Source organism: Hemiscyllium ocellatum, chromosome 37 (genome assembly GCF_020745735.1).
Source record: "Hemiscyllium ocellatum isolate sHemOce1 chromosome 37, sHemOce1.pat.X.cur, whole genome shotgun sequence".
Lineage (NCBI taxonomy): Eukaryota > Metazoa > Chordata > Chondrichthyes > Orectolobiformes > Hemiscylliidae > Hemiscyllium > Hemiscyllium ocellatum.
In genome coordinates, this window is record NC_083437.1 from 1,255,736 (window position 1) to 1,540,103 (window position 284,368).

General features: G+C 43.3%; 1 protein-coding gene across 1 annotated transcript; it reads left to right on the plus strand.

The window, feature by feature from the left end:
* The first annotated feature begins 135,037 nt into the window (after positions 1–135,037).
* LOC132833543 (NACHT, LRR and PYD domains-containing protein 3-like) lies at positions 135,038–236,852 on the plus strand. Its single transcript, XM_060851905.1, has 13 exons — positions 135,038–135,073; positions 167,663–167,758; positions 199,207–199,373; positions 211,794–211,965; positions 212,063–212,128; positions 225,729–227,029; positions 227,132–227,457; positions 229,247–229,333; positions 229,540–229,710; positions 229,882–230,052; positions 230,601–230,768; positions 231,015–231,090; positions 235,721–236,852. The coding sequence occupies exons 4-13, from the start codon at positions 211,821–211,823 to the stop codon at positions 235,859–235,861; spliced, it is 2,652 nt and encodes an 883-aa protein (XP_060707888.1). The 5' UTR covers positions 135,038–135,073; positions 167,663–167,758; positions 199,207–199,373; positions 211,794–211,820; the 3' UTR covers positions 235,862–236,852.
* The last annotated feature ends 47,516 nt before the right edge of the window (positions 236,853–284,368 follow it).

Genomic DNA, 284,368 nt, shown 5'->3' on the forward strand with positions numbered 1-284,368 from the left:
ACAAAGTTCCTGACTAACAAGGGCCACAAAATGAGGGCCGTTATCGAAATCTAGGAATAATCTCCTTGAGTAAAGTCTTAACAACAGTGTCAGCCTTGTTATCGGCTGCAGGATAAGCCTCAATCCATTTACTAAAAACATCGACAATAACTAAAACATATTTACACTTGGCCGTTCTGGGTAGCTCAATGAAATCCATTTGCAACGTATCAAAGGGGCCTTCAGGCAGCGGGTTCTACCCTGTTCACAGGGGACCCCCTTGCCGGGGTTATGCTGCATGCATGTCAAGCATTTTTTAGTTTGTGCTCTAGCCAATTGCAGAACACTGGGATGCCACCAAGATTCCCAGACTAAATCTGCAGTTTGTCTAGCCCCACAGTGTGTTAAGTGATGGACAACATCAACCACCCAGACGGTTAAAACATCAGTCATACACACCTGGCCTGCTGGGGTTTTCCAAAGACCGTCAACGTCCTTGAAACATCCCAGATCAGTCCATTCATGAAGTACATTGTCAGGGGCGTCCCCCTGTAAAGCAACAATATCAGCGGTGGAGGGAGGCTGCTTGTCAGGAACTGAGGCCCTAATAGATTTCCTCTGAACCATCATTAAGGAGCCAGGGAGCTCCGTAGCCTGTTTAGCAACTTCATCTGCCTGTTTATTTCCCATAGAAACCGGATCTGTTCCGGCAGAGTGCGCGGAACATTTAATAATGGCCAATTCGCGAGGACTTTGAATGGCCTGTAACAAATTAATGACTTCCTCCCTGTGTACGATAGGGGTCCCCGACGAGGTGAGAAAACCTCGATTTTCCCATAGTGTCCCAAAATCATGGGCAACCCCGAAGGCATATCTAGAGTCAGTATATATATTAGCTGTAAGTCCGGAGGCTAGCTCACATGCCCTAGTTAATGCAATTAATTCAGCTTTCTGAGCGGATACTGCGGGTATGAGGCGATGCTGCTCCACAATCCTACCCCCCGCATCCACTATACCATATCCAGCCACCCGTTCTCCATTCTTGTTTACAGAGGAGCTACCATCCACGAACAAAGTGACATCAGGATGTGGGAAGGGGCGGTCAGTCAAGTCAAATCTGGGCCTAGTGTCTAGCATGATTTTGTTGGCGCAATCGTGAACGGGGACAGGAGTCTCAGCAGGAATGTCAGACATAAAAGTTGCCGGGTTAATACTTGCACAATATTTGAAAGTCAACAAGGGGTTCCCTGAAAGGAAGATTTCATAGCGAGACTGGTGGGCAGATGTCAGGTGTTGCGTCTGCATTTGGCCCAACATAGAAACTACTGCATGAGGACTAAAAACAGTGACCGGTTGTTGGAGCGTTGTGTTTGCTGCAGCCAACACCATCAAATACGTAGCAGCCAGTTGTTGAATACAATGTGGCTGACCACTAATCACAGAATCCAACTTAGTAGAAAAATATGCCACCGGTCTACGGGAACCTCCATGGTCCTGCGTCAAAACCGCAACCGCGCAGCCCGAGGTAGTGGCCACAAAAAGCTGAAAAGGCCTATCATAGAGGGGTCTCCCTAAAGCAGGAGCATTGATTAGCTCCTGCTTCAACTGTTAAATGTCTCAAGTGCAGCTTCGGATAGAGTGAAGGGCTGTCGCTCAGTGGTAAAGGGAGTGAGAACCTTTACTAAGGGGGCAATGTTAGGAATCCATTGTCTGCAGAAGTTAACTAATCCCAAAACCGTCTCATCTGCTTAGCCGTGGTAGGGGCCGGAGTATTGACAATCGGACCAATTCTATCCGGGGCCAACCTACGCTCATGCGCTGAAATTTCTACCCCCAGGAATTTAATTTTACGTTGGCCGATGACAACCTTGTCATAGTTAACTACATAACCTAACTCGGCCAGCTTGTTGAGGAGATGCTTAGTATTCTTTTCATTCGACAGGGCATCAGGACTGGCAAGTAAAAGGTCGTCCACGTATTGTACCAGGGTAGATTGACAAGGCAAATGGATCTGATCTAGTTGCCTTTGGAGGATCTGAGAAAATATTGTGGGGGAATCACAGAATCCCTGTGGTAGTCTCGTCCATGTATATTGCTTGCCCAAAAAGGTAAAGGCAAACAAATATTGGCTGTCAGGGGCTCGGGGAATAGCAACATAGGCATTTTGTAGGTCTATCAAGGAGAACACACACGCCTCTGGAGGGAATGCCGCAAGTATGGTAGCAGGATTAGGGACGATAGGGTGCAAGGGCACCACGATTTTGTTAATTTCTCGGAGATCCTGAACTAAGCGATACTCGCCAGGTTTACCTGGTTTAGCTACGGGAAGGATAGGGGTATTTGCTTGTGATTGACACTCGATCAGAACTCCCTGAGCCAGTAGGTGATCAATCAAGCCACGTAGAGGGGCCACAGCTTGACTCTTGATAGGATACTGCTTAATACTGGGGATCTGTGCTCCTGGTCTTAACATGACACTGACAGGGGCAACTCCCTTTGCCAACCCCACACAGTACTTGTCGGTGGCCCAGACCGCAGGGTCAATCTCGACCTGGCTGTAACCACCTTCATGCTGCCGTAGCGTGGACAATACTGATTCGGGATGGTTAAGGTAGACGATGGAAAGGCCGTCTCCTATGTCCTGATATCCCATTACATTCGGATCTGACAAGGCCACAGCCTGTGCTACCATGGGTCCTAAGTCCTTTGCTACATATCCCTTATGAACTAAGATAGTTTGATGTGGGGCAATACCAGGCTCTTGGTGGCACCCAAACGTACCAAGCCGTACCCTGTTTCCCATTAACTTTAGCCAATCGTGTAAATGTATACTGATTCCCGAGCAAGGATTCAAACTTTTCCTCCTTTGTCTGGTCAACTCCTGACTTATCATAACAGAGCGTTACATGAGGAGGGTAGCGAAAAGGGGTCTGGGTGTCACTGTCAGAGTCAGGGAAAAGTGCCCAAAAGCGTGCTGGAATGCGGACGGAGTACTGGCCTTTCTGTGTCAAGCGAATCTCTTCTGGGGTGCACTTGATGATCACGCCAAGACCACCAAGAATATCTCGTCCTAGGATGTTGATACCAATGTGGGGGTTAATTACAAATTCATGCTCCCATTCGTCATTTTCCCAGCTAACTTTCAATGGTTTAGTAATTTGATAAGGCACAAACTTGCCCTCAAACCCCAGCAAACGTTGAATCTTGTTACCACAAGGATAGTGGGTCCCTGCTTGTGAAGATGCGCATGCTCCTGTGTCAACCAAAAAGTGTTCAGGGGTACCTTCAATTAACAGGGTCACAATGGGCTCTGGAATGGCATTGTGAGAAAAAACAGGCAGCATCTCATCATATCACTGTTGTGGGGGCGGTGGGGGTGGTAGTATATTACTAAACGGATTTTGGCCGCCATAGCCACCTCTGGGGGTGCCTTGAGCACCCCGGCCCCTTCCTCCTCTGATGCCTCGACCTCGTGGCTGTTCAGGGCAATCTTGTTTCCAATGGCTAGGATTTCCACAGTTAAAACAACCCTTCCCTTTAAAGTTATTCGTGGCCCGAAATGTCTGGGGCTGACCGGGGTAACCCGAGTTCCAGAGATTGGGAGTCCACGGCTGGCCACGCCAGTCAGGGGGACCTAATGAGTAAGGACCACCCCTAGCTGGACCATTTTGGTGCTGCATCGCGTGAAACTCGCCCTTTTGATTTTGCCAGCCTGGGACATAAAAATCCGGTTCCAGCTGATAGCCTCTATTGTCAGACTGCAGCTGGGGACCGGGTAATCTCCACAGCCCTTGCTGCTGTGTCTGCTGGGGAGGGGTGGGAGGTTGCCGCAAGGGGGCCATGGTATTTTGATCACTTTCCCGTACAACAAATTCAGATTTAATAGGTTTTTCAGCCTTAGGACCGTCACCCTCGCCCCATAATGCTTTAATTGCCCTAGCTGTATCACCCTGTGAGGAATTGATCCAATTTAAGTTGTTAGTTTTCCATCTATCTTGTGTAGGTTTAGGCAAAGTGTTCATCAAGAGACTATTATACTGTTGTGAAACAGCCCCCGCTCCCAAAGGGAAAAGAGGGTCCCCAGAATATGTGCCGTAAGTTTCATTAAACCTCTGTAGGTATTCCTCAGCACCCTCCCCCTTTTTTGGTTTTAAATCAATGATTTTTGCTAAGTCAACCGGTTTTCTGAGGACCTGCCGCATTGCTTCTTTAATTTCCTGCTCCTGTTGTTGTTGATTCGGGTGTTGTGCTGTAAAGGCAGCCCAACTGTTGGCACGAGGGGGCATATTTAATATTTCTAAAAAATTTTGTCCACTTAAAGCCAATAAACACAACCCTCAAAAAATTCCAGATATCTTCTCCCACTGCCCCGTAAGCCTGCCAAATACTTTCAACCGATTCACACCATTTTTGTGGATCCTTATCTTTGTCAGGGAGATTCATAGTCAGTGCCAAAATTTCCTGCGGTTTCCATGGCGTAAAAATTTCTAGGGTAGGAGGGTGAAGAATCGCAGCGACAGGAGGGACAGCGTTCGGCTGGGCGGGGACTCTTACCCGTCCCGCTTGAGGGTTAGGAACAGTACGCATAGGGAACATGTGACCTGAGGGTTCCTCTATCTCTGAACTGTCATCGTCAGCCTCCTCTGTCCAAGGGTAGGGCAATTGCCGTTCGGGTTCACACTGTGGTGGAGGCCGATATCCTTTTTTACCTGTGCTTGGGGTAAAACTCCTTTCACTACGTGCCTCCTGGGGTGCTGTACCCGATGGAGGGGGTTGGGGAGGGGATTCCACATTCCTAGGACTAATTCCCTTATCCTCCCATTCTGCACCCAGCCTCAGGTCTGACAATGCCGTCTCCACCGCTTGGTTGGCCAACCGTTTGTTCTTATTAATATTTTCATCAAAATCTGCACATGCAACCTTGAGCTCATGGAAGGTCAAAGGAAGCCCATCCTTAGTGACACTTAACCCCCTTTTTGTAGCATTATGTAACCAACTGTTGTAAACCTTCTGCTCGTGTTGTTGTTTAGCTTCCTCTTTCTTTTTAAAGCATGCATCTCTTAGTTTAGCCATAATTTTCTTACCCTTCTTTCCCCCTGTTCCCTTTTTCCATACTAACTCCGTAGCTCTTTTTACAACCTCCAATTTCCACGTACCCCCTGCAGGCCATCCTGACAATTTCCTGAGTGACTGCGCATCCTCAGGATATTCTGCGCAGACTGTTACAATTAATGATCCCGGATCCTCACATTTATCCATAAACTGTCCCATAATATTCCCTAAACTTTCCCTAACCTTTTGTGAGTGTTGCTTTTATGAGATCCTGCTCAGGGGACTTTAAACCCTCTCACACATACGTACCTCAGTGCTTTTATGAGGACTCTAACCCCATGGGACTTTAAATCCGTACGTATCTAAACAACTACTTGTGAGCGGTGCTTTTATGAGATCCTGCTCAAGGGACTTTAAACCCACTCACACACACGTACGTATCTAACTATTCTTACTTCTTACCGCGCTCCCAGCACCTTTTTTTCCCCAACCTTCTATAGCACTCCCAGTGCTTTTGTGGTGGTCCCTTTAAAAAGCTGTTCACTGGTTCGTTCTGGATCCCGTCCGGTAGCAGCTCCTGCTGCGGTGAGTTGGATCCAGGTCCGCCCCTGGCTTGGGGAGACACTAGTCACGAGTCCCAAACGGTATACTCACGTCCTAGTTGGGCCCGTGTCCACCTTGCCACAGCAAGACCGTGTCCTGTTCAACCGTCACCAGGAGCCGCCTTCCGTTGGGATCCCACCGCTGCCACCAAAATGTGAAAGCTTAGCCACGTTACCTGGCTTTCTGTGAACGCCTGTCCAAGAACAGAGAACCACCACTTAATTAATACACTTCAACAGTACTGTTTTTATTCAAGACTGTTAGTATACGAATATACAAGCAATCCTGGGAGAAAAGCCACTTAGACCACACTGGGTACTAAAGAGTGGATTTTCTCACCGTTGATAGGGAAAGTTGTTACATTTATACATAACTTCTCACGCAATACAGAGTCCCGTGTCATTAAGCTATCACAAAGTATATTAATCAAAGTATACTTAATTGTAAGCTTACACATCAAAAAATGCTCTAAATCTTAACACACAGACACCAGCAGCCATCTGGTTAAGATATTAACACTATCTTTAAAGTCAGACATTAACTCCCATTATTTTTCTAGCTCTTCAAGGCAACAGTCAAATCTCAAAGATGCTCTTTAAATGTAAACATTCAAACCTCATTACTGTGTTACAGCTAGACCGTAAGGCACCAGTACTCCTCTGATGGCTGCCCTTTGACCTAGTGCTGGTACTATGTCATTCTCAGATCTGTGGGATTGGACATGTTTACCCAGCCTGTGCAAGTTGCTGTATTAGCAATTTGTTCGCTCAGGATGCTGGGCAATACAGCCAATGTGCTTCAGCCATTTTAGTTAACATTCTAAGCTCCATTTTCTATATGCTCACTATATCTATTTCCAACTTATCAGAGAAGCAGAATGGATACTTCCACTTTTGTGTATTTGGTTTCTGTATTGACTCCTTCAAGTGTCCTGTTCAAACTTAAGATCATCTTTCATTTTTATAAATACAAATGTGTACTGATCAATCTGACAATCCTTAGCACGTTCATTGCAGGAATCAGTTGAAAGAGCTAACTCTGAGGTGCTTCCAATGCAACAATATCTTTGATTCATAATTTAGTATTCAAGATTTGATCTCACAAAGATCCTCTACAGCGGCAGCAACAGTTTTACAGCCTCTGGTAATTTTACTACCCAGGTTAGGGCAGTCTCAGCAGTCCAGAGAAATGCACAGCATTGTTGAAAGACCATTGTCCCTCTAAATTCCATCCGCAATGTGGTCGATGTGGTGAAAATGTCACAGTAACTCCTGAGTAGAATGAGTAAGATGTGGCGAGATGATCGCACTGTGGAAATAGGCCTCGCCTAGTATCTCGCCTGAATTGTCCATAAATCTCATCAGATTTCACATCTGTCAGATTCCACAGAATCTCGTAGGGAGGATCTCAGAAACAGCAAACATTGATGGTAGTTATATATATATATCAAAGCCAAAACTACAATGCAATGTTCAGTCTGCTTTAAAACAGGAAATTAGATATACATGGCTGCTGGTAATGCAGCAATAACTTTAGAGTTCCAGTTGTATCTAAACTGTATTAGCCCAAATGAATGCTAATGCTGGGAAAAATGGATTTCGTGCTCATGTGGGAAATAATTTGCTTTAACAGTATATTGGGCACTGAGCAAGAGATCAGGCTACTTTGGAATTAGTGCTGCATGATCAGAAGAGCTAATTGAAAGCTTCGCTGTTAAGGAGAATTTGTGATTTGGAGATGCCGGTGTTGGACTTGGGTATTAAACATTACATAATACCAGGTTATAATGCATCAGGTTTAATTGGACACACACTAGCTTTCGAAGCATCGCTCCTTCATCAGGTGATAGTGGAGGGCTCAATCCTAACGCAGAATTTATAACAAAAATTTACAGTGTGACGTAACTGAAATTGTACATTGAAAATTGATTGTCCATTGAGTCTTTCATCTGTTTGACTACCATGATAGTTTCACTTCTTTCATGAATAAATCAGAAAACCTTTTTTTAAAGTTGCATTCTCCGGTTAGCTGTTAACAATCGGTGATAGCTAGACAATATGTTGAAGATGTTAGCCCCCTGTGTTCTCTGCCTATGCTATGATGTTTAGATTGATACTAATCTAAAAAGTGAGATAACAGAGCTTTACATGAATTCACGCAGTTTTTGAGCAAAGTACAATGTAACCCTGCAAGTTCAAATTCACCCCACAAAATATATGTGTGCATGTGGGTCTTTGTCTGTCCGTTGTGTGTGTCTGTCTGGGTAGTGGGTTGTGAGTGTGAGAAAGTGTATAAATGTGTGTATAGTGAGTGTAGAGTGTCTTAAATATGTGAGGGGTGCATGTGTGAGTGAGGGAGTGTGTGTGTCTGTAAGGGTGTGTGTGAGTGTCTGTGTGCGTGTCTGTGTATATGTGAGCCCACGTGTATATAGAACATAGAAGATAGAAAAATACAGTGCAGTACAGACCCTTCGGCCCTCGATGTTGCGCCGACCAAAGTCTACCTAACCTATACTAGCCCAATAACCTCCATATGCTTATCCAATCCCCGCTTAAATGACCATAAAGAGGGAGAGTTCACCACTGCTACTGGCAGGGCATTCCATGAACTCACAACCCGCTGAGTAAAGAATCTACCTCTAACATCTGTCCTATACCTATCACCCCTTAATTTAAAGCTGTGTCCCCTAGTAACAGCTGACTCCGTTAGCGGAAAAAGGTTCTCACTGTAAACCCTATCTAAACCCCTAATCATCTTGTACACCTCTATCAAATCTCCCCTAAACGTTCTTTTCTCCAATGAGAACAGCCCCAAGTGCCTCAGCCTTTCCTCATACGATCTTCCTACCATGCCAGGCAACATCCTGGTAAACCTCCTCTGCACTCGTTCCAATGCTTCCACGTCCTTCCTATAGTATGGTGACCAAAACTGCACACAATACTCCAGATGAGGCCGCACCAGAGTCTTATACAACTGCAACATGACCTCAGGACTCCGGAACTCAATTCCTCTACCAATAAAGCCCAGTACACCATATGCCTTCTTCACAGCACTATTTACTTGGGTGGCAACTTTCAGAGATCTGTGTACATGGACACCAAGATCCCTCTGCTCATCCACACTACCAAGTAGCCTACCATTAGCCCAGTAATCCATCTTCTTGTTACTCCTACCAAAATGAATGACTTCACACTTAGCTACATTGAACTCCATTTGCCACCTTTCTGCCCAGCTCTGCAACTTATCTATATCCCGCTGTAACCTGCCACATTCTTCTTCGCTGTCCACAACTCCACCAACTTTCGTGTCATCCGCAAACTTGCTCACCCAGCTTTCAAGCCCCTCCTCTAGATCATTTAAAAAGATGACAAACAGCAATGGTCCCAAAACAGATCCTTGTGGAACATCGCTAGTAACTGCACTCCAAGATGAACCTATTCCATCAACTACTACCCTCTGTCTCCTTCCAGCCAGCCAATTCCTCATCCAAACCTCTAATGCACCCTCAATGCCATACCTCCGTAGTTTTTGCATTAGCCTACCATGGGGTACCTTATCGAACGCCTTGCTAAAGTCCATATACACCACATCTACTGCTTTACCCTCGTCCACCTCCTTAGTCACCTTCTCAAAGAATTCAATAAGGTTTGTGAGACACGACCTGCTCTTCACAAAACCATGCTGACTATCCTTGATCACATTATTCCTATTCAGATGTTCATAAATCCTATCCCTTACAATTCTCTCTAAGACTTTGCCCACAACAGAAGTGAGACTCACTGGCCTATAGTTACTCGTGCTATCCCTACTCCCCTTCTTGAACAAGGAGACCACATTCGCTATCCTCCAGTCTTCTGGCACTATTCCCGTAGACAATGACAACATAAAAATCAAGGCCAATGGCTCTGCTATCTCCTCCCTAGCTTCCCAGAGGATCCTAGGATAAATGCCATCAGGCCCAGGGGACTTATCTATTTTCATCTCTTCCAGTATTCCCCAGACCTCTTCCCTACATACCTCAAGGCCATCCATTCTAATTACTTGTGACTCAAAATTCACATCAGCAATAGTGTCCTGTTCCTGAGTGAATATTGACGAAAAGTATTGATTTAGTGTCTCTCCAATCTCCTCCGCCTCCACGCACAACTTCCCAGTACTATCCTTGACTGGACTGATACCTACCCTAGTCATCCTTTTATTCCTGACATACCTATAGAAAGCCTTTGGGTTTTCCCTAATCCTAACAACTAAAGACTTTTCATGTCCCCTTCTCGCTGCTCTGTATAAGCGTGTGTGCGTGTGTGTATGTGTATGTGTGTGTGAGTGTGTAGGAGTGTCTGTGTGCGTACAGTGCAATGGTGGTCACTGTGACATGAACCCAAGGTCCCGGTTGAGGCCCTCCCTTTGGGTACCAAACTTAGCTATCAGCATCTGCTCGACCACGTTTCGCTGCTGCCTGTCCGAAGTCCGCCTTTGAGGATGGTCACCCGAAAGTCCGAGGTCGAATGTCCTGGACCACTGAAGTGTTCCCCAACTTGGAGGGAACCCTCCTGTCTGTTGATTGTTGTGCAGTGGCCATTCATCTGTTGTCGTAGCTTTTGCTCAGTTTTCCCAATGTCCATGCCACAGATCATCCTTGCCTGCAAGGTATAAGATTAACAAGATTTGCCGAGTGACATGACTACCTGCCATGTACAAGGTGGGAGGTGTCCCCACACGTAATGGTGGTATCTATGTCCACACTCTGACACGTCATGCAACGCCTACCGTGACAGGGAAACATGGAGTTGTCCTGAGAGCCGGGCAGCTTGCTATGAACAACGATCTGTTTGAGATTAGGTGGTTGTTTAAAGGCAAGTAGTGGAGGTGTGGGGAAGGTCTTGGTGAGGTGCTCATCCTCATTGATAATGTGTTGCAGTTCACAAAGAACATAGTGTAGTTTTTCAGCTCCTGGGAAATACTGAACAACGAAGAGTACCCTGTCCGTTGCAGCACGAGTCTGTCTCCTGAAGAGGTCATTAAGGTTCCTTGCAGTGGCACATTGGAACTGGCAGTCGATGAGTTGGGCATCATACCCCATTCTTGTGAGGGCATCCCTGAATACTTTCAGGTGTCCTTCACGTTCCTCCTCATCTGAGCAGATCCGGTGTACGTGTAGGGCTTGTCCATAGGGGATGGCTGTTTTAATATATTTTGGGAAGAAGCTGGAGAAGTGTAGCATTGTGAGGTTGTCTGCGCATTTGCGGTAGAATGTGGTGCTGAGGTATCCATCCTTAATGGAGATGCATGTGTCCAAGAGTGAGACAGATGGTTGAGAGTAGTCCATGGTGAGTTTGATGGTGGAATGAAACTTGTTGATATCAATGTGTAGTTTTATCAGTGACTCCTTGCTATGGGTCCAGAGGAAGAAAATGTTGTCAATGTACCTGGCGTATAGTGTTGGTTGGAGATCCTGCATAGAGAAGAAGTCTTGTTAGAACATTTGCATAAAAATGTTGGCATATTTGGGTGCAGCTTTGGTCCCCATGGATGTTCCATGTGTCTGGATGAAGATCTGGTTGTCAAAGGTGAAGACATTGTGATCAAGGATAAAGTGGATGAGTTGTAGGTTGGCGTTTGGAGTTTGGTAGTTGTTGGTTTGAGTACTGAGGCCTTTGCCGCGATGCCATCATTGTAGGGGATGTTGGTGTACAGTGCAGAAACATTGATTGTGATGATGAATGCTCCCAGTTCGACTGGTCCGTGGGTGCTGAGTTTCTATAAGAAATCCGTATTGTCGTGACTGAAGCTGGGTTCCGCTGTACAATAGGTTTCAAGATGCCTTCAACATAGCTGTAGAGATTCTCACATAGGGTCCCATTGCCCGACACGAAGGGACATCCTTGTGTGTTGCCTTTGAGTACCTTTGGAAGGCAGTAAATGTTGCCTACACAGGAAGTACTTGGGATGAGGGCGTGTAGCGAACTCTGAAGGACTCCCAGTTGGTGAACACTTCAGTGGTCCAGGACATTCGACCTCGGATCTTCAGGTGACCATCCTCCAAGGCGGACTTCAGGACAGGCAGCAGCGAAACGTGTTCGAGCAGAGGCTGATTGCTAATTTCGCTATCCATAGTGAGGGCTTCAACGAGGACCTTCGGTTCCTGTTACATTACAGGTGACCACCATTGCACTATACACACACACCAAGACACTCCTACACACTCACTCTCACACACACAGACACACAGGCAATCCTATACCCACGTACACATGGACACACATATACACTGACACGCACACAGACACCCACACACACCCTTACAGACACACACTCCCTCACTCACACATGCACTCCCTCACAGACTTAAGACACTCTACACTCACTACATACACACACATACGCTTTCTCATACTCACAACCCACTACCCAGACAGACACACACACAGACAGACAAAGACCCACATGCACACATATATTTTGTGGGGTGAATTTGAACTTGCAGGGTTACATTGTACTTTGCTCAAAAACTGCATGCATTCATGTAAAACTCTGAGCTCAAAAACTGCATGAATTATTGTAAAACTCCGTTATCTCACTTTTTAAATTAGAATCAATCTTAGCATCATGGCATAGATAGCGAACACAGGGGGCTAACACCTTCAACATATTGTCTAGCTATCGCCCATTGTTAACAGCTAACCTGAGATTGCAAGTTTTAAAAAAAGGTTTTGTGATTTATACATGAAAGAAGTGAAACTATCATGGTATTCAGACAGATGAAAGACTCAACAGACAATCAATTTTTCAATGTATAATTTCAGTTACGTCACACTGTAAATTTTTGCTATAAATTCTGTGTGTTAGGATTGAGCCCTTCACTCTCACCTGATGAAGGAGCGACGCTCCGAAATCTAGCGTGCTTCCATTTAAACCTGTTGCACTATAACCTGGTGTTGTGTGATTTTTAAAGGAGAATTTGGGAAGACTCATTATAATGTATTGAAGTTTACATGATATCTAAATTCAAAATGTTTCTTTTTTTGGAATTAAGATTATAAACCTGAGTCAAGCAAGCCACAAAGGCATGAGGAGCAATCTGGTTGTAGTGAACTGCAAAAGTGCACACAAGATGGAAAACAAGGACTATCTGTTATTTAACATACGCATTTGTCCCAAGGTTCAAACAGCAAAAGGAAAGGGTGACTTAACGATGGTCAACAAAATAAGTTAAGGATTGCTTTAGATTAAAGGAAATGGCACAGAAAAGTGTCAATTATTGTGGTCAGTCAAGGATTCAGAGAATGCTTGAACGTAGCAAAGCACGACCAAGAAACTGAAACTAAAATCCAAAAGAGAACATGAATGCAAACTAACGAGGTACACAAAGATGACCAAAATATTTGAAAGGAAAATGAAAGCAAGGTCATATGTGGCGAGTGAATACACGAACAGGAAAACTAATTTAAGAGAAATAATATAATCACAGTACAGCGGCCTGGTGGCACAGTGGTTAGCACTGCTGCCTCACAGTGCCACAGACCCGGGTTCAATTCTGGCCTCAGGTGACTGACTGTGAAGTTTGCACATTCTCCCCGTGTCTGCATGTAAGTAAACTAAATAATACGGAAACTAAACAGTTAGTTTGCGTCGATCTTCATGGAGAAAGATCTGGAAACTCAGTCAGAAGCAGTCGGTGAACATGGGACTTGCGGAATTAAAAGAAGCCCCTTTGAAATGGGTCTTGGTGGGTAACTCTTTGGAGTGTCAGTGTCTAATTGTTGGGCTGAAGGTCTTATTTCGACACTGTGCGGAATCTAATCTAATCTAATCTAACATAGCTGGATTGAGCATTGAAAAGTCAAAAGGAATAGATACATTTCAAAGCAGAATTTTGGAGGAAGCAGCAGTGGATATATTGATTGCACGAGGGATCATTGTGTTATTTTCCTGTACATTCTGCAAAGGCAGGAAACCATTCTGTAAAACTGAAAGGTTATAAATATAATCCAAACATTTAAGAAAGGAAGTAGAGGGAAGATGGCGAACTACAAGTTAGTTAACTTGACATCAGCAGTAGGGAGTCTTTTGAAATACATTATAAAAGGTGTGATATTGGATATTTAGAAATTAACAGCATAATTGGAGAGAATGGCAAAAGTGATTATGAGAGAGAAACCACAATTGAAAACTTTTTTTTGAAATTATTTGAAAATATTTCCTGTACACAGGAGCAATAGCAAACTGTTGAATGTGGTATAGTTGGATGTTCAGGAGAACATTTTTAAGAACTCTCACAGTGAGATAGTAGATAAAATTAAAGCAAAGGGCATTGGGAGGATTATTTGCAAATGGAATTGCACCTTCATTTGAAGGGAATCATAATAAAGAAGTGACGATGTCCTGCAATGGCTGCATGGGATGTTGGTGAAATTGTACCCGGAGCATTGGCACTGGCCCACTGACCAGTCCACACAGACTCACCGAGTGGCTTGCTTTAACATTGAAACAGACCTGCGTGTCCTTGTACACCAGTCACTGAAAGCAATATTGCACGAGCAGGAAGCAGTTAGGAAGATAACTGCGGTTTATATCTTTATTTCGAGTCTATATGAGAACAGCACTAAAGTTGTCTTACTGCAGTTGTGCAGGGCATTGGTGAGAGCTCATTGCAAACATTGTGCAGTATTGTGTGCCGTTGTGGCCTCCTTACGCACGAAATGACAAACCTGACATGCATCGATCTCGACCAGATCGCTACTCCTTTCCCACTCTGCGACACTACCTTCTGTGTAAAAAAATACCTTTTCTGAGCTGCTATCAGTTTTGAGGAAGAATCCCTGGACCTGAAACCTGAACGCTGATTTCTCTTCACAGATGTGCTTATCTTTCCAACCATTTCTGTTTTTGTTTCTGGTCTATGTGATGACAGACTTGTTATGTGAGCAGAATTTGGGTTGACTGGGTCTGAATTCCTTGAAATTTAGGAAAATAAGTGTAGATCTCAGTGATACATATAAAACCCTGACCGAGTGAGACATATTCGAAACAGGGGTCATAATTCCCATGGCTGGGATGTCTAAAACACAGAACCAAGGTATTAAGTCAGGCATGTCAATCTGCATTGACATGACAATATATGTCTGCACTCAGAAACTGGTAAACCTGGAGAATTCTCCAATACATCATTGCTCTGAAAACCAAGGAACGGAATATAAATAATCATTTCAAGACACTAAAGGGATGGAAAGAGAGCAGAGGTACGGTGTGGAGATAGAGGATCAGCCACCATCACATTGAAGGAGGAGCAAACTGGTTGAACCGAAGGGGCTACTGCATTGCCAATCTTGCATTTTTTTTTCCGGTGATCAATCACGATATATAACATATACATAATCTAAAAAAAGTGCATTGAAGAGATATTTGGCCATGAACTAGAATAGGGAAGGCTCAATGGTTTGAATGGCCTATTCATTCCACGCTGTATTGGTGCAGTCTGTGGGAAAACTCTATAAATGTTGTCAAAAGCTTTCAGATGTTAGAACGGAAGTCTTTACAGAGTCGACAGGATTGCGCTCCCATTCCCTTTTCTGATAATGAGGCTGGCACTGGATGTCTGTCTGGTGTTGTTCTTGAAGACGTTGGAGCAATTTGATAAAATTGAGCATCTGGATTGGCCATTTCAAAGACCATTGAAGGGTTTATCTTATGACTGTGTGTCTGGAGTCACTTTAGGCCAGACCAGGAAAGCATATAGATGTGTTTCCTGGAAGTACATTGGGGAGGGACATTCATGGTTACATTCGACTTTGGCATCAAGGTCAGTATTACTGACACCAGATTTGACTTCTCGATATTTTATTTAGTGTTATTAACTTTTGCCAGCTGCCATAGCATTAGGTTTGTCTGGATTAGTAATCCAGTGATATTTCAACAACAGCACTAACTCCACCTGGTGACCTATCAGAAATTATATTGAGCAGGTTATTTCTGTGCTGTTTGATAGCTCTGTCAAAACAAAACTCGAACCAATTTGACTAATGTAGTGGAACTGAGGGGTGGTATTTTGTCATAATGCAATGATTTCCCTCTAACTGGACTGGACTTAGTTGAGCAATTTTACACATTGCCATATGGATATCAGAGTTGGAGATGGAATGAAACAGCTTCCCCGTGCACATGGTTTATTGAGCAGTCCAGGTCTTCAATCCTATTGCTGGAATCATGTCATGGCCCATTGCCTTTGTCATGTCTACTGTATTCAGCTGTTTCTTGATGTCAAGTGCAGTGAATCAAATGTTGGAAAGTGGCATCTGTGATTCTGGGGAAATACTAACGAGGGTTAGGTGGATCATCCAATCAACACTTCTGGCTCAGTAGCGTGCAGATACTACATCCTTGTCCTTTACACAGATGAGCAAGGCTGTTCCATTATTGAGGATAGAGATTTTGGTAGAGGCATCTACAACAGTGAATTGTTTAATATTTCATCACAATTTATGATTGTATGTAGTAGGTCTGCAGTGCTTAGATTTGATCTGTTGTTCTTGGGATTATCTCGCCCTCTCTATCACATGTTAGTTTTGCTGTTTAGAATGAAATCAGTCAAGTTCAGTATCTTTTAAATAGTTGTCATCATTTTTAGGTACACGTCGTTCTAATCCTGACATGTTCACTGACACTCATCACTGAAATATGCACCAGCTTGATTGTAATGGTAGACTGGGCAAAAAAGTTATAGAGTTTGGTTATAGACAATAGCAGACAATAGACAATAGGTGCAGGAGTAGGCCATCCAGCCCTTCGAGCCTGCACCGCCATTCAATATGATCATGGCTGATCATTCCTAATCAGTATTCGCTTCCTGCCTTATCTCCATAACCCTTGATTCCACTATCTTTGAGAGCTCTATCCAACTCTTTCTTAAATGAATCCAGAGACTGGGCCTCCACTGCCCTCTGGGGCAGAGCATTCTACACAGCCACCACTCTCTGGGTGAAGAAGTTTCTCCTCATCTCTGTCCTAAATGGTCTAGCCCGTATTTTTAAGCTGTGTCCTCTGGTTCGGCACACACCCATCAACAGAAACATGTTTCCTGCTGCCAGAGTGTCCAATCCTTTTATAATCTTATACATCTCAATCATATCCCCTCTCAGTCTTCTAAACTCAAGGGTATACAAGCCCAGTCGCTTCAGTCTTTCAGTGTAAGGTAATCCCTCCATTCCAGGAATTGACCTCGTGAACCTACGCTGCACTGTCTCAATAGCCAGAATGTCATTCCTCAAATTTGGCGACCAGAACTGCACACAGTACTCCAGGTGTAGTCTCACCAGGGCCCCGTACAGCTGCAGAAGCACTTCTTTGCTTCTATACTCAATGTAATGAAGGTCAGCATGCTATTAGCCTTCTTCACTACCTGCTGTACCTGCATGCTTGCCTTCATTGACTGGTGTACAAGAACACCCAGATCTCTCTGTACTGCCCCTTTACCTAAATTACTTCCATTGAGGTAGTAATCTGCCTTCCTGTTCTTGCCACCAAAGTGGATAACCTTACATTTATCCACATTAAACTGCATCTGCCATGCATCTGCCCACTCACCTAACTTGTCCAGGTCACCCTGTAATCTCCTAACATCCTCATCACATTTCACCCTGCCACCCAGCTTTGTATCATCAGCAAATTTGCTAATGTTATTGCTGATACTATCTTCTATATCATTAACATATGTTGTAAAAAGCTGCGGTCCCAGCACGGATCCCTGCGGTACCCCACTGGTCACTGCCTGCCATTCCGAAATGGAGCCGTTTATCACTACCCTTTGTTTCCTATCAGCCAACCAATTTTCAATCCAATGTAGTACTTTGCCCCCAATACCATGCACCCTAAGTTTACTCACTAACCTCCTATGTGGAACTTTATCAAAAGCTTTCTGAAAGTCCAGGAACACTATATCTACTGGGTCTCCCTCGTCCATCTTCAGAGTTACATCCTCAAAAAACTCCAGAAGACTAGTCAAGCACGATTTCCCCTTCATAAATCCATGCTGACTCTGTCCTATCCTGTTACTACTATCCAGATGTGCCGTAATCTCATCCTTTATCATAGACTCCAGCATCTTTCCCACCACTGAGGTCAGACTAACTGGTCTATAATTTCCTGCTTTCTCTCTCCCACCTTTCTTAAAAAGTGGTATAACATTAGCCACTCTCCAATCCTCAGGTACCGATCCTGAATCTATCGAATTCTGGAAAATAATCACCAACGCATCCACGATTTCCCAAGCCACCTCCTTCAGTACCCTGGGATGTAGACCATCAGGCCCTGGGGACTTATCAACCTTCAGACCTAACAGTCTCTCCAAAACCAAATCCTGGCAAATATAAATTCCCTTAAGTTCAGGTCCTTCAGTCACTGTTATCTCAGGGAGATTGCTTGTGTCTTCCCCAGTGAATACAGATCTGAAGTACCCATTTAATTCTTCTGCCATTTCTTTGTTCCCTGTAATATATTCCCCTGTTTCTGTCTTCAAGGGCCCAATTTTATTCCCAAACATTTTTTTGCCTTGCACATACTTGAAAAAGCTTTTACTATCCTCCTTTATATTATTGGCCAGTTTACCTTCATACCTCATTTTTCCTCTGTGTATTTCCTTCTTAGTAATTCTCTGTTGTTCTTTAAAAGCTTCCCAGTCCTATGTTTTCCCACTTATCTTTGCCATGTTACACTTTTTCTCTTTTAACTTTATATGTTTCTTAACTTGCCTCGTCAGCCACGGCCGCCCATGCCTCCTCCTGGGATCTTTCTTCCTTTTAGGAATGAACTGATTGTAATTCTCATTCAGCTGCTGCTTTTATGTACTTAACCACATGATTGGTCAATGTTGAGCTTCAAGACCCGCAATAAAATTCTGTCCTACAATTCACATCGAGCCCCATTCATCCATCAGGCATGTGACCTACTCTGATTTTTGATGTGGTAACATTTCAATATTCTCATTCTTGTCTCCATGGTGTCACGCCTCCCATTTTTCAAACTCATCAAAAATCCTATAATGTTTTTAACTAAATCTTTCCCCCTTCCAGTAGTGTTATCTTCTGTCTTTAAAGAGAATGTATTTTTCTCGTTCCCTCTCTGATCATGATTAAGAGCTCTGTAGTGTCAGTGACGAGAGCCTAATTCATAACCAATGAACTTGTCCACCTTACGTTATTGTTCCTGTCCCAGTTTATGGCACTTCATGTTGGACAGTTTGATCAGCTTTGACACACGTCATTGGAACTTGTTTGAAAACAGAAATTGTAGGAGAAATGAAGCAGGTCAGGCAGCAAATGAAGAGTGAAAACAAAATTACTGTTTCTGGTCTTGTGACGCTTCTTTAAAGCTCCCAGTTACTCCAGCCATCCAGCCATTTTGGTTTATTTCACAAATTTCCAGTTTTCACAGGTCTTTGTTTCATCAAAAATGTGTTCTGTGCCTATCCATTTCTGGAGATCTCAGTAGGTCTGACACATTTCTGTAGACAGACAAACAGAGTTAAAGTGTGACAGTGCTTCAGAACTCAAAATGATTGCAAAATGGCCTTTTTGATATCTTGAGAAAGGCGGAGAAGGGTTGATAGGAAACAGATGGTGTAGTAGTGCAGTGCCTAAAACAAATAGGACTTTAATTGTGGTGAAAGAGGAAAAAGAATAAAATGGATGTAAATTCAAGTGTGAATATGCAAACAGGTCGTCACTACTGAATGCAAGATGAAGAAGACACACCACACAAGGTATTAGAGATTCGGGGGTAGGGGTTGGGTATGAGGGAGGGGATAACGTAGGAAAAATGTAAACCAGTCATAATGTGTTCAATCTGTAAGTATGTAATTGAATATTAAGTCCTATAGACAGTAAAGTACCAAAGTGTAAAGTGAGGTGTGACTGTAGCTTGGGCTGTGCTTCATTGGAACATTGCAGCAGCCCAGGCCAAAAATGTTGGTATGAGAACTAGGCAGACTATTGAAATGGGAAACATGGGAAGGTCATGGCTCTTTGTACACGAAGACTAGAATTGTTCCTCAAAGCTGTCTCTGTTTGGTGAGAAGTAATGACAATATACTGAATAGAAAGAGTACAAGTGAAATGCTGTTTGGGGTCTTGGACACTGAGAAGGGAAGAGGTGAACAGTCAAGTGTTGCAGTTTCTGCAATTGCATGGGACGGTATCATGGGGGAGTGAGGTGTGTTAAATGTGATGGAGGGTGTCACAGATGTAATGGTCTCTGTTAAATGCTGACAGTGGGCGGGTGGGGGGTGTAGGTGTGTTTCATAGTGCTATCCTGCTGGAGTTGGTGGAAGTGGCGAAAGATGATTCCTTGAATGGGGATTCTAGTGCAATGGGATGTGAAGAAAAGGGAGTCAGTAACATTTTTCTGGAAAAGAGGGGAATGAGTGAGTAAGAAGCGTGGGAAATGGGACATACAGCTGAAGGCCTGTTTCATCGAATTTGGAGGGTTTTTCTTTGACAGAAAGCGAAGCCTTGTCAGAGGCTTCCCACTGGCATATGGCATCATTGAATGTAAATGACAGAGGGAGAAACTGGATGAATTTGGCTCTCTCAGCTGATCAAATATTCAGCCATATGCAAATGACTGAAAATAAACAGATTGCAGTTTTATGTCTTATATCTAGTCGAAAGTGGAATGTGAAATTGATGTGAGGAGAGTCAATGGGGTTGCAGGGGCAGATACATAGCAGGTATTTACTAATGCTCAGCAATATTTAATTCTGTTCAGAAAGAAGAACTCGATTCGAAGATGAACCACCCATGGTTCGCCAAGTCTGTCAAGGATTCTACTCAAGCACAAATCAGTAAACATTCGTATTGGCCAGATTTGGGATGTTTATTTTAGGAACCAGAGGCACATGGGATAAAGTTTGAAAAAAAAGATTAACAGAATATATTATTAAAGTAATAGTATATGGCAAAAAACGTAATTAAAAAAACAGGCAGAGCTTCTCTGTGTGTTTCCAAAAAAACGAAAATCAAGTTGAATTTGTGACCCTTGGAAGAAAGGCAGGCAGGAATGTATATGTGGAGTACCTGAAGAATGTTACTGGGGAATTGGTTACTGGAAACAAGCAGAGAATTTAAATGAGAATTTTACATTGTTTCTCACAAGAAATACTGTAAGTATTTCAATAACATAAGCAAGAAAGCTGCAGGAATTAAGTTAGAGTCAAAACGTCATATAGCATTCAGACAGACCCATCTGGCCCAAATGGTCAATGCAGACAATAATGTCCTTCCACGCTCACCCCAGTACCCTTCAGCCTTCCAAACCGTCCCTATCCATGTATCTGTCCAGATTCCTTTTAAGTGTTGTCAATATGCCATATCAACCAGTTCTACTACTAGCTCATAACATATGTGTATGATCCTCTGTAAAAAAAATTGCATGTCAGGTTACCCTTCATTCTTTTCCTTCTAAACTCTAAGCAATGCCCTCTAGTCTGTGATTTTCCCAACCCAGGGGAAAAATAAACTAAGTGTATTCACCACATCCATTCCTCTCATGATCTTATACACCTCTAAACGTGTCCCCTCAATCTCCATTGCTCTAGAGAAAAATAGTCCTTGCTTGTCCAACCGTTTTCTATAACTCAGACTATTGTTGTCAATTTCTTCTGCACTTTTTTGAGTTTTGTAGCATCCTTCCAATAGCAAGGTGACAAAAACTGGACACAGTACTCCAAGTGCAGCCTCATCAACATTCTGTCTAACTGCAACATATCTTTCCGACATATGTGCTCAATGCTGAAAATATGTTGCTGGAAAAGCGCAGCAGGCCAGGCAGCATCCAAGGAGCAGGAAAATCAACGTTTCGGGCATGAGCCCTTCATTTCCTGAAGAAGGGCTTATGCCCGAAACGTCGATTATCCTGCTCCTTGGATGCTGCCTGGCCTGCTGCACTTTTCCAGCAACACATTTTCAGCTCTGATCTCCAGCATCTGCAGTCCTCACTTTCTCCCATATGTACTCAATGCCCTGACTGATGAAGCCAGTGTGCCAACTGCCTTCTTCGCCTCTTTACCTACGTGTGACTGTACTTTTAGAGAACTGTTGTCCTGAACTCCACGATCCCTCTGCTCCACTACACTCCTTGAGGCCTTAGCATTCACCATGAAATCCCTAAGTTGTTTTGACTTTGCAAAATGCACGACCTCACACTTTTCTATATGAAATCCATTTATCATTTCTCGGACTACTTCCCCAGCTGATCAACGTCCTGTTGCAATTTCTGATAACCTTCCTCACTGTCCACCATAGTGCCTATTTTGGTATCATCAGCAAACTTGCCAATCATGTCTTGTTCATTTCCATCCAAGTAATCGGTTTAGCTTTCAAACAGAAATGGGAACAGCACTGAGCCACGAGGCACTCCGCTGGTCACAAACATCTAATCCGACAAACTTCCTTCCAGTGTTACTTTCTGCTTCCTACCATCGAGCCAATTATGTATCGAATTTGCCTGCTTGCCCTGGATGCCATGCAATTTACCATTACAGATCAGCCTACAATGACCTTTTGATATCCATTTGGATGACATTTTCAACCATTCCCTTGTTGACCTTTCTCGTCACTTTATCAAAGAACTCTATGAAGCATGTATAACTTACAAAGACTTGCTTAACCGTCCTAAACAAACCCTGTCTTTCCAAAAAAACAATTGTATCATGTGTCAGAATCTTCTCTAGTCTCATACTGCTGATGCTAAGTTTAATAGTCTGAAGTTCCTAGGTGTTTCTTTGCAACCCTTCCTGAAGAAAATGCCACAATGTTCGCTACTCACCAGTCTTCCTAGATTTCACCTGTGGCAAAAGATAATGCAAAAATATCAGCTAGGTCTCCTGCAATGTCTTCTCCAGTCTTTTGTCGACCTTTAGGAAATATCTGATCAGGACCAGGAGATTTATTCACCTTCATACATTCTAGTATATTCAACATTTCTTCTTGTTTATCTCCACAGAAAACACGGAGGAAAACTATTCCTTAACAACCCTGCCCATCTCCTGAATACTGCACATACATACGCACGTGGCTGCTTGAGGTACCTATCCTCTCATTAGTTACTCTTTTTCCTTCAATATACATAACGTTCTTCTTTGGATTCAAGCTAATCTTCACAGACAAGGCTACCTAGTGGTCCCTTTTCACACTTCTGATTTCTTTCTTCAGTAAACTCCCACATGCCCTGTTACACTCAGGGATTCCCTTGATTCCAGCTGCGTGTACCTGAGACATACCTCCTTCATTTTTCTGTTCAAAGCCTGAATATTACTTGTCATCCAGGGTTCCCTATTCTTGACAAAATTTCCCTCATCCTCACAGAAACATATGGACATTAAACTCTGGGTATCTCACTTTCTAAAGGCGTCTCACATGATAGAGGTCCATTTGCCTGAAAAAAAAGTATTTCAATCAAACCCGTAAGCTCCTGTCTAGTTGCATCGAAATTCGCCTTGCCCCACTTTAGAACTTGAACCTGTGGACTGATTTTTCTTTTCCTTTCCATAACTATTTTAAAATTAATAGAACTATGGTCGCTGGTCCCAACGTGGTTCCCCATTATCACCTCCAACATCTGTCTTGCCCCATTTCACAACAGTACATCGAGTTCAAAGTCTGTAAGAAGATTTGTAGCTCGGGTGCTCACTGTGGTTCTTCTATTCGCTGAGCTGGAAATTTCTGTTGCAGACGTTTCGTCCCCTGTCTAGGTGACATCCTCGATGCTTGGGAGCCTCCTGTGAAGCATTTCTGTGATCTTTCCTCCGCCATTTGTAGTGGTTTGAATCTGCCGCTTCCGGTTGTCAGTTCCAGCTGTCCGTTGCAGTGGTGGATATATTGTGTCCAGGTCAATGTGCTTATTGATTGAATCTGTGGATGAGTGCCATGCCTCTAGGAATTCCATGGCTGTTCTCTGTTTGGATTGTCCTATAATAGTAGTGTTGTCCCAGTCGAATTCATGTTGCTTGTCATTTGCATTTTTGGCTACGAAGGATAGCTGGTCATGTCGTTTCGTGGCTAGTTGGTGTTCATGGATGCGGATCGTTAGCTGTCTTCCTGTTTGTCCTATGTAGTGTTTTGTACAATCCTTGCATGGGATTTTGTACACTACATTTGTTTTGCTCATGCTGGGTATTGGGTCCTTCCTTCTGGTGAGCTGTTGTCTGAGAGTGGCTGTTGGTTTGTGTGCTGTTATGAATCCTGGTGGTCGCAGTAGTCTGGCTGTCAGTTCAGAAATGCTCTTGATGTATGGAAGTGTGGCTAGTCCTTTGGGTTGCGGCATGTCCTCGTTCCGTTGTCTTTCCCTGAGGCATCTGTTGATGAAATTGTGCGGGTATCCGTTTTTGGCGAATACATTGTATAGGTGTTCTTCTTCCTCTTTTTGCAGTTCTGGTGTGCTGCAGTGTGTTGTGGCCCTTTTGAACAGTGTCTTGATGCAACTTCTTTTGTGTATGTTGGGGTGGTTGCTTTCATGGTTTAGGACTTGGTCTGTGTATATGGCTTTCCTGTATATCTTTGTGGTGAATTCTTCGTTCGGTGTTCTCTGTACCATTATGTCTAGGAATGGGAGCTGGTTGTCCTTTTCGTCCTCTCTAGTGAATTGGATTCCTCTGAGTGTGGTGTTGGTGATCCGGTGCATGTTCTCTATTTCTGTGTTTTTAACAAATATGTTATCTGGTATTTTTGTGTCTGGATTGGTTCTGTGACATGAATTGAGAATATGAAGTGGCTAATTAGTTCAGCTTTTCGGGAATGTCTCTATTTTATGCTCTCATTCTTGTGACTGGACCCTTCAAATCCTGGATCCCCCGGCGATTCCCATCACTCGGTCTACCCCCTGTAATTCTGTAACTTGTACATTATGCAATTCCTGACGAAGGTTTTTTTGCCCGAAACGTCGATTCTCCTGCTCCATGGATGCTGCCTGACCTACTCTGTCTTTCCAGCACCACACTCTTGATTCTAATCTCCAGCACCTGCAGTCCTCACTGTTGTCTACATTAAGTAATTGCACACTTTTATCATGACAAACTGTACCTTTCCCTGCCATTTGGTGTTGCATCCGGTACCAGAGTCATAGATTCGTAGAGATGTACAGCATGGAAACAGACCCTTCGGTCCAACTCATCCATGCTGACCAGATATCCCAACCCAATCTAGTCCCACCAGCTAGCACCCGGTACATATCCCTCCAAACCCTTCCTATTCATATAACCATTCAAATGCCTCTTAAATGTTGCAATTGTTTTGGCCTCCACCACTTTCTCTGGCAGTTCATTCTACACACATACCACATAGGTTGCCCCGTAGGTCTCTTTTATATCTTTCCCCTCTCACCCTAAATCTATGCCATCCAGTTCTGGACTCCCCGCCCCCAGGGAAAAGACTTTGCCTATTTACCATATCCATGCCCCTCATAATTTTATAAACCTCTATAAGGTCACCCCACATCTTCCGACTCTCCAGGGAAAACAGCCGGGCCTGTTCAGTCTCTCCCTATAGCTCAAATCCTCCAACCCTGGCAACATCTTTGTGAATCTTTTCTGAACATTTTCAAGTTTCACAACATCTTTCCGATAGGAAGCAGACCAGAATTTCATGCAATATTGCAACAGTGCCTAACCAATGTCCTGCATAGCTGCGACATGACCTCCCAACTCCTGTACTCAATATTCTGACCAATAAAGGAAAGCATACCAAACGCCTTCTTCACTATCCTATCTACCTGCGACTCTACCTTCAAGGAGCTATGAACCTGCACTTTAGTTATCATATTTGATCACTTCCTTGTGTCCTGCGCGATTCTCCATGTTTGCCACGGGGTTTCAACAGCTTTGGGACACATTTTTGGCACTTGTTCTGAGCCTTTCCGCTGAACGCCTGTGTTAGTCAGTCACTGTTGATCACGTGTTCAAGAACATGAGAAATCCACACCACTGCTATTGAGCCAGATCTAGCTCGTAGTTTAGTGGCTTTTGACTTAATTCTGGTATTGGAAAGTTAGTGGAAATGCTGAGGATGATTTACTGGTGGTGGTGTTTTAAGCTATTGTGAACATTCAGGAAAATCAGAGGTTTTGATGACCCATGCTGGATAAGTCATGTTGACTGCACAGCATCTCAGTCTGCACCATGACAATGAATGGAGCTGAGGCTACAGACAGGCGAATCATTGTAAAATATAATGAAGAGTCCCAATCATTTTAGCCATGATCTTACTTAATAGTGATGCAGGATTGAATGGTTCCATAATAGAACTAATTCATATATATCTATCAATAACAAGCTAATTCTACTTCTCCCCAATGTACCATACTGGTAGGGAATGAGTCCCTCCTCATGTTTCTGGGTTACAGGAATTTGGGAGCTGACGAGTCTCCAAATTTTCCTGTGTACCCATTAAGAGCACTTGAATGACTGCCTCAAGTTCCTTTGTACCAGGTTTGTGACAATACCAGGTTTGTATGTCGACAGGCCAACAAGAGGGGAGGCTATATTGGATTTGGTTCTAGGTAATGAACCAGGCCAGGTGTTAGACTTGGAGGTAGGTGAGCACTTCGGGGACAGTGACCACAACTCGGTGACTTTTACGTTAGTGATGGAGAGGGATAATCGTGCGCCGCAGGGCAAGAGCTATAGCTGGGGGCAGGGAAATTATGATGCAGTGTGGCATGACTTAGGATGTGTGGATTGGAAAAACAGGCTTCAAGAGAAGAACACTAATGAGATGTGGGGATTGTTCAAGGAGCAGCTACTGCGTGTCCTCGATAGGTATGTACCAGTCAGGCATGGTGTAAAGGGCCTTGTGCGGCAGCCGTGGTTTAGTAAGGAATTGGAGTCCCTTGTGAAAGGGAAGAAGGCGGCATATGTAAAGATGAGGCGTGAAGGTTCAGTTGGGGCGATTGAGAGTTATAAGGTAGCCAGGAAGGATCTAAAGAGGGAGCTAAGAGAAGCGAGAAGGGGACATGAAAAGTCTTTAGCTGGTAGGATTAGGGAAAACCCAAAGGCTTTCTATAGGTATGTCAAGAATAAAAGGATGACTAGGGTAGGTATCGGTCCAGTCAAGGATAGTAGTGGGAAGTTGTGTGTGGAGGCGGAGGAGATTGGAGAGACATTAAATCAGTACTTTTCATCAGTATTCACTCAGGAACAGGACACTGTTGCTGATGTGAATATGGAATCACAAATAATTAGAATGGATGCCCTGGAAATATGCAGGGAAGAGGTTTTGGGAATATTGGAAAGGATGAATATAGATAAGTCTCCTGGGCCTGATGGCATTTACCCCAGGATCCTATGGGAAGCTAGGGAGGAGATAGCAGAGCCATTGGCCTGGATTTTTATGTCGTCATTGTCAACGGGAATAGTACCAGAGGACTGGAGGATAGCGAATGTGGTCCCATTGTTCAAGAAAGGGAGTAGGGATAGCCCTAGTAACTATAGGCCAGTGAGTCTGACTTCAGTGGTGGGCAAAGTCTTAGAGAGAATGGTAAGGGATAAGATTTATGAACATCTGGGTAGGAATAACGTGATCAGGGATAGCCAGCATGGTTTTGTGAAGGGCAGGTCGTGCCTCACAAACCTTATTGAGTTCTTTGAGAAGGTGACTAAGGAAGTGGACGAGGGTAAAGCAGTAGATGTTGTGTATATGGATTTTAGTAAGGCGTTCGATAAGGTTCCCCATGGTAGGCTAATGCTAAAACTTCGGAGGTATGGCATTGAGGATACATTAGAGGTTTGGATTAGGAATTGGCTGGCTGGAAGGAGACAGAGGGTAGTAGTTGATGGATTATGTTCATCTTGGAGCGCAGTTACTAGCGGTGTACCACAAGGATCTGTTTTGGGACCATTGCTTTTTGTTATCTTTATAAATGATCTAGAGGAAGGACTTGAAAGCTGGGTAAGCAAGTTTGCGGATGACACAAAAGTCGGTGGAGTTGTGGATAGTGAGGAAGGAAGTGGTAGGTTACAGCGGGATATAGATAAGTTGCAGAGCTGGGCGGAAATGTGGCAAATGGAATTCAATGTAGCTAAGTGCGAAGTCGTTCACTTTGGTAGGAATAACAAGATGATGGATTACTGGGCTAATGGTAGGCTACTTGGTAGTGTGGATGAGCAGAGGGATCTTGGTGTCTATGTACACAGATCTCTGAAAGTTGCCACCCAGGTAAATAGTGCTGTGAGGAAGGCATATGGTGTACTGGGCTTTATTGGCAGAGGTATTGAGTTCCGGAGTCCTGAGGTCATGTTGCAGTTGTATAAGACTCTGGTGAGGCCTCATCTGGAGTATTGTGTGCAGTTTTGGTCGCCATACTATAGGAAGGATGTGGAAGCTTTAGAACGAGTGCAGAGGAGGTTTACCAGGATGTTGCCTGGAATGGTAGGAAAATCTTATGAGGAAAGGCTGAGGCACTTGGGGCTGTTCTCATTGGAGAAGAGAAGGTTTAGGGGAGATCTGATAGAAGTGTATAAGATGATTAGGGGTTTAGATAGGGTAGATACTAAGAACCTCTTACCGCTAATGGAGTCAGGTGTTACTAGGGGACATAGCTTTAAATTAAGGGGTGGTAGGTATAGGACAGATGTTAGGGGTAGATTCTTCACACAGCGGGTTGTGAGTTCATGGAATGCCCTGCCCGTATCAGTGGTGAACTCTCCTTCTTTATGGTCATTTAAGCGGGCATTGGATAGGCATTTGGAAGTTATTGGGCTAGTATAGGTTAGGTAGGATTCGGTCGGCGCAACATCGAGGGCCGAAGGGCCTGTACTGCGCTGTATCCTTCTATGTTCTATGTTCTATGTTCTATGTAGATGTCCCCCTCCTGCTTCTGAGTAACAGACTTAAATAACAGTGTGCTGTCCTGCTGCTCATGCGGAATGGAATTAAGGGATCAAACAGCTTTTTCACATCCCTGACTGATCCTATTGACAGAAAACCTTTCTCTTGTTTCGTGAATCATCCTCAAAATCTGAATGATGCATTTGTTTTTGTTTTCTCTCTGTAACAATGCAAGCAAGCTGACTGGCTGTGGTTTTGTATACCAAACCTGAGAGGCTAAATGGTCCTCTCCTGTCTGTATATAACAGACTCATAAGGCTGAATGGCTTCCTCCTGTCTCTCTGTAACAGGCACTAGACATTAACTAGCGTAACAACCCGATGGATTTTGAGCAGCCTTTAAATTCTACTTGACAGAGGCCCCTCCACTCTCATTTACCGAAACGCACACAACAAATTGTACTCCAGGTGTCCTCTGACCCTCACCTTTCACAGCTGCAGTAACATTTCTCTATGCAAGCATAACAGCTTTCCACCTTTTCAAGCGATAATAGCCTAGGTTTGGGCTGAGTGGGCTCCGCCTCGCCCTCTGTGACAGGCACATGAGGACAGAATTGCATCCTTCTGTTCCTGAGCAGCAGTATCAATGCTCTAATGACGTCTCCGGATTATGGAAGGATCTGATAATAGAGCGCTTAAAGCTAGGAGCAGAATAATACACAGTCAAAGGTCAGTAAATATTATATCCCTGGGATGTAGTCTCTAGAAACTTCCCAGAAGCCATTTTATGTAGCCGGTCTGTTATTTTATCCCTGTCTCCTTTTATAAACAGGGTGAGACGAATACATCTTTGTAGTGTTCTAGAACTACTCCCACGTGCAAGGAAGAAATTTTAAGAAGACTGAAAAATTAATGGTTCATCCTTCAAAAACACTCACCCATTTGATCTAGACCAAGTCATTGTTCCTTTTTATTGATGGAAAGAAGAGATGAACTGAAACTGTTTGTTCGGTGACTGTCATTATTGTGAGTCTCCATGGATTCTAATTAGGCTGATGGATGGTATCCACTGTTCAATGATAAATGGGCTCCTGTCAATGTGTTATCTCATAGTATGAGTGGGAGTATCAACCAAAGCACTAACAAGGATCAGCAGCTCCAAGGAGAGAGAAACGAAAGATCAGAATCTTAGAACAATAGGCTGGAACGTCCCAGCGATGGATCAGAATCTGAGAACTATAGACTGGAAAGTTAGAGCCATGCATCAGATTCTGAGAACAATGGATTGGAACGTTATACCAATGGATCAGAATATGAGAACATTAGACTGGAACGTTTCAACAGTGGATCAGAACCTGAGAACAATACACTGGAATGTTACAGCAAAGGACAGGAGTTTATCTGGGATTATTTGGCATCTTTCTACATATTATGGCCAATTGTCATTATCATCGCGCATCTATTTTGCACTTCACATTGTTCAATACTTTTATTACCCTTTCTTGGCTACTGTGGGTGTCCCTGGTAAGTTTTACTGTCCTGTTATTATATCTATAAAAATATGTTGAATTGTATTGCTATTCTTTTATTTTACACTACACTGTTTGCATTATTATGACTCCTGCTAAGATTATGAATGCAGGTAATCACTCTACAAACCATTACTAACTGCCTCAATGAACTTGTTCATTCACTCTCCCACTCTTTGTTTCTGTCCCTCTGTTGACCTATTCAGTTTCAGTTATCAGCCACAATTCATTATAGCTGCAAATGTGTTGCTGGTCAAAGCACAGCAGGTTAGGCAGCATCTTATGAAGGGCTTATGCTCGAAACGTCGAATTCTCTATTCCTGAGATGCTGCCTAACCTGCTGTGCTTTGACCAGCAACACATTTGCAGCTGTGATCTCCAGCATCTGCAGACCTCATTTTTTACTCCACAATTCATTATATCACTGTCCTTGTTATTTAAATATTGGGAACATGAAGGTCACTATCTTCTGTTTCAGTTACAAACTCCATTTTCTTCCTTTGTCTCCACATATCCCAGGCCAATGTCTGAGGCTAAAACAGATGAATCACAACTGTGATGATCCCGTTGACCACGAGCTGATTCCTGGCAACAGACGAAATTTAAACTACGAATGCCACCAGAATATGCTTCACTGGTTCAGCCCATCTCCTATTTGAAACTTAAGCTATGAAATACTGTCTTAATGATGTCAGTAATCTGTTCCTGACACATCCAGTATCAAATCTGCTGAAGCAAATCTGAGTCGCTACTATTCAGTCAAACAATCATGTACACACACAGACACACACAGTCCAACCATTCACCTACCTAGCTACTTAATTGTCAGAGATCCATTTAGTGTCACTAACAGCATGGGCTGCAATATTCCCCGTTCTAAACGGTTATATCGTGCAAGGAAAGTAGCAACTTACCGGCAAAGGTTTGCAATGCATCCTATTCCTAGGCAGATAGCTCAGTTCATTGATCTACGCAGCAGCAGTCTGCACAGTTCTCCATGCTGGGCTGTATATTGCTCCAGTTTATGGTGTTTAGGCTGGTTCTGTGGAGCAGATTCAGAATTTAATGTCACGAATCATTTCAGCTCATCTGGCAATGGCTTTACGCAATTTTCTCATTCTTGTGGTTTGGAGACTCGTAGGTCTCATTCCTCCAGTTAGTCTCAGTCACTAATCTTTTTCCCCCATGTTCTTACAACATTTTCTCAGTTAATTGATTGTCTATTTCCATTTTCAATGTGATCTTTTAAAATGTCTCTCCGTATCTTTCCCAGCCCTTTGTTTTTATTTCCCCAGTATATCGAGTGCTGGCATTGTGAAATTTTGAAACAATGAAATGGTGTGTATCCATCTGTATCCATCTGTTGTTCACTTCCTGGGGTGTTCATGGTGTGCTCCATGTTGGACGGGGGTTTTAGCTGCATTGAATCGCGTATTTGAAATGTGGTCTGTCCCTCTCAGATGATCGCACTATCAGTAATATGAGAAAGCCACTTGAATATTATTGTGAAAGGGCCATGCATCGAACTTGTAGCTGACGAGATCCTGACAGACTCCTGTCTTTGAAATGATCGTGGAGGTACTGGGGATGGTTTGCTGGAGGTTTTGCTGTGAGCTGCCTCAGACATTCAATGAAACCTGAGCATTTGGTCGCCCAACTCTGGACGGATCATGGGGATGTAGTTATAGTATCTGAGCATGCATCATGAACAGCAATTGGAGCACAGGCTGCAGAGAAGGGAAACTCTGAACCCATAGAGTATTGTGATGAAAGAGATCTACTGCATCCACCCCGGGATTTCCGAGTACAGCTTCCATAAAATCATTGAGATATACAGTACAGAAACAGACGTTTAAGTCCAACATATACATGCCGACCAGATATTCCATATCAAACTCGAGCCATTTACCAACGTCTAAATCATATCCATATGAACGTTCCGATTTATGGATCCATGCAAATGCATTTTAAATATTGTATTGTCGCATCCTCTACTACCTCCTCTGTCAGTTAATTCCAAGCATACAAAACCCTCTATGTGAAAATATTGTCCTTAGGTCCCTTTTAAATTTTGCCCCTCTGATTTTAAACCTATGCCCTCTGATTCCCTCACTCTGTGCAAAATATCCTGTATATTCCCCGTATACATGTTTCTCATGACATTATAAACATCTATATGGTCACCTCTCAGTGTACGGTGCTCCGGGGCAATAGCCCTCGCCTTTTCAGCCTGTCTGTTTAGCTCAATTCATCCAACAATGGCAACATCCTTGTAAATCTTTCCTGAACCATTTCAAATTCCACAACATCCTTCCTATAGTAGGGCTAAATACAATATTTCAATAATGGTCCAACCAATGTGCTGTCCAGCCACTATATCTCCTCCCAGCTCCGATATTCAATGCACTGATCAATTATTTCCAGCAATTTCTGTTCTTGAAAAAGTTCCAACGACGGGTGTCAAAGCTGCTCAAACGCCGTGTCCAACATGGAGTGCCATCAACTCAGAAGTGAACAATTATGCAAAGTGCACAAATTCATTAGTTCTGAAACTTGATAAGGCTGGCATCACTGACAGGACAGAACTCTCAAACATGATCATGGAGTGAAACACAGGGATACACATTCACTTTAAACACAGAAGATGACACTATTGTAAGTAAAGATATTCAGATGAATATGTTAAACGTTTTTGAGGTATGTGACAAATTGGAGGCGTGTCACCAGGAAGTGACTCTCAGAAGAATAAGAACTGAAGTGTTAGCATCCGAAACCAGAGTAGGTCACTGAATACAAGGCTCAAAGGGGAATGTGTCTCAGTGTGAATTGGGATCAGGCAGCAGGCCAGCATTGCAGATATTGCAGCTATAACTAAGCATCAATGTGGTGTTGTAGACCACAGCAGAGTCAGGAGAAGAAGAACTGTATTCAAGATTTGTAGATGCCGGTGTTGGACTGGGGTATACAAGTTGAAAATCGCATAACACCAGGTTATAGTCTAACAGGTTTGAATGACCAGATAATGTAGATTAGAATCATTCTGACCATTGTTGCACAGACAGTATCACACAGGGAAGCTTACGCCTTCAACACATTATCTGGGCCAACATGACAACAATTGTGAATGTTCACTTGAGAATGTAACTTTATTCTTAAATGTTGCGATTTACATGTGAAAGAACTGAAACCAACATGGTTATTCTGACAGATGACAGACTTAACAATTAATCCAGGTCTTTTTCGATATATAATTTCAGTTACATCACACTGTAAAGTTTGGTATAAATTCTGTGTCTTACAATCTTATACTCCACAACCACCCAATGGAGGCGTAGCACTCCGAAAGCTAGAGCAGGGCTATTAGCTGGAATTGTATTCAAACACACTCTTTAACTTTTTAGCCTGGAGAATCCCTCAGTCTATGATTACCATCAATGATTCGGTATCAAATGTGGATGGACATGCTAGGGGCAGAACCGCGCACACTGAAAACTGATGAAAATGGATTAAGTACAATAAGACCACAAGTCATAGGAGCAGAAATTAGGTCAATCAGCCCATTGAGTCTGCTCCACCATTCAATCATCGCTGGTAAGTTTCTCAATGCCATTCTCCCTGTTTCTCCCCATAAAACCTTGATTCCCTTTACAATCAAGAATCTACCTCTGTCTTGAATATACTTAATGACCTGGCCTCTACAGCTTGCTATAGATTCACCAGTCTCTGGCTGAAGAAGTTTCTCCTTATGTCCGTTCTAAAAGGTCTTCCCTTCACTCTAAGGCTATACTCTCTGGTAGTAGTCTCTTCTATAAATTGGTATGTTCCCGAGCGTAAAAGCTTATGCTTGGAAGTTCGATGCTAGCCCCCCCAGCACAGCTCCTCGGATGCTGCCTGACCGGCTGTGTTTTTCCAACACCTCACTTTTTGACACAGAATAAGGGATGTCAATTAGAAGCTGAGATACAACTAAATTCTTTCTCTCAGAAGGACGTGAATGTCTGGAACTGCCTAACCAAGAGAGTTGTGGTTGCTAGATCAATGAATGTATTTACGAGCAGGACAGAAGTGTTTTGACGCTTTGGCGAGCTCAGGGGTAAAAGGAATTAACAGGAAAGTTTGTTTGGGCCCTGGAGCAGATCAGCCATGCTCTCATTGACTGTCCGGACAGGGTTGAGGGTCGAATGTCCTCCTTTTGTTCATACTTCGCATCTTTTTGTATTCTGCTATTGGAAATTAACTGGATATTTTCCCAGCAATACTGTTGTGCAGAGACAGCAGAGGATTCGGTTGAGCTAACCCTGGGTGAGATATGGGGGCTGCATTCACGGTGAATCTGAGCATGATCAACATCTGTGGCAGAAGTTGCAGAGAGGGACAGCCTGGAAAGAGGGTTAAGGGAGGAGGGGACTTCTATCTAATCCAGGCTGGGCTTTCCGAGAATATTTCCCAATCTACACCTAAACATTGAATATTGTTAACACAATATCTTGGAATTATCTCACGAGTCATTTTATGCAGCTGGTCTCTTATTTTCTATAAACAGGGTGGAATACTTACAGCTTTTCTATGTTCTAGCGCTACTCCCACATACAAGGATGAAAGATTTAAAGAAATGAAGGTTTATGGTCCATCCCTCAGTAACCCGGATGCATTTCAGTCGAACCGAATAAATGTTCACTTTTATTGTGAGATGAATAGTGATGTGGGCAGGGCTTTAACTGAATCTGGCTGTTCGGTGACTGCAATTAATATCAGCATCCATTGATTCCTATTATTTCCATCTTTTGACGATAAATGGGCTCCGTTCAATATGCTATCTTGTTTTATGAGTAGGAGCATCACGTAAAGCACTCACAGTCATCAGCAGCTCCAGACAGAGGGGGAAGGAGAGATCAGAATCGAAGTACGTTGGACTGGAATGTTCCAAGAGAGAGGAGATACTGAAGACTGCAGGGCCTGGAGAAATTCGAGTTGAAAAAGTGTGGCCCCGGAGGAGGCACAGCAGGTAAGGCAGCATCCGAGGAGCAAGAGAGTCTAAGCTTGAGGCAGGGCCCTTCTTAACTCCTGAAGAAGACTCCTGCGAAACGTCGAAACTCCTGCTCCACGAATACTATGTCACCGCCTGTGCCTTTACCTGCGTCATTTTCCAATATTAATATAGAATCTCAGACCGGTAGATTGCAATGTTCCAACAATGGACAGGAGTGTATCCTGAGATGGTTGTTATTCTTTCTACATATTATGATGCATTGTGATTAATTTCGCAAATCAGAGTTACACTTCACATTATTCAATATTCTCGTCATATTCTGATTATCGTTGGTGTGCCTGCTAAGTATAATCGTCCATTTCACATTTCTTTAAATTATGTATCACTATATTACAGGTAGAAAATTAGGACTGCAGATGCTGGAGATCAGAGTCGAAGAGTGTGGTGCTGGAAAAGCACAGCCGCTTAGGCAGCTTCTGAGGAACAGGAGAGTTGACGTTTCGGACATAGGCAGAGAAGTGCTTACACCCGAAACGTCGACTGTTCTGCCCCTCTGATGATTCCTGATCTGTTGTGCTTTACCAAAACTATACACTTTATTACTGTATTACAGTTCTTTTCATTTACTCTACATTTGCTACTGTTACTGTTCCTGCTGAGTCTTTCAATCGAGATAATCACTCCGCAAACCATTACGAACTGCATCAGTGAACTTGTTCATTCACTCTCTCCTTCTTTGCTTCTATCCCTCATGTGTTTCTCTGTTGACCGATTCCATTTTATCTGTGATTCACGATTCATTGTTTCTCTGCCCCTGTTATTTAAATATTGGGAGCATGGATGTCACCATCTTCTGTTTTGTTTAAAAAACTCAATTTCATTCCAATGCCTCCATCCCACCCCTGGCCAGTATCTGAAGGTAAAACAGACTAATCAGAACAGTGGTGATCCCTTTGGACATGAGCTGACTCCTGACACCAGACCGAAACGATTCCTAATTTTAACTATTAACACCTCCAGATGTGCCACTTCACTGGCACATCCCATCTGCTATTTGAACCTTGAGATATGAAATTATAATGATGTCAATAATCTGCTGTTTTCATTCCCAGTTTCAAACCTGCAATAGCAACTATGAGTCAATACCCCACGGCTCGTCTCAGAACTGATACCAAAACCCAATCCATACATCATTCCTGTGCATACTGATCTGCATTATTGTTTGGTCGGGAAAAAAATCTTTATTTTAGTTTTCTGAGACATATCTTCACATCTGCCTATGAAATGTCACTCATTCTCTCTCTCTCTCTGTCAATTAGCAAGAACCTAGGTTTATTTGCACTCTACCCCCTCCACCTCCACTGCATGACATAACATCATATCAAGATGAAAATACAGAACAAATCATATGACGGCTATTAACTAGATGCTTGAAATAACATGCATACACACACAAACACGCACGTACAGACACAAAAACACCCACGCATAGAGACAGGTAGACACACCCTCACACACATACAGACACACATACACACATAACAGTACACATACAAACACACAGATGCACACACAAGCATGGATGCGCGCGTGCGCGGACACACACATACAAAACTTTCTTTGTCCTGGTGAAACGGAGATATACAGAAATAAACTTTTGGGGCCGCATTTACTGTGTCTCAAAACATAGGCTGCAAAATGTACATGAAGGACGTGTTGCACCTGAACTGGACGGGCACAAATGTCCTGGGTGGAAGATTTGCTCGTGTGATTCGGGAGGGTTTAAATAAGTTTGGCAGGGGGGAGGGAATCAGGGCCACATGTCCGAGAGGGGGGTCAGTTGCAGACGGGACAGTGACAAGATATATTGAATCTATCAGGAAGAATTCTCTCATAATGAAACAAAAGAATCGGTTAAAGTGTGTCTGCTTTAATGCAAAGAGAATCTGAAATAAAAGTGATAAACTTTTAAACATGGATCAGTACTTGGGGCTAAGATGTTGTGGCCATAACGGAGATGTGGGTTTCACAGGGAGGAAAGGTTGCTTGGTGTTCCAGGGTTCAGAACGTTTAAAAAGAACAGGGAGGGTGGCAAAAGAGGAGGGGGTGTAGCATTGCTCATCAGAGAGTGCATCACAACAATAGGAGCAAAGGTTGCTGAGGAGGGCTTATCTACTGAGTCGGTATGGTGGAAGTTATGAACAGCAAGGGAACAGCCACTGCATTGGGGGTTTTCTATAGACCACCTAATAGCAGTCAAGAGATTGAAGACCTCATAGGCGGGCAGATTCTGGAAAAATGCAAAAGTAGCAGGGTTGTTGTTATGGTGATTTCAACTTTCCCAATATCGACTGGAACATGGAACATAGAACATAGATCATAGAACATTACAATGCAGTACAGGCCCTTCGGCTCTCGATGTTACGCCGCCCTGTCATACTAATCTGAAGCCCATCCCACCTATACTATCCCATGTACGATCATATGCCTGTCCAATTATAGAGCAGATAGTCTGACAGCAGAGAGAGGGAAATTATTGGGAACAATTCTGAGGAAGAAGATGCATCAACATTTGGAAAGGCAGGAATCTGACTGCAGCCTGAGACCATCCCCCTCACTGTGAACAACACCCTCACCTTTCATGTCATCTGCAAACCTGATAATGTGGGTTGCATGGAGTTCATTACAGCCTTTGACAAGATCCCACATGGAAGGCTGGTCCAAAAGGGAAGAGCCCATGGGATCCGAGGCAAGTTGGCAAATTGGATCCACAATTGGAGGGTTGTTTGTGATGAGAAGCCTTTCACCAGTGGGTGCACCATAGGGATCTGTGCAGGAACCATCGTTGTTTATTATGTACGTTAATAACTCGGATGTGAAAGCAGAAATTATTTTGTTCTTTTTTTGATTAATCTATTATTTAATATTGTAGTCGAACAAAGTTATACTTACGAGTAAAAATGGCAGGAGATATCATACCTGTATTATACACCTCCTGCTCAAAGTTGGATTTCAAGGGTGTGGATGATGTCCCCGACTCCTTCACGTGCAGGAAGTGTGTCCAGCTGCAGCTCTTGTTAGATCACATGATCGCTCTTGATCTGCAGATGGAATCACTTTGGCACATCCAGGATAATGAGGAGGTTGTAGATATGACGTTTAGTGAATTGGTCACACTGCCGAGTAGGATTGCTGAGGGAGAAAGGTAACGAGTGACCAAAATGCAGAGAAAGAGCAGGACAGAAGTGTAGGTGTCCTCCGTGATCATCTCTCTTCAAAACAAGTATGCCACTTTGTGCAGTGTGGGGGTGAGATGATCCTGGAGTAGCCAGGATCATGGCACTGTGACTGGCTCTGCCTTACAGAATGGTGGGAAATAGTGTGGAAAGGCTTTAGTAATTAGGAATTCAATTGGAACAGGAGTAGTCAGGCAGTTATATAGTTGAAAACAAGACTCCTGAGTGATATGATGTCTTCCAAGTGTGTGGTCAGGAATGTTTTGGATCAGTTGCAGAACATTCTGCGGAACATTTTAAAGAGAAGTTGATTCAAGTGCAGGACAGATATGTCCCTGTGAAAATGAAGGTTAGAAATGCAAAATTTTAGGGAACCCTGAATGATAAGTGAAATTGTGAGAGCAGTTAAAGGAAAAGGAAGCATACATAAGGTGGAGACCTCTTAAAACAGACAAAGCTATAAGAATGTCGCGAAGGTAGAACCTTTCCGAAATGAGGAATATGCAGGGCTAAAAGAGTTCATGAAATGTCTTTAGCAAACAAGGTTTATGAAAATCGCAAGCCTTATATTCAATATTAGGAGCAAAAGGGAACTACCGAAAGAGTTATCCCCCTCAACGACAAAGGAGAAATGTTATGCGTGGAATCAGCAAACGTTCGCGAGAATCTAAATGAATATTGCGTGCAATTCTGGTTTCATTCCTATCGGAAAGATGTTGTGAAACTGGAAACGTTTCAGAAAAGGATGTTGCCAGGGTTGTAGGGTTTGAGCTATAGAGTGAGGCTAAAAAGGTTGGGGCTATTTTCCCTGGAGTGTTAGGAGGCTGAGCGGTGACCTTTTAGAGGTTTACAAAGTTATGAGATGAATAAATAAGATAAATAGGCAAAGGCTTTTCCCTGGGGTGGGGGAGTCCAGACCTAGACGGCATAGGTTTAGGGTGAAAGGGGAAAGCTATAAAAGAGTCCTAAGGGGCAACTTTTCCACGCAGAGGATGGTACGTGTATGGACTGAGCTGTCAGAGGAAGTGGTGGAGGCTTGTACAATTGCAACATTTCAAAGGTGTTTGGATGAGTATATGAATAGGAAGGGTTTGGAGGGATATGGATTGGGTACTGGCAGGTGGGACTAGATTAGATTGGGATATCTGATTGGGATGGACGGGTTGGACCGAAGGTTCTGTTTCCATCCTGTACATCTCTACGACTCTATGCGTACTTTGTATCGTCATTCAGCGAGGAAAGGGACATGACAGCTGCTGAGTTTAGGGATAGATGTTTGTGTACTCTAAGTCAAATAGACATAAGGAGAGAGGAAGTGTTGTATATTCCAAAATCATTACTGTTGACAGGTCTCCAGCTCCAAATGGGATTTTCCCCAGGTAGCTGAGGGAAGCGAGACAGAAAATAGCCTGGGCCTTAACTGATATCTTTGCAGCATTCTTGAATACAGGCGAGGTCCTGGAGGACTGGAGAATTGCTGAAGTCGTCCCCTTATTTAAGAGGTATTGCAGGAAAATCCAGGTAATTATAGACTGGTAAGTCTGACGTTAGTGGTAAGGATGCTGCTGGAGACAATGCTGAGTGATAGCATCGATTTATATTTGGAGGAAAAAGGGCTTATCAGTGATAGGCAACATGGTTTTGTGCAACAAAGCTCATGCCTTACTCTCTTAATAGAACTATTTGAGAACGTCATAAAGTCGGTAAGGGAGGGGCTGTAGATGTCATATATGTGGATTTCAGTAAGATGTTTGATAAGGTTCCCATGGTAGGCTGATGGAGAAAGTGAAGTTGTATGAGATTCAGGGTGTTAAAGCGAGATGCACAGAGAACTGGATGGGCATAAGGGGACAGAGAGTAGTAATGTAAGTGTGTTACTCAAAATGTGTGACCAGTAGCATCCACAGATTTCTGTGTGCAACCACTGTTGTTTGTGATGTACATGCGCAGCTCCAAGCCTTTGGCCTCACTCTCTCGGCGAAGCAGGTAACGGCTGTCTGGTGGTGTTTTTTTAAAGTCACGGTATAGTCTAGTTATTGTTTTTTTAACGGCTAAAATTTAAAGATTTTTTAAGCGCCTAGCGGACCCGGAAGCTGGTGTCGCGCTAGCTTACCTGGGAAGGTTTTTTTTCTTATAAAAGTGCGCAGGCGAGGAACCCGAGGCACTACAGGGTAGAGCCTCCCACCCGCCCTCCTCCTCTAACCCGTTGTGGTAAGCAGGTAAGTGCTGCATTTTGCTTGTTTGTTTCTTTAGATCTAGTTTTTAAAGTTTACCTTTTAGAGGGATGGCAGCGAAGGCAGTGCAATGTTCCTCTTGCAACATGTATGAGGTGAGGGAAGCCATTAGCGTCCCTGCTGATTACACTTGCAAGAAGTGCACCCATCTCCAGCTCCTCCGACACTGTGTTAGGGAACTGGAGCTGGAGTTGGATGAACTGCGGATCATTCGGGATGCAGAGGTGGTCATAGATCAGAGCTTTAGGGAAGTAGTTACTCCGAAAGTTATAGAGAGATGGGTGACAGTGAGGGGGAGTGGGAGGAAGCAGCCAGTGCAGGGACCCCCTGCCGTCATTCCCCTCAAGAACAAGTATGCCTTTTTGGATACTTGTAGGGGGGATGACTTACCAGGGGTAAGCAACGAGGTTCAGGCCTCTGGCACAGAGCCTGGCCCCGTTGCTCAGAAGGGAAGGGTGGAGAAAGGTAGAGCGATAGTTATTGGGGACTCAGTAGTGAGGGGCACAGATAGACGGTTTTGCGGGGGCGACAGAGACTCACGATTGGTATGTTGCCTCCCAGGTGCAAGGGTACGTGATGTCTCTGATTGTGTTTTACGGGTCCTTAAGGGGGAGGGGGAGCAGCCCCAGATCGTGGTCCACGTTGGCACCAACGACATAGGTAGGAAGTGGGGTGAGGATGTTAGGCAGGCTTTCAGGGAGCTAGGTTGGAAGCTCAGAGCTCGAACGAACAGAGTTGTTGTCTCTGGTTTGTTATCCGTGCCACGTGATAGAGAGTCGAGGAATAGGGAGAGAGAACAGTTAAATGCGTGGCTACAGGGATGGTGCAGGAGGGAGGGATTCCAGTTTCTGGACAACTGGGGTTCTTTCTGGGGAAGGTGGGACCTCTATAAATAGGATGGTCTACACCTGAACCTGAGGGGCACCAGTATCCTTGGGGGGAGGTTTGCTAGTGCTCTTTGGGAGGGTTTAAACTAACTCTGCAGGGGCATGGGAACCCGGACTGTAGCTTTAGGGTACAGGACCTTGAGTATAGGGAGGTTAGGAACATGGCATCAATCTCGAAGGAGGGTGCCTGTAAACAGGAAGGTGGCTTGAAGTGTGTATACTTCAATGCCAGAAGTATAAGAAATAAGGTAGGTGAACTTGCAGCATGGGTTGGTACCTGGGACATCGATGTTGTGGCCATTACAGAGACATGGGTAGAACAGGGACAGGAATGGCTGTTGCAGGTTCCAGGGTTTAAATGTTTTAGTAGGGTCAGAGATGGGAGTAAAAGAGGGGGAGGTGTGGCATTGCTTGTCAAGGATAGTATTACAGCGGTGGAAAGGACGATGGAGGAAGACTTGCCATCTGAGGTAGGTTGGGCTGAGGTTAGAAATAGGAAAGGTGAGATCACCCTGTTAGGAGTTTTCTACAGGCCTCCTAATAGTCCGAGAGAAGTAGAGGAAAATATTGCGAGGATGATTCAGGAGAAGAGTGAAAGTAGCAGGGTGGTTATTATGGGGGACTTTAAATTCCCAGATATTGACTTGGGAAAGCTACAGCTCGAGTTCGTTAGATGGGTCAGTGTTTGTCCAATGTGTGCAGTAGGGTTTCCTGACACAATATGAAGACAGGCCAACAATAGATGAGGCTATACTGGATTTGGTTCTAGGTAATGAACCAGGCCAGGTGTTAGACTTGGAGGTAGGTGAGCACTTCGGGGACAGTGACCACAACTCGGTGACTTTTACTCTAGTGATGGAGAGGGATAAATGTGCACTGCAGGGCAAGAGTTATCGCTGGGGGCAGGGAAATTATGATGCGGTGAGGCATGACTTAGGATGCGTGGATTGGAAAAATAGGCTTCAGGGGAAGAACACAAATGATATGTGGAGATTGTTCAAGGAACAGCTAATGGGTGTCCTTGATAAGTATGTACCAGTCAGGCAGGGAGTAAAGGGTCTTGTGAGGGAGCCGTGATTTAATAAGGAATTGGAATCCCTTGTGAAAGGGAAGAGGGCGGCCTATGTAAAGATGAGGCGTGAAGGTTCAGTTGGGGCGATTTAGAGTTATAAGGTAGCCAGGAAGGATCTAAAGAGAGAGCTAAGAGCAGCGAGAAGGGGACATGAAAAGTCCTTAGTTGGTAGGATTAGGGAAAATCCAAAGGCTTTCTATAGGAATGTCAGGAATAAAAGAATGACTAGGGTAGGTATTGGTCCAGTCAAGGATAGTAGTGGGAAGTTGTGCATGGAGGCGGAGGAGATTGGAGAGACACTAAATCAATACTTTTCGTCAGTATTCACTCAGGAACAGGACACTGTTGCTGATGTGAATATTGAGTCACAAGTGATTAGAATAGATGGCCTTGAGGTATGTAGGGAAGAGGTCTGGGGAATACTGGAAAGGATGAAAATAGATAAGTCCCCTGGGCCTGATGGCATTTATCCTAGGATTCTCTGGGAAGCTAGGGAGGAGATAGCAGAGCCATTGGCCTTGATTTTTATGTCGTCGTTGTCTACGGGAATAGTGCCAGAAGACTGGAAGATAGCGAATGTGGTCCCCTTGTTCAAGAAGGGGAGTAGGGATAGCCCTAGTAACTATAGGCTAGTGAATCTCACTTCTGTTGTGGGCAAAGTCTTAGAGAGAATTGTAAGGGATAGGATTTATGAACATCTGGATAGGAATAATGTGATCAAGGATAGTCAGTATGGTTTTGTGAAGGGCAGGTCGTGCCTCACAAACCTTATTGAGTTCTTTGAGAAGGTGACCAAGGAAGTGGATGAGGGTAAAGCAGTAGATGTGATGTATATGGATTTTAGCAAGGCATTCGATAAGGTACCCCATGGCAGGCTAATGCAAAAACTACGGAGGTATGGCATTGAGGGTGCATTAGAGGTTTGGATTAGGAATTGGCTGGCTGGAAGAAGACAGAGGGTAGTAGTTGATGGAATAGGTTCATCTTGGAGTGCAGTTACTAGTGGTGTTCCACAAGGATCTGTTTTGGGACCATTGCTGTTTGTCATTTTTATAAATGACCTAGAGGAGGGGCTTGAAAGCTGGGTGAGCAAGTTTGCAGATGACACGAAAGTCGGTGGAGTTGTAGACAGCGAAGAAGGATGTGGCAGGTTACAGCGGGATATAGATAAGTTGCAGAACTGGGCAGAAAGGTGGCAAATGGAGTTCAATGTAGCTAAGTGTGAAGTCATTCACTTTGGCATGAGTAACAAGAAGATGGATTACTGGGCTAATGGTAGGCTACTTGGTAGTGTGGATGAGCAGAGGGATCTTGGTGTCCATGTACACAGATCTCTGAAAGTTGCCACCCAGGTAAATAGTGCTATGAAGAAGGCATATGGTGTACTGAGCTTTCTTGGTAGAGGAATTGAGGTTCCAGAGTCCTGAGGTCATGTTGCAACTGTATAAGACTCTGGTGCGGCCTCATCTGGAGTATTGCGTGCAGTTTTGGTCGCCATACTGTAGGAAGGACGTGGAGGCATTGGAACGAGTGCAGAGGAGGTTTACCAGGATGTTGCCTGGCATGGTAGGAAGATCGTATGAGGAAAGGCTGAGGCACTTGGGGCTGTTCTCATTGGAGGTGTACAAGATGATTAGGGGTTTAGATAGGGTTTACAGTGAGAACCTTTTTCCGCTAATGGAGTCAGCTGTTACTAGGGGAACAGCTTTGAATTAAGGGGTGGTAGGTATAGGACAGATGTTAGGGGTAGATTCTTTACTCAGCGGGTTGTGAGTTCATGGAATGCCCTGCCAGTAGCAGTGGTGGACTCTACCTCTTTATAGTCATTTAAGAGGGCAATAGATAAGCATATGGAGGTTATTGGGCTAGTGTAGGTTAGATAGGCTTCGGTCGGCGCAGCATCGATGGCCGAAGGGCCTGTACTGCGCTGTATTTTTCTATGTTCTATGACCTGGAGGAAGATATAGGTGGTCTGATGAGCAAGTTTGCAGGTGACAACAATAGAACATAGAACGTCGAACATAGAATAATACAGCACAGAACAGGCCCTTCGGCCCACGATGTTGTGCCAAACATTTGCCCTAGCATAAGCACCTATCCATTTCCTATCCAATTGCCGCTTAAAGGTCACCAATGATTCTGACTCTGGTTCTCCCACAGGCAGCGCATTCCATGCCCCCACCATTCTCTGGGTAAAGAACCTACCCCTGACATCCCCCCTAAACCTTCCACCCTTCACCTTAAATTTATATCCCCTTGTAACACTCTGTTGTACCTGGGGAAAAAGTCTCTGACTGTCTACTCTATCTATTCCCCTGATCATCTTATAAACCTCTATCAAGTCACCCCTCATCCTTCGCCATTCCAATGAGAAAAGGCCTAGCACTCTCAACCTATCCTCGTACGACCTATTCTTCATTCCAGGCAACATCCTGGTGAATCTCCTCTGCACCCTCTCCAAAGCTTCCACATCTTTCCTAAAGTGAGGCGACCAGAACTGCACACAGTACTCCAAATGTGGCCTTACCAAGGTCATGTACAGCTGCAACATCACCTCACGACTCTTGAATTCAATCCCTCTGCTAATGAATGCTAATACACCATAGGCCTTCTTACAAGCTCTATCCACCTGACTGGTAACTTTCAAAGAGCTATGTACATAGACCCCAAGATCCCTCTGCTCCTCCACCTTACTAAGAACCCTACCGTTAACTCTATATTCCGCATTCTTATTTGTCCTTTCAAAATGGACAACCTCACACTTGACAGGGTTGAATTCCATCTGCCACTCCTCAGTCCAGCTCTGCATCATATCTAAGTCCCTTTGCAGCCGACAAAAGCCCTCCTCACTATCCACAACTCCACCAATCTTTGTATCGTCTGCAAATTTACTGACCCACCCTTCGACTCCCTCTTCCAAGTCATTAATAAAAATTACAAACAGCAGAGGACCCAGAACTGATCCCTGCAGAACTCCACTTGTAACTGGGCTCCAGGCTAAATATTTACCATCTACCACCTCTCTCTGACTTTGACCGGTTAGCCAGTTCTCTATCCAACTGGCCAAATTTCCCACTACCCCATGCCTCCTAACTTTCCTCATAATTCTACCATGGGGAACCTTATCAAATGCCTTACTAAAATCCATGTACACTACATCCACTGCTCTACCCTCATCCACATGCTTGGTCACCTCCTCAAAAAATTCAATAAGACTTGTAAGGCAAGACCTATCCCTCACAAATCTGTGCTGGCTGTCCCTAATCAAGCAGTGTCTTTCCAGATACTCATAAATCCTATCCCTCAGTACCCTTTCCATTACTTTGCCTCCCACCGACGTAAAACTAACTGGCCTGTAATTCCCGGGGTTATCCCTATTCCCTTTTTTGAACAGGGGCACAACATTCACCATTATCCAGTCTCCTGGTATCACTCCCATTGACAGTGAAGACGAAAAGATCATTGCCAACAGCTCTGCAATTTCCTCTCTTGCTTCCCACATAATCCTAGGATATATCCCGTCAGGCCCGGGGGACTTGTCTATTCTCAAGTTTTTCAAAATGCCCAACAAATCTTCCTTCCTAACAAGTATCTCCTCTAGCTTACCAGTCCGTTTCATACTCTCCTCTTCAACAATACGGTCCCTCTCATTTGTAAATACTGAAGAAAAGTACTCATTCAAGACCTCTCCTATCTCTTCCGACTCAATACAGTCTCCCACTGCTGTCCTTGATCGGACCTACCCTTGATCTGTTCATTCTCATGATTCTCACATAAGCATAAAAAGCCTTGGGGTTATCCAATGTTAGTGGATTAGCAGATAGTGAAGAGGACAGTCAGGTCACGCAACTGAATATAGATCAATTAGATTGGAGACCAAAATAGCAGATGGTTTTCAATCCAGACAAATGCATTTTGAAATATGCAAATCAGTAGCGAACTGCAATTTAAATGGAAAAGCTGTGGAGAAAATTCATGTGCAAAGAGATCTGGATGTTCAGTTCCATTATACCCTGAAGGTAACAATGCAGGTCCATATAGTGGTCAAGAAGCCATACAGCAAGCTTCACTTCACCAGAAAGTGTATTGAGCAAAACAGTTTGGATTAGATTCCCAGCAGTGGGGAAGCAGGCCTTTTGGCCCAACAAATCCACACTAACCCTCCAAAAATTTACCCACCTCTTCTCTGACTAATGAACCTCACACTATGTGCAATTTAGCACGGCCGATTCACCTAACCTGCCAATCGTTAGACTGGGGGAGGGAACAGGAGCAGCCAGCAGAAACTTATGCAGACAGAGGGAGAATGCAGAAACTCCACACAAACAGTTACCGGAGGCTGGAATCAAACTTGGTAGCCTGGTGCTGTGAGGCAACAATGCTAACCACGATGCCAGCGTGCTTCCCCATAGCCGGCCCTGTTACAGTTGCAGAGGAATTTGTTTCAACCACACTTGGAATACTGATTACAGTTTTGATCACTGTATTAACAAAAGGATTTGAATGCTTTGGGCAGAGTGCAGATGAGGTTCACCAGGATGTTGCCCGGGATGGAGGGTGCTGGTTATGAAGACAGGTTGAGCAGGTTAAGATTATTTTCATTGAAAAGACGGAGTTTGAGGGAGGAGATTATGGGGTCGACAAATTCTGGAGAGGTACAGACTGGTTAGATAGCAAGAAGCTTTTTCCCAGAATCGGGCAATCAATTACTCGAGGTCATGAGCTCAACAAGAGAGGCAACAGTTTCAGAGAGATATGCATGGAGAGTTATTTACACAAAGCATAATCGGTGCCTGGAACATGTTGCCAGCGGAGGTGATCGACGCGGACACGATAACGTCACATAACATGAACCAAAACTGATACTTGAATGAGCAGGGTGATACAGATCCTTAGAAAAGCAGCGACAGTCTTAGATAGAGGATCTGGATCAGTGCAGGCTTAATGAGATGGAGGACCTGTTTCTGTGCTGTAATACTCTTTCAGCTTTGTTCTTTTGATGGGGAGAGAGTGGGAATATGGTGTTGAGACAGAGGATCAGACATCATTATATCAAGAGAGGGAGCAAAATCAGTTGATCGAGGGGACTACTGCAGTTCGCATTTTATGTTGGTTCCGATGGTTAATCACAATCACTGATACACACGTTGTATAGGAAAAGTGCATTGAGGCGATTTCCCACTATGAAATGAATGATGGAGCTCCAGTGTCTCAAATGGCCTACCCCTTTCCTGATGTTTCTGTGGAGGCTGTGGGAAAGCTCCAGAAAACTTGACCTCAGATGTCCAATGATAAAAAGGTGACCTCTGCAGGATTGACAGGACTGTGTCTTTCATTCTCTTTGCCAATATCGACGCTTGGCTGGGTGTTCTGGTCTGTTTTAATCCATTAAGACCTCAGAGCGATTGAGTGTCTGTCTTGGCTGTTTCAGAGAGCATTAAAGAGTTTCTTGCATGTCTGTATATGTTGAGTCAGTTTTTAGGCCAGACAAGGACAACACGGGCAGATTTGTTTCCTGAAAGTATATTATTGAAGCGAATTGGCATTGAAAATTGACATCGGCTTCAAGGTCAGTATTACTGACACCAGATTTTAGATATCGATATTTTATTAATTGTTTTTAACTTCCACCAGCGGCCAGAGGATCAGCCTGTTCTGGATTAATAATCCAGTGACACTTACAAACAGCACCATTTCCACATAGAGACCTATCAAAAAGCACAATGATCAGGTTATTTCTGTGCTGCTTGTCGGCTCTGTCAAAAATAAACTTCCACCAATCTGACTATTGTGATTGTACTGAGGTTGTGGAAATTGGTCAGCTTGTAATTATTCTCCTCTTACGGGATACATCATAGTTGAACAAATTTCTACATTGCCAGCTGGATGTCAGACTTAGCCCTGGAATGGAAGAGCTTCCCCAGGGGCACAGCTTGTTGCACAGCGCAAGACTTTAGTCTCATAAAGGGATTGTGTCAGGGCCCATTGTCTATGTCAGACTTACTGTGTTCAGCTGTTTGTTGATGTCACATGCAGAGAAACTATTTGCTTCATGATGGGAATCTGATTCTGTGGACATCATGATGTAGGTGAGCTGGATTATTGACTCAACACTTCTGGCTGAGGATGGTGCCGATACGACATCCTTGTCTTTTGCACTGATTGCACTAATGCACATCATTTGGATAGGGATATTTATTAAGCCCTCCCGTCCAATGAGTTGTTTAATCATCCATCACCATTTCTGATTTGATGTGGCAGGACTGCACAACTTAGATCTGATCGGTTGGTTTTGGGACCATTTTGACCTCCATATCAGATGTTTTCCTGCTGTTTGGAATGCAAACTGTCAGTCACGGTATGTTTAACAAGTTGTCATCAGTTCGAGGTAAAAAATGGTTCTGACACTGGCATGTTCACCTACACTTGTCACTGAAAAGGATAGCGGCTTGATTGCAATGACAGGCCTTAGGATTAGCTCGGTCAAAATGTTACAGATTATCATTGAATACAATTCTGTCTCTGCTGTGGTCCAGAGCACCACAACAATGCCAAGGATACTCTGTCCAAGAAGGTTCAGAGAGCTATAACATTTGATCTTGAAATGAGTTGAACTCCACAAACAATTAGTTATGAAAGAGGAGTGGTAGTCATAGAGGCTTAGACTCATGCGATATAGAAGCACAGCGAAACCTGACTATTCACCATATCCTTCTTCCTCGTGATTTTATAAACTTCTGTAAAGCCACACCTCAGTCTCCTGCACAAGAGGGGGAGAAATCCCAGGCTATCCCGATATCTTAAATTGGTCTGTCTTGGTACCATCATTTTCAATAGTTTTTGCACCATTTCTAGTTTAATAACATCCTTCCCAAACCAGAGCGAACAGAATTGAACACAGAACTACAAATGCAGCCTGTACAATCATAACATGACATCTCAATGCCTGTAATCAGTGCTATCACCGATAATAGTAAGCATGCCAAAATCCTCTTTCACGGCCCTGTCTTCCTGTGACACCACTTTCAAGGATCTATGTACTTGCACTCCTGGGTCTCACTGTTCGACAACATTTCTCAGTTCCCTAAATCTTTCCCTGGTTTTTCGAGCAAAGTGAAACAACTCATACTGATTTGCATTAAATTGCACCTGCCATTCCTTGGCCCACTGGCTTGGTTGGTCAATATCTCGTTGTCCTTTTTGATCGCCTTCCTCACTGTCCACTATACCACCATGTTATTGTCATCTAAAAACTAACTATCCATGCTTTCTATATTCTAATGTAAATCATTTATATGAATAGCAAACAACAGTGGGCGAACCAGTACTGGGTCTTGTGGCATATTGTTGATTACGGGACTTAAGTCAGAAAAACAACCCTGTCGCAACACATTTGGTTTCCTGCTGTTGAACCATTTTTTGTATCCAATCGGGTAGCTCTCTGCCATCTCCTGTGATCTCACCTAAACAATATTTCAAGCATGCGGAATGCAGTTGAAGGCCTGCCTACGTACTTGAGCACTTTGCGCTCATCTATCTTCTGGGTCGCAATCAAGTTTGCTATGCATGATTTCCCACATGCAAAGCCATGCTGACAACCCCTAATCAGCTACTGTCCTTCCAAATACATGTAGACCCTGTAATCTTTGACTGCATCCCTGCCCCTCAACACCCAGGCTTCCAGCACCTCACCCGTGGCTGTCCATGATATAAGTATCCTTCTGGGGACCCCTGAATATCTTTCCTAACTTCCCACAAAGTCGTTGGACCCACTTGATTTGTTCCCAGGCATTTGTCGACACTTTTGCATTTTAAGACATCCTCACCTTCTTTTCTGTAATGTGGACTATTTTCTATTAATTTTCCCAAATTTCCCAAGCTTCCATGTCCTCCTCTAGAATCAATAGTGACGCTAAATATTTGTTAAAGATCTCGCCATCCCCTCTGTTTTAGCACCCATATGGAACAAGGGGTCCTATTCTCTCCCTGGTTATTATTTTGTTTGTAATATTCTTGTAGAATCTCTCAGGAATTTCGTTTGACTTATCTGCCAAATTTATCCGATGTCCCAATTTTGAACTCTCCATTTCACTCTTAAGTGCATTCCTACATTTGTTATTCTCTGTAATGATTGCATGAAGCCACTTTTGATACCTGGCATTCTTCCTTATTTCTTCTTGACCACAGTCCCAATATCTCTGGTCATGTAGTTTTCCCTACTCCTACCATCTTTTCACTTCACACTAACAGGAAAAGCTGAAAATGTGTTGCTGGTCAAAGCACAGCAGGCCAGGCAGCATCTCAGGAATAGGAAATTCGACGTTTCGAGCATAAGCCCTTCATCAGGAATGAGAGAGAGTAGCCAAGCAGGCTAAGATAAAAGGTAGGGAGGAGGGACTTGGGGGAGGGGCGATGGAGGTGGGATAGGTGGAAGGAGGTCAAGGTGAGGGTGATAGGCCAAAGTGGGGTGGGGGCGGAGAGGTCAGGAAGGAGATTGCAGGTTAGGAGGGCGGTGCTGAGTTGAGGGAACCGACTGAGACAAGGTGGGGGGAGCGGAAATGAGGAAACTGGAGAAATCTGAATTCATACCTTGTGGTTGGAGGGTTCCCAGGCGGAAGATGAGGCGCTCCTCCTCCAGCCGTCGTGGTGTTATGTTCTGCCGGTGGAGGAATCCAAGGACCTGCATGTCCTCGGTGGAGTGGGAGGGAGAGTTAAAGTGTTGAGCCACGGGTGGTTGGGTTGGTTGGTCCGGGCGGCCCAGAGGTGTTCTCTGAAGCGTTCCGCAAGTAAGCGGCCTATCTCCCCAATATAGAGGAGGCCACATCGGGTGCAGCGGATGCAATAGATTCAATCTGTCCACCCCTCTCACCCACTCCAACCTCTCACCCTCAGAACGTGCAGCCCTCCACTCCCTCCGCTCCAATCCCAACCTCACCATCAAACCCGCAGACAAGGGAGGCACTGACCTTTATACCGCTGAGGCCAAACGCCAGCTCGCGGACGCCTCCTCTTATTGCCCCCTTGACCACGACCCCACCTCCCACCACCAAACCATCATCTCCCAGACCATCCAGGACCTCATCACCTCAGGAGATATCCCATCCACCGCCTCCAACCTCATAGTCCCACAACCCCGCACTGCCCGTTTCTACCTCCTGCCCAAAATCCACAAACCTGCCTGCCCCAGCCGACCCATTGTCTCAGCCTGCTCCTGCCTGACCGAACTCATCTCCCAATACCTCGACACGGTCCTGTCCCCTTTAGTCCAAGAACTCCCCACCTACATTCGGGACACCACCCACGCCCTCCACCTCCTCCAGGATTTTCGCTTCCCCGGTCCCCAACGCCTTATTTTCACGATGGACATCCAGTCCCTGTACACCTCCATCCCCCATCACGAAGGACTCAAAGCCCTCCGCTTCTTTCTTTCCCGCCGCACCAACCAGTACCCTTCCACTGACACCCTCCTTCGACTGACTAAACTGGTCCTCACCCTGAATAACTTCTCTTTTCAATCCTCCCACTTCCTCCAAACTAAAGGAGTTGCCATGGGCACCCGCATGGGCCCCAGCTATGCCTGCCTCTTCGTAGGATATGTGGAACAGTCCATCTTCCGCAACTACACTGGCACCACCCCCCACCTTTTCCTCCGCTACATCGATGACTGTATCGGCGCTGCCTCATGCTCCCACGAGGAAGTTGAACAGTTCATCAGCTTCACTAACACCTTCCATCCCGACCTGAAATTCACCTGGACTGTCTCAGACTCCTCCCTCCCCTTCCTAGACCTTTCCATCTCTATCTCGGGCGACCGACTCAACACAGACATCTACTATAAACCGACTGACTCCCACAGCTACCTGGACTACACCTCCTCCCACCCTGCCCCCTGCAAAAACTCCATCCCATATTCCCAATTCCTTCGTCTCCGTCGCATCTGCTCCCAGGAGGACCAGTTCCAACACCGCACAGCCCAGATGGCCTCCTTCTTCAAGGACCGCAGATTCCCCCCAGACGTGATCGACGATGCCCTCCACCGCATCTCCTCCACTTCCCGCTCCTCCGCCCTTGAGCCCCGCTCCTCCAACCGCCACCAAGACAGAACCCCACTGGTTCTCACCTACCACCCCACCAACCTCCGCATACAACGTATCATCCGCCGTCATTTCCGCCACCTCCAAACGGACCCCACCACCAAGGATATATTTCCCTCCCCTCCCCTATCAGCGTTCCGCAAGGACCACTCCCTTCGTGACTCCCTCGTCAGATCCACACCCCCCACCAACCCAACCTCCACTCCCGGCACTTTCCCCTGCGACCGCAGGAAATGTAAAACTTGCGCCCACACCTCCACACTCTCTTCCCTCCAAGGCCCCAAGGGATCCTTCCATATCCGCCACAAGTTCACCTGTACCTCCACACACATCATCTATTGCATCCGCTGCACCCGATGTGGCCTCCTCTATATTGGGGAGATAGGCCGCTTACTTGCGGAACGCTTCAGAGAACACCTCTGGGCCGCCTGGACCAACCAACCCAACCACCCCGTGGCTCAACACTTTAACTCTCCCTCCCACTCCACTGAGGACATGCAGGTCCTTGGATTCCTCCACCGGCAGAACATAACACCACGACGGCTGGAGGAGGAGCACCTCATCTTCCGCCTGGGAACCCTCCAACCACAAGGTATGAATTCAGATTTCTCCAGTTTCCTCATTTCCCCTCCCCCCACCTTGTCTCAGTCAGTCCCTCAACTCAGCACCGCTCTCCTAACCTGCAATCTCCTTCCTGACCTCTCCGCCCCCACCCCACTTTGGCCTATCACCCTCACCTTGACCTCCTTCCACCTATCCCACCTCCATCGCCCCTCCCCCAAGTCCCTCCTCCCTACCTTTTATCTTAGCCTGCTTGGCTACTCTCTCTCATTCCTGATGAAGGGCTTATGCTCGAAACGTCGAATTCCCTATTCCTGAGATGCTGCCTGGCCTGCTGTGCTTTGACCAGCAACACATTTTCAGCTGTGATCTCCAGCATCTGCAGACCTCATTTTTTACACTAACAGGAAAAGGCCAGCACTGAACTCTCATTATCTCAATGTTGAATACTTCTCACATACCAGATCTCCCTTCATTTTCAAACCACTACCTTAATCAACTTTCAAGGTTCCTGCCTATTACCATCAAAATTGGCCGAGGTACAATTTAGAACTTCAAATTGTGAATCCAACTTAACGTTTTCCATAAATATTTTGAAATGAACAGCAGTATAGTCACTGGTCCCAATGTGCACCCCTGTTTTCAACTCAGTCACTTGTCTTGCCTTATTTCCCAAAAGGATCACCATGTGAAGAACAAGGCAGGCTTGAGTGGTCAAACGGCCTACTTCTATGTCTGATGTTCTGATACTTTTTTGGGGAAGTTAGTGGAAATTATTTTCCAGGAAGCTCTTTTATTGCATGATGCAATCGGTGAGACCAGAGGATTTTGTGACCCATCACAGGGTGAGAGAAGACGACTATATTTTCAGTGAATATAGATCTACAACATGACCAACAAATGAAACACAAGTTGCAGACAGTAGCTCTGAGAACAGAGACATGAGGGCTCATTCATATACAGTCTGTGTTTTCCAAGAACGTTTTACAATTCATTCCCAACATTATTCCTCATTTTTACAGATCAAGGAATAGTCTGAAATGGCCGTTCATCTTATTCCGGGAATTGATTATGTTATAGAAAATAGAACAGAGAAAACAATACAGTGCTATACATGCTCCTCAGACCTCAATGTTGCGACGACCTGTCCAACCAATCTGGAGCATACATATTATTATGAAGATGTGAGTGCACTGTACATTTAAGAGAATGAAGAGCTGGCAGAGCACCAAGTGTTCTGAACAAGATATAATGTAAACTTTTGGTCCAGTCACCAGCTTAGCTGGTTGCCTGAAAAAGACAAAACAGATTAGAATTAGGCCAGTCTGTTTAAAATATTCCCACAAAAAACAAACTCCAATCACATTTGAATTTAGTGCGCTGACAATCCAAAAAGCCAATGGCACAATCCGATGCTTTGGGGTATAAGACTGGGGAAAATTGAACAGTTTGGAGGAGAACTGCCAAGGCATTAACATTTGCAGACTGCCCAGAGAGTAGCTCTCTGAAAGGTACCTTTATCGATCAGTAACCTTGGAAACAGAAATCTCTAAGAAGAAAACAAAGTGAGGCAGACGTAAACATAAATCGACATCTGGCTGGTTTTGAAAATTTGGATTTTAGGTAAATGTTAATCGGAGGTTTTATCAGACAAATTTTCTAGAAGGAAAAATAAAAGTTCGTTCAGAGGAAGGATTTGTATATAGTTGTTAATTAATTATTCTTCATTAAGCTTTAAGAAACAAAGTTGTTGATTTTTACTTTAAATAGTTTTAGGCCTCTAGTGTTCTCACAGATTACTGCACGGGATAAATCCTTTCTGTATTGCTGGTTTTAATTAAGCAGGAGGATTTAACCAGTTTGGGCGCTCGTCGTTGGGATTTGAACAGGTTTGGACAGATTTGAATAAATTTGCGAGTATGGAAAATTCCAGCAGATTTAAACCCTTACAGGTTGGTGTTCTAGATCTTTAAATAAACCATAGGGAAGACAATTGTTTTAATTTCTGCAAAGTGTGCTTTGTTAAATTAAAAGTGAGAGAGGTTCTGGGATTTGAAGATGATTCTCAAATTTCCAAGAAACTTTTGACGGAAAGATAAAGGCATAATTTTCAAATTAGCAAGAAATTAGATTTGGGTTTAAATAGGAAGAAAAGTAAAGCTGAAATTGTATTGGAAATACTCAAAAACTAAGGTGACTCAGAGAAACACATGATTGTATTTAAGGTAGAAAAACCAAAATTACCTTTGAGGAAAATGGAATTAGAAGATAAATAAAGGGATAGAGAAAGAGAAAGAGGGAGACGAGAGAGAGAGGTTTGAGAGAGAGAGAGAAGGTTCTTAGCTGAGCAAAGAAAGAAAAGAATGGAGAGAGGAAGAGAAAAAGAGAGAGAGAGATAAGAAAGGGAGAGATTTCAAAAAAGTGAGAATTTGAATGTCAGAAGTTGCGGCTTTGTCAGCGAATGTTAGATCGGATTGGTGCTGGAAAAACACAGCAGGTGAGGCAGCATCCGAGGAGCAGGAAAATTGACATTTCGGACAAAAGCCTTTCATCAGGAATAGAGGCATGAAGCCTCCGGGATGGAGTGATAAATGGGAGGGTGGGACTGGGGAGAAGGCAGCAAAGAGTACAATAGGTGGATGGGGTTGGGGATGGAGGTGATAGGTCAAAGACAGGGGTGGGGGAAGGTAGCAAAGAGGACAATAGGTGGATGGGGTTGGGGATGGAGGTGATAGGTCAAAGACAGGGGTGGGGGAAGGTAGCAAAGAGGACAATAGGTGAATGGGGGTAGAGATGGATGTGATAAGTCAGAGGAGAGGGTGGAGCGGATAGATGGGAAGGGAGATTGGTAGGCAGGACAGGTCATGAGGTTAGTGCTGAGCTGGAAGGTTGGAAATGAGCTAAGGTGGGGGCAGGGGAAATGAGGAGAATGGTGAAGTCCACATTGTTCAGACTAAACTGTTAGGGAGAGCTAATGAGGTATTTGCCATGCTGTCAGATGAGGGGTCAAGGGCTAATGAAGAGGTTAAATTGGCTATTTGAAGTGTTTATGAGTTGGCACCTGAAGCATATAGACAGCTGGTCAAAAGCATAAGAAGGAATCAGGTCTGACTTACGTTGAGTTCGATTTTGATTAATGGGTGCATGCTTTGAAAATCGATGGGGCTTTTGAGGCTCTCTTAAAGATTATTCTGCTGGAGGAGTTTTAAACACGCTGCTCAAGATGGTAAAAATTCACGTGGAGGACCAGACATTTCACGAAGTGAGAAGGGCAGCAGAATTAGCATATCAACACATGTTGGGGCATAAAGCAAGCTTCCAGACAGAAATCTGTCCCGTGAGTATAAAAGTTGGGAGAAGGGGAGATCGTACACCATTAAACGAAGAGTAGAGAGCGCTGGAAATAATTTAACACAGGATTTAAAATAAACCAGACCAAGAGGATGGGAGGGGGTGAAAGGCTTCTGGTGTTTCCACTGTTGTAAAGTGGGACAACGTAGAGTCACAGTGCTGATCGTTAAAGAAAGGCATTGTGGGTAACAATGTGGTATAATAAGTGAAGCCAGTGGCTTTATCAATGGTAGTAAAGGAGGCTCCAAGAAGATCCGAGATGCTGCAGGAGAGTGCGCAACCAAGGCGGGGCTGAGTGTGGAGTTGGTATCTGATCTCTACAAAGAACTTGCCTCAGTGGGTAAAGGTTACTCAGAAAGAGAAGGTGGAGAAGGGCAAGAAATTATAATTTTGACTCATACATGAACTCTTTCTGATCTGTGACCGGAGTGTGGTAATTTGTGGGATAGATTGACAGACGTTTAGCATTCCCCGATGTAAGATCTGGTTGAAATGCCAACTTCAGACTAGGGATGTTACAGTTGGAATGATTGACAGAGTGTCAGGTCCAGGAATTCAGTTTGTTCTTGGGAATTATTTGGCAGGATCCAGCGTGACATCCCTTGCTGTAAAGAAGCCCAAGGAAGACCAAGATGTTGAGGAGTTAAAGCAGATATCCCAGACTGTGTTATAACCAGAGTAAAAAGTGAGGTCTGCAGATGCTGGAGATCACAGCTGAAAATGTGTTGCTGGTCAAAGCACAGCAGGTCAGGCAGCATCCAAGGAACAGGAAATTCAACGTTTCGGGCCAGAGCCCTTCATCAGGAAGGGCTTCCTGATGAAGGGCTCTGGCCCGAAACATCGAATTTCCTGTTCCTTGGAGGCTGCCTGACCTGCTGTGCTTTGACCAGCAACACATTTTCAGCTGTATTATAACCAGATCCCACTATCATAGGTCACAGCACGAACCCAAAAGTAAAGAGAATGATGAAGGAGTTGAGGTTCAGTTAGTGAACACCAGTTTGACGTAGAGGTGCAGGAAAAACCTGAACAGGCAGAGGGTCATATAGACGTATTTAGACCTGAAAGGCTAAGTGACTTGCAACAGCAAGTCAAGACAATAAAAGATATATATGTGAATGCATACTCTGACAAGGAGGCAAGCATGGACTGCTTTCTAAACGGTGAGAAAAATCATAAAGCCAAAGTACAAAGGAATCTGGGAGTGCTCGTCGAGGATTCTCTAAAGGTAAACATGCAGGTTGAATCCGTGATAAAGAAAGCGAATGCAATGTTGTCATTTATCTCAAGAGGGTTAGAATATAAAAGCAGCGATGTGCTACTGAGACTTTATAAAGCTCTGGTTAGGCCGCATTTGGAGTACTGTGTCCAGTTTTGGGCCCCACACCTCAGGAAGGATTGGAGCATGTCCAGCGGAGATTCACACAGATGATCCCTGGAATGGTTGGTCTAACATACGAGGAATGGCTGAGGATCCTGGGATTGTACTCATTGGAGTTTAGAAGGTTAAGGGGAGATCTAATAGAAACTTACAAGATAATACATGGCTTGGAAAGGGTGGATGCTAGGAAATTGTTTCCGTTCGGCGAGGAGACTAGGACCCGTGGGCACAGCCTTAGAATTAGAGGGGGTCAATTCAGAACAGAAATGCGGAGACATTTCTTCAACCAGAGAGTGGTGGGCCTGTGCAATTCATTGCCGCAGAGTGCAGTGGAGGCCGGGACGCTAAATGTCTTCAAGGCAGAGATTGATAAATTCTTGATGTCACAAGGAATTAAGGGCTACAGGGAGAATGCGGGTAAGTGGAGTTGAAATGCCCATCAGCCATGATTAAATGGCGGAGTGGACTCGATGGGCCGAATGGCCTTACTTCCACTCCTATGTCTTATGGTCTTAAGAGGCAAAAAATATTCCGAAGCGTTATTGTCTGAAAGATAGAATCCCAATGTGGAAATGGAGACCACAGCAGGTTAGCGCAGAAATGTGCCAAAGTTCAACAGACTGTTGCTGAAAGCAAACAGAGAGGAGGTGTTATGAATAGCACATGAACTACTTGTCAGAGGTCACCTAGAAGTAAGAAAGATCCAGGCTATGGTATAAAAACAGTTTTAATCGCATGGAATGCACAAGAATGTGGTTAACTTTTAACAAATGTAGGTAAGTTACAGGCGACAATAAAGCCAGCACCTTTGTTGTCAATTTCTGCATTTGAAGAAAGTTTCACACAAGTTATAATTGATTGTGTCGATTCTCTTCCGAGAACTAAAAGTGGGAATCAGTACTTCTCAACCATTGTGGATGTGTCTGCCAGATTTTCAGAGATAATTCCATTACGAAGTGTCAAGACAAAAAATGTGTCAGAGAAGTTAGGAGCTTTCTTCACACAGTATGATTTCCCCAGAGACATTCAGTTGAACCAAGTGTCAGATTTTTCTGCTCGGCTGTTCAAGAGGGTTGTGGATAGCTTAGGTGTACAGCACTTTTAATCCAATGCGTGTGAACCTGAATCCCAGGGAACTTTAGAAAGCTGACATCAGAACTTCAAGACCTTTTGAAAGCGTCTTGTCAGAATTATCCGAGTGATTGGGTTAAAGGTATCCCATTCGTGTAGCTTACCATTGACATGACCCAAATAAATCTAATCAGTTCACTCCCTTCGAGTTCATTTTCGGGCATGAATTGAGAGGCCATTTGAAGTTAATTAAAGAAAAATTGACAGGACCAATGTTGGAGATCTCACATTCAGATCAAGGGTGAGGGAGAGACAAAATTGAGTAGGTGAGTTAGCTAAACAGCACCTAAAGAGTGCACAGTTTGGAATTAAACAGGTGGCAGAAAAAAAAACTCCAAGACTTGGATGTTTTCCCGTGGGGATGCTGTGTTAGTACTGTTACCCGTGATAGGAGATCCCTTCAAAGCCAGGTTTAGTGGTTCTTATCAAATTGAGAAAATGTTCAGTTGTGTGCACTATCTAGTAAAGATGCCAGATAGGAAAAAAACTGCATCAGGTTTGTCATGTTAACATGTTGAAAGCACTTTTCCTTACTGGACAGAAACTATTGGAGAAACAAGTGTTATTTACTGCCCCACAGAAAATGTTATTTTTAAGTGACTTAAGATAAATTGAAAAATGAAGAAGGCCTTAAGGACTGGGATTGGTTCGTGAGTTGTCTGCATCAAGAACACAGAACCACCGTTGAAAGGACATACATAAGAATCAGATGGGGATGGCTAGCGCAATTGCACATGAAGTATACCTAGGGAATACTGCTCCAATAAAACAATGTCCCTATCCACTTAGTCCTTTCAAAGCCAGACAGGTCCAGGAGGAGGTGGAGGACATGCTCGACGAGGATATCATCGAACCCAAGCCAGAGCGTGTGGCGGTCGCTGATCGTCTTAATTCCCAAACCAGACAGGACTCAAAGATTATTGGAAGATCATTGCTGTTACAACATCGGACGCATACCCAATTCCCAGACTGGAGGACTGTATCAAGAATGTTGGACAAGCCAGTTACATCACCAAGTTGGACTTACTGCAGCGTTACTGCCAGGTATATTTATCAGAGACTATGAACGAAATTTCGCATTTGTAACCCCAAATAGGCTATATCAGTTTAAGGTGATGTCTTTGGAATGAAGAACGCACCTGCCTCATTCCAATGACTCATGAACAGCGTTCTGGCTGGGTTAACATGTTTTGCAATCGATTTTGACGATGTAGAGGCCTGTTGTAAATCCTGCAAACATCACATGGTACAACTGGCCGAAACCTTTGAACGACTGCGAGAAGCAAAGTAAACCTGAATTCACGAAAGCAGAGGGGTTGTTCTTGTGACATAATTTCGGTCATGGAGGGTTGACCTCTCAGAACACAAAGACGAAGGTCATTAAGAAATTTTCACGAACAACCTCGAAGAAAAAGGTGCTCGAATCTTTCATCTCAAAACATGCTATTGAAAGTTTGTTCCAAACGTCAGCAGTGTAGTGGATTTGTTAACCGATTTGCTGAAGAAAAAACACAAAATTTCCGTGGACAATGCCAGGAGGCATTCGAGCATTTGAAATCAATACTAACCACCAAACAAGTTTTAGCTACACCAAAGTTTTCAAATACTTTTAAAGTCGCTATCAATACGAGTGACATTGGAGTTGGATCTGTACTCCTACAGGAAGATGAGGATGGGATTGAACTGCCCATTGGTTACTTTTTGAAGAAGATCAACATCCACCAGAGGAAATATTCCACGGTCGAAAAGCAACTATTTAGATTGGTACTGGCCTTACAACATTTTAATGTGTATCACGAACATCGTGAAGGAGACAGTTCTGTACAAGGATCACAGTCCTCTCACATTCTTAGAACATTTGAAATACAAGAATATGCGACTATTTCGTTAGAGTTTTATATTACCAACAGTTAATTATAAAATCAAATGCAGGTAGTAAGAATATCATCACCGATGCGTTATCGTAGATTTAACTGACAAATTTTACATGAGATATGCAGTTATATGGGAAGAGGTTAAGGTGAACTTAGGTTAAAGTTAACTGTGCTGTGAAGAAGGCATATGGTGTACTGGGCTTTATTGGTAGAGGAATTGAGTTCCAGAGTCCTGAGGTCATGTTGCAGTTGTATAAGACTCTGGTGCGGCCTCATCTGGAGTATTGTGTGCAGTTTTGGTCGCCATACTATAGGAAGGACGTGGAAGCATTGGAACGAGTGCAGAGGAGGTTTACCAGGATGTTGCCTGGCATGGTAGGAAGATCGTATGAGGAAAGGCTGAGGCACTTGGGGCTGTTCTCATTGGAGAAAAGAACGTTTAGGGGAGATTTGATAGAGGTGTACAAGATGATTAGGGGTTTAGATAGGGTTTACAGTGAGAACCTTTTTCCGCTAACGGAGTCAGCTGTTACTAGGGGACACAGCTTTAAATTAAGGGGTGGTAGGTATAGGACAGATGACAGATGTAGATTCTTTACTCAGCGGGTTCATGGAATGCCCTGCCAGTAGCAGTGGTGGACTCTCCCTCTTTATGGTCATTTAAGCGGGGATTGGATAAGCATATGGAGGTTATTGGGCTAGTGTAGGTTAGGTAGGCTTTGGTCGGCGCAACATCGAGGGCCGAAGGGCCTGTACTGCGCTGTATTTTTCTATGTTCTATGTTTTTTGTATGTTCGGGTAATGTAGTTAACGAATAGAAAAAATGGAAGCCATCTTTTCATTGTGAAGGTACATGTTTTCTTCAGGGCTGAGGTGTTATGAAGATGTGGGTGTACTGTACCTTTAAGAGATTTAAAAGCTAGCTGAACTAACTGACAGCATTAATTGCTCTGAACAAGATATAATGCAAATCGTTACTTCCCGTGGGAGCCTGTGCCCCACAACCTGAGCCACCACCGAAAATTTAATTTTGTTTCCTTTCAGGGGGTGAAAAGGCGGGCCCTGTATCGACTGCTGTTGCACACCTCCACCTCTTCTCCCTCATCCACCATACGGACACGCCTTGCGTGCCCATTTGCCACCAGGCGGTGGGGATCTCCAGTGGACGGCCCTCTACGCGGGAGTCCTCCCCCTTTCTCTCGGGGATCTGGGGTGGAGGGAGCTGCATGAAGCAGTCCCCTGGAACCGCAGATTGCGGTGGTTCACAGACTCCCAGCCCAACTGCTTGTTCTGTGGTGCTGTGGAGTCCGTGGACCATGTGTATATTGGGTGTGGACGTTTGCACTCCCTTTTTGATTTTCTTAAAAACCTCCTCCTCTGCTTTTGGTTGCACTTCAGTCCCACACTCCTGATCTTCGAGCACCCAGTACGGAGAAGGGACGGCAGGTCTGAAGACCACCTCGTGGTTCTGCTCCTGGGCCTGGCCAAACTGGCCATAAGCAGGACCAGGCAGCGGGCTGTGGAGGGGGTCGTTAGGGCCGACTGCCTGCCCCTCTTCCGCGGTTACATTAGGGCCCGGGTGTCCTTGGAGAAGGAGCACGCGGTGTCCACCAACACCCTGGAGCTGTTCAGGGAGAGGTGGGCACCGCAGGGAGTGGAGTGCATCATTTCCCCCTCCAACTCTATTTTGATTTAGTCCCTGCCTCCCTTTCACTGTTTGATCACACAGCATTGCCCTTTGATGTGAAGGGCACTGCTTGTCACTGGCCACCCGGGTGTTTTCCTGTCTTCCTGGTGGTGGAAACTGAATAAAGATTCGTGCACTTTGTGTCTCTCACTGTGTCTCACACCTGCACACAGACACCATGGGTGCTGGAGGAAAAAAAATCACTACCGCAGTTAGGCGGTAGTGTGGGGGTTAAAAAAGAAAAAAAATTTTTTAAAATATAACCAGGAGATTGCCCTTTGATTCAAAAAAAGAAAAAAACATAATGCAAATCGTTGATCCAGTAGCTGGGGTACTGGTTGTTTTTTTTTAGATTAGATTACTCACAGTGTGGAAACAGGCCCTTTGGCCCAACAAGTCCACACCGACCCGCCGAAGCGCAACCCACCCATACCCCTACATTTACTCCTTTACCTAACACTACGGGCAATTTAGCATGGTCAATTCACCTGACTCGCACATCTTTGGACTGTGGGAGGAAACCAGAGCACCCAGAGGAAACCCACGCAGACACGGGGAGAATGTGCAAACTCCACACAGTCAGTCACCTGAGGTGGGAATTGAACCCAGGTCTCTGGCGCTGTGAGGCAGCAGTGCTAACCACTGTGCCACCGTGCCACCGTTTTGGGGACAGAAAACCAAGGAAGTTTGAATAGTTGGAAGGAGAACTACCAAGCCACTAGCATCTGCAGACTGCCCAGAGAATAGCTCTCCTAAAAGTACCTATATCAATCAGTAACTTGTGAAACAGAAATACTTTAGAAGAATAAAATTAGACCAAGGAAGATATAAATAGAAGATTCGACATCTGAGTGGTTTTAAAAATGTGAATATTTGTTAAATCTTAATTGGGGGTTTTATTGAACTAGTATTATAGAAGAGAATGTAAGGGGTACGTTTAAAATGACAGCTGTTAGTTAGTCATTCTCTGGTATATTTAAAGAAACAAAGTTGTTAATTTTTACTTTAAATAGTTCTTCTCCTCTTGAATTTTCACAGATTACTGCCTATGATAAGTATTTTCTGTGTTGCTGTTGTATATCAATCTAGAAGACTTATCCCGTGTTGTAAAACTATCCTGCACTCTTCCATTTCAACTCAGATTTTATCCATTCAAAATCCCTTAAAGTTAACGAACCTATAACTGTTACAGGCATGGCATGTCACGCCCCTACTACTCGCTGACCAAAGAAATGACCTCTGACATCTATCTGATAACTATCATTTCTCAATTTACAGCATGTCCCTTCGTGCTAGCCATTATCATCTGAAGATAAGGGCTCTCACTGTCAAACCTCTGATTATCTTAAATATCTCAATTAAGTCACCTTTCAATGTCCTTCCATCTAACGAAAACAGCCTCAAGACCCTTAGGCTTTCCTCAGAAGATCTTCCCTCCTACCAGACAACATTATTTTAAACTGCCTCTGAACCTTTTCAAACTGTCCATATCCATCCTATAATGCAGTGAACAGAACTACACACAGTATTCCAAGTGCAGCCGCAACAGCTGCAACATGACCTCGTGCCTCCGAAACTTAGCCCCTCTTCCCATTAAAGCTAACACACAATATGCCTTCTTAACAACCCCAATTAAACTATAGGTGTAGTTGTAAATTTTGCTCAACACTTTGGAATCATCAATAAACAGCCCACTTAGTCATAGAGTCATAGAGATGTACAGCATGAAAATAGACCTTTTGGTCTAACCCACCCATGCCGACCAGATATCCCAACCCAATCTAGTCCCACCTGCCAGCACCCAGCCCATATCCCTCCAAACCCTTCCTATTCATATACCCATCCAAATGCCTCTTAAATGTTGCAAATGTACCAGCCTCCACCACATCCTCTGGCAGCTCATTCCATACAGGTACCACCCTCTGCTTAAAAACGTTGCCCCTTAGGTTTCTTTTATATCTTTCCCCTCTCACCCTAAACCTATGCCCTCTAGTTCTGGACTCCCTGATCCCAGGGAAAAGACTTTGACTATTTATCATATCCATGCCCCCCATAATTTTGTAAACCTCTATAAGGTCACCCATCAGCCTCCCACGCTCCAGGGAAAACAGTGTTAGCCTGTTCAGCAACTGCTTATAGCTCAGATCCTCCAAACCTGGCAACATCCTTGTAAATCTTTTCTGAACCCTTGAAGTTTCACAACATCTTTCCAATAGGAAGGAGACCAGAATTGCACGCAATATTCCAACAGTGGCCTAACCAATGTCCTGTACAGCCGCAACATGACCCCCCAATTCCTGTACTCAATACTCTGACCAATAAAGGAAAGCATACCAAATGTTGACTTCACTATCCTACGTATCTGCGACTCAACTTTCAAGGAGCTATGAACCTGCACTCCAAGGTCTCTTTGTTCAGCAACACTCCCTTGGACCTTGCCATTAAGTGTATAAGTCCTGCTAAGAATTGCTTTTCCAAAATGCAGCACCTCGCATTTATCTGAATTAAACTCCATCTGCCACTTCTCAGCCCATTGATCCATCTGGTCCAGATCCTGTTGTAATCTGAGGTAATCCTCTTCGCTGTCCACTACATTTCTAATTTTGGTGTCATCTGCAAACTTACTAACTGTATCTCTTATGCTTGCATCCAAATCATTTATGTAAATGACAAAAATAGAGGGCCCAGCATTCTGAAGGGAAAGGCCATTGATGTTGCAGCTGCTGATGGTTCTCAGTATCTCATGGATGCCCAGTTTTGATTTGCTCCATCGTTTAGAAATATGCCCGAATTCGCATGAGGTAGTGCCACATAATACAGTGGGTGGTATTTTCAATATGAGACTGAGACTTCCCCTCCACCAGGACTGTGTATTGGGTGCTCCTGCAGACACTGCCGGGGCAGATACATCTGTGACATGTAGCTTGGTGAGAATGTTTCCCTTTTTAGGGTCACCCATTACTTCCCACTGTCTGGCTGCTGGGCATTTCCGGCCTCGCCCTGCTCATTCGGTGGTTGGCCAGCGAATAAACTTTTGGTGATGAACAATGAAGTCCCACACCAAGAGTATTTGCTGTGTTCTTGTCACACTTAGTCATTCCTCTGATTGATTTTCAACATCGAGAGGGATGACTTATTAGGAGGAATGGAGTGGAGGATTGTAAATATATATCATCATGCGATTTCCTTGACCATATTTGACCTGCTACCAGGAGACTTCCAGGGTCCTGGAATCAATGTTGGAGAATTTCTTCATAACTCACGGTGCCACCAACACTGGTGGTCCCTTTGTGCCAGTGAGACACAGGGATGGTGATGGGGCTTCATGAAACATTACTCATCAGGTCTGATTCTTTGAGTATGACGATGTCAGACTGTTTCCTGACTGGTCAAAATAAGCAAGAAAGGCATCAATGGAGCGAAGGGTAATGTCTTTAAAAAACTGAATGAAACGTATCTCTCAGGTATGTGTTTTACTCTCAAAAAACTTTGAGGAATTCCTTGCATGCACTGTGGGAAATGCATATGATTTAGTTGAATTAGAGAGAAATGACTACAGGGAGATCAATATTGGGAATTGGATATCCAGCACATTTTACAGCTGAGAGTGTGAAACAAACTGAAAAGAAGGTGGGGTAGATCTCCGATTAAGGGGTGACATTTATGATTGGAAAAGAAGATTTCACATCAATGAGAAAGGCATTGGATTAGTCTCATTGCTTTTGCATGTAAAGTGCCAGTTAAGGTGCCTTTGAGGAGAGATTTCCACCGTGAGGCTGAGCAGATTTAAACAAATCTAATGGCCAGTAGGGCCGTTGTGATGTAGGTCTTCGGCACTATCACATTTTACAGAAAACATTCCCCGCAGTGATCTATAATCGAAATTCGCCAGAAAATTCTACAACTGGCATTTCCCGTGATATTCTACAACACATTCCACGAAACGATTTATAACTGGCATTTCCTGGAATATTACATAACCTGCATTCCTGAGGCTGTCCCATAATCAGCATTCCGTGGAACATTTCATAATCAACATTCCCCAGAACATTCTATCATTGACAATACTTGCAAACAGCCTGACATTAGTGAATTGAACAAAAAATAAGATCCCGTGGGAAGAGATACCATTCCTGGGAGAAGGAGACATTGTTCCTAAGTTCCCTCAGACAGTTAAAGGGGTAAATACATTTTCCCTGCGTTTAATTTCTTCACTGCAGAGGATCGAACACAAACTTTCCAACCTTCTCTTGTCTTCAAGGATCCAAGACAGAATTGTACAGGATGGCAATGTTTTTATTCTCCGTATTAGGGAATGTGAAACAAGTGACCTGTGCCTACTTTCCACTGACAGAATGTTCTAGAAAACATCTGTCCTTATGGATGTGTGTATGTCTGTTTGGGGAGGGAGGGTTTATTGTGTTTGGCATCAGATTTATAGGTAATTCAGAGCTTTCAATTTTGTTATTTCAGCTCCAGTTATTTCAATTTGTCCCTGAATGTTCTCAAGGATCTAAAGAGAGAGTTAAGAGCAGCAAGGAGGGGGCATGAAAAGTCCTTGGTTGGTAGGATTAGGGAAAACCCAAAGACTTTCTATAGGTATGTCAGGAATAAAAGAATGACTAGGGTAGGAATAGGTCCAGTCAAGAATAGTAGTGGGAAGTTGCGTGTGGAGGCTGAAGAAATTGGAGAGACACTGAATGAATACTTTTCGCCAGTATTCACTCAAGAACAGAACATTGTTGCCGATGTGAATATTGAGTCACAATTAATTAGAATGGATGGCTTTGAGGTATGTAGGGAAGAGGTGTTGGAAATTCTGGAAAGGGTGAAATTAGATAAGTCCCCTGGGCCTGATCGCATTTATCCTAGGATTCTCTGGGAAGCAAGGGAGGAGATTGCAGAGCCATTGGCCTTGAATGTTATGTCCTCGTTGTCTACAGGAATAGTGCCAGAAGACTGGAGGATAGCAAATGTGGTTCCCTTGTTCAAGAAGGGGAGTAGGGATAACCCTAGTAACTATAGGCCGGTGAGTCTCACTTCTGTTGTGGGCAAAGTCTTAGAGAGAATTGTAAGGGATAGGATTTATGAACATCTGGATAGGAATAATGTGATCAAGGATAGTAAGCATGGTTTTGTGAAGGGCAGGTCGTGCCTCACAAACCTTAATTAATTCTTTGAGAAGGTGACTAAGGAGGTGGACGAGGGTAAAGCAGTAGATGTGGTGTGTATGGATTTTAGTAAGGCATTTGATAAGGTACCCCATGGTCGGCTACTGCAAAAAATACGGAGGTAAGGCATTGAGAGTGAGTTGGAGGTTTGGATTAGGAATTGGCTGGCTGGAAGAAGACAGAGGGTAGTAGTTGATGGTAAAGGTTCATCTTGGAGTGCAGTTACCAGCGGTGTTGGACAAGGATCTGTTTTGGGACCATTGCTTATTGTCATTTTTATAAATGACCTGGAGGAGGGGCTGGAAGTTTGGGTGAGCATTTTGCGGATGATACAAAAGTCGGTGGAGTTGTTGACAGTGAGGAAGGATGTGGCAGGTTACAGCGGGATATAGATAAGCTGCAGAGCTGGGCAGAAAGGTGGCAAATTGAGTTCAATGTAGCTAAGTGTGAAGTGATTCACTTTGGTAAAAGTAACAAGAAGATGGGGTACTGGGCTAATGGTAGGATACTTGGTAGTGTGGATGAGCAGAGGGATCTTGGTGTCCATGTACACAGATTTCTGAAAGTTGCCACCCAGGTAAATAGTGCTGTGAAGAAAGCATATGGTGTACTGGCTTTTATTGGTAGAGGAATTGAGTTCCAGAGTCCTGAGGTCATGTTGCAGTTGTATAACACTCTGGTGTGGCCGCATCTGGAGTATTGTGTGCAGTTTTGGTCGCCATACTATAGGAAGGATGTGGAGGCAGTGGAACGGGTGCAGAGGAGGTTTACCAGGATGTTGCCTGGTATGGTAGGAAGAATGTATGAGGAAAGGCTGAGGCACTTGGGGCTGTTTTCATTGGAGAAAAGAAGGTTTAGGGGTGACTTGATAGAGGTGTACAAGATGATTCGGGGTTTAGATAGGGTTGACCATGAGAACCTTTTCCATATATGGAGTCAGCTATTACGAGGGGGATAGCTTTAAATTAAGGGGTGGTAGGTATAGGATAGATGTTAGGGGTAGATTCTTTATTCAGCGAGTCGTGAGTTCATGGAATGCCCTGCCAGTAGCAGTAGTGGACTCTCCCTCTTTATGGGCATTTAAACGGGCATTGGATAGGCATATGGAGGATAGAGGGCTAGTGTAGGTTAGGTGGGCTTGGATCGGCACAACATCGAGGGCCGAAGGGCCTGTACTGTGCTGTATTTTTCTATGTTCTATGTTCTATGAATCCATGACACATTTGAAAGTATCACGATGTCTTCAATAAATCTGGTAACATTGCCTCCAAGCTGATCTTTAATTTGTCTGTTTTCCTTCCTCATAGTTAATGTCGTGACGATCTACATCCTGCTTAATAAAGATTGTGGATTGTCTCCATGTGTCAGTCGTTACCTGGGGGCCATGGCAGCGGCGGATCTCCTGGTCATTATCCTCGACCTGATATTGAGACACATTCCAATTGTTTATTGGGAACAGTTTCATTTCCTATTGTCCACCCCCATCTGTAATATCCACGCTGTCTTGCTTTATGCAGCCACTGACTGCTCTGTCTGGTTCACTGTCACTTTCACCTTTGATCGGTTTGTGGCCATTTGTTGCCAGAAGCTGAAAATTAAATATTGCAGTGAGAAAACGGCGGCTGTAGTGCTGGGAACAGTGACTGTGCTGAGCTGTTTAAAGAACCTTTTCTGGTATTTTATGTTCACCGCTCAGTATATGCTTGCGAATATCCCCTGGTTTTGCCTTTCAATAGGCTATGTTGGAACTTCGCGTTTCTGGGTTATAATCGAGTTTATCCACTACATTCTAAACCCAGCTCTCCCATTTTTCCTGATTCTGCTGCTCAATTTTTTTACGGTCAGACACATTTTAGTGACCAGCAGAGCCCGCAGGAGACTCCGGGTTCAAACCAATGGGGACGTTCAATATGACACAGAAATGAGAAATCGAAAAAAATCCATCATTTTGCTATTTGTAATCTCGGCCAATTTCATCCTGTTATGGTCAACGTTAATGATATTTTCAATATCGCACCGGATGAGGGGCATTGGGTATAACTCTGTATCTCTAGACTGGTTTGTGCAGGAATTGGGCTTCATGCTGCAGCTCCTCAGTTGTGGCACAAACACTGTGATTTATGCCGTGACCCAGACGAAGTTCAGAATGCAACTGAGCAATGTGCTGAAGTATCCCGTTTTCCAAATTCATCAATCAATCAGGTTCACTCATTAATTAATGGATTTACGATTTTGTTATTTCAGTTCAATATTTCAGTGATGAAGTAGTCTGTCACTATGATAATATGTCACTATGATGGTAGTGCTGGTGTGTCCAGCCTTACCCCACAAGGATTACAGGGAGATATTTCAATGTTTCTCTCTACTCAGAGGCCAGTGAGAAAATACACGATCCCACTGATTGTATCTGTCAATTCAATTTGTAAATAATAAAAAATGTTCATTATAAAGTGCCAACAGCAGAGCAAACTATGTTGTTGTTTGTCTTTGTGTAGAAGAATCTGAGCTGGACAAAAACAAATTTGACCCCAAATCCTGGTCCTCAGGGAAGTGGAGGGGACCAGGGCCGATCCCACGAGATGGGTTCAAGTCACTCTGTCTTTGCTTTCACCTCTAGGTCACCCTTTTCGACATGGCCTCGGCAGAATTCATTTCTCTTCCTTTGCTCCTCTCTCTCTACACTTCCTCCCACTCTCACAATGTCCCTCCATATCTTCCTCCTTCTCTCATTTACATTCTCTATTTCATGGACCCTCCATTCCCCATTGTCCTTCACTCTTTCTCCGTCTTGCAATCTGTCTTTACTTCCCAATCTCCCTCTTTCCAAACCTCTTTTCCTGGAATCCTCTCTTGCATTCCCTTGCTGGGGGGAGCAGAGAGGAATCGAATGTTTCAGTCTTTTGCTAAAGTATGGGACTTGGGCCAAAAACCATTGCGAGAGAACACAGTGGATGTGAGAACATGGATCTCAGGGTAAATGTCGGGGTGGCCCGGGCTACAGAGTGGGGAAGGGACAACAGGTTATGCCAAATAAACAGCCTGAAATACGATTGCTGGTAGTGTGCCTCAATGATCTGTTTTGTGACCATTGATGTTTGTCACTTTTATAAATGACATGGACTCAAGCATGGGTGAGTGGTTTAGTAAGTTTGCAGATGACATTAAAATCGGTGGACTGGTGGACAATGTGGAAGAATGTTGAAGGATGCAGAGAGACTTGAATAAACTGAAGAATTGGGCTGATAGGTGGCAAATGGAGTTCAATGCATATAAATATGAGGTGATTCACATTGGAAAGAATACCAGGAAGACAGAATACTGATTCAATGGAAAGATTCTTGGTAGTATGCATATGCAGAGATGTCCAGGAACATAGTTTCCTGAACGTTGCCACCCAGGTTGTTAGTGCTGTTACGAAGGCATATGGTATGTCAAGTTTTATTGGTAGAAGGATTGAGTTCCGGAGCGGTGATGTCATGCTGCAACTGAACAAAACGCTCGTGCGGCTGCACTTCGAATATTGTGTGCAGTTCTGATAGTCCCATTCCAGACAGGATGTGGAAGCATTGGAAAAGGTGCAGAGGATATTTACCATGATGTTGCCTGGTCGGGGGAAAGGTCTTATGAGGAAAGGCTGAGGGAATTGTATCTGTTCTCATTGGAGAGAAGAAGACTAAAAGGAGATTTAGTAGAAACATACAAGATGATCAGATGATTAGATACAGTGGACAGTGAGAGTCTTTTACCTATGATGATGATATCGGGGGCATAACTGCAAACTGAGGAGTGATAGATTTAAGACAGATGTCAGAGGCAGGTTCTTTATTCAGACAGTGGTAAGTAGCATAGAATTCCCTGCCTGCCAATGTCATTAACTCAGCCTTAATTAGTGGTACTTAAACAGGCCCTGGATAAGCATATGGATGATGAAGGGATAGTGTAGGGGGATGACGTTAGATTAATTTACAGGTGGGCGCAATGTCGAGGGCCAAAGGGCCTGTTCTGATCAGTATTCTTCTATGTCTTATTACATTCTATGACCCTTTGAAATGGGCCAGCTGAAGATCACCAATCGCTAAAAAAACATTAAACTTCTCCAATGCATCTTGTTAAAAAGAAAGTGGGTGCAGCATGAAATATGCATTTCAGCAAGCTAACAATATTAAAGAAGATCGTGAAAGAGTTTTTACATGTAGAAGAAAGTAAGACAGAAACAAGATTGCACATTGGACTATTGGAAAATCGAAGTTGTAAAAGCAATGATGAGATACAAGAAACAACGGATTAACTGAATAGAAATGTTGCATCCGTTTTCACAATGAAAAACACTAGCAAAATGCCAGAACTTCAAGAGAGTCAGATGGTAAGCATCGTGGATATCATTAGGAGAAGCAGCTGTGGTAGCTCAAAGATCTGAAGGTGGGTGCATCATTTAAATCACGGCACCAGATTGCCACGGGTGGACAGGGTGGTGAAGAACTTGTTTGCTACACTTGCCACCATTGGTCAGAATGTTGAGTACAGGAGTTGGGACGTCATGTTGTGGCTTTATAGTTTGGAGATTAGTTTGGTTGGAGTTCTGGTATTGATGGTGGAGCTGTAGTCAATAATTAGGACATTGATATTGGTATCCTTCTTATCCAGGTTTTACAAGGATCAGTATGGGGCCAAAGTGATCATGGACCTGTTGTGAAGTAGGTGAATAGCATGGGATCAAGGCAGACTGTGACACTAGAGCTGATGTGAGCCATAACTAAATTGTTGAAGCACTTCAGACTTATAAAGGTCAGAGCCACCAGGTAGTAGTCACTGAGACATGCTGCATAAGTCTCTTTTTGCACCAGGATGATGGTGGTCTTCTTGAAGCAGGTGACAACTTTAGATCACGCTAAGGAGAGGTTAAAGATGCCAGAGAATCCTCCTACCAATTGGCATGCACAGGATCTGAATGCACGGCATAGGGCTCAATCTGGAACAACTGCTTTCAGTAGTTTCACTCTCAAATACGCTGGTCTGACGTCTGCAGTGGTAACCAAAGGAACAAGGACGTCCGAGACTGTAGGGGCAGGTGACATAATTTCCCTGCCCTGTTCGAAATGAGAGTAAAATGCATTGAGCACGTCAAAGAGTGATGCATTTTGTCCACTATCTTGCTCTGTTTTGGGATGTAGCTCATTGTGTCGTGTGATCCTTGCCAGAAATGGATGCCCATGTGGTTAATGTGCGTCTTTAGCTTAGTCTGGGTTTGCATTTTGGTGTCTTTAACCACTTTACAGGAGTTCTATCAGGTTTTCCTTTAAAGGTAAGGAGCATCTGACATGAACACCAATCACTTGTACTTCAGTACACAACGTCGTTCTTGGCTCATCTATGGCTTCCAGTTGTGGCACATTCGGATTAAAATCTTTGACAGCAATTTTCTACACCTATGTCAATGAAACCTGTAATGGTATAGAGAACTAAAAAATCATGAGCGGCATAGATGGAAAGAATAGCCAAGATCTTTTCCATATGTTTTCACATCAGTTTCAGACTTCTTCATTAATTACGTTAATATGATAAAATAATAACTGAACATACATCATGGCTTATGTGTATGTAAAATACATCAATCATCGTATGATATTTCCCTATTATATGAAAGATGCAGAAACACCACAGGTTAATAAATGTAGGAAGCATCAAGATGTTGGAAAATGTCAGAGAATGAGAAATGATTGTAGGTTTCAAAGCAGCTTACAGAAGTATTGACGCCGACTTTAAAATGGTGATTTTGAAGAGGTAGTTACTATTGTTTAGATACTGTGGCATCGCAAGAGATGGCTATTGTGACTGGCAGAATTTGTTGAATTAAGGAATATTTCACGACAATAGGATGTTATAGATTTAAAGAATGCTGTACCTGTCAGACACGGCACTACATCACAGCAAAGTTGTGACAACTGAATAAGGTTCTTAATACAAGGAGCATTGAAATCAAGGAGAATGTTTAAACATGTAAGAACACTTTAAAATCAAAGTGATGTTAGAAACATAGAACATAGAACAGAGAACATAGAACATAGCAAAATACAGTGCAGTACAGGCCCTTCAGCCCTCGATGTTGCACCGATCCAAGCCCACCTAACCTACACTAGCCCACTATCCTCCATATGTCTATCCAATGCCCGTTTAAATGCCCATAAAGAGGGAGAGTCCACTACTGCTACTGGCAGGGCATTCCATGAACTCACGACTCGCTGAGTAAAGAATCTACCCCTAACATCTGTCCTATACCTACCACCCCTTAATTTAAAGCTATGCCCCCTCGTAATAGCTGACTCCATATGTCCATACATTGCCATTTACCCAGCAATTGTAATTGTCGTGAGTTAGATCGTGTCTTGAAAGTTGAGTCGAGAGGGAATAACAACATAAATAGAGATTAAAGTGAGCTGAAGGACTGACTAGAAACATGAGTCATTCAGACTACGATTTCATTCAAAACTCTTGCCAGTCTCAAATAGGAATCTCTGTTTGGGAACACCCAGAGTCACTTTCAGGAAACGGATAGGATGTGGAGGTAGGCACATTCACTGGCACTGATGTCAGCTGTTCATGTGGGCACTTCGCCCTGGCATGTGAAACGTTATATTCTACCGGCTGATTCTGCGATTGAGAACCTTAATAATATTAATCAGTGTTATTGCCGGTGGCATAAGAAAGTATCCAGCATGTACAGTTCCTTGTGTCTGGAAGAACTGAAATCTTCTGGCTTTTCTGGATGTGAGCAGTTGGGAATCCTGCGATTGGAATTGGAGAAGACGTTGTGGAGCCTGTTTTTATTTTGCTCTCAGGAAAGTTGTCACTACGTCCCTATCTCTTTCCTTCCACCTTCTGAGGTCAGCTCTTAACCTGATTTCACTCTACTTTTGTCTGTTCAGCTTTACAGCTGAACTTCATTTGTCGTCCAGCATCTTGATTCACTTCAATGTAGCAAATACACATCCTTCTTTGCATCTTCCTCTGTTCTCCATGATAACTCTTCCCATTGCCCATAACTTTTTAGACATTTCGTTCTCTCAAAATCATTTTGTCCGGTCTCCCAAAAAATCAAATTTAATATTTCAATAGGCGAGCATGATAGCGTCATTTAAGGTCTATGTAGATAGATACATGAACGAGCAGGGAGCAAAGATATACAGGTCTTTTGAAAATAGGCGACAGATTTCGACAGAAGTTCTTGATTGGCGCAGACTTGGAGGGCTGAAGGGCTCGGCTCCTTTGTTGTAAATTGCTTTGTTCTTCGTTCTTTATATTTTGAGTCAGGTGGCTCATCTTCAGATCGGATTGCTGATAACAGTCCTGATGAAAAGTGCCTGGCTTCGAAAGACCAACTCTGCTTTCTTTCCAAAGTTGCTTCGAGACCTTTTGAGTTTCTCCTGCAATTTCTGACTTTGTTTGAAATGGATATTGAGTATGGGATCCGTTAAACCAAAACCTAATTAGCCGAGCCCACGCTAGTCAGAAGGTGACAATGCAATTTATCAAGCTCTGGTTTGCGATTTGCAAATTACTAACAAGTGACAGCTTCCAGTGACTAATGCACTTGCAGAGAGTTTAAAGTCATCCTGCTTCCAATTGTGACTGGAAGGTCCACATGGAATTGGAGAAAGAGTGAAAAACCAGATGTAGAACCAGATGATTCCTGAGATGAACTGGAATTCAAGAGCTTAATGTATCATAAAGATGCCGTCCAGCTTTGAAAAGTAATATCTATGTCCTAATTAAAAATGATTTGGAGGTGCCGGTGTTGGATTGGGGTGTACAAAGTTAAAAATCACACAACGTAAGACTATAGTCCAATAGGTTTATTTGGGAACACTAGCTTTCGGAGCAATGCTTCTTCATCAGGCCGTTGTGGAATATAAGATCGTAAGACACAACATTTATGGCAAAAGTTTACAGTGTGATGCAAATGAAAAGATATAATGAAAAAGACCTGGATTGTTTATTAAGTCTCTGATCTTTTAGAATAACCATGTTGGTTTCAGTTCTTTGGTATGGTAATCCCAGAACTTTTTTTTAAAAGTTACAACACTCAAGTAAACTTCAATAATAGGTGCCATGTCAGCACAGATGATGTATTTAAGATGTGATGTTAAAATCTGTCTCTATGTACTCCAATGTTTAGTCTGATTCTATTTCCAAAAAAGGGATTTACAGACCCTTACATAGATTTATGCAGTTCTTGAGCAAAATAAAACATAACTCCTCAAGTACAAATTCACTACACATATATGTATCTGTGTGTGTGGGCGGGGTGTTAGCGTCTGTGAGAAAGTCTTTGTTTGTGTATGTGTGTGAGTATAAAGGAGTAAAAGTCTGTGAGACGATGGGTGTGAGCATGGGGGGGTATGTATGTGAGCGTACGAGACAAAGCTTGCTTATGAGAGGGTCTGCTTGAGTGTGTGGGTCTGTAGGAATGCATGCTTGTGAACGTATATGTGTGCTTGAGTGTGTATGTGTGTGTGAGTGTTTAGTGCAGTAGGCTCACCTTTAGTGTGCCATGAACCCACAGTCCAAGTTGAAGCCATCCCCAATGATACAAACTTGGTGATTAGCCTGTGGTGAGTGTTAGAGGGAAAGATCTCAAACAGAAGTCCTGAGTCCTGATTTTTTCGCAGCTCCTTACATTGCAGTGTAGGGAAAGTTAATCTGCAGGATACTCTGTATTTTCCAGCCAAATAGAACATTTTTATACATTTTACATTGTAATTAATTGCATGCAACATTCTACTAATCTATACATCCAATCCTGTAAACACATAATCAATGATGGACAAAACTATGGATATTCCATGTCCTCTGCTCGATCAAACACACATAGTGTATCTGTCTTAAAGTTGCAGTTTACTACCTTTGCCATTTGTATGTTTCAAGTTGATTTTAAACAGAAGTTTGTTTCTCAGATGAACCTTCCAGTCTCGAAGCTGAACTAAGTCTCTTTATTGAATAAGACAAGATTACTCAAGCTCCCTTGATGGAGTGAAATTTACTCATTTACCCAGGTTTACCAAGTCATTAAAAGAACATTATTTGGATTCTGATTGTACATCATCTTTTCGTTGATGATTGAGTGTAAGGATCTACTCGAGAAACTTACAGCCATAGAAAGCTGGTTGTTGATCTGTCAAGCCGCAATTGCTTATTTCACCGTAGACATAAAGACTGTGATTTATGACTTTTCTCTAACCCTTATCACACTCTGGTTCTGTTTTACAGGTTATCTGTTCCACAAAATTGTTCCAGTTGACAGAAAATAAAGTTTATTATATTGACTACAGATATCTCCTTAAAGGGCTTCCATTACATGCCCTGATGTCGGGCATTTTTAATGCATAATGACCTATTAAGTTCAGATTATTATAGAAACACATTTCCCTTTTGACATTTTACTACATAACAAACTTGGGACTGTATTTAATGCTCAGGTATCTCATACTCCTTTCACCAGTTAGCTTTATCAAAATGTTTTTGTGTTAAATGTTTCCTGGCTACAGAAATCTGATTAAGTTCTTCTCACCGACACCCTTTTATGGCTCCCACTGGATCTTTCACGGTCTTATGCAATAATTGTATGGAGATAGACCTGGCTGTTAAGGTCTGCAGGAATAAAAGAATGAAGAGGGAGGAATAGGTCCAGTCAAGGATAGTAGTGGGAAGTTGCGTGTGGAGGCTGAAGAAATTGGAGAGACACTGAATGAATACTTTTCGTCAGTATACACTCAGGAACAGGACATTGTTGCCGATGTGAATATTGAGTCACAATTATTTAGAATGGATGGCTTTGAGGTATATAGGGAAGAGGTGTTGGAAATTCTGGGAAGGGTGAAAATAGATAAGTCCCCTGGGCCTGATGGCATTTATCCTAGGATTCTCTGGGAAGCAAGGGAGGAGATTGCAGAGCCATTGGCCTTGATTTTTATGTCCTCGTTGTCTACAGGAGTAGTGCCAGAAGACTGGAGGATAGCAAATGTGGTTCCCTTGTTCAAGAAGGGGAGTAAGGATAACCCTAGTAACTATAGGCCAGTGAGTCTTACCTCTGTTGTGGGCAAAGTCTTAGAGAGAATTGTAAGGGATAGGATTTATGAACATCTGGATAGGAATAATGTGATCAAGGATAGTAAGCATGGTTTTGTGAAGGGCAGGTCGTGCCTCACAAACTTTATTGAATTATTTGAGAAGATAATTGATTAAAGAGGTGGATGAGGGTAAAGCGGTAGATATGTTGTATATGGATTTTAGCAAGGCATTTGACAAGGTTCCCCATGGTAGGCTACTGCAAAAAATACGGAGGTATGGCATTGAGGGTGAGTTGGAGGTTTGGATTAGGAATTGGCTGGCTGGAAGAAGACAGAGGGTAGTAGTTGATGGTACAGGTTTATCTTGGAGTGCAGTTACCAGCAGTGTTCCGCAAGGATCTGTTTTGGGACCATTGCTGCTTATCATTTTTATAAACGACCTGGAGGAGGGGCTAGAAGGTTGGGTGAACAAGTTTGCGGATGATACGAAAGTCGGTGGAGTTGTTAACAGTGAGGGAAGGATGTGGCAGGTTACAGCGGGATATAGATAAGCTGCAGAGCTGGGCAGAAAGGTGGCAAATTGAGTTCAATGTAGCTAAGTGTGAAGTGATTCACTTTGGTAAGAGTAACAAGAAAATGGAGTACTGGGCTAGCGGTCGGATACTTGGTAGTGTGGATGAGTAGAGGGATCTTGGTGTCCATGTACACAGATCTCTGAAAGTTGCCACCCAGGTAAATAGTGCTGTGAAGAAGGCATATGGCGTACTGGCTTTTATTGGTAGTGGAATTGAGTTCCGGAGTCCTGAGGTCATGTTGCAGTTGTATAACACTCTGGTGTGGCCGCATCTGGAGTATTGTGTGCAGTTTTGGTCGCCATGCTATAGAAAGGATGTGGAGGCAGTGGAACGGGTGCAGAGGAGGTTTACCAGGATGTTGCCTGGTATGGTAGGAAGATCATATGAGGAAAGGCTGAGGCACTTGGGGCTGTTTTCATTGGAGAAAAGAAGGTTTATGGGTGACTTGATAGAGGTGTACAAGATGATTCGGGGTTTCGATAGGATTGACCATGAGAACCTTTTTCCACATATGGAGTCAGCTATTACGAGGGGGCATAGCTTTAATTAAGGGGTGGTAGGTATAGGACTGATGTTAGGGGTAGATTCTTTACTCAGCGAGTCGTGAGTTCATGGAATACCCTGCCAGTAACAGTGATGGACTCTCCCTCTTTTTGGGCATTTAAACGGGCATTGGATAGGCATCCGGAGGAAAGTGGGCTAGTGTAGGTTAGGTGGGCTTGGATCGGCGCAACTTCAAGGGCTGAAGGGCCTGTACTGCGCTGTATTTTTCTATGTTCTATGTTCTATGTTCTATAAACCTCAGTCTGAACTGTACAGAGTGATACAGAACTCTACGAAAACATTTGTGCAGTAATTTCAAAAATATTGCAACAGGAGTGAGTAATAGTATTTTATTGATGTAGATGGACCATTGTCGAATAGAATGCGTGTTTAGCTGACAAGTAGATCTGGAATGCTTATTCTGAGGATATCATTACTTTTCTGCTTTGTACTAGGAAAAATGACATTGCCAATACCAATTAGTCATACATAGGTCAGACGACACCATGTTAGACTCCAACAGGTTTCATTGAAATCACTAACTTTTGGAGCACTGCTTCATTAATGGTGCAGTCACCTCGTGTCGTTTGACTTTTGAGTTTGTCCGCCCCATTCCAATACGAACACTTCCACATGATCGCAATTATCAAAAAACAGACGGGTTCTATTTACTTGTATGACAAGCCAGATATCAAATGAAAATTCACGTTGGTACTATTAGTTCAACATTTTTTTCTACAAATCATGTATATTCAGGATGTCTGGGCTGGTCAAGATGTTCGTTTCGATAGCACTGTCTAAAGTAGTCATATTTGCTTGAATTTTCTGACCGTCAATGAGATGCAATAATTTAACTCCTGCAGAACGAGTGGTGAAACAAATAGTTTTGTAGAAAAGAGGTTAACAGACGTCTTCTGGGATGAAGGGCATTGCTGTATTTATTAGTGCAGTTCCATATTTGCAGTAATGGGACCATAGAAATATAGACAATGGATGCAGGAATACAGTATCTGGCCCGTCGAGCCTGCATCACCATTCAGTGGAGTCATGGCTGATCATGAAATCTCTCATTCCCACCATCTCACCGCACTCCCTTGAATGTATCTAATGAACTGGCCCGAACCTCCTGTGGAAGAGAATTCTATGGGCTCACAACTCTCTGAGTGAAGAAATACTTCGTCATCTCAAACCTGACTGACATACTCCTTATCATCAGACTCTGACCCCTAGGTCTGGACTTCACCAACATCAGGAACATTCTTCCAGAGTCTAGCATGTCGAGCCCCATAAGGATATCATATATTTCCTTGACAATGCTTCCCATTCTTCTAAATTCCCGAGAATACAGGTTCAATTCAATTATTCGTTTCTGGCCCTCATTCACCATGAAATCAAAGCCCTCCCCTCCCACCCACCCCCAACTGAAAGAAGAACAACTCATCTTCAGCCTGTGGACCCTTCAAACACACTAAATCAATGTCTCTTTCACCAGTTTGCTCAGTTCCCCTCTCCCCACCTCATCCCAGATCGAACTGCCCAACTCGGCACCTCCCTTTTGGTCTTACCAACCCGCCCACCTTGATTCACACCCATCTGATCCATTCTTCCCGTATTTGACGTATCAAATCACTTTCTACCTATATCCACATATCGCTATCCGTCCTAAGGTCCCCCAAACCTACTGCACCCACCATTTATGTCTCATCCCCTTGCTCCCTCATTCCTGATGAAGGACTTATGATTCATTGACTCTCCTGCTCATCGGATGCTGCCTAACCTATTGTGCTTTTTCTATCGTTGCACTTTGCAACTTTCCTCATATGTCAGTCCTCCTATCATGGGAATCACTCTGGCAAACCATGGCTGGACTGCCTCAAGAGGAAGAATATCCTTCCTCAGCCGAGGAGATGAAAACTGCACTCAGTACTCAAGGTCTGGCCTCTCCCAGGCCCTGTATAAGTGCAGCAAGACAGCTTTACTCCGATACTTACTGCTCTTGCTATGAAGGCCAGCATGCCATTAGGTTTCCTGACTGACTGCTGTACCTCCATGCCATCCCTCAGCGACCTATCCAACATGATACCCAGGTCTCATTGTACCTCACTCGTCCCTAAACTGTTATCAAGGTAAAAACAATGACTGCAGATGCTGGAAACCAGATTCTAGATCAGTGGTGCTGGAAGAGCACAGCAGTTCAGGCAGTATCCAACAAGCAGCGAAATCGATGTTTCGGGCAAAAGCCGGGCTTGATCCAGAACCTAAACTGTTATCAGTCTGATAATAATCTGCTTTCCTATATCCAGGACCAAACTGGATAACCTCACAGAATACTACATTTGCCAACCATTCTCCCATTCAGCCAGTAAGTTCAAGTGACTCTACAGGCTCTGAGCACCCTCCTCACAGCACACACTGCCACATAGTTTAATGTCATACTATTCTTCTGGTGCTAACCTCAATTTCCATATCTGATAACATATCTAGTTGTTTGCAGTGTCAGCCTGCACTCACATACTCTGCACGTGACAGAATTCCTCGTTGCTCCTGGTAGCTACATTTACACAGACATGCCCATTTTGATCGTTATTATTAAGAATAGCAATTAAAGTAGATATGGAAGTTCAACTCGAATACTGGCGGTTTTGTGGGCTTGTGTAGATTTATCAATGTTCAACTGTGTTTCAAGATTCCCTAATTTTCCACTCCATGCTCCTACGTCACTTGTGGTACGACGACATTCCCAAGACAGTTCTCTTCTGCTTCTGTTGATGTCTTCGAATTAATGTGGAAGTAACATTGCTTTTCTGAAATTATTGCTGTCTGACATTTAAGTGGAAAAGCTGAATATGATATTTCACTACGAGCGACAAGCCCACACCACATGATTCTCCTCCTCTAATAATCATTATTCAATGCTTTTACAATAAAGGGTTGCTAATCAAGTCTGAATGGTTCATATGGAAATGGCTACAGGCCGCCTATGCGACACTGCAAAACATGGTAAATTTTATATGAACGAGTATGAGAGTTCTGCCTGCGTTATAGTGCTTGTGTCAAAATTACAAGACGTGGGCTTATTGATCTGTTAATTATCGAACCATTTACTCTAAGTGACAAGCTTGCTCTGTTTCTTGTGATAACTCACACATACACAGTAGAAGACATTGCATTATAATATTATTTTGTTATATTTACATTGTTTCACATTAGAAATGCATTGTATCTGAATTTATACTAATGTTTCACCATGCAGCCCGCAATCATGGCCAGATTCCAATGTTGATTGTGCTTGCTGCACGTGAATATGTATGTTATCAATAGTTTTTTTTGTTATAATATCAATATAACTCACGAAAGTCATCCGGAAATTCCTCGTTCTTCAATTAACTAGAGATGATAATGCTTTTCTATTGCTGACGGTAATTTTAGTTAGAGATCCCTTCTAGATGTGCTACTCTGATGCTGAAGAAAAACTTCAATATTGACAATGTTTAGTTTGGCACTATGTCATTGTAAATGTTGCTAGAAGACATAACTAAGTAGTTTCACATTCTTTGGAGCTGAAAGATGATATAACTCTGGTAGTGAACCACCCACACCCACCATTCTGTATTAAAAATGATTGCTGGGAAGCCAATGGTGATGCTTGCCTTACAACGGCTATTACTTCTTCGATTATTTTTGTAAATGTAAATCTGAGAAGAAGGGAAATTGTGAGCTTTTTTAAAATTGTAACAAATGCATAATATTTAAAACAACCTGATGATTAATTGGACAAGACAATTTGTATTCACACCGTACAAATTAATGCAGAAACAAACTACTTTTCTTACACAAGATGACGGTTCACTTCCTGCTAAATTATTTGCAGTATTTGTAAATCTTGCCGTCCAATAAATTTACTAGAAAACTGCTCTCTGAGTGTTTCTGTAACATTGCATCATTTAATTGGACTACTTCACGTTTCAAAACAGGCTTAGTTACTGTATTCTCAAATATCACGCACTAATCTTGGAAATATGTATCACTATATTGGATGATACCAGAAATTGAAGTAAGACCACAAATGAATGGTAACGTAATTTTTAGACCAAAATTGCTTCAGTGACATACTATAATAGGGCAGTGGAAATTTGTTTGTCCATTGTTGACTGTTGTAAAGCTAAGAGCTGAAAATGTGTTGCTGGAAAAGCGCAGCAGGTCAGGCAGCGTCCAAGGAGCAGGAGAATCGACATTTCGGGTATGAGCCCTTCTTCAGCCCTTCTCCTGCTCCTTGGATGCTGCCTGAACTGCTGCGCTTTTCCAGCAACACATTTTCAGCTCTGATCTCCAGCATCTGCAGTCCTCACTTTCTCCTGTTGTAAAGATAAGCCAACTAGATATTTGCAGATTATTAATCTTGCGAACAATACTTCAATTTGTGACAGAATGCTTGTTGGTAAAATTATGCAATCGAACATCTTGTGCAATCATTCCACAATCCAAGTTTTACCAAGTCAGCATTAAGCACCTCAAAAGTGAAATACGGAGAGACAATTTTTGTTGCATTCCACAGAATGATGCAGGAGCTTTATCTGGCATTAATCAATGTGAGGTAAATCCAGAAATATATTCATACTTCATAGACACTCCTCTTCCTTTTTTAGTGCATGATTGGGCAATCAATAATCTTGAAAGAGTTTATAAAATGATGTTTCACGTTAATAGTTTCAATGGATTAAGGACAAATTGTGCAATCCTATTTCACATTGGTGGCAGACAAGCAAAGGGACCAACAAATTAACATGAAGAGAAAAGAGCACAACGATCAGCAAATGTATTTGCAAAATTCCTGCGTGTGAAGACAATTTGATCAAAGGCAAGTTAATAGAACCATCTAAGTAGCACTCAATATATGATTATTTGAGCAAACATTTTACATGGAAAGCATAAACAGATTGTGGATTTTTGTGAGTTGATCATAGGCTTGTCAGAAAAAATATTGGTTTCTGCCCGAACTCAGTTGCAACCAGTATTGTAGAAATAAAAGTACAATCTTGAGCTTTCCGTGCTGTACAAAACCAGACCAAATGTGGAGTAGGTAATCATCGCTGCATTAAAACTAGAATCACTGTACACTTCAGCAACACAATATTCTATTAAATTGATGAACGAAGATATGAATATTGCATGATGTACATAATATTCAGAGATTCGATGAGAAAGGTCATGCTGTAACAAAGATTGGCTGAATGGAAGGTAGACCAAATATGGTGTGATGGACCAGGCCTGATCACCTGAAAACATTACAAGAAAGTAGCCCAGACCTTAACTTTCCTGTTGCCTGAAGCAGGTGTGATGCTGATAATCGAGGAGGTGTGCAGCTGGGCAAACCCCTTCATTTTAAACAGAGAGCTGATTTACAAGATTATCGAACAAATCACAAACAAAAGAGAACACGATCCACAATAACTCAAACTATCCGATAACTATCCGATACACAATAACTCAAACTATCCGATACACAATAACTCAAACTATCCGATAACTATCCGATACATAATAACTCAAACTATCCGATACACAATAACTCAAACTACCCGATAACCCACAGATTATACCAATTTAATGATGCTATTCCCAATACTTGCAAAAGTCCCCATAAACACCCCTTGGCACAACAGGTAAAATCATACACAGGGTCTTACAGGAGCGAAGACAAAAAGGGGGTGGGGCTTGTCTGCATGGGCATGCCTTTCTTGGGTCCAGCAGCGTCACGATGGCCTGAATACTTTCAGTGAACAGTCAGGCTGCCAAAAAGAAAAGAAAAGCAAATCAGAGTAATGCTGAGCTAGGAGAACTGACCACTTTTTAAGTTTGCAACTTTTAAAAAAAATAAACTTCAAAGTCTTTTGCCTGAGGAGTATCTGTTAGCCGTAACCCAACTGGTCATAAAACCCCGAAACCAAACCATTTACGATCTCTCTGAGAGAGAGAAAACAGCGGCAGCATAACCTTGTTAAAAGAGAAGCATTGTCACAATGGGAAGGGTTACTTTATCACTGGAAGATTGCCTGCAGTGGGAGGTTGAAATACAGAAAATTGGATCACACGCTGTATTTTGAGATGTCGAGTTATTGGTCTCAAATGTATAATACACGACTGGGAAGTTGACAGATGACACGAAACTTATTAATCATTTTGATGATAATAATATAGGACATTACGGATAAAAACATAAATTCTTGGAAAAGCTCAGAAGGTCTGGCAACATTAATGAAGAGAATTCAAAGCTAACGTTTCAGGTCCAGTGACGCTTCGTCAGGCCTGACAGTATTGTACGCACAAGCCAAAATCAAAGACCTGGTCAGCGTACAGAAATTGGGATGTGATTTCAATGTAGGGAATTGTGAGAAAATATATTTGGGCATGAATCACTACGTGAGATCATGTTAAATTAAGGCAGGAGATTGAAAAAAGGAAAGCAGAACAAGGATGTCTTCTAGCTTATACTCACAAACCTCTGACAGCATCAGGATGGGGGAAGGAAGCGGTCAAAGGTGATATTATCATGTTGACCAAAGCCTCAAAGCCTTGAGCTGCCTTCGACAACTGTTGCACTGCACCTGCTATGGTTTGACCCACAATACCACTATGGAGGGAGCTCCAGCGACAGTGAAAGAGCAGTGATGTATTCCCAATGTCAGGATGGCACATGGCTTAGAGGCGAATTTTAAGTGGTGGTGTTCCCACATATCTATTGCTCTCATCCTTCTAGATGAAAGTGGTCATGGGTTTAGAAGTAGCTTTTTGAAGGATGTTTCGTGAATCTCTGCAGTTCATATCGCTGAGCATCAGGGATAGGTGTATTCCACCAAACAAGACTTACAATGGGGGGAAGGGAAAGTACGATGCAATTAGGGAACATTTAGGAAGCGTAGAATGGGGAAGGAAACTGCAGGGAATGAGCACATTAAAATGTGGAAATTATTCAATGAAAAGCTCCTGTGTGTCCTAGATAAGTATGGACCTGTCAGGCACGGAGGAAGATATAGAATGCGTGAGCCGTGGTTTACTAAGGAAGTGGAATCCCTGGTCAAGAAGAAGAAGAAGAAGACTTATGCTAGGACAAAATGTGAAAACTCAGATAGGGCGCTTGAGGGTTACAAGGAAGTCAGGAAAGACCTAAAAAGAGAGCTCAGAGGAGCCAGGAAGGGACATGATAAGCTGTTGGCAGATAGGATCAGGGTTAACCCTAAGGCTTTCCATAGGTATGTCAGGAATAAAAGAATTACGACAGTTAAATTATGGCCAATCGAGGGTAATAGTGGGAAATTGTGTGTGGAGTCAGAGGAGATAAGGGAAGCACTAAATAAATATTTTTCAACAGCATTCACTATACAAAATGAAAATGTAGGCGAGGAAGATACAGAGATACTTGCATCTAGACTAGAAGATGCAAGGTAGAAATACTGCAAAGTGTGAAAATGGACAAGTCCCTTGGGCTGGATGGGATCTATCCTAGATCCTTTGGAAAGCAAGGGAAGAGATTGCTGAGCCTTTGGCATTGATCTTCAATACATCATTATCCACAGAAATAGTGCCTGAGGACTGGAGGATAGCAAATGTGGTTCCCTTGTTAAAAAAAGGATAGTAGAGACAACCCTGGTAATTACTGACCAGTGAGTCTCACTTCAGTTGTTAGTAAAGTGTTGGAAAAGGTGATAAGAGATAGGATTATAACCATCTAGAAAAGAATAATCTGATCAGGGACAGTCAGCATGGTTTTGTGAAGTGTAGGTCTTGCCTAACGAATCTCATTGAGTTTTTTGACAAAGTGACCAAACAGGTAGATAAGAGTAAACTGGTTGATGTGGTGTATATGGATTTCAGCAAGACGTTCGATAAGGTTCCCACAGTAGGCTAATATACAAAATGTGGAGGAATGGGATTGTGGGAGACATAGCAGTTTGGATCAGTAATTGGCTTGTTAAAAGAAAACAGAGGGTTGTAGTTGTTGGCACATGTTCATCTTGGTGTCCAGTTACTAGCGGCATACCGCAAGGGTCAGTGTTGGGTCCACTGCTGTTCGTCATTTTTATAAATGACCTGGATGAGGGCTTAGAAGGGTGGGTTAGTAAATTTGTGGATGACACAAAGGTTGGTGGAGTTGTGGATGGTGAATAAGGATGTAGTAGGTTGTAGAGAGACATAGATAGGATGCAGAGCTGGGCTGAGAGGTGGCAAATGGGGTTTAATGTGGACAAGTGTGAGGTGATACACTTTGGTCAGAGTAACTGCAATGCAAAGTATTGGGCTAATGGTAGGATTCTTGGGAGTGTAGATGAGCAGACAGATCTCAGTGTCCATGTACACAAATCCCTGAAAGTTGCCACCCAGATTGACAGAGTTGTTAAGAAGGCGTACAGTGTTTTGGCTTTTATTAATAGAAGAATTGAGTTCCAGAACCAGGACGATATGCTGCAGCTGTACAAAACTCTGGTACGGCAACACTTGGAGTATTGTGTACAGTTCTGGTCACCGAACTGTGACCATTATATGAAGGATGTGGAAGCTTTGGAAAGGGTGCAGAGGAGATTTACTAGGATGTTGCCTGGTATGGAAGGAAGATCTTACGAGGAAAGGCTGAGGTACTTGAGGCTGTTTTCGGAGAGAAGAAGGTTCAGAGGTGACTTAATAGAGACATATGAGATAATCAGAGGGTTAGATAGGATGGACTGGGAGAGCCTTTTTCCGAGTATGGGGACGACAAACACGAGGGGACACAACTTTAAAGTGAGGGTAGCTAGGTATAAGACGGATGTCAGAGATAGTTTCTTTACTCAGAGAGTAGTAAGGGTATGGAAAGCTTTGCCTGCGTCAGTAGTAGATTCGCCAACTTTAAGTGCATTTAAGTCGTCATTGGACAGGTAAATGAACATACATGGAATAGTGTAGGTTAGATGGGCTTTAGATTAGCATGACAGGGCGGCGCAACATCAAGGGCTGAAGGGCCTGTACTGTGCTGTAATGTTCTATGTTCTATGTTTGCTTCTGGATGTAATCACTATCAAGCAGCCTGCTTTGACCTGGATGATGTCAAGCTTCTTGAGAGTTACTGGAGCTGCATGCAATCAGGCAAGCTGGGAGTATTCCATCACACTCCTCACCTGAGCCTCATTGAGGATGAAGTGGCTTTGTGAAGGCTGAAGGTGAGTTACTTGACGCAGTATCCCAGCTTCTTGTAAGTACTGTGTTTATATGAAAAGTCCCATTGAGTCCCAGGTGGTTGATAGTGGGGAATTCAGTGATGGTATGCCATTGAATGGCAAAGGGTAATGGTTCAAGTGTCTCTTGTTGGTTATAGCAATAGCCTGGAAATTGTGTGGTGCAAATGCTACTTGCCACTTGTCAGTAACAAACCAAATCTTTGGAGTCACGAATGATGCTGAACATTGTGCAATCATTGGTGACTATCTGCACTTCTGACCTTATGATAGAGGGAAGGTCATTAACAAAGATGGTTTGGCCCAAGACACTAGCCTAAGGAAACCCAGTAGGGATATCCTGGAAATGAGATGACGATCTCCAGCATCTACGATCATCATCTTAGGTGTTGGCTATGACTGCAACCACAGGAGAGCTTTCCCCCCGATGCCTTTTGATTCCAATTTTGCTCGGGCTCCTTGATACCACACTCAGTCGAATGCAGCCCTGATGTTAAGTGCTGTTACCCTCATCTATCCTCTGGAATTCAGCTTTTTTTCTATGTTTGAACCAAAGCTGAGTGGCCCTGGTGGAACACAAAATGGGCGTCACTGAACAGGTTTTTGATGAGTTGTTTCTGCTTGACAGCCCTGTTGATGACACCTTACGTAATTTTACAAATGTTCAAGAGTAGACTGAAATGGTAGCAATAGGCTGGATTGGATTTGTCCAGATTTTAATATACAGAACATACATGGACAATTTTCTACATTGCTAGGTTGATATGACCGTTGTATCTGTACTGTAACATACATCTTCAACACTACAGGACCTTTGCAGTATTCAGCGTCACCAACTGTTTCTTGATATCATCTGGGGTGAATCAAATTGGCATAAGAGTGGTTTTGTCATGAAGAGGACCACTGCAGGAGGCTGAGGTAGATCATTCACTCAGATCTTGATCATAGTTGAAGATACAAAAGACTTGGTTAGACATTGAAAATTTAATGATTAAGAAGGGCGGCACGGTGGCACAGCAGTTAGCACTGCTGTCTCACAGCGCCTGAGACCCGGGTTCAATTCCCGACTCAGGCGACTGACTGGAGTTTGCACGTAAGTAAAATGGTTAAAGAGTTTAGACAAAAAACTCTTGGCTCATTTAAAAAAGGTTTGACGTATATATTTAACAATGCATTACATGAAATGTACACACACACACACACCAGTGAATATGCTTTGAGAAGCCATGGCAGATCCTAGAAGGCCGGATGAGTATTCTTAGTTGGATTTTTCCTCTTGCTATCAGTGCAGTTATCGTCTGAATGAACACCTCCTCTGACTTAAAAGATTGAAAGTATCTGTTGTTACCTATTGGCAGATATGCTGTACATACCGACCACATGACTCTCTGAGGTGTTTTCTTTTTTTTATTTTAGAACACTGTGATCCATAATAGGCAGCATGTCACTAAGATGGGGGAATAGAAAGATGCGCTGATAGAAAGTATTTGGACGTCTGTTACTAAGGTAATTGTCACTGCCAAAATTGAAGCATGTCTCCATGCCGCTTCCTTTTTCTGTATGGAAACTTAGCGCCATCGAAAAACCATCTTGTGAGTGCGAAAGCAGCATGAATCGACCCCATGCTCAATGCTATCAGCGCAGATACTGACAGCGATTTCAAGTTAGAGACTAACAGAGAGGAACTGCACCGTGGGAGTCACCAGAAACAGTTGTGTTGAAGATAGAGCAGGAAAGAAGCTTGCGTGCAAGAAAAGCAATGTTCTCACGCCAGAGGTGGCAAACCAGTTCTGCTCCAAGTAAGTCAGGGGAGTGCTTTATTGGGGCACCGAGTGTGGAAAAAAAAGGAAGGTAGTCTTGCAAATGCAAATGAATGTTACATTCATGAGTATGTCATCAAATCATGACTTTACAAAGTGCTCAGAGCCTATCCAGTGCAGCACGTCATGGCAGCTATTTTATGCTCCGAGTATGATTCAACATCAAATAACCAATATATTAGCACGCATTGCATCAAGAATAAAAGTCCCTTGTCTCTTGATGGTGTTCAAATGCTATTATGCTGAGTGTATGAATGAACAGTGCGTTGCTGTGTAAGATCTCATTGTTTTTACCATGGATGTGAAACCCAATGAAGAAAGGCACGTTTTTGCACCAGTCCAGTTCTATGTGCTCCAGCAAGTTTTCTGGTTACTGACCACTAACGGAGACAAAACATAGAGAATGAGTCCAGTCTGGGTCTATTTGTCAATGGAGATATTTAGGGATTCAGTTTTTTAAATTTTTTTTTCAGAATTGCAGCTGATAATCGGCTTACAATGTCAATAATAACAAGACAGTCCGCAACAGCCGCTAAAATCCCATCTCACGTGTTTATTTTTCCCAAATTAACTAGAATAAGTAAACAACTGAAATCAGTTTTGAGGGGAAAACGTTGACAATTGAATGGAACAAATAATGTTGTTACCGAAAGGTGATGTTTAGTTCAGAAACTATATTCAGAGGAACTTCAATTATCCAAATGAGATGAGCGGGCACTATTTCAATCAGATGATTGATTATTCAGTTGATTTCCTTTGGGGCTCAGAGTTTTCTGTAATGTTGGCTCCCCTTTAGGAGACTAGGCAGCAGCACACTGCACACCAGCCCCTACCTGGACTGTCCAGGACTGTTCTCTGCAGCATTTCAGTGAGTCGAGTTTGTTCGTAATCATTGTACCTGTAAAAAAAAAGTAATCAGTTTTAAAACAGCTTGTTGATCTAATGTTTCTATTGGGACCTCGAGATCCCCTTCAGATAATCCGAAATTCGGATAATTGATATTCAGATTATCGAGGTTCTTCTGTACAAAGTGTTCAGCTGAAAAGTATTAACTCAACCTATTTATTAAGTGACTGCGGTTAATGGCAGTTTCCATTGTGGTACTGGAAGGTTTCCCACTTCCATCATTACTGAAACCAGTATGTAGTAGGAGCTCCACAGAGAGAGAGAGATGGGGGGGGGGGGGGGGGGGGATTAGATTACTTACAGTGTGGAAGCAGGTCCTTCGGCCCAACAAGTCCACACCGACCCGCCGAAGCGCAACCCACCCATACCCCTACATTTACCCCTTGGCAATTTAGCATGGCCAATTCACCTGTCCCGCACATCTTTAGACTGTGGGAGGACGCAGCCATGGGGAGAACGTGCAAACTCCACACGGTCAGTTGCCTGAGTCGGGAATTGAACCCGGGTCTCAGGCGCTGTGAGGCAGCAGTGCTAACCACTGTGCCACCGTGCCGCCCACTAATCAGAACCTGACTGCAATCGAATGGAATGTTCCGATGATAGACAAGAGTTTGTCACAGGGTTTTAACTGGCATTCTCCAGATATAACATCCTTACCATCTAGAATGAAATAAAAACCTTCTCTTATTTGAGGTGCTTCCTGTTCATTCACCACATTGGTGTTATTCCTGGGAAGTCATACTGTACAGCTACTCAACCCGAACTAAATTGTTGCTCGTACTTTTTCAAATCGGTGAAACCAATGGCTTCAGTTCAAATGAAAATTTCATTCCTTATCCACTAATTATATTCACCAATAATTGAGGCTAATTCAAACAGCTCCGAACCTCCTGGTCCTTTTAATCCCTACGGTGATTTATGTTTCCATGTAATCTCCAGCACCAATCCTGTCAAGTACCATTTTCATACAATTCGAATCTCTAAATAGACATTAACAAGGAAAGGGGACTGTGGTGCATTGCATGAGGAATGAATACAAGACAGGTCTCGAGACAGGCACTATTTTGAAGTCACAGAATCATCCAGCAATGGGAAACAGGCACTTTGATCCATGGTGACCATGATTCCCCATTATCGCTGAATAGGCAAACATTTAGAAGTCTGAAGTGCAAAGAGATTTGAGAGTTCTAGTCCAGGATTCTCCCAAGGTAAAACTGCAGGTTGAGTCAGTAGTTCGAAGACAAATGGAATAATGGAATTTGTTTTGAGAGGATTTGAATATAAAAGCAGAGACGTACATCTGAGGCTCTGGTCAGATCACATTTGGAGTATTGTGTGCTGTTTTGTGCCCCATATCTCAGGCCCTGCTGCACATTCAGAGGAGGTTCACGAGAATGATCCAAGGAATGAAAAGCTTAACACATGAGAAATATTTGAGGATTCTATGTCTAATTTAAAAGCATGAGGAAGAACCTAATTTAAGTCGACAGAATATTGAATGGCTTGGCCAAAGTGGATGTTGGGAAGTTGTTCCCATTGGTAGGAGAGATTAGGACCTGAGGGCACAGCTTTAGAGAAGATGGAAGATTTTTAGAATGGAGAAAAAGCGACACTTTTACACCAGACAGTGATAAACTTATGGAAATTATTGCTACAAAACTCTATGAAGGCCAGGTCGTTTGAGAATATTTAAGACTGAGGTAGATAGTTTCTTGAGCAGCAAGGGGATCAATTGTCACAGGGGAAATGCATTAGAATGGGTTTGGGAAACTTATCAGTCATGATTGAATGGTTGAGCAGACTTTTTAGATTAGATTCCCTACAGTGTGGAAACAGGCCCTTCTGCCCAACAAGTCCACACCGACCTTCCAAAGAACAACCCACCCAAACCTATTCCCCGACATTGACTAATAGACCTAAAACTATAGGCAATTTAGCATGGCCAATTCACATCACCTGCGCATCTTTGGATTGAGGGAGGAAACTGGAGCACCCAGAGGAAACCCACGCAGACACACAGGGAGAATGCGCAAACTCCAAACAGACAATTGCCCGAGGTGGGAATTGAGTCCGGCTCCCTGGTACTGTGAGGCAGCAGTGCTAACCACTGCGCCACCGTGCCGGCCCTGAGCCACTGCCCCTTGATGGGCTGAATGTCCTAATTTCTGCTTCTTTGTCGAATGGTCTTATTCTCATGATTCTCCGGCTGTTATATTGAAACTTGCGACGTGTGGGGTGGCAGGCTGGCTTTGTGATTAGCACTGCTATCGCACAAGCCCAGGGTCCAAGTGCAATTCCAGTCTCAGGTGACTGTCTGTGGGGAGTTTGTATATTCGTCCTATCCATCCATGTTAGCTCTGGTTATCTCCCTCAATCCAAAGATATGCAGATTAGACTAACCAACCATGGGATACGGAGGGGCGAGTGGGTGGGTCTGAGTAATTTGCCCTTCTCAGAGTCGGTTTTCATGCAATGGACCGAATGGCCTGCTTCCATACAGTAGACATTCCATGGAATCTCACCACCTTTCCTGGAATCCTTTCTATTTCTTCCAAATGTTCCCTTCATTTGTTTTGCTGATAAGATAAAACAACATATCCCGCTGAGTCAGTCGCTTCAAAAGTTACGGAGTTTCTCCTGGTGAACAATTCCATCTGTGAATGCAAAATGTAGAATCAGTGGTGAAACAAGACAGGTTACGTTAATGGTATTTTTATGAAGATGTGATGCTGCATATCAAACTCTGATCATATTGTCTCGAATGACACTAAAACTTTAGAGAGTACAGTTCACTACGTTATTGCTACTGGATCAAACCCGCATGTGGTTTGTCCAGTTGTATAAATGGGATACGCCAACAAAAGTTTTATCAGTCCGTTAGCATTCCTTAAGTGCTGGCCCTACAAATCTTCCCTAGATTTCAACCCCATATGGTGGAACATCCTTAACTCCCATCCAGATGGTATTTGGATCAAGCTAACATTTTGTTCGTTGATAACATTTAATGTTTTGTCATTTTCAGACATAACAGGCAACCCTAACACAGGACCTATGCCATTGGCTCACGTAAGTGAATCATTAGTCCATATTTTTGTTAATTTCTTTAATTAACATATAGAGATATTAATTAAAATGCCTGTCTCATCCGTGAATTTCCTTAATTTGGTATTTTCAGATTATAAATAAACTTCTTTTTTCATTGATATATATTTTCTTTGTTGATGTAACATCCAATTGCCAGTTGCACCACATGACGTTATATTTCTTTGAAACTGACTGCTTTTTCTTATTTCCTTTATTAACCCATTAGTTGCTGCCGGTATGTGATTCTAAGATGGTAACAATATGAAATGGAGCGTTGTTAGATGTGTCTCCTGCGTGACAACTAAGTTTAGTGTTATCATTTGTCTCACCTAATATACGTTTAACTTGAGAAGCGCATTGATTTAATTGATCACTTATAAACTGATGTATTCGTCATTAACTGCAGAAACAATTGCACCATAACATTTAACCTCTTGCATTACTAGCATTTCCCAGGAATGGATAACCATCTTGAATAAAATGTCTTTCGACTAATTCCAAGTGCCAGGAAAAGGTTTGCGACACCATGATGGTAATTGAATACCTGAGAGATTCAAAACGACTGATATCAGTTCACAATGGACATTTGTTTATGCAACACTTTACCTGTATGTCGCATAGCTATTCATCCTCTATGTCCTTCTTTCCTCATTAGACACTCTGTTCTGGCACAAATGAACTTGGCTAAGTGTTACCACATTCCTGATGAAGGGCTTATGCTCGAAACGTCGAATTCTCTATTCCTGAGATGCTGCCTAACCTGCTGTGCTTTGACCAGCAACACATTTGCAGCAGTAAGTATTACCACTACATCAAAAACTAAAGTTCACATTTGTCGGAGGAGGCATCTCCAAATTCATTGGTGCGCACATATAACCATATGGTTGTTTATGCAATACAACATATTCAGTGAGCCACGGAGAGGCTGATTATCACAATGTCCACCTTTCCTGAAACCTGCATGCCGATAGCTGACTCTACTTCACTTGAAAAGGCCAACCAGGCAATTACACTAATCAGCTTCAGAGTTCATCTAAAGTGCAAAAAAAAGACATGAGAGCAAGGTAGTTCCTGCTCTTATTTCGTTTAACAGTTTGCAAAAATAGATTTTCAAACTCCATGGCAAGATAGAATGTTAAATCTCTTCTTAGTAAACATTCGCTTGACCTCTTTAGAGTCTGTTGAGGTGAAAGCATAATTTTCCGTTTGGATTTTCAGTAATTATTGTCTCATCCCTTAGGTGTTACGAACTGCTGGCATTAGGTATGACATGATTGAGACGATGGTTATTGATGTTTGAGCCGAACGAATTGTTGCTGCTGAGGCTTTAGTGTGGGGCTTACAGTTTAATCGGTCCCAATGTTATTAGAATCTATTGATTCGGTAGCAGTTGCAGTTCTGGAATCAGCTCAGGAGGCTACTTCCCTTGCGTTTGTTCCTCTAGCAGCTGTTGAGGTAAATTTGCAGCATCATTCTTCATGCTGTCACAGAGCACATGTCAATGATGGACATTATTTTAAGGTGAAGTGTTTTTAATTGATTCACATGATCCTGTCCTATTTTACCAATAGACAATAACATTTTGTACAGAAATAGACTTGCTCTGTTGAACAGAGTCCCCAATATTTTGGGATCTAAATTGCGCCAGTTTGGAAGTCTCGTAGCATTATTTTCTCTCCTACTGTATTTTTCAAGTCATAACCTTGGCATCAAAGTGTGCCTTACTCTGTTTTCGTTGTTGCTGCGAGAACAGCAGCCTGTATATTTTGTGCTGAATTTGCCATCGGGGGTCTCCTTGTCATCAATACATGTGGAGGAGCTGGATGGCGTGTTTCTCAGAACCATTAAGATAGAAGGAAGGATGCGACTGTTCTGATTAGCGTTTTGTTTTCCAGTTTTCTGGATCATTCCCTTAAACGTTCTGTTCACCCTACCTACTATCTCACTCGACTGAGGATTGTCCGCTATTTGGAATTTCTACTTAATTCCGAACAGAACCAATATATGTTGCACAACCTGGGCGGTAAAATGTCTCCCTTGGTCTGGCTCAGGTTCTTATTAGAGAAGCCCCGGCTTGACGAACAAAAAACAGTGGAATGACTGCTGTGAACCTAGCTGTGTTCGACACATTATAAAGAATGTAGAATATGTTAAAACTCCAGTTTGCATGCAGGAAAAGATTCAACATGAGCCAATTGTAAATTAGCCATTTTTAACTTCAACGGGTTAGCATGTACCAAATCCTCTTTATTTGTATACCTATTTGGGTTATTCTATACACATGCCAAACAGTTTTAATATAGTGACTCACACAGTTTTCTAACATTGGCCACCAGCACTACTATTTAAGACGTTACTAGATACTCTCTTTTCGTTGATATCCATGTTTGTCGTGGGCTGTATACATCAGGATGTGGACGTGCTGGTGTTCGACTGGGGTGACAAGATCAGAAGTCGTATGACACCAGATTACAGCCCAATGCTTCACCTGATGAAGGAACCACACTCCAAAAGCTTTTGATTTCAGATAAACCTGTTCGACCTGATGTCGTGTGACCTCTGACCAAGCACAGCAGGTCAGGCAGTACCCGAGGAACAGGAAAATTCATCAGACTTCTGTCCGAAACATCGATTTTATTGCTCCTCTGATGCTGCCTGACCTGCTGTGCGTTCCCAGCACCACTCTAACCTTTACTTCTGACCATGTCGATCAGTTGATTCTTATCACTCAGGTACGCAACATAATTCATTTCTTTTATCGGCATTCTATCCCTAAACTGAATTTTGCTCTCCCAAACTTTCTACTTATCCGGCCATTCATGTTGTTGGATTCTCTTTTTTTTGTCTTTGAGTTGCACTAGACCCTTAGTATGATTTCCTTTTACCATGCTCAAGTCTCAAGATAGTAGCAGGAGTTGCTTCTCTGGTGCCTTGTTTGGCTGGGTCACCTGAATAGATATTTCCTTCTAGAAATGATCTATGATGGGACTTTGCTGAAATGGTCCCAATGTCTCTATCTTTTGCCTGTTCTTAGATCAACTAAAGTAGTGATGCTGAAGTTAATGCTTTAACACCCGCTGACACAAAGCCACTTGCTTCTCAAAGCAGGACAAAATCTGTGAACCTTTTACAAAAAAAACATGCTGTTCGAGTAAGCATCTTCTAAGGTCCGAAATTCTTGCTCTATGGCTCACTGTATAGGTCCCGGTGCTAATTCTGCTGCTTCTGTGTTCTTACTGCTTGGTAATTTTGAAGAGAGGGTAACGTGTTTCTCTCGTTGATGTTCCCACGTATTTGCAGAATCCTGTTTTCCTGTTATTACCTTCTAACATGGAGGAGGCACTGATAAGAATTTTTACATCGACTTTTTATATTTGCTTCCCCCATTGTCTCTGGAATAAATGGCCACTTGGGCTGAGACGTTACAACTGCAGCAAGGCATGTGGTTTATTCTGACAAAGTTGTTTGTTTGCTTAAAAAAAGGTCCGATTCTGGTCTTCTACTCGAATGTGCAAACCTTGAAATGTAAGTGTTCACCTGGCTATTCTATCTGTCTAACATTGCCATCTTAAAGATGTCCAACCAGCAGTAACTGAAAGGTGTGTGCTTTGTTCGAATGACAGGAGGATTAATGCCGTTTTCTAAAATGTACTTTCCAAGTAACAGGAAACATTTTTTTTCACAGATCGTGAAATCTTGTTTCTACTGTTTTAACAGTCTGGAGGCATAACAAATAGGACCTAAAATCTGATGCCTGTTTTCTAACACTGTAGCTGCCGGTATGTGTCGGTGGCTGCAACTTCTCGTACAAATAGTGCTTCTGGGTGAAAACCTATAGGGCTAGGGCTTGATCTGATTTTCATTTCAACTCACTAATCCTTTGTGTATATCGTTGTGTCCATTCCCTCTGAGTTCTCTATTTTAATTTGTCTGACAGCAGACCTATTCTAGTAGCAAAGCCGTCAATGTGATTTCAACAGTACCCTATCTTAAGAGTGATCTGAAGGCATCTACAGTATTAGGGAAAGGCAGAATACAAATAGCATTAATTCATTTCTTAACTAGTTACAATTTACCAGGTGTCATCACCTTATCCAAAGGTTAGATTTTCTTCTTCATAATCCGTGGTTTCCTGTGTATAACTTTAATCCTAGATCTGTGAACAGAGTTAGAAGTGCGTGTGGCAGGACAAAGTGTTTCTGTTCCGTCTCCATTTGCACCAGCAATCATCTACACACAGCGCTCAGCATGGGACGGGAAAAAGGTGCTCTAAACCTTTTAGTAGTCGTTGATGCAATATGGACGAGGAATTACCGACGACTTCGGGGCAAACAGCTTCAAGTGTTCTGTTGTCCTTGAAAGATAAATGTAAATTTATATTAACCATGCTGCTTTAAAGGAATGGGCCAAAACCCACTCCTAAGGTGCAGGATGGCGAATTACTCTGCCCGCACTCCCTATTTAATCATAGTAGCACGACTGCTGGCTACTGTTGCAACACCAGGAGTGATTTTACTTAACACGCGATCATCAATGTCAGTGTCCAGGAGCCTTCCAGCTTCTTAATTCATAAAACAAGAGAATTGTCAGTAGAAGCTGCCTGGCACAAAATTCCCTGTTTAAACAGAATATCGATTAAATTAGCTGTCTGTCCTTCTTGTTTCTAGAAGAATATTGTCTCTGGGATTCAGGATCTTGACCATCTACCACCATTTCCTATACCCTACATCCACAATCATGTTTGTAACAGTAAACGTGCTCTTACACTGTAGAATAAGACCACAAGCAGTGCGGTCAATCAGCCACCTCAGAGGGTTCAGTCCATAATTCGCCTACTGTACATATTTGGTGGTTGTACTCACCAATGGGAATCGCAAAGAGTCCCTCATCCCACCATTAGGGTATCTGCCGGATGCACCAGTTTTCCAAATCAAAAGCTAGATCGCATTTGCTCTAACTCTGAACATATTGCAGAGTCATAAGGACATAAAAACCAGGAGCAGCAGTAGGTTATCAGGCCCTTCCAGTCTGCTCTAACATTCAATAAGATCATGGCTGATCGTTTCATGGCCCCGCTCACCGTATCTCTTAATTACTTTACTGTTCAAAAAATTATCTAAACTTTAAAAGCATTGACTGATGAAGTCTCAACCATTTCACTAAGCAGGTAATTGCATAGATTCACAGCTCTCGGGTGAAGAAGATCTCTTCTCAATTCAGTCCTAATCTGCTCCTCCTCTTATCCGAGATTCAACCGCCAGTGGAAACATCCAGTCTCTTTCTATCTTATCACTTTATATGTTTCTATGAGATCCTTCCTCACTCTTCTAAATTCCAATAAACATAGCCCCAGACTACTCAATCTTTCCTCATAAGCCAACTACCTCAACCCCGGAATCAACATAGCCTCTGCACAACCTCTAGTGCCAGGATATCCTTTCTAGAGTAAGGAGACCAAAACTGCCTGCAGCACTCCAGGCATGGCCTCACTGACTGCAACATAACCTATCTATATTTAACTTCAATCCCTTCAGCAATAAAGGACAACATTCCATTTGCCTTCTTAATTACATGTTGCAACTGCAGAACAACCTTCTGTGATTCATGTACAAGGACACCCAGATCCCTCTGCACAGCAGCATGCTGCAATTCTTTACCATTCAAGTATTTGGATCAGTACTTCGGGCAACGATGTTGTGGCCCTAATGGAGACATGGGTTTCACAGGGGGCAGGAATGGTTGCTTGATATTCCATGGTTTAGAACATCTAAAAAGAACATGGCAAGTGGAAAAAGAGAAGGGGGTGAAGCATTGCTAATCAGAGAGTGCATCACAGCTACAGAAATGAAAGTTGTAGAGGAAGCTTTGTCTACTGAGTCAGTATGGGTGGAGATTAGGAACAGCAAGGGAACAGCCACCACAATGGGGGTTTTCTACAGACCACCTAATAGCAGTAGAGAGATTGAAGAACTTATAGGCAGGCAGATTCTGGAAAAATGCAGATGTAGCAGGGTTACTGTTATGGGTGATTTCAACTTTCCCAATATCGAGTGGAAACTCCTAAGTGCAGATGGTTTGGATGGAGCTGTTTTTGTCAGGTGCATTCAGAGGGGTTTCCTCACTCAGTATGTAGACAGACCAATGAGGGGAGAGGCCATTTTGGATTTGGTGCTTGGCAATAGGCCAGGACAGGTGTCAGATCTCGATGTGGGAGAGCACTTTGGTGACAGTGATAGCTGCCTCGCATTTAGTATAGCCTTGGAGAAGGAAAGGAACAGTTATCGAGGGAAGATATTTAATTGGGGAAAAGGAAATTATGACAGGAGTTGGGAAGTACAGACTGGGAGCAATTGTTTTACAGAAAGTGCACAGCAGACATGTGGAGACTGTTTAAGGAGCAGTTGTTGCAAGTGATGCGCGAATTTGTTCCTCTGAGACAGGTAAGAAGGGGTAAGATTAAGGAGCCTTGGATGACGAGAAGGACAAGAAGGCAGCTTACGTAAAGTGGAGGAAGCAAACATCTAGCATAGCCTTTGAGGATTACAGGCTTGCTAGAAGAGAGCTCAGAAATGGATGGAGGAGAGTCAGGAGGGGCATGAAAAAGGCTTGGCAAGAAGGATTAGGGAAAACCCAAAGGCATTTTATTCATACGTGAGGAATAAGAGAATGATCAGGGAGAAGGTAGGGCCAATCAGGGATAGCAGAGGGAACTTGTGTGTGGAGTCTGAGCAGATAGGGGAAGCTCTAAATGAGTTTTTTGCTTCGTTTTTCACCAAGGAAAGGGAACTTGTTGTAAATGAAAACTTTGAGGAGCTGGGATTCAGTCTTGACCAAATCAAGATTGATGAAGATGTGCTGGATTATTTGGAAAACATTAAGACTGATAAGTCCCCGGGGCAGGACCAGATTTATCCTAGGCTGCTACGGGAAGCGAGAAAGGAGGTTGCTAAGCTGCTGGCGAGACTATTTGCCTCCTCACTCTCCATGGGAGTCATACTGGAGGATTGGAAGGAGGCGAATGTTGCTCCTCTTTTCAAGAAGGGTAGTAGGGAAATCCCTGGCAATTACAGACCAGTCAGTCTTATGTCTGTGGTCAGCAAAGTTTTAGAAAGAATTCTGAGGGATAGGAATTATGACTATTTGGTAAAGCATAGTGTGATTAAAGGCAGTCAGCATGGCTTTGTGAGGGACAGGTCATGCCTCACAAATCTTACTGAGTTCTTTGAGGAGGTGTCAAGACGAGTTGATGAAGGTTGAGAAGTGGATGTGGTGTATATGGATTTCAGCAAGACATTTGAGAAGGTTCCACTTGGTAGGCTCATTTATAAAGTCAGGAAGTATGGGATACGGGGAGGTTTGGCTATCTGGATTCAGAATTGGCTGGTTGACAGAAGGCAGAAAGTGGTTGTAGATGGGAAGTGTTCTGCCGGGAAGTCAGTATTGAGTGGGGTCCCATAGGTTCTGTTCTTGGGATTCTGCTCTTTGTAGCTTTTATAAATAACTTGGATGAGGAGGTTGAGGGGTGGGTTAGTAAATTTGCAGATGACACAAAGGTTGGAGGTGTCGTTGATTGTATAGAGGGCTATTGCAAGCTGCAATGTGACATGGAACAGGATGCAGAGCTGGGCTGAGAAATGGCAAATGGAGTTCAACCTGGATAAATGCGACATGATGCATTTAGGAAGGTCAGATTCAAATGCTGCATATAGGATTAAAGACAGGATTCTTGGCTGTGTGGAGGAACAGAGGGATCTGGGTATGCAAGTACATAGATCCCTCAAATTGCCACCTGAGTGGATAGGGTTGTTAAGAAAGCATATGGTATTTTGGCTTTCATCAACAGGGGGATCAAGTTTAAGAGCCGTGAGGTTTTGCTGCAGCTCTACAAGTCCCTGGTGAGACCACACTTGGAATATTGTGTCCAGTTCTGGTCGCCCTACTACAGGGAAGATACAGAGGCTTTGGAGAGGGTGCAAAGAAGGTTTACCAGGATGCTGCCTGGACTGGAGGGCTTGCCTTATGAAGAGAGATCGAAAAAGCTCGGACTTTTCTCTCTGGAGAGAAGGAGGAAGAGAGGAGACCTGATCGAAGTATACAAGATAATGAGTAGAATACGTAGAGTGAATAGCCAGAGACTTTTCCCCAGGGCAGGATTGACTGGTATGAGGAGTCATAGTTTGAAGATATTAGGACGAAGGTATAGAGGAGACGTCAGAGGTAGATTCTTTGTGCAGTGAATTGTGAATGCATGGAATGCGTTGCCAGCTGTGATGGTGGAAGCAGAGTCATTGGGACATTTAAGCGGCTGCTGGACATGCACATGGTTAGCAGTGAGTTGAGGGGTGCGTAGGTTAAGTTATTATATTTTACATTAGGATTAAACCTCGGTACAACATCATGGGCCAAAGGGCCTGTTCTGTGCTGTACTTTTCAATGTTCTATGTTCTAAGTAATAGTCATTTTCACTTTTAATCCTACTAGAATGGGTGACTTTACATTTAATAATATTGCCTGACCTTTGTCTGCTCACTTAAGCTATCTCTGTACTCTTGAAAGGTTTCACAGTCCTCTGCATACATTGATCTACCACTCATCCTAGTATAAACCAAAAACTTTGACACACTACACGTACTCCCCAACTCCAAATCATTTATGTAAATTGTAAATAATTGTAGCCCCAAAACTGATACCTGAGGCACACCATGAGTCACTGATTTCCAATCAGAAGAGCACTCATTTATTCCCATTCTTTGTTTCATGTTGTTAACCAATTCTCTATCCATGCTAATACATTGCTCGTAACGCCATGCATCTTTAGCTCGTGTAGCAGTTTTTTGTGTGGCACCTTGTTGAATGCCTTTTGAAAGTCTAAATACCCCACACCTACTGATTATGCATTATTCACTGTGTTCATAACGTCCTCTGAATTCCAAAAGTTTTGTTAAGCATGACCTGCCCTTAATTAAATCATGCTGCATCTGCCCAATGGGATAATTTCTATCTAGATGCCTTGTTATTGCTTCCTTGATAATAGACTTGAGCAGTTTCCCCACTACAGAAATTAAGCTAACCGAAATGCAACCCCCATCTTTTGTCTATCTCCCTTTTTAAGCAGTGACATCGGCTGCAAGACATTCTGAAGGGGAAAGGTAAGCTGCCAGCTGTGGTGATACAAAAAGGTACCAATGGCTTCGGCAAAAAATAGGGATGAGTTCCTACAAGAAGAATCTATAGAGTTAGGAGCCAAGTTAAAAAGTAGGACCTCAGAGGTAATAATCTCAGTGTTGCTACCAATGTGACGTGCTAGTCAAAGTAGGAATGAAAAAATAGACAAGATGAATGAATAGCTTGAAAGATAGTGCAGGAAGAAGAGGTTCAGATTTTTGTGACATTGGGACCGGTTCTGGGGGAGGTAGGATGATTACAAATTGGAAGGTGTGCACCTGGGTAGGACTGGGACCAATATCTTTCGGTGTACTTTTGCTAATGTTGTTGGGGGTTGGGGTTAAACTATTGTGACAAGGTGATGGGAAACAACTGAGGTGGCTAGTGGACAGTAAGGAAATAGATAATGACGTCAGTGTGACTAAGAGGAAGAGTATGCAGGGAGCAGATGATGATGGTCTGAGATGCTTTTGTTTTAATGTGAGAAGTGTACTCGGTCAGGCAGATGAACTTAGGGCTTGGATTAGTACCTGGGAGAATAATATTATTGCTATTACAGAGACTTGGTTGATGGAAGGACAACATTGACAGTTAAATATCCCAGGATACAGAAGCTTTAGGCGGGATAGGGAGCGAAGTGAAAGGGGTGGAAGATTTGCATTATCGGTCAGAGAGGATATCACAGCTGTGTTGAAGGAAGGCAAGATGTATGACTTGAAGAGTGAAGCAATATGGCAGGGCTCAGAAATAGGAAAGGTGTGGGAACAATGTTGAGGCTGCACTGCAGACCTTCCAAAAGCAAGCATAAGACAGAGGTACAAATATGAAGAGAGATTATAGAAAGATATAGGAGCAACAGGGTGGTGATGATGGGAGAATGTAATTTTCCAATATTGACTGGGATTCACTTCGTGTTAGGAGTTCAGATGGAGCAGACTATGTAAGGAGCATCCAGAGATAGTTTATAGAGCAGTGTGTAAATAGTCTAAATCCGGAAGGGACCATACTGGACCTAGTTTTGTGGAATCAGCCCGGCCTGGTGGTTGAAGTTTCAGGGGAGAAATTACTTTGGGAGTAGTAATCACAATTCCATAAGTTTTAGAATATTCATGGGCAAAGTCAAGGGTGAAGTCATCAAGGAAGCGTGCTAAACTGAGGGAAAGCCAACCATTGTAAAATTCAACAGATGCTGAAAATGGATTAGGAGCAGCTGTTTAAGGGTTAATCAACATTTGGTACGTGGGAGGCTTTTGAAGTGAGGTTGATCACATGTTCCTGTGAAATTGAGGGACAGAAATGGCAAGATTAAGAGCCATGCATAACATGCGAAATGGAAGCACTAGCTAAGAGGAGAAAGGAAGCATAGATTAGATCGATGTGACTGAAGACAGATGAAGCATTGGAAGAATATTGAAAATGTAGAACTTATCTGAAAAGAGGAATTAAGTGGGATAAAAGGGGTCATGAAATATCTTTAGCAAACAGATTTTAAAAAACCCAAAGCTTTTTATTTGTTTAACAGGAGCAAGAGGGTAACTACATAAAGGGTTGGCCCACTCAAGGACAAAGGAGGATAGTTAAGTGTGGAGTCAAAAAATGGGTAAGATTCTTACTGAGTACTTTGTGTCGGCATTCACCAAGGAGAGGGACATAATGGATGCTGAGGTTAGGGATAGATGTTTGATTGCTCTGGGTCAATTTGGTATATGGAGGGAGGAAGTGTTGGGTATTCAAAAAGGCTCGAAAACGTGGACAAGTCCCCAGGTCCAGATGGAATCTATCCCAGGTTACTGCAGTAAGCGAGACAGGAAATAGCTGTGATTTGGAGATACCAGTGTTGTAAAAAGTTAAATATTGCACAAACCAGGTTATAGTACAACAGGTTTACTTGGAAGCTCTAGCTTTTGGAGCACTGCTCTTTCATCAGGTGGTTGTGGAGAATAAGATTGCAAGACACAGAATTTATAGCAAAGGTTTACTGTGTAATATAACTGAAATTATACGTTGAACAAGACCTGGATTATTTGGTAAATCTCTCATCTTTTAGAATGGCCATGTTGTTTTCAGTTTTTTCATATGTAAATTACATTCTCAAGTGAACTTTAACAATTTGTGTCATGTCGGCCCAAATAATGTATTGAGGTTGTTAGCTCCTTGTGTGAGGCTGTCTGTGCCACAATGGTCAGACTGATTCTAATCCAAAAAAACAGATTTACAGAATCTTACATGGATTCATGCAGTTTTTGAGCAAACAAAAATGTAATTCTGCAAGTAGAAATTCAGCCCATAAACGTATATGTGTATTTGTGCCTGTGCATATGTGTGTGTGTATGTGTGGCAGGGTTGGCAGGGTGGGGAACATGTGGTTTATAAGTATCTGTGAGAGGGTGTGTATACGTGCGTGTGTGAGTGTAAAGGTGTTTAAGTCTGTGAGAGGATATGTGTGGGAGTGTATGCAAAAGAGGGTCTGCATGAGTGTGTGTGTGTATGTGTGTCTGTGTGTTTGTGTGTGTGTGTCCATCTGTCTGTGTATGTGTATAGTGCAATGCGATCACCTAGAGTGTGACATGAACCCAAGGTCTTGATTGAGGCCATTCCCATGGGTACCTAACTTGGCTATCAGCCTCTGCTCAGTCACTTTTCGTTGTTGCCTCTCCAAGTCCGCCTTGGAGGATGGTCACCCAAAGGGTGAGGTTGAATGTCCCAGACCTCTGAAGTGTTCTCTAACTGGGACAGAACACTTCTGTTAAGGAAATAGCTGGGTCCTGAAAAGATACTTTTGCAGCATCTTTGAACTCAGGTGAGGTTCTGAAGGACGGGAGAGTTGCTAACGTTGTCCGCTTGTTTCAGAACAATTGCAAGGATAATCCAGTTAATTGTAAACTGGTGACCCTGATGTCAATTGTAGGGAAGCTGCTGGAGAAGATACAGAAGGATAGGATCTATTGATATTTGGAAGAAATTTGACTTCTCAGTGATAGGCAACATGATTATGTGCAGGGAAGAGCATGTCTTACCAACTTATAAAATTATTTGAGGAAGTGACAACATTGATTCATGAGGGAGGGGCTGTAGATGTCATATACATGGGCTTCAGTAAGGCATTTGATAAGGTTTCCGATGGTAGGCTGATGTAAAAAAAAGTGAAGTTACAGGATGCACTACCAAGATGGATAGAGAACTGGCTGGGCAAGAGGAGACAGAGAGCAGTAGTGGAAGGGAGTTTCAAAAAATGGAGAACTGTGATCAATAGTGTTCCACAGGGATCTGTATTGTGACCACTGTTGTTTGTGATAATATACACGATATGGAGGAATTTATAGATCGTCTCATTAGCAAATTTGCAGATGATACTAAGAATTTTGGAGTAGCAGATAGTGAAAAGGGACTGGCAGATAATGCAGCAGAATACAGGTTTGAGTGTTGGGCCGAGAAATGACAGATGCAATTCAATCTTGACAAATGTGAGGTGATGCATTGTGGAAGATCCAAATCAAGAGTGAACTATACGGTAAGTGGAAAAGCCTGGGGGAAAAAAAAATAGACAAAGAGATTTAGTGTTCAGGTTCATTGTAACCTGAAAGTGGCAAAGCAGTTCAGTAGAGTGGTCAAGAAAGCAATAAGGCATGATATTGTGTAAAAGAGTTGGCAGATCATGTCAGAGTTGTAAAGGACTTTGGCTCTGCCACATTTGGAATACAGCAAAATATTTGTCACCAAATAACCAAAAGGATGTGGATGATTTGGAGATGGTACAAAGGAGGCTCACCAGGATTTTTCCTGGTATGGAATGTCCTTGCTGTGAAGATAGGTTGAGTAGATTGGGATTATTTTCATTAGAAAGATGGAACCTATTTGAGGTCTACAAAATTATGAGAGGTATAGACAGGCTGGATAGCAAGAAGCTTTTCTCCTCTCAGAGTGGCAGATTCAATTATGAGCCATCAAGATTTCAAGGTGAGAGAGGAAAAATTGAAGCGAGATATGCGGGGAAAGTTCACAATGTAGAGGGTGGTAGGTGCCTGGAATGCATTGCCTGTAGAGGTGGTACAAGCATGAGAGAGTCATTTAAGGTGTATCTTGACAGATACATGAATGGGCAGGGAGCAGAAGGGCACAGATCCATGGAAAACAGTTGACAGGTTTTGATAGAGGATCTGGATTGGTGCAGTCTTGGAGGGCTGAAAATTTGCTGTAATTTTCTTTGTTATCATTTGCTGTTTTCCAATCTGCCTGAACTGCCCCAGAGAGCTTCAAAATTCGAAAAATTACATGTGCATTTGTGTTTCTCTTCAGCCACCTCTTTTAGCATGCTTGGACGCTTTCCATCAGAGATAGGGGACTCGCCTACCATTAGCTTCATTAGCTTCCCCAGCACTACCTTTTCCGTGATATGATTGTTTCCAGGTCCTTCATTTCGTTGTCAATTATTGGCATGTCATTCATGTCCTCGACTGTAAAGACTGACACAAAATACTTATTAAATGCTCAGCCATGTCCTTACCTCCCAATCCTCAAACCCCCTTTTCATCCTGTAAAGGACAAACTCTTTTGTTTTATATATTTACAGAAACTTTTGCAATCTGTCTTTATATTCAAAGTTAGTTTACTCTCGATCTATTTTACTTTTCTTTCATAGCCCTTTGTGTGGCTCTCTGTTGACCTATCAAGTTTTCCCATTTTCTAGTTTCCCACTGGTCTTTGCCACTTAGTGTGCCTTACCTGACAAGTTGATAACCTCTTTTACTTCCTCAAACACCAATTGAAGATGACCCCCTTTTGCCAGAGTCCTTTCTTTTCACTTTTGTATGTTTTATCTTAGCCCTTTGAAAAATTGCTTTGAAAGTCCTCCACGGTTCGTGAACTCTCCCACCATGAAGTCTTTGCTTCTGTTCTCCTTTATCAAATTCCTCCCTCATTCTATTGTAAGAGAAAGTGAGGACTACAGATGTTGGAGATCAGAGTCAAAATGTGTGGTGCAAATCCAGTCTGGCAGCATCTGAGGAGGAGGTGAAGTCGACGTTTCGAGCATAAGCTGTTCACATTCCTGATGAAGAGCTTATGCTCAAAATGTCGATTTCTCCTGCTTCTTGCATGCTGATTGACCTGCTATGCTTTTCCAGCAACACATCTTTTGACCAATGTACAACGTTAAAAATCGCACAACACCGTGTTATGGTCCAACAAGTTTATTTGGAAGCACTAGCTTTCAGATCATTGCTCCTTCATCAGATGGTTGTGGAGTATAAGATTGTAAGACAGAATTTATAGCAAAAGTTTACAGTGATGTAGCTGAAATTATATATTGAAAAAGACCTGGATTGTTTGTTAAGTCTCTCATGTTTTAGAATGACAATGTTGATTTCAGTTCTTTCAAATGTAAATCACAAAACTTTTTTCTTAAAGTTACATTCTCAAGTGAACTTTAACAATTGGTATCATGTCGGTCCAGATAATGTATTGAAGGTGTGAATTTCCATCTGTGAGGATGTCTGTGCCACAATGGTCAGACTGATTCTCATCTAAAAAAAACAGATTTACAGAATCTTACATAGATTCATACAATTTTTGAGCAAAGTAAAATGTAATTCTGCAAGTACAAATTCATCCCACAAACTTTTATGTGAATATGCACCTGGTTATGTGATTTTTAACTTTGTACACCCCAGTCCAACACCGGCTTCTCCAAATCATTCGAAAGTGAGACATTCTCCTTGATCTACTCTGACCTGTCCATCTTCTTTCCCAACTATCTGCTCCACCCTTCCCATTGCCCTATCACAATTACCCACAACCTGCGCCACCTCTCTCCCCTTCCTAGACCTTTTCATTACTATCTCGGGCGACTGAATCAACACGGACATTTACTACAAACCGACCAACTCCCACAGCTACCCAGACTACACCTCCTCCCATCCTGCCATCTGTAAAAAAACGCCATCCCAAATGGAATGAGCTCACTGCGGGGTGGGCAGGTGATTGGCAACCTCCCTACCAATCCAATCCCTGCCCTTCCTTCATCTAACAACTTGGTCACTTCCTCGAAGAACTCTATTAAGTTGGTAAGACACGATCTCCCTTGCACAAATCCATGTTGCTTATCACTGATAAGCCCATTCTTTTCTAAATATAAATAGATATTATCCCTCAGTACCTTCTCCAGCAACTTTCCCACCACTGATGTCTGGCTCACTGGTCTGTAGTTACCTGGAATATCCCTACTACTTTTCTTGCAAAGGGGGACAACTTGAGCAACCCTCCAGTCCTCGGACACCTCACCTATATTTAAAGATGCCACAAAGATAGCTGTCAGGGCCCCATCTATATCCTCTCTTGCCTCCCTCAGCAACCTGGGATAGATCCCATCCGGTCCTCAGGATTTGTCCACCTTAATAACCTCTAGCTTTCCCAACACATTTTCCTTCCTTATGTCAACGTGATCCAGACTAATCAAACTTCTATCTCTAATCTCAAGATTCATAATGTTCCTCTCCTCAGTGAACACTGATGGAAAATAGTCATTCAGAATCTCATCCATTCTCTCAGGCTCGACACACAGCCTTCCTTTATTATCCTTCAGTGGACCAATCCTTTCTCTCATTAACCACTTGCTTCTTATATATGAATAAAATGCTTTGGGATTCTCCTTAATTCTGCTCGCTAAAGCTATTTCGTGACCCCTTTTCACCCACTTGATTCCTCATTTAAGATTTTTCCTGCTCATCCTATACTCCTCCAGGGCCCATTCTGTTCTTAGCTGACTAGACCTTATGTACATAAAACATAAAACATAGAACATTAAAGCGCAGTACAGGACCTTTGGTCCTCGATGTTGCGCAGACCTGTCATACCAATCTGAACCCCATCTAACTCACACTATTCCATGTACGCCTATATGCTTGTCCAATGACTACTTAAATGTACTTAAAGTTGGCGAATCTACTACCGTTGCAGGCAAAGCATTCCATACCCTTATTACTCTCTGAGTAAAGAAACTACCTCTGACATCTGTCCTATATCTATCACCCCTCAATTTAAAGCTATGCTCTCTTGTGCTCGCCGTCACCATACTTGGAAAAAGGCTCTCCCTGTTCACCCTATCTAACCCTCTGATTATCTTAAATGTCTCTATTAGTCACCTCTCAACCTTCTTCTCTCTAACGAAAACAGCCTCAAGTCCCTCAGCCTTTCCTCTATTAAGACCTTCCCTCCATAACAAGCAACATCCTAGTAAATCTCCTCTGCACCCTTTCCAAAGCTTCCACATCCTTCATATAATGCGGTGACCAGAACTGAAAACAATACTCCAAGTGTGGCCGCACCAGAGTTTTGTGCAGTTGCAGAATAACCTCATGGTTTCGGAACTCGATCCCTCTATTAATAAAAGCTAAAACACTGTATGCCTTCTTAACAACCCTGTCAACCTGGGTGGCAACTTTCAAGGATCTGTGTACCTGGACACCAAGATCTCTGTGCTCATCTACACTACCAAGAATCTTACCCAGCACTTTGCATTCCAGTTACTCCGACCAAAGTGAATCACCTCACATTTGTCTGCATTAAACTCCATCTGCCACCTCTCAGCCCAGCTCTACAGCTTATCTATGTCTCTCTGTAACCTACAACATCCTTCGTCACTATCCACAACTCCACTGACCTTAGTGTCATCTGGAAATTTACTAACCCACCCTTCTACACCCTCATCCAGGTTGTTTATAAAAGTTACGAACAGCCGTGGACCCAACACCGACTGGTAATTGGACTCTAGGATGAATATTTCTCATCAACCACCACCCTCTGTCTTCTTTCAGCACGCCAATTACTGATCCAAAACTACTATATCTCCCACAATCCCATTCCTCTGAATTTTGTACAATAGCCTCCTGAGGGGAACCTTATCGAATGCCTTGCTGAAATCCATATACCCTACATAAATTGGTTTACTCTCATCTACCTGTTTGGTCAGCTTCTCAAAGAACTCAATAAGGTTTGTGAGGCACAACCTACCCTTCACAAAACCATGCTGACTATCCCTAATCAAATTATTCTTTTCTAGATGATTATAAATCCTATCTCTTATAACCTTTTCCAACACTTTACCAACAACTGAAGTAAGGCTCACTGGTCTATAATTACCTGGGTTGTCTCTACTCCCCTTCTTGAACAGGGGAATCACATTTGCTGTCCTACAGTCTTCAGGCACTATTCCTGCAGACAATGGCTATTTAAAGATCAATGCCAAAGGCTTGGCAATCTCCTCCCTGGCTTCCCAGAGGATCCTAGGAAAAAAATCCCATCCAGCCCAGGGGACTTATCTATTTTCACACTCTGCAGGATTTCTAATACCTCTTCCTTGTGAACCTCAATCACACCTAGTCGAGTAGCCTGTATCTCAGTATTCTCCTCGACAACATTGTCGTTTTCTGGAGTGAAAACTGTTGAAAAATATTCATGTCACACTATGGGTGGCCATCATTGCACTATACACACACACAGACACTCCTATACAGACACACACACATACACACGGACACGCATATATACAGACATGCACACAGACACTCACACACACCCTTACACACTCACTCCCACATGCATCCTCTCACAGACTTAGACCACTCTATACTCACGTACACGCCTATATACTCTCTCTCAGACACTCACAACCCCGCACACCAGATACACACACACATACACACACTCCTACAGACACACACACTTCCACACTCACACATGCACAGACTTAGACACTCTACACTCACATACACACATATATACTCTCTCCCACACTCACAACCCCCCACCCCAGACAGACAGACATACATACATACACACGCACACAAAGACCCACGTGCAAACATATAGGTTTGTGGGATGAATTTGTACTTGCAGAGTTACATTGTACTTTGCTCAAAAAAGGCATGAATTCATGTAAGACTCTGTTATCTCACTTTCTAGGTTAGAATCAGTCTAAACATTATGGCACAGACAGAGAACACAGGGGCTAACACCAATTGTTACAGTTAACCTGAGAATGTAACTTCTAAAGAAAAGTTTTGTGATTTACATATGAAAGAAGTGAAACTATAATGGTATTTGAACAGGTGAAAGACTCAACAAACAATCAAGGTTTTTTATGTATAATTTCAGATACATCACATTGCAAACTTTTGCTATAAATTCTGTGTCTTACAATTATGTTTTCCACAACCACCTGATGAATGAGCAGCGCTGGAACGGTGGTCTAGCCAATCAGAGAACGGGATATGAGCGGGACACCACAATAGACTGCAGCACAGACCAATTGAAGGAAGGGATAGGGTGATGGACATGGAAGCGGAACAATCAGAAAGCAGAACGGTGTGTAACGGTTTGATGGACAGGGGACTGGGCCAACCGGACGTGGGGAAGGGACGGAACAGAACGATGGAAGGTAATTAGGCCAATAGGAACGCGGGACGGTATCTCCAATGTTAATACACACACCATCCTCTGTGTGAAGATGGTGCCCGCGACGTCCCTTTTAACTCTTTCCCCTCCCACCCTAACCCTGAAATCCTTCAGTTCTGGACTCCTGCACCCCGGGGTAAAGGTCCTCTGGGCTGTAGCTTCCCAAGCGGAAGGTGAGGTGGAGTTCCTTTCATATTGCTGTCTGCTTTGCTGCGGAGTTGGATAGTGCCGTCTCAGCAGCTTCTTTATTTGTTTCCGATTGCAACCTCCGCAGTTTATCTTTGTGTTTCACTTGGGAACAGTAGGTCAGGTACAGGAGGGCCGGTCGCCAAGGTGTCCTGCCAATGGGAGCACGGGATATGGGCAGGACACCATGATGGACAGCAGTACCCTCCAATCGAAGGAAGAGTTCAGGCGATGGACGGGGGAGCGGTGGAACGTGGGAGCCAGACCAATCGGCAAGTGGAGGCGGGATCTAATATATTGATTGATAGCACAATTGACCAATCGAAGGCGGGTTTGGCGATGACACTGAGAACTCGAGCCGGACCATTCAGAAAGTAGGCGCGTGAACGCTGGATAAACAATGAGGTCTGCAGATCAGAGCTGCAAATGTGTTGCTGGTTAAAGCACAGCAGGTTAGGCAGCATCCAAGGAACAGGAAATTCGACATTTCCGGCATAAGCCCTTCATCAGGAATGAGGTGAGGGTGGCAGGCAGGTGACCAATCATTTTAACTTCATTGTGGATGAGCACAGCAGCTCAGGCAGCAGGAAATCCGATGTTTCAGGCAAAAGAATTTATCAGGAGTACAGACAGAGAGCCTGAAGAGTGGAGAGATAAATGAGAGAAGGGTGGGGAGAAAGTAGCACAGAGTACAATAAGTGAGCGGGGGAGGGGATAGGTCAGGGAGGAGGGTGGACGGTGAGGTGGGAAAGAAGATAAGCAGCTAGGACAAGTCATGAGGACAGTGCTGAGCTGGGGGAAGGGGAAATGAGGAAACTGTTGAAGTAGCAAGTCTGTTTCAGGGCATGGTTGAAGAACTTCAGGGCAGAGAAAATGACCTTGGTGAGACAGGCGCTTACTTGCGGAACGCTTCAGAGAACACCTCAGGGACGCCCGGACCAACCACCCCGTGGCTCAACACTTTAACTCTCGCTCCCACTCCACCGAGGACATGCAGGGCCTTGGACTCCTCCACCGGCAGAACATAACAACATGACGGCTGGAGGAGGAGCACCTCATCTTCCGCCTGGGAACCCTCCAACCACAAGGGATGAACTCAGATTTCTCCAGTTTCCTCATTTCCCCTCCCCCCACCTTGTCTCAGTCGGTTCCCTCAACTCAGCACCGCCCTCCTAACCTGCAATCTTCTTCCTGACCTCTCCGCCCCCACCCCACTCCGGCCTATCACCCTCACCTTGACCTCCTTCCACCTATCCCACCTCCATCGCCCCTCCCCCAAGTCCCTCCTCCCTACCTTTTATCTTAGCCTGCTTGGCTACTCTCTCTCATTCCTGATGAAGGGCTTATGCTCGAAACGTCGAATTCCCTATTCCTGAGATGCTGCCTGGCCTGCTGTGCTTTGACCAGCAACACATTTTCAGCTGTGATCTCCAGCATCTGCAGACCTCATTTTTTACACTAAAATGACCTGGGAGTTGAGATTCTTGTAGAGAGAGGAGGAAAACATTTTCAAGGCAGGCATTAACTTCACACTATTGTTCACATAGATAACTGACATCTCCTTACAAAATTGTTTCTCAATTTTCTGCTGACTATTAAGGGCAGGGCGGGGGCGGGGGGTCTATAATACAATCTACAATCCCAATAAGGTTATCATTCCTTTCTTATTTCTCAGTTCCACCCAAATAACTTCCCTGGCTGTATTTCTGGGAATATCCTCCCTCAGTACAGCAGTAATGCTATCTCTTATCAAAAATGCCACCCCCCTTGCCTCCCTTTCTATCCTTCCTATAGCATTTGTATCCAGGAACATTAAGATTAAATTAGATTAGATTACTTAGTGTGGAAACTGGCCCAACAAGTCCACACTGACCAGTTTCCTCATTTCCCCTCCCCCCACCTTGTCTCAGTCGGTTCCCTCAACTCAGCACCGCCTTCCTAACCTCTCCGCCCCCACCCCACTCCGGCCTATCACCCTCACCTTGAACTCCTTCCACCTATCACATCTCCATCGCCCCTCCCCCAAGTCCCTCCTCCCTACCTTTTATCTTAACCTGCCTGCCACCCTCTCCTCATTCCTGATGAAGGGCTTATGCCCGAAACGTCGAATTTCCTATTCCTTGGATGCTGCCTGACTATTAAGGGCGGGGCGGGGGGGGGGGGTTCTATAATACAATCTAACCAGCAACGCATTTTCACCTCTGAAGAGCAACCCACCCAGACCCATATCCCTACATTTACCCCTTCGCCTAACACTATGTGCAATTTAGCATAGCCAATTCACCTAATCTGCGCATTTTTGGACTGTGGGAGGAAACCGGAGCACCGGGGAGAATGTGCAAACTCCACACAGACAGTTGCCTGAGGTAAGAATTGAACACAGGTCTCTGGTGCTGTGAGGTAGCAGTGCTAACCACTGTACCACCGTGCTGCCCATAAATGAAGCTGCTAGTCCTGCCCATCCATGAGCCATGTTTCTGTAATTGCTATGATATCCCATTCCCATGTTCCTTACCATGCCCTGAGTTCATTAGGCAATAGACAATAGGTGCAGGAGTAGGCCATTCTGCCCTTTGAGCCTGCACCACTATTCATTATGATTCCACTATCCTCGAGAGCTCTATTCAACTCTTTCTTAAACAAATCCAGAGACTTGGCCTCCACTGCCCTCTGGGGCAGAGCATTCCCCACACCCACCACTCTCTGGGTGAAGAGGTTTTTCCTCATCTCCCTCCTAAATGGCCTACCCCTTATTTTTAAGCTGTGTCCTCTGGTTCGGGACTCAACCATCAGCGAAAAAATGTTTCCTAAATCCAGAGTATCCAACCCTTTAATCTTATACGTCTCAATCGGATCCCTTCTTAGTCTTCTAAACGCAAGGGTATACAAGCCCAGTCCCTCCAATCTTCCAACATAAGATAGTCCCGCCATTCCAGAAATAGACCTCGTGAACTAGGCTGCACTCCCTCAATAGCTAGAATGTCTTTCCTCAAATTTGGAGACCTGAACTGCACATAATATTCCAGGTGCGGTCTCACCGGGGCCCTGTAACAACTGCAGAAGAACCTCTTTGCTTCTATACTCAATCCCTCTTGTTATGAAGGCCAGCATGCTATTAGCTTTCTTCACTACCTGCTGTACCTGCATGCTTGCCTTCATTGACTAGTATACAAGAACACCCAGATCTCTCTGTACTGCCCCTTTACTGAACTTGACTCCATCTAGGTAATAATCTGCCTTCCTGTTCTTGCTACCAAAATGGATTACCATACATTTATCCACATTATACTGCATCTGCCATGCATCTGTCCACTCACCTAACCTGTCCAGGTCATCCTGTTATCTCCTAACATCCTCCTCACATTTCACCCTACCACCCAGCTTTGTATCATCAGCAAATTTGCTAATGTTACTATTCATACCATCTTCTATATCATTAATATATATTGTAAAAAGCTGCGGTCCCATCACTGATCTCTGCAGTACACTACTGGTTTCCGCCTGCCATTCCGAATCACTACTCTTTGTTTCCTGTCAGCCAACCAATTTTTAATCCAAGTTAGTACTTGGCCCCCAATACCATGCGCCCTAATTTTGCTCACTAACCTCCTGTGTGGGACTTTATCAAAAGCTTTCTGAAAGTCCAGGTACACTACATCCACTGGATCTTCCTTGTCCATCGTTCAGAGTTACATCCTCAAAAAAATCCAGAAGATTAGTCAAGCATGATTTCCCTTTCATAAATCCATGCTGACTCTGAGCTATCCTGTTACTGCTATCCAGATGTGTCGTAATTTCATTATTTATAATTGCCTCCAGCATCTTTCCCACCACTGAGGTCAGACTAACTGGTCTATAATTTCCTGCTTTCTCTCTCTCTCCTTTCTGAAAAGGTGATACAACATTAGCCACCCTCGAATCCGCTGGAACTGATCCCGAATCCATCGAACTCTGGAAAATAATCACCAACGCATCCACGATTTCTCGAGCCACCTCCTTCAGTGCCCTGGGATGTAGACCATCAGGCCCCGGGGACTTACCAACCTTCAGACCTAACAGTCTCTCCAACACCAATTCCTGGCAAATATAAATTCCCTTCAGTTCAGGTCCTTCAGCCACTGTTAACTCTGGGAGATTGCTTGTGTCTTCCCCAGTGAACACAGATCTGAAGTACCAATTCAACTCTTCTGCCATTTCTTTGTTCCCTGTAATATATTCCCCTGTTTCTGTCTTCAAGGGCCCAATTTTAGTCTTAACAATTTTTTTTCCCTTTCACATACCTAAAAAAGCTTTTACTATCCTCCTTCATATTTTTGGCCAGTTCACCTTCGTATCTCATTTTTTCTCTGCATATTTCCTTCTTATTAATCCTCTGTTGTTCTTTAAAAAGCTTCCCAATCCTCTGTTTTCCCACTCATCTTTGCTATGTTATACTCTTTCTCTTTTGACTTTATATGTTTCTTAACTTCCTTCGTTCGCCATGGCCACCCATGCCTCCTCATAGGATCTTTCTTCCTTTTTGGAATGAACTGATCCTGATCTTCTGCATTATACCAGAAATACCTGCCATTGATCCTCCACTGTCATCCCTGCTAAGGTATTGCACCATTGAACTTTGGCCAGCTCCTCCCTCATAGCTCCATGGTTCCGTTTATTCAACTGAAATATTGTCACTTCCGATTGTACCCTCTCCCTTTCAAATTGCAGATGGAAGCTTATTGTATTATGGTCACTACCTCCTAATGGCTCCTTCACTTCGAGGTCCCTGATCAATTCTGGTTCGTTGCACAGTACCAGATTGAGTTGCATTCTCCCTGGTAGGCTCCAGCACCAGCTGTTCTAAGAATCCATCTCGGAGGCACTCCACAAAGTCTCTTTCCAATACTATCCTGATTCTCCCAGTCTACCTGCGTGTTGAAATCCCCCATAACAACTGTAGTACCATCTTTGTAACAGGCCAATTTCAGCTCCTGATTCGACTTACACCCTACGTCCATACTACTGTTTGGGGGCCTGTAGATAACTCCCAAGAGGGTCTTTCTACCCTTAGAATTTCTCAGCTCTATCCTGTATTCCTGATGAAGGGCTTTTGCCCGAAACGTCGATTTTACTGCTCCTCGAATGCTGCCTGAACTGCTGTGCTCTTCCAGCACCACTAATCCAGAATCAGCTCTATCCATACTGACTCTACATCCCCTGATTCTAGGTCCCCCCACGCAAGGGACTGAATATCATCCCTTACCAATAGGGCCCCCTCTGCCCATCAGTCTGTCCTTACGATAGCACGTATAGCCTTGAATATTCATTTCCCAGGCCCTGTCCACTTGAAGCCACCTCTCAGTTATCCCCACAATATCGTATCTGCCAATTTCCAAAAGAGCCTCAAGCTCTTGGGCGGCAGGGTGGCACAGTGGTTAGCACTGCTGCCTCACAGCGCCTGTAGACCCGGGTTCATTTCCCGACTCAGGCGACTGACTGTGTGGAGTTTGCACGTTCTCCCCGTGTCTGCGTGGGTTTCCTCCGGGTGCTCCGGTTTCCTCCCACAGTCCAAAGATGTGCGGGTCAGGTGAATTGGCCATGCTAAATTGCCCGTAGTGTTAGGTAAGGGGTAAATGTAGGGGTATGGGTGGGTTGCGCTTCGGCGGGTCGGTGTGGACTTGTTGGGCCGAAGGGCCTGTTTCCACACTGTAAATCTAATCTAAGTCTAATCTAATCTCATCCATCTTATTTCTAATGCTTCGTGCATTCATATATAGTATTTTTAATTTGTCACCGCCCTCACCCTTCCTCTCAACCCCTATTTCACTCAACCTTACAGCATGATCCCTTTTTGAGTTTGCTACTTCATTGGTACCAGTGTCTTTCTTGACTTCCCTTTTCTAACTTTCCCTTCAATTTCATTCTTAAACTTCCAGTTTGTCCCCTCCCCCCTGCTATTTATTTTAAATGCAGCTGTGTTGCAGTAGCAAACCTGCCTGCCAGAATGCTGCTCCCCAACCTATTAAGGTGCAAACCGTCTCTTTTGTCTAATTTATGCTTACCACAAAACATTCCCCAGTGATCCAAGAATTTAAATCCTTGCTTCCTGCACCAGTTCCCCAGCCACACATTCAAGTCCGTTATCTCCCTGTTCCTGGCTTCTCAACCCCTTGCATTGAAATAAATGCAGTTTAATTTTTAGTCTTACCTTGTCCCTACCTGCCCTTACTGTTTGACTCGCTTCTGTTCTCAACTGTACAAGTCTCAGATTGATTTCTTTCCTCGCTATCTCCCTGGGCCCCCCCCCCCCCCCCCCCCCCCCCGCTTAACCTGCCAATATATTAGTCCCCTTCTAATTTAAGTGCAATCTGTCCTCCTTGTACAGGTCACTTCTACACCAAAAGAGATTCCAATGATCCAAAACTCTGAATCCTTCCCCCATACACCAGCTCCTCAGCCATGCATTAACCTGCTCTATTCTCCTATTACTGCCCTCACTAGCTCGTAGCACTGGAAGTAATCCAGATATTACTACTCTCGAGGACCTCCTTTTTAAATTTCTGCCTAGCTCTCTGTAATCTCCCTTCGGAATCGCAACCCTTTCTCTTCCTATGTTGTTGGTTCCAATGTGGACAATGACCTCTTGCTGGCCCCTCTCTCCCGTGAGAGCATTCTGCACCCTCTCTGAGACATCTTTGATCCTGGCACCAGGGAAACAACATACCATTCTCCTTTTTTGCTGCTGGCCACAGAAATGTCTGTCTGTACCTCGAACTAGAGAATCCCCTAACACAATTCATCTCTTGGAACCTGACGTATCCCTCGTTGCATTAGAAAGCCAGTCTCCATGCTAGAAACTTGGCTGTTCGTGCTATGTTCCCCTGAGAATCCATCACCCCCTACGTTTTCCAAAATAGCATACCTTTTTGAAATGGGTATATCCACAAAAGACTGCTGCACTAGCTGCCTACCTCTCTTACCTTTCCTGGAGTTAACCCATCTATGTGACTGTATATGAGACTTTCCCCCCTTCCTATAACTGCCATCCATCACGTACTGTTGCTGTTGAAAATTTCTCATCGCTTCTAACTGTCTCTCCAACTGATCCATTCGATCTGATAAGAATCGCTGCCAGCAGCATTTATGGCAGATATAATACGCAGTAACCCTTAAACTCTCTTTAAACTCCCACATCCGATGGGAGTACATATCACTCTATTAAAGTGCTCCTTTACAATTTACAGACCCAGAAAATAACACTGTCTTATTCCTCTACAAACACTGCCCCAGGTTAAATTAACAGTTATGGCTTATATTTTAAGTTTAATCAAGAGACATATCTCCAAAAACATATAATCAAGAAAGAACGTACTCTACTCACTACTGCAGATTCTCTGTAGGCCACACTTAAAACAACGATTAACTTATCTGATTCTGTGCTGTGAACTTCACCCAACAGTCCCTCTAAGATCAGTTGTGAATTTCACTGTTTGATCATTTTTCCAGACGCACTCCGATGTCCAGCGATACATGAATTCAAACAACAAAGGCAGTTAGTCTAAAATGTAATGCCGAATTATAGAACACATTTACTGCACTAGAAAATAGAGAGGCAGGAAGGCTCAGAAAAGGGTTTTTTTTTGTTTTCTTTGATGGAGTTAGATTCACAGAATCGGTGCAGTGCATAATTGGAATGCAGAAAATCGGGACATCTGAGCTGACAGGATGCTGTAAGGCAATGCAGAACATTTGTCTTAGCGTCAATGAATCTGTGTGAACAAGACACCAAGTGATCACATTCACAGCCGTTCCCTTGTGAAATTAATGACAGTGTTTGAATCTGACCCTGAAATGAAACTTGGTACTATCAAAAGCTTTGTAATTAACAGTTGGATCTTGTTCACTATAATGGATTCTTATTACCCCTTGCAAGCAGGGCAGACACAGAGAGAAAAAAAATCCTTGCTGACTTGAGAGTTCAAATGGACACTTAAGAGAGAGACCATTTTAGTGCTGAGGCTGTTGAATCCAGTAGAAAATTAACTTTTAGTGTTTATCTGCTTTGGATTGAACTTAATTGCATTTTTGAAACGTTTTGATAATTTTGAGTAGCCATTATGAAATTCAAACTCTGTAAAAGGAAATATTGATAAAGCTTTAACTTACTTGCTGTTTTTACAGACCTTACAGACTACCCAACTATCAATTCTAATTAATCAGATCTTGTGTCTTATTTGAATTTGAATCACCAACTTGAAAAGAAGGCTTGTTTAATTCAAGACTAATTAATCATTTTAAAATAATCTTGCAGTAACATTTCAGCCCCAGGTCCAGAATGATTCTGTGCTTAAGATAAAAAGCAGGAATCTGCTTCCAGCTTAAAATTATTCTAAACCTAACATGGAAGAGATTCAGACACAATCTGTCGGGAAGCCATTTTATGGTCAAAAGTTTGCCTTCTTTGCTAAGAAGCCTTTTCGTAAAACAATGATATCAGACGTGCGAGCTGTACAAGGTTACCTTATTACATCTCCCACTTAATTTAGACTGGTATTTCTTTATAGGAACTTATCTCGCCACTAGATGCCTAACTCGACTGGATTTGTTTTTCCCACCTGATGGATAGCTCAAGGCCTGGAGGAGTGATCAGTCAAGCGCGCACACAGACCTGTCAATTAACTATCCTTCTTTATAAATTATTGTCTTTCACTGTTTTCTGTCTAATTCAGAACATGCAATGTTTCTTCCAACTTTTGTATAAAGGAAGTACATTAGAGTAACCTGCTGGGGCAATTGAAGAGCCTAGTACCCTATTCTCCTAGGTTATTAGAACCAAGTTAATTTAGCTTATAGGTATCAGTGTTATGTTGTAACAGTTATGCTATTCGTGAATAAAGGGGATGACTAAAATTAAACTAATCTGTCTGTGAGAGGTTTTTATTCCAGACTTCCAAAGAGAACGATCTACGGGACAAACCGAGAGAGGCTTTACAGGTCTGAGTCCACAAGGGATTCGCTGTGTCGCCTCAAATTTCCACTTTAACATCTCCAGGGTCCTACCATTAATTGTGTAAGTCCTGGTCGGCATTGATCCTTTCAGTGTTCAGCCTGTTGTTGACTTTGTCACCCTGTCTCCAGCTGGTACTCAGCAGTGAATCAAAACACCGCAGAATCCTGGAAGGCACTAACATACTGACTGTCACCATTTACTTCAAACCAGTATCTCTTGTGTAGCACTGCCCCTCCTCCACCCTCCTCTCATGCTCTTTCCTATCCCTTCCCCCACACCCCTGCTTCTTCAACTTTGCACTGTCGACTCAACCCCTTGGCAGAACCTCATTGTTTTCCCCTTTAAAACTTACCCTCCCCCTCCCTATCTTGGATCTCATGCCTTGCTCCCTCTCTTAGCTCATCCCAATCACCCTTCCCTGCCTTAGCTCTCTCCCTCCCCCTCATAGCCTTCTCCCGATTCCCCACTCCTCCACCCAACCATTTCCCCTCTTGACTTGCCTCTTTCCCTTTTACCCTCACCCCTTGGCTAGACTGATCATACTCCTCCACCATCTTCTCCGCTCTTACAGCTTGCTGCTGCTCCATCACCTCACCGGGGAAGTTGAGATTCCGCCTACCTCACACCCTGCAGCCAAATTACCAGCATCAACATTATCATTAAAGTTTTACAACAAATGTGTAAAATCCCCAAGCTCCCTGATTTTCATGTTAAAAAAAGAATGAACTGTGATGCTATAAATCAGAAAAAAACCCCAGAAATTACTGGAAAAGCTCTGGTACTGTCTGTGGAGAGAAATCAGAGTTAATGTCTTGGTCGAGTGACCCATCCTCAGAATGGTCAGACCTGATGAGCTTTTCCAGAAACTATCTCTGATATGTGTCCTATATCTATCCCCCTTCAATTTAAAGCTATGTCCCCTCATACTAGCTATCACCATCCGAGGAAAAAGACACTCGCTGTCCACCTTATCTCAACCTCTGATCATTTGTATGTCTCTATTAAAAGTCACCTCTCAACCTTCTTCTCTCTAATGAAAACAGCCTCAAATCCCTCAGCCTTTCTGCATAATACCTACCCTCCATATCAGGCAAAATCCTGGTAAATCTCCTCTGCACCTTTTCCAATGCTTCCACGTTTTTCCTATAATGTGGCGACCAGAACTGTATGCAATACTCCCAAGTGTGGCCACACCAGAGTATTGTACAGCTGCAACATGACCTCCTGGTTCTGAAACTCAATCCCTCGATCAATAAAAGATAACATGCTGAATGCCTTCTTAAGAACCCTATTAATCTGGGTGGCAACTTTCAGGAATCTATGCACATGGACATCGACATCTCTCTGCTCATCCACGTGAACAAAAATCATACCATTAGCCGAGTACTCTATATTCCTGCTACAACTTCCAAAGTGAATCATCTCATACTTTTCCACATTAAACTCCATTTGTCACCTCTCAGCCCAGCCCTGTATCTTATCTTTGTCCCTCTGTAACCTGTAACATCTATCCGCACTATCCACAATTCCATCGACCTGTGTGTCATCTATAAATTTACTAACCAGTCCGTCTACACCTTCATCCAGGTCATTTATGAAAATGACAACCAGCAGTGGCCCCAAAACAGATCTTTGCAGTACACCACTAGTAGTTGAACTCCATGATAAACACTTTTCATCAATAACCACTCTCTATCTTCTTTCAACAAGCCAATTTCTGATCCAAACTCACCCTCAATCCACTGCCTGTGTATTTTCTGCAATAGCCCACTGTTCGGAACCTTATTAAATGCTTTACTGAAATCCATATATACACATCAACCACATCACCCTTATCCATCTGTTTGGTCATCTTCTCAAAGAACCCAGTAAGGTTTGTGAGGCACAACTTACCCTTCACAAAACTGTGTTAACTATCCATAATCGAATTATGCCTTTTTAAATGATTATAAATCCTATCTCTTATAATCTTTTCCAACACTTTATCCACAACTGAAGTAAGGCTCACTTGTCTATGATTACAAGGGTTTTTCTTCCTCCCCTTCTTGAACAAGAGGATAACATTTGCTATCCTTCAGTCTTCCGGCACTATTCCTGTAGTCAATGACAACATAAAGATCAAAGCCAAAGGTTCTACAATCTCCTCCCTAGCTTCTCAAAGAATCCTGGGATAAATCCCACCCAGCCCAGGGGACTTAACGTATTTTCACACTTTCCAGAATTGCTAACAACTCCTCTTTACGAATCTCAATCCTATCTAGTCTGATAGACTGTATCTCAGTATTCTCCTGAACAACAATGTCATTTCCCATTGTGAATACTGATGAAAAGTTTTCATTTAGCGCTTCTCCTAACTCCTCGGACTCCATGCACAACTTCCCACTACTGTCCTTGATTGGCCCTAATCTTACTCTAGTCATCCTTTTATTCCTAACAAACCGATAGAAGGCTTTAGGGTTTTCATTGACCCTACCTGCCAAAGACTTCTCATGTCCCCTCCTGGATCTTTGTATCTCTCCCTTCAGGACCTTCATGGCTAATTTGTAACACTCAAGCGCTCTAAATGAGCCTTCACATTTCATTATTACATCAGGTTTCTTCTTCTACCTGACAAGAGATTCAACCTCTTTAGTAAATCAGGGCTCCCTAACTTGACCACTTAGCAATGCTGCCTCACAGCGCCAGGCACCCAGCCTCAGATGACGATCTGTCTGTGTGGAGTTCACACATTCTCCTCATGTCTGTGTGATTTCCTCTGGGTACTCCAGTTTCTTCCCACAATTCAAAGATATTCAGGTTAGGTAAATTGGCTGTGCTAAATTGCCCATAGTATTCAAAATATGTGGGTTTGGTGCATTAGTCAGAGGTAAATGTAAAGTAATAGGGAATGGGTCTGGGTAGATTACTCTTTGGAGGGTCGATGCATTTATGGAAAGCAAATCTTAGCAGAACCTATACACTTAATGGTTAGGTCCTAGGGACCGTTGCTGAACAAAGAGACCTTAGAGTGCAGGTTCATAGCTCCTTGCTGACCTTTGAGGGGCCCTATTCTCTCCCTAGTTACCTTTTTGTCCTTAACATATTTGTAAAAACCTTTGGATTCTCCTTAATTCTATTTGCCAAGGTTATCTCATGTTTCCGTTTTGCCCTCCTGATTTCCCTCCTACTTTCTTCTCCTCTTCTAAGGATTCATTCGATCTATCCTGTCTATACCTGACATATGCTTCCTTCTTTTTCTTAACCAAACCCTCAATTTCTTTAGTCATCCAGCATTCCCTATACCTACCAGCCTTCCCTTTCACCCTGACAGGAATATACTTTCTCTGGATTCTTGTTATCTCATTTCTGAATGCTTCCCATTTTCCAGCTGTCCCTTTACCTGCCTCCAATCAGCTGTTGAAAGTTCTTGCCTAATACCGTCAAAATTGGCTTTTCTCCAAATTTGAACTTCAATTTTTAGATCTGGTCTGTCCTTTTCCATCACTATTTTAAAACGAATAGAATTATGGTCGCTGGCCCCAAAGTGCTCCCCTATTGACACCTCATTCACCTGCCCTGCCTTATTTCCCAAGAGTAGGTTAAGTTTTGCACCTTCTCTAATAGGTACATCCACATACTGAATCAGAAAATTATCTTGTACACACTTAAGAAATTCCTCTCCATCTGAACCTTTAACACTATGGCAGTCCCAGTCGATGTTTTGAAAATTAAGATCCCCTACCAAAACTACCCTATTATTCTTACAGATAGCTGAGATCTCCTTACAAGTTTGTTTCTCAATTTCTCTCTGATTATTGGGGGGTCTATAATACAATCCCAATAAGGTGATCATTCCATTCTTATTTCTCAGTTCCACCCAAATAACTTCACTGGATGTATTTCCAGGAATATCCTCCCTCAGCACAGCTGTAATGCTATCCCTTATCAAAAATATCACTCCCCCTCCTCTCTTGCCTCCCTTTCTATCCTTTCTGTAGCATTTGTATCCTGGAACATTAAGCTGCCAGTCCTGCCCATCCCTGACCCATGTTTCCTTAATTGCTATGATATCCCAGTCCCATGTTTCTAACCATGCCCTGAGTTCATCTGCCTTCCCTGTTAGGCCCCTTGCATTGAAATAAATGCAGTTTAATTTATTAGTCCTACCTCGTCCCTGCCTGCCATGACTTCTGTTCTCAGCTGTACCCATCTCAGATCGATCTCTTTCCTCACTATCTCTCTGGGTACCCCCCTCCCCCCACCTTACTAGTTTAAATCCTCCCAAGCAGTTCTAGCAAATTTCCCTGCCAGTATATTAGTCCCCTTCCAATTTAGGTGCAATCTGTCCTTCTTGTATAGGTCACTTCTACCCCAAAAGAGATTCCAATGATCCAAAGATGTGAATCCTTCCCCCATACACCATATCCTCAGCCATGCATTCATGTGCTGTATCCTCCTAGTCCTGCCCTCACTAGCTCGTAGCACAGAGATTGACTATAGGTGGATTAACTTTGGCAGTGGAACACTAGTAGAATGCTAAGATTGGAGAGCTTGAGGTATAAAGAGAGGCTGAGATTTTTTTTCCCCAGTGCAAAAGGAGACTAAGGAGTGACTTGATAGAGGTTGATAAGATCATGTGGAATGAACTTCCTGCAGAAGTAGTGTATGCAAGTGCAATTACAACATTTAAGACATTTGGATGTATACATGAGTAGGAAAGGTTTGGAGGGATATGGACCAGGAGCAGGCAGGTGGGACTAGCTTAGTTTGGGATTAAGTTCAGCATGGATTAGTTGGACCAAAACATGTTTCTGTGCTGTATGACTCTATGAGGGCATGAATAAGATGAATTACCAAAGACTTCTCCCTAAGGCAGGGGAGGACAAAACTGGAGTCCATAAGTTTAAGAAAACTCAAAAAGGGATCATGCTGTAAGATTGAGTGAAATAGGAGTTGATGGGAAGGGTGAGGGCAGTAACAAACTAAAAATGCTATATATGAATGCATGATGCATTAGAAATAAGATGGATGAGCTTGAGGCTCTTTTGGAAATTGACAGATACGATATTGGGGGATAACAGACATGGCTTCAAGTGGACAGGGCCTGGGAAATGAAAATACAAGGCTACATGTGCTATCGTAAGGACAGACTGACGGGCAGAGGGGTTGGGGTGGCCATGTTGGTAAGGGATGATATTCAGTCCCTTGCGTGGGGGGACCTAGAATCAGGGGATGTAGAGTCCGTATGGATAGAGCTGAGAAATTCTAAGGGTAAAAAGACCCTCTTGGGAGTTATCTACAGGCCCCCAAACAGTAGTCTGGATGTCGGATGTAACTTGAATCAGGAGCTGAAATTGGCCTGTCGCAAAGATGTTACTACAGTTGTTATGGAGGATTTCAACATGCAGGTAGACAGGGAGAATCAGGATGGTATTGGACCTCAAGAAAGAGACTTTGTGGAGTGCCTCCGAGATGGATTCTTAGAACAGCTGGTGCTGGAGCCTACCAGGGAGAAGGCAATTCTGGATCTGGTATTGTGCAACGAACCAGAATTGATCAGGGACCTCGAAGTGAAGGAGCCATTGGGAAGTAGTGACCATAATACAGTAAGCTTTGATCTGCAATTTGAGAGGGAGAGGGTACAATCGGAAGTGACAATATTTCTGTTGAATAAAGGGAACTATGGGGCTATGAAGGAGGCGCTGGCCAAAGTTCAATGGTGCAATACCCTAGCAGGGATGACAGTGGAGGAACAATGGCAGATATTTCTGTGTATAATGCAGGATCAGTTCATTCCAAAAAGGAAGAAAGATCCTAGGAGGAGGCAGGGGTTGCCGTGGCTGACGAGGCAAGTTAAGAAACATATAAAGTTAAAAGAGAAGAAGTATAACATAGCAAAGATAAGTGGGAAAACAGAGGACTGGGAAGCTTTTAAAGAACAACAGAGGATTACTAAGAAGGAAATACGCAGAGGAAAAATGAGGTACGAAGGTAAACTGGCCAGTAATATAAAGGAGGATAGTAAAAGCTTTTTCAAGTATGTGCAAGGCAAAAAAATGTTTAGGACTAAAATTGGACCCTTGAAGACAGAAACAGGGGAATATATTACAGGGAACAAAGAAATGGCAGAAGAATTAAATGGGTACTTCAGATCTGGGGAAGACACAAGCAATCACCCTGAGGTAACAGTGGCTGAAGGACCTGAATTGAAGGGAATTTATATTTGCCAGGAATTGGTGTTGGAGAGACTGTTAGGTCTGAAGGTTGATAAGTCCCCGAGGCCTGATGGGCTACATCCCAGGGTTCTGAAGGAGGTGGCTTGAGAAATCGTGGAAGCGTTGGTGATTATTTTCCAGAGTTCGATGGATTCGGGATCAATTCCTGCAGATTGGAAGGTGGCTAATGTTGTACCACTTTTTAAGAAAGGTGGGAGAGAGAAAACAGGAAAATATAGACCAATTGGTCTGAACTCAGTGCTGGGAAAGATGCTGGAGTCTATTATAAAAGATGAAATTGCAACACAACTGTATAGTAGTAACAGGATAGGTCAGAGTCAGCATGGATTTATGAAGAGGAAATCATGCTTGACTAATCTTCTGGAATTTTTGAGGATGTAACTCTGAAGATGGACGAGGGAGATCCAGTAGATATAGTGCACCTGGACTTTAAGAAAACTTTTGATAAAGTCCCACATAGGAGGTTAGTGAGCAAAATTAGGGCACATGGTATTGGGGGCAAAGTACTGACTTGGATCGAAAGTTGGTTGGCTGACAGGAAACAAAGAATAGTGATAAACGGCTCCATTCCGGAATGGCAGGCATTGACCAGTGGGGTACCTCAGGGATCAGTGCTGGGACCGCAGCATTTTACAATATATATTTCCACAGAGGTAGTGCAAAATAAGCTGCTAGAGGAAATTGTGCTGAAGCATCTGTGTCCTGCTTTCTGTCTCTGAGTTTAGTAAGTGTCTTAGTTTCAGCCACAAGTTGGAACAGTTTAAAGTTGCAAAATGTGACTGGGGAAGTGAGAACACTGGGTAAAAACACAGCAGGTGAATGCAAACATTAAGGGCCTCATGTTACAAATAACTATCACTCCTCAATTAGGTTGTTAAAAGGTGACGTTAAGTGGACGCTTCTACTTATTCGGAATAACCTGGAGGACGCAGCTTTTAGTTGCATTTGAGAAAGTGAAGATGGTATTAGTAATAACATTTAGCAAATTTGTTGATGATACTAAGCTGGGTGGCAGGGTGAAATGTGAGGAGGAATTTAGGAGATTACAGGGTGACCTGGACAGGTTAGGTGAGTGGTCAGATGCAGTTTAATGTGGATAAATGTATGGTTATCCACTTTGGTGACAAGAACAGGAAGGCAGATTACTGCCTAAATGGAATCAATTTAGATAAAGGGGCAGTACAAAGAGATATGGGTGTTCTTGTACACCAGTCAATGAAGGTACAGCATGCAGGCACAGCAGGTGGTGAAGAAGGCTAATAGCATGCTGGCCTTCATAACAAGAGGGATTGAGTATAAAAGCAAAGAAGTTCTGCAGCTGTACAGGGCCCTGGTGAGACCGCACCTGGAATATTGTGTGCAGTTTTGGTCTCCAAATTTGAAGAAAGATATTCTGGCTATTGAGGGAGTACAGCATAGGTTCACAAGGTCAATTCCTGGAATGGCAGGACTACCTTGCGCTGAAAGATTGGAGCGACTGGGCTTGTATACCCTTGAGTTTAAAAGACTGAGAGGGGATCTGATTGAGACATATAAAATTATTAAAGGATTGTACACTTTGGAGGCAGGAAACATGTTTCTGTTGATGGGTGAGTGCCGAACCAGAGGTCACAGCTTAAAAATACGGGGTAGACCATTTAGGACAGAAATGAGGAGAAACTTCTTCACCCAGAGAGTGGTGGCTGTGTGGAATGCTCTGCCCCAGAGGGCAGTGGAGGCCCAGTCTTTGGATTTGTTTAAGAAAGAGTTGGATACAGCTCTCAAGGATAGTGGAATCAAGGGCTATGGAGATAAGGCAAAAACAGGATACTGATTAAGGGTGATCTACCATGATCATATTGAATGGTGGTGCAGGCTCGAAGGGCAGAATGGCCTACTCCTGCACCTATTGCCGATTGTAACAGAAGATTTAAAAAGGACCTGTTTTGGGGGTGGGGGTCAGCTATTTCCACAGAGGTAGTGCAACATAAGCTGCTGGAGGTAATTGTGCTGAAGCATTCCGCTTTCCGTCTCGGAGTTTAGTAAGTTTCAACCACAATTGGAACAGTTTAAAGTTGCAAAATGTGACTGGGGAAGTGAGAACAGAAATGGCTAAAAACACAGCAGGAGAATGTAAACATCAAGGGCCTCATGTTACAAATAACTATCATCCTCAATTAGGTTGTTAAAAGGTGACGCTAAGTGGACGCTTCTACTTATTCGGAATAATCTGGAGGACGCAGCTTTTAGTTGCATTCAAGAAAGTGAAGAGAAACACTTCATTCTATACAAACATCTTTTCATGTATACGCACTGAGACAAAGCCTGTTGTTTCTACATACATACATGTATGACACACTAGGAGGCTCCGATAACTGCAGCAGGAAGACCTCATACACTGCCCTACGTCTCACTAACTACAGCCACAGTGCGCGCGCCCAGCCGGCCAACCGCGCGGAGACGAGCGAGCACACGCGCCCTTCAGGTCACGAGGACAGCGACCCATCTGATTGGCGGGTTCCCGCGCGGGCCGGCAGCTCCCTGTGAAGGAAACCCCGCCCCCGGACAAGCGCGTGTTTGGCGGGGAGTCAGAGTCAGTATTTATTGTATTATCATCATAATCATATCTGAAACTGTTAATGCAGATAATTTACTGTATTATCACAGGATTCACTCTGATATTGTTCCTGCACCGCCTGGTCCATGAGGTAACTCTTATATTTTGATGAGAAACAGTGAATTTCCGTTTCAATGGGAAAGTGAAAGAGGAGCAGGAATGGGCCGTTCACTCTATCCCAGTGACCAGCATCAGAGCCCAGGGGCTGCACTTAACCTCCTTACCCGCTCAGCACAACCGCCCACTTTCTGATATTTGTACAATCCAATCCTTCTCCTCCCATTCCCAGTGACCGCGCCTCCACGTCTCTTTCTGGGATATACCATTTCAGACATTGTCTACTGTCTTGGAGAAGAAATTATTTTGCATCTCAGTTTTAAATAAGACTTGCAGAGTTAAGAGGGGGAGGGGGAGGGGTTGCAATGACCCTAATGTGAGATTCCTGGAAAATGGGAAGTCTTCAGAAATGAGGTAACGAGTGTCCAGAGACAGTTAGGGTGAAAGGGAATGCTGGGTGACTAGAGAAATTGAGAGTTTGGATATGAGCAAGAACGAAGCCTATGTCAGGTATAGGCAGGATAGATCACATGAATCCTTAGAGGAATATAGTTGAGAGTGAAATCAGGAGATCAAAAAGGGGTCATGAGATAGCTGTGGCAGATAGGGTTAAGGAGAATCCGAAGGGTTTTACAAATATAATAAGGACAAAAGGATAACTAGGGAGAGAATAGGGCCCTTCAAAGATCATCAAAGTGGCGTTGCTTGGAGCTGCAGGAGATTGGGGGGGGCGGGGGAATGCGAAATGAATATTTTGTATCAGTATTTACTGCAGAGAAGGACATGGACATTATCGAATGTGGGGAAATAGGTGATGACATCTTGAAAAGAGTCCTTGTTACAGAGGAGGAAATTCTGGTCAAATCCCCAGGGTCTAATCAGGTGTACCTTAGAACTCTGGGAAATGATTGAAATGATTGCTGGGCCACCTGTTGAGATATTTGTATCATCAATAATCACAGGTGAGGTGCCAGAAGGACTGGAAGTTGGCTAACATGGTGCCATAATTTTAAAAAGGTGGTAACTATAGACCGGTGAACCTGACATAGATGGTGGGCAAGTTGTTGCAGGGAATCCTGAACAAAGAAAATTTACAGCCCAGGAACAGGCCCTTTGGCCCTCCAAACCTGAGCAGATCCAAATGTACTGTCTAAACCTGTTGGTCAATTCCTAAGCATCTGTATCCCTCTGCTCCCCACCTACTGTGCCTGCCTGTACCACCTCTGCTGGCAACGCGTTCCAAATGCGCACCACCCTCTGTGTGAAGTACTTGCCGTGTGTATCCCCCTTAAACTTTCCACCTCTCACCTTGAAAGCGTGACCTCTTGTTATTGAATCCTTCACCCTGGGAAAAAGCTTGTCTCTATCCACCCTGTCTATACCTTTCATGGTTTTGTAAACCTCAATCAAGTCCCCCCCTCAGATTCCTTTTTCCTAATGAAAATAACCTAACATACTGAACCTCTCTTCAGAGCTAGCACTTTCCATACCAGGCAACATCCTCGTAAATCTTCTCTGCACCCTCTCCAAAGTGTCCACATCCTTTTGGTAATGTGGCAACCAGAACTGTACACAGTATTCTAAATGCGACCGAACCAATGTCTTGTACAATTTTAACATGATTTACCAGCTGTTATGCTCAATACCCCATCCAATAACGGCAAGCATACTATATGCCTTCTTGACCACTCTATCCACCTGTGCAGTAACCTTCAGGGTACAATGGACCTGCACTCCCAGATCTCTCTGCCCAACAACTTTTCCCAAGGCTCCTGTGTTTATTTTTTTAATTCACTCTAGAATAAGTCTTGCCTAAATGCATCACCTCACATTTGTCTGATTTGAAATCCATCTGCCACTTCTCCACCCAACTCTCCAGTCTATCTATATCCTCCTGTATTCTTTGACAGTCCTTTATGCTTTCTGGTACTCCACCAGTCTTCGTGTCATCTGCAAACGTGCTGATCATACCAACAGTGCCCTCTTCCAGATCATTTATGTATATTACAAACAACAGTGTCCCCAACACTGACCCCTGTGGAACACCACTGGTCACCTTTCTCCATTTCGAGAAACTCCCTTCAACTACTACTCTCTGTCTCCCGTTGTTCAACCAGTTCTTTATCCACCTAGTTAGAACACCCTATGACTTTACTTTCTCCATTAGTTTACCATGGGGAATCTTATCAAATTCCTTAATAATGTCCATATATATGGCATCAGTAGCCCTTCCTTCATCTATCAACTTGGGTCACTTCCTCAACTCTATTAAGTTGGTAAGACACGATCTCCCCAGCACAAAACCATGTTGCCTATCACTGATAAGCCCATTCTTTTCTAAATATAAATAGATCCTGCTCCGCCATTCATTAAGAACCATTGTCTTACTCCTACCTGCATTATCCCCATAAGCCTTAATTATCCGACGTAACTTGGATATATTAAACAAAGCTGTCTCGACTGCTGCCTTGGGCAGAGAATGATCTGGGAAAAACAGTTCCTACTCATCTCTGTCCTAAATCTACTCCACCTAACCTTGACATCATGTGCCCTAGTCATAGTCTCACCCACCAGCAAAGGAAACATCCTTGCCTCTTATTTTCTCTATCCTTTGCATAATTTAATATTTTTCTATGAGATCACCTCTCATTCTTCCAAATTCTAGCGAGTACAGTCCCAGGTGGCTCAACCTGTCACAGGGGTCTGTGCTGGGTCTGAACTGTTTTTATATTTGGAAGAGAAGACCCAGTGTAACATATCCAAGTTTGCTGATGACAATAAATTGAGTGGAAAGGCAAACAGGATGTGGAGGATATGTTAAGTGAGTGGGCAAGTACCTGGCAGATGGAGTACAATGTTGGTAATTGTGATTTATCCAATTTGGAACATTTGGAGATGCCTCTGACATCTGTCTTAAATCTATCACCCGTCAATTTGTAGTTATGCCCTCTCGTACAAGCTGACATCTTCATCCTAGGAAAATGTCTTTCACTGTCTACCCTATTTAATCCTCTGATCATCTTGTATGTCTCTACCAAATCTCCTAGGAGAAAGTGAGGACTGCAGATGCTGGAGATCAGAGCTGAAAATGTGTTGCTAGAAAAGCGCAGCAGGTCAGGCAGCATCCAAGGAGCATGAGAGTCGATGTTTCGGGAAGAAGGGCTCATGCCCGAAATGTCGACTCTCCTGCTACTTGGATGCTGCCTGACCTGCTGCACTTTTCCAACAACACATTTTCAGCTCTATCAAATCCCCCCTTAGCCGCCGCCTTTCCAATGAGAACAGACCCAAGTCTCTCAGCCATTCCTCATAAGCAATCTCCTCTGCACCTTTTCCAATGCTTCCACATCCTTCCTGTAATGGGGCGACCAGAACTGTATACAGTATTCCAAGTGTGGCCACACCAGTGTTTTATATAGTTGCAGCATGAAATTGCGGTTCCGGAAATCAATCCCTCTACAAATGAAACCTAACACATCGTATACCTCCTTAACAGCACTATCCACCTGGGTGGCAACTTTCAGGGATCTATGCACATGGACTCCAGGATCCCTCTGCACATTCACACTACCAAGAATCTTTCCATTGACCCAGTACTTTGCCTTGCTGTTATTCTTCCCAAAGTGCAACACCTCACATTTAGCATTGAACTCCATTTGCCACCTCTCAGCCCAATTCTGCAACCTGTAACATTCTTCCAAACTGTCCACTACTCCACTGACTTTAGTGTCGTCTGCAAATTTACTAATCCATTCACCTATGCCAGAGTCTAAGTCATTTATAAAAATGACAAACAGCAGTGGTCCCAAAACAGATCCTTGTGGCACACCTGTAATAGGAGAATGGGTCTGTTGGGATACTCTTCGAGGGTTGATGTAGACATGCTGGTCTGAAGGGCCTGTTTCCACACTGTAGGGATTCTATGATTCTAATTGTGAGCTGGAAATGACTTGTTGACTTTGGGATAAGGTGTGGTAAAAGCAAAGGAACAGGCAAAGCAGGTTTTGTTTGTTTGTGAGGCCATGCATGGAGGCTCATTACAGGTTGAGTCTTGACCTGATAAATGCAGTGACCTTCTGGAAAAGTGTTTAAACAGTCTGGTAAGAGACAAAAAAGCTGCAGATGCTGGAATCCAAAATAGACAGCAGAAGTTGGATATTAATGAGGTCAGTAATTGGGAATTGATTTTGGTAAGTTTAGAGCAGAATCTATGTTCAAGCAGAATGATCGTTGAGTGGTAATTTAGGCAGAGGGAGGATCCTATCAGGCTGGAACTAGGATTGAACTTTTTTTTGTGTTCTGAGTGATAAGCAGGGAGTTTCTAAATCTTCCTGTTAATGTGATACACTGGCTTCTGGAATCACAGAGTAGAAAGCTGAGTAAGAAATATTGTTGCCTTTAGCTGGCTGAACTGACAAGGTGACCCTGATCAATGTTTCAGAAACAAAAATGCTGCAGATGCTGGAATCCAAAGTAGACAGGCAGGAGGCTGGAAGATCACAGCAAGCCAGGCAGCATCAGGAAGTAGAGAAGTCGACATTTTGGGTGTAACCATTTTTCAGAAAAGCAGCCAAGCAGGTAAATTTTTACTTGTATTGCACCTTCTCCAAAGCCTCCACATTCCTGTTTGTCATGTGGCAACCGTAATTGAATGCAATACTCTATGTGGCCTAACCAAAGTCTTATAAAGTTGCAACATGGTGGCATAGTAGCTTAATGGTTAGCACTGCTGCCTCACAGTACCAGGGACCAGAGTTCGATTGCAGCCTATGGTGACAGTGCTAAGAGCTAGTGAGGTTAGGAATAGGAGGATAGAGCAGATGAGTGCATGGCTGAGGAGCTGGTGCCTGGGAGAAAGGTTCACATCTTTGGATTATTGGAATCTCTCATGTGGGGTAGAAGTGACCTGTACAAGAAGGATGGATTGCACATGAATTGGAAGGGGACTAAGATACGAGCAGGGAGATTTGCTCAAGCTGCCCAGGAGGATTTAAACCAGGGGGGAGGTGGGGGAGGAATGAGACCCAGTGAAATAGTGAAGAAAGAGATTAATCTGAGACCGATACAGTGAGAAAGTGAGCGAGTCAAACAGTCGAGGCAAAGAAGAAGGTCGGACTGATAAATTAAACTGCATTTACTTATATGCAAGAGGCCTAACTGGGAAGGCAGATGAACTCATGGCACATGGGACTGGGATATCCTAGCAATTAGTGTTGTCCCACTCCCCCCTCAGTCAAAGCAAAAAGGTCAGAGACACAAAGTAGTTTTACCTCCTTCATCTTTATTTCAGGCCCTGAAGGGAGACGGAACGATCGCCCATGTGCATAGAGACATGAGTTCACGGTTTTCTCTCTCAAACAGTAGTTTCTTAATGAATTACCTCCCTGTAAATGACTATATAAGGCAACATACATTTTAATTGGGGAGACCATTACAGTCATTGAGTGTCAATAGTAAAGATTAAGCCATCTGTTGTTACACAATGAATGTTCTTAACCTTAACTGGCTTTACATAATGAATGCTCATTCCTGATGAAGGGCTTATGCCCGAAACGTCGAATTTCCTATTCCTTGGATGCTGCCTAACCTGCTGTGCTTTAACTAGCAACACATTTTCAACTGTGATCTCCAGCATCTGCAGACCTCATTTTTTACCTCTACATAATTAATGCTTTCCTACCTTTTTAATCCATTACCCTTGCCTCCAGCACTCCATTGTTAACTGTAAGTTCTTATTTGATCTGATTCATGTTCAACTGAACCTCTTCTTTCACAAAACTCAGAACTTAACTCTTTTCCTACCTGCTTATACCCTATATGCATTCTCAACAGAAACATGGCTCAGGGATGGACAGGACTGGCAGCTTAATGTTCCAGGATACAAATACTTTAAGAAGGATAGAAAGAGTGGTGAGAGAGGATGGGGCGCTTTTGATAAGGGATAGCATTACAGCTGTACTTAGGGAAGATATTCCTGGGAGCACATCCAGGGAAGTTATTTGGGTGGAACTCAGAAAAAAGAAAGGGGTGATCACCTTATTGGGAATGTATTATAGACCCCCTAATAGTCAGCGGAAAATTGAGAAACAAATTTGTAAGGAGATTTCAAATATCTTTGTGAATAGTAGGTGAAGTTAAAAATCTTACAACAACAAGTTAGAGTCCAGCAGGTTTATTTGGAAGCACTAGCTTTGGAAGCAAAAGCTAATGCTTCCAAATAAACCTTTTGGACTATAATGTGGTGTTGTGTGATTTCTAACTTTGTCCATGCCAGTCCAACACTGGTACCTCCAAGTCAATAACAGGGTGTTTATGGTAGGCGATTTTAATTTTCCAAACATAGACTGGGACTGCCATTGTGTTAAGGTTTAGATGGAGAGAAAGTTAAGTGTGTACAAGAAAATTTTCTGATTCAGTATGTGGATATTCCTATAGAAAAGGTGCAAAACATGACCTGCTGTTGGGAAATGAGGCAGGGCGGCAGTTGACTGTGGTGTTAGTGGGGAAGTACTTTGAGGCCAGTTTCCATAATTCTATTATTTTTAAAATAGTGAAGGAAAAGGATATACCAGATCTAAAAGTTGAAGTTTTAAATTGGAGGAAGGCTAATTTTGATGGTGTTAGGGAAGAACTTTCAAAAGTTGATTGGGAGCAAAGGACAGCTGGAAAATGGGAAGCCTTCAGAAATGGGTTAACAAGAGTGCAGAGACTGTATATTCCTGTTTGAGTGAAAGGAAAGGCTGGTAGGTGTAGGGAATGCTGGGTGAAAGCAGGACTCTTGGCAGTGTGGAAGAACAGAGGGATCTTTGGGTCCATTTTCACAGATCCCTCAAAGTTGCCACCCTAGTTGATAGGATGGTTAAGAAGGTGTATAGTGTGTTGGCTTCCATTAGCAGGGAATTGAGTTTAAGAGCCACAATGTTGTGCAGCAGCTCTATAGAACCCTGGTTAGACCACATTTGGAATATTGTGTTCAGTTGGGATCACCTGGTTATAGGAAGGATGTGTAAGCTTTAGAGAAGATGCAGATTTACAAGGATTCTGCCTGGATTGGGGGACATGTCTTCTGAAGAAAAGTTGAGGGAGCTAGGGCTTTTCTCATTGGTGCGAAGAAGAATAAGAGGTGACTTGATAGAGGTGTACATTCTGCCTGCAAGACAGAAAAGCATATCCCCCAGGACATCCAATTTTGAACATGTCAGTAGAACAACTTAACCCTTTAACATCACAGAAAGATTTAAGCTACAGGGAGAGGCTAAGTAGGCTGAGGCTGTATTCTCTGAAGCGTCAAAGGCTGATGGGTGACCTTATAGAGGTTTGTAAAATCATGAGGGGCATGGGTAGGATAAAGAGACAATTTTTTTTCCCTGCATTGGGGGAATCCAGAACTAGAGGGCATAGGTTTAGCGTGGGAGTATTAGAGTACAGGTTTGAGACGGCCCAGAGATCCCTTGTGGACTCAGACCTGTGTGCCTCTCATCCACATTCGTTCCTGAGATCATACTCTTTGGTAGTCTGGAATAAAAATCTCTTGCAGTTTGGATTAATTTTAGTCATCCCCTTTATTTACCAATAGCATCACTGTTACAACGTAACGCTTGATACCTATAAGTCAAGCTAACTCGGTTCTAAAAACCTAGGAGAGTACGGCACCAGTTTTTCAAGAGACCTCGCAGGCTGCTCTCCCTTTCTATCACAAACAGGGTTCTTTGATACAAAAAGTTTACAAAAACCCTGCATGTTCTTAATTAAGTTAAAAATCATACAACACCAAATTATAGTCCAACAAGTTTATTTGGAAGCACTGGCTTTCGGAGCACTGCTCTTTCATCAGATGGTTGTGGATTATAAGATTGTAAGACTTAGAATTTATAGCAAAAGTTTACAGTGTGATGTAACTGAAATTATATATTGAAAAAGACCTGGATTGTTCATTAAAATCTCATCTTTTAGAATGACCATGTTAGTTTCAGTTCTTTCATATGTAAATCGCAAAACATTTTTACAAGTTACATTCTCAAGTGAACTTTAACAATTGGTGTCATGTTGGCCCAGATAACGCATTGAAGCTGTGAGTTGCCCTGTGTGAGACTGTCTGTGCCACAATGGTCAGATTGATTCTAATCTAAAATATGGATTTTCAGAGTCTTTGATGGATTCATGCAGTATTTGTGCAAAGTAAAATGTAATTCTGCAAGTACAAATTGACCCCACAGACACTCTCTCGCTCTCTCTCGCTCTCTCTCGCTCTCTGGTGTCCTTTTGAACCCTCAAGTCAGGGACTTGTAACGGAAAAATGTTTTTCCCTCTGCATCTGCTAGCTTGAAAGGGTAATAAGAATCCATTATAATTGACCTGACCATTAATTACAAGGCTTTTGATGATACAGAGTTTTGTTTCGAGGTCACAATCATACATTGTCATTAATTTCACAAGGGAACAGCCGTGAATATTATTACTCGGTGTCCTATTTACACAGATTTATTGATTTTAAGGTAAATGTTCTTAATTGCCTTAGAGTATGCTGTTCTCACTTGATGAGAACAGATGTTTATATCTTCAGCATAACTATACAAAACCCTGGTGCGACCACGTTTGGAATATTGTGTACAGTTCTGGTCCTCATATTCTGGGAAGGATGTGGAAGCACTGGAAAAGGTACAGAGGAGATTTACCAGGACGTTGCCTGGTCTGGAGGGAAGGTCTTATGAGGAAAGGCTGAGAGACTTGAACCTGTTCTCATTGGCAAGAAGAAGGCTAAGAGGGGATTTGATAGAGACGTACAAGATGATCAGAGGATTAGCTCGGGTAGACAGTGAATGTCTTTTTCATAGGATGATGACATCATCTTGTACGAGGGGTCATAACTACAAATTGAGGGGTGATAGATTTAAGACCGATGTCAGAGGCAGGTTCTTTCCGCAGAGAGTGGTAAGGGCGTAGAATGCCCCACCTGCTAATGTAGTCAACTCAGCCACATAAGGGAGATTTAATCAATCCTTAGATAAGCACATAGATGATTTTGGGATAGTGTAGGGGGAACAGGCTGAGAATAGTTCGCAGGTCGACGCAACATAGAGCGCCGAAGGGCCTGTTCTGCGCTGTGTTGTTCTATGTTCCATAACCTGGGTCCTCCCGTTTTTGTGGCCTGATGCCTCCCTGCCCATCAGCTTATTTTCTAGTGTGCAGCAAATGTGTTCTATAATTCAGTATTACCTTTTAGTCTAATTTTTTAAGGACAAGTTTTAAGGCTATAGACTTTCTCAAGAGGGGAAGGATATGAAAAGGACCTCAGGGCCAGCTTTTTCATGTCAAGGGTGGTGCCTGTATGGAATGAGCTGTTGGAGGATGTGGTGAAGGCTGGTACAATTACAGCATTTAAAAGGCATCTGGATGGGTAGATGAATAGGAAGGGTTTAGAAAGATAGGATATGGGCTAAGTGCTGGAAAATGGGACTAGATTAGGTTAGGATAACTGGTTGGCACGGATGAGTTGGACTGAAAGGTCAGTTTCCATGCTGTACAATTCTGTGTAGAGTTTGCATGTTCTCTCTGTGTCTGCATGGGTTTCGTCATGGTGCTCCAGTTTCCTCCTATAGTACAATAGACAACAGGTGCAGGAGTACGCCATTCTGCCCTTCGAGCCTCCACCACCATTTGTTATGATCATGGTTGATCATCCTCAATCAGTATCCTGTTCCTGCCTTAGTCCTTGATTCCACTATCCTTGAGAGCTCTATCCAACTCTTTCTTAAATGAATCCAGAGACTGGGCCTCTACTGCCTCTGTGCTAGAGCATTCCACACACCCACCACACTGTGGGTGAAAAAGTTTCTCCTCATCTCTGTCCTAAATGGTCTACCCCTTATTTTTAAGCTGTGTTCTCTGGTTCGGGATTCACCCATCAGCGGAAACATGTTTCCTGCCTCAAGAGTGTCCAATCCTTAGTAATCTTATACGTCTCAATCAGATCCCCTCTCAGCAAGGGTATACAAGCCCAGTCGCTCCAGTCTTTCAACGTAAGGTAGTCCCGCCATTCCAGGAATTGACCTCGTGAACCTACGCTGCACTCCCTCAATAGCCAGAAAGTCTTTCCTCAAATTTGGAGACTACAACTGCACACAATATTCCAGGTGCGGTCTCACCAGGGCCCTGTAACAGCTACAGAAGAACCTCTTTGCTTCTATACTTAATTTATGGAATGCCCTGCCAGTAGCAGTGGTGGACTCTCCCTCTTTATGGTCATTTAAGCGGGCATTGGATAAGCATATGGAGGTTATTGGGCTAGTGTAGGTTAGGTAGGCTTTGGTCGCCGCAACATCGAGGGCCGAAGGGCCTGTACTGCGCTGTATTTTTCTATGTTCTATCCCTCTTGTTATGAAGGCCAGCATGCTATTAGCTTTCTTCACTACCTGCTGTGCCTGCATGTTTACCTTCATTGACTGGTGTACAAGAACACCCAGATCTCTTTGTACTGCCCCTTTACCTAACTTGACTCCATTTAGGTAGTAATTTTGACTTCCTATTCTTGTCACCAAAATGGATAACCATACATTTATCCACATTAAACTGTGTCTGCCATGCATCTGTCCACTCACCTAACCTGTCCAGGTCACCCTTAATCTCCTAACATTCTCCTCACATTTCACTCTACCACCCAGCTTTGTATCATCAGCAAATTTGCTAATGTTACTATTAATACCATTTTCTATATCATTAATATATATTGTAAAAAGCTGCAGTCCCAGCACTGATCCCTGTGGTATCCCACTGGTCACTGCCTGCCATTCCGAAAGGGAGCCGTTTATCACTACTCTTTGTTGCCTGTCAGCCAACCAATTTTCAATCCAAGTCAGTAGTTTGCCCCCAATACCATGCACCCTAATTTTGCTCACTAACCTCCTATGTGGGACTTTATCCAAAGGCTTTCTGAAAGTCCAGGTACACTACATCAGGTGAATTGGCCATGCTAAATTGCCCGTAGTGTTAGGTAATGGGGTAAATGTAGGGGTATGGGTGGTTTGCGCTTCGGCGGGTCGGTGTGGACTTGTTGGGCCGAAGGGCCTGTTTCCACACTGTAAGTCTAACCTAATCTACATCCACTGGATTTCCCTTGTTCATCTTCAGAGCTACATCCTCAAGAAATTCCAGAAGATTAGTCAAGCATGATTTCCCCTTCATAAATCCATGCCGACTCTGACTTATCCTGTTACTGCTATCCAGATGTGTCGTAATTTCATCATTTATAATTGACTCCAGCATTTTTCCCACCACTGAGGTCAGACTAACTGGTCTATAATTTCCTGCTTTCTCTCTCGCTCCTTTCTTAAAAAGTGATACAGCATTAGCCACCCTCCAATCCGCAGGAACTGATCCTGAATCTATCAATCTCTGGAAAACAATCACCAACGTATTCCCGATTTCTCGAGCCACCTCCTTCAGTACCCTGGGATGTAGACCATCAGGCCCTGGGGACTTATCAGCCTTCAGACCTAACAGTCTCTCAAACACCAATCCCTGGCAAATATAAATTCCCTTCAGTTCAGATCCTTCAGCCGCTGTTACCTCTGGGAGATTGCTTGTGTCTTCCCCAGTGAACACAGATCTAAAGTACCAATTCAACTCTTCTGCCATTTCTTTGTTCCCCGTAATATATTCCCCTGTTTCTGTCTTCAAGGGTCCAATTTTAGTCTTAACCATTTTTTCGCCTTTCACATACCTAAAAAAGTTTTACTATCCCCCTTTATATTTTTGGCCAGTTTACCTTCATACCTCATTTTTTTTCTCTGCGTATTTCCTTCTTAGTAACCCTCTGTTCTTCAAAAGTTTCCCAGTCCTCTGTTTTCCCACTAATCTTTGCTATGTTATACATTTTCTCTTTTGACTTTATATGTATCTTAACTTCCCTCGTCAGCCACGGCCATCCCTGCCTGCTCGTAGGATCTTTCTTCCTTTTTGGAATGAACTGATCCTGCATCTTCTGCATTATACACAGAAATATCTGCCATTGTTTCTCCACTGTCATCCCTGCTAAGGTATTGCACCATTGAACTTTGGCCAGCTCCTCCCTCATAGCTCCATAGTTCCCTTTATTTAACTGAAATATTGTCACTACCAATTGTACCCTCTCCCTTTCAAATTGCAGATTGATATGCAAAATTGCAGAAAGATGTGCAAGTTAGGTGAATTGGCCATGTTAAAATTGTGCATAATTTTCAAGGACGTGTCGGTTAGGTGCATTGGTCAGTGGAAATGTAAAGTAATAGGGTAGGAGAATGGGTGTGGGTAGGATACTGTTCGGAGGGTCAATGTGGACTTGTTTGGCCAAATGGCCTGTTTCCACACTGTAGGGATTCTTTGATTCAATGCATCCTGCTCCTTGTACTGAATTCCCCAACCAATAAAGGCAAGCATGCCATATTCCTTCTTTACCACCCTGTCGACTTACATGGCTACTTTCAGGGGGGCTTGGACCTGAATCCCAAGATCCTTCCGTATAGCAATGCTGTTTAGGGTCCTGCCATTAACTGTGCACTTTTGCCTAACATGTGATCTCACAATTGCAGTACTTCACACTTATCCAGATTTAAGCTCCATCTGCCTTAAGTGCACCAATCAAATCCGCTTTCACCACCATTCCTGGCAGTGCATTCCAGACTTCTACCACTCTATGTTTTAAAACTCGCATCTACTTTGAACTGTCCCTCTCTCACCTTAAATGCATCTTAGTCTTCTGGATGAGCCAAAGACAGCACAGTGGTTAGCACTGCTGCCTCTCAGCACTAGTAACCTGGGTTCAATTCCATCCTGTATTCCTAAAAATTCTCTCCAGTAGCTTCCCAACCACCAATGTGAGGGTTACTGGTCCGTAGTTGCCTGGAATATTCCTATTTCCCTTCTTGAAAAGAGAAAGAATATTATCTCCTGGCCAGTCCTCTGGGATGTCACCAGTGGCTAATGAGGATGCAAAAATCTTGGGCAAGGTGCCAGCAATCTCCTGTCTTGCCTCTGTCAATAACCTTGTGAAGATACCATTGGGCCCTAGGGACTTATCCATCTTTCTGCTCTCATGAGACCCAACACCACGTCTTTCTTGATCTCAAAATGCTCCAGCATATAAGCGTACTACACACAAATCTCACTACCTCCATATCTTCTCCCATGTGAATGTGGACACAAAATACTCATTTTAGATCTTGCCCACATCCTCTGCCTCCAAACGTAAGTTCCCTCCTTTATCCTTGTATGATCCTACCTTTACTACCTTCTCCCCTGTTATCCTCTTGTTTTTTAATGTATGTATAGAATAACTTGGGATTCTCCTTAACACTATTTGCCAGGGTCATTTCCTGGCCCCTTCTTGCTCTCCTAACTCTCTGCTTGAGACTTTCCCTGCTTTCTTTATTTTTTGTAAGGGGCCGTGTCCAATTTTAGATTCCTAAACCTTACGTATGCTTTTTTCTTTCCTTTTGGCTAAATTCACAACCTCCCTTGTCACCTTGCCATCCTTGTCCTCTCTCCTTACTGGAACATACCAGTCCTGAACTCTGATCAGATCTTTAAACAACTCCCACATGTGAAATGTTGACTTGCCTAATTGCTCCTTCCAATTAACGCACCCTAGTCATGCCTGATACCGACATAAATTGCCTGCTCCCAATTTAATACATTCCTACAAATCCTGACTTATCCTTAATCATAGCAAACTTCAGACATCAGGAGTTATGTTCCTTGTTTCCAAAATACTCTGTGACTGAAATGTCAATTACCTGGCCAGGTTTATTAGCCAATACAAGGTCCAGTATAGCCTCTCTTTCAGTTGAACTATCCCCATGCTGTTTCAAGAAACCCCTTGAATGCACTTAGCAAATTCTGCTCTGTGTCAGCCTCTTACTCTAAGGGAGTCCCAGGCAATATTGGGGAATTTAAAGTCACCTGCTATGACAACCTGTTTCATAAAACTGTTTGGCCGCACGGGTCCACACTGACGCTTCGAAGAGCATTCCACCCTGACCGCACCCTCACCGCCCTCCCAGGTGCTCCGGTTTTCTCCCACAGTCCAAAGATGTGTAGGTCAGGTGAATCGGCCATGCTGAATTGCCCCTGGTATTGGGTGCATTGGTCGGAGAGAGATGGGTCTGGGTGGGTTGCTCCTCAGATGGTCAGTGTGGACTGGTTCGACCAAAGAGCCTGTTTCCACACTGTAGAGTATCTAATCTAATCCACCTCGCCTATACATCCCTGGACACTACGGGCACTTAGCATGGCCAATCCACTTAACCTGCACATCTTTGGAATGTAGGAGGAAACCTGAGCACCCAGAGGAAGCCCACGCAGACACTGGGAGAACGTCCAAGCTCCACAGAGAATTTATAGTTATATGGAAAGGCCAGAAAAATCTACTTGAGGAATAGCAGAGCAGGCTCCAAGAGCTGAATGGCCTTGTGGTGTTTCTATTTCTTATGGTCTTGTGATCCAACAGTGGAGCAGGCAAGAAGGGCACAAAGGGGGTCAGTAGATTGTTAAGGTACTGCAGACTGATAATTACGTCTGCAGTAAGTGTGTTTGGGTTGTGAATCCTATCAGATCACATGGATCGGTTGGAGCAGCAGTGAGAGGCAATGAGGAATTTACAGGAGCTGGATGGGTATGATGGATGGCACTTAGAGGAAGGGAGAATAACTGCAGATACAGTCAGGTAGATGGGCTACTTCTAGCAGAGGAAGGCAGGATTCTCCTGTGTCTGTCCCCTCTCAAACAAGTATGCTGTTTTGGAAAATATAGTGGGTAATGCACTCTCGGGAATTTAGCACGAACAGCCAAGTTTCTGGTACTGAGACAATCTCTAATGCGAGGTACACAAGCGATCGATTGTGATAGAGGACTCTCTGGTCAGAGGCACAAACAGGCATTTCTGTGGCCGACTGCGAGCAATCAGAATGGTGTGTTGCCTCCCTGGTGTGAGGATCAAGGATATCTTGGAGATTGTGCAAGATGTTATCAAAGGGGAACGGGACCAGCAGGAGGTAGTACACATTGGAACTAATGAAATGGGAAGGGAAAAGGATGAGATTCTGAAGGGTAAATATAGTAAGTTCAGCAGGAATTTGTAAAGCAGATCCTCTAGGGTAGTAATATCTGGACTACTCCTGGTGCTACGAGCTAATAAGGGTAGGTACAGATGGATAGTGCAGATGAATGGGGGAGCACTTTGGGACCAGTGGCCGTTGTTCTATTTTAAAATTACTATGGAGAGGGATAAAACTGGTCCACGGGTTCAAATTCTTAATTGGGCAAGGCAAATTTTGACAGAATTAGACAGGAGCTTGCAAGAGTTGATTAGAGTAATTTGTTGGCAGGCAAAGGGACCTCTTAGCGAGTTTTGAGTAGATTTGTCGGTCAGGTTGAGGTTCTGGATATGTTTGCTATTACTATAACTCAGTAACATCATTAATGAGCCTCTGGTGAAGCACTGGTGGTATTGCCTGCTTTTTATTTGTATTTATGTTTCCTTGGGGTGGTGATGTCATTTCCTGTTCTTTTTCGCGGGGGTGGTAAACGGGATCCAAGTTGATGTGTTTGTTGATAAGAGTTCCAGGTGGAAAGTGTGCTTCGAGGAATTCTCGTGTGTGTCTCTGTTTGGCTTGTCCTAGGATGAAAGTGTTGTCTCAGTAGAAGTGATGTCCTTCCTCAGCTGTATGTGAAGATACTAGTGACCATGGGTCATGTCTTTTTGTGGCTAGTTGATGTTCATGTATCCTGGTGGCTAGTTTTCTGCCTGTTTGTCCAATGTAGTGTTTGTCACAGTTCTTGCATGGTATTTTGTAAGTGACATTTGTTTTACTTGTTGTCTGTCTAGGGTCTTTTAAGTTCATAAGCTGCTGTTTTAGTGTGTTAGTGGGTTTGTGGGCTACCATGATGCCAAGGGACCTCTGGCAAGTGGAAGGCCTTTAAAAATGAGATACGTAGAGTTTTAATGTCTAGGTGTTCCTGTGAAGGTGAAGAGCAAGATTGGCAGGAATAGGGATCCCTGGATGATAAGATATATTGAGGCTCTGACCATGAAAATGAAGAGGTATGGCTCAGGTACAGGCAGCTGGGATTAAGGGAATCTCCAGATGTATATTGGGAATAATACAGTTTACTGAAGAAAGCAATCAGGAATGTGAAAAAGGGGCACAAGATAGCCTTGGTTGAGAAGATTAGGGTGAATCCAAAGATGTACTTGAAGTATATTAAAGGAAAAAGCATAAGCAGAGCGAGAATAGGGTTCCTCAAGGACCAAAGTGGGCACGTATGTGAAGAACTGCAGGAAATGGATGAGGTTTTCAATGAATATTTCTCATCTGTTTGCCACGGAGAAAGAATGAAGACCTGGGGAAGTTTTTAGTGATATCTTGGACAGTCAATAACACAGTTGAGGAGGTGTTGGATGTATTAGAATGCATGAAGGTGGATAAATCTCCTGGTCCTGACCAGATATATCCAAAAGCACTGCAAGAAATGTGAGAAGAAATTGGGGAGCCCCTGGCTAATATTTTTGTATCATCGTTAGCCACAGGTGAGGTTCCGGAAGACTGGACAGTAGTGAATGTTGCAGCCCTAATTCAAGAAGGCGTGCAAAGAAAAGCTTGGAAACTATAGACCGGTAAGCCTAACATCTCTGGCTAATTTACTTGAGAAGGTTCTGAGGAATAAGATATACATGCATTTGGATAGACCGGGTTTGATGAGAAGTAGTCAGCATGTCTTTGTGTATGGTCGCTCATGTCTCACAAATTTGGTAGAGTTCTTTGAAGTGACCAGGAAGATTGATTAGGGCAGGAGAGTAGAGGTAGTCTGTATAGATTTCAGTAAGGACTTTTGTTACATTGCAGTGGTAAACCCATCTGCTAGTTAAACCAAATACATAAGCAATTTCACCTTTTCATCCCGTTTCCCCCTCAGTCGAAGCATAACGCTCAGAGAGACAGTATAGTTTTACCTCCTTCATCTTTATGCTGGGCCCTGGAGGGAGAGAGAACAATCACCCTTGTGTACAGGGACGTGAATTCATGATGTTCTCTGGAACAGCGGTTTTCCAATGAACTATATATTAATTTTACCAGGAGGAGCATCTAGATAAGGCAACATACATATTAATCGGGTGACTGTTACAATCATCAAGTGTCAAGATTAAGCCACAATGAATATCTGACTTCACATAATGAATACTTTTCACCTTATTTAATCTGACTTCACATACTGAATGCTTCCAATATTATTAAATTGCTCTATGTAATGACTGCTTTTCCACCTTGTTAACCCATTACCCTTGTCTGCATACCCCATTATTAACTGCAAGTTCTAATCTGATCTGAGTCATGCTCAGCTGAATGTCTTGTTTCATAAAACTCAGAACTTAACTCCTTCCTGCCTGCTTATACCCTATACACATTTTCAACTTCACCTATTGTTCTTATAAAGTATGATTGACCGAGAACTACCTAAATTCCACTTTAATGAAAAATATCAGTTTTATTCTTTAACTCGAACAATGAACGCTAAACAGCAACTATTTACAATTCTAAGCCTCATTTCTTTTAAAAGTTTGTTATCTACCTCCAACTCTAATAATATAATGATTCAATAAACAACTCTATTGTTTTCAGGCAGTTAGTCTAACAATGGCCCCAAATAGTGGATTGTCTCTTTAGTTTGATGTTGTCAAAACAGTGAAAGTCAAATTCGGTTGGGTTTGAGTAGCTTGGAGCATAATTTAAACTGGTTAGATTTGTATTAGATTAGATTAGTTTACTTACAGTATGGAAACAGGCCCTTCGGGCCAACAAGTCCAAACTGAACCCCCGAAGAGCAACCCATCCAGACCCCTTCACCTAACACTATGGACAATTTAGCGTGGCCAATTTACCTAACCTGCACATTTTTGGATTGTGGGAGGAAACTGGAGCACCCGTAGGAAACCCACACAGACATGGGGAGAATGTGCAAACTCCAGACAGACAGTTGCCTGAGGTGGGAAATGAACCCGGGTCTCTGGCGCTGTGAGGCAGCAGTGCAAACCACTGTGCCACCGTGCCGCCCTTTGTTGTGAAACTATCTGAGATATTTAGGTTACAGCCAAAAGTTAAATTTTTCAATTTTCCAGTACACTCTGTGACTGCTGGTCAGTTACATGGCAGGTGCTTGCAAGCTTTCACTTTCTCTTAAAAGTACAGTAAATGCCTTCAACTGAACATTTTGATAAGGTTCCACATGGTCGGCTTCTCTGGAAGGTTAGATCGTGTGGAATCCAGGGGAGCTGACAAATTGGATGCACAATTGGCTTGATGGTACAAAGCAGAGGGTAATATTGGAAAGATGTTTGTCCAACTGGAGGCTCATTGCTGTTTGTTATCTATATCAACGATTTGGTGAGAAAGTACAGGGCATAATTAGTAAATTTGCTGATGCCACTAAAAAAAAAGACTGTATCGTGGACAGCGAGTAAAGTTTTCAGAAATTGCAGCAAGACCTTATCAACTGGAGAAGTGGTCTGAGAAATGGCAAATGGATATGAATATAGATAAGTGTGAGGTCTTGCAGTTTGGAAAATCAAATCAAGGTAGGAGTTTCATGGTGAATGGTAGAACCTTCAGGAGTGTAGTGGAACAGAAGGACCTTGGAGTTCAGGGTCACAAGTGGAGTCACAGGTAGACAGGGCTATGAAGAAGGCTTATAGCTGCACTTGGAGTTTTGGTTACCTTGTTATAGGAAGGATGTTATTAAACTGGAAAGTGCAGAAGAAATTTACAAAGATATTGCCTCGACTCGGTGCCTCTGGTTATTGGGAAAGGTTGGACAAGCTTGGAGTTTTTTTCTTTAGAGCGTAGGAGACTGACAAGGGGTCCTTTTAAATGTGGACAAGACTTTAAGAGGCATGGAATGGGTGAATGCACTCAGTCTTTTTCCCAGGATTGGGGAATCGAGGACTAGAGGGCATCAGTTTAAGGTTAGAGGAGAAAGAATAAAAGGGAACCTGATGGGCAACCATTTTATGCAGACAGTGTTATGCATTTGAATAAGCTGCCAGCAGAAGTGTTTGAGGCAGGGTAATTAACAATATTTGTTTGGCACTTGGAGAAATACATGGATAGGGAAGGAATTGGGCCAAGTGCAGGGAAATGGGGTTAGCATTGATGGACACTTTGGTCGGCTTGGACTGATTTAGGCTAAAAGGCCTGTCTATAGGTCTCTGTTGGGGATGAAATGAATTATGAAGTGGGTGACCCGCTCATACCGGTCCAATTTAGAGGAACAATGAATCACGCCACACAATCCTTGAATATTGACTGCTTATTCGTGAGCTCACAGGGAAAGACAAGTCAACCTAATGCTCACAAGTCACTCTGACCAAATGCGAACTGTCAATTGTAGTATAATTAGTAACAAGGCACATTGCCCAGTCACTAGCCCCGGGCACGTAGTGTCTAGACAGTGCGAGTAAGTAGCTGATAAGCAAGTATTAGTATTACAATAAATTCTAGTATAAGAAGAACATTCCCATGCTGGGTAAGTGTACACTATCAGGCGATAGTACAGCTGCAAGGTCAGCTGCCTCATTGAGCCTGGGAATGTACAAACTTAACATGTAGACACCAATATGAGGTTTAAAATGGATTCCAGGCTTTTACTATGTAACAAGATGGTTGCTTTGGTTAGAACAAATCTCCCACAATTCCTTCCTTTTTTTCTTTTCACCGAATCTGGAGGGCAGTTCAGAAGAATTGGCAAAAGGAGGGACATAGCCAGACCGGGGGAGTTGTCTGGTGGTGGGAATTCAGGGTCATCCAGGTAACTGTCAGAATAAAGGTCACCAGGACCAAGAGGAATAGTCAGAGGGAAATTGAGAAACAAATTTGTAAGGAGATCTCAGTTATCTGTAAGAATAATATGGTGATTGTGGTAGGTGATTTTAACTTTGCAAACATATCTGGGACTGCCGTAGTGTTAAGGATTTAGATGGAGAGGAATTTGTTAAGTGTATGCACGAACATTTTCTGATTCAGCATATGGATGTACTTACTAGAGAAGGTGCAAAACTTAACCTATTCTTGGGAAATAAGACAGGGCTGAGTTGTCAGTGGAGGAGAACTTTGGGGCCAGTGACGATAATTCATTAGTTTTGAAATAGTGGATAGAAAAGGATAGACCGGATCTGAAAGTTGAAGCCCCAAATTGGGAAAGGCCAAATACATTAAGGACAAAAGGATAACTACGGAGAGAATAGGATCCCTCGAAGATCAGCAAGGTGACCTTTTGTGTGGAGCTGCTGGAGATGGGAGCAATACTAAATGAGTATTTTGCATCAGTATTTACTGTGGAAAAAGATATGGAAGATATAGAATGTAGGGAAATATATAGTGATATGTTGAAAAATATCCATATTACAGAGGAGGAAGTGCTGGATGTCTTGAAATGCGTAAAAGTGGATAAATCCCCAGGACCTGATCAGGTGTACCCGAGAACTCTGGGAAGCTAGGGAAATGATTACTCGGCCTTTTACTGAGATATTTGTATCATCGATGGTCACAGGTGAGGTGCTAGAAGACTGGAGGTTGGCTAACATGGTGCCACTGTTTAAGGAAGGTGGTAAGAACAGACCAGGGAACTAAAGACCAGTGAACGTGATGTTGGTGGTGGGTAAGTTGTTGGAGGGAATCCTGAAGAACAGGATGAACATGTATTTGGAAAGGCAAGGACTGATTAGGGATAGTCAACATGGCTTTGTGCTTGGGAAGTCATGTCTCACAAAGTTGATTGAGTTGTTTGAAGTCATAACAAAGAGGATTGATGAAGGCAGAGCAGATGTGATCTATATGGACTTCAGTAAGGCTTTTGACAAGGTTCCCCATGGAAGACTGATTATCAAGGTTAGATCTCATGGAATACAAGTGGCTCAAAGGTAGAAGACAGGCTAGTGGTCGAGGGTTGTTTTTCATTTTGGGAAAGCAAATTTTAGCAGGACTTTAATTCACTTAATGGAGTGTTGCTGAACAAAGAGACCTGAAGTGCAGGTTCATAACTCCTTGAATGAGGAGTCTCAGGTAGATAGGATAGTGAAGAAGGCATTTGGTATGCTTTCCTTTATTGGTCAGAGTATTACATATAGGAGTTGGGAGGTCATGTAGAGGCTGTACAGGACATTGGTTAGGCCACTGTTGGAATACTGTGTGCAATTCTGGTCTCCTTCCTGTTGGAAAGATGTTGTGAAACTTGAAAAGGTTCAGAAAAAGATTTGCAAGGAAGTTGCCAGAGTTGGAGGATTTGAGCTATAAGGAGAGTTTGAATAAGCTAGGGCTGTTTTTCCTGAGCATTGGAGGCTGAGAGGTGACCTTATAGAGGTTTATAAAATCATGATGGGCATGGATAGGTTAAATAGACAAAGTCTATTTAACCTGGGTGTGGGCGACCAGAACTAGAGGCATAGGTTTAGAATAAGAGGGAAAAATATAAAAGAGACCTAAGGGGCAACATTTTTATGCAGAGGGTGGTACGTGTGTGGAATGAGCTGCCAGAGGAAGTGGTGGAGGCTGGTACAGTTGCAACATTTAACAAGCATCTGGATGGGTGTAGCTATAGGCTGGGTCCTGGCAGGTGGGCCTAGCTCAGATTACTTAGTGTGGAAACGGGCCCTTCGGCCCAACAGGTCCACACCGACCCTCCGAAGAGCAACCCACCCCAGACCCATTCCCCTACATTTGCTCCTTCACCGTGCCGCTTGGGTTGGGATAACTGGTCGGCATGGGCAAGATAGACTGAAAGGTCTGTTTCCATGCTGTACATCTCTATGACTCCATGACTCAATGAAATCATCCACTGGTGGGGGAATGTCATAAACAGAAAAAAGTAAAGCTGGGAAGAAATATCGGTATTCAGCATCAGTGTAGACCCGAAATGGGTGTAGCATTGTATTTGGAAAGTAATGATGAGGGAGAACAAAACAAAAACAACAATGAGAACTACAATGACCTGGAGGAGTGTAGAAGCCCAAGAGCCAAACAAACTACCCATCCAAGTCCAAAGATCCCAGTATGTGGTAGTGTCATTGAGAATATGAGCGGCTATGTTTGTAAAGTTGTCACTGGAGTCAGGGATGTAGGTGCAACAGTCGGAGCTGGGAAGGGCACAAGTGCCCCCTTTTTTGACCAAAAGGTAGTTGAGGGCCATGTGATTTTTGGAGAGCCACAGTCTGGACAGCCACTATTTCTGCATTAAGTAGGTTAAAAGCCAAAGCAGTGACATTGCCACCACTCTAGAAGAGATTGCCAATCTTCTGAACCTGAACGTCAAGTTGAAGGGTGGCATAGGGAGGGGAGAAGATAGTTCGAAGGCGCTGAAAGGGAATAAAAGAGTCCTCCTTTATGGGACATCGAAGCCTTAAAAGGTGACGCGTGAGAATTGTAAAGGAAAGGGACAACGTATCCTAAATAGCAGCTCCAGTCCCGGAGGCAGGCAGCTAGGGGCAGGCCTTCTGGCACAAATGAAATAAGTGCAATTGAAAGCTAACACATGATCGCATTTGATACCAATCCAAAAGGTAGTAAAAAATGAATTAATGGTAGTCCTGTTCGGAACAGTGAGAATAAGTGTGCAGTCATCCATAGTGATCAGAAATCAGATGTAGAAAGGAGTGAATGCATTTACTGAACCCAGCTTGCCGTCCTAAAGCATGTTTGCTTTCAATGCAAGTACTTCCTAGAGGGTCAGTCATAGTTGTGACATTGGTGAGGAATAGAGATGGGGGTGTGCGTGATAGATTGTAGCGAGGCTGGAACCAGCCTTCAAATGTGTCCAGCTGAATGACACTGGAGGCAGGTGTTGTCTCCATAAGTGTAGGGGGCGCCTATCAACTTCAGGAAGGATGTGGAAAGTAGTGACACCAGCAGAACGACATTGATGCAACCACCATTCAGCAGTGTCAGATTCATTAGAAAGTAAAGCCCTCAAGGGAATCCCACCTTTAGAATGGAAAGGAATGTGTGTGCAAACCCAGCAGCCAGAGTGGCTGACCTTATGTGCGTAAAGATGTACCACGTAAAGAAGGGTATCAAAATGCAATTCTTATTGGAGGCCACCAGGTTATACCAAGGATCCCAGTCAGGTAAGAGCAACATCAGAAAAATAAGCAAAGACAATCAATTGGAGGCATCTGCGGTTGTGGGTTTTGCAGGTAACTCAGCAGGAGCCAGTTGATCTCCCCCTTGGGGTGGCGCTCTCTTGCATTGCGTGGCATGAATCCATTTTGTTGTCATCTCAACCTTGAGAGCAGTTCGGGTCACCAGAAGGACTGGGAATGAATCTTTCCATTTAGGAGAGAGAGAGTTATTTTCAAACGATTTAATCATAGTTTCCAGCCAGGGGACTATGCTATGCATGGGATCAGTGGTTGGAACAGGAATGGCTGCTTTGACAGTGTCATGATTCTGAATGACAAGTTGAGAGAGGGCCTTACTATAATAAATCCAAGACTCCTGTGTCGAGAGCAGAGCCACATCAGCGGAGAACACAAGAGACCTAGTTGTAGTTGGCATGGGTCTGCCCATTTAAATCTCAAAAGAAGTGAGGCCTGTTGTTCGTTTAACTTGATTCTGAATGGAATATAGAGCAAGTGGCAGAGCTTTAGGCCAGGGCAAACCCATATCTGTGATATCCTAGAAAGGACCATTTTAAAGGTGCTATTCTTCATTTCTACCATACTGAGGATTGTGGCTGATAAGGAATGTGATGTTGCTAGGAAACTCCCAGAGCCTTTCAAATAGCTTTAATGATTGCTGAAGTGAAATGAGTGCCCCTATCACTGTCAATGCCAGGGGTGCCAAATTGAACTTATGTCATTTCTTGAGAGGTGAATTACTAGGAATGACACCCCTCAGTAAAGATTTAACAACTGCCCTAACATCATCCTTGTTGGTAAACACCTCAACCCATTTGGAGAACATATCAACAGTCACCTGTAAATAGTGGAATCCTAGCCTTGTTGGCAGATGCACAAAATCTATCTTAAGTTTCTCAAATGGGCCAGCAGGGACAGGAAGATGGTCAAACTTGGCCAGTCGCTTAGCGTTATTGTTTTGTAGGCAAATATGACAGAGCGACAACAAAGCACAAGCTGCAATAGTAAAGCCAGGTGTATATCAAAAACATGTGACTTATGGCACATGCTCCACTTACCAACATGACCAACTCCATGAGCGGCCAGGGCTAGGGCATGTAGATGAGACTTAGGACAGATGATGCGGCCATCAGGAAGCGTAAGAAGACGAAGAGATTCAGATTCAGTGGCACCTAAATCAGCCCAATGAAGGTTTCAGATTGAGGGGGCTGCCTGCTGAGTATCACGGATGCCCTCCAAAAGGTCCGGAACAATGGGAAACTGGTGTATTTTAGGGTATGTAAACTCTGCACATTTCCATTAGTAGCAGCCACCCGAGCGGCCCATCAGCAAAGGCGTTGCCACGGGTGACATTATCTCCAGCAGATATGTATGCAGTACACTTGATGACAGCCACAGCAGAAGGGAGGGCAGTGGCCTCCAAAAAATTATTAATAAGCTGACCATGTTTATCTAAAGAAGTGATGAAACCCCTATGCTTCTGGAATAGGCCAAAATCATGCACCACTCCAAAAGCATAGTGGGAATCAATATAAATGTTAACAGACTTTCCAGTAGCTAAAATGCCTGCCCATGTAAGAACAAAACCTCGGCTGCCTGTGCAGAAGTACCATTAGGGAGTGCTGCAGATTCAAGAACATCAGAAGGTGTGCAGACAGCACAGCCTGCCAGTGTAGGAAGGAAGGTAGTGGGATTCAAAGCCGGGTGCGGCGCAGAATAAGATTAGATCAGGAGAGTAGGATGACCTCATAGCCCATTCCTGATGAAGGGCGTTTGCCCGAAATGTCGACTCTTCTGGTCCTCTAATGCTGCCTGACCTGCTGTGATTTTCCAGCACCACACTCTTGACTCTGTTCTCCAGCATCAGCAGTTCTCACTTTGACCTAATTGATTTTGACCTCAGGCCGCTACGCCTGGAAGCAGTCAAATGTTAAGGAGCTGCAGAATTCAGCAGCAGGGAGACCGAATGTCGAACAAAAACAATGGATGGATAATCCAGTGTAAGGGGGGTAGACTTCTCAACTATTATCGAGGCAGCTTGCCAACATGTTGGCATTCCCCATACAACAGGTGGCAACTGAACAGAGTAAAAGGCAACAGAGTGCCAGAGATCCCCATGCACTTGTGTCAGAATTCCAGAAGCATAACCCTCCCTCAGTAACATAAAGTTGGAACAGCTGTGAATAATCTGGAAGACCCAAAGCAGGTGCAGAGCTCAGTACAGATTTCAATTGTTCAAAAGTGTGTGTCTTTTGAGGGTCCACTGTAGTTTTGATAGTTTCTTAGGCGAAGATGCTTCTCTAAAAAACGCATCAATCTCACAAAGATCAAGAATCCAGTGTCTGTAGTAATTCACCGTCTCAAGAAATGACATAAGTTCAATACATGTTGTAGGAGGTGGCGGATTTGTGATGGCCTTTAAGTGATCAGGAGCAAGTGTCCTTGTACTCTGCGATTTTGTCAAACCCAAGTAATGGGCTGGCAGAGCTGCATCTTATCAATGGAAATCTTGTGGCCATCCTGTGCCAAGCACTGAAGCAAGGCAACAGTATCTTGCATGCAGGCATTAGATTAGTGGAGGCAACGAGTAAATTGTCAGCATTTTAAAAAAGGACATTGTTGCAAGGCATGTGGAGGGTCTCGAGGGTACACTGAACAGTGGAAGCATAAACAGTGGAGCTCTCTGTATACCCTTGGGGAAGCCAAGTCCATGTATATTGATGGCTGCCGAAAGTAAAGGCAAAAAGGTACTGACTATCAAAGGACAATTTAACAGAAAAAGGCATTCGTGTCGGGGACTACAGGGGAGTAAGGAACAACAACAGTATTGACAGCCTGTAGATCCTGCACAAACCTCTACCTGTCGGGTTTGCCAGGTTTTGGAACAGGCAAAATAGGGATATTACAGGGGCTTTGTGTAGGAACAAGAATGCCCTGTTCTAGAAGGGAAGCAATAACAGGCCTAATGCCCTCGGTTGCAGCGGGTGTGAGCAGACACTGACGGACCGAGGGTAGATGAGTGCCAGCTTTTAAAGTAAGTGCGTGGAGGGGCAGAAACGACTAAACCAGTATGGTTAGGATGGAAGGCCCGTAGCACAGGTAACAAATCATCTAAAAGCTGCGGGCGACCGTTGGAAAGAGGGACTGAGGGGTCCAGCATAGTGGAGATCGTGTTAATGGTAGAAGCAGTTAGGCCCAAGCAGAATCCGTTCGAAGTGAGCGCAGCAGAGTACAAGGATGACAAATCGCCAGGAACGAGGGGATCGAATGAATAGGGAAGTAAACGCAGACGCAAATGCATAGACTAAAATCATCAAGCGGCCAGAGGATTTTAAGGAGAACGGGAACACAAGGAGACGCAGCAGAGTGGAAAACTTGAGATTGCAAAGTGGAAAGTTCCTGAAAACCGACATAACAAAGGCCAGTAAGAGTAATATCAGAAGTCGTATTGAGGTGACAGTCAGCAAGTGCAGAGTATGACAGATCAGGAGTGCAGAGCTGGGCAGCAGTGCAATGAAAGTTTCTAAAGGGACGACCTGTCAAAAGGATCCAGGGTAGAAAAGAAATCAAGGGGACAAAGAGGTGATTTGCAGTTGTGTGATGAAGGAATGTAAAAATGAGTGAAGCAGTTCAGTAGCACAGTGCCTGCTGTAAATGACAGCCGTTGGTGGGGGAAATGGTTGGGGGGGCTCAGGCATGGCAACACATAGCGTTACATAGTGTGTTTCGGGGATTTCTAAGATCAGACTTTTAGGGGAACAATGAATAGAGGTGTTAAGTTTCTAGAGAGTCTCACGGCCCAGCAAGGCAATCAGACAAAAGGGAGAAATAATGCTGAGTTGGGAACTGTGACAGGTCCAACGGTAATAGGGATAGTATCAGAAAGGGGCTCAATCAAAGAAATACCAGAGGCATTGACAGTATGGACAGAATCGGAACTGAGGACTACATCTGCAGAGGGAGATGGAGAAGAATGAGTGGCCCCTGAATCCACCAAAACCGGAATGGAATGCCCTCCCAGCTCCACCGTCATCATAGGATTTTCATATGGGGATCGAGAGAGTCCTATTGAGGTGGCCTGCACCACCACCACCACCACCACCACCGCCGCACACCTCGCGTGGCAGCCCTAAGCACTAGGGGAACAGAGGGGAAATGATGTAAGGCTGATATTGACATTGTGGATCAAAGATGGCATGTGGGAGTGCAACCTGTTGCTAAGAAGCCACACAGCAGTTTGCTTCCCAGTGCCCAAGTCGACCACAAGCCTAACATTTGATGAATCTTTTCAGCATGGGTTAAACCTTGTGTTTGAGGGGGAACATAATCTAATCAAGGATAGGCATCTTTGTCACCTTTAGAATTAAACTGACCATGTCTATCCATGTTATTTAGTGTATTATGCGTATCCTTCCGCAAGGCAATCTGCCAAGTGAGGTTCTGAGTTTTATAAACCTGGGCATGATGAGGCAGCAGGCAATTAATAAGGGTTTGAACAGCCAGTTTCTCATTGTCCTCTATAGGACTGATAGCTGAATCTTCCCTTATATCTTTAAACAAGCGAAAAAACCAGAGACAGTCTCAGTGGCTTTCTGTAAGCAGCATGTAACACCACTAAATCACTGTGCTGTCTGGTGGTGCTTATGATGGCATCCCTGACACACCTACCTAACCAAACAGAGCCCTCATCAGCCATGTCCCAGTATTGAGGGAAAATTGATAGAGCCTTTAACTGTAGACCAACGGGAGCCATAAGCCTGATGCAGTAAAGTCTGCACATCCTGCAGGAATCTGTCACAAATACCGCAGATTTGTAAAAGTCAATTATAAAAAGGAACAGGCCGCTTTATCGGATCTGGAGCATCCTGTAACATTCCACGGACTTCTGCATGGGTCCAATGTTTGTCAAGTGGCGTGCGTCCTATCATTATTCTAGAGAATTGTAGCACGAGATGACTGTCCAAGCTCTGAGAGGGCGCTCCCCTCGGAGTTAAGGTTCAATTATTGTTCATTTAAACAGGTACCATAGGGATAGCCAGGGAGTGTAGAATCAGCTGGTGCAGTGATACATTAGAATCAGGCTGGGATGTTGCAGGACCACCCCTCTTGGGGATGAGACTCAGATGGTGCAGAAGCAGTGCTGGATGCAGCACCCGTCTGCTCACTGTTGCAAGTGGGGGGGGAGGTGGTACCAGCAGTTCTCCTATCTCATTCTTGCACTTCACGTATTTACCGTGGCACTGCTGAGTTCTTTTCAAAGGTTCCAAGTGTTGCAGACCGCCCTTCACAGCAGGACATGTAACTTCATCGCTGGGGGCAGCCTATCGCCGTCAATCTTAGAAAGTTGCGATCCCATTTGTTATCCCGTTTCTTCCCCGCACCCCCATCCTCAGTCGAAGCAAAATGCTCAGAGACACAGTATAGTTTTACCTCCTTCATCTTTATTCCGGGCCCTGGAGGGAGAGAGAACGATTACCTATGTGCACACAGGCATGAGTTCTTTGTGTTCTCTGGAATAGCAGTTTCTTAATGATTATGTAGTCATTTTGCACGAAGGAGCATCCAGATAAGGCAACATACATATTGATTGGGTGACTGTTATAATTAGCGAGCATCAATAGCAAGGCTTAAGTCATCTGCTGTTACACAATAAATAACTGGCTTCACATAATACTTTTCACCTTGTTAAACTGACTAATTAAACTAATGAGACATCCATCCTTCCAGAGATGCTTCAGAAGGAGGATACCAGTGCATCTGAATGTGCAATGCTGTAGCTACGGCAGCAGAGTAGGTGAATGTGGCACTCTTTGCTGCTTTTGCTCCTGCTCTACTGTTAAATGTAATAAAGCCAACCAGTTGTTGTGATGTTAGCTTGATCAGTGAATCTTCATATCCCTTAAGTGATTGAAACACAAGGTAAAGCTCACGTGGTTTAATGTCCATAGGAAGGCCACTGACAAAAAGCGTACCAACCTCCTCTTCACTGTTGTTAGTTTGTTTACTTTTCGGGCTCATGATTGGGGAACTGATTGAATCCGTTGGATCAGGTTGTGGATGGGTGGGTGGTGGTCCAAAGGCATGCTTTACCTGTGACTGGAGAAACTCTAGAGATGATGTAAGTTGCTGAAAGTATCTTTGCATTTCTTCTTTCATTCCTTCCTTACCAAGGTGGATATAAATATAGTCATATATTTAACTACATTCAGTTGTGTATCCGCCTATTTCAACCTTTGAATTCTTGAAGTCTATTACTCTGTTCACTACTTATGACATTTATCAAGTTTTAAACAATCCATAAACTTCTAAATTGTACTGCCCAAACAATTCACTTAATTATAAACAATAATCAATGTCTTAAAATCAAACCCTTCGGGGACCCCATTCAGGTTATTCAAAAATTATTTTCCTTTAACAAATTGATACTTGACTGATGTGAAAGCTGTCAGGAAAAGTATTTCAAAAGTCTGGAACAGCAAGAAAACAACAAAATGTTTCCTATGCTTCAGCAATTGAAGAGGCAATTTCAGTTCAGATTTAAATGTAAAATGTTCGAGGGAAACAAATGCTGAATATTTAAAAATATGTTCTACAAATGAAACTTCCCGAATAAAACAGTTGGAATTACAATGGCAACTTTGGTAGAGATCAACATTTTTTTTGAATTTGCAATATGAAGGAGGCCAATGAAGTCTTAACAATAATTGACAGGACTGAAACAGCTCAGCCTCAAGTTCTAACATACTCTAGAAAATCTTAATTAACCATAAACTAAAAATGCATTCTTCTTTTTGTTAACACTCTGCACAGCAGCAGCAAAGATATTTTAATGCAATACGCTCATCTAATTAAAGCATGACCACTGACCCAGCTATTTTTTTTTAAACAGGCATTGTGAATTTCAAACAAATCAGGGGCTCAAGGCACTCCGTTTGTTTTAAGGTTACAAGTTTGATCATTTAAAGAATGACACAATATTGAACAATTTCAACGTAAAAACCAAGTCTGCCCCATTATACAGCCCACAAAACACATTGAATTGAAATCCTCATTCAATCAAGGCAAAGCAGTTACTTAAAAGGATTTTCCGAACCAGTACTTTAACATACCAACATGTTTAAACATCAAGCACTCTCAGCATGGCACAATCTACATTGAAACTTGCCTTTTTCAACCCAACTAATCGTACAACATCAATTTCAGCGTTTCTCTTTTTTTTCGCATCCTTTCACTGAAATTACACTTATAAAAAGAGAGAGCCCTCGCAGCGAACCACATGGCGTCACAAGGAGCCTGTCTCTTCCCCCAGAATAAAGTCTTGCAGAACCTCAAATTTCATAAATAGAGGACTTTAACCCCTTTCTCACATTACTCCTCACAGGGGCTTGACACCCCCCCCTCCCCCCACCAATTAAATACAGAACCTGGCTTAAACACAGAGCTCAAAGCTCAATACAGTGCAGGGGACTTGAACTTCAAATCAAGTAGACTTGAACCTCAGTACTGAGCAGAGGACTCTAACGTCAACTAAACCCACCCCAGTGGACTTGACCCCCAGTACCGTGCACAGAGGACTCTAACCTCGACCAAATCCATGCCAGGGGACTCAACCGCTAGTACTGCACGGAGGACTCGAACCTCAGTCACACCCCCTCTCCCCCCAGTGCAGCACAGAAGATTCAGAAAGTCTGTCTGCCAGCATGCTTGCGAAACTGTGTCTCTCGACTGAGCTAATTACTGTTGGAGTGATCTGTAGGATAAAGAGCGATTGAATGAGGGAACCGTACCCGACACACAGGAATGTCGAGAGAGACCAAGGTTTAAAAGCTTACCTTGTGGGTCCGTCTGTCTTGAGAAATTAATGTTCGGATGGCCGCTGACACCGTCCAGTCATAGCTATCCGTTTGAATCCTGCCGACTATGCCAATATTGTCATCCCGCTTCCCCCCACACCTCAGTCAAAGCAAAATGCTCAGAGACAGAATATAGCTTTACCTCCTTCATCTTTATTCTGGACCCTGGAGGGAAAGAGAACCATCCCTATGTGCACAAAGACATGAGTACACTGTCTTCTCTGCAAAGCAGTTTCTTAATCAGTTATATAGTCATTTTACAGGGAGGAGCATCCAGGTAAGGCAACATAGCTGCATGATGAAGGAGCAGCAGCACTCAAAAAGTTAGTACTTCCAAATAAATCTGTTGGCCTATAACCTGGTGTTGTGTGATTTTTAACTTGTGAAATAAGGCAGGGCAAGTGAGTGAGGTGTTAGTAGGGAAACTCTATGGGGCCAGCAACTATTATTCTATTAGTTCTAAAGTAGTGGTGGAAAAGGATATACCAGATCTAACAGTTGAAATTCTAAATTGGAGGAAGGCCATTTTGACGGTATTAAGGAAGAACTTTGTGGGCGGTACGGTGGAACAGTGGTTAGCACTGCTGCCTCACAGCGCCTGAGACCTGGGTTCAATTCCCGACTCAGGTGACTGACTGTGTGGAGTTTGCACGTTCTCCCCATGTCTGCGTGGGTTTCCTCCGGTTTCCTCCCACAGTCCAAAGATGTGCGGGTCAGGTGAATTGGCCATGCTAAATTGCCCGTAGTGTTAGGTAAGGGGTAAACGTAGGGGTATGGGTTGGTTGCACTTCGGCGGGTCGGTGTGGACTTGTTGGGCTGTAAGGCTAATCTAATCTTAAAAAAAAACTTTCAAAAATTGATTGGAGGCAGATGTTCACAGGTAAAGGGATGACTAAAAATTGGAAGCCTTCAAAAATGACTAACAAGAGTCCAGAGACATTACATTCCCGTTAGAGTGAAAGGTAAGACTGAAAAGTATAGGGGATGATGGATGATAAGAGAAGTTGAGGTTTTGGTCAAGAAACTGAGGAAGCATGTGTCAGGTTTAGAGAGCAGAGATTGAGTCAGTTCTTTAGAAAAGTATAAAGGCAGTAGGAGTATACTTAAGAGGGAAATCAGGAGTGCAAAAAGGGGACATGAGATAGTTTTGACAAAGGGAGAATCACAGGGATTTTCTAAACACATTAAGGACAGAAGGGTAATAGCGAGAGAATAGGGTCCCTCAAAACTCAGCAAGGTGAGGAGTAATACTAAACATGTTTAAACATCAAGCACTCTCAGCATGGCACAATCTACGTTGAAACTAGCCTTTTTCAACCCAAGTATTAGTACAACATTAATTGCAGGAGTAATACTAAACGAGTATTTTGCATCAGTGTTTACTGTGGAGAAGGACTTGGACAATATAGAATGTGGGGAAACAGATGCTGACATTTTGAAAAATGTCCATATTTCAGAGGTGGTACTGGATGTCTTGAAATACGTTTAGGGTGGAGACACCCACAGGACTTGATAGGTGTATCCTGAAACTGTGGGAAGCTAGGGAAGTGATTGCTGTGCCCCTTGCTGAGATTTGTGGCATCGATAGTCACAGGTGAGGTGCAAGAAAATTAGAGGTTGACTAATGTGGTGCCACAATTTAAGAAATTTAAGAAAAGCCAGATGAGCCTGACATCAGTGGTGTGCAAGATGTTGGAGGGAATCCTGAGGGACAGGATTTACATGAATTTGGAAAGGCAAAGACAAATTAGGGATAGTCAATATGGTTTTGTGCACGTGAAATCATGTCTCACTGACTTGAATGAGCTTTTTTGAAGAATTTACAAAGAGGATGGTAGACTGGTTAGCAAGGTTAGATCTATGGATTATAGGGAGAACTAGTCATTTGGATACAGAACTGGCTCAGGGTAGAAGACAGAGCGTGGTGGCAAAAGGTTGCTTTTCTGACTGGAGGCCTGTGACTTGTGATGTGCCACAAAGATCTATGCTGGGTCTACCGCTTTTTGTCATTTGTTTGAATGATTTGAATGTGAAAGTAGGAGGTATGGTTGATAAGTTTGCAGATGACACCAAAATTGGATATGTAATGGACAGTGAAGAAGGTTACCCCTCAGAGTGCAATGGGATCTGCATCAGATGGGCCAATGAATGGCAGATGGAGTTTAATTTAGATAAATGTGAGGTGCTGCATTTTGGAAAGGCAAATCAGGGCGGGACTTATACACTTAATGGTAAGGCCCTAGGGAGTATTGCTGAACAAAGAGTGCAGATTCATAGTTCCTTGAAAGTGGAATTGCAGGTACTTGGGATAGTGAAAAGGGCATTTAATATGATTAGATTAGATTAGATTACGTACAGCGTGGAAACAGGCCCTTCGGCCCAACAAGTCCACACCAACCCACCAGCCACCCATACCCCTACATTTACCCCATTACCTAACACTACGGGCAATTTAGCATGGCCAATTCACCTGACCCGCACATCTTTGGACTGTGGGAGGAAACCGGAGCACCTGGAGGAAACCCACGCAGACACAGGGAGAACGTGCAAACTCCACAAAGTCTGTCGCCTGAGTCGGGAAATGAACCCGGGTCTCAGGCGCTGTGAGGCAGCAGTGCTAACCGCTGTGCCACCTATGCTTTCTTTATTGATCAGAGCATTGTATAGGAGTTGAGAGGACGTGTTGCCAGTGTACAGGACATTGTTCAGGCCACTTTTGGAATATTGTGTACAATTCTGATCTCTCTCCCATCGGAAGGATATTGTGAAACTTGATTTAGAACAGGTATACAAAGATGTTGGCAGGGTTGGAGGGTTTGAGTTGTGGGAAGAGGCTGAACAGGCTGGGGCTGCTTTCCCTGGAGCCTCTGAGTCTAAGGAATGACCATATAGAGATTGATAAAACTGTGAGGGGCATGAATAGGGTAAATATCCATGGGCGGCATGGTGGCTCAGTGGTTAGCACTGCTGCCTCTCAGCGCTAGGGATGGTTCGATTCCAGCCTCAGGTGACTGTCTGTGTGGAGTTTGCACATTCTCCTTGTGTCTGCGTGAGTTTCCTCCAGGTGCTTTGATTTCCTCCCACAATCCAAAGATGTGCAGATTAGGTGCATTGTCCCTGCTAAATTGCCCATAATGTGGGCAGGGTAGGTGGGTTAGGTGCATTAGTTGGGGGATAAATGTAGCGCAATAGGGTAGGGGGATGTGTCTGAGTGGGTTACTCTTCAGAGGGTTGGTGTTGTCTTGTTGGGCCAAATGGTCTGTTTCCATACTGTAAGGATTCTATGATCTATTCTATGATATCCAAGGTCTTTTCCCTAGAATGCAAGAGTCCAGAACTAGAGAGCATAGGTTCAAGGTAAGAGGAGAAAAATTTAGAAGAGACCTAAGAGGCAACTTATTCATACAGAGGTGGCTGTTTGAAATGAGCTGCCAGAGGAAGTGGTGGAAGCTGGTGCAATTACAGCATTTAAAAAGCACCTGGATGGGTAAATGAATGGGAAGAGTTTAAGAGGAAAATTGGCCAAGTGCTGGCACTTGGGACCAGATTAATTTAGGAAATATGTTCGGCATGGTTGAGTTGGGCAGAAGGCTCTGTTTCCTTGCTCTATGTCTACTTCCAGTATTTTCTATGTTTCGATGATAGAATCCAGTTAGGAATAGAACCATGCAGTGTAAGAGGTTTTACAAGGATTTAAGTATCAAGAGATTAGTTAATGTAAATGTTTTCTCAATGACAGGGGACAAGTTCTGTGTAAAGTAGAAAAACAGAATAATTAAACATTGTGTTAGACAGGTGAAGATAAATTAACTTGTGGCGACACGGTGATTTAGTGATTAACACTGCTGCCTCACAGCACCAGGGACTTGGGTTCAATTCCTGCCACGGGCAACTGTCTGTGTGGAGTTTGCGCGTTCTCCCGTATCTGCGTGGGTTTCCTCTGGGTGCTGCAGTTTCCTCCCACAATCCAAAGATATGCAGGCCAAGTGAATTGGCCATGCTAAATTGCCCGTAGTGTTAGGTGTATTATTCACGGATAAATATAGGGGAGGGGAATGGGTCTGGGTTGGTTGCTCTTCAGAGGGTCAGTGTGGACTTGTTGGGTCGAAGGCCGTGTTTCCATACTGTAGGGTATCTAACCTAACTATCAGGAATAGAGATAACTGGGAGTAATAAGAATTAGGAAGTTCAGCTCATTAATTTGAGCGTGTAAGAATTATTTGGGAAACTGAAGGAAGTAAAATCTGAAAAATTGCCAGGACTTGATGACCTACACCCTGGGGATATAAGGGATATAACTGCACAGATTGCAGATGTATTGGTTACAATATTCTGAAACTTCTAATCTGGAATTGATTCAGCAGATTGTTTGTTTACCGATATAACACTGGTTTTCAAAAGAAATTAAGGATGTTGAAAAACTGGGAACTGCAGTTCAGTTAGCTTGACTTAGGTCATCAGGACAATGCTGGAATCTATTAAGGAAGTTTTAATGACAAATATTATGGACAAATTCCGCATGGTTTTACAAAAGGGACACCAATTCTGGCAAATGTATTATTGTGTGTTTAATGGATGTAGCTCTTCCCCACGCTAATCGCAAACTATATCAGTGGTTGGGAAATTATTGGACAAGGTTCTGAAGGAGAGAGTTAATCTCTGCTTGAGAGGCAAGATCTGCTCAGGGATAGTCAGCCTGGCTTTATCCAAGGAAAGTGATGGCTCACAGATTTAATAGAATTTTTCAAGGTGACTGTGTATGTAAATTAGGGGAGTGCAAATTTGCAGTTTCCATAGATTTCATTAAAGCCTTTGACAGAGTCTGATAAAGAAGGTAAAAGCGTATGGGATCAAGGGTAACTTGTTAGGGTAAATCCAAAATTGACTTTGAGGTAGCAGACAGAGGCTAGTAGTAGCAGTCTGATTGTGTGACAAGTGACCACAGTGATCATGGTGTCCCTTATTCATGATAGTCATAAATAATGCACATGAAAATGTGGGAGGGGCGGGGTCAGGCATGCTGATGAGTAAGTTTGCGGGTGACACAAAGACTGGCCAGGTAGTTAACATAAAAAGCAAAGTGTTAGGTTTCAGGAGGATACAACCAGATTGGTAGATGAGATGAAACCATGATATATGTGAGGTGATGCTCTTTCATCAAAGTAACAAGATAAGGGAGCAGGTTACTAAGAAACTCTGAGGAAATTAGGGTTCTTGAGGTGCTTGTTCACAGATCCCTGAAGGTGGCAGGATGGGTTAACAGGGTAGTTAAGAAGGCATACTGGAACACTTGCCTTTATCAGTCATGGCACAGATTATGAAAGCAGGAGATTATTTTGGAATGATACAAAACGCTGGCAGGAATAGTGATCAGTTTTGATCGCCTGACTGTAGAAAAGGTGTGTTTGCATGAGAAGGGTTGTGGAGGAGATTCACCAGGATGTTGCTTGAAACATTTCACTGTGAAAAGAAGCAAGTGTTGTTTTCCTTCGAGCAGAGAAAGCTGAGAGGGGACCTGATTTGATATGTATCAAATTATATGGGGCAATAGAAGAGTGGAGAGAAAGCAGTTGTTCCCCTTAGTCTAAGAGGCAGGAATGGAGGGAGTGGATGGGGTCGGAGCATTGGGAGGGAGGAGGGGTGGTGGTGGTGGTAGTCAGTGACATAATTTCAAAGGGAAGGGCACCAGGTTTATTGGGGATTTGAGGAAAAGATATTTCACCTTAAAGTTATAGGGTGGTGGGAATTTGAGGATACGCTACCTGAGGATGGTTGAGGCAAGAAACTTTACAACATTCTTTGAAAAATACATAGATGAGCACTTGAAATGTCATACTAATCATGGCTATGAGCCCACTGCTGGAAAGTGGGATTGTGGTAAATTTAGGGCAGTTTTGTTGGTGAAAACCAAAGGGCACCTTCTGTATTGTATGATTCTGGGATTGGGCCATGGAGATCAGTGGGACTCCAAGGATTTCACTGGGCAACTGTCTGTGTCACTGCTGATGTGGAGAGTTGATAAAAATACTCTGGAACTCAAGATTCTGCAGCTCACAGCTGTCAGTATTACTCGTGGGAACAATGGACTGATATGTTTAACAAGCAAACATTCTGAAGTAATTTATTCATCTAGTCTTCCAATTAATATATTTATTGCAGAGCATCAAAATCTGGGAGTGTCTTTCAATAATATGGCTGAAGATCCAAACAAGGAAGAAGATCCAGTGTCCTCGACTGAAATTGACATAGACACAGGTTGGTTCACAATGTTACTTTGGAAAAAATCTCCGTCTGACAAAGGCCTTGAGAAAGAGCTTGCAGCCCAAAATTAAAAGAGCAGGACATCGACTAAGGAGAAAAGTTGAGTGACCGTTTGGGGGACATTACAGTCACATGTAGAGGGAACTCCTGTGTGCAGTTGTTGTCCAGTAGAGGCTGACCTTTGATCTTTGATCTTTGTGATGGATAAAGACTGTGACCCAGAGCAGGGCATTAGACCAGAACAGTGCGCCACTGAAGTTGAAGATAACTGTCAGAGTCCTTTTCATTATTTTTATTCCTTTTATCAATATCAATTTCGAGCTGTGAGCTGCAAACCATGAGCGAAAGATAATTTTTAGACTGTAGTCATGGCTTGTATTAAAAGGAAAACAAGGTTTTCTGTCAGGCTTGGAAGTTAATTGCAAGTTGTTTCCTGATCAAAGGGTTCTGCAGATGTTTAATCATCATATATTTAAACAGATGGCAGAAGTTGCTAGTAATGGGGTTTGTATCTGGGAATTGTATCCAGCAAGTCTGGGGAAAAAAACCTTGTGCACATGTTGGATGGTAACTCCTCAGTCAGTCAGAGAATGATCAGAGTTTTAATTGGGTTCTATCCGCACTGTTCATTTTTTCTTTAAATGTATTTGACTGTTGGTGCTACAGCATGAAGATTTGAAAGTTCCCCACCTAACTCACCATAAAGAGCTTTTGGTAGCTCAGAGAATTTAAAAAAAAACACTAAGTTATAAGGAATTCTGCCTTTATCTGTGTGAACTGCAAAGGCGACCCAGGGCAAAATCTTCACAGCATAGTCCATAAAATCATTGTTCTTGGTAGAACAACACATTGTGAAAAACACTTAAATAATTTGGCTAGTTTTGTTCATAGAATCCCTACAGTGCGGAAACAGGCCATTTAGCCCAACAAGTCCACACCAACTCTCCAAAGAGCTTCCCACCCCAGATTCACACCTCTACCCTAGCCTTCTAACTCTGCATTTCCCATGGCTAATCCACCTAACCTACACATCTTTGGGTTTGTTGTTTGATTCTCTTTACTGTATTTGATGTTTTGTATTGAATGTGCTTAAAAATAAAGATTTTAAGTTTTTAGCCTAGATCAATTATATTTCTTTGTTTAATTTTGCTGTATTAAAGTTGTAATGTTGTTAGTAAATTGCTAAGTCTTTTGTTTAAGCTTAAAAATTGATTGTCAAGAAGTGATTTGCAGAGGTTGCAGATTGATCATTCAAAAAGTCTATTTTGGAACCATTGGAGTCAATTTTGAGGGTCTTTTGAAGGTTTTAAATTTTACTGTGTTGCGAATAGAGGAGGAAAGGCTGTTTTAGTTTGGTTGTCTGTCTCCATGTTGTAATGCTACCCACAGTGGAGCAGAGGTGAGAAGCACGTTGAACCCAGAAATAGAATCTCCTAAACAATTACCTTCCTATCATCAGGGAAATAGATAAACTCAACTCAATACCAAGCAGATCCTGAATGATAAATGACCTCCCTGACTGTAGAGGGAAGAGCTTTCTGGAACAGTGGGGCCATCTGGAGGAAAGAAAGGACAACTGGAAATATCCATGTTTGCGACTGATGAGAAGAACGTGAAAAGATGATCTAGATGAGGCCACTTGGTCCTTGAAGCCTACTCATCATTTAATCACATCATGCACCTCAACTACACATTGTCATAGAGCTGTACGAAATGGAAACAGGCACATCAGTTGACTTTTTCGTGCCGACCAGCTATTTTAAATTAATCTAGAGCCACCTGCCAGCATTTGGCCCTCATCCTTCTAAATGCAGATGTCTTTTAAATGTTGTAATTTTACCAGCCTTCACCACTTACTCAGGCAGCTCATTCCATAATGCACCTCCTTTGTTGAAAAAAAAGTTGCCCTTTAGGTCCCTTTTAAATCTGTGCCCTCCCACCTTAAACCAATGCCCTGTAGCTCCCAGCCCCATGGAAAGGACTTTGGCTATTCACCCTGTCCATGCCCCTCATGATTTCATTAACCTCAACAAAATTACCCTTCAGCCTCTGACATGCCAGGGAAAATAGCCTCTCCCTATATCTTGAGCCCTGTCAACGTCTTTGTAAATATTTTCTGAACCCTTTCAGTTTCATAACATCCTTTCTGCAGCAGGGAGACCACAATTGCCCGCAGTATTCCAAAAGTGGCCTGTACAGCCACAACATGTTTTCTGAACTCCTGTACTCAATGCACTGACCAGCAAAAGCAAGAATACCAAACACAACCTTTGCTGACCTGTTCATCTGCAACCCCATTTTCAAGGAACTATGAATGTGCATTCAAATGTCTCTTTGTTCAGCAACACTCCCCAGAACCTTACCATTCGGTATATAAGTCCTGCCTTGATTTGCCATTCCAAAATGCAGCAACTCACATTTATCTATATTAAACTCCATCTGCCACTTCTTGGCCTACTGACCCGTCTGATCAAGGTCCTACTGAACTTGAGGTAACCTTTGCTGTCCATTAGAGAAATGATTAGAATGCAGGAGAGACATATTTCTGTGAAAATAAGAGATAAAATTGAAAGGTTAGGGAACCATGGATGACAGGTGAAATTGTGAGATGAGCTAAGAGGAAAAAGGAAGCATACATAAAGTCTAGGCAACTAAAGACAGACAAATCTTTGGAAGAATTTTGGGAACGTAGGACCAATCTAAAACAAGGAATTAAGAGGGCTAAAACAGGTCATGAAATATCTTTAGCAAATAGGGTTAAGGAATAACCCGGTCGGGAAGGTAAGTGATTGGTATTTAAGAACTTACCTCGCGCCAACAGTCTTTTCACAGCAGAGAGCAGCGGGAGCTGGGCAGAAGTGAAGTCGGAGCGCAAAGCCGGACGGGAAGGTAAGTGATTGATATTTGAGTGGAGAAGGAACCCGAGACACTACACGTGTAATGTCTCCCAACCTCCCTCCCTCCTCTAATCTAAAAAAAAGGTAAGCAACATAGTGTTCTTGTTTTGGAGACTAAGTGTAGAGTTATGGCAGCGCAGGCAGTGGAGTGTTCCTCCTGCAGGATGTTTGAAGTAGGGGTGACCACCGATGCTCCTGCCGACTTCATCTGCCGGAAGTGCAGCCAGCTCCAGCTCCTCACAGACCGCGTTAGGGAACTGAAGCTGGAGTTAGACGAACTGAGAATTATTCGAGAAGCTGAGAGGGTGATAGATAGAAGCTACAGGGATGTAGTTAGGCCAGAGAACAGAGGTAGCTGGGTAACAGTTAGAGGTGGGAAGGGGAGGAAGCAGGCAGTGCAGGGATCCCCTGTGGTCGTTCCTCTCAACAATAAGTATACCGCTTTGGATACTGTTGGGGGGGACGGCCTAGCAGGGGTAAGCTGCAGAGACCGGGTCTCTGGCATGAGGTCTGGCTCTGAGGCTCAGAAGGGAAAGGGGGAGAGGAGGAGAGCGCTAGTTATACTAGACTCCATAGTTAGAGGGACAGACAAGCGGTTCTGTGGACATGGGCGAGACTCTCGGATGGTTTGTTGCCTCCCGGGTGCCAGGGTCCAAGACATCTCGGACCGTGTCTCCAGAATCCTTGAGGGGGAGGGAATGCAGCCAGAAGTCGTGGTGCACATTGGCACCAATGACGTAGGTAGGAAGAGGGGTGGGGAGGTCATTCAGGAGCTTGGAGTTATGCTGGAAGCTAAAAGCTAGGACGGACAGAGTTGTCATCTCTGGGTTGTTGCCGGTGCCACGTGACAGTGAGACAAGGAATAGGGAGAGAGTGCAGTTGAACACGTGGCTGCAAGGATGGTGTAGGAGGGAGGACTTCAGGTATTTGGACAATTGAACTGCATTCTGGGGAAGGTGGGACCTGTACAAGCAGGACAGGTTGCACCTGAACCAGAAGGGCAACAATATCCTGGGAGGTAGGTTTTCTAGTACTCTTAGGGGGGGTTTAAACTAATTTGGCAGGGGGATGGGATCCGGGCTTGTAGTCCAGCAAGTAGGTTATCTGTTTTTCAGGATGTCCAAGAATGTAGGGAGGCTGTGGAGAAGGTAGCACTGACAGGGAATACTTGCGGACACAGAGATGGGCTCAAGTATGGGCTTCAACGCAAGAAGTATCAGAAATAAGGTGGGTGAACTTAAGGCGTGGATTGGTACTTGGGACTACGATGTTGTGGCCATCACGGAAACGTGGATAGAAAAGGGACGGGAATGGTTGTTGGAGGTTCCTGGTTACAGATGTTTCAGTAAGATTAGGGAGGGTGGTAAAAAAGGAGGGGGTGTGGTGTTGCTAATTAGAAATGGTATAATGGCTGCAGAAAGGCAGTTCGAGGGGGATCTGCCTTGGGAGGTAGTATGGGCTGAAGTCAGAAATAGGAAAGGAGCAGTCACCTTGTTGGGTGACTATAGGCCCCCCAATAGCAGCAGAGATGTGGAGAAACAGATTGGGAAACAGATTTTGGAAAGGTGCAGAAGCCACAGGGTAGTAGTCATGAGCGATTTCAACTTCCCAAATATTGATTGGAAGCTCTTTAGATCTAGTAGATTGGACGGGGCAGTGTTTGTGCAGTGTGTCCAGGAAGCTTTTCTAACTCAGTATGTAAATTGTCCGACCAGAGGGGAGGCCATATTGGATTTGGTGCTCGGTAATGAACCGGGACATGTGATGGGCTTGTTAGTGGGTGAGCATTTTGGTGATGGTGACCACAATTCTGTGACTTTCACCTTGGTTATGGCGAGAGATAGGTGCGTGCAACAGGGTAGATTTTACAATTGGGGGAAGGGTAAATACGATGCTGCAAGACAGGATTTGAGGAGCATAAGTTGGGAGCATAGGCTGTCAGGGAAGGATGTCATTGAAATGTGGAACTTTTTCAAGGAACAGATACAACATGTCCTTGATATGTATGTACCTGTCAGGCAGGAAAGGGATGGTCGTGTGAGGGAACCTTGGTTGACGAGGGAGGTTGAATATCTAGTAAAGAGGAAGAAGGAGGCTTACATAAGGTTGAGGAAACAAGGTTCAGACAGAGCATTGAAGGGATACAGGATAGCCAGGAGGGAGCTGAAGAAAGGGATTAGGAGAGCTAAGAGAGGGCATGAAAAATCTTTGGTGGGTAGGATCAAGGATAACCCCAAGGCCTTTTATGCATATGTGAGAAACATGAGAATGACGAGAACGACGGTAGGTCCGATCAAGGACAGTAATGGGAGTCGGAAGAGATAGGAGAGGTCTTGAATGAGTACTTTTCTTCAGTATTTACAAATGAGAGGGACCGTATTGTTGTTGAGGAGAGTATGAAATGGACTGGTAAGCTAGAGGAGATACTTGTTAGGAAGGAAGATGTGTTGGGCATTTTGAAAAACTTGAGGATGGGCAAGTGCCCCAGGCCTGACGGGATATATCCTAGGATTATGTGGGAAGCAAGAGAGGAAATTGCAGAGCCGTTGGCAATAATCTTTTCGTCTTCACTGTCAACGGGGATGGTATCAGGGAACTGGAGAGTGGCGAATGTTGTGCCCCTGTTCAAAAAAGGCCATAGGGATAACCCCGGGAATTACAGGCCAGTTAGTCTTACTTCGGTGGTAGGCAAAGTAATGGAAAGGTACTGAGGGATAGGATTTATAAGTATCAGGAAAGACACTGCTTGATTAGGGACAGCCAGCATGGATTTGTGAGGGGTAGGTCTTGCCTTACAAGTCTTATTGAATTCTTTGAGGAGGTGACCAAGCATGTGGATGAGGGTAGAGCAGTGGATGTAGTGTACATGGATTTTAGTAAGGCATTTGATAAGGTTCCCCATGGTAGGCTTATGCGGAAAGTCAGGAGGCATGGGATAGTGGGAAATTTGGCCAGTTGGATAGAGAACTGGTTAACCGGTCAAAGTCAGAGTGGTGGTAGATGGTAAATATTCAGCCTGGAGCCCAGTTACAAGTGGAGTTCTGCAGGGATCAGTTCTGGGTCCTCTGCTGTTTGTAATTTTTCTTAATGACTTGGAAGAGGGAGCCAAAGGGTGGGTCAGTAAATTTGCAGACAATATGAAGATTGGTGGAGTTGTGGATAGTGAGGAGGGCTGTTGTCGGCTGCAAAGGGACTCCGATATGATGCAGAGCTGGACTGAGGAGTGGCAGATGGAATTCAACCCTGTCAAGTGTGAGGTTGTCCATTTTGGAAGGACAAATAAGAATGTGGAATACAGGGTTAACGGTAGGGTTCTTAGTAAGGTGGAGGAGCAGAGGGATCTTGGGGTCTGTGTTCATAGCTCTTTGAAAGTTGCCACTCAGGTGGATAGAGCTTGTAAGAAGGTCTATGGTGTATTCGCATTCATTAGCAGAGGGATTGAATTCCAGAGTCGTGAGGTGATGTACAGGACCTTGGTAAAGCCACATTTGGAGTACTGGTGCAGTACTGGTCGCCTCACTTTAGGAAAGATGTGGAAGCTTTGGAGAGGGTGCAGAGGAGAATTACCAGGCTGTTGCCTGAAATGGAGAATAGGTCGTACGATGATAGGTTGAGAGTGCTAGGCCTTTTCTCATTGGAACGGCGAAGGATGAGGGGTGACTTGATAGAGGTTTATAAGATGATCAGGGGAATAGATAGAGTAGACAGTCAGAGACTTTTTCCCCGGCTACAACAGAGTGTTACAAGGGGACATAAATTTAAGGTGAAGGGTGGAAGGTATAGGTGGGATGTCAGGGGTAGGTTCTTTACCCAGAGAGTGGTGGGAGCATGAAATGTGCTGCCTGTGGGAGTGGCAGAGTCAGAATCATTGGTGACCTTTAAGTGGCAATTGGATAGGTACATGGATAGGTGCTTAAGCTAGGACAAATGTTCGGCACAACATCGTGGGCCGAAGGGCCTGTTCTGTGCTGTATTGTACTATGTTCTAATATCCCAAAGCCTTTTATTCATATATAAGGATCAAGGGGGGTTCAAGAGAAATTGTTGGCCCACTCAAGGACAAAGGAGTAAAGTTTATGCGTGGAGTCAGAAAAAATGGGTAAGATTCATAACGAGCACTTTTGTATTGGTATTCACTGAGGAGAAGGACATGACGGATGTTGAGATTAGGGATAGATGTTTGAATACTCTAGGTTAAGTCGGCATAAGGAGGGAGGAAGTTTTGGGTTTTCTGAAAGGCATTAAGGTGGACAAGTCCACAGGTCCGGATAGGATCTTATCCTAGGTTACTGAGGGAAGTAAGAGAAGAAATAGCTGGAGCCTTAACAGATATCTTTGCAGTGCCCTTGAACATGAATGAGTCCCAGAGGACTGGAGAATTGCTAATGTTGTCCCCTTGTTTAAGAAGGGAGCAGGGATAATCCTGGTAATTATAGACTAGTGAGCATGATGTCAGTGGGAGGGAAGTTGCTGGAGAAGATACTGAGGGATAAGATCTATTCCCATTTGGAAGAAAATGGGCTTCTCAGTGATGGGCATCATGGTTTTACACAGGGAAGGTCGTGTCTTACCAACTTAATAGAATTCTCTGAGGAAGTTGATTGTTGAGGCTGTAGATGCCATGTACACAGACTTCAGTAAGGCGTTTGATAAGGTTCCCCATGATAAGCTGATGGAGAAAGTGAAGACGCATGGGGTCCAGGGTGTACTAGCCAGATGGATAAAGAACTGGCTGGGCAACAGAAGACAGACAGTAGTAGTGGAAGGGAGTTTCTCAAAATGGAGAACTGTGACCAGTGGTGTTCCACAGAGATCAGTGTTGACACTAAGATTGTTGGAGCAGCAAATAATCAAGGGGATTGTCAGAGAATGCAGCAGAATATAAGTTGATTGGAGAGTGGGGCAGAGAAATGGCCAGAATTGAAATCCAGGCCAATTCGAGTGATGCAATTTGAATGATCCAATTCAAGAGTGAACTATACAGTAAATGGAAAAGCCCTGGAGAAAATTGATGTACAGAGACATCTGGTTGTCCAGGTCCATTGTACCCTGAATGGGGCCAACGCAGGTCAATACAGTGGTCAAGAAGACATACAGCATGCTTTCCTGCATCAGACAGGGTATTGAGTCCAAGAGTTGGCAGGTCATGTTACAGTTGTATAAGACTTTGGTTTGGCCACATTTGGAATACTGCATGCAGTTCTGGTTGCCATATTATCAAAAGCATAGAACATAGAAAAATACAGCGCAGTACAGGCCCTTCGGCCCTCAATGTTGCGCCGACCGAATCCTACCTAACCTACACTAGCCCAATAACTTCCAAATGCCTATCCAATGCCCGCTTAAATGACCATAAAGAGGGAGAGTTCACCACTGCTACTGGCAGGGCATTCCATGAACTCACAACCCGCTGTGTAAAGAATCTACCACTAACATCTGTCCTATACCTTCCACCCCTTAATTTAAAGCTGTGTCCCCTTGTAACAGCTGACTCCATTAGCGGTAAAAGGTTCTCAGTGTCTACCCTATCTAAACCCCTAATCATCTTGTACACCTCTATCAAATCTCCCCTAAACCTTCTTTTCTCCAATGAGAACAGCCCCAAGTGCCTCAGTCTTTCCTCATACGATTTTCCTACCATACCAGGCAACATCCTGGTAAACCTCCTCTGCACTCGTTCCAATGCCTCCACATCCTTCCTATAGTATGGCGACCAAAACTGCACACAATACTCCAGATGAAGCCGCACCAGAGTCTTATACAAAAGCAACATGACCTCAGGACTCCGGAACTCAATTCCTCTGCCAATAAAGCCCAGTACACCATATGCCTTCCTCACAGCACTATTTACCTGGGTGGCAACTTTCAGAGATCTGTGTACATGGACACCAAGATCCCTCTGCTCATCCACACTACCAAGTAGCCTACCATTAGCCCAGTAATCCATCTTCTTGTTACTCCTACCAAAGTGAATGACTTCACACTTAGCTACATTGAATTCCATTTGCCACCTTTCTGCCCAGCTTTGCAACTTGTCTATATCCCGCTGTAACCTGCCACATCCTTCCTCACTATCCACAACTCCACCGACTTTTGTGTCATCCGAAAACTTACTCACCCAGCTTTCAAGCCCCTCCTCTAGATCATTTATAAACATAACAAAAAGCAATGGTCCCAAAACAGATCCTTGAGGTACACCGCTAGTAACTGCACTCCAAGATGAATCTATACTACCCTCTGTCTCCTTCCAGCCAGCCAATTTCTAATCCAAACCTCTAATGCACCCTCAATGCCATACCTCCGTAGTTTTTGCATTAGCCTACCATGGGGTACCTTATCGAATGCCTTACTAAAATCCATATACACAACATCTACTGCTTTACCCTCGTCCACCTCCTTAGTCACCTGCTCAAAGAACTCAATAAGGTTTGTGAGGCACGATCTGCCCTTCACAAAACCATGCTGACTATCCTTGATCACGTTATTCCTATCCAGATGTTCATAAATCTTATCCCTTACAATTCTCCCTAAGACTTTGCCCACCACAGAAGTGAGATTCACTGGCCTATAGTTACTCGGGCTATCCCTACTCCCCTTCTTGAACAAGGGGACCACATTCGCCAGTCTCCAGTCTTCTGGTACTATTCCCGTTGACAATGACAACATAAAAATCCAGGCCAATGGCTCTGCTATCTCCTCCCTAGCTTCCCAGAGGATCCTAGGATAAATGCCATCAGGCCCAGGAGACTTATCTATTTTCATCCTTTCCAGTATTCCCAAAACCTCTTCCCTACATACTTCAATGCCATCCATTCTAATCACTTGTGACTCAATATTCACACCAGCAACAGTGTCCTGTTCCTGAGTGAATACTGACGAAAAGTATTGATTTAGTGTCTCTCCAATCTCCTCCGCCTCCACGCACAACTTCCCACTACTATCCTTGACTGGACCGATACCTACCCTAGTCATCCTTTTATTCCTGACATACTTATAGAAAGCCTTTGGATTTTCCCTAATCCTACCAGCTAAGGACTTTTCATGTCCCCTTCTCGCTGCTCTTAGCTCTCTCTTTAGATCCTTCCTGGCTACCTTATAACTCTCAATCGCCCCAACTGAACCTTCACGCCTCATCTTTACATATGCCGCCTTCTTCCCTTTCACAAGGGATTCCAATTCCTTATTAAGTCACGGCTTCCTCACAAGACCCTTAACTCCATGCCTGACTGGTACATACTTATCAAGGACACTCAGTAGCTGTTCCTTGAACAATCTCCACATATCATTAGTATTCTTCTCTTGAAGCCTGTTTTTCCAATCCACGCATCCTAAGTCATGCCTCACCGCATCATAATTTCCCTGCCCCCAGCTATAACTCTTGCCCTGCAGTGCACACTTATCCCTCTCCATCACTAAAGTAAAAGTCACCGAGTTGTGGTCACTGTCCCCGAAGTGCTCACCTACCTCCAAGTCTAACACCTGGCCTGGTTCATTACCTAGAACCAAATCCAGTATAGCCTCACCTCTTGTTGGCCTGTCTACATATTGTGTCAGGAAACCCTCCTGCACACATTGGACAAACACCAACCCATCTAACGACCTCGAGCTATAGCTTTCCCAGTCAATATCTGGGAAGTTAAAGTCCCCCATAACAACCACCCTGCTACTTTCACTCTTCTCCTGAATCATCCTCGCAATACTATCCTCTACTTCTCTCGGACTATTAGGAGGCCTGTAGAAAACACCTAACAGGGTGACCTCACCTTTCCTATTTCTAACCTCAGCCCAAACTACCTCAGATGGCAAGTCTTCCTCCATCGTCCTTTCCACCGCTGTAATACTATCCTTGACAAGTAATGCCACACCTCCCCCTCTTTTACCCCCATGTCTGACCCTACTAAAACATTTAAACCCTGGAACCTGCAACAGCCATTCTTGCCCCTGTTCTACCCACGTCTCTGTAATGGCCACAACATCGAAGTCCCAGGTACCAACCCACGCTGCAAGTTCACCTACCTTATTTCTTATACTTCTGGCATTGAAGTATACACACTTCAAGCCACCCTTCTGTTTACAGGCACCCTCCTTCGAGATTGCTGCCTTGTTCATAACCTCCCTACACTCAAGGTCCTGTACCCTAAAGCTACAGTCCAGGTTCCCATGCCCCGGCAGAGTTAGTTTAAACCCTCCCAAAGAGCACTAGCAAACCTCCCCTTCAAGGATACTGGTGCCCCTCAGATGGATGCTTTGGAGAGGGTGCAGCAGAGGTTCATCAGAATGTTGTCTGGTATGGTGGGTGCTAGCTACGAAGAGAGTAGATTAGGATTATTTTCATTAAAAAGACAGAGGCTGAGTGGTGACCTGATTGAGGTCTGCAAAATCATGAGAGGTATAGACAGGATTGGTAGCAATAGGCTTTCCCCCAGAGTAGGAGACTCGAGTATTAGAGGTCACAAGTTTACAGTGAGAGGGGAAAAGTTTAAAGGCGATATGCATGGAAAGTTCTTTATGCAGAGAGTTGTGGGTGCTCAGAATGCATTATCAGCGGAGGTGGTAGAGGCAGGCACGATAGCATTATTTAAGATGTATCTAGAGAGATACATGAATGGACAGGTGGCAGAGGGATACAGTCACTAAGAAAATAGGCAAAAACTTTAGATAGAGGATCTGGATTGGCACAGGCTTGTCGGGCCTGTTCCTGTGCTGTAGTTTTTTTTGTTCTTTGTCTACTACATCACCAACTTTGGTGTCATCTGTCATCTTAGATACCATTCCTCCTATGTTCATGTCCAAATCATTTAAAGAAATGATGAAAAGCAGTGGACCCTGATTCTTGTGGCACATCGTTTTCACAGGCCTCCAGTCTGAAAAGCAAACCATCTCCACTGTCTGTCTTCTGTCTTCGAGCCACTTCTGTATCTGAATGCAACAAAAACAGAAGTTGCTGAAAAGCTCAGCAGATCTGGCAGCACCTGTGAAGAGAAATCAGAGTTAATGTTTTTGGTCCTGTACCCTTCCTCAGAACTGTACCCAAATAGTTTATTCTATGTAATTTAACCTTGCTAACCAGTCTGCCAGAAGAAACCTTCTTGAACACCTTGCTGAAGTCCATACAGATCACACCATTGGTCTGCCTTCTTCAATCCTCTTCATGACTTCTTCAAAAAGCTTCAAGTTAGTGAGACATGATTTCCCACGTACAAAGCCATGTTGACTATCCATAATCAGTCCTTGCCTTTCTAAATATATGTAAATCCTGTCCATCAGGATCTCCGCCTACAATGTCCATCACTGATGTAAGACTCAATGTTCTGTAGTTCCCTATTTCTTTACTGCCTTCCTTTCGCACTGCATTAGCCAAACTCCAGTCTTCGGCACCTCGCCTGTGGCTATTGATGATACAAATATATCAGCAAAGGACCCAGCAATCAGTTCCCTTGCTTCCCACTGAGTTCTCGAGCACATCTGATCAGATACTGGGGATTTATCCAACATTATGCACTTTAAGATGTTCAGCTCCACCACCTCTGTAATATGGACATTTTTCAAGATGTCGCTATTTATTTTTCCAAGTTCTTTATCTTCCATATCCTTCTCCACCAGTAAACACTGATACAGAATACTTGTTTAGTATCTCCCCATCTCCTGCGGTTCCACAAGTAGGCAACCTTACTGATCTTTAAGGGACCCTATTCTCTCCCTAGTTACCCTTCTGTCCTTATAGCACTTGTGGAATCCCTTTGTATTGTCCTTAACCCTATTTGACAAAGCTATCCAGTTTTTGCCCTCCTGATTTCCCTCTTAAGTATATTTCTACTACCTTTATATTCTTATAGGGATTCATTTGATCCTCACGTGACATATGCTTCCTTTTTCTTGACCAAAAACTCAATTTCTCTCCTTGTCCAGCATTCCCTTTACCTGCCAGCATTACCCTTCACCTTCACAGGAAAAGATTGTCTCTGGACTCTTCAAAAGTGAGATAACAGGACTTTACACTTTCCGACTTTGCTTTGCTTACAAACATATGCCCCCAATTAACTTTTGAAAGTTCTTGCCTAATATTGTCAAAATTGGCCTTCCTCTAATTTAGAACCTCTAGATCCGGTCTCTCCTTTGCATTACTATTACAAAAATCTAATGGAAATATGATCACTGGCCACAAAGTGTTTCTGCATGGACACCTCAGCCATCTGCCTTGCCTTATTTCTCAAGAGTAGGTCAAATTTAGTTCCTTCTCTAGTTGGACATCCACATACTGAATCAGAAAATTAATCCCCTTTCAATTTAGAGGCAATCCGTCCTTCTTATACAGGTCACTTCTACCCCAGAAAAAATTCCAATGATCCAAAAACGCGAATCTTTCTCCCTGCACCATCTCGTAAACAACGCATTCAACTACTCTATCTTCCTATTTCTACTCTCACTAGCACATATGTCTGGGAGTATTCCAGATGTTAATACCTTCGAGGAACTTTTTCTTAAATTCCTGCCTAATTTCCTATATTCTCACCCCAGAACCTTGTCCTTGTCTCTTCCTACATTATGGGCAACATGGTGGCACAATGGATGGCACAGTGGCATATGGGTGGCATGGTGGCACAGTGGTTAGCACTGCTGCCTCACAGCGCCAGAGACCCGGGTTCAATTCTTATCTCAGGCGAATGACTGTGTGGAGTTTGCACATTCTCCCCGTGTCTGCGTGGGTTTCCTCCGGGTGCTCCGATTTCCTCCCAAAGTCCAAAAACGTGCAGGTTAGGTGAATTGGCCGTGCTAAATTGCCCGTAGTGTTAGGTGAAGGGGTAAATGTAGGGGAATGGGTCTGGTTGGGTTGCGCTTCAGCAGGTCGGTGTGGACTTGTTGGGCTGAAGGGCCTGTTCCCACATTGAAACTAATAGATTAGATTACTTACAATGTGTACAATGACCTTGTGCTGTCCCTTTCCCCTCTGAGAGAATTCTGCATCCTCTCCAAGATATCCTTGATCGTGGCACCACGAAGGCTACACACTATTCTGGAGTTCTGAGGAAGGGTCACCAGACCCAAAACATTTGCTCTGATTTCTTATCACAGATGCTGCCAGATCTGCTGAGCTTTTCCAGTAGTTCCTGTTTTTATTTCTGAATTACAGCATTCACAGTTCTCTTGGTTTTGTTTAGCAGAGGTAGTCAGCTAAGAAAGTTCACTGCCTGATCAGATAGCTGTGCAGGTTTACGGCTCTGTTTTTTTTTATCTCACATGTGGCCCCTGCTTGCTCTCTCTTCCTCTTGTTTAAAAGTGCTATTGTTGTGAGTTTTTTTTTCCCCAAAAATTTCAAAACAATGCAACACTAATGAAACAGTAATTACTAGTCCAATAATTCAAGGAAATCAACTGCAAACTGAAAATAGCTCAAAAAAAGAGCAGCTCTTACAGCCATAATATTTTCCCATATTCCACTTTGGATCCTTCCAGGGCTATTGAAATTTCTTAATATCTTTGTGCCTAAAAACTGATCATCCTCTGTCTTGAATAGGCTGAATGACGGTGTTCTCAGCTCTGAGCAATAAAGAGATTCTTCCTCACCTGGGAATGTTTTGAACAGAGACCTGAGCTTCAGGTGCATAGTTTCTGGAAAGTTGCTTCACAGGTAGACAGTTTAGCACACTTGCCTTCATTGGGACCCTTCAAAGATCAGCAAAGCAGTCTATGTGTAGAGCTGCAGGAGATGGGAGAGACACTAAACGAGTATTTTGCATCAGTATTTGATGTGGAAAAGGACATGGAAGATGTAGAATGTAGGGAAATAGATGATGTAATCTTGAAAAATGTCCATATTAGGGAGGAGGATGTGCTGGATGTCTTGAAACGCATAAAAGTGGATAAATCCACAGGACATGATCAGGTGTACCCGAGAACTTTGTGGGAAGCTACGAAAGTGATTGCTGGGCCTTTTACTGAGATATTTGCATTATTGATAGTCACAGATGAGGTGCCAGAAGACTGGAGGTTGGCTAACATGGTGCCACCATTTAAGGAAAGTGGTAAGGACAGGCCAGGGAACTACAGACCAGTGAGCCTGATGACAGTGGTGGGCAAGTTGTTGGAGGGAATCTTGAGGGACAGGATGTGCATGTATTTGGAAAGGCAAGGACTGATTAGGGATTGTCAACATGGCTTTGTGCTTGGGAAATCATGTCTCACAAGTTTAATTGTTTTTTTTAAGACGTAACAAAGAGGATTGACGGGGGCAGAGCAAATGTGATTTATATGGACTTCAGTAAGGCTTTTGTCAAGGTTCCCCATGGGAGACTGGTTAGCAAGGTTAGATCTCATGAAATATAGGAAGAACTAGCCATTTGGATACAGAACTGGCTCAAAAGTAGAAGACAGAGGGTGGTGGTGGAGGGTTGTTTTTCAGACTGGAGGCCTGTAACCAGTGGATTGCTACAGGGATCGGTGTTGGGTGCATTCTTTGGTATGCTTTCTTTTATTAGTCAGAGTTTTGAGTACAGGAGTTGGGAGGTCATGATGTGGCTGTACAGGACATTGGTTAGCCACTATTGGAAACATGTGTGCAATTCTGGTCTCCTTCCTATTGGAAAGATATTGTGAAACTTGAAAGGGTTCAGAAAAAGATGTACAAGGATGTTGCCAGAGTTGGAGGATTTGAGCTATAGGGGAGAGTTTGAATAAGCTAGGACTGTTTTCCCTGAAGTGTCGGAGGCTGAGAGGTAACTTTTATTCTGGTTTATAAAATGATAGGTTAAATGGATAAAGTCTTTTCCCTGGGTGTGGGTGACCAGAATTAGAGGACATAGGTTTAGAGTGAGAGGGGAAAGATATAAATGAGACCTAAGAGGCAACATTTTCATGCAGAGGGTGGTACGTGTGTGGAATGAGCTGCCAGAGGAAGTGGTGAAGGCTGGTACAATTGCAACATTTAAGAGGCATCTGGATGGGTATATGAATAGGAAGGGTTTGGAGAGCTATGGGCCAGGTCCTGGCAGGTGGGCCTAGTTTGGGTTGGGATATCTGGTCGGCATGGACCAGTTGGACTGAAAGGTCTGATTCCATGCTGTACATCTCTATGACTCTAGGTACATGAATAGGAAAGTTTTAAAGCACAACCAAATGGAACTAGTTTAATTTGCAAAACTTGGTTAGCATGGACAAGTGGACTGAAATGTCTGTTTCCTTGCTGTATGACCTCAGTGATATGACTGACCGCAGAGACAGAGTCCCCATGTTCTCCCCGTTTCCCATCCAGCCAAGCTTTTTTCTCAGTACAGGGTATTTATGCTATCAAGCCTGTTTGGAATTTTGTGTTTCTGAGAGATCCCTTCTTGTCCTTCTATATGCCAGGGAATGTAGGCCGTGTTGACAGAGTCTTTCCTGACAGGAGAGTATCAGAAACAAAGATAGGGTTTGCCTCCTTGCAATAGTTGTAATGTGTATTTAGGGATTACAGGCACATGTTGCGAAGGTAGTACTGTTATCATGAGAGATTTATAGTTGCCTTATAGATGGTGTGCAAAATAAATTGCACAATAATGTGGCGGATAGTTTTATACAATGCTAACAAGGTGGTTGTCTAAATCAGTATTTTGAGAGACAACCTTGGAAATAGGGTATTTTGAATCTGGTATTATGCAATAAAAAGGCAAATAATAACTGTATAGTAATGTAACCTGTAGAAAAGACTCATGTGATGGCATTTCGTACTGAGTTTGACATTGAAATTGTATATTGTGAAACAAAGTTTAAGGACTTGACAGTTCATAACTCTTTAGTGTTATTTAATTTAAATCTAATATTTAATCTGATTAATGGATTATACATGATTGTAATTGCAGTAAATGTCAGCAATGTCCCTCATCCCATGAATAAGAAAAAAATAATGATGTCATGAAGTGTGAACTTGCTATTATTCAATCAGTTTAGCATCCCCTATTATAGATGAATTTAGATTAACTTTAAAACATGCCAACAACCACTAATCATCATCTTGTACTCCCCACAATTGCTTATGACTGCAGGTATCCCACACTGCTGTCTCTCAGGCTCACTCTCACTTAGAGTCTTGTCTGAGGGGACTGCTTTAAAGCACTTTGGGAAGTTTTACTATGTCAAAGTATGTGGAAATAAAAGTTTATGAGTGAGACTTATCCAATGTTCACCTTCAGTCGAAGGAAAATGCTCGGAGACACAGTTGCTTTACCTTCCTTTATTCCAGGTCCTGGAGAGAGACAGAACGATCACCCATGTGCACTGGGACATGAATTCATGGTCTTCTCTTGAACAGCAGCTTATCAATGAATTATGTAGTCATTTTATAGGGAGGAGCATCCCAGATAAGGCAACATACATATCTATAGGGTGACTGTTACAATCAACGAGTATCGTTAGCAGAGGCCAAGCCCTTTATTGTTATACAATGGGTGTTCTTAACTTTGTTAATTGGACTCATACAGTGAATACTTTTCCCCTTGTTATCTGCGAATGGAATTCTGAAGGACAAATTTACTAATCTCACTCTAGAAACAGGACTGAATCGGCTAAAGGTCCTGCCCTTCGTCCTGTACGTCAGGAGGCCGAGAAAAGTCAGAGATGTCTAAGGACCACCATTGAGGTAGCCTGTGTATCCAAAGGGCACAATGGTCAGTAATACTAGAAATACTAGTTCCCCCATCTGCACAAGTGACTGATGGAGACATTCTCTGGCATTTGAATCTATCAGCAAGGTTGAGGCCGAGAGAGGGAGTAACCACAAACTGAATAAGGGAACTCTGTTGCCCAAAACGAACTGTGAGTTTAGAGGTCAAGGGGAATTCCTGGTTGTGGGTGGAGAAAGGAGCACGACAGTCAGTGTTCTTCTTGGGCCTGTTGTTGTCTGGAGGGGAAGGGGTCCGATGGGCCTGACAAACGACTGTCTATGTGGATAGTCACGCCTCCAGTGGCCGAAGGAACCGCAAGTGAAACAATTCCTCTGGGGGGACGCATTGAGGTCCCTGGCCCTGATCTTGAAAATCCTGTATGTCCAGGCCAGGGCGAGGAGGGACACCTGGTGTATAGGGTGGTATCAGAGGACCATTAGGATATGTGGCATAGCCATGGTCGTATGGATTAGCCAACTCTGGAACACAGGGTAGTGGTTCCATTTGATAGCCTGTGATGTCTATGTCGTGGGGCCATATCGCAGACAGGTCTCTGAACCATTTTGTGCTTAACAGACACAGGTAAGCCGGACTTATTCAAACTCCAGAAATGGGTTACCAGTAATTTCATCTGGGACTTTTTTCTGACCAATCTAGGGCATGAGTACTGATGGATTTACTTATTTCGTCAGGGAGACACTGCATTAAGAGTGCATTGAACTGGGTAGAGATGTTACAGCATTGAAGGAGATATCGCCAGCGTAGGTGGCATAAGTGGAACCGAACCTGTTGTAAAAGTCTGGACCGGTGGGCGGCACGGTGGCACAGTGGTTAGCACTGCTGCCTCACAGCGCCTGAGACCCGGGTTCAATTCCCAACTCAGGCGACTGACTGACTGTGTGGAGTTTACACGTTCTCCCCTTGTCTGCGTGGGTTTCCTCCGGGTGCTCTGGTTTCCTCCCACAGTCCAAAGATGTGCAGGTCAGGTGAATTGGCCATGCTAAATTGCCCGTAGTGTTAGGTAAGGGGTATGTGTAGGGGTATGGGTGGGTTGCGCTTCGGCGGGTCGGTGTGGACTTGTTGGGCCGAAGGGCCTGTTTCCACACTGTAAGTAATCTAGTCTTCATCTTTCTTAGCTTTACAATTTAGAATTTTAGTTAGATCAATGGGTTTTTGAAGGGTGCGGCGCAGGGCATTTATATTGCATCTGTCTGATCATTTTCTCTTGGGATGGCAGCAGCAAAAGCCTCCCCAAGTCGCAGGGTTGCCCAAAGATGCTTGTCATTTTTCACACTTGCCAGAGGCGAGCATCATGCAACAAAGACTAAAAAGGTCCTGGGATGTAGCTTTGTAGATTCTAAGAATACGCATGAGATGTTCAATGAAATCTTTGGTGCCATTCATAATCATCCACGTTTCTTGTGGTTTCCATGGTGTATAGATGGAAATTGTGGGCCTTTGAGCAATGGTGTTGGGATCCAGATTGGATACTTGGCACAGTGGAAACTGTCGGTGCGGTAATTCAGCTTCTGGGCAGTGGAACCTGCTATCAGGGTGATTAGTCACAGCATTAGTACTCATGGGGAAGTCAGCATCAGAGTCAGATTCGGGTGCACTACCCAGGGAATCAAGATCTGGGCATCCAGTCAAATACATGTTTTGTCAAGGTTTCCAGGAACTGCTCTGGCTTCCATGTTAGGAACAGGCTTCAATTTTGATTTACCGCAATTAGAATGACTGAGAGTCCAGCAATAGGCGGGATCAGTGTATGTGACTAGGGTAATAGTATTAATAAGTTGAGCCTCTCAGGCTGGGAGGGGAGAGTTCGGGGAAAAGTTGGGCGAACTGTGGCAGAGCTTTGGGGATGTCTAGGACTGGTTGCATGGTGGAGGTGATTCAGGTTAGGGGTGAAGGTTTGTCCTTGGTGCTATGGGGGGTTACAGGGCAAACAATTTTCATCAGAATCTCCCCACTATCGAATGAAGCCTGGAGTTCAGATATGTCCGGTGGCACCTGAGAGACATCTTTGTCACTTTAGTCTTTAGATTTAAGATTGTACATTTCACATAATGCCTTCAAAATCTCCCAATGACTGCTTTTCCATTTATCATCAGTAGTAGGAATATTTTCACGTTTAGCAATGTGTTGCCAAGCAATTTGGTGGGATTTTTCGTTTATTTGGGTGACCACCATTCTCCAATTAGTAATAAAATATTTCTAATTTTGTGAAATATTAGACTTCCACACCTCAGCGTCTGCTTTTGAACATTTATGCAGATCACAAGTATCCCCCAATGGTGGTTGTTCATTTCCCAACAATTTGTTTAGTCGGATGCTCAATCTACGATAATTAACTCATCACGCAGAGTATCACGACAGATTTATCCTAACTGAGACGAAAGACCCAGGTTATCAAGTGTCTGTCCCATTTGCCTAAAGGTACTTTAACTGTTTCAGATTTAACGTTGTTACCCACAAATCAAATTCCACTTAAACACAGAAAACCCGAATCCCAGTTAAACACAGAAACCTCGAGCTTGAAGCTCATTTAAACACAGAAAGCTCAAACCTCAAACACAGATAGCTCAAACCCCACCACAGTGCAGAGGACTCGAACCTCAACCAAACCTACCCCAGGGGACTTGAACCTCAATACCACACAGAGGACTCAAACCTTGATCACACACTCCTCCCCATAATGCAGCACAGAGGATTTGAACCCCTGCCTGCCAGCGCGCTTGTGAAACTGTGCCTTTTGACTGAACTAATTACCGTTCGATGAATCCATAGGATAGAGAGCAATTGAACGAGAGGACAGTCTCCGGCACACAAGAATATTGAGAGAAACCAAGGTTTAAAAGCTTAATTTGTGGGCCTGTCCATTTTGGGACACTCGTGCTCTGGGTGGCTGCTGACACCTTCCGATCCTAGCTTTGCATAAGACATAGGAGTGGAAGTAAGGCCATTTGGCCCATCGAGTCCACTCAGCCATTCAATCATGGCTGGGCATTTCAACTCCACTTACCCGCATTCTCCCCGTAGCCCTTAATTCCTTGTGACATCAAGAGTTATCAATTTCTGCCTTGAAGACATTTAGCACCTGGTCGCCACTGCACTCTGCGGCAATGAATTCCACAGGCCCACTACACTCTGGCTGAAGAAATGTCTCCGCATTTCTGTTCTGAATTTACCCCCTCTAATTCTAAGGCTGTGTCCACGGGTCCTAGTCTCCTCGTCTAACGGAAACAATCTCCTAGCATCCACCCTTTCCAAGTCATGTATTATCTTGTAAGTTTCTATTAGATCTCCCCTTAATCTTCTAAACTCCAATGAATACAATCCCAGGATCCTCAGCCGTTCCTCGTATGTTAGACCTACCATTCCAGGGATTATCCGTGTGAATCTCCGCTGGACACACTCCAGTGTCAGTATGTCCTTCCTGAGGTGTGGGGACCAAAACTGGACACAGTACTCCAAATGGGGCCTAACCAGAGCTTTATAAAGTCTCAGTAGCACAATGGTGCTTTTATATTCCAACCCTCTTGAGATAAATGACAACATTGCATTCGCTTTCTTAATCACGGACTCAACCTGCATGTTTACCTTTAGAGAATCCTCGACTAGCACTCCCAGATCCGTTTGTACTTTGGCTTTACGAATTTTCTCATCGTTTAGAAAGTAGTCTATGCTTGTATTCTTTTTTCCAAAGTGCAAGACCTCGCATTTGCTCACATTGAATTCCATCAGCCATTTCCTGGACCACTCTCCCAAACTGTCTAGATCCTTCTGCAGCCTCCCCACTTCCACAGTACTACCTGCCTGTCCACCTAACTTTGTATCATCGGCAAACTTCGCTAGAATGCCCCCAGTCCCTTCATCCAAACCATTAATATATAACGTGAACTATGGCAATATGGTCGTTCTGTTTCCCCCTTCAGTCGAAGTAAAACACTGAGACACAGTTGTTTTACCTTCTTTTACTCCAGACCCTGGAGAGAGAGCGCGCGCGATCGCCGTGTGCACAGGGACACGAGTTCACAGTCTTTGCTCAAACATGAATTAGATAGTCATTTTATAGGTAGGAGCATCCAGATAAGGTAACATACATATTGATAGGGTGACTGTTACAATCAACGAGTATTGACAACAGAGGCCAAGCCCTTTACTCTTATACAATGGGTGTTCTTAACTTTGTTAACTGGATTCATACAATGTATACTTTACCCCTCGTTAGCTGATTTTGCATACTGAATACTTTCAATATTGTTAAATGGCTCTACGTAATTACTGCCTTTCCACCTTGTTAACCCATTACCCTTGCCTCCAGCACCCCGTTGTTAACTGTAAATTCTCATCTAATCTGAGCCATGCTCAGGTGAACCTCTTGATTCACAAAACTCAGAATTTAACCCTTTCTCTGCCTGCATATATACAACACATATTCTCACCAGGCCTAGAGCAGTATGGGCAATGGCAAGCAATGTGTAAAAATACTGCGTGAATGAAATAACCTGATTATTTATGTCAAAAGAAGAGTTCAGAGTTTCTTTTTTCAGGTTTAAGCAATGAATTATATATCTCTTCTAATAAGTGACTACTAGCATATTTCCATACATTTGCATCTCATTAGCTGTTTTTTCCATGCAGCTCATAGTTCTCCCCTTCTGAGAAATTAGATTTGAACTAGTTTTGGGCATGACGGTCAGAGTGGTTACCTGTTGGCAGCTACTGGTTTCTTCCTTGTTGAAAGGGTTTTGTCCTACTGTGTCTTCACACAATGTCCATGGAACATTCAGAGGTGCTGTTTTCCTCAATGCACGTCAGCATTAGCAAATGTTCATCTTCACCATAGTACCAGGCCTGCTGTCTGTCTAAACTGCACACTACCTTCACCGCTTTCATATTTCATTTTGAGCTCATGGACATCTGTGATTTGCATGCTTCTGACAGGTTGCTTTAAACACCGAGGCATGCGCATGCAGCTGTACAGCATAAATCTTACAGGTCTTGGCTTCATTCTTCCTGCTTCCTCACTTTGCACTTACTTCAATCTGGTCAGCCTTTTATTTGGTTTGCTTTGTTGTTTAATGCAAAGGAAGAGGCAGGTGACTTGTCACAGTAGGGATGATCCAACAGGCAAGGAGATGGACATGTTGCCAAACAATACTGTGCGACATTTAATGTTACACTTACTGTATATACTAGCAGCTTGAGTGATACACTATGCATACTCCAACCAAATGGCGGCAATTCAAATGGGACAGTCCCTGGTGTTGCTTGGGGAACGACAGTCATTCAACAGGAATATAAAACTTTACAGCACCGTAGAGGCCCTTTGGCTCTTGATGTTGTGCTGACTTTTATCCGACTGTGAGGTCAAGTTAACCTACATATGTTTTAATTTACTATCATTAATGTGCTTATCAAAAGTACCTTAAATGTCCCTATGTATCTGACTGTACCAGCATTGCTGGCGGTGCATTGCACACATCCACCACTCTTTGTAAAGAACCAACCTCTGACATCTCCCCTAAATCTTCCTCCAATTGTCGTCTCATTTTCCCCTTAAGAAGTAGCAAAATGCTCTGAGACTCGGTATGGTTTTACCTCCTTCATCATTATTCCAGGCCCTGGAGGGAGAGAGAACAATTGCCCGTGTGCACAGAGACATGAGTTCACGGTCTTCTCTGGAATAGCAGTTTCTTAATGAATTATATAGTCATTTTACAGGGAGGAGCATCCAGATAAGGCAACATAAATATTGATTGGGTGACCATTACAATCAGCAAGTGTCAATAGTAATGATTTAGCCATCTGCTGTTACACAATGAATGTTCGTAATCTTAACTGGCTTTACATAATGAATACTGTTCACCTTGTTGAACTGACTTTACATGCTGAATGCTTCCAATATTGCAAAATGGCTCTACATAATGAATGTGTTTTCACTTTGTTAACCCATTACCATTGTTTCTAGCACCCCATTGTTAACTGCAAGTTCTTATCTCATCTGAGTCATGCTCAGCTGAACCTCTTGTTTCACAAAACTCAAAACTTAACTCTTTCCCTACACGCATTCTCACAATCACCTTTAATATTATGCCCCTTTGTGATAGCCATTTATGCCCTGGGGTAAAAGTTTCTGACTATTCATTCTATCTATATCTCTCATTAGCTAGGACACCTCTCACCCTTTTTCGCTCCAATGAGGATAGCTTTAGCTACCTCAATTTTTCTTCATAAGACATGTCCTCCAGTCCAGGCAGCACCCTGGTAAATCTCTGCACCCTCTCGAAAGCTTCCACATCCCTCCTTAAATGAGGCAACCAGAACTGAACATAAATTCCAAGAGTGATTTAACCACTGCTCGACAGAGCTGCAGCATAACTTCGTGGCTGTTAAACTCCATCCCCCACTAATGAAAGCCAGCACACCATATGCCGCCTTAACAATCCTATCAATTTGAGTGGCAACTTTGAGGGATCTGTGGACATGGACCCCAAGATCCCCTGTTCCTTCACACTGTCAGGAATTCTGTCTCTAACTGTATTCTGCATTCAAATTCAACCTTCCAAAATGAATCTCTTCACACTTCCAGGTTGACATCCATCTGCTACTTATATGATTTTTGCATCCTGTCTATGTCCCATTGTAACCTACAACAGCCCTCCACACTATCCACCACTCCACCAACCTTTGTGTCATTGGTAGACCTAACACCCCTTCCACTTCCTTATCAGAGGCATTTATAACAACCACAAAGAGCAGAGGTCTCAGAACCAATTCCTGCGGAACGTCACTCGTCACTGGGCTCTCGGCTGAATACTTTCCATCTACCATCACCCTCTGTCTTCTATGGGCCAGCCAATTCTGGTCCAGACAGCCAAATTTCCCTGTATCCCATGCCACCTTACTTTCTAAATGAGCCTTCCAAGGGGAGTCTGATGCCTGAAACGTCGAATCTCCTGTTCCTTGGATGCTGCCTGACCTGCTGCGCTTTTCCAGCAACACATTTTCAGCTCTGATCTCCAGCATTTGCAGACCTCACTTTTTCCTTGAGTCTTATCAAATGCCTTGCTAAAATCCATATATACCATATGCACTACCTTATCTTCAATGTATTTTGTCACATCCTAAAAAAAATTCAGTGAGGCTTGTGAGGCATATCCTGCTCCTCTCAAAGCCATGCTGACTATCTCTAATCAAACTAAGGATTTAATATGCTTGAAAAACCAGTCTCTGAGAATCCTCTCCAATAATTTGCCCACCACAGCCGTAAGACTGACTGGTTTATAATTCCCAGCATTATCCCTACAGTATTCCTTTCATTGATCAAGGGAATAACATTTGCCACCCTCCAATCACCTGGTATTAATCCAGTAGACAATGAGGATGCAAAGCACATTGCCAAAGATGTCGCAATGTCTTTCCTCGCTTTCCTCTGGTAACCTTGGGTATATCCTGTCTAGCTCAGGGGAATTATCTATCCTTATGTTTTTTAAATTTTTCAGCACATCCTCCTTCTTAACATCAACTTGTTTGAGCATATCAGTCTGTTTCACGCTGTCCTCACAAGTGACAAGGTTCTTCTCAGTAGTGAATACTGAAGCAAAGTATTCATTAACTACCTCCCCACCTCCTCCAACTCCAGCCATAATCTCCACTCTCCCTGATCAGCCCTACTCTCATTCTGACTATCCTCTGGTTCCTCGTGTAAGTGTAGAATACTTTAGGCTTTTCCTTAATCCTATTTGCTAAAGCTTTTTCATGCTCCCTTCTAGCTGTCTTAAGTGCATTCTTCAGTTGCTTCCTGGCTACCTTGTAACTCTTGGGGTACTACCATTGTCAGTAGAGAAGGTGGGTACTACCATTGTCAGTAGAGAAGGTGGGTACTAACATTGTAAGTAGAGTAGAATGGGTACTACCATTGTCAGTAGAGAAGGTGGGTACTACCATTGTCAGTAGAGAAGGTGGGAACTACCATTGTTAGCTGCCATAATCTGAATTCACCAACAAGAAACAGTTTTACAGAGAAGGTGAATGATGCAATGGGTTAGCTTATCTGCTGATATACTCAAAGGTTCATAAGTATCCATTTTCCCTGAAGAGTCGGAGGCTGAGGGATGACCTTATAGAGGTTTCCAAAATTATGAGGGGCATGGATAGGATAAATAGGCAAAGTCTCTTCCCTGGGGTCAGGGAGTCCAGAACTAGAGGGCATAGGTTTAGGGGAGAGGGGAAAGATATAAAAGAGACCTAAGGGGCAACTTTTTCACGCAGAGGGTGGTACGTGTATAGAATGAGCTGCCAGAGGATATGGTGGAAGTTGGTACAGTTGCAACATTTAAGAGGCATTTGGATGTGTATATGAATAGGAAGGGTTTGGAGAGATATGGGCTGGGTGCTGGCAGGTGGGACTAGATTGGGTTGGGATATCTGGTCAGCATGGACATGTTGGGCCAAAGGGTCTGTTTCCATGCTGTATATCTCTATGAATCTATCCAGGTTGGTGAATAGAGAAATGAATTTTTAGAACTGTTGCTGTGTAAACTGTTTGAATTTTCCATGAAATTGACCCTGCAAATGCAAAAGGATGCAAACACATGATGAAGTTAAACAGAAGCTGTTGTTAATGGCATCCCAGGAACCTTCTGACCTTGTCGTTATGGGTATTGCAAAGTATTAAGTATAAGATAAAACAGAGGTCTTCACTGAATTCAGAGTAAACTGACTCCAATTACAATATGTTGATTAACTCCAGAAAATATTTGTGGATTCCAGTATTAATTAAGAGTTCTATAACAATTTTGCCTTGGGTGTGGGAGTCCAGAACTGGAGGGCCATAGTTTTAGGGTCAGGTGGGAAAGATTTAAAAGGGACCTAAGAAACAACGTTTTCACGTTTTGAGTGTGTGTGTGTGTGTGTGTGTGTGTGTGTGTGTGTGTGTGTGTGAGAGAGAGAGAGAAACATAGAGAATGAGCTGCCAGAGGAAGTGATGGAGGGTGGTACAATTACCATGTTTAAAAAGCATCTTGATTGGTATATGAATAGGAAGAGTTTAAAAGGATATGGGCCAAGTGCTGGCAAATGGGACTAGCTGGTCGGGAAGGTAAATGATTGTTATTTAAGAATTTACCTCGACGCCAACGGTCTTTTTTGCAGCACATAGCGGCAGGAGCTGGGCGGAAGTGAAGTCGGAGCGCAAAGCCCGTCAGGAAGGTAGGTGATTGTTATTTGAGTGTGTGTGTTCTAGACCCCAAGTCCTACAAAGTAGGGCCTCCCTCCCACCCTCCTCCTCTAAATTAAAAGTCCACAGACTTGCCCCAGAGAGAGGGTCCAAGGAAGTTCCTGTGGAGTGAAGAGTGAGGCTTTAGCTCAGGAGTCTTTGACAAGGAGGTTGAGTGAAGTGATTACGCCGCAGTTGAAGAGGGTGAAGACATGACTGCCAAGCTGGTTCAGTGTGCTACGTGCTTGATGTGGGAGGTCAACTACTCTGGTGTCGAATAAGTGTGGAAAGTGTGTGCACGTTCAGCTACTGACAAAGCATATTGCAGCACTGATGAAAGAACTCGAGGATCTTAGGCTCATCTGAGAGAACGAGATCTTTCTGGACAAGACCTTCAGCGAGGTTATTACACCGACCATACCAGAAGAGAGCAGACGATGAGGAAGGCAGAGAGGAGACAGGTGCAAGAGACCCCAAAGGAAGTACCTGTCAGGAACAAGTTGAATCTTTTGGAAACAGTAGAGATAGATGACACTGCCAGTCCGCGAGGCGGCCAGGTCTGTCAATCAAAAGTTGGCGTGGAGGCAGAGCAGAAGAGTCGGACATCGCACAGAGCCGTGGTAATAGGGGACTCCATACTGAGAGGAACAGACTGGGGTTTTTGTGGCAGGAGGCGGGACTTAAGGATGATGTGTTGCCTTCCTGGTGCCAGGGTTAAAGACATCACAGACAGAGTGCAGGAAATCCTCAAGGACGAAGGTGAAGAGCCAGAGGTAGTGGTACATGTCGGCACAAATGATGTCGGAAAGAAGAGGAGGAACATACTACAGCGGGACTTTGGAGAACTAGGAAGAAGGCTTAAAAGCAGGATGTCCAAGGTGGTTATCTCCGGTTTGCTTCCAGTTCCTCAGGCTGGTGATGCCAGAAACAGGGAGATAATGGACTTGAACGTGTGGTTGGGGAACTGGTGCAGGAAGCAAGGATTTAAATTCTTGGATCACTGGGGTATGTTTTTGAGTAAGCATAAATTATACAAGAGAGATGGTTTGCACCTTAGTAGGTAAGGGACCTGCATTTTGGCAGGCAGGTTTTCTACTGCAACACAGCTACGTTTAAACTAAGTATCAGTGGGGAGGGGACAAACTGGATGTTCAAGAAGGAAATTGAAGGGAAAGTTAGAACAAGGGAAGTCAAGAAAGACAACTGTATCAATGAGGCAAAAAACTCAAAAAGGGATCATGCTGAACGGTTGAGTGAGGTAGGAGTTGATGGGAAGGGTGAGGACAGTAACAAATTAAAAATACTATATATGAATGCACGAAGCATTCAACATAAGATGGATGAGTTTGAGGCTCTTTTGGAAATTGACAGATATGATATTGTGGGGATAACTGAGACGTGGCTTCAAGTGGACAGGGCCTGGGAAATGAATATTCAAGGCTACACATGCTATCGTAGGGACAGACAGAGGGGGTGGGGAGGCCATGTTGGTAAGGGATGATGTTCAGTCCCTTGCGCAGGGGGACCTAGAATCAAGGGATGTAGAGTCCGTATGGATAGAGCTGAGAAATTCTAAGGGTAAAAAGACCCTCTTGGGAGTTACCTACAGGCCTCCAAACAGTAGTCTGGATGTTGGATGTAACTTGAATCAGGAGCTAAAATTGGCCTGTCGCAAAGATGTTACTACAGTTGTTATGGAGGATTTCAACATGCAGGTAGACAGAGAATCAGGATAGTATTGAACCTCAAGAAAGAGACTTTGTGGAGTGCCTCCGAGATGGATTCTTAGAACAGCTGGTGTTGGAGCCTACCAGGGAGAAGGCAATTCTGGATCTGGTATTGTACAACAAACCAGAATTGATCAGGGACGTCGAAGTGAAGGAGCCATTGGGAAGTAGTGACCATAATACCATAAGCTTCAACCTGCAATTTGAGAGGGAGAGGGTACAATCGGAAGTGACAATATTTCTGTTGAATAAAGGGAACCATGGAGCTATGAGGGAGGAACTGACCAAAGTTCAATGGTGCAATACCTTAGCAGGGATGACAGTGGAGGAACAATGGCAGATATTTCTGTGTATAATGCAGAAGATGCAGGATCAGTTCATTCCAAAAAGGAAGAAAGATCCTAGGAGGAGGCATGGGTGGCCATGGCTGATGAGGGAAGTTAAGAAATATATAAAGTTAAAAGAGAAAAAGTATAACATAGTAAAGATGAGTAGGAAAATGGAGGACTGGGAAGCCTTTAAAGAACAACAGAGGATTACTAAGAAGGAAATATGCAGAGAAAAAATAAGGTACAAAGGTAAACTGGCCAAAAATATAAAGGAGGATAGTAAAAGCTTTTTTAGGTATGTGAAAGGGAAAAAAAATGGTTAAGACTAAAATTGGGCCCTTGAAGACAGAAACAGGGGAATATACTACAGGGAACAAAGAAATGGCAGAAGAATTGAATTGGTACTTCAGATCTGTGTTCACTGGAGAAGACTCAAGCAATCTCCCTGAGGTAACAGTGGCTGAAGGACCTGAACTGAAGGGAATTTATATTTGCCAGGAATTGGTGTTGGAGAGACTGTTAGGTCTGAAGGCTGATAAGTCCCAGGGGCCTGATGGTCTACATCTCATGGTACTGAAGGAGGTGGCTCGAGAAATCGTAGATGCATTGGTGATTATTTTCCAGAGTTGGATAGATTCGGGATCAGTTCCAGCGGATTGGAGGGTGGCTAATGTTGTACCACTTTTTAAGAAAGGAGCAAGAGAGAAAGCAGGGAATTATAGACCAGTTAGTCTGACCTCAGTGGTGGGAAAAATGCTGGAGTCAATTATAAAGGATGAAATCACAACACATCTGGATAGCAGTAACAGGATAGTTCAGAGTCAGCATGGATTTATGAAGGGGAAATCATGCTTGACTAATCTTCTGGAATTTTTTGAGGATGTAACTCTGAAGATGGACGAGGGAGATCCAGTGGATGTAGTGTACCTGGACTTTCAGAAAGCTTTTGATAAAGTCCCACATAGGAGGTTAGTGAGCAAAATTAGGGTGCATGGTGTTGGGGGCAAAGTATTAACTTGGATTGAAAGTTGGTTGGCTGACAAGAAACCAAGAGTAGTGATAAACGGCTCCATTTTGGAATGGCAGTCAGTGACCAGTGGGGTACCACAGGGATCAGTGCTGGGACCGCAGCTTTTTACAATATGTATTAATGGTATAGAAGATGGTATTAGTAATAACATTAGCAAATTTGCTGATGATATTAAGCTGGGTGGCAGGGTGAAATGTGTGGAGGATGTTAGGAGATTACAGGGTGACCTGGACAGGTTAGGTGAGTGGTCAGATGCATGGCAGATGCAGTTTAATGTGGATAAATGTATGGATATCCAATCTGATGGCAAGAACAGGAAGGCAGATTACTACCTAAATAGAATCAATTTAGGTAAAGGGGCAGTACAAAGAGATCTGGGTGTTCTTGTACACCAGTCAATGAAGGCAAGCATGTAGGCACAGCAGGTAGTGAAGAAGGCTAATAGCATGCCTTCATAACAAGAGAGATTGAGTATAGAAGCAATGAGGTTCTTCTGCAGCTGTACAGGGCCCAGGTGAGACCGCACCTAGAATATTGTGTGCAGTTCTGGTCTCCAGATTTGAGGAAAGACATTCTGGCTATTGAGGGAGTGCAGCGTAGCTCCACGAGGCCAATTCCTGGAATGGCGAGACTACCTTACGCTGAAAGACTGGAGCGACTGAGCTTGAGGTTAGAAGACTGAGAGGGGACCTGATTGAAACATATAAGATTATTAAAGGATTCGACACTCTGGAGGCAGGAAACATGTTTCCGCTGATGGGTGAGTGCCAACCCAGAGGACACAGCTTAAAAATATGGGGCAGACCATTTAGGACAGAGATGAGGAGAAACGTCTTCACCCAGAGAGTGGTGGCTGTGTGGAATGCTCTGCCCCAGAGGGCAGTGGAGGCCCAGTCTCTGGATACTTTCAAGAAAGAGTTGGATAGAGCTCTTATGGATTGTGGAATCAAGGGTTATGGAGATAAGGCAGGAACAGGATACTGATTAAGGATGATCAACCATGATCATAATGAATGGTGGTGCAGGCTCGAAGGGCAGAATGGCATACTCCTGCACCTATTGGCTATTGTCTAGATTAATTGAGGATCTCTGGTTGGCATGGATGAGTTGATCCAAAGGCTCTGTTTCAGTGTTGTACATCTGTGCCTCTAAAGAGTCTAAGAGTTCCTTTCTCTTAAGGAAGAGAAAAGAAAACACAGCACATTTTTATCAGTCTTGAAAATTGTGGAGGTGTATTCAAGGAAGACTGATTTTGTGATTGCACTCTGTATTTTCAAGTTGTCACAATGTTTAATGAAACAGGGTGATCAAGTGTGTCTGGGTCAGGTAAGTTGAAAGTAAATCACAATTGACAAATCTGTCTACTTTTTAAGCTGTGATCATACTAGTGACCGTCTCTCCCCCTGCTCCCAGACTGTTTCACTGCCCGGGTAGACCTGGCTTGCTCGTGTGCACGCGCGGGCGGTGTGAGGTGTATATTAGTTCAGTGGAGTATATAGAATTTCAGAAGACTCCTAATGTGATTTATGGTTATTCAGAATTCTAACCAATTGGGTGGAAGTTCAATGATATATTTCATGTTGATTTGTCCCCTTAGATCCAAACTCCACAATCATGAAGTTCTTGGTAAAGTGTGAGGATTACCAACTGTTCCAGTTCACAAAATTCTTCCGGGACAGACTCGAATAAGCAATCAAAGATTGTGTGGATGGACTCAGTTCATTGCTCACATACGAGAGGATTTTCAGTGGACAAGAGCATCAGGTAAGTAGGAGAGTTATGGAAAGTGTTAAAATATTAGGCAACTAACAAAATAATAACAAATAAATTGCTGGATGATGAAAAAGACCAATTGTCTATCTGGATTATTATCTTAACAACGTGGCTGCTCTATGCTGCGATAGTACTGATGTTATTAACTAATCATATTAGTCAGTTGATCCACAGCCAGATATGAAGTTTGGAAAATCCAGTGGTGTAGTGCTTTCGGAATATCTGATCATAGAGTCATTTATTTTGCAATCACATTGGAGTGTTAAGGACCAGGCCAGACCTCCCTCAAAGCATTTTTAGAAGGTAGCCCAGATCCTAACTTTTCTAGTAGTTTTAGGCAGATATAAGGTGGATATCCCAGGACTGATGCAGCTGGTTAAACCACTTGTCTTTGTGTAAAACAGAATTAATTTACACGGCACCGGATGAAACACAAACAAATGAAAATGGAGTTTAGAGTAACGATATGAAAGCACGACATTCCCCGCAACTTAACAAATAGCCATTCTGATTTCCTGCAACATCCCATAAACGCACACCTTGGCAAAAAAGCACTAAATTCAAACCCAAGTTCTTGTAGAAGAGATATCAAAGAGAAAGAGGATCAATCAGGGATTATTTACTGAAGCATGAAATCTCTTTCTACTCTGTCCCCAGCAATTTCTAACTGCTAAAACTGAACCAAACTAGAAAAAAAATCAGTGAACTGGGAGAACTGGCCATTCCCCTTTCATTGTACAATTGTGTTTTTTTTAAAAACACCTGAAAACCTTTCTCCTGATGGTTGCCTTGGACAGTATCTGTTAGCCGTTAGGAAAGCTCCCAGACCCCAGACAATTCGGAACCACTTCCTTTCAAAACCCCTCTTGAAAAAAGCCAAGGGCAACATTACCTTTTTAAAGAAGCAATATCGTCAAAGAAAGCAGCGTGGCACAGGGCTTTGGCACAGAGTCTGTCCCTGCTGCTCAGAAGGGAAGGGGGAAGAGGAGCAGAGCAGTAGTCATTGGGGACTCCATAGTTAGGGGGACAGAAAGGAGATTCTATGGGGACGAGAGAGACTCACGGTTGATGTGTTGCCTCCCCGGTGCCAGGGTTCGTGATGTCTCTGATCGTGTTTTTGGGATTCTTGAGGGGGAGCAGCCCCAAGTCGTGGTCCACATAGGCACCAACGGCATAGATAGGAGTGGAGATAGGGATTTAAGGCAGAAATTCAGGGAGCTAGGATGGAAGCTTAGAGCTAGGACGAACAGAGTTGTTGTCTCTGGTTTGTTGCCAGCACAACGTGCTAGTGAGGCAAGGAATAGGGAGAGAGAGGAGTTGAACACGTGGCTACAGGGATGGTGCAGGAGGGATGGTTTTGTATTCTTGGATAATTGGGGCTCTTTCTGGGGTAGGTGGGACCTCCACAAGCAGGATGGTCTTCATCTGAGCCAGAGGGGTACCAATATCCCGGGGGGATATTGGGGGGATATTCGCTAAGGCTGTTGGGGTGGGTTTAAACTAATCCAGCAGGAGGATGAGAGCCAAAATTGTAGTTCAAGTATTGAGAGTAGGGAGGTCCGAAATCAAGTTTGAGGGATGCAAGATGGCACCGGCAAGCAAGAAGTTGTTTGAAGAGTGTCTACTTCAACGCCAGGAACATCCGGAATAAGGTGGGTGAACTTGCAGCATGGGTTGGTACCTGGGACTTTGATGTTGTGGCCATTTCGGAGACATGGATAGAGCAGGGACAGGAATGATTGTTGCAGGTTCCAGGATTTAGATGTTTCAGTAAGAACAGAGAAGATGGTAAAAGAGGGGGAAGTGTGGCATTGTTGGTCAAGGACAGTATTACAGTTGCAGTAAGGATGTTTTGGGGACTCGTCAACTGAGGTAGTATGGGCTGAGGTTAGAAACAGGAAAGGAGAGGTTACCCTGTTGGGAGTTTTCTATAGGCCTCCGAATAGTTCCAGAGATGTAGAGGAAAGGATAGCAAAGATGATTCTTGATAGGAGTGAGAGAGACAGGGTAGTTGTCATGGGGGACTTCAATTTTCCAAATATTGACTGGGAACACTATAGTACGAGTACTATAGATGGATCAGTTTTTGTCCAGTGTGTGCAGGAAGGCTTCCTGGCACAGTATGTACACAGGCCAACAAGGGGTGAAGCCACATTAGATTTGGTATTGGGTAATGCACCCGGCCAGGTGTTAGACTTGGAAGTAGGTGAGCACTTTGGTGATAGTGATCACAATTCTATCACGTTTGCTTTAGTGATAGGATAGGTGTATACCACTGGGTCAGAGTTACAACTGGGTTAAAGGCAATTACGATGCGATTAGGCAAGATTTAGGAAGCATAGGATGGGGAAGGAAACTGCAGGGGATGGGCACATTAGAAATGTGGAGCTTATTCAAGGAAAAGCTCCCATGTGTCCTAGATAAGTATGTACCTGTCAGGCAGGGAGGAAGCTTCTTAATCATAGAATTGTAGATTTTATAGTGCAGAAAGAGGTCGTTTGACACATTGTATCTATAAATTCACCTGACAAAGCTGCCCAGTTAATCCCAATTTCCAGCCCTAAATCCGTAGCCCTGTAAACTCATCACTTTCGACACCTCCTCTGGAACCTGCTGCTTACATTCTCCCAGGCAGCACGTTCCAAATTCTAACAACTCTCTTAGGATCTCTTTTCTTATTGTCAGCTTCAAGATCTGGGGCGGCACGGTGGCGTAGTGGTTAGCACTGCTGCCTCACAGCACCAGAGACCTGGGTTCAATTCCCGCCTCAGGCGACTGACTGTGTGGAGTTTGCACGTTCTCCCCGTGTTTGCGTGGGTTTCCTCTGGGTGCTCCGGTTTCCTCCCACAGTCCAAAGACGTGGGGGTCAGGTGAATTGGCCATGCTAAATTGCCCGTAGTGTTAGGTAGGGGGTAAATGTAGGGGTATGGGTGGGTTGCGCTTCGGCGGGTCGGTGTGGACTTGTTGGGCAGAAGGGCCTGTTTCCACACTGTAAGTAATCTAATCTTGTCTGTGCCTTCAGTTTTCTTGTATACCACAAATGGACTTGTTAACATCTGAGTTTGGAATGCACTGTGTCCTCTTTTACTTGCTTTCCCTATTTTCAGTCTCCCTAGAGATCTTGTTTCCAGTTGCAGCTGCAATTTTGATTTTGTTAAGTCAGTTTCTCTTTTTGATTAGGGTTGGTTTAAAAAAAATTTTGAAACCACATGCTCCCCACATTTCTCCTGTTGGGAAAAAAAATCTATTTACCATCGTCAAGATTTATTGAAACAGCTTTTAAATGCAGTATGTTTCTAATACTATAAACTTGTTTAAATTGCTCATTGATCATGATGGTTGTCCTTCAAATTCAAATAAGCTGATGCATGTCCACACTGATAATAAATACTGACATAGTACTGTACACCAGCTTGGAGTGCAGTTAGAAATAGGTAGGGCATTGAAATTGGCATGTTGCAACATGGACAGATGGTACTCAATGAAGTTCACAGGCAGCGTTATCACTTTTCAAAAGTGAAAAGAGCTGTACAGGTGAGGATTCTGCTGTGACTTCAGGTTATCCTACAGCATGACTCTGTATTGCTTGCATGCTCGATCTTCATTTCTTTGGTAAAACACTCACCTTCCATATGGTAACTATCTCAGAATGTAATGATGCTCCACTCTAGTTTTTTTTTGGCACAAGTCCACACCGACCCTCCAAACAGTAACCCATCCAGACCCATTCCCCTACTATATTTATCCTTAACTAATGCACCTAACACCATGGCCAATTCACCTAACCTGCACATCTTTGGGTTGTGGGAGGAAACCGGAGCACCCAGAGGAAACTCATGCAGACACACTGGGAAAATGTGCAAACTTCACACAGACAGTCGCCTGAGGTAGGAATCGAACCCAGGTCCCTGGCACTGTGAGGCAGCAGTGCTAACCACTGAGCCACCAGAGCTACAGAAGACCCCAATTTATGAATGCTTATAATTTTGAAGACATTCTCATATGGGGTGTAATTCTAAGCACACAATGTTGGAACATTTCCTGTACTTGCGAACTACTTCTCTTCTGTTGTTCTGCTATCTAAGATCAGTACAAATTGACTTGTGAATGGACTCGAGAACGGAATTCATTCCCAATAGACAATTAACCAGGGGTCCCATGGATTCGCCTATTATCCCAAACGATTCAAGAGGATTAGGCTTTGTTGTGGTTCTGCTCGCCGAGCTGGAAGTTTTTGCTGCAAACGTTTCGTTCCCTGGCTAGGGAACATCATCAGTGCGGTGGGAGCCTCGTGTGAAGCGCTGCTTTGATGTTTCTTCCGGTATTTATATTGGTTTGTTCTTGCCGCTTCCGGGTGTCAGTTTCAGCTGCAGTGATTTGTATGTGGGGTCCAGGTCGATGTGTCTGTTGTTGGATGTTCTTGCCGTTTCCGGGTGTCAGTTTCAGCTGTAGTGGTTTGTATATGGTGTCCAGGTCAATGTGTCTGTTGATGGAGTTTGGGGATGAATGCCATGCTTCTAGGAATTCTCTGGCTGTTCTCTGTCTGGCTTGTCCTATGATAGTGGTGTTTTCCCAGTCAAATTCATGTTGCTGGTTGTCTGAGTGTATGGCTACTAGAGATAGCTGATTAGGCTTTGGTCCTAGAGGATTCAAACTCATTAGTTTGGGGTTCCAGAGAATGGAAGAGGATTTGAAGAGTTTGGTCTTTGTTGTGAGAAGATACGGTTGGGATCCCAGAGAATTAGGCTGGGTCCTGGAGGATTCAAGAGAATTAGTATGGAGTCCCAGATGTTTTGAGCTGTTTCACCTAGGTGACTCTATGATTCCTATTTGAGGTGGTCATTGACTAGCAGAAATGTAATGCTAATTTGTCAGCCCAGGCCTGATGTGTTTGACATAGACCGCTTCAGTATCTGAAGAATCTCCACTAATGTTGAACATTGGTCAGTGATCAACAAACATCCCCACTTATCATCTTATCATGGAGGGAACGTCAGTGATGAAGTAGCTTCAGATCCTCTGATGGGGCTGCTGAGGTGCGTCATGCAATGACTCTCACTTCCTCTTTGGAGTTCAGCTCTTCAATCCATGTTTGAACCAAGACTAGAATGAGTTCAGGAACGATGTTCTTGCAGAACCCACACTGAATTTCATGAGCTGATTAATGCTGAGTAAGTACCTCATGATAACATTGCTGATGGCACCGTCCATCACTTTGAGCCCGCTGACAGGTTGTATAACAGCTCAAGTTGGATTTAACCTGCTTTATGTGCACAGCATACAGGGCAATTTTCCATCTAATCAAGTAGATGTCAAAATTGCCATTGTAATAGAATACCCTGTTTGTAGTTGGTTATCCTCTGTTATTCTTTAAAAAATGTCTTTTGTTTTGTTACGACATGGGGTAAACCCCTCTGTTAATTTAAATCTGACAGAGAAGTTCACCTCTCTCCGTAATCTGTTAAATTTCAAGAGGCAAAGAACCATCCCAGAGGTCACGATTTAAAATAAAAATTAACTATTTTATTCTTTAAGTCCAACAGAGAATATTAAAACCTACAACTATTTATAACTCCTTTCTCTTAAACTTATCCTTCACCTCCCACTCTCCAATTCAGTTCCAATAAAAACTCCGGTTAAGATTTACAAAACAAATTCAAATTTCAAAACCAGCCAGATTTTGAATCTTCTCTGTATATCTTTCTCTGTAGATTTTCCTCTGTTGTCTTTCTTTCAGTATTCTGCTTTACAGGTCTTTCATGTGAATAGGTAGCTATTCGGAGCTCTCTGATAGAGAGCTATTCAGCTAGCAGTCTGTACTTGTTGGTTTACTTGGTAGTTTTCCTCCTAACTGTTCAAAATGTCCGGTTTTAAATCCCAAAACATTGGATCATTTCATTGGTTTGATGTCATCAAAATGCTAAATTCATATTTGATTGGATTTTGGTTTCTGGGGCATAATTTAAACTGACCAAACTTGAATTTGTTTTTGTTCCATGGTAATGCAACGCCAGCATTTTGTTTCTACCAAGTGTTACATTTTCACATTGTTCAGGACACACTGTATTTTCAGTCAGTCTTTGCTAGCTTCCTCTCTCTCTTAAAGTTGCAGTACACATCTATACCTTCATAACAGTTTACAGATATTTCAATATCGGGTTTTAGGAAGATTTGTAACTCAGATTGAGGTTCTGGATGTAGGTTTGCTCGCTGAGCTGGAAGATTCATTTTCAGATGTTTCGTCACCATACTAGGTAATATCATCAGTGAGCCTCCAGATGAAGTGCTGGTGGTATAGCGTGCTTTCTGTTTGTGTTTAGGTTTCCTTGGGTTGATGATGTCATTTCCTGTTCTTTCTCTCGGGGTGGTAAATGGGATCCAAGTCGATTTGTTTGTTGATAGAGATTTGGTTGGAATACCATACTTCTAGGAATTCTTGTGCACATATCTGGCTTGTCCTAGGATGGATGTATTGTCCCAGTCGAAGTGGTTTCCTTCCTCATCTCTATGTAAAAATACTAGTGAGAGTAGGTCATATCGTCTTGTGGCTAGTTGATGTTCATGTCTCCTGGTGGCTACTTTTCTGCCCGTTTGTCCAATGTAGTGTTTGTCACGGTTCTTGTGTGGTATTTTTAAATGATATTAGTTTTGCTTATTGTCTGTATAGGGTCTTTTAAGTTCATTAGCTGCTGTTTTAGTGTATTAGTGGGCTACCATGATGCCAAGGGGTCTGAGTAATCTGGCAGTCATTTCCAACATGTCTTTGATGTAAGGGAGAGTGACGAGAGATTTTGGATAAGTTTTGTCTGCTTGTTTGGGTTTGTTGCTGAGAAATTGGCAGAGCTTTTTCATTGGATACTCGTTCTTTTTTAATCCGCTGTATCGGTGATTTTCCTCTGCTCTTCATAGTTCGTCTGTACTGCAATGTGTGGTGACTTGCTGAAATAATGCTCTAAAGCAGCTTTGTTTGTGCATGTTGGGTGATTGCTTCTATAGTTCAATATTTGGTCAGTACGTGTTGTTTTCCTGTAGATGCTGGTTTGAAGCTTCCTGTTGGCTATTTGCTTTAATGCAAAATCTAGGACTGGCAGTTTGTTGTTGTTTTCCTTTTCCCCTCTTTAGTGAGTTTTGTGCCAGTAAGGGTATTATTGGTAGTTTTGATGGTTTCGTCTAAATTGTTTTGTTTAGTCATGATATGGATATGGAAGATATAGACTGTCGGGAAATAGATAGTGACATCTTGAAAAATGTCCAGATTACAGAGGAGGAAGTGCTGGATATCTTGAAACGGTTAAAAGTGGATAACTCCCCAGGACCTGATCAGGTGTACAGAGAACTCTGTGGGAATCGAGAGAAGTGATTGCTGGTCCTCTTGCTGAGATATTTGTATAATCAATAGTCACAGGTGGGGTGCTGGAAGACTGGAGGTTGGCAAACGTGGTGCCACTGTTTAAGAACGGCGGTAAAGACAAGCCAAGGAACAATAGACCGGTGAGCCTGACTTTGGTGGTGGGCAAGTTATTGGAGGGAATCCTGAGGGACGGGATGTACATGTATTTGGAAATGCAAGGGCTGATTCGGGATAGTCAACAGGATACAGAACTGGCTCAAAGGTAGAAGACAGAGGGTGGTGGTGGAGGGTTGTTTTTCAGACTGGAGACCTGTGACCAGTGGAGTGCCACAAGGATCAGTGCTGGGCCCTCTACTTTTTGTCATTTACATAAATGATTTGGATGCGAGCATAAGAGGTACGGTTAGTAAGTTTGCAGATGACACCAAAATTGGAGGTGTAGTGGACAGCGAAGAGGGTTACCTCAGATTACAACAGGATCTGGACCAGATGGGCCAATGTGCTGAGAAGTGGCAGATGGAGTTTAATTCAGATAAATGTGAGGTGCTGCATTTTGGGAAAGCAAATCTTAGCAAGACTTATACACTTAATGGTAAGATCCTAGGGAGTGTTGCTGAAAAAAGAGACCTTGGAGTACAGGTTTATAGCTCCTTGAAAGTGGAGTTGCAGATAGATAGGATAGTGAAGAAGGCATTTGGTATGCTTTCTTTTATTGGTCAGAGTATTGAATATAGGAGTTGGGAGGTCATGCTGCGGCTGTACAGGGCATTGGTCAGGCCACTGTTGGAATATTGCGTGCAATTCTGGTCTCCTTCCTATTGGAAAGATGTTGGGAAACTGAAAGGGTTCAGAAAAGATTTACAAGGATGTTGCCAGGATTGGAGGATCTGAGCTACAGAGAGAGGCTGAACAGGCTGGGTCTGTTTTCCCTGGAGCGTCAGAGGCTGAGAGGTGACCTTATAGAGGTTTACAAAATTATGAGGGGCATGGATAGGATAAATAGGCAAAGTCTTTTCCCTGGGGTCAGGGAGTCCAGAACTAGAGGGCATAGGTTTAGGGTGAGAGGGGAAAGATATAAAAGAGACCTAAAGGGCAACTTTTTCATGCAGAAGGTGGAATGAGGTGCCAGAGGATATGGTGGAGGCTGGTACAATTGCAACATTTAAGAGGCATTTGGATGGGTATATGAATAGGAAGGGTTTGGAGGAATATGGACCGGGTGCTGGCAGGTGGGACTAGATTGGGTTGGGATAGCTGGTCAGCATGGACGGGTTAGACCGAAGGGTCTGTTTCCATGCTGTACATCTCTATGACGCTATGATAAAAGTGTCATCCATATAGTGGACCCAAAGTTTGGGTTGGATGCTTGGTTGAGCTGTTTGTTCGAGTCTCTGCATTACTGCCTCTGCTAAGAACTCTGATATCGGAGATCCCATGAATGTTCCATTGGTTTGTCTGCTGGGTTTTTTGTTGAAGGTGAAGTGGATGATAAAGCATGGGTCCACTAGATTTTGATATCGCACTTGTGGATGATGTTGATGTTGTTGGTGTATGTGTCTTTGGTCCTTCTAATAGTGTAGGCAGTGTTTCCTTGGCCTGGTTGATGTTGATGGATGTGAATAAGGCTGTTACGTCAAAGGAGATAATTATTTCATCCTCTTCTATATTGTTGCCTTGGCCAATCTGTAATTTGTTGTTCCAGGGATGTGGATCTGAGGGGTATTCCTGATTTGTTAACTTTGGGTTGACATGGATCCAACACACCACGCTTTTACAGATTACCCAAAATCAACAAATCGGGAACACCCCTCAGACCCACAATCTTGCTACCTGGAACACCAAATCACAGATTGGCCAAGGAGCTATACCAAAGACTAAAACACTTTGTGCAAGACTCTTGCCTCTTTGTCCACTCCACCCAAAAATTCCTGGAGACCATCAAAGACATCAACGTAGAAGAGGATGAAATAATGGCCTCCTTTGGCATAACAGCCCTGTTCACGTCCATTAATATCAATCTGACCAAGGAAATACTGACAACACAATTTGAACAACCAAAGACACACATACCAAACACCACCAACTTCATCAGCAAGGCCAATATTGTCAAGCTAGTGAACCTATGCCTTACTACCCACTGCACCTTCAACTGCAAAACCTGCAGACAAACCAACGGAACACCCATGGGATCTCCGATATCAGGGTTCTTAGCAGAGGCAGTAATGCAGAGACTTGAACAAACAACTGTGCCAACCATCCAACCTAAACTTTAGGTCGGCTATGTGGATGACACCTTTGTCATCACTAAACAAAACAAATTAGACAAAACCTTCAAGACTAGGGCGGCACGGTGGCACAGTGGTTAGCACTGCTGCCTCACAGCGCCTGTAGACCTGGGTTCAATTCCCGACTCAGGCGACTGACTGTGTGGAGTTTGCACGTTCTCCCCGTGTCTGCGTGGGTTTCCTCCGGGTGCTCCGGTTTCCTCCCACAGTCCAAAGATGTGCGGGTCAGGTGAATTGGCCATGCTAAATTGCCCGTAGTGTTAGGTAAGGGGTAAATGTAGGGGTATGGGTGGGTTGCGCTTCGGCGGGTCGGTGTGGACTTGTTGGGCCGAAGGGCCTGTTTCCACACTGTAAGTCTAATCTAAGTCTAATCAATAGTACCCTTACTGGCATAAAAGTCACTAAAGAGGAGGAAAACAACAACAAGCTGCCATTCCTAGGTGTCGCAGTGAAGCGAACAGTCAATAGGGAGCTTCAAACCAACGTCTACGGGAAAATAACACATACGGACCAAATATTGAATACAGAAGCAATCATCCCAACATCCACGAACAAAGCTGCATTAAAACATTATTTCAACGAGTCACCACACATTGCAGCATAGACGAAGTACAAAGAGCAGAGGAAAATCTCCGATACACTGGATTCAAAAAGAACGGATACCCAAGGAACACAGTCCACCGATTTCTCAGCAACAAACCTAAACAAGCAGACAAAACTTGTCCAGAAACTCTAGCCACTCTCCCCTACATCAAAGACATGTCGAAAATGACTGCCAGACTACTCAGACCCCTTGGCATCATGGTAGCCCACAAACCCACCAGCATGCTAAAACTGCAGCTCATGAACTTGAAAGACCCTATACAGACAACAAGCAAACTAATATCATTTACAAAATACCTTGTAAGAACTGTATCGAACACTACATTGGACAAACAGGCATAAAAGTAGCCACCAGGATGCATGAACATCAGCTACAAAAAGACATGACCCATTGTCACTGGTATCTTTACATAGAGATGAGGAAGGAAACCACTTTGACTGGGACAAAGCATCCATCCGAGGACAGACCACATACGAGAATTCCGAGAAGCATGGCATTCCAAGCAGAACTCTATCAACAAACACGTGACTTGGATCTCATTTTCCACCCTTGAGAAAAAGAATGGGAAATGACATCACCAACCTAAGGAAACCCAAACACATAAATAGAAAGCAGGCCATACCACCAGCGCTTCATCTGGAGGCTCACTGATGATGTTACCTAGTATGGTGACTAAACGTCTGAAAATGAACCTTCCAGCTCAGCGAGCAAACCTACATCCATGTTTCAATATCACTTTAATTGTTGAGATATATTTTATTAAGGTGCCTGCTGTTAAATTAGTGTTTGCCTTTAAGTAAACATTGAGATGGTGCAGGTCTTCAGTCTCCAGCATTGTCTGCTGTTGAAGATACTGTCCCTCATCGGAAGATGCAACTGTCTTGAACCTAGATACTCCCTTTAACACATATTTGTCTCTTTTCGTCCACTGCACAATACCTATTTTTAGTTACGACAGTTCATATTCTGCCGAGCCATCTTACTTAACTTTGAGAGTTCCTGGCCAGTCTGCCATCTTTTCTCATTTTGAGGAATCCTCAAATTATGCTGTTTAAATTCCTCACTTCTCAAAGTCCTGTACAAATGTTTCAATAATGAAATTTGTTTTGTCCATTATGACATCTGAGCCTTGAAAAACTCCAATTTAAAACTTTCATCATAGTATCTATGTGTCTTTCATGACCTTGATGCTGCCTATCTCCTTGATTTCCTCCAGCACAGCAACATTCCCATTGCTCTGAAATTCCATGTTGTACACTTCACCATTCACACCACCATTGCGGACAAGCAATCAGTTTTCTTATTGCTTGCAGTCTGAAAATCAGTCCACATTTAACCCTTTCTTTGCTCCTCAGTATATCTACTTTAGCCCCAGTTGCATTGTCTGATTTCAGCTCTGAGCATAGCCATGCAAATTTTAACTGCAGCAAACGTTGTAAGGGTAAGCAGCTCATAACAGGCTTATATTACAGTGTTCACTGCTGGACATTGCCAAGAGCAGATTTCCAAAACCAAAGTTGTCTTGCTGTTTCATAAGTTTTCAGAGGAAATGTGGATTGAATTGGTTGAGTTTACAGTGCTGTTCTATCTGATAATAATTAGTGGGTGGCACGGTGGCACAGTGGTTAGCACTGCTGCCTCACAGTGCCGGAGACCTGGGTTCAATTCCCGCCTCAGGCGAACTCTCTGCATGGAGTTTGCGCATTCTCCCTGTGTATGTGTGGGTTTCCTCCGGGTGCTTCGGTTTCCTCCCACAATCCAGAAATGTGCAGGTTAGGTGAATTGGTCATTCTAAAATGCCTGTAGTATTAGGTGAAGGGGTAAATGTAGGGGAATGGGTCTGGATGGATTGCGCTTCAGCAGGTCAGTGTGGCCTTTTTGGGCTGAAGGGCCTGTTTCCACACTATAAGTAATTTAATCTAATCATCACATTGGTCATAGTTGCTGGGAATTTCTAAAACAGTTTATCTGCCTCATTTCAGAATCCTATCTTTCCTCTTACCTGAGGCCATCCTTCACAGCAGTTTTATTTCTACAGTGAAGTAGTGTCAATATCATTGAAATAGTTGGTCAGTCATCCAGGAAAACTGGAAGATCTCATCACTGAGCCAGTGCTTTGCTGCTTATTTTCAGTGTTTGTCTTTTACTGCATTCATCAATGTTCTTCACAGAAAATCATTAAGCTTGTGGAGAAGCATATGTGTGCAGACAGTTCCAAACTGCTCCTAAATCTGGTGATGGAGAAAGGATCTCCTGCCCGAAGGGTGATGTGGAAGTCCTTCGTGAAAATGCGCCATGTTGTACCAAAGTTGGACAAAATACTGAAACAAGTACAAGAGCTTGGTACAATATCACTTACTGAATTAAATTTCTGATTCAATATTGCCGCTTTCACCATTACACGGTTGAATTTCATAAAAGTCTTTTGATTTTTAAACAGGCTTGAATCCATTTGATACGGTGAAACTTGGCCAAAGTTTGTCCAAAATACCCAATCACCTGAAAGGTAAGAGCTGAAATGTCGCTGTTAAACTGCACCTTGATTTCTGAAAATCAGAATGTTTGCCAGAACTGGGAATAGGGGAATTAATCTGACCACAAATTCTCAGTGGCATTTTTTATGAGATTCATGGGAGCTTTATTCCTGTGACCCCTCATGGGTTTTTTTGCATTCTTACCAAAATTAGTTTATTAGCCATTTCCTTTGGTACCATCTGATGCTAGCCCAGTTCTCTCGATCACCATATATATGCCACTATCAAGATATCCTGGGATCCCTGGAACTGACCTTTGAACTGCATCTGTGCACTTTGTCATTGCCATGGCAGTTTGGAGTTACTCTTTACTATGAATATCACAGGATTAATCGTAAATGAATGCTGCTCAGGTCACATGGCTGGCATAACAGACACTTCCTTGAACATGGATCTGCGAGTTTTTTTTATCCACAAGATGTGGGCATATTTGGCTCGGCTAGCATTTACCGACCGTCCCTAATTGCCCGGAGAGAATTTAAGAATTAACCACGTTGCTGTGTTTCTAGTCACATGTCGGCCAGAGCAGTTAAAGATGACAGACTTCCTTCTCTAATGGATATCAGTGAACAAGATGGGTTTTCCCGACAATTGGCAGTGGTCATCATTATACCCTTAATTCCAGATTCTTTATTGATTTCAAATTCCACCATCTGCTATGGTGGGATTTGAACTGAATTTCCTAGAACGTTAGTTAACTTTCTCGATTAATTCTCCACTGGTAATACCACTAGGTTATCGTCTCTCCTCTTACATCATATGTCACAATTTAACACCAAGCCATACAATTTCTAATCACACCTCACTTTACAATATTCTTCGAGTCACTTCTACTCTTTCTTCAAGTTCTCAATAGCCTAGCATCTTCTCATTGCTCAACGTAGGACCAACACATAAGGAGAGCCTTCAGTCGCTTCAGCGATCATTTTTATTCACCAGCAGGAAAAGTGAGTTATAAAAACACCAAGCTATATTTGTGTCTCTGTGCAGAACTGCACAAAAGTTTAGCAGTGGCTGTCTCACAGATTAGTCAAAACAGCAGCCTGATGTAGTCTTCCTTCTGAAATCATACCTTCAAGACAATGTCCCAGGCATCACCATCCCTACCCCTGGATATGTCCTGTCCTTCCAGCAGGGCAGACTCAGCAGTGTTGGTGGCACATTGATCTACAATCAGGAGGGAGTCTTCAACATTTAATCTGGACGCTATGAAGTCTCGTGGTTTCAGGTTTACATAGACAAGGGAACCTCCTGCAGATTACCACACACCAATCTCCCTCAGCTAATGAGTAGGTACTCCTCCATGTTGAACCTCTCTTGGAGGAAGCACTGAAGATAGCAAGGGCGCAAAATTGTACTCTGGGTGGTGGATTTCAGTGTCTACCAAGAGTAGGTGTGATGCAGCTGGTCAAACCACTCGGCTTTAAGCAAAACAGAATTAATTTAAACAATACATTGATTAGGGATAGTCAGCATGGCTTTGAGAGTGAGTAATCATTTCTCACTAACTTGAATGAGTTTTTTGAAGAAGTAACAAAGAGGATTGATGAGGGCAGAATGGTGGACGTGTTCTGTATGGACTTCAGGAAGGTGTTTGATAAGGTTTGGGGACCATTGCTTTTTGTTATCTTTATAAATGATCTAGAGGAAGGACTTGAAAGCTGGGTAAGCAAGTTTGCGGATGACACAAAAGTCGGTGGAGTTGTGGATAGTGAGGAAGGAAGTGGTAGGTTACAGCGGGATATAGATAAGTTGCAGAGCTGGGCGGAAATGTGGCAAATGGAATTCAATGTAGCTAAGTGCGAAGTCGTTCACTTTGGTAGGAATAACAAGATGATGGATTACTGGGCTAATGGTAGGCTACTTGGTAGTGTGGATGAGCAGAGGGATCTTGGTGTCCATGTACACAGATCTCTGAAAGTTGCCACCCAGGTAAATAGTGCTGTGAGGAAGGCATATGGTGTACTGGGCTTTATTGGCAGAGGAATTGAGTTCCGGAGTCCTGAGGTCATGTTGCAGTTGTATAAGACTCTGGTGCGGCCTCATCTGGAGTATTGTGTGCAGTTTTGGTCGCCATACTATAGGAAGGATGTGGAAGCTTTAGAACGAGTGCAGAGGAGGTTTACCAGGATGTTGCCTGGAATGGTAGGAAAATCTTATGAGGAAAGGCTGAGGCACTTGGGGCTGTTCTCATTGGAGAAGAGAAGGTTTAGGGGAGATCTGATAGAAGTGTATAAGATGATTAGGGGTTTAGATAGGGTAGATACTAAGAACCTTTTACCGCTAATGGAGTCAGGTGTTACTAGGGGACATAGCTTTAAATTAAGGGGTGGTAGGTATAGGACAGATGTTAGGGGTAGATTCTTCACACAGCGGGTTGTGAGTTCATGGAATGCCCTGCCCGTATCAGTGGTGAACTCTCCTTCTTTATGGTCATTTAAGCGGGCATTGGATAGGCATTTGGAAGTTATTGGGCTAGTATAGGTTAGGTAGGATTCGGTCGGCGCAACATCGAGGGCCGAAGGGCCTGTACTGCGCTGTATCCTTCTATGTTCTATGTTCTATGTTCTATGTTCCTCATGTTAGATGAGCTAGCAAGGATAGATCCCATGGAATACAGGGAGAACTAGGCATCTGGATACAGAACTGGCTCGAAGGTAGAAGAGAGAATGTGGAGGTCTGTGACCAGTGGTGTGCCACAAGAATCAACGCTGGGACCATTGCTTTTTGTCATATATATACAGTATAAATGATTGGTTGTGGACAAGAAGGTATAGATTGTTGGAGGAAGCCATTCAGTTCATTAATCTCAATGATGGAAGAATATTTGCCATCTTTACCTGGTCTCAGCCTACATGTGATTCCACACCCACACCAATGCAGCTGACTTGGAACTGTCAATTTGAGAGTTTCATGGCTCTGGAATAGTAAGTTTGCAGAAGACACCAAAATTTGAGGTGTAGTGGACAGCAAAGAAGGTTACCTCAGAGTACATGGGATCTTGATCAGATAGGTCAATGGACCGAGGAGTGGCAGATAGAGTTTAATAGAAATAAATGTGAGGTGCTGCATTTTGGAAAGGCAGATCGGGGCAGGACTTAATGATAAGGTCATGGGGAGTGTTGCGGAACAAAGAAATGGCATGTAGTAGGTTTTGAGTGCAGGTTCATAGTTCTTTGAAAATGGAGTCGCAGGTAGATAGGATAGTGAAGAAGGCGTTTGGTATGCTTTCCTTTATTGGATAGAGCATTGTGTATAAGGGTTGGGAGGTCATGTTCCAGGGTATTGGTTAGGCCACTTTTTAAATATTGTGTGCAATTCTGGTCTCCATCCTATCTGAAGGATATTGTGAAACTTGAAAGTGTTCAGAAAAGATTTACAAGGATGTTGCCAGGGTTGGAGGGTTTGAGTTATAGGGCGAGGCTGAATAGGCTGGGGCTGTTTTCCCTGCAGTGTTGGAGCCTGCGGGGTGATTTTATAGAGATATGTAAAATCATAAGGGGAATCCATAGGATAAAGAGACAAGATTCTGGAGTGGGGAAGTCCAGAAATAGAGGGTTTAGGTTTTGGTTGCGAGGGTAAAAATTTGCAAGCGACATAAGGAGCAACTTGTTCACATGCAGGGTGGTGCGTGTATGGAATGAGCTGCCAGAAGAAATGGTTGAGGCTGGTACAATTACAACATTTAATAGGCATCTGGATGGGTGTACGAATAGGAAGTTTTATATGGAGATGGATCAAATAATGGCAAATAGGACTAGATTAGTTTAGGATGTCAGGTTGGCATGGATGAGTTGGATCGAAGGATATGGCTACATTCGAAACAGGAACAAAAGAAAACAAAATTTAGAATAAATTAACTATTTGAAAACTCAACCAACTCAATACTGCAACTTGAGTTCCAACTCCCACAACATCCCATAAACACACCGCTTGGCAAAAGGTAAATTCAAACACAGGTTCTTACAGGCAAGAGAGATTTCAGACCTTGTTCACCCTAATCCAACACTGGCACCTCCACATCATGGCTGCCGTCGACACTTTAAAATTTACAAGAATTTGATCCCTTCGCCTTTTGAAAAATTGAGATTCAATGTCACATGCCTTTGCGAGAAAGTAGAAATTCTCCTTATCTATGTCTTAAATGGGCAATCATTCATCTTTAAAAGTGCCCAGATTCCAAATTTGCCTACAGTAGGAAACAAGCTTCCTGAAGTCAAGTGACAAGATACCTTAACACCTTTCTAGGTTTCAATCCTGTCACCTTATTCTCTATCCTGATAAAAGGGGAGCCAAAATACCTGCCCAGTCCAAATATTAGATGAGTGAAACAGTTGTGAACAGCCTCCATTCTTTATTCCATAAGTAGACCACTACTGTACAAAGTACACAAATTCCCTGTATAACTGAAAAATAGGTTTCCGACATATATGCTCCATTTCTGATTTATTGCAAGGGGAATGCATTTATTTATTCTGATTTCCCTCTGCACCTCAGAGCTCAGCAAACTGCTACCATTTAGATGCTTGGTTTTCTTATCTGCTAAAATTTTATACATTCTCACATCGTGCTGTGTTTGCCAGAACATAGGCTAAGCGAGTGGGAAATCAGTATCTGCTTGTAACGTCCCTGTGTCATCAGCAAATCCAGCAATCATATGTTCAATTCCTTCATCCTACTGATTTATACAATTTGCAAAGCACTAATCCCAATGGCAGAACACCTATTATATATTGCAACAGAGCATGTGCACCATTTGTATTGACTCTGTTACCTGTTCGTTTGTCAATTTTCTATCTGTCCCAATGTGCTATCATGTAAGGTTGAATATTTGATTTAAGTATTGTACTGCTGCAGCCAGGTCTTGTTTGCAGTTTCAGGTTATGTTGCAGTTGTGCAAACCTGTACATACCTGGCAGGATCCTGATACAGTATGAAACCCTGTAGACACCTGGCAGGAGTCTGACGCTGAAATTCTCTGCGCACACGCCAGGAATGAGAAGCGCTGTCAAACAGTGTGCAAAGCCAGCAAGATCCTGATACCCTGGGAAACCCTGTACACACTTGGCTGAATCTTAACCCACTGTGAAACACTATCTGCACCCAGCAGGACCCTGACCATTGTGAAACCCGGCAAATGAAGTTTAATATAGTTAAGTGTGAAGTCTTGCATTTTGGAAAGTCAAATCAAAGCAGGGGTTTTATGGTGAATGGTACGGCTTTAAGGAGTGTCATGGAACAGAGGGACCTTGGAGTTCAGATTCTCTGGGTCTCTGAAAGAGGAGTCACAGGTAGACAGCTGTGAAGAAGGTCTTTAGCACACTGGCCTTCATCAGTCAAGACATTGAGTCTAAAAGTTGGCAAGTTATGTTGCAGTTGCACAAGATGGTGGTGAGGCCACACTTGGAGTATTGTGTTCAGCTTTGGTCACCTTGCCATAGGAAGGATGTTATTAAACTGGAAAGAGTTTTACAAGAAAGAAGAAATTTACAAGAATGTTGCCAGGACTCAAGGGTCTGAGTTGTAGGAGAGGTTGGATAAGCTAGAATGTTTTTCTTTCGAGCATAGGAGTGTGAGGGGAGATCTTACAGAAGTGCATAAGATCATGAGAGGCATGAATAGGGTGAATGCACTCCGTCTTTTTCCCAAAAACGAGAACGAGAGTACATCAATTTAAGGTTAGAGAGGAAAGAGTAAAAGGGAACCTTAGGGGCAATGTTTTTACAGAGTGGTATGCACTTAGAATGAGCTGCCGGCAGATGTGGTTGAGACGTGTGCATTAACAACTTTTAAAAAGTATTTGGAGAAATACTTGGATAGGAAAGGACTATAAGGATATGGGTCAAGTGCAGGGAAATGGGGTTAGTGTGGATGGACATTTTAGTCAGCATGGGCCAGTTTGGGCCAAAGGGCCTTCTCCGTGCGGTAGGACTATGACTTTGTGACCCATTGTGGACAGCCGGCAAGATAATTTTGTTCATTTTGAGTCCATTTACTGAATATTATTATTAATGCTTTGCTATCTGTCAATATGAATACACATAGAGTACCTCAAACTCCCTCATTCTTCCATTTTCTTCTCTTATGGACCTTCAAATTATCCTTTTTATTTCCTTTTGACAACTGATTGAGATTTGGGTAATAGCCCTGATAATAGTCTAGTAACTTGAAACAACAGTAATTTAACAACTCTTTCTACACTGTTTCAAACCTACAGTGTGTTCTGTGTTGCAGATGAATTGGCCTCATTCTGAATCAGCATTAATTTAATGTTTGACTGCTTGTAGTCTGTTCAATCCAAGTATAAACTATCCCCCAGATGAACCATCTGGCACCACCATGTATAGACCAAGGTGTGGGCATGCTTTTCATTACTTACTTACTAGAAAGATGACTATATTACAATTGCTGGCAGTGGAAATGTGGGTTCTGTGATTATTCTAGAACTGGAGGACTATGGAGATCTTTTCAGACCGCAGGACTGGAGTAAGTTACAGAGATAGGGAGCTTAGATTACTTACAGTGGGGAAGCAAGCCCTTTGGCCCAACAAGTCCGCACCGACCCGCCGAAGCGCAACCCACCCAGACCCATTCCCCTACATTAACCCCTTCTCCTAACACTGCGGGCAATTTAGCATCACCAATTCACCTAACCTACACATTTTTTGAACTGTGGGAGGAAACCAGAGCACCCGGAGGATACCCACACAGATATGGGGAGAATGTGCCAACTCCACACAGTTAGTGGCCTGAGGCAGGAATTGAACCTGGGTCTCTGATGCTGTGAGACAGCAGTGCTAACTGTTGTGCCACTGTGCCACCCACGGCTGTCCCATGGCTACAGGTTATTTTTGAAAAATATGTACAATTTTTGAACTGAGATGTTGTCAAATCAAGAGGTAGCATTGAACAGTAAGTGCAAGTGAAATGAGTGAGCATGTGAATTAAGATGTGTGGTTACTGGTTGCTGATTGCTCCACATTTAAAGAAGGTGTGTGTTGAGATGTGGACCAGGAGAGGATTCAAGGCTCAAGATAACAAAAAGACTCTGATGGATTCATCAGCAGATAGCAGCAGTTCATCCCTGTATTACAAACATGAAGGTTAACAGCAAAGGAAATTATGTGGGTCTGAAATTTCAAGGAATAGTGGAAATGGTACTTGGAATGCAACCTACACATGCTGTCATTTTATTACTTTTCTATGACACAGATATCTGCAGTGAGCTTCCAAAACCTCATTGAACTAGCAGTAGAAATACTATCCACCCACAGGCTGCTTCTCTTCCAAACATATTATCGTATAACCTACCCAAAGTCTGTCTCAATTATATGTGTAAGGAGATACCCAAATGCTCCAAACTAAAATATTATTCCAGAAAGGAAAAAAAGATTGCAAGAGAGGAGTAAAAACATCCATGTATAAGCATTGAATTTAAGGCTATATAAGGAGAAAAACTAAAACATACGACGTTGCAAAGGGGAGCGGCACATTAGAAATTTGGGAACTTCTAAACTTGGGTTCCCTAAAACAAATAAAAAAGAGCAAAGGTAAATTATGGAAGAAAACTAAGTGCAAAATGTAAAACTGAATGGCAAAAGCTTCTTTAAGTATTTAAACAGAAGACAATAACTTAAGTGAAGAAGAAAAGTGAAGTCTGCAGAAAGTAGGAAATCGTGGACCAGTTAGCTCAATATGTGTCCATCAGAATCAACCAGGCTTTCTAAAGAGTAAATCATAATTGACTGATTTTGCGAGAGTTCCTCTAGTAAGTCTGCGTCACAGCTGGTTAGGCTGCTTAAAAAAGTGTTCAACGCACATGTCTTTATTGCTTAGTCTTTTGAGTAAAGGAGTTGGGAAAAAGTGAGGACTGCAGATGCTGGAGATTAGAGTTGAAAAGTATGGCGCTGGAAAAGATCAGCAGGTCAGACAACATCCGAGGAGCAGGAGAATTGACATTTCAGGCATCAGCCCTTCATCAGGAATGTGGGTGTTTTGGGAGCTGGAAGGGAGATGCTAGATAAATAGAAGGGTGGGGTAGGGGTGAGGTAGCTGGAAAGGTGATAGGTACATGCAGGTTGGGAGGGATGAAGGTGATAGGCCGGAGGGGAGGGAGGAGCAGATAGATGGGAAGGAAGATGGTCAGGTAGGACAGTGTGGAGTTGGAAATATTATTAAGCTAAAGAGGATTTAGAAGGGATGAACCTTCTAAATAGTGGTTAGCACTGCTGCCTCACAGCGCCTGTAGACCCGGGTTCAATTCCCGACTCAGGCGACTGACTGTGTGGAGTTTGCACGTTCTCCCCGTGTCTGCGTGGGTTTCCTCCGGGTGCTCCGGTTTCCTCCCACAGTCCAAAGATGTGCGGGTCAGGTGAATTGGCCAAGCTAAATTGTCCGTAGTGTTAGGTAAGGGGTAAATGTAGGGATATGGGTGGGTTGCGCTTCGGCGGGTCGGTGTGGACTTGTTGGGCCGAAGGGCCTGTTTCCACACTGTAAGTCTAATCTAATCTAAAAAAAAACCAGGATGTTACCAGGTATGGTAGGTTTGACTTATAAAGAGAGGCTGAGTAGGCTCAGACTTTTTTCACTGGAGTGTAAGAGGTTGAAAAGTGACCTTATGGTAGTGTATGAGATCATGAAAGCTGTATATAGGTTTTTACCTAGATAGGGACTGCAAGACGAGGGGGCATTTTTTAAGATTAGAGGAGGGAAATTTTTTTACAGTGGGTGGTTTGAGTGCGGAATGTACTTTCTTCAGAAGTGGTGGATGTGGATACAGTTGCAATGTTTCATAGACACTTAGCAAAGCACATGAATACAAAAGGTTTGGAAATAATTGGAACAGGAGCAGGCGGGTGGGACTAGTTTAGTTTGGCAGTGACTGGTTGGACCGAAGGGTCTGTTTCCATTCTGTATGACTCTATGACTCTGGATAATAAGCAAAGTGAATAATTGGGATTCTGTAGATCTAGTATTTGGACTTCCAGAAGGTATTTGATAAGGTGCCCCACAAAAGGTTTAAACACAAGGTGAAATCTCATGGGGTTAGGGCTAATTTATTAGCTTGGAAACAAGATTGGCTAATCAACAGCAAGCAGAAAGTCTAGGTAAATGGGGCTTTTTTTTCTGGTTAGCAAGACTTAACTCATGGCATACCACAGGATTTGGCCAACAGGCCCGAACTATTTACAAACTATCTTGACAACTTAGATGCAGGGATAAAAAGTAAGAAGGCTATATTTGTAGGCCACACTAAAATAGATGGGAAACTTAGAATGAAGAAAGAAGATTTTTGTGAATGGATATGGGTAAATTAAGTGAATGGACCAAACTTTGGCAGATGAAGCTGAACATGGATAAGTGTGAGGTTATCCATTTTGATCAGGAGAATAAAAAGACAGATCATTATCTAAATTGAGAGAAACTTAAGGAAAACTCTTTTATTTCTCTCTGGAGCAGTGAAGGTTGAAGGGAGACTTGATAGAAATATAGGAGAAAGTGAGGACTGAAGATGCTGGAGATCAGAGCTGAAAAATATGTTGCTGGAAAACCACAGCAGGTCAGGAAGCATCCAAAGAGCAGGAGAATCGACATTTCGGCCATGAGCCCTTCTTGATGGAAATATATTAAACCATGCAAGACGTAGATAGGCTTGGCGGTCAGAATCTTTTTCCCAGAGTTGAAATGACTATAAGTAGGGGCATGCATTTAACGTGAGGGGGGAAAGTTCAAAGGAGATGAGCGGGGCAAGATTTTTACACAGATATGTAGGTGTATGGAATGCGCTGCCTGGTGGAAGCAGATACAATAGGGGCCTTTAAGAGACTTTTAGTTAAGCACATGAATCTTGAAGGGAACGGAGGGATGTGGACCAAGGACAGGCAGATGGGATTAGTTTAATTTTGTATCATGTTCAGCACAACATTGTGCGCCAAAAGGCCCATTCCTATGCTGTAGTGTTCTATGTTCTAGTGCTTATGTAGCCCTATTCCAGGTTATTGAAGGAAGTGAGAGAGGAAATAGCTAGGACCTTAACAGATATCTTTGCAGCATGGGTGAGGTACTGGAGGACTGGAGAATTATTAATGTCCCCTTGTTTAAGAAGAGGAGCAGGCATAATCCAGGTAACTATAGACTGGTGGGCATGATATCAATGGTAGGGAAGTTGCTGGAGAAGATACTAAAGGATAGCATCTATTCCCATTTGGAAGAAAATTAACATATCAGTGATAGGCAACATGGTTTTCTGCAGGGAAGGTTGTGTCTTACCCACATAATAGAATTCTTTGAGGAACTGACAAAGTTGATTGATAAGGGAAGGGTTGTAGATGTCATGTACATGGACTTCAGTAAGGCATTTGATAAGATTCCCCATGGTAGGCTGATGAAGAAAGCAAAGTCACATGGGGTCCAAGGTGTACTAGCTAGAGTGATAAAGAATTGGTTGGGCTACAGGAGAAAAAAAGCAGTAGTGGAAGGGAGTTTCTCAAAATGGAGAACTGTGACCAGTGCAGTTCTACAGGGATCCATGTTGGGAACATTGTTAAAAATCACACAACACCAGGTTATAGTCGAACAGGTTTAATTGGAAGCACACTAACTTTCAGAGCGCCGCTCCTTCATCAGGTGGTTATGGAGGACACAATTGTAAGACACAGAATTTATAGCAACATTTCTTTAAATTCTGTCTTACAATTGTGTCCCCCACAACCACCTAATGAAGGAGCGGCACTCCAAAAGCTAGTGTTTCGCTGCTCCTTGGATCAGCCTGAACTGCTGTGCTCTTCCAGCACCACTAATCCAGAATCTGGTTTCCAGCATCTGCAGTCATTGTTTTACCTCGTGCTTCCAATTAAATCCATTTGACTATAACCTAGTGTTGTGTGATTTTTAACTTTGCACACCCCAGTCCAACATCGGCATCTCCAAATCACGGGAACATTGTTGTTTGTGATATATATAAATGATCTAGAGGAAGGTATAGGTGGTCTGATTAGTAAGTTTGCAGATGACACCTAAGATTGATGGCGAAGCAGATAGTGAAGGAGACTGTCGAGGAATACAGCAGAATATGGATAGATTGGAGATTTGAACGAAGAAATGGCAGATGAAGTTCAATCCGGGCAAATGCGAAGTGATGCATTTTGGAAGATTCAATTCAAGAGCAAACTATATAGTGAATGGAAAAGTCTTGGGAAGAATTGATGTACAGAGAGATCTGGGTGTTCAGGTCCTTTGTTCCCTGAAGGTGGCAACACAGGTTAATAGAGTGGTCAAGAAGGCATATGGCATGCTTTCCTTCATTGGACAGGGTATTGAGTGAATGATATGGCAGGTTACGTGACAGTTCGGCGCAGGCTTGGAGCGCTGAAGGGCCTGTTGCTGTGCTGTCATTTTTCTTTGTTCTTCTGGGTGTCCTCATGCATAAATCATAAGAAACTTGTATGTGGATACAGCAGATAATGAGAGAGGCAAATTGAATAGACAGGGTAGATAGATATAAGCTTTTTCCTTAGGTGAGGGATTCAATAATAAGAGATTGAGTGTTCGAGGTGAGAGGTGAAAAGTTCAAGGGGGATATATGCGGCAAGTACTTTATACAGAGGGTAATAGGTGCCTGGAACGCATTGCCAGCAGAGATAGTATTCATTTAAGGTGCGTCTGGATCGATGCATGAGTACGTGGGGATACAGATGCTTAGGAATTGGCAATATGTTTAGACAGTGGATTTAGGTCGGCTCAGGCTTGGAGGGATGAAGCACCTGCTCCTGGGCTGTAAATTTTCTTTGTTCTCTTTGTTCTTTGGAATTTTGGCATGTATTGCTAAAGGAATAAAATGTAAAAGTCAGAAAGCATTGCTGCAACTGTTTTAAGGCATAAGTGAGACCTCATCTGGAGTAGTGCATACAACTTTGGTCACTTTACATAAAGTAAAGTGCTGAAAATGTGTTGCTGGTTAAAGCACAGCAGGTTAGGCAGCATCCAAGGAACAGGAAATTCGATGTTTCGGGCCAGAGCCCTTCATCAGGAATGACGAGAGGGTGCCAGGCAGGCTCAGATAAAAGGTAGGGAGGAGGGACTTGGGGGAGGGGCGATGGAGATGTGATAGGTGGAAGGAGGTCAAGGTGAGGGTGATAGGCCGGAGAGGGGGTGGGGGCGGAGAGGTCAGGAAGAAGATTGCAGGTTAGGAGGGCGGTGCTGAGTCCAAGGGAATCGACTGAGGCAAGGTGGGGGGAGGGGAAATGAGGAAACTGGAGAAATCCGAGTTCATCCCTTGTGGCTGGAGGGTTCCCAGGCGGAAGATGAGGCGCTCTTCCTCCAACCGTCGTGTTATGATGTTCTGGCGATGGAGGAGTCCAAGGACCTGCATGTCTTCGGTGGAGTGGGAGGGAGAGTTAAAGTGTTGAGCCACGGGGTGGTTGGGTTGGTTGGTTCGGGCGTCCCAGAGGTGTTCCCTGAAGCGTTCTGCAAGTAGGTGGCCTGTTTCCCCAATATAGAGGAGGCCACATCGGGTGCAGCGGATGCAATAGATGATGTGTGTGGAGGTGCAGGTGAATTTGTGGCGGATATGGAAGGATCCCTTGGGGCCTTGGAGGGAAGTAAGGGAGGAGGTGTGGGCGCAAGTTTTGCATTTCCTGCGGTTGCAGGGGAAGGTGCCGGGAGTGGAGGTTGGGTTGGTGGGGGGTGTGGACTTGACGAGGGAGTCACTTTACTTTATGGATATATTTGACTTGGAGCACTCCAGAGAAGGTTCACCAGATGGATTTCAGATAGGTGAGGTTTGTCTTATGAAGGCAGATTGAGCAGTACAAGTATATTATCTGGAATTAGAAAACTGAGAGGAGATCTAATTGACGTGATGCTAAAAGGGATTGTCAAAATTCATTGAAAGGATGCTTCCTTGTGGGACAATCTAGAATGAGAGGTCATAGTTTTAGAATACATGTAGCGCAATTAAAACCGCAATGAGCAGTCAACATAATCGAAGACCCCTTCCAACCCAGTATTGCTCTTCCATCCTCTTCCATCAGGCAGGAGATACAAAAGTTTGAAAACACATACCAATAGATTCAAGTACAGCTTCTTCCCTGCTGTTTTCAAACTTATGAACAGACCTCTCAATATTCAAGTTAATCTTTCCTTGCACATTCTGTGCAGCTGTGACATTGTATGTCACAATGTTTCTCTGCATGTATTTATGTAAGCTATTTGTCTGGTTAGCAGGCAACACAATACTTTCCTCCATATCTTAGTATGTGATGATAGTGAATCAAATCAATTACTTCTCTCGAATGATTGAAAATCAACGGAATTCACAACCCTAGAGTGAGGTGGATGCAGGGAAGTGAATAAATTAGGAGATTAAGAAAGAAAATCATATTTGTTCAAATTTCCATGATCAGTAGAAATTTGAATCAAAACCTTTTTGCCATCACTGACTTTCAATTGAAATTTCAAAAACATTTACATTTCTAGACCCACTTGGGTTAAATCTGTGACTTAAATTTTGTAACATTTGATCATGTCATGAAATAGCATTGAGAACTACTTTTAATAACATTGCAATTATAGTTCTTCAACAGAAACACAAGGAGACGCTACGGATCCAAACAGAAATGCTGAGAGTGAACACGATCCAAATAAAAGAGAAAGTGAAGACTTTCCAGCTGGTTGATCGGTATGCTGAGCTAACGATCATTTCTACTGTTCGAGATCGAACTCTTGTAGAACATGAACTGCTGGCAAGAGGCCGAGACCATGAAGAGTGGAGAGAGAAACACCTCTGGAGAGAACTGGAAAAAATCCAAACTGATCAGTTGTTCCAGAGCAACTTTTCCCAGAAAAAGTTCACTTCTGGGAGAACGGTGGCAGTGAGTGGGGTCCCAGGGATTGGAAAAACAACAATGCTACAAAAGATTGTTTATGACTGGGCCACCGGGAAAATCTACCAACACTTTCAATTTATTTTCTATTTCAAGTTTCGAGATTTGAACACTATTAACTGTAGTATAAACCTGAAGAATCTGATACTGGAACAGTATCCTTATTTTGAGAATGTTCTGGGAAATCTTTGGAAGAATCCAGAGAATTTACTGTTTATATTTGATAGTTTGGATGAATTCAGGGAGAGGATAGATTTTTCTGACAATCTGAGGCCTCAGTCTGTATGCACAGATCCCGAATATTGGTGTGAAGTGTCTGACATTGTGTACAGTTTAATCCAACACAAGCTGCTTCCAGGGTGTTCAGTGTTGGTGACCACTCGTCCGACTGACTTAGTTTTATTGGAAAAGGCTGAAATCAGTATGTGGGCTGAAATCCTGGGATTTGCTGATGATGATCGGAAGGAATATTTCAATAAGTTTTTTGAAGATCAGACAGTGGCAGCAGCTATTTATAACCACCTGAAGGAGAACGAAATCTTGTACACCATGAGCTATAACCCTTCGTACTGCTGGATCCTCTGTCTATCACTGGGTCCCTTCCTTGCACAATGTGACAGGAAAGAACAAAAAGTTCCCAAAACCATGACCCAACTGTATTCCTACTATATTTACAACATTCTGAAACACCATTGCCGAGAGATCGAAAACCCCCGTGATGTGTTACTGAAGCTCGGTGAGATGGCCTTCAAAGGAATCTCTGAGAAAAAGATTATCTTTAGAAATGGAGAGTTAATCCAATATGATCTACAACCTTCTCAGTTCCTGTCTGGGTTCCTGATGGAACTTTTGGAGCGAGATGATTCAGTCCAGAGTGTGATTTACACATTCCCACACCTCACCATCCAAGAGTTTGTAGCTGCACTTGCACAATTCCTGACTCCAGATCCCACGGGCATTCAGAAACTCCTCAGCATTGCTTACAGTAAGGCAGATGGCCGTTATCAGATATTTCTCCGTTTTGTTATTGGTCTGACCTCCCCACAGTCAGCTTGCCCCCTGGAGGAATTTCTGGGTCCATTTCTTCATTAGACAACCTGCCGGGTGATTGACTGGGTGAAAGAGATGGCTGAAGGACAGGTTCGAAACACAAGGAGCAACTCTGGTAAAAGGGACTTTCTGAACACATTGCAGTACCTCTTTGAATCTCAGAATAAAGCATTAGTTTGGACCACAGTGAGATCCATGGAAACACTCATATTTAGTAGATTGCAACTGACACCAGTTGACTGCTTTGTTCTGTCACATGTCATTGGACTGTGTGAAACAATAAAACTTCTTGATCTCGAGAACTGTTATGTTCAGCATGAAGGACTGCAGCAACTGGCCTCAGTACTGTACAAATGCAGGGAGGTGAGGTAAGTTTTTTTTAACTCTTTCAGATAAGTTGTAGAACAATCATGTGATAGTAAAAAATGAGGTCTGCAGATGCTGGAGATCACAGCTGAAAATGTGTTGCTGGTCAAAGCACAGCAGGCCAGGCAGCATCTCAGGAATAGAGAATTCGACGTTTCGAGCATAAGCCCTTCATCGTGAACAATCATGTGATGTTCACTTTCCTTCTCTGTGGATACATTTTACTGAAAGCAGAGATAAACAGATTGTTTTACATGGGTTATATTTGTGCTCAATCAGTTTGTAACTCGGTTCAAAACTGAACATGTGAAGCTGATTTTTCAGAACAGTTAGAAAGTTTGCCCGAAAGGCAATAATCCATTAAATTAAATTGTATTAAGTACAGTTGAAAAATGGACAGGAAATTACATGGCTGAATAACAATTAATTTAAAATATATTCCACATCTCCCATTTTAAGTAGAAACAAATGGGAACATAACCTTATAAAACGGGTTGATATTTATTGCAATGTTTTTAATTGTCTTGTTGGAAGGGTGAGGACTAAAAAGAGAAAGCATTGGCCTAGTGATATTATTATTTGACTGTTAACCCAAAGGTGCAGGTAATATATGGGGGGACCCAGCTTCAAATCACACCATGGCAGATGTTGGAATTTGCATTAAATAAGTATCTGGAATTAAAGAGCTGAATGGTGACCATAAATCCATTGTTGATCGTCAGAAAACTCCATCTGGTCCACTAATGCCCTTTCGGAAAGGAGACTGCCACTCTTACCCGCTCTGCTGTACACGTGACTTCAGACCTACAGCAATGTGGGTAACTCTTAACTGCCCTCTGGGCAATAAATGATGGTCCAGCCAGTGACACCCACATTCTGTAAATGAATAAAGAACAAATATTGGGAAAATATGACACGTTTCAGCTCTAAGTCTATATAATTATTGGATTTATTTACTTTCCTAAACTAAAATACATTTGGGAATTTTAAGTATACAGGTATAATGGCTCATGATGCATTGTCCCAGAATTTCAAACATACACCAGCTAGCATCGGAGCCTCATGCATTGTGAGTATATACTGACTAGAATGGGGAAGTGAATCTGGCAATCACCCTTTATCCAGACCTGCATGTGAGATGACGATCACACAGGCAACTTCTGAAAATTTCCCAATAACTGTCAAGACAGCTGTACCCGAAATACATGTATAACCATTCTAAAGGGACAAGAATAACATTGTCCTGATGCAGTTTTGAACTTTATGGAACTGGGCACATTTAAAACACATACTGGGAAAATGAACAACCGTTGTAAGATAAAATCCTCAATAATAATCTTGAAGCAACAGTTTGCTCCATTTCTCAACGTAACACAAGCCTCAGTTATTTTAAAGGCCAAATACTTTTTATAATTAAATTCAGAGATGCTCACGTGAACCAATAAATCTACTATTTAAGGAGCAACCGACATTAAACATGTCTGTGAACAATGCAGGCATCGGTCACCAAAGCACACTGAACTCTGTCTGCTCAAGGAGATTGATCATAGGAAATCATACTGGACTGAAGGATATTAAACTGCTTCAAATGAATAGGACAATATGATGAAACACTGTCATAGATGGTGCTTGAACATTTTGAGAACTGAACAGCATAGAATAGTTTGTCATTGACATGAAAATCTGAGTATTAATTTCCTTAAGTTTGTTCAATGTTTTACAGCTGAGAGCAAAATAACATCAGAGGCAGAATTTCATTCACAGTGTTTCTTATTATTTCTTTGTGTTTAGATTGAGAAACAATGATCTGGGGAATCCAGCAGTGAAACTGTTGTCTGAAGCGCTGAGGAGCTCAGATTGTCAAATAGAAAAACTGCAGTAAGCATCAAATTGTGTATGATTTTTCCGAAGCAGGATATCTGATAATGTGCATTATCACCAGTTGGAATGTTATTAATAGTTACTGCCCATCATTCTTAACATCTGAATTCCATTCTGTCCATCTGTATTAGTATCAACAATAATGTTCACAATAAACACCAAGGACATACACTTCTGTTATTCCTATCTGTTTTGATCACTAGGTTGAATGATAATGATCTCACAGCTTCATGTGCCCAGGATCTTGCCTCAGCTCTCAGTACAAACCAGTCATTGATAAGTCTGAATCTGGGTGAAAATAAATTAGGAGATTTTGGAGTAAAACAACTGTTTGGGGTTCTGAGGAATGTGAACTGCAAACTGCAGGAACTGGTGTAAGTACCAGACAGAGAGATTGTATTTAGAATAACTGGAGGTCTAACACTAAGCATTATTATCATTATGAATCATAAAGTTTTGAGCAAACAATGGGAATTATCCTAATTTATGTTATTTGTTTCTCTCGCTCTCCATTACCCACTCTTCCCAACCCTCCATATTCCCAGGCTGCACGATAATCATCTCTCACATTCTTGTATTGAAGAACTCACCTCCGCACTCATTACAAATCAGTCATTGACTGTTCTAAACCTTGGTAACAATAAACTGGGAGATACAGGAGTGAAACTGCTAAGTGTGGCATTGAATAAACCAACATGCAAAATTCTGGAACTGGGGTAAGAACGACAATTTATTCTTGTGTTAATCTTCTCTAATGGAATCTTATTAGAGAATCCTGGCTGGATTCAATACCACTCTTGTTCCTTTTTATTGTTAGTCTAAACTACTGATCCTAAATGGTGAAGGATGGCCACATTAGGTTTTTGGCCAAGGAAAGGCTCAATTGTGATAAACAAATAGAATTGTAACTTGGTACTTAATAGTTAGTCACAAATAATGAAAATAAAAAAGAATCAGAGGTAATACGTCAGGCTATACTTCAAAGTACACCTAACTTCTACTGAAGCATTATGGCTACGGCTTAGAAACAACTAACAGCTAGATAGCTCCTCCCAGGAACAAAGTTAAAAATCTCACAACACTAGATTATAGTCCACCAGGTTTAACTGGAAGCACTAGCTCCTTCATTAGAGCACTGCTCCTTCATTAGGTGTTGTGAGCCTGGTGTTGTGATTCCATTGGTGTTATTAGATAACCATTCGGAATTTTGTCTAAGTCTTGCTATTATTCATGTTCTCTCTCTTTCTCTCCTTCTGTTGTGTAGTCTGTGGGGTGCCAGTCTCTCAGATTCTTGTACTAAAGATCTTGCGTGTGCTCTCAGTACAAACCAGACACTGACCACTCTGAAATTGGGAACGAATCTCTTCACAGACCAATCTGTCCCAGCCATCAGCCATCTCATTCTGAACTGCAGGAGTTTAGAGCGGATTGAGTGAGTCTTTATAACATTCAATGTAATGAATAACATATAAGTAGGATTCATTCCTTTCTGGACTGTATTTGTTTGTAGTTGAAAATGTGTTGCTGGTTAAAGCACAGCAGGTCAGGCAGCATCCAAGGAATAGGAAATTCGACGTTTCGGGCATAAGTTATTGTTGAAGTATTAACCCATATTTCTCTTTTCTTGACTGTTTAGGTCCCTGGTTTTAATTCCTAAAATATCTTTAATCTGTTTCAGACTGTGGGAAAACCAATTCACTCTAACTGGAAAGAGACAGCTGGAGTCAATGCGGGAATCCAGGCGCAAACTGAAGGTGGTTTTGTGAACATTTCAGTTTATAAACAACTGTGCTGTCAACAATTTCACTGTGCTAGAAGACCCATGTCCGTGTTCCTGTATCAGAACATGATGTGGTGTGTATGGATTTCAGCACAACGTTCGATAAGGTTCCCCACATTAGGCTATTGTACAAAATGCGGAGGAATGGGATTGTGGGAGATATAGCAATTTGGATCAGTAACTGGCTTGCTGAAAGAAGACAGAGGGTGGTGGTTGATGGGAAATGTTCATCCTGGAGACCAGTTACTAGTGGTATACCGCAAGGGTCAGTGTTGGGTCCACTGTTGTTCATCATTTTTATAAACTACCTGGATGAGGGTGTAAAAGGGTGGGTTAGTAAATTTGCAGGTGACACTAAGGTCGGTGGAGTTGTGGATAGTGACGAAGGATGTTGTAAGTTACAGAGAGACATAGATAAGCTACAGAGCTGGGCTGAGAGGTGGCAAATGGAGTTTAATGCGAACAAGGGTGAGGTGATTCACTTTGGTCGGAGTAATTGGAATGCAAAGTACTGGGCCAATGGTAAGATTCTTGGTAGTGTAGATGAGCACAGAGATCTCGGTGTCCAGTTACACAGATCCTTGAAAGTTGCCACCCAGGTTGACAGGGTTGTTAAGAAGGCATACAGCGTTTTAGCTTTTATTAATAGAGGGATCAAGTTCCGGAGCCATGAGGTTATGCTGCAGCTGTATAAAACTCTGTGCAGCCACTCTTGGAGTATTGTGTACAGTTCTGGTCACCGCATTATAAGAAAGATGTGAAAGCTTTGGAAAGGGTGCAGAGGAGATTTACTAGGATGTTGCCTGTTATGGAGGGAAGGTCTTACGAGGAAAGGTTGAGAGACTTGAGGCTGTTTTCGTTAGAGAGAAGAAGGTTGAGAGGTGACTTAATAGAGACATTTAAGATAATCAGAGGATTAGATAGGGTGGACGGGTAGAGCCTTTTTCCAAGTATGGTGACGGCGAGCACGAGGGGACATAGCTTTAAATTGAGGGGTGATAGATATCGGACAAATGTCAGAGGTAGTTTCTTTACTCCAAGAGTAGTAAGGATATGGAATGCTTTGCCTGCAACGGTAGTAGATTCGCCAACTTTAAGTACATTCAAGTCTTCATTGGACAAGCATATAGGCGTACATGGACTAATGTAGGATAGATGGGGTTCAGATTGGTATGACAGGTCGGCGCAACACCGAGGGCCTGTACTGTGCTGTAATGTTCGATGTTTTATGTGTTCAGTTTTGGTTGTCTTGGTATAGGAAGCATATTATTAAATTGGAAAGAGTGCAAAAGAAATTTATCAGGATTTTGCCAGGACTCCAGGGTCTGAGTTATAGGGAGAAATTAGACAAGCTAGGATTTTTTTCTTTACAACGTAGTAGGTGACTGAGGGAGGGGGCACGGGTATCTCCTGGGAATGTATAAAATCAATAGAGGCATGGATAGGATGAATGCAATCTTTTTCTCAGAGTTGGGAAATCAAAGACTTGAGGGCGTCAGTTTAAGATTAGAGAGGAAAGAATAAAAGGGAACCTGAAGGGCAGCATTTTTACAGAGAATAGTACACATATGGAAGGAGCTGTCGGAGGTGTGTACACAAACAACATTTAAAAGGCATTTGGAGAAATACATGGATAGAATAGGATTACGAGGGTATGGGCCAAGTGCAGGGAAATGGGGTTAGCATTCATGGACATTTTGGTCAGTGTGGACTTTTTCGGGCCAAAGGGCCTGTCTCCATGCTGTTGGACCCTATGACTCTAAGATAGCCGATATCCGAACTTTTTCTTACTTGAGGGGTGAATGTGATGTACTGTGTTCCAGACACAAAACTAAACAGAGTAATAGATTGTTTTACTACTAAACAGTTATTGTTTCATTATTGTAACATCCCATAAACATACCCTTGGCAAAAGGCACATTCCCAAAACACATTAGCTCCAGATGCAGTTCTCCAATCCAGGAGGAAAGAACATGAAAAGACAATTTTGAGATAAAACTCAGTGTATCAGCTAAGAGATAATCACTGCTGTCAACACTCCTGAGATTCCAACAACAACTGCTGAAAGCTAAATAAAAATCCTTGATCTGAGATACCTTGACAACACCCACTCAGCCTGCTTCTATTTTTCCAACTTTAAATAAACACCCCAAGGCCTCAAGTTGTTTATCTTCTCAAGAGACTACTCTCCACCTGTCCTCCTCCAATCCACCTTTTAAATGGAGCCAGGACAAAACATACCTCTTAAAGCCACAGGCTCATCACACTTGTGAGTCACTACCTCCAATTTTATTAAAATGCTATAAGTAAACACCAGAAATGTTTCTTTCCTATATGAAATGTGTTACATGCTTGTATTTACATATTATTTACTTTAACTTTCTCAAATTGAACTTGTTACGATGCTGGCCATAAATTCTTTAAGGGTGTTTTGTTCATTGAAACAGGTTAATTCTAGTTCTGGTTAATGCTCATCCGTGCTTGGCATTTGTCTTCATTGTGGCTTTGGATAAGTGGTTTAGTGAGAGCAAAATGTTGCAGATGCTGCAAATCTACAATAAAAAAAAATACACTGTAAACAGTCTACTCCAATTAACTGTTGCAAAAATATTTGCATCATCTCTAACTACAGGTGAGGGGTGCCTGATGACTGGAGGATGACTTACCTTGTACCTTTGTTTAAAAAAATTGTCAGGAGAAACCAGGGACCTATGGACCAGTGAGTCTGACTTCAGTTGTGGATAAATGTTTGGAGGTGATCCTAAAAGATAGGATTTATGAATATTTAGAGAGAGGCAAGAAATTATTTGGGATAGTCAGCATGGTTTTGTCTCACAAAATTGATTGAATTTTTTGAGGAAATTACCAAAAAGATTGATGGGAGAGCAGTATTTTACTTGTTTATTTGGATTTTGATCAGGCTTTTTGACAAGGTTCCGCATGATAGAATAATTAGTAAAATGAGGTAATGTGGGTTCCAGGATGACCGTGCCAATTAGATACATAATTGGTGAAAGACAGAGTAATAGTGGAGGGTTGCTTTTCAGACTGGAGGCCCATGACCAGCAGTGTCCCACAAGAATCTAGGTTCTCTTCTGTTTGACACTTATATAAATGATTTGGATGAGAAAGCATGGTTAGTAAGTTTGTGGATGACATCAAAATTAGTTATAGTCCCAACAGGTTTAATTGGAAGCACACTAGCTTTCGGAGCGTCGCTCCTTCATCAAGCGATAGTGATCACCTGATGAAGGAGCGACGCTACGAAAGCTAGTGTACTCCCAATTAAACCTGTTAGATTATAACCTGGTGTTGTGTGATTTTTAACTTTGTACACCCCAGTCCATCTCCAAATCATGACCAAAATTAGTGGCATAGTAGACAGTGAAGAAGGTGTTCAAAGATTACAGAGGGACCTCGATCAAATGGATCAATACTGAAAAAATCTGTATAGATGTGAGATATTGCATTTTGATACAACAAACAAGGCTAGGCCATGTATAATTAATTGTAGGGCCCTGGATAGTGTTGTAGAAGAGAGGGACCCCAGCGGTGCAGGTACACAATTCTTTGAAGTTTGCATCAGATACAAACAAGTTGGTCAGAAAGAGGTTTGACACATTTCACTTTATTTCTTGGTCCTTTGAGTATAGGAGTTGGGCAATCATGTTGAGGTTGTACGGGACATTGGTGAGGCCTCTTCTGAAATATTGTGTCCAGTTCTAGTCACCCAGTTACAGGAAGGATATTATCAAGCTGGACAGAGTTCAGAAGAGATTTACCAGGATGTTGCCGGATAAGGAAGGTTTGAATTATAAAGAAAGGCTGGATAGGCTGGGACTTTGCTCACTTGTTATGGATCCAGCCAGACCCTTCAAAATATTTTAAGAAGATTGCCTAGACCCTAACTTTTCTTATCTTAAAGGCAGATGTGAAGTGGATTTTCCAGGTGTGATGCAGCTGATCAGACCATTCAGATTTAAGCAAAATCAAATTTATTTAAAGACTACAATTGAAACGCAAACAAAACAAAATAGACTTAAGTATTTGAAAACATAACAGACGTAATGCAGTAACTATTATTAATTAACAGCTTCTGTACAGCAACATCCCACAAACATACCTCTTGGCAAAAAAGTAAATTCAAACACAGATTCTTACTGGCAGGAGGGAACAACATCCAAAGAGATTTCAGAAGAAGGTCAAAGGAGTTCTTCACTGAAGCTTGCAACTCCCCTCGACTTGCACATCTTGACAACTGCTACAGCTGAAACAAACTAGAAAAAACCTGAACTGGGAGAAGTGGCCACTTCCCTTTCATTGTTAATCTAGCCCCTTCCTAGATTCTTTGACAGTGCTGCATTTTTGACCCCTCTGGGGAAAAAAAGGACCAAATAACCTTTTTAAAGTAAGAACATCGTCTCACATGGGAGTATAGTAGATTCAGAGGTGACCTGATAAAAGTTCATAAAATAACAGAAGTATTTATAGAATTAATGGTAGTTGTCTTTTTCCTAAAATGGGGGATTTCAAGTCTAGGGAGCACATTTTTAAGGTGTAAGAGAGATTTAAAATAAATGACACAAGCCTTTCTTTTTACACAGAGGGTGGTTTCCATGTGGAATGAACTTCCTGAGGAAATAGTGGATACGGATGCGACTACAATGTTTCAAAGACATTTAGGTAGATATATGAATAGGACAGGTTTGGAGGGATATCGACCAGGAACAGGCAGGCTGAACTAGCTTAGGTTGGGATTATGTTCTGTTTCCATGCTGAGGGGTCTGTTTCCATGCTGGATGACTCTATAAATGCTCTCTGTTTGCCAGTTCAGTGCATGTCAATTCTCAAGTACCTCATTCACCAAATCCAACATTTCCTCCTTCCTCCTTAAATTGGAAATATACTGAAGAAAGTCCTGCTGAAAATGCACAAGGAAGGCTTTTGCCTCACACCCTTTGCAATAATCCTACCTCAGTCTATGTAGTTCCATTATAACTAATCGATAGTTCATGTACCTGTCCAATTTCCTTACAAATGTATTATGCTATATATTTCTCATAAGTTGGTAACAGGGAGAAATACACCAAGTGACATTATGTAATCTCTACTGCTTCTGAGCTCTAACCTGTAGTGTTGATGATGCTTCCTGACACTCTGTTTATCTTGTCTTTAAACTCCTGGCAATTCAATCTGACTGCTGTCCACCAACGTTGTGAGTGCAGGCCCAATCATTGAATGGGAATCAGAAAGCATCCCAATCAAATCTGGGGTCAGGCAGAGATGCCCGCTCTCTGCTGTCTTTTTTTAATGTGTCGTATAGAGCCTGTTGCGAATTGCAGCCGGAAGGATGCAAGCCTGAAAAAGGTAACTATTCCAGGCAGCAGAGACCTGCAGGTCATGAATGGTGCCACTGTTTTCTACTTGGATATGCTGTCAGTATGCAGATTCATGAACATTTGTAAGCACTTCGAACTGGCCTGGAGAACCAAGGCAGATCAAGTCAAGAGTAAGGCCATTTTCTTTGGAAACTGAGCTGACTAATCTTTTATCCACTTCATCATCAGAACAGATTACTCGAAGATGTTAGGAATAAGTTCTGAGGGGGCAGGGAATATACCAGAATTTGGAAGAGCATATCACCAAAGTGAGGCAAAACCTGGGCTTTTGGGAGCTTTTACTCCCAGGCAATGAGAAATTCTAATGATTGTTCTTTCTTTACATGCAAATATTGTACAGAACTGTCTGTGTACCTGTGTATGTATATGAAGATTTTCTTTATGAATAAAGTATATTTTTGCAATAAAAATAAAATTTTGTATCCAGTTTTAATCACTTAACCTCTCCCCTCCTCCCTGAACCAGCTGTACTGATGCAAGCCCCTGGAGCAGGCTCGGTTCCCCCAAGGGGGTGCTGGAGTGTGTGAGACCAGCAAGAGAGCTGCGACTAAATGCAATAGTGAGGTACACCTCTTCAGTCTCTCCCTGTCTTTCCTTATCTCCTGTTTTTCTCTGACTTTTGCTCGTTTCGCTATTTGCCTGTCTGTCTCAGCCTGTCTTGCACTGCAAGGTCCTTCATGGCAGATGAGCACAAAAGGTGAAGTCACATGGTATCAGAGGTGAGGTGACAAAATGGATCCAGAACTGGTTTAGGGATAGGAGATAAAGGGTAGCAATGGAAGGATGCTTCTCAAAACAGAGGGTTGTAACCAGTGGTGGTCCACAGGGATCAGTGCTGGGACCTTTGCTGTTTATGGTCTATATAAATGATTTGGAAAAAAAAATATAGCTGGTCCAATTAGTAAGTTTGTGGCTGAAACAAAGATTGGTAGTGTTGCAGAAAGTGAGGATTGTCAGCGGATACAGCAGGATATAAATCAGTTGGAGGCATGGGCAGAAAATTTGCATATGGAGGTTAATCTGGTCAAATGTGATTACATTTTGGAAGGTCAAGTGCAGGTAGGGATTGCACAGTAAATGGCAGTGTTGTAAAGTAGGGGTGGACTCCCTTCTGAGAACTAAAACCAAAACACCCATGAGGAACACATGATCTATTTAAAGAACGTGAAAAATCGTGTACCCTGCTTTTCAGCAACGTATAGTGGTTAATTTTTAAAAAATTCCCTGCCACTCCCTTTAAAATGAACACGTAACAGTTTACATATCTAACTCTAACGGTGATCAAATTAACTAAACTATTAAGAAACCAAATAAATCCCTTGGAACTACTAACTATTAATGAATAAAACAAGATTCTAGTGGTCTACTGTTCCAATATCGACGAGTCCCACTCATACAAAAAAAAATTAGTCTCTAAGTTGAAGCCAGGTTACATCTTCCGGAATATTCTGTGCCTTTTCTGTCGATTCTTCTGTCAGGAATGCTTTCTTTGTAGATTATTCTGTCAGAATATTAGCTAAATTTGATGCGATATACAGATGGTCCTTTCTCTAAGAACTGAGCGTTATTATGTCTAGTGGGTGGTGGTTACCAGGTTGTTGTGTAGTATGGGAATTTTAGCTATGAAGAAGCGGTGGATAGACGAGGTTTGTTTTCACTGGAATGCAGGAGGTTGAGGAACAACCTGATCAAAGTTTATAAGATTTTGAATGACATGGATAGAGTGGAAAGTATGAAACTTTTTCCCAGGGTGGAGGGGTCAATTACTCTGGGACATAGGATTAAGTTGCAGGGTTGGGGAAGAGCAGTTTAAAAGAAATGTACAAGGCACAGTTTTCCTGCAAAGGATGGTGACTGGAACACTGCCAAAAGAGGTAGTGAAAGCCAACACAATGGCAGCATTCAAGAAACACCTGGGTGAATGCATGAATAAGAAGGGAATAGAGGGATATGGATTGTATAAGTGAAGGCAGTTTTCAAGTAGAAGGGCAAAATGTGTGAAGGTTTGGAGGGCCCAATTGGCTGTTCCTGTGCTGTTTTGTTCTTGCTGTCTCGCTTACACAGACTCTCACACCCTCTCTCTCTTTCACTCTGTCTTTCCCTCCCTCCCTTAATCTCTCTGTCTCTCTCCCCCTCCCTCCCTCAGTCTTTCTCAATAAACTCTCCTGCATTCTGCGCTCTTACCTCTTCCTTTACTTTGTTTTTTTTTAAATGTCCTATAACTGAGCTCCCACCTCCCTCCATCCCAATTTAAATTAAAGCCCTGTCTATAGCCCTAGTTATGGAATTTCCTAGGACTCTCGGCCCAGTATGGTTCAGATGAAGACTATCCCATTGAATCCATTCTTCCCCAGTACTGGTGGCAATGTCCTATGAATTCAATCCTATTTCTCCTGTGCCAATCTTTGAGCCACACATTTACCTGCTTAATCTTATTGACGCTGTGCCAATTAGCTTGTGGCTCAGGTAATAATCTAGAGATTATGAGCTTTTTGCTTCTGTTTTATAGTTTAGCTCTTATCTGTTCATATTACCTTAGTAGAACCTCCGTGAGGGAGATGGATGAGTGACAGGTGAGGGAGTGGGGGAGGAGATGGAGATGGGGAAGTGAGGAAGATGGGGGGAGTGAGGATGGTGAGGGTGTAGATGGGGAGGTGATGCAAGGGAGAGGGCATAGGGAGCTTAGGGGGAAGGGTAAGGAGGTGATAGGGAGTCGAAGATAGGGAGGTGGGCAATATGGGGTAGCAGATGAGGGAGATGGGTATGAGGGGTGAGTGAGGAGAGGGGGTATTGAGATAGAGGAGAGGGAGTGAGTGGACAGGATTAAGGGAGTGAGAAGAGGGTGGAGTGAGGGAGTGTGTGGAATGCAGCGTGAGGGGTGTGGTGAGTGAGAGAAAAAAGAGGGAGGTGGGGAGACAATAGATAATAGGTGCAGGAGTAGGCCATTCAGCCCTTCGAGCCTGCACTGCCATTCAATACGATCATGGCTGATCATTCCTAATTAGTATCCTCTTCCTGCCTTATCTCCATAAGCCTTGATTCCACTATCTTTGAGAGCTCTATCCAACTCTTTCTTAAATGAATCCAGAGACTGGGCTTCCACTGCCCTCTGGGGCAGAGCATTCCACACAGCCACCACTCTCTGGGTGAAGACGTTTCTCCTCATCTCTGTCCTAAATGGTCTACCCCATATTTTTAAGCTGTGTCCTCTGGTTTGGCATTCACCCATCAGCGGAAACATGTTTCTTGCTGCCAGAGTGTCCAATCCTTTAATAATCTTATACGTCTGAATCAGATCTCCTCTCAGTCTTCTAAACTCAAGGGTATACAAGCCCAGTCGCTTCAGTCTTTCAGTGTAAGGTAATCCCTCCATTCCAGGAATTGACCTCATGAACCTATGCTGCACTCCCTCAATCGCCAGAATGTCTTTCCTCAAATTTGGAGAACAGAATTGCACACAGTACTCCAGGTGTGGTCTCACCAGGGCCCCGTACAGCTGCAGAAGCACCTCTTTGCTTCTATATTCAATCCCTCTTGTTATGAAGGCCAGCATGCTATTGGCCTTCTTCACTACCTGCTGTACCTGCATTCTTGCCTTCATTGACTGGTGTACAAGAACACCCAGATCTCTCAGTACTGCCCCTTTACCTAAATTGATTCCATTGAGGTAGCAATCTGCCTTCCTGTTCTTGCCACCAAAGTGGATAACCAAACATTTATCCACATTAAACTCACCTAACTTGTCCAGGTCACCCTGTAATCTCTTAACGTCCTCATCACATTTCACCCTGCCACCCAGCTTTGTATCATCAGCAAATTTGTTAATGTTATTGCTGATGCTATCTTCTATATCATTAACATATGTTGTAAAAAGCTGCGGTCCCAGCACGGATCCCTGCGGTACCCCACTGGTCACTGCCTGCCATTCCAAAATGGAGCCGTTTATCACTACCCTTTGTTTCCTATCAGCCAACCAATTTTCAATCCAATCTAGTACTTTGCCCCCAATACCATGCACCCTAATTTTACTCACTAATCTCCTGTGTGGGATTTTATCATAAGCTTTCTGAAAGTCCAGGTACACCACATCTACTGGATCTGCCTCATCCATCTTCAAAGTTACATCCTCAAAAAATTCAAGAAGATTAGTCAAGCATGATTTCCCCTTCATAAATCCATGCTGACTCTGTCCTATCCTGTTACTACTATCCAGATGTGCCGTAATTTCATCCACCCTCCTAACCTGTAATTTTCTTCCTGACCTCTCCGCCCCCACCCCACTCCGGCCTATCACCCTCACCTTGATCTCCTTCCACCTATCTCATCTCCATCGCCCCTCCCCCAAGTCCCTCCTCCCTACCTTTTATATTAGCCTGCTGGACACACTTTCCTCATTCCTGATGAAGGGCTTGTGCCCGAAACGTTGAGTTTCCTGTTCCTTGGATGCTGCCTGACCTGCTGCGCTTTAACCAGCAACACTTTTCAGCTCCTTTATAATACACTCCAGCATCTTTCCCACCACTGAGGTCAGACTAACTGGTCTATAATTTCCTGCTTTCTCTCTCCCACCTTTCTTAAACAGTGGTATAACATTAGCCACCCTCCAATCCTCAGGAACCGACCCCGAATCTATTGAACTCTGGAAAATAATCACAGATGCATCCACGATTTCCCGAGCCACCTCCTTCAGTACCCTGGGATGTAGACCATCAGGCCCCGGAGACTTATCAACCTTCAGACCTAACAGTCTCTCCAACACCAAATCCTGGCAAATATAGATTCCCTTAAGTTCAGGTCCTTCAGCCACTGGTACTTCAGGGAGATTGCTTGTGTCTTCCCCAGTGAACACAGATCTGAAGTACCCATTTAATTCTTCTGCCATTTCTTTGTTCCCCATAATATATTCCCTTGTTTCTGTCTTCAACTGCCCAATTTTAGTCCTAACCATTTTTTTGCCTTGCACATACTTAAAAAAGCTTTTACTATCCTCGTTTATATTATTGGCCAGTTTACCTTCATACCTCATTTTTCCTCTGCGTATTTCCTTCTTAGTAATCCTCTGTTGCTCTTTAAAAGCTTCCCAGTCCTCAGTTTTCCCACTTATCTTTGCTATGTTATACTTTTTCTCTTTTAACTTTATATATTTCTTAACTTCCCTTGTCAGCCACGGCTGCCCATGCCTCCTCCTAGGATCTTTCTTCCTTTTAGGAATGAACTGATCCAGCAACTTCTGCATTATACACAGAAATATCCACCATTGTTCCTCCACAGTCATCCCTGCTAAGGTATTGCACCATTGAACTTTGGCCAGCTCCTCCCTCATAGCTCCATAGTTCCCTTTATTCAACAGAAGTACTGTCACTTCCGACTGCACCCTCTCCCCCTCAAATTGCAGGTTGAAGCTTATAGTATTATGGTCACTACTTCCCAATGGCTCCTTCACTTCGAGGTCTCTGACCAATTCTGGTTCGTTACACAATACCAGATCCAGAATTGCCTTCTCCCTGGTCGGCTCCAGCACCAGCCGTTCTAAGAATCCATCTTGGAGGCACTCCACAAAGTCTCTTTCTTGAGGTCCAATACCATCCTGATTCTCCCAGTCTACGTGCATGTTAAAATCCCCCATAACAACTGTAGTAACATCTTGCGACAGGCCAATTTCAGCTCCTGATTCATCTTACATCCGACATCCAGACTATTGTTTGGGGGCCTGTAGATGACTCCCAAGAGGGTCTTTTTACCCTGAGTATTTCACAGCTCTATCCATACTGACTCTACATCCCCTGACTCTAGGTCCCCCTGCACAAAGGACTGAATATCCTCCCTTACCAACAAGGCCACTCCATCCCCTCTGCCTGTCAGTCTGTCCTTACAATAGCACGTGTAGCCTTGAATATTCATTTCCCAGGCCCTGTCCACTTGAAGCCACGTCTCAGTTATCCCTACAATATTGTATCTGCCAATTTCCAAAAGAGCCTCAAGCTCATCTATGTTATGTCTAATGATTCGTGCATTAATATATAGTATTTTTAATTTGTTACTGCTGTCACCCTTCCCATCAACCCCAATTTCACTCAACCTTACAGCATGATCCCTTTCCGAGTTTTCTGCCTCATTGATACAGTTGTCTTTCTTGACATCTCTTGTTCTAACTTTCCCTTCAATTTCCTTCTTAAACATCCAGTTTGTCCCCTCCGCCCCGCTACTTAGTTTAAATGTAGCGGTGCTGCAGTAGAAAACCTGCCTGCCAGAATGCTGGTCTCTAACCTATTAAGGTGCAAAACGTCTCTCTTGTAGAATTTATGCTTACCACAAAATATACCCCAGTGATCCAAGAACTTAAATCCTTGCTTCCCGCACCAGTTCCCCAACCACACATTCAAGTCCATTATCTCCCTGTTTCTGGCCACACCAGCCCGAGGAACTGGAAGCAAACCGGAGATAACCACCTTGGACGTCCTGCTTTTAAGCCTTCTTCCTAGTTCTCCAAAGTCCCGCTGTAGCATGTTCCTCCTCTTCTTCCCGACATCATTTGTGCCGACATGTACCACCACCTCTGGCTCTTCAGCCTTGTCCTTGAGGATTTCCCACATTCTGTCCACGATGTCTTTAACCCTGGCACCAGGAAGGCAACACGCCATCCTTAAATCCCGTCTGCTGCCACAAAAACCCCGGTCAGTTCCTCTCACGATGGAGTCACCGATTCCCACGGCTCTGTGCGATGTCCGACTCTTCCGCTCTGCCTCTGGGCCAACTTTTGATTGACAGACCTGGCCGCCTCACGAACTGGCAGTGTCATCAGTCTCTACTGTTTCCAAAAGCTTCAACTTGTTTCTGACAGGTACTTCTCCCGGGGTCTCTTGCACCTGTCTCCTCTCTGCCTTCCTCATCGTCTGCTCTCTTCTGGCATGATTGGTATAATAACCTCGCTGAAGGTCTTGTCCAGAAAGATCTCGTTCTCTCGGATGAGCCTAAGGTTCTCGAGTTCTTTCATCAGCGCTGCAATATGCTCTGTCAGTAGCTGAATGTGCACACACTTTCCACACTTATACGAGCCAGACACACCAGAGTCAGGGAGTGAGGAATTGAGGGGACGAGGAGTGAGATGAAGGCAAAGTGTGGGGGTTGGGGAGCAAGGAGTAAGTGGGACAGGGAGTGAGAGTGAGGGAAGGGGAAATGAGTGTATGAGGGAACGAGGAGTGGGGAGAATGGGGGAGATGTAGGGAAAGTGAGGGGAAGGGTATGAAGGAGGTGGGAGTGAGGGAACTGTGGAGAGAGGTGAGACACAGGGATTGTGGGAGTGAGGGAGATGAAGGGGAGGGGGAGGGGTGAGTGAGATGTGTGAGAAGGAGAGAGATGGGGTGGGAGAAACAGGAGGGAGATGGGGAGAAATAGAGGAGGTGAGGTGAGGAAAATGGGGAGGGGTAGTGGAGTAAGAGGTTGGGTGTACGGAGGTAGGGGAGTGAGGGAGATGGGGAGCTCCAAGGGATAGGAAGGGAGGTGATTGCGAGTGAATGGAAAGTAAGAGAGGGAGATGGGATGGAGGAAAGTTGGGTGATGGAGGTGTTGGCAGTGAAGAGGGACAATGAGGGAGACTGGGAGGAACGGTGGTGAGAGAAATTGGGGAGGGTGGTCAGGTGTGGGAGATGGGGGTGTGGAGAGGGTAGGGTGAGGGAGTGATGGAGATGGGCGTGAGAGTGACAGGGCTGAGGGTGATGTGGGTCGGGGGTGAGGGAAATGGGGAGGGGGTGTGAATGGGGTTGGGGAGATGGGGTGGGAGTGAGAGAGATGTGGGTTGGGGTGAGGTAGACAGTTTGGTGAGTGGGGTGATGAGGGTTTAAGGAAGAAGGGACAGACAAGGTTTGAGAGGGAGAAGGGGAGTGTACAAGGAAAAGTATCAGAGAGAGATAAAAGGGTGTTCTTTAAGACGGCATAGGGGACAAAATGAAGAGTGGGAGGATGAAGGATTAGAGAGGAAGGGGGAAGAAGGAGATGCAGGTGAGAATGGAGGGACAGAGAGAGAGGATGGTTCAAACAAGTCGGAGGCAGTGGAGGGTAAAAAGATGAGCCTGAGAGAGAGAGAGAGAAGGTGTCAGTGAGAAAGAGGGCCATGGATAGACAGGGACCAGAGCTGGAGGGGAAGGAAGGGGCATGGGAGAATTGGAGCGGCAAGTGAAGAGGGGTTGAGGAAGGGGAGTGTGGGAGGGAAGAGAACTTGGAAGAGAAAAACGGAAGCAAGATGTGGAGTGAGAGAGGAAGAAGTGGGATGTTAGAGGAGGTGTGGTTGGAGAAGGATGGTGGGAAGATGAGAGGAAAAGGGTAAATGAAGAGGCACAGGTGAGTGATGCTGTATGGGAACATGAGGAAGAGGCACAGGGGAGTGAGGGAAGGGGAGAAAGAGTGTGTAAACCTACACCACAGGGATTTGGGAGTCCTTGTGTATGAATGCCAAAACAGTCACAAAATTCTCCAGGGTAATGGGGAAGACAAATCAAATGGAGAATAAAATGGGGGTGGGGAATGTTACTAAAACTATCCCACAGCCCACAGTTAGAACACTGTGAACAGTTTTGGTCATTGTATTATAAGGAAAGATGTACTGGTGTTGAAAGGAGTCAAGGGAAAGTGCACTCAGTTGATCCTGGGTATGAAAAGATTGTTAAAAATGGAGAGGTTGAATAGGTTGGGCTTGTCATCATTGGAGTTTAGAAAACTGAAAGGAGGGATCCAAGATGGTGGCGACCCAGCAAGTCTGAGTCTATAGTGCTCCTCCCAAGACTTGGGTAAAGTGGGTCACCCACCCCCACCACACTCACCAAATCATTTATAATAGCTGTTTAATTAGTTACTTAGTATTAAATTTAAACAATTTAATATTTAGTGAAAATGACCAAAGGGAAGGGAGCCAGCAGCTCTCAGCAAGCAGGACCCCCTCCCCCACCCTCTCCAGCTGCAGCAGAGGCGTCCACAGCCGCCCCGGGGGACTTACCTACAGTGACAAGCCTTGTAGAAATGATCTCCAAACTGGATGCGAAGATCGACGCTTTTATTGAAGAATCCCGAAATCGATGGGACTCACTCTCAGCCGCGCTGCAGAAGCACGACCGAGACATCCAGGAAATCGAGTGTCAAGTCAGAGGGGCAGAGTTAAAGGCCGCAACCTCTGAGACTACAGCACAATCGTCTGTGGATCGGGTCCGGACTCTCGAACCGCGAGTCCGGACCTTAGAGAATTACATTGACGACTTTGATAATCGAACAGTGGCTGCCACAACTTTTAAAGCTGGAGGCTGGATCAGGCCAGCTAAGGGTGGAATGGGCCTACCGGATTGCAATACGCGGTCCCGGCTCGAACCAGCGCCCACGCCTGGTCCTGTTCCGGCTGCAAAGCTATAAGGAGAGGCACATACTCTAGAAGCTTCTAGAAATCTTGGAAAAGACCCCCAAGCTATGATCTATAAAGGATCCAAGATCATGTTATTCCAGGACTTTTCCCCAGTTCTGGTCCGAAAGAGGAAGGCATTCGACGAGGCGAAGAAGCGTTTAAGGGACTTAAATATTCAGTACTTGTTATGCTACCCAGCGACTCTACGCTTTAACCATGAAGGATCCGTGTATAACTTTGGATTGCCAGAAAAGGCTAAGGAATTCTTGGACTCTCTTTGATAAAGTGTAAGAGATCATGGATGTTGGTTTACCTTTCCCCCCGCTTTGGTTTATATCACAACCCCCCATTTTTTTCTTTTTTCTTACCTTACTGTTTAATATTATCATGGGGGGCGGGGAGAGGGATTTGATTTTCTTCCCCCCCCCCCACCTTGGGGTTGTTTTCTTTTATTATTTTATGTGTATATGTTGGTTTGTATGTATATGTGTGTATAATATATATGTGTGTGTATGTATGTATGTTATATATATAAGCCGGGGGGGTTTGGTTAATATTGGTGGGGGTAGGTGGTTACCTTATTCTATATTACCTCTGTCTTTAGGAGCGGAGTTGTTTCTCCCTTGTTATTTTGTATCATTATATTTAATTATTATTTGTTGATGTTGTAATTTTATAGTTATATGTTTATACATGGTTTTAACATTACCAAATATATCCAGGTGTTGGTATGGGTGGGGGTAGGATGCTCACTGTTAACTCTAGCTTTGTATTATATCTGAATTCTCCTCATTTTATTGAGGAGCGCCTGGGTCAAGGGTGGGGCATTGGTTGGGACAGGATATGATGGACTTTTGGAAAGGAAGTGACACCCCCTGGGAACAAGGGGGAAAATCTCCACTTAAATACGTTTTTTTTATTATTATTTAGAAATAGTTTTTTATTATACTGTTGTGAGTGTATTAGAGAGACTTTATTGTTGTAAATTTTATATGCTCTATGTTCGGGATGTTCTGGATAGGCTTTCCCCTCCCGAGGGGTCTTGGATTTGCCTAGATGATTATGGTTGATCAGTCGGTTAAGTGGTGCACCTGGAATGTCAAGGGGAGTAATTCGCCAGTCAAAAGGAAGAAAATATTATCAAATCTTAAGAAAGAAAAAGTTGATATAGCTCTCCAAGAGGAGACACACCTGCTGGATAAAGAACACTTGAAATTACGACAGGGTGGATTTGATCAGGCCTTTTTGTCTTCTTTTTGCTCAAAAAGCAGGGGAGTTGTTATTCTTGTTCGGAAGAATTTCCCTTTCAAAATCCTAAATCAGATAAAAGACGAATCTGGACGATATATTTTGATTAAAGCCCTTAGAAATGGAGAGGAATATGGGATTTTCATTTTTGGACTGCCCCCCGGCACACCCCTTTAAATTTATAATGGAAGCCTTTTCAAAATTGATGGCTTTTGGTGGTGAAAATGTGTTGCTGGTAAAAGCACAGCAGGTCAGGCAGCATCCAAGGAACAGGAAATTCGATGTTTCGGGCTAGAGCCCTTCATCAGGAATGAGTCATTCCTGATGAAGGGCTCTGGCCCGAAACGTCGAATTTCCTGTTCCTTGGATGCTGCCTGACCTGCTGTGCTTTAACCAGCAACACATTTTCAGCTCTGATCTCCAGCATCTGCAGACCTCACTTTTTACTCTGATGGCTTTTGGTGCCCGTTATACAATTATAGGGGGAGACTTTAATTGTATTATGGATCCGGAAATAGATAGAATTCCCAAGAGTACTGCAGGAGTATCTTCCAGATCTAGACAATTGGTGGATCTGAACAAAGAATTAGGATTAGTAGATGTATGGAGATGTCTTCATCCACAGGGCAGAGATTTTTCTTTCTACTCCAATCCACATAGATGTCATACCAGAATTGCTATGTTTTTTGCCCCCTCGATTTTTTAAAATTCCATATCATCCTGTAAAATAGGTAGTATAGCAATTTCCGACCACGCTGCTGTATATATGGAAACTAAGGCGAGGAACAATGTGACATCCCCTCGGCATTGGCGTATGGACCCCTTCCTAATGAAAGATAGTAAATTTGTAAAGTACTTCTCTTAAGAATTTAAAACTTTTTTAGAAATTAATTCAGGTATGGCTAGCAACCCATCAATGACGTGGGAAACCATCAAAGCTTACACGCGAGGTTTGATCATCTCCTACTCAGCGACCCAGAAAAAATTGAAGGGAGAACAACAGCGTCTGCTTGAAGCTCGCTTAAAAGCAGCTGAAACAGCATACACTGATAGACCTATTATTAAATTGCAAAGGATTACGGCTCTTAGGACAGCTCTAAACACTACCCTTACTCAAACGGCTAAGAGGGAAATATTATTTGCGAAACAAAGGTTATATGAATATGGCGACAAACCAGGTAGATACTTAGCATTTCTTGCAAAGAAGAAAAAGGCCCCTCAGACTATTACGTCTATCAAGGAAAGTACAGGTATTTTGACTCATGATCATAAAAAGATTAATGCGATCTTTAGAGAATTTTATTCTGAGTTATATAAATCGTAGGATTGTGAAGATAGGACTAGGAGGATGCAGTCATTTTTTAAAAAATTTGACCTTTCCAGGCCTAACTCCGGAACAGGTATCGGTCCTAAATGCTCCTCTGACAGTCCAAGAAATACTTGATGCAATTAGGCAACTTCAGAGCAGTAAGGCACCGGGCCCAGATGGTTTTCAAGCTGAATTCTATAAAGAATTTACAGAAATATTGGCTGGTCCACTTATGGACATGTATAACTACGCATATAGTCAGGGCTGTCTCCCGCCTTCGTTGAAAGAAGCAAACATCTCTCTTATCCTTAAAAAAGGAATTATCCAGAAGATTGTACGTCATACAGACCAATATCCTTGCTAAATGTAGATTTTAAAATCCTTTCTAAAATGTTAGCATTGAGACTAGAAAGGGTACTGCCATATATTATAAAGGAGGATCAGATTGGGTTTATTAAGGGCCAATAATATTAGAAGGGTTTTGAATATGATTCAAGCCTGTCATCAGGGAAAGATACCAGGAGTAGTAGTTTCATTAGACGCGGAAAAGACATTTGATAGGGTTGAATGGTCATATTTGTTTTACACATTGGAAAGGTTTGGCGTTGGACAAGTGTTTACCAAATGGGTCTCAACATTGTATAGTGATCCCAAAGCAGTTGTGGTTACCAATGGATTAGGTTCGGATAGCTTCAGTGTGGGTAGGGGCTGCCGTCAGGGATGTCCTCTCTCGCCATTGTTATTTACGCTAATAATTGAACCACTAGCAGCAGCTATACGAACTGATCCTAATTTAACGGCCCCGAGGATTGGTACAGGTAAACATAAAATTACCCTTTATGCAGATGATGTTCTTCTATTCCTCAGTAATCCTCTGATGTCCGTACCTCGCCTAATCCAAGTTATTAATACATTTAGTGCATTCTCAGGTTATAAAATTAATTTTTCAAAATCAGAGGCTATGCCAATGGGTGGCCTTGCTATGATACCCCACTTAGTGGACAGATCCCTTTTTCCCTTTCGTTGGTCCCTGGAGGGCTTTTTATATTTAGGCATTTTTATTACCCCAGTATTTGGTCAGTCGTATCAGGCTAATTTTGTGCATTTACTGGAAAGGATAAGGCAGGACCTCCAGCAATGGAGAGACCTTCCAATTTCCTGGTTGGGTAGAATAGCACTAATTAAAATGAATGTCCTGCCCCATTTCCTATATCCTATGAGAATGCTTCCGGTGATGCTGCCGAGGGTGGCTCTACGTAAATTATATGGCTGGCTGGGTTCCTTTATCTGGAACCATAGACAGCCCCTCATTAAGCTGAAGAAGCTACAGCTTCCACAGGCAAGGGGAGGATTGGACTTCCCAGATTTCAGGAAATATCAGTTAAGTTCCCTATTAAGTTACATAGCTGATTGGGTCTTGTCTGACCCACAATCAATCTGGTTGGATAACGAGGCCTCTCAAGTAAAATACCCACTTATTAACCTTTTATTTTCAGACAAGAGGAAAATCATTACAGATCACTGTAAAAACCCTATAATACTAAACACAATTAAGGCTTGAAATATAATGCGGCAAAATGAGGGTAATTCACATAAAACATCCTCCTATGCACCGATAGTGGGAGCATGGGGATTCCAATCGGGGTTTACGGATACCACTTTTAAACTCTGGAGATCCAGGGTATCTCATGTCTAGGGGACCTATTTAAACAAGGGGTCCTGATGTCTTTTGAACAGCTGCGTCAGAAATTCGGATTACCTAATGGAGACCTCTTTCGATACTTCCAAATTCGGGACTATATACAAAAGAAGACTACGTTATTAGATAGTCTTTATAAATCAGATAGAGAATGTAGTGTCCTACGACCAGTGGGGGTATCTTCTGTCAGTACTATTTATCATTTACTACATGATGAAGTATCGGGATATGGATAATCTGCTTAAAACATGGGATCAGGATTTGGGACTAGAAATCTCTATAGAAACATGGAATGATATTTGGGAAAATGCTAGAAGAATTACTATCTGTAACAGAACCCAGGCTATCCAGCTGAAGATACCTCATAGGGCCCATATAGCACCAGTTCGATTGGCAAAATTTAAGGCAGGAGCATCTCCAATGTGTCCCAAATGTAAAATAGAGGTGGGCACTCTTGTACATTGCCTATGGACCTGTCATAAGATACGTAGATATTGGACTAAAATAGCAAGTACCCTGACAGAAATTTAAGGAACAGAAATTAAAGTGGACCCTGTATCTCTCCTTTTGGGTTTTTCGAACTTTCCCTCCCTGGGCATGTATGGGAAGAGACTATTTTCTATTCTCTCTTTCTGTGCAAGGAAAAATATTTTGGTGAAATGAGTGACTGAGGGCTCCCCTGGACTTTCAAATTGGCACAGATTAATTATGGAATGTATTCCCCTTGACTTCCTTACAAATATGGTGCACCGAATTATTTTATAAAATATGGCAGCCCTTCTTGAATTACATAAATACAGATATTTCGGCTATCCTAACAAGGGCTTTTATTTAATGGAGATTACAAACCTGGCTGGTCGGGGGCCCCTTAGGAGAGGAATCCCACACGAATACGGGTTTTATTACATTTGACGTTAACTCATTCCGAGCACGTAAGAGACTTAAATATACACTCTGGTTAGTTGTAGGTTAAATTAGTAGACTGTTGAGTTTTGTTTTTTTTTCTTTTTCGGTATTTTATCTTTTGTTAAGTTTTGGCTATTGTATATATTTGATTTAATTGTATATCAATGTTTGTATTTGAGAGTTTTGTTTATTTTTGTAAACTTGTAAAAATGTTAAATTTCTAATAAAAATATCTATAAAAAAAGGAGTGAAAGGAGATCTTACTGAAACATACAAGATTCTTTGAGAACTTAACAGTGTAGGTGTGGAGAGGTTGCTTTACTTTAAGATCAGTGAGCAACATCTCAGCGTAAAGAGTTGCCCAGTTAGGAGAGAGATGTGGAGGAATTTCTTCTTTGAGAGTACTGGATTTGTGGAATTCTTCACCACAGGGGACTGTAAAGGCTGAGGTCTTGCATATGTTCAAGGCTGAGATAGGTTTTGAATCAATAAAGGAATCAAAGATTATGGGTAAAAGGCAGGACAGTGGAGTTGAGAGTTATTACATCACGGTAGTATAAACCTGATAGGCCAAATGGCCACCTTCTACTTCTGCATCATCTGGCCCTATCGTCCAAATGGCTTAGATCAAGGATGGATTGAAGTGAGTTAGTTGAGGAAACGACAAACACTGTTACTGACCAAATTATCAGAGCTGCAGATAGACAAGTCCCGGTATCATTATGAACTACTCGTTCAGAGAAGCAAAAGAGACAGCTGGTGCATTTTCAGGTTCACAGAAATAATGAGCAATATGCCACAGGGTCAGTACTGGAGCCTCAACTTTTTACAACTTGTAGAAATGACTAGGATGAAGAAATGGAAGTTACCAAATTTGCTGGTAACAGATAAATAGGAGAGTAACTTGTGAGGGTGACAATGGCTACAGAGGGATATGGGAAGTCAAACATGCTGTGGCAAATGTATAATTGTTCAGATTGGCTGGAAAAGTTTTTAAAAGGGGCATATGATCTTAATAGTGAGAGCTCTGAGATGCAGACAGGTCTGGGTCCTCCTTGTTTAATAGTTGCAGAAGGAAAGAAGGGCAAAGCAGGGGTGGTAAGAGAATAGGCAAGAGGGGAGGATAGGGAGGAAATGAGGGCAGAGTGGAAGGGCGAGCTTAGAGAGGAGCTTGCTGAATGAGGGATTAGGATGCAAGTTGGGAGAAAAGAGTGGTGAGTGTAGGTGGGTAGGGGAAAGGAAGAAGGTGAATAAGGAAGGGTGAAAGACAGAGGAGGAGGACTATCAGCAATGGGAAGGCACATCAGGAGGTGGGAGACAGAGTAAAGTGAAAGAGTGTGCCAATGAGTGGAAGAGCAAATGGAGATGGAGAAAGGGTGAGAGGAGGGTAGGAAAGGAGAATAGAACGGGACAAGAGAGATGGATGTGGTGAAGGGTGAGGCCAGAGGTCAGGGACATAAAAAAACAGTGAGGGATTTGGGGAGAGGAGCAGAGAAAGCACATGATTTGGAAAGTAGAACGGATGGGGAAGGATATGCAAGACTTTAGAAGGAGAGAGAAAGGAGAGAGCAGGATAGGAGAGTACAGCTGAATAAGGGAGAGATTGGGAGAAACAGAGGGAGGTTGAGATTAACTGTTTGCCTGTTGGTTGTCACTGAAAACTATGTACATATTTGTACCGTGAAAACGGAAACATTATTCCTCTTGTTCACACCAGGCTGCTGATTTGCAGAGAGCAATTTTGTAGATACTTAGAAACAGACAACGTGCTGGATATGCTGACAAAAGGTAAGGTGCTGATTTCACTTTTTTTTCATTCATTTCAGCAGTTATTACCCATCCCTAGTTGCCCGTGAAAAGGTGATGATCAGCTCCCTTCTTAAACCACTGCAGTCCGTGTGCTGACAGTAGGGAATTCCGTCCCTACAGTACTCACAGAGATGGGGTTACAGGATTTTGAGCTATTGACTGTTAAAGGACAGCAATATATTTCCAAGTCAGGATGGTGAGAGGCTTGGAGGGGAACTTGCAGGTGGTGATGTTCCAGTGTTTCTATTGCCTTTGTCCTTCCAGATGGAATAAAAAGTGAGGTCTGCAGATGCTGGAGATCAGAGCTGAAAATGTGTTGCTGGTTAAAGCACAGCAGGTCAGGCAGCATCCAAAGAACAGGAAATTCGACGTTTCGGGCCAGAGCCCTTCATCAGGAATGAGGAGAGTGTGCCAGGCAGGCTAAGAAAAAAGGTAGGGAGGAGGGACTTGGGGGAGGGGCGTTGGAGATGTGATAGGTGGAAGGAGGTCAAGGTGAGGGTGATAGGCCGGAGTGGGGTGGGGGCGGAGAGGTTAGGAAGAAGATTGCAGGTTAGGAGGGCGGTGCTGAGTTCGAGGGAACTGACTGAGACAAGGTGGGGGGAGGGGAAATGAGGATACTGGAGAAATCCGAGTTCATCCCTTGTGGTTGGAGGGTTCCCAGGCGGAAGATGAGGCACTCTTCCTCCAACCATCGTGTTGTTATGTTCTGCCGATGGAGGAGTCCAAGGACCTGCATGTCCTCGGTGGAGTGGGAGGGAGAGTTAAAGTGTTGAGCCACGGGGTTTCTGATATGGCTAGGAAGAACTGTTTGTTTAGTGTATGGATTCTTCTGTAGATGAAGAGGAGTAAAGGTCCATTACAAGTTTGTGAGAGTGTTGTCCTGAGCTGGGGTAGGGCTGACTGCAGGGAATGTAGGTAGCAACGCATGGCTGCAAGGGTGGAGCGGAGGATCCGGAGGGAGGTCTGTTGCTGGAGGCTTCGGATTTGTTGCAGGTACAGGTTGTTCTGGTTGGGTCCAAATTTTATTGGTTGGAATGTAGTCCGGAGTCCGTGTGGGATCAGTCGGTTCCGTAGGCAGGTGCTGAGGAAGGAGATGTGGCTGTGGTAGCGAGTCTGTTTGAGAACGTGGCTGAAGAGCTTCTGTGCAGAGGAGATAACCTGGGGGGTGCAGTGAGAGAGAGACTCACTGAGATCACTCTCCTCATTCCTGATGAAGGGCTCTGGCCCGAAACATCGAATTTCCTGTTCCTTGGATGCTGCCTGACCTGCTGTGCATTAACCAGCAACACATTTTCAGCTCCTTCTAGATGGAAGTGGTCGTGGGTTTGGAAGGTGCTGCTTAAGGATCGTTGATGAATTTCTGAGCCGTGACTTGTCAATAGGACATATTGCTACTGCTGACCATCAGTGGTGAATAGAAACCAGGGCAGGCCATTCAGCCCTTAGTCTATCACAAAGATATTACAACAGTTGTAATGGGGGATTTCAACATGCAGGTAGACTGGGAGAATCAAGATGGTACTAGACCCCAAGAAAGGGAGTTTGTGGAGTGCCTCCGAGATGGATTATTAGAACAGCTTGTGCTGAAGCCTACTGGGGAGAAAACAATTCTGGATCTGGTGTTGTGAAACAAACCGGATTTGATCAGGGACATTGAACTAAAGAAGTCATTAGGAGGTAGTGACCACAATATAATAAGGTTTAATCTGCAATTTGAAAGGGAGAGGGTGGAATCAGAAGTGACAATATTTCAGTTGAATAAGGAGAACTATAGAGCTATGAGAGAGGAGCTGGCCAAAGTTCAATGGTGCAATACCCTAGCAGGGTGGCAGTGGAATAACAATGGCAGTTATTTCTGGGTATAATGCAGAAGATGCAAGATCAGTTCATTCCAAAAAAGGAACAAAGATCCTAAGGGGAGGCAGGGGTGGCCGTGGCTGATGAGGGATGTTTAGGACCATATAAAGACAAAAGGGAAAAAGTATAACATAGCAAAGATGAGTGGGAAATCGGAGGACTGGGAAGCTTTTAAAGAACAACAAAGGATAACTAAAAAGGAAATACACGCCAAAGAAAAAAATAAAGTATGAAGGTAAACTGGCCAAAAATATAAAAGAGGATAGTAAAGGCTTTTTTAGGTATGTGAAAAGAAAAAAAAATTGTTAAGACTAAAATTGGACCCTTGAAGAATTTATTACGGGAAGCAAAGAAATGGTACTTTAGTTCTGTCTTCACTGTGGAAGACACAAGCAATCTCCCAGATGTAACAGCGGCTGAAGGACCTGAACTAAAGGGAATTTATATTAGGCAGGAAATGGTGTTGGAGAGACTGTTAGGTCTGAAGGCTGATAAGTCCCCGGGGCCTGATGGTCTCCATCCCAGGGTTCTGAAGGAGGTGGCTCGAGAAATCGTGGATGCATTGGTGATCATTTTCCAATGTTCTATAGATTCAGGATCAGGTCCTGCGGTTTGGAGGGTGGCTAATGTTGTCCCACATTTTAAGAAAGGAGGGAAAGAGAAAACAGGGAATTATAGACCAGTTAGTCTGACCTCAGTGGTGGGAAAGATGCTGGAGGCAATTATAAAGGATGAAATTACAACACATCTGGAGAGCAGTAACAGGATAGGTCAGAGTCAGCATGGATTTATGAAGGGGAAATCATGCTTGACTAATCTTCTGGAATTTTTTGAGGATGTAACTCTGAAGATGGACAAGGGAGATCCAGTGGATGTAGTGTACCTGGACTTCCAGAAAGCCTTTGAACTTTGGCCAGCTCCTCCCTCATAACTCTATAGTTCTCCTTATTTAACTGAAATATTGCGATTCCACCCTCTCCCTTTCAAACTGCAGATTAAACCTTATTGTACTGTGGTCACTACCTCCTAATGGCTCCTTTAGTTCGAGGTCCTTGATCAAATCCAGTTTGTTGCACAACACCAGATCCAGAAGTCTTTGATAGGAGGTTAGTGAGCAAAATTAGGGCACATGGTATTAGGGGCAAAATACTGACATGAATTGAAAATTGGTTGGCTGAGAACCAAGAGCAGTGATAAATGGCTCCCTTTCAGAATAGCAGGCGGTGACCAGTGGTGTGCCGCAGGGATCAGTGCTGGGACCGCAGCGTTTTACAATGTACATTAATGATATAGATGAAGGTATTAAAAGTAATATTAACAAATTTGCTGATGGCACTGTGAAATGTGAGGAGGATACAGGGTGATCTGGACAGGCTAAGTGAGTGGATGCAGTTTAATGTGGATAAATGTGTGGTCATCCACTTTGGTGGCAAGAACAGCAAGGTAGATTACTACCTAAATGGAGGCAAGTTAGGTAAAGGGGCAGTACAAAGAGATCTGGGTGTTCTTGTATAAAAGTCAATGAAAACAAGCATGCAGGTACAGCAGGCAGTGAAGAAAGCTAATAGCATGCTGGCCTTCATAACAAGAGGGATTGAGTATAGAAGCAAAGAGGTTCTTCTGCAGCTGTACAGGGCCCTGATGAGACCACACCTGGAATATTGTGCGCAATTTTGGTCTCCAAATTTGAGGAAAGATATTCTGGCTATTGAGGGAGTGCAGCGTAGGTTCAGAAGGTCAATTCCTAGAATGGCAGGACTATCTTACGCTGAAAGATTGGAGTGACTGGGCTTGTATACACTTGAGTATAGAAGGCTGAGAGGGGATCTGATTAAGACGTATAAGATTATTAAAGGATTGGACACTCTGGAGGCAGGAAGCATGTTTCCGCTGATGGGTGAGCCTCAAACCAGAGGACACAGTTTAAAAATAAGGGGTAGGTCACTTAGAACAGAGTTGAGGAGAAACTTCTTCACCCAGAGAGTGGTTGGTGTATGAAATGCTCTGCCCCAGAAGGCTGTAGAGACCAAGTCTCTGGATACTTTCAAGAAAGAGTTGGATAGAGCTCTTACGGATAGTGGAATCAAGGGGTTATGGAGATAAGGCAGGAATACTGATTGAGGATGATCAGCCATGATCATAATGAATGGTGGTACTGGCTCGAAGGGCAGAATGGCCTACTCCTGCACCTATTGTCTATTGTCTGCTCTGTCAGTCAACATGGTCATGGCTAATCCTCTATTTCAACATCATATTCCTGCTTTCTCTTCACATTGTTTGATGCCTTTAAAATCTAAAAAGGTATGTATCACTCTCTTCAATATATTCTTGCCTCCTCTTACAATTACCTTGTAATGAAAGCCAATATATTGTTTGCTTTCCTAATTGCTTGCTGCACATGTGGTTCTAAATTCATTAATGTACATCACACTAGATTCCTTTGTACATCCACATTTCCTAATGTCCCCATTGAAATAAGATGATTTATTTTGTCTTTCACACTGATGTGTATAACTTCACGTTAGCCATGTGTTTCTGACTTGCGCAATTTGTCTAAATCACATGGAAATGCCCTTGCAACCTTCTTACAATTCTCAGCTCTGTCCAGTTTTCCATTATCAGCAAAATTAGAAATGTTGTATTTGCTTCCCTCATCCAAGTCATCAGTTTATGTTGTGAATAGCTGGGTCACAATCACTGATCCTTGAGGACTAGCCGCTGCCTGCCTCTTGGAAAAAAGACCCATTTGTTTCCATTTTCTGATCTTATGTACAAATTCGTGACCCATGCAAATACATTATCCCCCAATCCGTGTCCCTAAAAACCTTTTCTGCAGCAGACCTGTCATTTTGACAGAGCGGTGAGGAGAGAAGGTGAGGTGAAGCGAGGGCGGTTGGAAAGGGTAAGTTTTCCCACTTAAAAAGGGACTTACCTCAGGAGTAATGCTTGCCTTCATTAGCCAGTGAATTGAGTAAAGGAGTTGGGAGGTCATGATGCAGCTGTGCAGTAGTGCAGTAGTTCCTCACAGGATAGCAAATGTGGTTCCCTTGTTCAAGAAGGGGAGTAGGGATAACCCTAGTAACTATAGGCCGGTGAGCCTTACCTCTGTTGTGGGCAAAGTCTTAGAGAGAATTGTAAGGGATAGGATTTATGAACATCTGGATAGGAATAATGTGATCAAGGATAGTCAGCATGGTTTTGTGAAGGGCAGGTCATGCCTCACAAACCTTATTGAATTCTTTGAGAAGGTGACTAAGGAGGTGGATGAGGGTAAAGCGGTAGATGTGGTGTATATGGATTTTAGCAAGGCGTTTGATAAGGTTCCCCATGGTAGGCTACTGCAAACAATACGGAGGTATGGCATTGAGGGTGAGTTGGAGGTTTGGATTAGGAATTGGCTGGCTGGAAGAAGACAGAGGGTAGTAGTTGATGGTAAAGGTTCATCTTGGAGTGCAGTTACTAGCGGTGTTCCGCAAGGATCTGATTTGGGACCATTGCTGTTTGTCATTTTTATAAATGACCTGGAGGAGGGGCTAGAAGGTTGGGTGAGCAAGTTTGTGGATGACACGAAAGTCGGTGGAGTTGTTGACAGTGAGGAAGGATGTGGCAGGTTACAGCAGGATATAGATAAGCTGCAGAGCTGGGCAGAAAGGTGGCAAATGGAGTTCAATATCACTAAGTGTGAAGTGATTCACTTTGGTTAGAGTAACAAGAAGATGGAGTACTGGGCTAATGGTCGGATACTTGGTAGTGTGGATGAGCAGAGGGATCTTGGTGTCCATGTACACAGATCTCTGAAAGTTGCCACCCAGGTAAATAGTGCTGTGAAGAAGGCATATGGTGTACTGGCTTTTATTGGTAGAGGAATTGAGTTCCAGAGTCCTGAGGTCATGTTGCAGTTGTATAGGACTCTGGTGCGGCCGCATTTGGAGTATTGTGTGCAGTTTTGGTCGCCATACTATAGGATGGATGTGGAGGCACTGGAACGGGTACAGAGGAGGTTTACCAGGATGTTGCCTCGTATGGTAAGAAGATCGTATGAGGAAAGGCTGAGGCACTAGGGGCTGTTTTCATTGGAGAAAAGAAGGTTTAGGGGGTGACTTGATAGAGGTGTACAAGATGATTAGGGGTTTAGATGGGGTTGACCATGAGAACCTTTTTCCACGTATGGAGTCAGATATTACGAGGGGGCATAGCTTTAAATTAAGGGGTGGTAGACTCAGCGAGTCGTGAGTTCATGGAATGCCCTGCCAGTAACAGTGGTGGACTCTCCCTCTTTATGGGCATTTAAACGGGCATTGGATAGGCATACGGAGGAAAATGGGCTAGTGTAGGTTTGGTGGTTGTGGTTCTGCTCGCCGAGCTGGAAGTTTTTGCTGCAAATGTTTCGTTCCCTGGCTAGGGAACATCATCAGTGCGGTGGGAGCCTCGTGTGAAGAGCTGCTTTGATGTTTCTTCCGGTATTTATACTGGTTTGTTCTTGCCGCTTCCGGGTGTCAGTTTCAGCTGCAGTGATTTGTATGTGGGGTCCAGGTCGATGTGTCTGTTGATGGATGTTCTTGCCGTTTCCGGGTGTCAGTTTCAGCTGTAGTGGTTTGTATATGGTGTCCAGGTCAATGTGTCTATTGATGGAGTTTGGGGATGAATGCCATGCTTCTAGGAATTCTCTGGCTGTTCTCTGTCTGGCTTGTCCTATGATAGTGGTGTTTTCCCAGTCAAATTCATGTTGCTGGTTGTCTGAGTGTATGGCTACTAGAGATAGCTGGTCGTGTCGTTTTGTGGCTAGCTGATGTTCATGGATGCGGATTGTTAGCTGTCTTCCTGTTTGTCCTATGTAGTGTTTTGTGCAGTCCTTGCATGGTATTTTGTAAACTACGTTAGTTTGGCTCATGCTGGGTATTGGGTCCTTTGTTCTAGTGAGTTGTTGTCTGAGCGTGGATGTTGGCTTGTGTGCTGTTATGAGTCCTAAGGGTCGCAGTAGTCTGGCTGTCAGTTCTGAGACACTCCTGACGTATGGTAGAGTGGCTAGTCCTTTTGGTTGTGGCATGTCCTCGTTCCGTGGTCTATCTCTTAGGCATCTGGTGATAAAGTTGCGTGGGTATCCGTTTTTGGCGAATACCTTGTATAGATGCTCCTCTTCCTCTTTTCGCAGTTCTGGTGTACTGCAGTGTGTTGTGGCCCTTTTGAATAGTGTCCTGATGCAGCTTCGTTTGTGTGTGTTGGGGTGGTTACTTTCATAGTTTAAGACTTGGTCTGTGTGTGTTGGTTTCCTGTGTACCCTTGTGGTGAATTCTCCGTTGGGTGTTCTCTCTACTAACACGTCTAGGAATGGGAGTTGGCTATCCTTTTCTTCTTCTCGTGTGAATCGGATTCCTGTGAGTGTGGCATTGATGATTCGGTGTGTTTTTTCTATATCTGTGTTTTTGATGATTACAAAGGTGTCATCAACATATCTGATCCAGAGTTTGGGTTGGATTTGTGGTATGGCTGTATGTTCTAATCTTTGCATAACTGCCTCTGCTATGAGTCCCGAGATTGGTGATCCCATGGGTGTTCCGTTGATTTGTTCGTATATCTGATTGTTGAATGTAAAGTGTGTGGTGAGGCACAGGTCCAGTAGTTTAAGTATGCCGTCCTTGTTGATAGGTTCGGCCTCCTGTGTTCTGTTATGTATGTCCAGTAGGTTGGCTATTGTTTCTCTGGCTAGGGTTTTGTCAATTGAAGTGGACAGTGCCGTCACGTCGAATGATACCAGCTGTATCACGACCAGCTATCTCTAGTAGCCATACACTCAGACAACCAGCAACATGAATTTGACTGGGAAAACACCACTACCATAGGACAAGCCAGACAGAGAACAGCCAGAGAATTCCTAGAAGCATGGCATTCATCCCCAAACTCCATCAATAGACACATTGACCTGGACACCATATACAAACCACTACAGCTGAAACTGACACCCGGAAACGGCAAGAACATCCATCAACAGACACATCGACCTGGACCCCACATACAAATCACTGCAGCTGAAACTGACACCCGGAAGCGGCAAGAACAAACCAGTATAAATACCGGAAGAAACATCAAAGCAGCGCTTCACACGAGGCTCCCACCGCACTGATGATGTTCCCTAGCCAGGGAACGAAACGTTTGCAGCAAAAACTTCCAGCTCGGCGAGCAGAACCACAACAACGGATACCCGAGCAACAAATCTTCAATCAGATTTTAGGTTTGGTGGGCTTGGATCGGCGCAACATCGAGGGCCGAAGGGCATCTACTGTGCTGTATTTTTCTATGTTCTATGTTCTATGTTCTAAAAGTTACATTCTCAAGTGAATTATAACAATTGATGTCATGTTGGCCCAGATCATGTATTGAAGGTGTTAGCTCCCTGTGAGGCTGTCTGTGCCACAATGGTCAGACTGACTGTAACCTAAGAAACGGATTTACAGAATCTTACACAGGTTCATGCAGTTTTTGAGCAAAAAGCAAATTGTAATTCTGCGAAGTACAAGTTCTTCACAGCCTGCAACACATTATCAATGAGGATGAGCACCTCGCTAAGACCTGCACACCCCTCCCCCACCCCGCCTCCACTTCTTGCCTTAAAAGGCCACCAAACCTCAAACAGATCGTTGTTCGTAACAAACTGCCCAGCTTTCAGGATAATACCATACAACCCTGTCATGGTAGACGTGACCCTCAGGTTAAATCATCACCAGTCATCTCTAGTTTAGGCACCTGATCTGGCAGGATTATGGCAGCCCAATCAATATCCAACTCATGATGTGGAGTCGCCGGTAATGGGTTCGGGTGGACAAAGTTATAAATAACAGAACATCAGGTTATAGTCCAAGAGTTTATTTGGAAATGCAAGCTTTTGGAGTGCTGCTCCTTTTTCACTGTAACCATCCAGATGCCTTTTAGATGTTGTATCAGTACCAGATGCCTCCACTGTGCCAGGCTGCTCATTCCACACATGCACCACCATCTATGTGAACAAAATACCCCTTATGTCCCTTTTCAATCTTTCCCTTCTCACCTTAAACCTATGCTCTCTAGTTTTGGGCTCCCCTACCCTGTGGAAAAGACTTTGGGCATTCACTGTATCCATATCGCTCATGATTTTGTAAACGTCTATAAGGTCACCCCTCAGCCTCCAATCTCCAGGGAAAATAGCCCCAGCCTATTCAACATTTCCCACTTCCTCAAATCTTCCAAACCTGGAAATGTTTTTGTAATTCTTTTCTGAACCCTTTCAATGTTTATAACATCTTCCCTATAGCAGGGAGACCAGAATTGAATGCCGTATTCCAAAAGTGGCCTAACCAAACTACTGCACAGCTGCACTACTGCGAGGTGTGACTTGTGGTCACTGTCCCCAAAGTGCTCACCTACCTCCAATTCTAACACCTGGCCTGGTTCGTTACCCAGAGCCAAATCCAGTATGGCCTCACCTCTTGTTGGCCTGTCTACATATTGTGTCAGGAAACCCTCCTGCACACATTGAACAAACATCGACCCATCTAACGTACTCGAGCTATAGCTTATCCAGTCAATATCTGGAAAGTTAAAGTCCCCCATAACAACCACCCTATTAGTTTAACTCTTCTCCTGAATCATCCTCGCAATCCTTTCTTCTACATCTCTAGGACTATTAGGAGGCCTGTAGAAAACTCCTAACAGGGTGACCTCACCTTTCCTATTTCTAAGCTCAGCCCAAACTACCTCAGATGGCGAGTCTTCATCCATCATCCTTTCCACTGCTGTAGTACTATCTTTGACAAGCAATGCCACACCTCCCCCTCTTTTACCCCCACCTCTGACCCTACTAAAACATTTAAACCCTGGAACCTGCAACAACCAATCTTGTCCCTGTTCTACCCATGTCTCCGTAATAGCCACAACATCGAACTCCCAAGTACCAACTCACACTGCAAGTTCACTTACCTTATTTTGTATACTTCTTGCATTGAAGTATACACACTTCAAGCCACCTTCCTGTTTACAGACATCCTCCTTCAAGATTGACGCCTGGTTCCTAACCTCCTTACACTCCAGGTCCCTAAAGCTACAGTCTAGGTTCCCATGCCCCTGCAGAGTTAGTTTAAAAAACATTTTGTGATTTACATATGAAAGAACTGAAACCAACATGGTCATTCTAAAAGATGAGAGACTTAACAAACAATCCAGGTCTTTTTCAATATATAACTTCAATTACATCACACTGTAAACTTTTGCTATAAATTCTGCATCATACAATCTTATTCTCTACAATCACCTGATGAAGCAGCAGCGTGATGAAGCTCCAAAAGCTAGTGCTTCCAAATAAACCTGTTGGACTATAAAGTGGTGTTGTGTGATTTTTATCTGTGGAATTATGGTGATAATTATACAATACCTTAATTATACAATAATACAGTTGCTGTTTATGCCTGTCTGTAGAGCAGCATTTGGGATTAAATAATGAAACGTGTTTCAAAAAAGGAGTTTAGTATTGTTTACATGATAAACTTTTATGTAAATTTTAACAAGTCAATGCAAATTGTGCATGTATCGTTGTTGGAATTGTCTAAAATATATTCATATTGGAATGATGTTCCGAAAGACCTGAGAGAGATTTCAGTGAGTGTCTGACTTAAGTTTAAGTAGTAAGTTTGTGGGGAGCTCTACTGAGCAGGTTAAGAAATGTCCTTTGATGTAGATATCTTGTTAGTCTGGCTGCAGGGGACTAATAATACAGAGGAGGGGTGGGGTGGAATAATGGAGTAGATTCAGACACAGCATTATGTGTTCACAAGCCAGACTGAAGAAATGGAACTTGGCAGCACTTGAGTGTGGTCACTGACCTCCTTGTTGGTTGTTTTACCCTCATCATGTCAGCAGTTTGATGGAAAGTAGATCCTAGTTACCAGGCAACAAACCCTCTAACTCAATAACGAAGACTGTACCTTGGAGCAGCAGGTCAACAGGAATATTATTTTATCAGCAAATAACTTTATTTATATGCTGACTCAAAACGACTAATTGGTTACATTAACACGCAAATCCTGATACAGTTTCCAGTTGTAGAAGAATTCACTGTTTCTCTTTTTGGATTTACTCAATAATTCTTCTCATCGCTGGGGCATTTATGGATAAACATACCAGATTGTGGGGAGGTGTGAGTTGATTCTCATTTCAGAAAGCAGTCACAGTCTGTGTGTTTACTTACCACCTGGTTCCTACCACCTGCTCCTCTCCTTTCTTCGTCTTTCCCTGTGGTCTCCCTCTTGCCCTTTCTTCCCTCCACTCCTCCCTCTCTGTCTCTCAGTCTATCACTCACTCACTCACTCACAGGCTCTAGATCTTGATCTCTCTTTCTCTCCCACTTTCACTCATTCTCTCAATCTCTTCCATACACTCTTGCTCACTGGTGCACTCAATCTGTCTGAACAAAGTGAACAGGCCCCACGACAAGTGTGAATTGACTAAGTGAAGTCACCATGAGTTGGTGAAAGCACAATTGTGTTGAGGCAGACATTTACATAAAGTCAGCGGAGTGACAGGAAATCATAGTGGCTAACTTTTTTTCTCGAATTGGAGAAAGCTATGTTGTGGGGTTATTCAGAAGCTGCTTTTCTTGATTGACATCAATGTTTTTGAGCAGTTTCAAACTTTGCAGTTGACAAAAAAACTTTAAAGCATACTGAGCTGTGCAGAGGATATGGATCGACTTCAGTCGGACATAAACTGATGGAGGTAAACGGATTTGGAGTAGCTGAGAGAAGTAGGCAGTGGCCCATCTTACTGGTGATGCAACATGAAATAAGGAGTATAATTCTAAATCAAGATGATTGGATAAGTTGATGAAGTTGACAAGTAGGATAAGAAGGTTGTTTTAAGTCAATAGGTATCCTATAAACAGAAAGGTGTTGTGTACAGAAACTGAAAGCAAGACACTGGCCATCTCACAATTGTTTGATTCAGAGAGCACACCCGGGGGAGGGTGTTAGAGATAGGAAAGGGCTGATCAAAGTCTGGTTGAAGATTTGTAGCTCGGGTGTCCGTTGTTGTGGTTCTGTTTGCCGAGCTGGAAGTTTTTGCTGCAAACGTTTCGTTCCCTGGCTAGGGAACATCATCAGTGCTATTGGAGCCTCCTGTGAAGCGCTGCTTTGATGTTTCTTCCGGTATTTATAGTGGTTTGTTCTTGCCGCTTCCGGGTGTCAGTTTCAGCTGTAGTAGTTTGTATGTGGGGTCCAGGTCGATGTGTCTGTTGATGAATGTTCTTGCCGCTTCCGGGTGTCAGTTTCAGCTGTAGTGGTTTGTATATGGGGTCCAGGTCCATGTGTCTGTTAATGGAGTTTGTGGATGAATGCCATGCCTCTAGGAATTCCCTGGCTGTTCTCTGTCTGGCTTGTCCTATGATAGTAGTGTTTTCCCAGTCAAATTCATGTTCCTGGAAAAAAACACACCGAATCATCAACGCCACACTCACAGGAATACGATTCACGAGAGAAGAGGAAAAGGATAGCCAACTCCCATTCCTAGACATGTTAGTAGAGAGAACACCCAACGGAGAATTCACCACAAGGGTACACAGGAAACCAACACACACAGACCAAGTCCTAAACTATGAAAGTAACCACCCCAACACACACAAACGAAGCTGCATCAGGACACTATTCAAAAGAGCCACAACACACTGCAGTACACCAGAACTGCGAAAAGAGGAAGAGGAACACCTATACAAGGTATTCACCAAAAACGGATACCCACGCAACTTTATCACCAGATGCCTAAGAGATAGACCACGGAATGAGGACATGCCACAACCAAAAGGACTAGCCACACTACCATACGTCAGGAGCGTCTCAGAACTGACAGCCAGACTACTGCGACCCTTAGGACTCATAACAGCACACAAGCCAACTTCCACACTCAGACAACAACTCACTAGAACAAAGGACCCAATAGCCAGCACGAGCCAAACTAACGTAGTTTACAAAATACCATGCAAGGACTGCACAAAACACTATATAGGACAAACAGGAAGACAGCTAACAATCCGCATCCATGAACATCAGCTAGCCACAAAACGACACGACCAGCTATCTCTAGTAGCCATACACTCAGACAACCAGGAACATGAATTTGACTGGGAAAACACTACCATCATAGGACAAGCCAGACAGAGAACAGCCAGGGAATTCCTAGAGGCATGGCATTCATTCACAAACTCCATTAACAGACACATGGACCTGGACCCCATATACAAACCTCTACAGCTGAAACTGACACCCGGAAGCGGCAAGAACATCCATCAACAGACACATCGACCTGGACCCCACATACAAACTACTACAGCTGAAACTGACACCTGGAAGCGGCAAGAACAAACCACTATAAATACCGTAAGAAACATCAAAGCAGCGCTTCACAGGAGGCTCCAATAGCACTGATGATGTTCCCTAGCCAGGGAACGAAACGTTTGCAGCAAAAACTTCCAGCTCGGCGAACAGAACCACAACAAGGGCTGATCATGAGGGATGTTACGATGTAAAATTCTTGTTCTTTGCAGACAGAGGGAGCAATTGCAAACACTGCTCTGTTCAACTCAGAGTAAAACAAAAACTGCAGATGCTGGAATCCAGAGTAGACAGGCAGGACTCTGGAAGAACTCAGCAGGCCGGGCAGCATTAGAAGGTGGAGAAGTCAATGATTCGGGTGTAACCCTTCTTCCTGCCATCAGACTTCAGGTGAGGGAAAAGGTTGAGAAGTAAAGTCTTTCATGGTAACCTCAAACTGGTGATTGCCATTGAACCCACGCTGTTGGCAGCACATTGCTCTGAAAACCAACGATCCAACCAACTGCTAAACCATCGCCTGGGACTGACATGCAGCCTGAAGAACAATAAAATGATTCTGAAAATCTCTTTTGGTGGAGCTTATTTGACTCCTAATCAAACAGTTCTTCATTTCTATACGAAGCCACTGTAGATAGTTCTGAATCAGAGATGTTACTCCACGCATGTGGAGGAGTTGAGACTTGAACCACGTCAACCAAAGCTCAGGGGTGGGGAGAGTATCACTGTGTGTTGACCTCAACTCTTAAATACAAATCTCTTTTTGCAGTCTCAGCTTACCTGCCCTCTCACCACAACCCCTACTTTTTTGAACAGGAAAGGAATTATTTAACTTAGCTTTAAAAACATTCAACGAGGAAGCCTCAACTACTTCACTGGGTATGGAATTCGACAGATTCACTACCCTCTGGGTGAAGACGTTGCTTATTAATTCGGTCCTAAACTACACTTGCTTTTTCCGATCTGTTGAAAGTACTCCAGAGTCCAGAAAAGTTTGGAAAATTACCAGAAATGCATTTGCTTCTTGTCCTGCTGTCTCCTTTAGTATCCTGGAATGCATGCAAGTGAAGCTAGGAGACTTGTCTACATTCAGCTCCATTAGCTTGCCCAAACTATATTTTTCATGATAATGATTGTTCCCAGGTCATCACCTACCTTTGTCTTCTTGTCAATTACTGGAGTGTTATTCGTGTCCTCGACTGTCAAGACTGACACAAAATATTTACTTCAAGCATTGGGACCTCCATTTGCTGAGAGGTGCGAAGGAGAAGCAAAGGACTGCTGGGAAGTTTTTAAGTGGGTGAGATCTAAACCCGAGACCCTAAACCATAGGGCGTCCCTCCAACCCACCTCCTCTAACCTCACGAACAGTCCGTAAACTCGGTAAGTTTTCAGGTTTCTCTTTTCTTTTCTTCCTTTGTTTAGTCCTGTGCGGGCTTTCAGCGTAGCAGGATATGGATGTGAGGGCAGTTGCATGTTCCTCCTGCAGAATGTGGCAGGTGAGAGACACTTCATATGTTTTTGCTGACTACATCTGTGGGAAATCCACCCAACTCCAGCTCCTCGAAAACCGAGTTAGGGAATTGAAGCTGGAGCTGGATGGACTACAGATCATCTGTGAGGCTGAGGGGGAAATTGAGAGGATGTATAGGAAGGTGGTCACTCCCCAGACACAGGCTAAGGACAGCTGGGTTACAGTCAAGGGGAGGAAAGGGAACCAATGGTCAGACCAGGATCCCCTATTGCCATTCCCCTCAGCAATAAGTATACCCATTTTTGATACTGCTGGTGGGGACAACCTATTAGGGGAAAGCCATAGTTGTCAGGTCTCTGGCACTGAGCCTGGCACTGTTGCTCAGAAGGGAAGTGGGGAAAATAGAAAAGCACTTGTGGTTGGGGATTCAATAGTTAGGTGGATTGACAGGAAACATTGTGGTCAGGAACAGAACTCCCAGAAGGTATGTTGCCTCCCTGGAGCCAGGGTCCAGGATGTCACCGATTGGGTTCACAGCTACAGAAACAAAGGTTTTAGAGGAAGCTTTGTCTACTGAGTCAGTATGGGTAGAAGTTAGGAACAGCAAGGGAACAGCCGCTGCATTGGGGGTTTTCTACAGACCACCTAATAGCAGTAGAGAGATTGAAGAATTCATCGGCGGGAGATTTTGGAAAAAATGCAGAATTGCATGGTTGTTGTTATGGGTGATTTCTCAGATAGTGAGATGGAAAACAGTCAGTGAATGCAGCTTAACACGTGGCTGCAAGGCTGGTACAGAAGGGAGGACTTCAGATACCCAGACCATTGGGATAAATTCTGGGGAAGGTGGCACTTGTACATGAAGGATGGGTTGTACTGGAGGGGTACAAATGTCCTGGCTGGGAGATTTGATCGTGTGATTTGGGAGGGTTTAATCTAGTTTGGCAGGGGGTGGGAATCAGAGCCACATATCTGAAGGGGGTCAGTTGCAGATGGGGTAGTGACAGGACATATCAAATCTGTCAGGAAGGTTTCTCATGCGATGAAACAAAGGGATTGGTTATAGTGTGTCTGCTTTAATGCAAGGAGTGTCCGAAATAAGAGTGATGAACTTAGAGCATGGATCAGTACTTGAGGCTACAATGTTGTGGCCATAACGGAGATGTGGGTTTCATAGGGGCAGGAATGGTTGCTTGATGTTGCAGGATTTAGAACATTTAAAAAGAACAGGGAAAGTGGAAAAAGAGGAGGGAGTGGAGCATTGCTAATCACAGAGTGCATCACAGCTACAGGAACGAAGTTTGTAGAGAAAGCTTTGTCTACTGAGTTAGTATGGATGGAAGTTAGGAACAGCAAGGGAACAGCCACCACATTGGGGGTTTTCTACAGACCACCTAATAGCAGTAGAGAGATTAAAGAACTCATGGGTGAGCAATTTTGAAAAAATGCAGAAGTAGCAATATTGACTGGAACCTCCTAAGTGCAGATGGTTTGGATGGAGTCGTTTTTGTCAGGTGTGTTCAGGAGGGTTTCCTTACTCAGTATGTAGACAGACCGACGAGGGGAGAGGCCATTTTGGATTTGGTGCTCGGCAATGAGCCAGGATAGGTGTTAGATCTCACGGTGGGAGAGCACTTTGGTGACGGTGATCACAGCTGCCTCACATTTACCATAGTCTTGGAAAAGGAAAGGAGCAGTTACCGAGGCAAGATATTTAATTTGGGAAAAGAAGTTATGATGCTATTAGACAGGAGTTAGCAAGTACAGACTGGGAGCAATTGTTCCACAGAAAGGGCACCGGAGACATGAGAAGGCTACTTAAGGAGCAGCAGTTGTGTGTGATGCATGAATTTTTCCTCTGAGACTGGTAAGAAGGGGTAAGATTAAGGAACCTTGGATGACGAGTGCAGAGGATTTTCTCATCAAAAGAAGAAGGCAGCTTACGTAAGGTGGAGGAAGCAAGGATCTAGCTCAGCTTTAGAGGATTACAGGCTTGCTAGAAAGGAGCTCAGAAATGAGCTGAGGAGAGCCAAGAGGGAGCATGAAAAAGGCTTGGCAAAAAGGATTAGGAAGAACCCAAAGGCATTTTACTCATATGTGAGGAATAAGAGAATGATCAGGGAGAAAGTAGGGCCGATCAAGGATAGCAGGAAATTGTGCTTGGAGTTTGAACAGATGGGGGAAGCCCTAAATGAGTTTTTTTGCTTTGGTTTTCACTAAGTAAAGGGAACTTGTTGTGAATGAAAACTTCGAGGAGTTGGGAAACAGTCTTGACTGGATCAAGATTGATGAAGATGATGTGCTGGAAACTTTGGAAAACATTAAGATTGATAAATCCCCAGGGCCAGACCAGACTTTTCCTAGGCTACTCCGGGAAGTGAGAAGGGAGGTTGCTAAGCCGCTGGCGAGGATATTTGCTTCCTCACTCTCCACGGGAGTCGTACCGGAGGATTGGAGGGAGGTGAATGTTGTCCCTCTTTTTAAGAAGGATAGTAGGGAAATCCCTGGCAATTGCAGACCAATCAGTCTTACGTCTATGGTCAGCAAAGTTTTGGAAAGAATTTTGAGGGATAGGACTTGTGACTATTTGGCAAAGCATAGTGTGACTAAAGTGGTCAGCATGGCTTTGTGAGGGGCAGGTCATGCCTCACAAATCTTATTGAGTTCTTTGAGGAAGTGACAAGACAGGTTGATGAAAGTCGAGCAGTGGATGTGGTATACATGGACTCAATAAGACATTTGATAAGATTCCCCATGATAGGCTCATTTATAAAGTCAGAAAGTATAGGATACAGGGAGATTTGGATATCTGGATTCAGAATTAGCTAGCTGACAGAAGGCAGAGAGTGATTGTAGACGGAAAGCATTCTGCCTGGAGGTCAGTGTTGCATGGGGCCCCGCAGGGCTCTGTTCTTGGGCCTCTGCTCTTTGTAGATTTTATAAATGACTTAGATGAGATGGTTGAGGGGTGGGTTAGTAAATTTGCAGATGACACAAAGGTTGGAGGTGTCATCAATAGTATTGAGGCCTACTGCAGGCTGCAGCGCCACATAAACAGGATGCAGAACTCGGCTGAGAAATGGCAAAGGGAGTTCAACCTGGATAAATGTGAAGTGATGCATTTGGAAGGTCGAACTTGAATGCTGAATATAGGATTAAAGACAAGATTCTTGGCAGTGTGGAGGAACAGAGGGATATGGGTGTGCAAATTCATAGATCCCTCAAAGTTGCCACCCAAGTGGATAGGGTTGTTAAGAAAGCTTTCATGAATAGGAGGATCGAATTTAAGAGCCACGAGGTTTTGCTGCAGCTCTACAAGTCCCTGGTGAGACCACACTTGGAATATTGTGTCCAGTTCAGGTTGCCCTGCTATAAGAAAGATACAGAGGCTTTGGAGGGGGTGCAAAGAAGGTTTACCAGGATGCTGCCTGGACTGGAGGGCTTGCCTTATGAAGAAAGGTTGAATAAGCTCAGACCTTTCTCTCTGGAGAGAAGGAGGAAGAGAGGAGACCTGATCGAATTATACAAGATAATGAGTGAAATAGATAGAGTCAATAGCCAGAGACTTTTCCCCAGGGCAGGATTGACTGGTACAAGGAGTCATAGTTTGAAGATATTAGGAGGAAGGTATAAAGGAGATGTCAGAGGTAGGTTATTTATGCAGTGAGTTGTGAATGCATGGAATGCATTGCCAGCTATGGTGGTGGAAGCAGAGTCATTAGGGACATTTAAGCGATTACTGGACATGCACATGGATAGCAGTGAGTTGAGAGGTACATAGGTTAAGTTTCTACAGTTTACATTAGGAATAAACCTCAGCACAGCATCATGGGCCAAAGGCCCTGTCCTGTGCTGTACTTTTCTATGTTCTATGTCCTGTACCTGTTCATGCCTGGGCTATTCCTCATATCTCTTTACTAAATCTCCCTTCTCATCCTCTAAAGACCACTTTTTATCTTAGTCACTCTTTTTTGTTTTATATATTTATAGAAATGTTTGCTATCTGGCTTTATATTCTGAGCTAGTTTACACTCATAATCTATCTTACTTTTCTTTATCAGCTATTTTTGTGGCTTTCTGTTAACCTTTAAAATATTCACAATCTTCTAGTTTCCTGCTGGACTTTGCTAGTTTGTCTGCCTTCTCCTACAATTTGATAACCTCCTATATTTCCTGACACATCCAGGGCAGATTACTTCCTTTCCTACAATCCTTTCTTTTAAGTAATGTATACTTTTGCTGAGCACTTTGTAAAATTGCATTGAAAGTCCTCCACTGCTCATGAACTGTCCCACCACAAAATATTTGCTTCCAGTCGACTTTAGACAAGTTCTTCCCCAACCTTATTCTCCATTCTTCCCTAGTGTAGTCTCCTTTCTGAAAGCATAGGATACTGGTTTTGGATTTTATCTTCTTGCTTCTCCATTTGTATTCTAAACATCACCATATGGTGATTGCTCCTTCCAAGTGGATTGCTAACTATGAGATTATTAATTATTCCTGTCTCAGGACCAGATCTAGGATTGATTGCTCCCTCGTTGCTTCCATGACATATTGTTCAAGAAAAGTATCATGGAAACATTCAACAAACTCCTCCCCGAGGCTACCCTGACCAACCTGGTTCGAACAATAGATATTAAAATGAAAATCCCTCATGATAATTGCTGTACCAATTTTACAGGCTTTAGTTATTTCTTTGCTTATTGCCTGCCCCACTGTGGTATTATTATTTGGTAACGTATAGACTATGTGTATCAGTAACATTTTCTTTGCAGAATTTCTAATTTACACAGAATTTCCAAGAAGAAGAAAAGAAGACACAGGAATATCCAAATACAAGAACTGAAAGCAGCCTGGTTTTTTGAGACAAGAGGCTTAGTTTGTAAATCTTAATTGGGAGTTTTATTTAACTAGTATTATGCAATGGAAGGTAAAAGATAGGTTAGATTAAGGACTTATAAATAGTTGTTAGTTAATTATTCTGTATTATACATTAAGAAATAAAGTTGTTAATTTTTACTTTAACTAGTTCTTGCAGATTACTGAAGAGGATAAATATTTTCTGTGTTGCCGGAATCAACCTTATTCTCCATTGAACTTATTTCATCTCTCACCTCTGCCCTGATGTCATCCATAAATATCAGAGCTATACCACCACCCTGACTTTTCTATGTGTCCTTCCGAATTACATGAAACCTCTGGATATTTAACTCCCGGTCATGACCGTCCTGCAAACATGTCTCCACAATGGCTCCTAAATAATGCTCAGTACAAACAGATGCTGATGGATAAAGTGAGTGGACAAAGTTCTGGCAAAAAAAGAGTATAATATGAAAAATAGAAAACACTTCAACATATAAATAGTAGCAGTTTGTTGAGCTCTGAGATGCAGAATAATTAAATACCGTGCTGCATAAATTGCAGATGATTATAATGCAAGTTGCAGCAAATAATCAGAAAAGCCAAATACATTTCTAATTTATCGCAAGAGGAATGGAATGCACATGTTGGCAGATTATCCTTCAGTTATATTGGTGCACTTCATACAGTAGTAGTCTCCTTATTGAACAAAGAATGTAAATGAATTGGGGGCTATTCAGAGTTGGTTTACTAGCCTAACATCTAGATTGGGCAGGTTGCCTTATGAAAAGTTTGTTTTGACTCAACTTTTATCCAGAAAGCGAGAATGTATAGTGACAGAATTTTGTGGCACTGTTGTGGCTTTGAGAGATGTGTTTTATCATAGTTTCTTTTGGAGAGCATTTGGGGGACAGGGTCCAAGGATTCTATATGAGGCCTTGGCATTTTTCATTAATAATTGGAGCAATAGAAGCAACCTGAATGGGTGTGATCACCCACTGAAGCAGGGATTTTAGATTTAGCTTTCCATAGTTGTTGCTGAGGTCTCAGCAGAATTGGAAGGCAGTGAATCTCTCTTGGCTGATAAACACTTTCTCTCTGAATTTTCTGTGAATATTATTCCTCCTGAGCAAAATTTGCCTTTGGCGAAGGCATTGTCCATGACATGTTGCTATATTGTAACAGTTCCTGTTTAGTGTTATGAAGATATGAGTGTACTGTACTTTTAAGAGAATTAAAAGCTGGCAAAAACTACTTGACAGCACCAAGGGTTTCGAAAAAAAGATAAATGTAACATTTGGTTGTACAACTCGATTAGATGGTTGCCTGGAGACAAAAACAAATTCAAATTCAGCCAATCAGTTTAAATTATACCCCAAAATACCCACCTCCAATCAAGTTTGATTTGAGTAAATTAATAATGTTAAAAGCCAATGACACAATCTGATACTTTGGGGTTAAAAGACCAGGGAAACTTGAACAGTTGGGAAGAGAACTGCCAAGCCTAGCATGTAAACAAACTGCCTGAACAATAGATCTCTTAAAAGTACCTCTACCAATCAGAAACCTCTGACACAGAATTTCCAAGAAGAAGAAAAGACACAGGAAAATCCAAATAGAAGAACTGAAAGCTGCCTGATTTTGAGATAAGAAGCTTAGTTTTGTAAATCTTAATTGGAAGTTTTATTGAACTAGAATTATACAATGGAAGGTAAAAGATAGGTTAGAGTAAGGACTTGTAAATAGTTGTTAGCTAATTAATCTCTGTTATACGTTAAGAAATAAAGTTGTTAATTTTTACTTTAACAAGTTCTTGGTCTATCGAATTTTTACAGATTACTGAACAGGATAAATCTTTTCTGTGTTACCAGTTTTAAATTAAGCAGGAGAGTTTACCCCATGTTGTAACATTAGTTATTGAATCGTAGGTTCCAACAGCATGGAGACAGACCAAACAGGCCCAAACCAGTTCACGCTGACCAAAATGTACATTCATGCTAAACCCACTTCCCTGCACTTGGCCCAGATCCTTCTAATCCTTTCCGATCCATGTATTTGTCTAAATGCCTTTTAAGTATTGTTAATGGATCTGGCTCAACCATTTCCACTGGCTGCTCATTCCATATATGTCCCAACCTCTGTGTAAAACAGTTGCGACTCAGATTCTCTTTTGTTCTTTCCCTGAACCTTAAATTGATTTCCTCCAGTTCTTGATTCCTAAGCCTGGGAAAAAGATTGGATGCGTTCACTATATCCATGCTACTCATCATCTTATACAACTCCGTAAGGCCCCCCCTCAGTATCCTATGCTCTAAAGAAAAATAATTCTATCTTGTCAAACCTGTCCCTTCAACTCAGACCATTGAGTCCAGGCAACATCTTTGTAATTTTTACCTGCACTCTTCCAATTTAATAATATCCCTCCTATAGCATAGAACACAGAACAATACAGCACAGAACAGGCCCTTCGGCCCACGATGTTGTGCCGAACATCTATCCTAGATTAAGCACCCATCCAATTGCCGCTTAAAGGTCGTCAATGATTCTGACTCTACCACTGCCACGGGCAGCGCATTCCATGCCCCCACCACTCTCTGGGTAAAGAACCCACCCCTGACATCTCCCCTATACCTTCCACCCTTCACCTTAAATTTATGTCCCCTTGTAATACTCTGTTGTACCCGGGGAAAAAGTTTCTGACTGTCTACTCTATCTATTCCTCTGATCATCTTATAAACCTCTATCAAGTCACCCCTCATCCTTCGCCGTTCCAACGAGAAAAGGCCGAGAACTCTCAACCTGTCCTCGTATGACCTATTCTCCATTCCAGGCAACATCCTGGTAAATCTTCTCTGCACCCTCTCCAAAGCTTCCACATCTTTCCTAAAGTGAGGCGACCAGAACTGCACACAGTACTCCAAATGTGGCCTAACCAAAGTCCTGTACAGCTGCAACATCACTTCACTACTCTTGAATTCAATCCCTCTGCTAATGAACGCTAATACACCATAGGCCTTCTTACAAGCTCTATCCACCTGAGTGGCAACTTTCAAAGATCTATGTACATAGACCCCAAGATCCCTCTGTTCCTCCACCTGATTAAGAACTCTACTGTTAACCCTGTATTCCGCATTCTTATTTGTTCTTCCAAAATGGACAACCTCACATTTGGCAGGGTTGAACTCCATCTGCCACTCCTCAGCCCAGCTCTGCATCATATCTAAGTCCCTTTGCAGCCGACAACAGCCCTCCTCACTGTCCACAACTCCACCAATCTTCGTATCATCTGCAAATTTACTGACCCACCCTTCGACTCCCTCATCCAAGTCATTAATAAAAATTATAAACAGCAGAGGACCCAGAACTGATCTCTGCGGAACTCCACTTGTAACTGGGCTCCAGGCTGAATATTTACCATCTACCACCACTCTCTGACTTCGACCGGTTAGCCAGTTTTCAATCCAATTGGCCAAGTTTCCCTCTATCCCATGCCTCCTGACTTTCTGCATAAGCCTACCATGGGGAACCTTATCAAATGCCTTACTAAAATCCATGTACACTACATCCACTGCTCTATCCTCACCCACATGCTTGGTCACCTCTCAAAGAATTCATTAAGACTTGTAAGGTAAGACCTACCCTTCACAAATCCGTGCTGGGTGTCCCTAATCAAGCAGTGTCTTTCCAGATACTCATAAATCCTATCCAAAGTGAGCAAAACTGAGCACAATACTCCAAGTTTGGTCTGAACAACATTCTGTACAACTGCAAAATAACTTTCCAACTTCTGCACTCACTGTCCTGTGTGATGAAGGCCAGCGTGTCACAAGCCTTCTTCACTGCTCTGTCTACCTGTGACTCCACTTTTAGAGAACCACACATCTGAATTCCAACGTTCCACTACACTACTAAAGGCCCTGCCATTCACCATTAAACTCCTACTTTGATTGGACTTTCCAAAATGCAAGACCTCACACTTATCTACATTAAATCTCATTTGTCATTTCCTGGCCCCATTTCCTGATCAAGGTTCTGCTGCAATTTCTGATAACCTTCCTCACTTTCCACATTGCCGCCTATTTTAGTGTCATCAGTAAATGTACAAATCATGCCTTGTCCTTTCTCATCTAAATTATTGATATTGATAACAACAGCAAACGGCCCAGCACCAACCCCTGAGGTACTTCATTAGTCACAGGCTTCCAGTCGAACAGGCATCCTTCCACTATTACCCTCTGCTTCCTACCATCAAGCCAATTGTGTATCCAATTTGCCAGCTCCCCAATGATTCCATGGAATCTAACATTCAAGAGCAGCCTAACTTGTGAAAACTTACAAAGGCCTTAATGATATCCATTTCAATTATGTCCACCAACCTCCCCTCATCAACCTTCCTGGTCACTTCATCAAAGAGCTTGAACAAATTAATGAGGCATGACGTCACATTCACAAAGCCATGTTGTCTACTGCTCATGAAACAGGGTCTTTCCAAACCAATGTATATCTTATCCCTCAGAATCTTGTCAAAGTAACTTACCTACCATAGATGTTGGGCTTATTGGTTTATAGTTCCCAGGCTTCCCTTGCAGCTCTTCTTGAATAATGGCGCAAGTTAAACAACAAGATGTAAAATAATCTTTTTCTGTTAAGTTTTCCATTAAAGTTATCCCAAGTTCCTCCTTCCTTTGTTGTATTTTATCTATAGTGTTTGAATAACTTAGGTTGAGTGGGACAACACACACATCCTCGGACAGGCGAATCAAAAACATTGCAGGAGAATTCTTAGAGGCATGGAATCTTAACCAGAACTACATCAATAAACACATTGACTTAGATCCTATCTACCTTTCCTTGAAAAAAAAATCAGAAATGACATCACCCACCTTAAGAAACCAAGACCTATAAATAGAGAGGCGGGACATACCACCAGCACTTCACCAGAGACTCTCACTGATGATGTTACCTAATATGATGACGAAACGTCTGAAAACAAATCTTCAAGTTCAAAGAGCTAACTTACAGACTTATCATCAACCTGAGCTACACATCTTCTCAAAAATCTCAAATGTAGGTTTTGCTTAACATCGAGTAATTTGCCTAAATGAATCACAACTCAAATGCAACATCTTACATTTTCTTGTAAAATAAGAAAAGAATACTGCCCGGGCTATCTTCTAAATATATTTTCAGAGGGTCTGGTATGGTCAGGTAAAACATAGGACTGCGCTAAGGGATCTTGTCAGGATGCATGTAGGGAGCTTGTTTTTTCTGGGGCACCAATCTAGAATCTGGGTACTGTTTAAAGTTAACCGGTTGCCCATTTGAGACATAGGTTAAGATCATTTATATTTTCTTGCAAAGCCTTTGGATCTCAATTCTTTAAAATGTAATAGAATCAAAGTCATGTATATTTCTAAGGCAAAAGTATACAAAGAGGTAAGGAGAGGAAGGCAGAAAGATGGAGTAACCAAGTTAGACACTTATTGAATGAACGACAGAGCATTCTCGAGAGGCTAAGTGGCCTACAGCTTCTCCTAATTTGTACGTGCTTATGTTTGTGTTCAGGAAAGATTGAATGAGCAGAAAAACCACACGGAGCTTTGTGAATTAAAGATGACATTGCTACAATGGAGAAATATGACTTTAGTTCTAAAGATCAGATGTAGTAAATATGTTTAGTTAGAGACCAGAATTAGTGAAGTTAGAAATTTCTTGTGGGAGTTGTTTCTGCCCTCCTAAGAGGAATCACACAGTAGATGGGGTATCCAGGAAGAAATAATGGAGGTCTATGAGCAAGATACAGGGACTACCATGAGCGATGAAATCCAAATGTAGATTGAATGAATTAAATTGGTCAGATTTTCAACACACTGGATTCATGACTGTTTTTGAGAATGTTTCTCACAGTGGCGTGATTTGCAGCCAGTTGGCTGGCTATTCTAAATCTGGTAATGTGAAATGAGACTGGAATGACCCGATGGTGAAGGTGCCCTTAGGTAGCAATGACTAGAATGTAATTGACTTTCATATTTAGTTTGAGGGAGAAATTAGTGAATCAAAGGCGTCAATTTTAATTTTAAATAAGATGATAACTGCAGAGCTAAGGTTAACTGCGAAATTAGGTGATGGGTAAAGGTACATTCAAGTGCAGAGAAAAGGCTCCATGGGAAGACCACACTTTCCATGACTCTTAAAGGTATTTCAAGATGGTATCGCAGAATTATTTCAGAAGAAGGCCATTCAGTCTTTTATTTCTGTAATAAGCATTTTGACTTGCAGTCAATTGTTTGCCTTTTCCCTGTATCCTGAACATTGTTTCTGTTTAATCATCTTACCAAACTGAACCTGCTTCTAACACATTTGCAGGCAGTGCATTCCAGACCCAGCAACTAGCTACGTGAAAATGTTATTTTTTAAAATTCATCCATCTTACACTTAACTGTTTGGAAAAGCTGCTCAAAACTGTTTCCTGATTCTTTAATGAGTAGGAATAATTTCTCCTAATGTAAATCTGTCCAGAAAGAGTCTAGTTAGAGATTGGAAAAAATGAAGATAAGAATTTGCTTCTTCCCTCTGAACCATAATCACACTATAAATGGGGTGTTCATGAAGAAATAATGGAGATCTGGTTGATGTGGTGTATATGGATTTCAGCACGACGTTCGATAAGGTTCCCCACAGTAGGCTATTGTACAAAATGCAGAGGAATGGGATTGTGGGAGATATAGCAGTTTGGATCAGTAATTGGTATGCTGAAAGAAGACAGAGGATGGTGGTTGATGGGAAATGTACATCCTGGAATCCAGTTACTAGTGGTGTACCGCAAGGGTCAGTATTGGGTCCACTGCTGTTCCTCATTTTTATAAACTACCTGGATGAGGGTGTAGAAGGGTGGATTAGTAAATTTACACATGGCACTAAGGTCGGTGGAGTTGTGGATAGTGACGAAGTAAGTTACAGAGAAACATAGATAGGTTGCAGAGCTGGGCTGAGAGGTGGCAAATGGAGTTTAGTGTGGACAAGTATGAGGTGATCCACTTTGGTCGGAGTAACCAGAATGCAAAGTACTGGGCCAATGGTAAGATTCTTATTGGTGTAGATGAGCAGAGAGATCTTGAAAGTTGCCACCCAGGTTGACAGGGTTGTTAAGAAGGCATACAGTGTTTTAGCTTTTATTAATAAAGGGATCAAGTTCAAGAACCATGTGGTTTTGCTGCAGCTGTACAAATCTCTGGTGCGGCCCACACTTGGAGTATTGTGTACAGTTCTGGTCAACGCATTATAAAAAGATGTGAAAGCTTTGGAAAGGGTGCAGAGGAGATTTACTAGGATATTGCCTGGTATGGAGAGAAGGTTTTACGAGGAAAGGCTGAGGGATTGAGGCTGTTTTTGTTAGAGAGAAGAAGGTTGAGAGGTGACTTAATAGAGACATATAAGATAATCAGAGGGTGGACAGGGAGAGTCTTTTTCCAAGTATGGTGATGGCAAGCACGATGGGGCATAACTTTAAATTGAGGGGTGATAGATATAGGACAGATGTCAGACATAGTTTCTTTACTCAGAGAGTAGTAAGGGTATGGAATGCTTTGCCTGCAATGGTAGTAGATTCGCCAACTTTAAGTACGTTCGCCTACTTTAAGTACATTGGACAAGCATATGGACGTACATGGAATAGTGTAGGTTAGATGGGTTTCAGGTTGGTATGACAGATCAGCGCAACATCGAGGGCTGAAAGGCCTCTACTGCACTGTAATGTTCTATGTTCTATGTCTATGGGAAAGATGTAGGGAATATCTTATAATCATTCTGCCCTTCTAGACCTCAATTGCATGTCTATCAGAATTGCTCACAATGTTCTCTTCAATCTACTCGCATGTTTAAAGATTTTACAATCAATGAGGCTCGACTACTGTTGCTGAAATTGCAAGCCCAAGGGAAATAAGGGCCTACTGGCATCCTGGGCACCTGACCTCTTTGTGGAAACCCAGGACTGTGGGTTCCACTGACCTGCTTGTGAAGAAGACCTGACCCCACGAAGTTTGACCTAATCAACCACATGATCCCCCCTCCACCTCCAAGAAACGTTCAAGGCCTCGACTAGTGTCTCGGACCCCATTGGGAGAGCACAGACATCTCTTGGAACAGCAGACTTCCTTCACCAATGGATATGAGCAGTCAGCTACCCAGGTAATGTGGGAGACACTCTAAACTTCTGTGCGAATGAAACTTCAGAGTTTCCAATATACCCCTGACAAATTTCCAAGCCATTGAGAACAAAATTGATTAACCTAAAGCTACACTCATCTTTGAAAGTGAACTGAGAGACTGCTGTGTGTTCTGTTTTACAGAGGCATGGCTCACCCTTGCTACACAGGACTGCCTTATGTTACAACGTGAGCAAACCCCACCCTGCTAATCTAAACCAGCCACACAACGTTAAAAGTTCTTCAATTTGCCGAGAGGTGTAAGGGATGAGCAAAGGACTTCTGGGAAGGTGAGTCTGACTGTTTAAAACACTTACTCAGGCGTCGGGGCCTCCATTTGTGAGGGATGAGTGAAGGAGTAGTGAATGCATGGAATGCGTTGTCATTAGGGACATTTAAACGACTGCAGGACAGTCACATGGATAGCAGTGAGTTGAGGGGTTCGTAGGTTAAGCTTTTACATTTTACATTAGGATTAAACCTCAGCACAACATTGTGGGCCAAAGGGCCTGTTCTGTGCTGTACTTTTCTATGTTCTATATTCTATGTTCTAACTGTGGGGATTGGCAACCAAGGGTCCTCCTTTTATCACTGCCTGTGACTTACCTGCCATTTGGTGTGTATGACACATACAGCAAAAGTTAACTACATCCTTGTGCATTCCTGGCCAATAAAAATGTTCATGTACCTTAGCCTGAGTCTTTCATACCCCTAGGTAACCTCCTTCGGGTAGTTCATGTGCTACCCATAACATCTTCTGTCTGCAGGCTACTGGCAACACAACCTGGCGCACTTCATCCCATTTCTCCTCTGCACTAACCTGCCTTGGTCTCCAATTCCATCTTAGGATTCTATCTTTCAGATATTAACCCTAAGGAATACTCTCTGCTTCCTTTTCGAAATACTCGTCCACAAAATATCTTTTATCATCTTGTCTTGCCATTGCAAATCTCTCAGACTTTCAGGGCAAACCACTTCTGTTTGACCCTCTACCTGTTCAGGTTTTTCCTGCACCATTATGTCAAACAGGGTATCCATTAACTGAACCTAAACACCTTCATCCTTCTCTTCATTTTTTGCTTCATACTGTGACTTATGATAGTGGAATCTGGTTATCACCCGGTCTGAGAAAATACCAGGATATTTCTCTTTTAACTCCTCAAGTTCTTGGCCTTCATTGGGCTTCTCCACAACAAGGGGTGTCAATCCCAATTTGGATCCTCCGATGTCATTCCCAAAAACAAACTGAATTCTTGGAACTGACACTCTGTCGATCACACCCATTGTTACCTCCCCAGTCTTGAAGTGGTACTCCAGCCTGATCTTACATTGGCACACTATCTAAATTTCAGTCTATATATCCCACCAATTACCGCACTCTCTGTTAACAGATCGGAAAGAATGCATATGCCTAATCCCTTACTATCAATGACTGGTTAGATCATGTACCTGTAGAAATTATAACTTCTTGTTCTTCTCCCCCTGTTCTTTCTGCGTAAACTTTAACCACAAAGGAAACTTCTTTGTCGAGATCAGGTACTAACTCCATACCTACCCCCTGCTTTGTGCTGTGCACGCTCCTGCAGCTCCTCGGCTTGGGGTATCCTTTATCACCTTAACTAATGCCACTGGCTTAGGTTCTTTTAACACATCTTTTCCCACAGTATCTTTCTTTAACAACCAGCACTATGACTTTACGTTTCCAATTTTATCACAGTGGAAACACCTGAGACCTTTCAACTCCTTTCCACCCACTTGGGCTTCTTTTTTTATCCTGTAGTAAATTCGTACCAGTGCTCTCTACTCTTGGTTTCTGAGTGTAGGATCTCCCTTTCTCCCAACATCTATCCCTCACAGGAAGAAATTATGGCCGGAAACTTGTCTAATCTCTCAACATGTACTCATCTGCTAATTCTGCTGCCCTGCTGAATTCCTGAACTTTCTGGTCCTCAACGTTGAATTCTTACCATCTCTGGAAGTGTGTTTTTAAAGTCTTCCAGCTGAATAATCTCTCGTAGAGCCTCAAAGACCTTAGCATATGCACCCATCTGTCAAAATGACTATGTTTAATTCTTTCGAACTCAACATAAGTCTGACGTGATTCGCCGTTTGTGTTTCTGAACCGCTGTCTATATGCTTCTGATAACAATTCATAAGCACTTAAAATAGCCTGCTTAACCTCTTCCTAATCTCTTGACCCCTCATCAGACAGTCCGGCAAATACCTCACTAGCTCTGCCTAACAATTTAGTCTGAACCAGCATTACCTATGAATCCTCGGACCACTCCAGCTGCCTAACCTTTTTCTCAGATGAAATAAAGAAAGCTTCATTAGGATTAGGGTTAGGATTAGGGTTAGGGTTAGGGTCAATGTCAAGGTCAGGGTCAGGGTCAGGGTCAGGGTTAGGGCTAGGGTTGGGGTTAGGGTTAGGATAGGGTTAGGGTTAGGTTGTTGTGGTTCTGTTCGCCGAGCTGGGAGTTTTTCTTGCAAACGTTTCGTCTCCTTTCTAGGTGACATCTTCAGTGCTTGGGAGCCTCTTGTGAAGCGCTTCTGTGCTGATTCCTCCGGCATTTATATTGGTTTGAATCTGCCGCTTCCGGTTGTCGGTAACTGTTCGCTGCAGTGGCCGGTATATAGGGTCTAGGTCGATGAGTCTGTTGATCGAATTCGTGGATGAGTGCCATGTTTCTAGGAATTCCCTGGCTGTTCTCTGTTTGGCCTGTCCTATAATAGTGGTGTTGTCCCAGTCAAATTCATGTTGTTTGTCATCTGAGTGTATGGCTACTAGGGATAGCTGGTTGTGTTGTTCCGTGGCCAGTTGGTGTTCATGGATGCGGGTTGTGAGCTGTCTTCCTGTTTGTCCTATGTAGTGTTTTGTGCAGTCCTTGCATGGGATTTTGTAAACTACGTTGGTTTTGCTGCTGCTGGGTATCGGGTCCTTTGTCCTGGTGAGTTGTTGTCTGAGAGTGGCTGTTGGTTTGTGTGCTGTTATGAGTCCTAGTGGTCGCAACAGTCTGGCTGTCAGTTCAGAAATGCTCATGATGTATGGGAGTAGACCAGTCCTTTGGGTTGTGGCATGTCCTCATTTCATTGTCTTTCCCTCAGGCATATGTTGATGAAATTGCGCGGGGATCCGTTTTTGTTGAATACCTTGTATAGGTGTTCTTCTTCCTCTTTTTGTAGTTCAGGTGTGCTGCAGTGTGTTGTGGCCCTTTTGAATAATGTCCTGATGCAACTTCTTTTGTATGTGTTGGGGTGGTTGCTTTATAGTTCAGGACTTGGTCTGTGTGTGCGGCTTTTCTGTATACCTTTGTGCTGAATTCTCTGTTCAGTGTTCTTTGTACCATCACGTCCAGGAATGGGAGCTGGTTGTCCTTTTCTTACTCTCTCGTGAATCGAATTCCTGTGATTGTGGCGTTGATGGTCCGGTGTGTGTTCTCTGTTTCTGTGTTTTTAATGATTACAAAGGTGTCGTCCACATATCTGACCCATAGTTTGGGTTGTAGTTACGTTAAAACTGTTTTTTCTAACTTTTGCATTACTGTTTCTACTATCAGTCCGGAGATAGGTGAGCCCATGGGTGTTCCGTTAATTTGTTCATATATCTGGTGTTCATAAAACTCCCAGCTCGGCGAACAGAACCACAACAACGAGCACCCGAGCTACCAATCTTCTCACAAACTTTGGTTAGGGTTAGGGTTAGGGTTAGGGTTAGGGTTAGGGTTAGGGATTGGGTTATGGTTAGGGTTAGGGTTAG

Excerpts from the sequence above, each read along its gene's own strand:
- LOC132833543 (XM_060851905.1), top strand. The coding sequence starts at position 211,821 with ATGTGTGCAGACAGTTCCAAACTGCTCCTAAATCTGGTGATGGAGAAA. Across the intron at positions 212,129-225,728 it reads AATACCCAATCACCTGAAAG|TTCTTCAACAGAAACACAAG; the intron begins GTAAGAGCTGAA and ends TTGCAATTATAG. Across the intron at positions 230,769-231,014 it reads AGGAGTTTAGAGCGGATTGA|ACTGTGGGAAAACCAATTCA; the intron begins GTGAGTCTTTAT and ends AATCTGTTTCAG.